The sequence below is a fragment of the Lineus longissimus genome, chromosome 7 (genome assembly GCF_910592395.1).
Source record: "Lineus longissimus chromosome 7, tnLinLong1.2, whole genome shotgun sequence".
Classification (NCBI taxonomy): Eukaryota; Metazoa; Nemertea; class Pilidiophora; order Heteronemertea; family Lineidae; genus Lineus; species Lineus longissimus.
In genome coordinates, this window is record NC_088314.1 from 16,141,406 (window position 1) to 16,429,763 (window position 288,358).

A 288,358-nucleotide genomic window follows, 5' to 3' on the forward strand; every position below is an offset into this window, starting at 1 on the left:
CAGTGTTTTTTTTCTATTCAACATTGTAATGCACTCCAACTCTTTATGAAAACCCTGGTTTAATCTCTGCTCTGTTTGGCGACTAACCTCTGCCACATAAATCTCTGTGATTAACGTCATTACGTCATTTTCGTTAACGTTGTTGTTTATTGATTGAGTTCGTTTCTTTTCTACCGTGTCACCTAGGACTCGGAGAGTACATATTTCTACCAACTAAACTAACCGTACATTTCGATACATATAAAAAGACCTGCTTCATTTTCAAAGCTACCCGAACAAATGGGAAATTCCAAATTACTCTAAAAGTGGTCCGTTTATCAGGTGGTATCAGTGTACTTGGTGAACATTCTACTCAAACCAACAAAACAAACCGTTCGTTTTTTGTCGATCAATATAGGTGTGACATGACCTCGCGAACATCTATCTCTGTGTGCCCCAAACCTTAGTTATAGATTGGCTAGGATTGTCTAAAGGAAAACGAAAAACACCGAACCTGTTCTGCGACTCAGCACACCACATTTATTGAACGTTTGCTCTTTTAGGAATCACGTCCGCTTACATATAAACACTGCTACGCATATTATGAGGATAACGCCTTTCCAAGGGGTCTAAAAGTCTTCACATTATATAACAATTACCTAGCAGTCCCAATTCGATGTAGATGCGATACATACAGAAAGATATGCTTTATATCTAAAGCTGTCCCGAAAAATGGGCAATTCCAAATTATTCGAAAAGTAGTCAATCTCTTATTTAATATTAGAATGATTGGTGAATATAAGCAGTATAGAATATTCCTTCACGGGCGAAAGCCTAGAATTAAGATGACCGATATTCTTAAGGGAGGTACCGGACGTATTCTAAAATTTCCAAACTCTGACAAATTCACCAAGTCACGAAGAAAATCAAAACCAACCATTATTTCAGGGAATATAATGAGAACAGGTATGATGGAAAGATTTGTTCTAGTGCATTGCATGAACCAGAAACACTACCTTATCAAGATATACCAACAGCAAATTACAGATAACTTTATACGCTTGAACAATGCATATATTCAATTGCAGATACACAATCCTGTTCGGTTAAGCCTCAGTGATGTGGTGGACAAATGTCTACTTTTATGCGATGAAGTGCGTCCGTCTCTACTACTTCTAAGATATCACCATACTCCGTTATCTTTCGCTCTGATGACTGATGAGAAAACCTCCTTTCGAAACCGTTATCATAGAAAAGTCACCCAACAAATCAAAACACGTAGACAAATCAGCAGCCATTTCTGGCAGCACATGCGCAGGTCACTTTCCCGCCAATCCTGACGCCACATTACGTCATTGAAGGGGCGTCTCTCCACTGCAGGCGATGTCGGTCATGGGTTAGGTCTCATTAGGGAGTTGTTTTTTTTATTCATGAGCGCCCCCCCCCCCCTCACCGTAGTTCCTAAAATCATTGATTTATCGGTCCTTACAGTATGTCAGTGTTGATTCAGCAGTTGTTTTGGCAAAGACAAGTTTTTTTGGAGTTTCTAAAACCTAGATCGCTACTCAATAGGCGGCTAACAAGAAACTACGCATTTATACTGTTGTTGCCGACGTATGTGTACACTGAACTTGGGATGTGCGTCGGCCCCGTGTTGAAATGCCGTCCAGTGCCAGTTGGTGCGTTTTTCGCTGATTTATGCAAAATTCAACATATCTCAAAAGTTCAATGGTTGACCTTCGATTTTTTTTGATTTTTGTGTAGCGTAAGCAACTGTCTTTCATGGGAGAATGGTCTCTGTAAGAATTATTCAGGAAAAATGTGTAATATTTGGGGTTTTTCGTGATTGTCCAGCCCAATTGGCAATATTGCCCTTTGGGATGATGAACAGAGCTAGGAGCAAATGCGACGCTTGTGATTTATTTAAAGAAATAAAATGCCCGATTTAACATCCTGCAGAATCAGGGGAATCGGGCGTTTCCAGTGATAAACAACACAAATGGGTTGTCCTCATGCATTCACTTTGGAAACGCATTTTAAAATAGATGTTACGTCCTGTTAATGGGGCACGTCATCATCGCGTTCATTTGGGAAAAACTAAAAGATCATTGATTTATTGGTCCTCACAGTACGCCAGTGTTGATTTAGCAGTTGTTTTGGCAAAGACATGTTTTTTGGAGTTTCTGAAGCCTGGAGCGCTACTCAATAGGCGGCTAACAAGAAACTACGCATTTTACTGTTGTTGCCGACGTATGTGTACACTGATCTTGGGATGTGCGTCGATCCCGTGTGAAATGCCGTCCAGTGCCAGTTGGCGCGTTTTTCGCTGATTTGTACAAAATTCAACTTATTTCAAAAGTTCAATGGTTGACCCTCGATTTTTTTTTATTTTTGTGTAGCGTAAGCAACTGTCTACGGATTCTGCGGAACCTGCGGAATCTGGTCTGCAGCGGATTTTCTATGTTATGGATCCGGTCGTTTCGCTCCCTGACGTTTTCGCCCCAGCCTTTTCGCCCCCAAACTTAGCCTAATACCATTAGGCCCCCCTAATACCATCGGGAGACACTGACATATGGGGAACACTGATAGATGTTACACGGTACCGTCCATGTGCATGCAATGTACATCATGTACACTGCACAGTAGTAGGCCCTGGGCTATATGATTGATATTGGCATTGGCATTCCATCCAAATGACTATAAAAAAGTCCACGAGTAGGCCCATGTGCCATAATAAGCTCTCAAGACCTGATCATAGGCCTACATTAATTTCTGACTAAGGCCTCACATCTAAAATGCAATGAAATACCACGATATTAACAAATTAACAAATGAGCGAAAATGACGTGTGTTTTTCGGATGCGTAACGACTTACACGATTACGGGCCAACTCGGCCGATTACCAACTCGGCCTGGGTTATAGATCACGGCCAATGTGGAAATCGTCCGATAATAGAATGCAGAAATTTTTTTCGTGCATGTTGGGGTTTTTCCGAAATGCTTGATAATCTTAGCGGTTTAGACAATTTAACAGTTATGGAATATTACAAATATTTATTATAAGGATAATTTATCATAATATCGATATTCTCGTGCTGTTTTTATGCTGATTCCGCCCAGTTTCCGCAAGTTCCGCAGAATCCGCAGGATCCGCTAAATCGCCATGGGCACGTCATCATCATGTACATTTGGGAAAAAAATCCCTAAACAAATCCAGTGTCGACGTTGCGACACGTCAAGATATTGCAACGGGAAAGAAACAGTATTGACGTCACGCTCAATCAACGGACAGGGACGGTCAAAGACACTTCGTTCGATATGGCTTACTTCGCCCACGACATTCACCAGGCAGATCAAAGGAGATTCTCTCCGACATCACAGATTGCCATTTCCCCAAACTAGAATAAACGCATGCGTAAGAAGATATCAAAATCATCAAACGTTAATCAGCCCCTTCACCTGTCCTACAGAAAACACGCACTTGTAGTCTTAACCCGGACATAGAGGACAATGTGAGGTGTATTGTTTTTCATGTAAAGTGTCTTAATCAATTTAAGGGGGCAGGTCGAGCTCTACCATTCAGGTATCTTCTTGAGCTTGTGATTGCTCTAGATATTTCGGAAAACAATATGTTCTGGTGTCTCTTCTGATCATCAGCTTAAATGTAACTTTGTTGAATCTGGACATGTATAAACAAAATGAATGAACATCCATCGTAAAAAATCCAGATTATATTCTTATGTGATGATCTTCATTTTCGTATTACTGTAGAACAGAAACAAAAATTGCGTGCATGATATTTCCTCGAATTTCGCAAGAAGGATCATGCTCGCGAAAACATTCTGCCTAGAAAATCTCTTGCTCTTCAGCACGAATTCCATGTCATTGTTGCCATTTTTCACAGGCATTACATCTAGCTAGGCCATACATGTATGATATGTCGATCAGGGACAGCATAAGGGGTGATTGATAGAGACTGCGATAGCCTGTGCAATTATAGTACGTATCATAATTACACCTGACAAACACAAATTCTATGAAAATCTTCTCAAAGACTTTTGCCTCATTAATGTCTGCTTTGTGTGGTAAACATTATAAGATCAATTACTAAATTCATAGAAGTATGTTGACACTGGCTTTGTGCATATATACTCCTATATACGACTTATATTTTATAATTGGAAAAATAAATTTGACCCACAAAAGTAGTCTGCCGCGAATATGTCCATCGCCCGCGACAATTTTATGTTTTTTACAGTAATGTGCATGTGTATAGTCTATACAGGAGTAATCTTGATTTTTTTCTTACATTCCAAGATCGGATCTTTTAGTTGAAAATATTTAAGCGTCTTGAAAGAACCTTATTTGGATTAATGACAGTGGGTTCTTAAAAATGTCTGGTTAAATGTGACCCAGGCGGGTGGGCTAGAAAGAAAGCCTAACGGCAAAAACGTTCCTAATGCCAAGAATATTATATATGCCATCATTCCGAACCATCTCCCTCTGTCGTTCCACCCCGGCTTCTACCAAACAACTGATCAACGATGAATGCTCGTTGCGTAATGTCACTCGATCGTGACCTGTATTGAATCAGCTCTACTTCATTTTTCAATTCATTTTCATTTCATTCTTGAAATCAAAAGTGCGCAAAATAGTAAAAGATATACCAAACGTTTGAGTCGTCGAAGTACATTATTGTATAAACAGCAAGGGCGGTAGGGAACGACCCCCCCCCCCCCCCCCCACACACACCCCTTGGAAATAATCTCTGAAATTAAATGAGGATAATTTTAGATTGTGGTTGTGTAAAATAGAACACTATCTTCCATAATAGCTCAGCATATGCAATAAGGACTTCAGCTCCACTCGCCGAAAATCTCATTCATAACGCCACCTACATTACATTGGCATTGCCCTTAACTGGCAGTTAGAAGAATTCAGGCCTAGCCCAATTACCGCCTATTGTTATTAAACAAAGCCCTCGCGCACCAAGGCCTTAATTTCGTTGTTCTACTGTCTTAATAAATGGTCATCCGGGAAAAAAATGTCATTAGCAACATCCACGAATGAGCTCATAAACGTAATGTAATGAATGAGCAGTCCAAAAATACAATATTTCCTCGCATAGCTCGCCGTCTGACCCAGGCAATGTTTCAAAGTACAGCAAAGTTGTCAATTTTTACTCTAGCAATAGCGGGTTCGAGACGGGGCATTGATCACCCTTCGACTGGGATTATAGACGTAGTTTGATCATAATTGGTCTAGCTATTCCCGCAAAATAGTAGCAGGGAAACGATGACTCAATTGTACCGATAAGTGACTGAGACTTGTGTGAAACATTTGTCCGATTAGTATTTTGATAACTTGTTTCATGTGAAGTAATGGTGAACAAGAAATTATAGCTCTTTTGTTCAGTATTTGCTGTTCCTGAGCCGTTGTATTCATCTACATCCCTGATATCATTCTTATTTACTGACCAGTCCCGAAAGGTTCGTCGGTGAGTTCGATATCTCTGCGTGAACGCTGTAGGTGTCCGTGAGCGTAACCTAAAAGGTGGGCCTGGATGTAGTCATCCGGCAGATACCCAACCTTCTGGGCAACCGAATAAGCATTCAGACATCGTCTAGGTGGCCCCTCCATCGGCGGATCAGTACCGCCACCATCCACACCATTATCATCTTCGCAGTCTTCGTCACCATCAGTATCCTCATTAGTTACCATAGCCAAGCGCAGTTGCCAGCAACACTGGCTCAAAACCTCAAAACCAACAAACCAGAAACAAGAACTTTCCAACGAGTCATTTTGACAGATGGAACAAGTGACAACAATACGTTTTGTAATTTGGACTAAGTTCAAGTCATAGGCCACGAGATCGTTACATCACTATTCGGAGTAACTCCTATGGTACCTCTAAATTAAGGTTACGTCTTCAGCCGCAAGTGCGTATGGGGAGAATCCTAATCTCTTAATAGCTATTGTTAGGGTACAGATTGGGCCAGGATCATAGTGGTGAAAAATCAGTTTCTCCACAATGATTCAAGGCATACATTGTTACAAGATCCCGTGTAGTCATAACCATAGACAACTGTGAAAAATGGAGTTCACTACGTCACGTCGAAAGCTTCTCTTTAGCTGGGTTTGGTTTGGAAGGAGGGAGTCTTGGGAGTGCAAGCGGAGGAGAAAACAACTTTTTAAAGAAAAAGTTCAGCTCCAAACAGGCATTATTTCCTGTATTTCTGAGTGGGGTCTCTCTTGAGCACCTGATAGGGTTTGGTGTCATTAAGGAGAGTCATACACTTATCGAAGTACACAGTCTTGTCAAACACTACAGTGCACCTGCCCTTGTCTGCTGGCAGAATCTTGATCGAATGTCTTTCTGTGGAGTCTGTATGGCTTTGGCCTCCTCTAAGGTAATATTCTTTTCAATGTTCTTGTGGTTGCCGATCTCATTGATGACCGTACCACGGAGTTCACTGGCATCGTCATCGGTGAGCCTTCGACATGCAGTTTCTGTGGTCGTGATGATTTCCTCGATTGGGTCAAAGCTTAATCCCTTCACCGAAATTCATTTAATCACCGCAAAGTTTAATCCCTTCGCCAAAACAGACGACTCCGGATCGTTGAGAATCCGCTGAGAACAGTTCATTACCCATTTGTCGATATATTCCGCCGAGATCGTGGCGTTTTTGACGGCCACTTTGCGTTTTTCCTCCTGTGCACTTTTACCAACAAGTGGCCATACTTGTTTATCTGCCTCGCTTTGGATACCTAATGTTCCCGTATCTGCGACCTTCCTACCCTTGTCTTAACCTCTTCGCGTGCGTCGCCATGGATACTATCGTCTAAAGATCGGGATAAGTTCGTCTGTTTATCCTTCAGTAAATCTGACATACGGACCGCCTGAACCAGTTCGTGAAGGTGTTGTTTATCTTAATTCGAGATTGAGGTTTCTTATAACTCGTAATATTTTACTGTAAATATTGCAGCTAAGAGGTTTCTATAATAACATATATGTGTCAACCCAATCAAATGCCTTCTGCATATCCACAAAACAAGCAAAGGTAGGATGATCGACCATCTGCCATTATATATACCTTACTACTGATGTTACCGTAAACATATGCTCCACACAGGATATTTTCTTACGAAAACCATTTTGATCATCATTATAAAGATTTAGAAATACCATGTGATCCACGATACTTAAGTTGAGAATTGATGCAAACACCTTATAAACAGAAGATACCAGACCTATACCTCTATAATTTAGGGGAACACGTACACGGGTGCAATGATGCAATTTTTGTAATTTGAATAAAACCGCCTTTAGCCAAAACAACCTGTATCCAGTGCAACATTGAAAAAATGCATTAATGTTAACATGACCTGGTCGTTTCTTATTGCTTCACTTGGTATGTTATCCAAACCAGGGCTTTGAAGAGAGCACTTTGACTTCTTAGCACAACTTAAATCTTATAATCCTTGTATATGTCATGTGTATGTACAGTTTTTACGCTTTATTGCCTTTCTAACCTGAACACAGGTTATCCTTTCATTAACAAACTAGTTTTCGAAATATTCCGGTTCTGCCATCCTATCCTCTCTCTCGGACACCTTCTTTTTCCTGATCATGATCACCTCCTCAAAAAAACTGCTATCTCCTTCAATATCTTGGTTAGCTGGCCTGTTTTATAATTTGTCGTTTGCTGACTGCCGTTTTTCTGATACTGCAGCCATGACCTCAGTATATACTGGGAAGGTATCGCGTTGGCCTTTCGTTGACCTAGTTTGTTGACCGCATCCCAAAAAGACATCGGATCTGTTGTTTGCAACTCGTAAAACTCTCAAATCATATTTCTGTCATAAATACGGTCAAAGAACCTTAGTCGTCGGTTAAACCGTGAAGCGTCCTTAAACTCTAATCTAAGGCGTCTTGCTATATGCCTTGTTCTTTTCACAACGCCCTTTTCTTTTATACATTATACCATAATGCCGACAGTTCTTTGTTCCAATACGGTTTGCAAAGTTTATGCAATTCCTTTGACTTACAGCCGACATCAACAAAGCGGATGCAGGTGTGAGTCCATCTCACGATTCGTCAAAACATTATCAATAGGAATATCATTACACATAGAGGGATTAGGTTGCCCATCGAAAAAATAAATTCTATCTGCCCCTTTATTGGCATCTTGAGTCGCCACAGCCGAGTTGACATCAGAACGTAGCGGTAGATCTACACCACAGTCTAGTATCATGGTAACTAAAGAGTGATCAGGGCATTTACTCCTCTCACCTAACAATCGACTCAAAGCTGATATTCAACAAGATCAGATATGAGGACTATTTCCAAGCTAATACACTTTCCAATCAGGTCATATGGCAGTGTTAGATAGTCAACTACGGATTTTCCACGAGTAGACACGAAGGTAAAACTTGAAATTTGAAATTTGCTTGTCAGCAAATTTGATAGCCCCCACGGGCCCACACAGTACACGTATGGAGGAGTGAAGTCTATTCCGTTTCGCGGATGATCTATTTCCGGACAAACACGCTCGCGCTTTCTCAAAATCACACGCTCAATAACATTTAAACATCACCCTAACCTTTTCAGATGGGCAGGATGGATCATCGATAAGCATTTAAGGCTATTCCTTTGTTTTATTCCTACATTCAACCGTCGTTCTTAGCTCAAAATACTCGACAGCTCGCCACTTCGGCAAAGAGATACCGCCGCCATGATGCATGAGGATATGACGTCACCATTACGGGGCGGAGCTTATGCTAATGTACGTGTGATTGACAGAATCGCGTCGGAGATTTGAAAGCAAATCAGAAAATCGGCGCATAAAAACGCTTCAAAGTCATCAAAATTATCCGAATTTCGAAAAAATCTTTGCCAGGTGCACTAGATCGAGTTTAGTTTGATGGGACAGGGGTGACAGTTTTTCAGTTGAAATAACAGTTTTGCTGGACTACCTCTATAATATAACCTGGGAAGAATGCAGAGGCTAGTACCTTCTCCTAGTAATCTCAATATAGACCCCACATTTGTTGTATGTGGGGTCTATAATTATTGCATTCGGTGGTAACTCTACCGTTTGCCACACAAAAACGAATATCCTTGAGGAAATCAATGTATATTAGTTTCACTAGAGACCATTGCACAACTTGGTGTCACCATCCCACTAGCTATGAACATTGAATATGTTTAATGGCATTGAACGACCTTGTGCCATAATTAAGACCTCGCCACATGTCAAAAATATGAAACGTTTAATTCAAAATATATTTTATTTCAAATGGATGCACCGCACCCTTATACTCTATTTATAGTAATTTTCAATTACCAAGCAAATTGAAAATTGCTGTAATTGTAAATTAAATCATTGAGGAGCCGTTAACTGCATGCAATGTGTTTGCGTTTAGGTCGCCAGCCGTTGGTGCAAATAATATTCCACTAAGCATCACAACAAGAACAATCCAATACCTGGCTGGTGAAGAAAGGAGGGTTGCACCAGTCTAAAAAAATCAAATAGCAACGTCCCTTGGAATTGACAAATATCTTCCTTATTCATGTGATTTGTTGACAAGGAGCCGCTGTGGACTAGTTGCTTGGATTTTCGACTAGCGGTCAAGAGGTACCTGGTTCGAACCCCACTGGCGGCGTAAGACTTCAGGCAGGTCTCTTTGTCTTACTTGCCTTACTCCACCCATGTATAAATGGGTACCGGTCAGAAATGCTCTGATTGTAGCGCTGATTGAGCAGCTCATCTAAGTTCTACTGAAAGATTTCAGGATAGACTGGGGTTAAAAGTGTGAAGTCGGATGACACGACACCAATACACAAGTATATCTCCCAAATTACAAGGGCTCCGCATTGCATGTTTTTACCAGTTATGGAGATATATGTTGGTCATAGAACAATGCTCTTTGGATAAGTTTTGGAAACAAGGAACATGGGTAAAATACAAAAATTTGAAGATGAATTTTTCCTTTTTTTCGAATTACCAAATTTCTTCTGATGATTCATATTATTTGATATTTATTTAGCAACTTATCCCAATTTATCTCAAATACACAATGTGAGCCAGTTTCCATTGCTTTTTCTGTAAAATTTTGTGTCTGAAATTCTCTGAATTCCTAAGCCCACAAATTACTTCTTAAATGGCCCCTCTCCTAATGAATGACCTCCATTCAATGTAGATTTAGGCCTTCATAAATCAATTGACATGCACCACGAAGAATAATAAGTTCTCAAACACTAATTCATTTCTGTGGTGTGTCACCTTTCTCTTACCTGTCCTTTATTATCTTTGTCTGTTTCGACCTCGGCTTAATAGGTTGGAATTCAGAAAAGGCGCCAGAATGAGATATTCAATTGGTCAATTTATTCAGTTTACGATGCTGAAGCCTACTATAAATAAGTCAACAGCCCTTGTTATAGTCTAAGACCAAAGGGGACCTTGTCAATAGTATGGTTTATCAGTCTAAAACTGATGAGGTGGGGAAATTTTGAAAGAAAATACAACAAACTAAAGAAAAATTTTAATATTTTTTAAATTTTGGGATTGCGATGCTGCAAAAAAATTTGAAATCGGATGATTTCCAAGAAAAATTTCATTTTCCAATATATAATTTGTTTTCTTTTTTTTTTCAAAGATTTATCGAAAAGACATTGTTCATTGTTCCATTGTGGTTTAGGTGATATTCTTGTGTATTTGGCGTCTTCTACTTTTAAAGACTGTACAGACACTCATATTCTATTGCCTGGCCTACAATGTAAAAGTAAAGTCTGTAGTGTCATCGGCTTGTCAGTTTTTGCAAAAGTTGTTTTAGTATACGTCTTTCTTTATGATAACCATCTTCATTTGTCGGTGTTTTCCCCTTAGGCCGCGATTTGATAGCGTTCACGCTTTCACATGTAACGTGTCGCTGTCCACTTTTCATGTGTGACATGATCGAAGAACGAACAAGTCATTTCCAAAGAGCGGGCGACGTACTACTCACAATGTCCCCGTTCACCCTCACATCGGTCTATCAAGCCTAAGTCAGTTAACATGGGACAAGTGAAAAATGAACAGTGACAACGTGAACTCTACACTATTAGACAACATGCATGGTCAGTTCTGCTTGAAACGCCCTTTATTACCCAACACTGACGGCGCATACGTCCTCTATATAGTCCGAAAGGTCCGTTATTCCGAGACTCGTTAGTTAGAAAATTACACTACAAAATTCATTTTGAAGAAGATCGTACTGTAGTCCGATTGCCCGCTAGTCTAAATCAGGGAAAATACCAAATAATGCAAAATGGAAAAAATACACCGTTATTTGAAAGAAATATGATATTTTCTGGTGACTCTGATGATTATTCTGTGGTAAGAAAGCTGGCTTAGCGTAATATAATCCCTAACATTTAGGGTTACACGTTTTCCGATAGCATTTGTTTTCATTTTCAGTCTGGCGGGACTTTTTTTCCAAATTTGCGGGCTTTCGGACTAGCGGGTCTTAGAACAAGCGGGTCTTCGTACTAGCGGCCTGTAACCCATGACATATCTCGATTCCTTCACAAATATTTAATAAACTGTGTCTCATTTTGTTTACTTCTGATGGCACCTTCCTTTTAGAGTTAGCGGATCTAAGTTCACTGAAATGAAGACTTCCTGTGTGTTTCTTGTTGGGCTACTCCTGTTGGGCCTTGCACTGGCTGGTGAGTCTATTTTTCAACGAGGACCAATGTTTATTGATGGAAGTGGAATAGTCGCCTTAGTTAAGGCCAATGCACTCGTTATAATTTGAAAATTGCTAATTTCTTAATCAATACGTACTGCATATGAATTTCAATATCGTCGTTTGGTTGACAGACATACACTGGCAAAACTAGAACGCTATCTTCAATGAAATTAGAATTTTGCTCACTCGCCATATAATGAAGCAGTGCAAATCTAATAACATAGACATAAAATGTACAAAATAAAAATTCATTCATCCTTAAAATTCAAATCCTGCGCAGAATGCATAAAATACACTGTTTTATTGTCCGATCACATGGAGGGGGGGGAGATTACTCTAAATTATCACCAAAAATGTGTTTATGACCTGTCATTTTGCCCCCACCTTCCTAGAGCCTGGAACGAAAGGATACCTACTGGATCATGAACAATGTTTTATCTCATATTTTAGATCTGGGCCAGGGTGAAGCAGTTGTGGATGCCGAAGCAGACAGGGAGAAACGGTAGGACTTGATAAAACAGTGGACCTACCCAGCTGTACAGGGTGGTCCATAAAAAAACGCAACCGGATACTTCAACTTCTACTACCAGGGGGTTAAAACTATTAAAACCAGTGGATGGGGAATCTTTTTAGAAAAAGATTGATACCAAGATCGAATGATTCTGTTCAGTTGTTTTTGTTTTAGAGACATTTTTGTGACGCAAGGTTGGAGTTCCTTGGCCAGGTTCAATGTAGAAAAACAGAACGCTTCTGTTGTAGGTTACAAACATCTCGGTGTTGTGCTGAGGCCTGGCAATGCTAACACGACATTTACTCGGTTGCAAATTGTCACTAGGAACCTTGTAGACATTATCTCATGTCAATATTATTACCTGGCATTTAATCCACCTATTTACTATCAAAAGTTGAATTTACCGACACAGTTCGATTTTTCCTATGCGCGAATGAAGCCTGTCTGTGCTTCACAAAATAGGATCTAAAAGAAAAACTACTGAACCAGATCGGTCGATCGTGGTATCATTTCTCACCTCGAAAGATTCCCCATCCACAGACGTTAATGGTTTTAACCCCCAGGGCCCGGTTGTTCAAAAGTGCAAAAGTCACGTTATCCCTAACGGTTACGTTAAGTATCCTCAAGCAGGTTATCTCTTTCAGTTAAACCCATTAACATTTTCACGTTAAGACTTAACGACTCCGTTCAAGCTAACATTGTTTTGAACAACTCAGCCCTGGTAGTGGAAGTATCTGGTGCGTTTTTTCTGGACCTACCTGTATACTCTATCTCCGGACCTAACACCAGATAATTCCATCCCAGATCCCGTCAATTAATATTCACCATGACTTACAATTAGGACCTGCTTATTTATTTATGGTTGTTTGATGTTTGAAATAAGACGTAAGACGGCACTGACCAGCCACGGCCTAGACATCAACTTCTGCTATTTGACTATACACGTTGACCTTGCCAGTTCAGGCCTATCAACTGTTTCGCGAGATAATCAAAAAGGGACAAGCTAGACGTAAAGAATGACTGCGGCAGCTTTGGTAGTTATCGAAATTACCGTTGTAAGCGTTAATCATTGTTGGAAATTGGTACATGTACATAATTCTAAAATACCATTTCACGGCGTCGAACGAAGTAGGCCTAGGTGCGCACTGCTGCTGAGGTCATCATTTAAGCTGTCTGCATAAGAGTAAACGAAGGTCAGACTTGAATTTGGAACTTCATATACTTGCCAAATACTGAAAGAAGTGTGTTGCGTTGTTACACATACACATGTAACAGAGGAAAAACCATCAAGGTCCAACCAGGGATTGAACCCGGGACCTCTCGCTTATAAGGCCATCACTATACCGACTGAGCTAAAGGGAATTTCCCCTAGCCTGGGCTAGTAGGAATGATGCCACCACTACATACTCCCCCTGTTCGGGAAAGTTGTGTCCTCACAACCGGGTTCTTCCGTGATACAAATGATTAATTCATTATCCAAAGACACACCAGCATCTAAACAAATTATTAGTACCCTTTTACCACGTTGGGCGCCAAATGTAACAGAGGAAAACATCAAGGTCAAACCGGGGATTGAACCCGGTGTAATATATGTGAGTGTTTCCTGTGTGTGAGTGTTTCCCCTCATTGTTTGGGAACGCTCAAAAATAGATTGACAAGTTTTTCTGTGTATCCCCCCTATTGAAAAGTCGTGGTCTCTCTAGCTGCCTATTGTTTGGAAACACTGACACATGGGGAACAACCACAGATGTTACACCGGGATTAAACCAGGTGTAATATATGTGAGTGTTTCCCGTGTGTGAGTGTTTCCCCTCATTGTTGGGAACGCTCAAAAATAGATTGACAAGTTTTTTTGTGTATCCCCCCTATTGAAAAGTCGTGGTCTCTCTAGCTGCCTATTGTTTGGAAACACTGACACATGGGGAACAACCACATATGTTACACCGGGACCTCTCGTTTATAAGGCCATCACTCTACCGACTGAGCTAAAGGGAATTTCCCCCTAGCCTTGGCTAGTAGGAATGATGCCGCCACTACACACACCGCAAACCCTATATCATACGAAAGCGCCCTAGCGCCTAAGGTTATGACGTCATCCATGCATCATTCCCACATGACGAAGTCTAGCGTATGAGGAAAAAAAAGGATAGGTAGAGAGGTCACGACGATCATCAACATTATCGTCATTGTACTTTCTTGCTATTAACGTTACTTTGAATCAGTATCTGCTTTTTTGAGCATGTCGGACCGGTGATCTTGCATGAGCCGAAAGATTGAATTGCAAAGAAAATCCAATGCAATATCAAAGGGGCCACATCAAAGACACAATTAAACCAACCAATTGTCCACAGAATCGGGCCCTGTGCTGTTGCGTGCATATAAAAGTACATCTATTAGCCGGATAAAGACCTTTATAGTCAGCATTAGGCCCCTTTTTATACGGAGAAGAAGTAGGAGAACTCCGATAGGCCTTCACACGTCATGTCGGCTGCCCAATGGCTCGAACCAATTACAATATCAATACTAACATTTGAAAATGCTTGCTCCTCCTAGCAATGTCTCGGGCAAGGCACTTAGTCGACAGGCAAGCTAGAGGTTCAGCACCACGAGCAGCTCCTTGATAGGCCATGCCAACAGTGCCTCTTCAGATACATCAAGTATTGAAAGCTGTGATTGTGGGTCGGGGAGAGCACATAGACAGACCATGGTAACCATCACTTGAAAATCTCTTCATAATCAAGGGCTAGCTCTGGCTAACACAGCACCCATATAAACTATATACATGGTGTATGAAGTAATCGGAACAGCCACCCTTCCCAGTGAATTGTATTGCTCTTTCTTAGGGTTTGCATACAAGGTAGCATAACAATCCTGAATCTCAGGATGTTATATTCCAAAAAGGTTTTCACTCTAGCGGTATGCTTATTAACTAATGCGAATACGGAAAAATTGTCAGAGTGGCCAAATCTATGCAAAATTAGTTAATAAAGTTATGTATTCTATACAGGCACCAACTTAAGAAAATGTCCACATTGATCAGTATTGATTTCACGCTATCAATCATTATCAAATCAACTATGTTCTTATTGTTCTTGCTGTTGTTTGCCTTTAGACGGAACTGTGGTTAGTCACATATTGTATCATATAAATTATCTGAGTGACTGTGTACATTTCATCATTAATAAGTACGCCGATGTGTTTACCCATTAAGGTCCCTGCGTGAGGTTGTTTGCCTGTCCTCTGCCTGCCCCTTTTTGGGACCTCAACGTGCAAGAAATATCATATCCACGAAATACACGTCGGTTCATTCGGTTATATACGTAAAAGTCTGTATTACGTCAATCGTTTGTTGCTAATTTGCGTGTTCGTACTTCAAATCGCAGGGACGCATTCATGAAACGGTCGGGTTCTATATAATATGTCCTAGCTCGTAAAAAGTGACTAATATAGGACGGACTTGATCGAGGCGCATTGGCTGCCTTTACTCCTCATGCAAGGATGTTTACCTGCTTACCCCCCTGCTGCGTGGTACTTCAAATACATCCTGGATATAGTTCGCTAGAAATATGTTTTTCTAACAGTAGTCATATCGAAATCGACTATTTTCATCAAATGCAGATTTGGAGGTTTTGTGGGCCTTATTGCGGTTTATATACATGTAGATCTGAATATCATATCGACAGAAGTGCAGTTAATTATCTAATTGTCATTCACCAAGGTAACGAATAGTAGCAAGGTTGTCCTCAGCAAATCACCATAGCCTGGTTCAAGATGTTCAGAAATCTTGAAAATCGCTCTCATTTTCACAATTGCGCTTGGATTTTCATCAAACCTTGATTGTTACAACATGTCCCTGCGCTTTATTCCATTCCGAAATTCATTCCAGCCACAACCGCTGCAGAAAAGGCCCAATGTTCCAGCATAGGAAATTTTAGTACACACAATTTGCAGGGGGGGGGGGTCGCGCCATTGAAGAAATGTCATGACTGGCGTAGGAGAAGCTCCAGACGCAAGTAGCGTCATCATGACGAGCCGTGCTTGACATATGCATTTAACATTGGGGCTCATACAGTAGTTCCTCGCATAGCTCGCCGTCTGATCCAGGCTTGTTTGAAAAATGTTCAGCAAATTTTACTCCAACGATAGCAATGATGTCCATTTTACTTCAACAATTATTAGACATTGATGACCCGACCTATCAACCGACCTGCGCTTTACGGGATACTCAGTTATGTCAGTCCTGGAGGTTACTTGGCGTTTCTGAGCAATGTTGAAACATGCTGCATGTGTTGTCAAAACTTCAGAACATTGGCCTATTTAATCGGCATAGTGGACTAAAGTCACTGACTATCCATGTTCGCTGAAAATCCTGCAGCACTCACAAACGCAAAATCAAAGCTACCCTTAAGCCCGCAGCACACTAGGCGCCAACTTCGGCGTTCACAGGCGTTTTTTGCCGCAAGAGTCCTGAACGCCTAAAAAATCCCTAGTCTGCTACGAACGGCGTCGGCGAATGCGACTTGACGCCACTTGCCGCAACTAAACGCCAAATATCGAACATGTTTGATTTTTGACGCCTGTCGCCGCGTTTGAACGCAGGAAGAAGCCAGGTGTGCTACGGATGCCCGCCTGACTTGGTGTCGGCGGCGAGGCTATGGCCAATCAGCTTGCGTCTTAATGTCAAATGATTTCAAAACGGCAGCCTAAAGTGGCGGAAAAGACGCTACTGGACGCCAATTCTGGGCAGATGTGCTCTGACCGGGATCCACTGGCCGCCAACTTTGGCGTCGAGAGGCGTCAGCCGAACGCTTCTTGTCGCCAAAGTTGGCGGCTAGTGTGCTGCAGGCTTTAGAAATGACCCAATATATACCCTAACAATAGCGAGTAAGAGATGGGATTCACCCCATAGGCACTTGCGGTTGAAGACGTAACCTTATTTTAGAGGTTCCGTAGGAGTTATTCCGCATAGTGATGTAACGATCTCTTGGCCTTGATCTCTTGGACTTGAACGTAGACCAAATTTCTTTCACTTGTTCCATCTGTCAAAATGACTCGTTGAAAAGTTCTTGTTTTTTGTTTGTTTGTTTTGAGGATTTCAGCCAGTGTTACTGGCAACCGCATTTGGCTATGGTAACTGATGAGGATACTTATGGTGACGAAGACCGCGAAGAAGATAATGGTGTGGATGGTGACGGTATTGATTCGTCAATGGAGGGGCCATCTAGACGATATCTGAATGCTTATTCGGTTGCCCCAAAAATTCGGTATCTGGATGACTACACCCAGGCCCACCTTTTAGGTCACGCGCGGAGACATCGAATTCATCGACGAATCTATCGGGACTGGTTAGCGGATGAGGATGATATCATGATTGTACATGTACAATGACTCAGGAACAGCAAATACTGAACAAAATAGCGATATTTTCTTATTCATCATTACTTCACATGAAGCAAGTTATCAAAATACTGATGGGACAAACGCTTCACACTAGTCTCAGTCACTTATCGGTACTATCAATTAATGATTATTATGCTACTATTGTGCTATTGTGATCAAATTACGTCTATAATCCCAGTCGAAGGGTGATCAATGCCCCATCTTGAGCCCGCTATTTCTAGAGTAAAAATTCACAACATCGCTGAACTTGGAAAAATTTTCAAATCAGGCCAGGGTCAGACGGCGAGCTATGCGAGGAACGCTTTCACAGCAAAATAGATTCATCCAAGCCTGTCAAACCATGAAATTTTCGTTCTACGTTGTGTTAAGGGGATGATTTTTGATGGCTTTTAACCCGCGAATGAGCTTTTCGACCACAACGGGTTAATTTTGAGGCCCAAACCCACATAAGTAAGCTAATTGGACTCACACTTCATCATTTTCTTCATTTCAAACACAACTAATTCTCAATTTAAAAAAATATATATTTTAAATGGAAAATACCATTCAACTGGTTTTGTGTGACCACGCATTGATCTCGATCTGATTAATACAACCGCGAGCTGATTGGTTTAATGCAGGTGCGTGGCCCTCAATTTATTTCTGCTGGACAACCTTGTAAAACCACGCGCCTCCCTGCAAGATCTCGTGATATTTTGTTGTCGATCGTTCCGGTCAACGCTTGGAGGAATTCGCGGTTTGTGGCCACTTTGGACACAGCACACGGAAAAGTATATATTTTGAAGATCGAGTGCTGACGAGTGCAGGCGAATGAGAATTACATACTGCCTTCGTTGTCACAGGCGAGTGAGATATTGCACACAGGCGAGTGAGAATAACATGATGTGTTCGTTCTCACAGGCGAGTGAGAGATCGCACAAAGGCGAATGAGAATTACATTGTCTCACCCAAACCGCTCGGGTGGAGCTAAAGTATTGGCCAAAATATCGGCTACGCCTCAGTTTTGGACTACATTATAGCTCCACCCTCGCCGTTTGGGTGCGACAACCAATACCTCCAGTTCGGTGTCCTTAAACCATAAAGACTGGCATTTTATCTGAATAGACCTCGATATATGGCTGTAATATCAGTTTGATGATTGTCGCATTGCAAGTCCGTGTGGTCTGCTTAAAACGCACTTCAGAGTGGCGCGATCGAATTGGAATGTAACAATTACGTGATTTGATGAAATTCATTAAATGCTGTATTCATAAGTTGGTAATGTTTTTAAAAAGACATTCGTTGAAAATATTTCGGTGTACTTTTATATAGGATAGAAAAATGAAAAATATCCCAAACTTTTCAGATTTTAATAAACATGATTATTAAAACATGTATTAATAAAAGTATCACATCATACAATTATTAGTCCTTCAGATAAATCTATATAGATAGTGGCCTATTCCAAATACGTTTTGCTTGTTTGAGGGCAAAACATAAATGTTGAATGATAGGCCTGCGCAATTCAATTCAATCAGATTTCCTAAACTCAATCAAGCACAGCCATTCCTTACAATGTGTATCTTATTCGAAAACAATTAATTGAGATCGACTCACAGCAGCTGACAAGCCTGGCGGCATGAGTCGGTCCCAGAAATGTGTTATATTTACATAGTCATTGAGGTGAAGCAGGACAAAGAGCACATATGTTGGCTTCTCTGAGTCTGCGCCATCACTTTACGACCATTCTAATTTCACCAAAATGACACGATCATGTCGGAGAGTATACCGCCTAAAGTCCAGATCCAGATCCAAAATCCAGATACGAGTCATAGACGGTCCCATACAAATTCGTTTACAATTAGGAAAAAGAACTTGTAGAAGTTAAGATCATCTCTACGAATTTTTCAGGAATTTTTTTAATATCGTTCATGTATAATTATCGTACAATGCTGAATAGGTTTTCACCACGAATGCGTAAAAAATACCCTTGGCTTGGCCAAATTAATATTCTTTTAAGATGGACAACTGGCAAAAAATTGTGGTCTTACTTGCTCTGTTAATTGCAACGCTGGTGAAAGCTACTAATTGCAAATTTATTCTAGTCGGGAAAAATAAGTTGATGCCCTTTCCGGATTTTGCTCAGCGTAATCAAGATAGATCTCTCCTAGAATGCGCCAAAAGTTGCCTAGTAGCTCTTGACCTCACCTTAGTAAAGTACAATTTCGGGAAAAGAAGCAAAACCTGCCAGTGTAGCTCTAATTATAGGCCGGTGCAGTCCAAATGTTTTTCCTATGGGAAGGTGTCGCATGGAGGACAGTACAGAATGTATCAGCGTTACATGGAGAAGGTACGTTTGAGTTATCCACAGGACTGGCGTAAATCGGTCCTATGAGAGAGTGTACAGATATCCACAAGACTGGCGAGGTCAGGAAATCTCTCCTTTGATAGATTGTACCGATATTTACAGGACTGTTGAGGTCGGGAAATCTGTCCTATGAGAGTGTACAGATATCGACAAGAATGGCATGGTGAGTAAATATCTCCTATGATAGAGTGTACCGATATCCACAAGACTGGCGAGGTAGGTAAAACTGTCGTATGAGAGAATGTACATATATCCAAAAGACTGCTAATATGAACTGGATTTTAAAACAACTTCACAGGGTTTGCCCTTCTTTTCTATACTCTTTGTAAGTTTCAATTCAAGGCATATTGTGGTTTTTGAATGAGACAAAAAAACTACACTTGCCAAGATATCAGAAGAGATCGGATAGCGAAGGTCAGTGGCACCTCACTAACTTGTTACCATTGTGTTTATAACGATGCCGTTTATGATCATAATTCATGCTGCACTTTTCGTCAAGGGATTGACGCACTTTGTCTGCAAAGCTTAACAATGTCAGTACATTGAGGGTCAAGATAGTCCTATGAAAGAGTGTACCGATATCCACAAGACTTGCGTGGTAGGTAAATCTTAGGATGGATATGGGAGTGTTACGATCCGCAAGACTGGCGTGGTAGGTAAATCGGTCCTATGAGAGAGTGTACCGATATCGCTGCACCTTTAGACTCTGAGTAAGCAACGCAAGGATATGGCATATGTTTATACTGCAACTGGAGTAACTCGGTCAAAGAACGCAAATTTGCAAACAGCAAAAGAAGCAATTATTCAGAAAAAGACCTGCTTGATATTCAAAGCTACCCGAACAAAAGCCGAAATATGGGAAATTCCAAATTACTCGAAATGTGGTATTAGTGTGCTTGGTGAACATTCTCCTCAAGCCAACAACAAACCGTTCGCTTATTGTCGATTAATGCAGGATTTTAAAAACATGGCTGCGACATGATCTCGCGGACATTTATCTCTTTATGCTCCGTGCCTTAGTTGTAGATTGGCGAGGATTCTCTTCAATAAAAGAAAATACCAAATTTGTTCTACGACTGATTAGCGCCCCACATAAATTGAACGTTTTCTCTTTAAGGAATCACTTCCAGTTAAGACGCTCACATATAGGCACTGCTACGCATATGAGAGTAAAGCCTTCCGAGGAATTAGTCGAAAAATTTTCACATATAACAATTACCTGGTAGCCCCAATTCGATTTAAATCCGATACATATAACAAGTTCTTCGTTATATTCAAAGCTGACCCGAAAAATGGGCAATTCCAAATTAAAAAAAAAAAAATCCGTGTATCCTTTGGAATCAGTGTGCTTGGGGAATATAAGTCGTATATAATATTCCTTCTCTGGCGAAAGCATAGAATTCAGGTGACCGATACTCATAAGGAAGATGCCGGACGTGCTCTAAAATTTCCCAACTCTGACAAATTCAAGTCACGAGATGGAAAACCAAAACCAACCATTATTTCAGGGAAAATAATGAGAATAGGTATGATAGAAAGATTTGTTTTAGTGCATTGCCTGCACAATAAACACTACCTTATCAAGATATACAAACGGCAAATTACAGAAAACGTAATACGCTTGAAAAATGGATATATCCAATTGCAGATATACATGCATTATCCTACTAGGTTAAGCCTCAGTGATATGGTGGACAAATGTCTACTTTTATGCGATGAAGTGCGTATAAGGCAAGCCAAATATCTTAGGGTTAATATGCTACAATTCGACGAAGGTAACAAGTCCATTAAGGCGTCGGAGCATAAGTTGCAGCAGTCTAACTTGCAGGCGCGTGTCAATTCAGTTCACTTCTATAAAGGGTCTATAGTGGTTTGCTTAGTTCATTCTTTGCGAGTACTACACGTATATGTTTATCAAAAGAGCGATGGATGTGGTGAATTTTCAAAGATAGATGGTCGACCTTCTGTCCTCAGGTGCATTAAACGCTGCCGTCAGCTTCACATTACCAAAGAGGGTCAATTTGTGGAACCGAATGTTAGCAACAAACCTGTCCGTCTCTACTACTTCTAAGATATAGCTTACTTCGTCTACAACATTCTCCAGGCAGATCAAAGAATATTTTCTCCGACAACACACAGATTGCCATTCCTCAATGGCAGTATCTTCTATCAAAATCATCAACCGTTGATCAGCCCCGTACTGCAGAAAGCACGCACTTTACCCGGACATAGAGGACAACATGAGATGCATTGTTTTATGGCCGGGTCTATTTGGCAAGTCGCTCGCCGAACAGGCATCTTTTTTGTCCTCTTTGGAGAGCCGCTTGCCAAACAGCACTAAAAAGCCACCCTGTTCGGCCAGCCGGGCTTGCCAAACAGAGCAAAATTTCTTTCCTGTTTGGCAAGCCGATAAATAAACCACGCCTACTCATGAATATGCATAATGGCGTATTGATCTGAAGATGGTTTGTTTCCTTTAGAGTAACCAAATTCCTCTGACGCGAAATGTGAACAGTGAAGCTTGTCTCTTGGTATTCATCAAGAGCTTTCTCCAAATCTTCAAAAGAGCCATACGAAGCCCCCACGCGCAACTTTTCTACTGACGAAATCGGCGAAGGTGGCGAGGGCTCCGCCATTTTTTCCCTTCTCCCTTTCCAGCCTCACTTACTTGAGCCTCTCCAGCGCATTACTAACTTATGACTATTAATGAGCCCTTGGGCATTTATAAATATTAATGAGTTCGGCTCTCCATCCAGGACAAAAAAAGTCGCTGTTTGGTAAGCCGGGCTTGCCAAATAGTCATTTCCTTGTTTTATATGTAAAGTGGCCTAATCAATTTAAGGGGTAGGTCGAGCTCTACCATTCAGGTATCTTCTTGAGCTTGTGGTTACTCTAGATATTTCGGAAAACAATCTGTTCTCGTGTCTCTTCTGATCATTAGCTTAAATGTGACATATTTTCTCGAATTTTGCAAGAAGGTCATGCTCCCAAACATTCTGCTTCGAAAATCTCTTGCTTTTCAGCACGAATTCCATGCCTTTGTTGCCATGTTTCCACAGTCATTGCATCCAGCGAGGCCCTAAATGTACATGCATGCCGATCTCGGTCAGCATACTAAACCATAAGAGATGATTAATAAAAGACTGGGAATTGCTTGTGCAATTAGTACGTATCATAATTACACCTGACAAACGCAAATTCCATCATGAAACTCTTCAATTTCCTTGCCTTATTAATGCTCATCTTTGTGTGATATGCATTAATTACTTAATTACTCAGTATATGCACTTGGAAGTCTGCTGAGAGTGTAACGCCTATCGTGACGGAGCGCCTAAAATGTCGATTTTAGGGTCCAAAAACGTCGGTGCCCACGCCTAAAAAATAGTTAATTTTGCCCTGGGGGTTTAATTGTCGAATTCTGGACGAACATAGTCTTTTGAACAGGCGTAGGCAAATGAAAATATGAATGGTTGCATTGACTGGTGTAAGGTCTATCCATTATTGTACCGTTGTAATCAAAGTGTTTTGTAAGACTTTTAAATATCATAATATTGTCTAGCTTTACCAAAGCTTTCGTAGTAATCCAACTACTTCGTCAGTGACGATCTGCGCATGCGCGGATGTGAAGAACGCATCGGATTATCCCCTATCCTGGGCAGTTGGTAGCGCCCCCATCTCGATTTAGCGACGGCTTGTGTTTCCAGATGTTGCTGGCTTCCTTGATCACCCTCTTGTGCCAATCGGGTTCCCTGGCTATGGTATCTTCGCGTTTTCCGGCTGGAAATTGTAGTGTCCCACTTGGTCCTAAAAGAAATGGTTGGAAACCTCGGAAGAAGAGCAGCTGGGTCTACGGTGTTCATTGACCCGAGCCTTGAGTGACCGTACTATTTCCCCGATGTAATCCTGTTCACAATGCCCACCCTTTACACATAATGTGGTAAACTGGCCCTCAAACTTGCTCAGGCGGGGTAGGGTCCTTGGGTTTGACGAGCAATACTGTCTCAGAGTGTCACTAGGTTTGTGGTGCAAAGTGATGCCATTTCCACTGAAAATGCAACCTAAACCTTCTCACAGTTTATTGACATACAGGCCCACCACCGACCCCTTGGACTAAGGTTGGTCAGTGGTGGGTTGGTCATTGGGCCCTGGGGACGGCACTCAATGACTTTGCGCTTGGTTAACCATGAGGGATAACCACAACAGGTCTATGCTTTATTCACATGATTGATCTCAGAGTCAAGATTGTCTTTGTCCGACACAACACACTCTGCCCTGTGGTGCAGAGTGCGAACCACCGCCCTCTTGTGTTGAAGGGGATCATTGAAGGTGAAATGGCGATATTGGTCCGTGTGGGTAGATTTTCTGTACACACTGGTGGAGATGGGACCATGGTGGAGGGTATCAAAAAATGCCACAGCATTGTCCACCTCCTCCAATGTAGTAAATTTGATATGAGGATCGATTCTGTTCTAATAATCCGTGAACTCAGTAGCAAACACCTTCTATTTCTTAATGTGGGTGTCGTCCACATAACGAAACCACCACCCGGGGGATGAGGGGCTGTTGACAATGCCTTCCGTTCAATATCTTCCATATACAAATTACTTGGAGATACGGGGGAGCCCATGGCCACACCACGAATCTGAAGGTAAAACGTCCCGTTGAAGACGAAGTAAGTGCACTTGAGGCAGAGTTCTAACAATCTGATGATGTCCGCCGGTAGTCATATTCGTCCTGACAGAGAGTGCCGCATCCTCCTCCAGGTGTTTCTGGATGACAGATAAGGCACCGTCCACAGGAACACTAGTGAATAGGGCACTCACATCATGACCTTAATTCATCGTCATCATTTACCTCGTAATCCCTGATTTTGGCACAAAAATAGAATTTTTGACGTGGTGTGGAGTGTTCCCCACGAGGGGCGAGAGAATGTCGGCCACATGCCTGGCACAGTTGTACGATATCAATCCAATGCTACTCAGAATCGGTCGCAACGGCGTATCCTTTTTATGGACCTTAGGAAGTCCATAAAACTAAGGTGGGGTCTCAGTGGTGGGGTATAGTTTGCGATGTAAGTCGGCCATACTTGTTTACAGTACGGAGACTTTCACCATCTCCAAGCGTCGTCAATGGTGATCATCGTTGCCAAGTCTTACTCGACCTGCTCTCTCTGCCACAGTTGGCTCACCAATCCTCTATCAACGATGGGAACAATCGCCGGCGAACAATGGTCATAATGAGACGTATCAAAGATTGAATACGCATGCACGCAATATCATTCTACGTTTTGAAAATGGAGGACGAGGGATCGCAACACGGCTTTTTTTCCTCGAATTTGCCAGAATACGATCAATTCATAAAAATAAAAATAAATCAAAAGAGGTTTTTCATTGCCTGAGCGAAGCCGAGGAAGGTCACATGCCTCAGATAACAGATTCATGCGAGAAACCTGCATAAATAAACAAATCCTGTTTGAACTGAGGCGAAATGTTGCGGTGATCAGTGGTGCTGTCACCTGATCACTGATGACAGCTGCACTGAACACCCGTGACTTCGCCATTCATTGTTAATAATCGTCACCGTATTGAAGACAGCAAATATGACGACCGTTAACCAAAACACCCTTACTAAGGGTGATTAATCCATCCACCGATTCAGTGAGAAAAATATTGAATAAGCACATCTCCTTGTCGAACACCTGTTTTTTGGAAACCAGTTCGTGAAGGTGTTGTTTATCTTAATTCGAGATTGAGGTTTCTTATAACTCGTAATATTTTACCGTAAATATTGCAGCTAAGAGGTTTCTATAATAACATATATGTGTCAACCCAATCAAATGCCTTCTGCATATCCACAAAACAAGCAAAGGTAGGATGATCGACCATCTGCCATTATATATTCCTTACTATTGATGTCACCGTAAACATATGCTCCACACAGGATATTTTCTTTCGAAAACTATTCTGCTCATCGCTATACAGATTTAGAAATATCATGTGGTCCACGATACTTAAGTTGAGAATTGATGTAAACACCTTATAAACAGATGATAACAGAGCTATATCTTTATAATCTAGAGGAACACACGGGTCAAATGATGCACTTTTTGGAATTGGAATACTAACCGCCTTTAGCAAAAAACAACCTGTATCCAGTACAAAATTGAAAAAATGCATTAATGTTAGCATGACCTGGTCGTTTCTTATTGCTTCACTTGGTATGTTATCCAAACCAGGGCTTTGAAAAGAGCACTTTGACTTCTTAGCACTACTTAAATCTTATAATCCTTGTATATGTCATGTGTATGTACAGCGTGTACGCTTTATTGCCTTTCTAACCTGAACACAGGTTATCCTTTCATTAACAAACTCGTTTTCGAAATATTCCGGTTCTGCCATCCTATCCTCTCTCTCGGACACCTTCTTTTTCCTGATCATGATCACCTCCTCAAAAAAAACTGCTATCTAATTAAACATCTTGGTCAGCTGGCCTGTTATATAATTTGTCTTTTGCTGACTGCCATTTTTCTGATACTGCAGCCATGACCTCAGTATATACTCGGTAAGGTATCGCATTGGCCTTTCGCGGACCTAGTTTGTTGACCGCATCCCAAAAAGACATCGGATCTGTTGTTTGCAACTCGTCAAACTCTTAAATCATATTTCTGGCATAAATACGCTCATAGAACCTTAGTCGTCGGTCAAACCGTGAAGCGTCCTTAAACTCTAATCTAAGGAGTATTGCCATATGCCTTGTTCTTTTCACAAAGCCCTTTTTCTGTTATACATTATACCATAATGCCGACAGTTCTTTGTTCTAATACGGTTTGCAAAGTTTATGCAATTCCTTTGACTTACAGCCGACATCAACAAAGCGCATGCAGGTGTGAGTCCATCTCAGAGATTATTGCCTTACAAAAATTATCATATACCTCATCTACACGTTCTTGTTCTCTCCAAGCCGTCAAAACATTATCAATAGTTTGATTAATGGCATTCGACGAAATATCATTACACATAGAGGGATTAGGTTGCCCATCGAAAAATAAATTCTATCTGCCTCTTTATTGGCATCTTGAATCGCCTCAGCCGAGTTGACATCAGAACGTAGCGTAGATCTACACCACAGTCTAGTATCAAGGTAACTAAGGAGTGATCAGGGCATTTTCTTCTCTCGCCTAACAATCGACACAAATCTAATTTTTCAATTCTAAGGACCATAAAAGGCGTTTCTATAGGCCATCCCAAATATCTAAAAAGAGATCAATCGTACCGATGCAAGCTTATAGTAGTATGGGCTGTTGTCACTTCAAAATTTGAATTTCTCGCTGAGCTGATTGAAGCGCCCTTTTTTATTCATTTGGAAACTATTTCTCAACAAATTTCCCGCTGATTAAAGCGCCCTCTTTTACTTATTTGAGAACTATTTTTTTTAATTTCGCGCCTAGAATCTATCTTTAGACGAATCCTCCTCGAAAATCCTCCTCAATGAAGACCATAAACAACATGCTATACTACCACTGTCACAGTGACAAAAATCGCTCGTTACGTTTGCGCCAATATACCCCATACGGTTTTGCATTGAAGCACAAAACTATGCATCATCAGACATGTCAGAAAGAACCTCGTGCGTTGAGCACGTATAGCCTAAGCCTTCCGTATACAGATACTTACTAAGTATGTCAATGTCAGAAGGTGCATTGCATACATGATACAATGCACAGTAATGACTAATGTATTGTATGTATGCAGCCTGCAAGCCACCGAACGCGTGGCTGAGACACCATCATGGCTTTGCATGCTTACCAGCAGACAGAGCAGAGACCAACGATCGTGAACTCCCAGTTTATCATGATTCTAAATGTATATAACATCTACAAATTGGCTGTGGACCATCATCATTCACGATGAACATATCATGTAGTAAACCCAGATGGCGCTGTTATCTCAATTTCAGAAAAATTTGCAGATTAGTCATTTTGTGAAATCATCGCCGTTGTGTTACAGAACCGTCCGCATTGCCTAAAATCTTTACCTTTACGTGTAGACGAAAACACATTTAGCGATGTTCTCTCATTATTCATATCCATCAAGTGGTCAACTCGATCTGGTTTATGGCAAGCTATATTAGCGATGATACTTGGTAGAATGACCCTCCAGCATGTCTAAGTAATGTCATAATCCTGTCCAACTGCCATCTTTATTTGCACTTCGACGTTTTGTAGTTCTGATAATATATTTTGCATATTTTGGCTGATTTCAAGAATGCAACATATGTGCAGTTTTTTTTGTAACTGATATTACAAAAGAGTACGCATTCCCTAAAATCCATGGTTTTAAATTGACTGTAAAGAACAGAAGCGCCAAGGTCACGAAGAGGGCGTCGACCTAATTTGAGGCACCGAATTTCTGACTGCTTCATCAGAATAGTAACACTGAAGTGCTCGGCTGGCTCTAAAATATCATATGTGGAACAAGGGGAAAATTGGGAATCAAACAGACTTTGAATGGTTTTCAGGTTAAAATGAACTAGAGAAACCGCTGAGAAGACAGAAAAAGGCATCTTACTAGTGTAACACATCACTCTTTTAAATCGCTTTTTGTTCTTCGTAGGGACAGTTTCGTTACGTTATCAAACAATCGAAAAGCTAAAAACAGCGCCGTTTTCACAAGCGATGGGTAAATTCTGTTTTAAATTATTGGTTTAACTTGGTAAATTTAACTCACTACAAAGCCGGTGAAAACGACGAAACAGCGACTGTAAGACGCTGTCCTAGCGAAAGCTTAACCTCAAAGTCCTCAGTGATCCAAAAATTCAACATTGCTTGGATAATATTTCCATGTGTCCGAAAGCAATATGAAAGTTATGTTTCACTGTTTGTTTTATAAAATCACGTAGTTACGTTTTAGTAAGGTTTGGAGGGCTTCGCACGTCCCAACAATACGATACTGTTTGCCCGACAGTGTATGTGTTGAAGTTGCCAAAATTGTGCATATACGTGTTGTAATGTATTTGCCAAAAAGTTAGTATTTCCTATTACATGGTTAATTACTAGTAGCTGATGATTAAGTCCGCCTTGCATTTATGACTAAATTGCTTATCCATTTCAGTGAATGATAATGTCCTCATTTATTGTGTTCCTGTGAAGACGTCATTAGAATTGTACTTAAATGATGTAGTATTTGGCAGAAATGTTTCAGAGTAACATTCAAAATATAGATGAACCGCCTAGAATTTGTTCATGAAATAAAAAGGGTATGCCACACGCCTATTCTTTACTTCACGCAGAGGATCACTAATGCAATTATCAACTCGTATCTTTTACCACCCCTCCTCAAGTTTCGACAAGATACGGCGTCGAATTTTGGCGAAACTTATCCATTATCTGTGCATTGCCGTTCATAGCTTTGCCGTTGATTTGTAAACCTCCAGTGATCCGGCGTCGAATCTTGCCGATAAACTGGGCCGTTGATCGCCAAGTCTTGTCGAACTACTGACCGCGATAAAGTGATTTTGACTTTGTCAGCTGAGCTAAAAAGATATTTCAGGATTTCCATTTTGCACATAGGTCAACTATTGTGAAGGTAAACTGAATGTCTCAAGAGGAATTAGTCATACCCTGTTCAGAAATGTATGGTTAGAAACGGCATGACCTTTGACTACAATGATACAACATATATTATATACATATGTACATGCATATCTAATTCCGGAGACTAAAACTGCAACATTGGCCAGGCTTTGGTCCTGTAAATGTACTTGTACATCAGCATATCAGGCAGATCATAACAGATGCCACCTGCACGCAGTGCTAGAGTGTGCATGTACAGGTACACGTACACGTAATGTCCCTCGGATGTTTCTTTTTAAAATGTCTACCTGATGAAAGCCTATCCCAATAAAACAAAGCAAGAGGATGACAGTGTCGTTGTCAATACATGGCTTGAACACCTAAAAAGAACTATTCTTGAATAATATTTTTTGCTACCAATAGTGGCAAAATAATCTTTGTACCAGATATATTGTGATGAAGGAACAGAGTGTTCTCTGCGGTATATCACATGCCGGCGCCTCAAAGCTCGACCAACTGGGTCAATTCTTGTTAGGCTTTTTCTTATTCTTGATCTCTGGACTAGAATACCTGAAATGAAACAAATTAAAGCATTTTACATCTTGACACCTCTCTTTGACATCACAACACATCGCTTGTATTGAAGAAGAATAAAACAATGATGGCCATATGAATTGAAATGGGTAAATAATATGCGTCAGGGTTCAGAATCATTCATGACCACAGCCAATCAGGTAAGAGGCCTTGGCCTGTTCAGTGCATATTCTACTGGGAGCGCTCATGCTCTGAATTAATGAACCGGTCCTTGGGTATGAATACTGTACATGTAATTTCCAAAAATCATAAGTGTTTCTCGACATCGTTGGCTAATCAGACGAATGCGCCCAAGTTCTTCATCTAATTCGTTGTCAGTTATACTAGAATACTCAACTTAAGATGATTCAAATGAAGATCCACTGCGACGATTCCGCAATGTCCTTTCACTGACACCTGAAGCAATTGACCACCAGTTGAATCCCATTCCCCAAAGTTGTTTGACTTGGTATGCAGGGATGTCGATTGATGGACGACCAGATAATCCAGTCCTTATGAGTCCATCATGTCCATGATTAGGCGTTTCTTTTTTTCGCACATTTGCAATAGTACCAGTATTTGGCAAACTGGCTGTGGAGGTGATGAGCAAGGATGAAATCGTGTCATCAAATCGTAGTCGAACGTCAAGCAAGAGAACTAACAGATAGTTTTAGAGTGAATTAAGTGAATGATCACCTTGAGTTCGTTGAGCTTCTGTAGCAAAGGTGCAGCAATCTTGGCATAGTCGTTTATTTTTCCCCGATAATATTCAGCAACATTGACCGCAATGTGTTTATTCAGGCATGAGAAGCTATATTGTATTAAGAGACTGAAAAGCCTGCAGCACCCTTTTAAAAAGCTAGGGCAATAAAAAGATATTCCAGATGCAAGCGTCGATGTCCTGTCAGATATAAGGCACCCCTATTTGCAAATATGTAAAACTTTATCTTGCCCACCTAGCTACTGGTACTGCCTATAGACTCCCTTTAGTTTAATGAAACCTTAGAGTAACCATACTGGTTATTCTCAGTTCAAACATGACTATTCATTGCCATGAAATGAAGGCATTTTACAAATAAACAGTTACATAGATGAAATAAAATTGCAATTTAAATTGCTAATCAGCGGCCTCATTCCAACCACAATTGTCGTCATAGGTACTGTCACAGTGACAAAAATCGCTCGTTACGATGGCGCCATTATACGGTTTTGCATTGAAGTACAACACTATGCATCATCAGACATGTCAGAAGAAACGTCGTACATTGAGCATGTAGCCTAGCCCTACCGTGCTATTTTAGCGATGATACTTGGTAGAATGACCCTCCAGCATGTCTTAGTACTGTCATAGTCCTGTCCAACTGCCATCTTTATTTGCACTTCGACGTTTTGTAGTTCTGGTAATATATTTTGCATATTTTGACTGATTTCAAGAATGAAACGTATGTGCAGTTTTTCTTGTAACTGATATTACAAAAGTGTACGCATTCCCTGAAATCCATGGCTTTAAATTGTCTGTCAAGAACAGAAGCGCCAAGGTCACGAAGAGAGCGTCGAATTAATTTGAGGCACCGAATTTCTGACTGCTTCATCAGAATAGTAACACTGAAGTGCTCGGCTGGCTCTAAAATTTCATATGTGGAACAAGGGGAAAATTGGGAATTAAACAGACTTCGAATGGTTTTCAGGTAAAAATGAACTAGAGAAACCGCTAAGAAGACAGAAAAGGCTTCTTACTAGTGTAACACATCACTCTTTTAAATCGCTTTTTGTACTTCGTAGGGACAGTTTTCGTTACGTTAACAAACATGCCAAAAGCGAAAAACAGTGCTGTTTTCACAAGTAATGGGTAAATTCTGTTTTTGAGTTATTGATTTAACTGACTACAAAGCCGGTGAAAACGACGAAACAGCGACTGTAAAGCCCGCAGCATACTAGCCGCCAACTTCGGCGTTCACTGGCGTTTTTTGCCGCAAGAGTCCTGAACGCCTGAAAAATCCCTAGTCTGCTACAAACGGCGTCGGCGAACGCGACTTGCCGCCACTTGCCGCAACTAAACGCCAAATATCTAACATGTTTGATTTTTGACGCGTGTCAACGCGTTTGAACGCCTGAAGAATCCAGACGGCTACGGATGGTCGCCTGACTTGGCGTCGGCGGCGAGGCTATGGCCAATCAGCTTGCGTCTTGATGTCACATGATTTCGCGCTGCATGGCCCAGGATGAGTTAAAATGGCGGAAAAGACGCTACTGGACGCCAACTCTGGGCAGGTGTGCTCTGACCGGGATCCACTGGCCGCCAACTTTGGCGTCGAGAGGCGTCAGCCGAACGCTTCTTGTCGCCAAAGTTGGCGGCTAGTGTGCGGCGGGCTTAAGACGCTGTTCTATCGAAAGTTTAACCTCAAAGTCCTCAGTGATCCAAATAATTCAACATTACTCGGAATAATTTACATGTGTTCGCCAACAGTATGAAAGTTATGTTTCACTGTTCGTTTTATAAGATCACTTGGTTACGTATTAGGAAGATTTGGAGGGCTTTGCACGTCCCAACAATACGATACTGTTTGCCCGACAGTGTATGTGTCGAAGTTGCCAAATTTGTGCATATACGTGTGGTAATGTATTCGCCAAAAAGTGAAGGAAGAAAATAAATAAGAGTTACTAATTCATAGTTAATTACTAATAGCTGATGATTACATCCGCCTTGCATTTATGACTAAACTGCATATCCATTTCAGTGAATAATAATGTCCTCTATCATTTATTGTGTTCCTGTGAAGACGTCATTAGAATTGTACTTAAATGAGGTAGTATTTGGCAGAAATGTTTCAGAGTAACATTCACATTATAGATGAATCGCCTAGAATTTGCTCATGAAATAAAAAGGGTATTCCACACGCCTATTCTTTACTTCACGAAAAGGATCACTAAGGACTTCAATCTTTCATGGGTTCTTTAGGCCACTAATATGCTATATGGCAAAAATATTATCTTGATAGTAAGTATCCGTGTCAGCTGAGTGTAAATTAATATAATTCGTATTTATGAACTGTATTTTGCACAAAGTGTCACTGCTGGGTTTGATGGGTACCTGAGTACAGTTGCGCATCTGTTTCTGTCCCGCTATATCATACATGTATAAGTATAACAAACTGAGATACTTCCCAAAAAATAGATAAACAATATACTAGCAACATTACGAGCACATACCATCGCAGAACCTTTCGAAGTGATAGGCGAACCTCATAGTATAGCCACTACAAGATACAAACTAATTCTTATCGTCTATGGTATGGCGACTAACATTGCTGATGTGACAGAGTCCGAATAAAACATGCTGCTTGTGGCGAAATGCTTGACACCCACTCAACCCATGTAGTTTTGCTGTGATGTAATAATCAAAAGATTGGCATTTCAAATTATATTGGTTTTTACGGCAGGTTTCCAAACACTGCTTCAACGTTGAACGATGCAATGTTTTGTCGTCGTGTTCTGTTATCCAGGCGGATTGTATGCATCTAAATTTGACGTTGTGTCTTTGACAATTTGCTGTAACGAAGAGAGTAAATTGTCATCATACATTTCGTAGACTTCCCGTTAGGCACTGCATGCTATGCAGTACAATACAGCATGATTGGAGAAAACCAATATAATGATTACATATTTAAACAAATATTTGTTGCGAAATCAACTCCCTTCGACCGTCTTCTGCTCCGAATTCACATCAACAAATGTCAAAGAAAACATTGCATATTTTTGCGAAACGTCTCATAAACTGTACTTGGAAAAGTTGCCTTCAAGTTTTATTTATTGTTTTATAAATACGGTGGAACCTCTTTTAGTGGACACCTCTCAATTAGGAGACCCAGGTTTTATATAAGTATACTGTTTTTGGTTCCAAACCTACCATCTTCATTCAAATTCACCTCTGTAATCAGGATGCATCTCTAATAAGGAGAGCATATGTCAGTCCCAATGGTGTCCTTAATAGTGACGTTCTAATGTATTGGTAAAATCTGGTGATACATCTCAGAATCGTCCTACCAGATGATACTGACAAATTATTGACATGTGACCAGTGTTATGCGAGAATTGCCTGATAACGATAAGTAAGATAAAGTAAAATAGGGAATGCGGCATATTCCGTTCTGAGTTTGGATTGAAGAAAATCTACAAAATCTGCACCGTCAATGAAGATTACAATAGCTGACTTCACGAGAGACACACGATAGAGTTCTGTCCAAAAACATTACATAATTTCTTTATGAAGAGAATGGGCCAGTTCAGAAAGAAGCCTTTTCATGAACAGTACGCGGTAAGCTGGTCCAATGGACTAAAGATAAATCGTCCTTTCTCGATTTGACTCACCAATGCCATCCTCCTCTCTGAGCACACAGGTATATTGAAAGTGCGATGTCAAGAAAACTATCATCAGCATTAGTCGTCTAAATAAATGTACGGTGGCCTTCATCATGATACTGCCAATCACGTATCTCCGTTGGCTGAAGGAACGTGAATGTTGGTGGTTCATTGAAAAGGTTGGATTGATCGAGGACCAGAATTGAATCACTGAGAAAATACTTGAAAACAGGTTTTCGTTTTCTAATGACGTTACGAATTCTCTGAAAGTGTCATATAGTGCTTTTCCTGAAAACATCATTAAATCATAGTCCATGGGCTGGTCACGCCATGCATATGCTCTAGTTTCATTTATCTAAACCGTTTCTAAATATTCAAGAAATAATAAAATATCGTATACATTGTCGTTCGATGCCATTCAATGTATTCAAACAATGAGTTTGTGACACCAAGTTGTCCGATGGTGAGGCTGTTACCGGCCATGCTGTCTTCGCCTTTGTGTCAATTTCGATTAATCAACGATTACACGGGTCCATGTATACGCCAGTTATTATACTGCATGACCTACATTTTGAATGACCTTTAAATATGTATTAAACTTTACCAGAGTCCCACTTAACAACATAACCTATTGTCCAGAACACAAGGCACAAACCCAAGTTTTAAAACATGTAGTATAATAAATGGACGGTAGTGTAATAAATGGACATCTGAAAAGAAAGTTACATGGTTACAAATTCAGCCTAACCAGGGACAAACAGAACCAAAATAAAAACTATAGCAGCTTCACTGAGCTGACTTATAAGACAGACCAGTGATGACCACTTCATTACACACAGGTCTGAAAAATCAAAAACAGTCTCTGGGCTGTTATGAAGTGCAATAAGATAATAGTTACGACAACTACTATACACCATTGATCATTTATAGATTTCCTAAAATTGATTTTCAGATTTAATGACGTAACGAATTCTCTAAAAGTGTCATATAGTGCTTTTCCTCAAAACATCTTTAAATCATACTCACTGGGCTTGTCACGCCATGTATATGCTCCAGTTTCATTTATCTAAACCGTTTCTAAAAGTTTCAAGAAATATGAATTATCGTACACATTGTCGTTCGATGCCATTCAATGTATTCAAACAATGAGTTTGCCGTCTTCGCCTTTGTGTTGATTTCGATTAATCAACGATTACATGGGTCCATGTATACACCAGCTACATTTTGAATGACCTCTAAATATGTATTTCCTTCAGAATGAGCAGCAACATGGTGTGACGGAGCGGGGTTAGGACAATTTACACGGGCCAGGTCGCGAATAATGAATTCCACAAATCAAGTCCCCTAAACTTTACCAGAGTCCTACTTAACAACATAATCTATTGTCCAGAACACATGGCACAAGGCCAAGTTTTAAAACATGTAACAGTATAATAATTAACATGTATAGTAGTATAATAAATGGAAATCTGAAAAGAAAGTTACATTGTTACAAATTCGGCCTAACAAGGGACAAACAGAACCAAAATAAAAACTATAGCAGCTTCACTGAGCTGACTTGTAAGACAGACCAGTGATGACCACTTCATTACACAAAGGTCTTAAAAATCAAAAAAAGTCTCTGGGCTGTTATGAAGTGCAATAAGACAAGAGTTACGACAACTACTATATACCATTGATCATATAGATCTCCTAAAATTAATTTTCAGGCAAAAGGGACAGACACAAACACGACCGACCAGTCCCTGAATGTGCATATTGGTCACATGAACATGACCAATTTGGTCCTTTGACCCCAAGACCCCTTTCTCCTGCCTTTAGTTTCCTTAAATACTGTGGCCTGTGCATGTTTGTCAGGTCACCTGGCCTGGAGGCCACCAACTCCTTGGCTCATGCATATACATTGTAGTCTCCTTTTAAAAAGTCGCCAAGCATGCACATTGGCCACCATTATTGATAGCAGCTCGATGGTATGCATTTTTATGTATCAATCTTGCATCTCATTTTAACCATATTGCCAAATCAAGCTATTGACTGAAATATGTAAGATGGGTTGAACTAAAAAACCTAGTTTTCTAGTCTAGCATACTGTCCAAGACATTGGGCTGCCTGTAAGAAAAGAGCAATGCCTTCACATTGATCATCAGCAAGAGGATCCACCATCTTCTGCAATCTGGACCATGTACGTTTCATCCGAAAGACTGAGATATATATCAGGCACCTGAACATTGTTATTTGTCCGCAGGTCAGGCAGAGGGGCAACGTCATCATTCAACTCAATGTTACTATCATCCAATTCTAAAATGTTAGGATTTTGCATCACAGCTTCGACTCACATCATAATTGGACTATGATTTTTGCAGGTTCGGATAAGATGATTTTTCCATTTCCCTACGAATTCCTTTAGGCACGATTTATTCCGCATAGCAGCAACACGAATTTTCTGTATGGGTCGGCGATACCAGCATTTTCCATATAGAAGAAAATGTCACTAAAGGTACAAGTTACATCCACTCACTACATCAAGCCATAGTCTTTCAACCCGCTGGTTATTGGTAGAGAGACCAGTTATAAACTGCCCCCATTCAGTCCACCAGTGTTCAACATACACCCTCATTGAACTCTATTATCGAAGAGGGTATAAAAGCACCAGACCCTGGCCTATTCGAGCACTTGGCATTTGCGCCTCATTGCGCTTAGTCGTTCCCCTTCAATTCATGGTAAGACTCTCGTATTCTCTATTATTCCGATTTCTGCAGGCTCGGTGTTTGAGCGGGCTACGCCTTTTTTGCCTATATTCTTTATGCAGGCGCTGTGCAATTTTCCTGTGCATTTCGTTTCTAGTCTAGTCGGCGATGCCTATGTCGGGTCTTGTTGTCCAATTTGTCCATTTGTATATTTTCTCGTCTTTCCCGATTTTATTCGTATTTTCGTGGCATGTATATTTTGAATGTCTCTATGTGTCTTTCTGCCATGCGAGCCTTTGTGCTGGGGCAGTGTGTAGCCTTGCGAGCCTTGAGCTGCGGCCAGCCTTGCGAGCCTTCGGGCTGGGGCAATATGCCTTGCGAGCCTTCGGGCTGGGGTAATAGCCTTGCGAGCCTTCGGGCTGGGGCAATAGCCTTGCGAGCCTTCGGGCTGGGGCAATAGCCTTGCGAGCCTTCGGGCTGGGGCAGCATGCTGGTTTGGGCTAGTGGCGTTTTGACGTATGCGTTGTGTGAAGCCTCTGGAAATTTACGTCGGGGGGGGGGGGGTAGAAACGCTATGGCATGCTTTTACTGCAATTCAAATGACCATTTCATTAGAGATTGCGATAAAATGAAGGTCGTTAAGCATTTGGGTAATAACTAGGCTCCTTCTCTTGACCCGGGATAAACTGTCCTTGTGGAACCTCGGTTTCACGTGGGTCGGGAGTTGAGCCTTTTGTCCTTCTAAATCCTAAAGTTAGCTTATATCATTTTGCAGGCCATTTTGGGGTTTGCTATCCCAGATTGGGAATATTAGGTGGATTTTGATCCCCTTTCCATATCTTCCCATACACGAACCCCAGTTTGGACGACGGTGGAGGGACAGGAGGCTCAATTCCCGGCCCGCAACAATTGCCCGCGATTTGAAGATATTATGCTACGTGGCGAATCCTATGATATAGATGCCTTGCCGTTGAGAAACCCGGATTTTTTCGTACCTGGTCAGTTGCATAATTTTATGGTTGAATGGGATGAAATCATTTGCATCGTTTTCATTCAGATTCTCATGTGTCTGTAAATTACCTTATGGTTGCGTATACGTATTCAGGCTCATCGTCCTAAAGTCATTCGCAGATATTTATCACCCGCTAGCTAAAATACTCTGCCATATGGTACCAACTACTGTATATACGGCTCTCTAGGTCAGTATTTACAATGCACCGATAAAATCATTCGCAGTGTATAGATTGAAATGTATGTTGTGAATGTCAATTGACAAGTTCTTTGTGAATTAAACGTGCTTTGTAGATATCTTGTTTCTTCTTTCTTCTTAGGAGGAATCTTTTCTTTCTCCTTTCTCTGTGTTGGGAGTTTTGGGAGTGTTTCGATCCGATGTCAGAGGATTCCACCTCGGATTTCGTGGCCGTTGCGGAGAAATGGTTTTTGCTCCCAATACTCCCTTGAGATGATAGTGGTCACTGAGGGTGCGTATACACCCTCATTGAACTCTATTATCGAAGAGGGTATAAAAGCACCAGACCCTGGCCTATTCGAGCACTTGGCATTTGCGCTCGCATGTAATGAAGGAAGTTTCCATTCTATCCCCAGAGTTTCCTATTTGGAATGGTGACAGGATAATATGAGATCGAGCCTTAATTGCTGGGCACCATCCATCTTCCATACCGCTAGAGATATTAGGTGCTATGGATTTGTTGCCCCTATATCATTTAGTTTCTCATGTTTGTTTGAGCCAGCTAATTAAGTCCCATTTTATTGGTTTCCTTGACCCACCCGCCCCACCCTTGGTGCCGCTGTCTCTCGTATTTCTTCTTACACTGAAGAAATGCTTTTTGCTCCCAATACTCCCTTAAGATGATAGTGGTCACTGAGGGTGCGTATATATCTTGCCACTTCAATATTCTCCATACAATAGTCAGCTCTCACACGAAGAGGGCATCCATTCAACGAAACTGCTCCTCTGAAATGATCACACACTACTAATTGCAGCTCCATTGTTAGTCGAACAATGGAGACATAAACATAGCCTGGAATATCCCTCTATACCACCATGGATCGCGAAACCCCAGGGATCAAAAAGTAATTGTGATTTACATTGATGTGCCTGTTCATAAAAAGATATTTCAGGATTTCCAATTTGCACATAGGTCAATTATTGTGAAGGTAAAATGAATGTCTCAAGAGGAATTAGTCCTACCCTGTTCAGAAATGTATGGTTAGAAATGGCATGATATTTGACTACAATGATACAACATATATTATATATCTAATTCCCGAGACTAAAACTGCAACATTGGCCAGGCTTTGGTCCTGTAAATGTACATGTACATCTGCATATCAAATGATGTTGACGTGGCAATTTGGTGTCCACTGCGCCTGCATGACCACAAGGTACTGTCTTCAGGGACTGTCTGACAGCTGTGATTGTTGACCCGACGTCATGACATCATGATGACGTCATGGCATCCTGTGACGTCATCAGTGACATCGTAGCCTGAGCCTGCATGCTCTGTTGCTCATGGCAACAAGAGAGGACCAAAATGAAGGATTTTGGCTACTGGGCACCGTGCACTGATGGTATGAAGCAACCATGTGTGCCTGATAGGTCATGAAGGTGCAGGAAATGCGGTTTCGTCAAGAGAGACTCATCAGATGCGTGTGGCGACAAAGAAATACGGTTGGATATACAGAGGTATCCTGATAGCGGGACCGCAAGGAGTCAATTTCTCCCCTTGATTGACCTAGAGTAGATCTTGGTCAGTCAATTCAGGCAGTATGGCCTGATGAAGGGCGGTCTGAGCTAAGCAGTTGGCAAAAAGTGGGTCTAGATGGTTAAAAGTTTAACCTGTGTGCCTAAAGAAGACACGTGAAACCGGAGAGGTTGAAACAGCTGGACAGTAAAGGAAATACGTATACGTCGGAGGGAAATAGTATTTAAATGACGTGGCAATGTACGTATACTTACCTTAGGAACATGAAATCCACAGGGGCTGGGTGCACTGATGGAAGCTTCATGGAGCTGACGCCAATTAATAATGCGTCAGGGTTCAGAATCATTCATGCCCACAGCCAATCAGGTAAGAGGCCTTGGCCTGTTCAGTGCATATTCTACTGGGAGCGCTCATGCTCCGAATTAATGAACTGGTCCTAGGGTATAAATACTGTACATGTAATTTCCTTTATTAAGGGTTGACCATAATAATAAGTGTTCCTCCACATCGTTGGCTAATCAGTCGAATGCGCCCAAGTTCTTCATCTAATTCGTTTTCAGTTATACTAGAATACTCAACTTTAGATGATTCAAATGAAGATCCACTGCGACGATTCCGCAATGTCCTTTCACTGACACCTGAAGCAATTGACCACCAGTTGAATCCCATTCCCCAAAGTTGTTTGACTTGGTATGCAGGGATGTCGATTGATGGACGACCAGGTAATCCAGTCCTTATGAGTCCATCATGTCCATGATTAGGCGCTTATTTTTTTCGCACATTTGCAGTAGTACCAGTATTTGGCAAACTGGCTGTGGAAGTGATGAGCAAGGATGAAATCGTGTCATCAAATCGTAGTCGAACGTCAAGCAACAGAACTAACAGATAGTTTAAAAGTGAATTACCTTGAGTTCGTTGAGCTTCTGTAGCAATGGTGCAGCAATCTTGGCATAGTCGTTTATTCTTCCCCGGTTATATTCAGCAACATTGACCGCAATGTGTTTATTTAGGCATGAGAAGGGTATATTGTAAGAGACTGAAAAGCCTGCAGCACCCTTTTAAAAGCTAGGGCGATAAAAAGATATTCCAGATGCAAGCGTCGATGTCCTGTCAGATATGAGACACCCCTATTTGCAAATATGTGTAACTTTATCTTGCCCACCTAGCTACTAGTACTGCCTTTAGTTTAATGAAACCTTATAGTAACCAGACTGGTTATTCTAAGTTTAAACTTGACTCTTCATTGCCATGAAATTAAGGCATTTTACAAATAAACAGTGACATAGATGAAATAAAATTGCAATTTAAGTTGCCAATCAGCGGCCCAATATCAACCACAATTGTCATCATAGGTACTGTCACACGGACAAAAATCGCTCGTTACGATGGCGCCATTATACGGTTTTGCATTGAATTACAACACTATGCATCATCAGACATGTCAGAAGAAACGTCGTACATTGAGCATGTAGCCTAGCCCTACCGTATACTGAAACTATTATGTCAATGTCAGAATGTGCATTGCATGCATGATACAATACATAGTAATGACTAATGTATTGTATGTATGCAGCCTGCAAGCCACCAAACGCGTGGCTGAGACACCATCATGACTTTGCATGCTTACCAGCAGACAGAGCAGAGACCAACGATCGTGAACTCCCAGTTTATCAGGATTCTAAATGTATATAACATCTATAAATTGGCTGCGGACCATCATCATTCACGATGAACAGATCATGTAGTAAAACCCAGATGGCGCTGTTATCTCAATTTCCGAAAAATTGCAGATTAGTCATTTTGTGAAATTATCGCCGTTGTGTTACATACAGAACCGTACGCATTGCCTAAAATCTTTACCTTCACATGTAGACGAAAACATTTTTTGCGATGTTCTCTCATTATTCATATCCGTCAAGTGGTAAACTTGTTCTGGTTCATGGCATGCTATTTGAGCGATGATACTTGGTAAAATGACCCTCCAGCATGTCTAAGTACTGTCATAATCCTGTCCAACTGCCATCTTTACTTGCACTTCGACGTTTTGTAGTAATGATAATATATTTTGCATATTTTGCCTGATTTCAAGAATGAAACATATGTACAGTTTTTCTTGTAACTAATATTACAAAAGAGTACGCATTCCCTGAAATCCATGGCTTTAAATTGAATGTCAAGAACAGAAACGCCAAGGTCACGAAGAGGGCGTCGACTTAATTTGAGGCACCGAATTTCTGACTGCTTCATCAGAATAGTAACACTGAAGTGCTCGACTGGCTCTAAAATGTTATATGTGGAACAAGGGGAAAATTGGGAATTAAACAGACTTTGAATGGTTTTCAGGTTAACATGAACTAGAGAAACCGCTAAGAAGACAGACAAAAAGGCAACTTACTAGTGTAACACATCACTCTTTTAAATCGCTTTTTGTACTTCGTAGGGACAGTTTTCGTTACGTTAACAAACATGCCAAAAGCGAAAAACAGTGCCGTTTTCACAAGTGTTGGGTAAATTCTGTTTTTGAGTTATTGGTTTTACTTGGTAAATTCAACTGACTACAAAGCCGGTGAAAACGACGAAACAGCGACTGTAAAGCCCGCAGCATACTAGCCGCCAACTTCGGCGTTCACTGGCGTTTTTTGCCGCAAGAGTCCTGAACGCCTGAAAAATCCCTAGTCTGCTACGAACGGCGTCGGCGAACGCGACTTGCCGCCACTTGCCGCAACTAAACGCCAAATATCTAGCATGTTTGATTTTTGACGCGTGTCAACGCGTTTGAACGCCTGAAGAATCCAGGTGTGCTACGGATGGTCGCCTGACTTGGCGTCGGCGGCGAGGATATGGCTAATCAGCTTGCGTCATGTTCTCACATGATTTCGCGCTGCATGGCCCAGGATGAGTTAAAGTGGCAGAAAAGACGCTACTGGACGCCAACTCTGGGCAGGTGTGCTCTGACCGGGATCGACTGGCCGCCAACTTTGGCGTCGAGAGGCGTCAGCCGAACGCTTCTTGTCGCCAAAGTTGGCGGCTGGTGTGCTGCGGGCTTAAGACGCTGTCCTATCGAACGTTTAACTTCAAAGTCCTCAGTGATCCAAATATTCAACATTACTCGGAATAATTTACATGTGTTCGCCAACAGTATGAAAGTTATATTTCACTGTTCGTTTGATTAGATCACTTGGTTACGTATTAGTAAGATTTGGAGGGCTTTGCACGTCCCTCCAATACGATAGTGTTTGCCCGACAGTGTATGTGTCGAAGTTGCCAAATTTTTGCATATACGTGTGGTGATGTATTTGCAAAAAGTGTAGGAAGAAAATAAATAAGAATTACTAATTCATAGTTAATTACTAATAGCTGATGATTACATCCGCCTTGCATTTATGACTAAATTGCATATCCATTTCAGTGAATAATAATGTCCTCTATCATTTATTGTGTTTCTGTGAAGACGTCATCAGAATTGTACTTAAATGAGATAGTATTTGGCAGAAATGTTTTAGAGCAACATTCACATTATAGATGAATCGCCTAGAATTTGTTCATGAAATAAAAAGGGTATGCCACACGCCAATTCTTTACTTCACGAAGAGGATCACTCTGACAGTACTTCAATCTTCCATGGGTTCTTTAGGCCACTAATATGCTATATGGCACACAAATTATCTTGATAGTAAGTATCCGTGTCAGCTGAGTGTAAATTAATATAATTTGTCTTTATGAACTGTATTTTGCACAAAGTGTCACTGCTGGGTTTGATGGGTACCTGAATACAGTTGCACATCTGTTTCTGTCCCGCTATATCATATATGTATAAGAATAACAAACTGAGATACTTCCCAAAAAATAGATAAACAATATACTAGCAACATTACGAACACATACCATCGCAGAACTTTTCGAAGTGATAGGCGAACCTCATAGTATATCCACTACAAGATACAAACAAATTCTTATATTCTATGGTATGGCGACTAACACTGCTGATGTGACAGTATCCGTATAAATCATGCTGCGTGTTTCGCAATGCCTGACACACACTCGGCCCATGTAGTTTTGCTTTGATGCGATAATCGAAAGATAGGCATTTCAAATTATATTGGTTTTTACGGCAGGTTCCCAAACACTGCTTCAACGTTGAAGGATGCAATGTTTTGTCGTTGTTAGCTTTTATCATGGCGGATGGTATGCATCTAAATTTGACGTTGTGTCTTTGACAATTTGCTGTAACGAAGATAGTAAATTGTCATCATACATTTTGTAGACTTCCCGTTAGGCACTGCCTGCTATGTAGTACAATACAGCATGATTGGAGAAAACCGATATAATGGTTACATATTTAAACGAAAATTTGTTGCGAAATCTACTCCCTTTTACGCGACCGTCTTCTGCTCCGAATTCACATCAACAAATGTCAAAGAAAACATTGCATATTTTTGCGAAACGTCTCATAAACTGTACTTGGAAAAGTTGACTTCAAGTTTTATTTATTGTTTTATAGATACAGTGGAACCTCTCTTAGCGGACACCTCTCAATTAGGAGACCCAGGTTTTATATAAGGACACTGTTTTTGGTCCCAAACCTATCATCTTCATTCAAATTGACCTCTGTAATCAGGATACATCTTTAATAAGGACAGCATATGTCAGTCCCAATGGTGTCTTTAATAGAGTCGTTCTAGTGTATTGGTAAATTTGGTGATATATCTCAGAATCGTCTTACCAGATAATACTGACAAATCATTGATTTGTGACCAGTGTTATGCGAAAATTGCCTGATAACGAGAAGTAAGATAAAGCAAAAAAGGAATGCGGCTTATTTCGTTCTGAGTTTGGATTGAATGACATCTACAAAATATGCACCGTTCACGATGATTATAATAGCTGACAACATGAGAGACACACGGTAGAGTTCTATCCAAAAACATTACATAATTTCTTGATGAAGAGAATGGGCCAGTTCAGAAAGAAGCCTTTTCAAGGACAGTACGCGGTAAACTGGCCATGGTCCCTGGACTAAAGATAAATCGTCTATTCTTTATTTGACTCACCAATGCCGTATTCCTCTTTGAGCACACAGGCATATTGAAAATGTGATGTCAATAAAAGTATCATCAGCAGTAGTCGTCTAAATAAATGTACGATGGCCTTCATCATGATACCGCCAATCACGTATCTCCGTTGGCTGAAGGAACCTGAATGTTGGTGGTTCACTGAAAAGGTTGGATTGATCGAGGACCAGAATTGAATCACTGAGAAAATACTTCAAAACAGGTTTTCGTTTGCTACTAACATAACGAATTCTCTAAAAGTGTCATATAGTGCTTTTCCTGAAAACATCATTAAATCTTAGTCCATGGGCTGGTCACACCATGCATATGCTCTAGTTTCATTTATCTAAACTGTTTCTAAATATTCAAGAAATATGAATTATCGAACACATTGTCGTTCGATGCCATTCAATGTATTCAAACAATGAGTTTGCCGTCTTCGCCTTTGTGTCGATTTTGATTAATCAACGATTGCACGGGTTTACACCAGCTACATTTTGAATGACCTTTAAATATGTATTTCCTTCAGAATGAGCAGCAACATAGTGTGACGGAGCGGGGTTAGGGCAACTTACACGGGCCTGGTCGCGAATATAAAGAATTCCACAAATCAAGTCCACTAACATGCCTGAACATTACCAGAGTCCTACTTAACAACAAAATCTATTGTCCAGAACACATTTCACAAGGCCAAGTTTTAAAACCTGTAACAGTATAATAATTACATGTATAGTAGTATAATAAATGGAAATCTGAAAAGAAAGTTACATGGTTACAAATTCGGCCTAACCAGGGACAAACAGAACCAAAATAAAAACTATAGCAGCTTCACTGAGCTGACTTGTAAAACAGACCAGTGATGACCACTTCATTACACATAGGTCTTAAAAATCACAAACAGTCTCTGGGCTGTTATGAAGTGCAATAAGATAACAGTTACGACAACTACTATACACCATTGATCATTTATAGATCTCCTAAAATTGATTTTTAGGCAAAAGGGACAGACACAAACACGACCAGCCAGTCCCTAAATGTGCATATTGGTCACATGAACATCACCAGTTTGGTCATTTGACCCCTACCTCCTGCCTTTAGTTTCCTTAAATACTGTGGCCTGTGCATTGTCAGGTCACCTGGTCTGGAGTCTATGGCACGCCAAAGCGGAATTATTTCAACCCTGTACAAAATATTAGCAAAAACGATCCAACATTTTCAGAAAACAAGCCAACATTAGCGGAATTATTTCAACCCTGTACAAAATATAAGCATTATTTTTTAAAAAGATCCAACATTTTGAGAAAACAAGCCAACATTTTTTTTTTAAATGTTGACAAAATTTTACGGCAACATTTATTTTCGTTCAAGATTTTTTTCTTGCAACATTTTTTTCGTCAACAATTTTTTCGTCCAACAACGAGCGCCACCTGTGAAGAACTAATTGAACTATATACCCTCGAGACGAGGTTCAGCTACGGGGTACTTCTGGCATGTTTCTTTACACGAATATCTTACGCACGTGGTTGTCACTCGTCATGAATGTGTCAGTGTCAGATTTTTGTCACCACCAACCAACACGCGAACTTATTCATCTGATCCTATGTGAGAAGTATGATAAAAGGCGCTTGTTTTGAGATGGCAACAACAACATACGAACGAACGAACGATCAGAATTCCCGACCTGCTATGAGTATAAAGTACCCCAGCTTAACCTCGTCCCTGCGCGCGAGTTCTATTAGCATTTCATAGGTGGCGCTCCTTGTTGAACGGAAAAAATGTTGAACGAAAAAAATGTTGCCTAGAAAAAATCTTGAACGAAAATAAATGTTGCAGTAAAATTTTGTCAAGATTTTTTTTTTAAATTGCGTAGAAAAAATTTTTAAGAGAAGAAAAAGATGTAAACGAATTTTTCGAAGATCACGAAAAAAAATTGTTGGCTTGTTTTTTCAAAATGTTGACATGAGTCTAAAAAATGTAATCTTTTTTAAAAGATTGTCGGGTGTATTTTTGAAAGTTTAAATAGTATTTCTTCTCTGTTGCCAAGAAATTTGTAGTTGCTAATATTTTTTCAGGGTTGAAATAATTCCGCTTTGGCGTGCCATAGGAGTCCACCAACTCCTTGGCTCATGCATATACATTGTAGTCTCCTTTTAAAAGGTCGCCAAGCATGCACATTGGCCACCATGATCGATAACAGCTTGATGGTATGCATTTTTAAGTATCAAGCTTGCATCTCATTTTAACCATATTACCAAATCAAGCTATTGACTGAAATATGTAAGATGGGCCGAACTAAAAAAACCTAGTTTTCTAGTCTAGCATACTGTCCAAGACATTGGGCTGCCTGTAAGAAAAGAGCGATGCCTTCACATTGATCATCAGCAAGATGATCCACCATCTTCGGCAATCGGGACCATGTACGTTTCATCCGAAAGACTGAGATATATGTCAGGCACCTGAACATTATTATTTGTCCGCAGGTCAGGCAGAGGGGCAACGTCATCATTCAACTCAATGTTGCTATCATCCAACTCTAAAATGTTGGGATTTTGCATCACAGCTTAAACCTACATCATAATTGGACTATGATTTTGCAGGTTCGGATAGGATGATTTTTCCACTGACCTACGAATTCTTTTAAGGCACGATTTATTCTGGGAGAATAAACATAACGCATAGCGGCAACATGAATTCTGTTAGTATCGGTCGGCGATACCAGCATTTTCCATATAGAAGAAAATGTCACTAAAAGTACAAATTACATCCTCTTTTACATCAAGCCATAGTCTTTCAGGAGAGACCAGTAATAAAACTGCCCCTATATTCAGTCCACGAGTGTTCAACATATATCTTGCCACTTCAATATTCTCCATACCATAGTCAGCTCTCACACGAAGAGGGCATCCATTCAACGGAACTGCTCCTTTGAAATGATCGCACACTTCTAACTGCAGCTCGATTGTTAGTCGAACAATGGAGATATACACATAGCCTTGAATATCCGTCTACACCACAATGGATCACGAAACCCCAGGGATCAATAAGTAATTGTGATTTCCATCGATGTGCCTGTTAATAAAAAGATATTTCAGGATTTGCATTTTGCAGATAGATCAATAATTGTGAAGGTAAAATGAATGTCTCCAGAGGAATTAGTCATACCCTATTGTTCAAAAATCTATGGCTAGAAACGGCATGATCTTTGACTACAATGATACAACAGATATTATATATCTGATTCCCAAGACTGATAACTGCAACTTTGACCAGGCTTTGGTCCTGTACATGTACATGCAGAGTCCAGCTCATATTAATATCATCACCTACAAATAATGATATGTGATTCTTAACTATTCAACCGTTTTCATTGCGGTTTGCACAAGGTTGTCGCAAATGTTGTATGATCAAGGAGCCTCACAGCCTAGTGGTTAACACTGCTGGCTACCACGCAATAGGGTGAGTCTATTCGGCTGTGAAAGCGCTCCTCGCTTACTAACTCTGGGAAAAAGTTATGAGCGTGTGGCCAGAAAATGATATCGGTATTTCTGTGCAGCACAGTAGTTCCTCGCATAGCTCGCCGTCTGACCCAGGCCTGATTTGAAAATTTTTCCAAGTCAAGCGAAGTTGTCAATCTTTACTCTAACAATAACGGGCTCGAGACGGGGCAGTGATTGTCCTTCGACTGGGATTATAGACGTAACGTGATTCATGTGAAGTATTAGTGAATAAGAAAGTATCGCTCCTTTGTTTAGTATTTGCTGTTCTTGAGCCGTTGTACATGTACATTCCTGATATCATCCTCATTCGCTAACCAGTCCCGAAAGGATTGTCGATGAATTCGATATCTCCGCGGGAATGCTGTAGGTGTCTGTGGATCAGCGTAACCTAAAAGGTGGGCCTGGATGTAGTCACCCAGATACCGAATCTTCTGGGCAACCGAATAAGCATTCAGATATCGTCTAGGTGGCCTCTCCATCGGCGGATCAATACCGTCACCATCCACTCCATTATCATATTCGCGGTCCTCGTCACCATCAGTATCCTCATCAGTTACCATAGCCAAGTGCGGTGGCCAGCAACACTGGCTCAAAACCTCAAAACCAACAAACCAAAAACAAGAACTTTCCAACGAGTTATTTTGACGGATGGAACTACTGTATGAGCCCCAATGTTAAATGCATATGTCAAGCACGGCTCGTCATGACATCGCTACTCGCGTCTGGAGCTTCGCCAGTCATGACATTTCTTCAATGGCACGAAACCCCCCTGCAAATTGTGTGTACTAAAATTTCCTATGCTGGAACATTAGGCCTTTTCTGCAGCGGTTGTGGCTGGAATGAGTTTCGGAATGGAATAAAGCGCAGGGACATGTTGTAACAATCAAGGTTTGATGAAAATCCAAGCGCAATTGTGAAAATGAGAGTGATTTTCAAGATTTCTGAACATCTTGAACCAGGCTATAGTGATTTGCTGAGGACAACCTTGCTACTATTCGTTAACTTGGTGAATGACAATTAGATAATTAACTGCACTTCTGTCGATATGATATTCAGATCTATATAAACCGCAATAAGGTCCACAAAACGTCCAAATCTGCATTTTGATGAAAATAGTCGATTTCGATATGACTACTTGTAGAAAAACGTATTTCTAGCACGCTATTTCCAGGATGTATTTGAAGTACCACGCAGGGGGGTAAGCAGGTAAACATCTTAGGGACCTTAATGGGTAAACACCTCGGCGTACTTATTAATGATGAAATGTACACAGTCACTCAGATAATTTATATGATACAATATGTGACTAACCACAGTTCCGTCTAAAGGCAAACAACAGCAAGAACAATAAGAACATAGTTGATTTGATAATGATTGATAGCGTGAAATCAATACTGATCAATGTGAGCATTTGATTAAGTTGGTGCCTGTATAGAATACATTACTTTATTAACCAATTTTGCATAAATTTGGCCACTCTGACAATTTTCTTTTTTTTCCATTTTCGCATTAGTTTATAAAGCATACCACTAGAGTGAAAACATTTTTTGGAATATAACATCCTGAGATTCAGGTTTTTGTTCTGCTACCTTGTATGCAAAACCCTGAGAAAAAGCAATACAAATCACTGGGAAGGGTGGCTGTTCCGATTACTTCATATACCACGTATATAGTTTATATGGGTGCTGTGTTAGCCAGAGCTAGCCCTTGATTATGAAGAGATTTTCAAATGAAGGTTACCATGGTCTGTCTATGTGCTCTCCCCGGCCCACAGGCACAGCTTTCAATACTTGATGTTTCTAAAAAGGCACTCTTGGCATGGCCTATCGAGGAGCTGTTCACGGTGCTCAACCTCTAGCCTGTCGACTTAATGCCTTGCCCGAGACATTGCTAGGAGGAGCAAGCATTTTGAAATTTTAGTAGTGATATTGTAATTGGTTCGGGCCATTGGGCAGCCGACATGACATGTGAAGGCCTATCTGAGTTCTCCTATACTTCTTCTCCGTATAAAAAAGGGCCTATTGCTGACTAAGGTCTCTCTCCCGCCAATAGATGTAATTTTATATGCACGCAACAGCACAGGGCCCGATTCTGTGGACAATTGGCTGGTTTAAGTGTGTCTTCGATGTGGCCCCTTTGATATTGCATTGGATTTATCGGACAGTTTAGAACGATCCTAGATAGCTGCAAAAATCATTTTTATGATGTGTGTGTTTTGGGTGATTTCAACTTTCCTAGTATTGATTGGTCTATCGTTGCATGCAACTCGGTAAATGACGTTGCGCAAGAGTTTTGTGATCTCTTGTTTGACTTTTCATTGTTGCAGTTTGTATATGAGCCCACGCAGAGGGCAGGTAACATTCTTGATCTTGTATTGTCTGACAGACCGGAGCAAATTAGTGATTTAGAAGTTTGGCCAGACAGCTTTTGTTCGGATCACTACCCGGTTGTGTTCACGTTGGGGATGAATGTAAATAGGTCAAAGCAAAGGCCTAGACGCAAGGGCCCAACGCGCCGCGTAGCGGCAAAAAAGCGAAGCTGGCGAAACATTTATAACGGGTCACCGTCACTTATTATTGGACTTATAGCGCATTTACGGGGTTGCAACTATTTTGCTTTATAGTGTCACCAGGAAAGAAAAGCATGCGACCTAACGCCGATCTATTTGTATAAAGTGATAATTGGAAGGTATATAGTAGGAAATATCAATAAAATAATCATTCCATGTCGTCTTTTGAGGGCATTTTTGATTGTAAAAAATATATGTGTACGTCACCGTAGTCTCTGCAATGATAATTTTATCAGAGCAGTCTCGCGCAAGTAGAAGTTCTTTACCTATTAGTTCTTCACTTATTAGTCTCAACGTCTGGCGCAAAGCCAGACGTTTTCCATTACGATTTCACTACGATGTTTGACAAGAAGGAGCAGTGCGCGAGATATGCTAATGAGCAGACTTCCCTCGCTTGAGTTTCTGAAGAATGTTCCATATCGCGCTAAGCTCATCACTGCTGATTATGACAGGCGTGCAACGGTAGGTATTTGCTCCCCAACTTCCACCCTAATACGGTACAATAAGTTACCATTTGATGGGAATGGGACAATGCCCTCACTGTGTATGGAGTCATAGCCAGGGATAAGAAGACATTATTCATTAGTGTTGGTACAAGTGATTTTGCCCAAAAAGCATGTGCATTCAAAAATCAAAATATGCAAGGTATCACGTACATGACCATGACGACGTGCAGAAAGTGCACTGGCCAGTGCATACCCTATGGCTATGTACTAGTAAACATGGTAAACATGAACAACATCATTATTCATCGGCGGTTCATTTTACTCCGAGCTTTTCCTGAAACATATAGCCATGATGATTAGGCCTACCATGTACCATGACCAATAACAGCACTAGATCATGTAGATGTCAACAAGTTCACATGAACCGTATAATCCCGCATGGCGCATGTGGGGCATGCGTCTAAACCAAAGCCCCAAAATCACTTGTTTTGGTCTATTTCACTTGTGTTTCCCCCGTCTCCCAGTCCATAATACATTTACAGTTTACAATCCCCGATCATGGCCCAACAAAAGGTCATCGGTTGACTAAAGGAACACAACTGTTCAATGGATTTATAGTTGAATGCGATCAAACTACGTCTTTTCAATCGTGGATTGTAAATTTAACCCCATGGGCCTAGGGAAGGCCCTATAACAATACTTTCGACACAGTTATTATCTCCGCTGCCTCCACCATGTTACACGCAGTGCTCACTGCTGATTTTAAAAAATGCACCACCTAGTCAAAACAGGACATATGTTCTTCTAGGAATAGATCTCTTTCCAATATTTCGTCATTCCACTATCGTCATCACCTCATGATACTTTCATTGACATTACAGGCACACATCCACAGAGCACTCTTCAAATCATCTACACAGTGGTTATCCAACTAGGATTATAAAGGTAATTTCTAAGCCCCGCACAGTGGGTTTCACTCTTGATAAAGGGGCACTATTGCTAGCAGCTAGGTAGGCAAGATAAAGTTAGACGAAGTAGCCGATAGGGGTCTCTCACCCCTCAAAGTCCGTCACAACTATTCAAGCTTGTACAAGGAATACATGCAGCGCTGACTCTAACAAGACCCAATGGGAATGTCGCACAGTCATCTGTCAAAAACAAGACCTATGTTGTAGTATGATCTCTTGCCAATATTTAATAATTGCACTATCGTCATCACCTCATCATACTTCATTGACATTGCAGGCACACATTGACATAGACCACTGTTGCAATGAACGACACAGTCGCTATCCAAGTAGCATTATAGAGGTAATTATCATTATCATACCTCATTAGCATGTGAACCAATCGCGTCGCGTCCTTTGCGATCACGGCAAAGCCTCATGGAATAATGTCTTTCACCGTTGAATAATTTTTCATATTCCATGCCTACAACTTCAATTTCTTCATATTCCAGGGCTAGAAGTTCAATACTAATATAATATCCAAGATAAAGTTACAAGAAGTAGTCAATAGGGGTCTCTCACCTCTCACTGTATGTCCACACTATTCACGCTTGTACGAGGAATACATTCAATGCTGAATCTAACAACACCCAGCGCCCTTACTCTGTATATTATAGTCACTGGAAGATGGCCCATTTCACTCCTTGCTTCTACTTCACCTATAGTCTCATTGCATACGCCTCAGTTCTATGATATCACATTCACTTTCAGCTGTCATGCAACGCAACAACTGTGCTATCTGCCATCGCACATCAACGAAGAAGTGCAGCCGCCCACATTCCACCTCACATCTGTCCGACCAGCTGCAATCCTCGAGGACGCCCCACTGTACCACGATTTCACTACGATGTTTGACAAGAAGGAGCAGTGCGCGAGATAGGCTAATGAGCAGACTTCCTTCGCTTGAGTTTCGGAAGAATGTTCCATATCGCGCTAAGCTGACCACTGCTGACCATGACAGGCGTGCATTGGACTGGTACAGGTTGGAACTGAACATTGAATATGCTGGTGGTGACGCTTTCTGATGAGAAGTTGGTCGTGACTGATGCAGTATTGTTGGACTTGTCCACAGCATCGTTCAATCATTGCTCTCTGAGCTGCCTTGATTCTGTACTTACCCAAATACTAAGACCAAATGCCTGTTGACTGTGCTTTAAGAGAGACTGGCGCCATGCCTAGAGATATGACTGACCCCTATTGGCAAATTTGTATGACTTTATCTTGCCTACCTAGCTGCTGCCTATAGTCTCCCTTTAACTGCGGAACACTTCAAAGTCGATAAAATGCCATGTTCCACCTTTTAATGTGTTCAGACCGCCATTTTCAAAATAATCAAGTCAGGACACTGCCTTCTAGTCTCATAATAAATTTTGCTTTCCTCAATAATAACATTTCTTCTTCTTCAATGCTTTCATCATTCCAAACTTCTCCTCCTCTGACTTTTACAGGGGTACAGTCATGGCAATCAAAACCCAAATACTGAGACCAAATGCCTGTTGACTGTGCTTTAAGAGAGACTGGCGCCATGCCCAGTCTCTCTTAAAGCACAGTCAACAGACACCAACCCCCTCAGACTCAGAAACCACAAACGCCCAACCCTTCCTGCTACCTTAATACTTCTGGGTCGGTGTTGGATTGGAAGAGTGCTAATATTAATGGATTGCGTGATTTTCTTTGTGAAGAGCTTGGTTATGGTTCAGATTTTAAAGAACGAAATGAAGGTCTCGATGTAGAACTTGTATGGCAGGACTTGCGTGGTATTGTTAATTGGGGTGTTGAATTTGTTGTTCCCAAGAAAGTGTTAAAAAGTTCCAAGAGACCACGGTGGGTAACTGGTGAGTTGAAGCACTTGTCAAATAAGGTGAAGACAGCACTGCGTAAGGCCAAGAGGGACGGGCGTGACATCTCCTGAAATAAATATAGGGCACTGAGAAATGGCTTACTGGACTGCGCAATATTTCGCCAAAAAAGTATTCTACGCAAGGTGACTTTTCCTATTCATAATACACAGCCTGTCCATCCTAGATCGTGGTTACATGGGGAGTAATCGTTGTAAAATTAGGCCAAACGCAAATACAGTTAACCCGGGTACCACTATGTTTACGATGCGAACAAGCCGTGTTAGTCATTATCCGCATTTTATTCATTGAACATTTGCGGGTACAGCGTCACAGTGATCAGCATTGAACGGTAAACATGTTCACATCATATTCAGACAACGGCTTGTAACGGCCATACAGGAAACGATTCGTATCAAAAACCGACGATCACAACTATTCGCTTGCTGAGAGTATACGTTTATTACGCGCATACATTACATTGCGACATTTGAGCTTCCAAGCTTTGAGAAATAACAGGTCATGTGGGAATTTGGCATATAATTTTGGTAATTTACGTGAGTACATTTTCAACCCCGAAAAGTGTGAAGTGAAGTTATGCTTTTATTTAGTAAAAATCGGTGGGCATGTCCAACAAGACATGTGTCGCAGCTGTCTGGGTGGGTGTGGGTCATCACTCAAAAGTCGTTCTTTGCAATGCATGCAAGCACTGCATGTGTGTTTGATTTGTGTATACAATGTACGTTACCCTCTCTACTTCAAATGAATGAACCTCATAAGGGTTTGATTAATTAATTGTTTGTCGTACCTTCTGTGATCGAGGTCCGAACAAATTTTCAGGCTAGAGATCACCAACTTATGAAGCACTGCCCACCCCCCCCCCCCCCCCCCCCCCAACTACAAAGTAAGACCATATGAGACCCACTAAGGCAGCACTAGAGTTAGACTACAAAACTAAGACCCCCACTCATGAACTACAAAACTAAGACCCACTTTTATTTCGATATTTGATTCATGTTCAGTACTCAAAGAGTGAAGTTGTGGGAGGTTGTTTAACCGCCACCACCATGCCCGCCACCATGCCCACCCCAACCCATCTTCAACATCAAGCAGAAGTGTAACAACATGTACAATGAGTGGGCCGGGTGGCATGGTTGAATTTCACTTCCTACCTAGACACCAGGGCCCAATCTCATGAAACGCTTCTAAGCCTAGTTGACAGCTAATTTGGCCTGTAGTTGGCTGCTATCTACGGTGGCTGGAAAGTGCCATCATTATTTTTTCCGGAATATTTCTTTTTTTTTAATTAACATTATTTTTCTTAAATAAAGTTGTTTTTTTAATTTCCGCCGCGTGGCGATAATTATTACCGCCGCGGCGATAATTATTTCCGCTGTGCCCGAAATTATTTCAGCCGCGTGGCGATAATTATTACCGCCGCGGCGATAATTATTTCCACCGTGCCCGAAATTATTTCCGCCGCGTGGCGATAATTATTACCGCCGCGGCGATAATTATTTCCACCGTGCCCGAAATTATTTCCGCCGTGCCCGAAATTATTTCCGCCGCGTGGCGATAATTATTACCGCCGCGGCGATAATTATTTCCACCGTGCCCGAAATTATTTCCGCCGCGTGGCGATAATTATTTCCACCGTGCCCGAAATTATTTCCGCCGCGTGGCGATAATTATTACCGCCGCGGCGATAATTATTTCCACCGTGCCCGAAATTATTTCCGCCGTGCCCGAAATTATTTCCGCCGCGTGGCGATAATTATTACCGCCGCGGCGATAATTATTTCCACCGTGCCCGAAATTATTTCCGCCGCGTGGCGATAATTATTTCCACCGTGCCCGAAATTATTTCCGCCGTGCCCGAAATTATTTCCGCCGTGCCCGAAATTAATTACAGCCACAAAGATGATTGGACGCACGATTTTACGTCATGTTCTGGGAAGCCACATGTTTTAACACGCCTTAAGGGTTTGCTATAGGCACCACCATTTTCGCTAGAACGTGAAATCTTGGAGCAATTAGAACTTCTTCAAAATAAAGTGAATTCAAATTTCAAGGATGGTATGCAGTTCTTTGTTTTCCAGGGAACTGCATACCAGCCTTGAAATTGGTATTAACTGCATTTTGAATGCGTTCTAGTTGCTCCAAGATTTCAAGCTCTAGCCAAAATGGCCGTGTATTGGCGGTTATTACCGCAAATAAAGACAAACCAAAGCAAAGACACTTGTGTAGCATATCAAGGACACGTAAATTGATACTCCTATGTGTGCCACATCAAAGACATCTGGAATGCATGTTTTGTTTTTGTTGTGGCACAGATAGGAGTATCAATCTACGTGTCCTTGATATGCTACACAAGTGTCTTTGCTTTGGTTTGTCTTTATTTGCGGTAATAACCGCCCATAGCCGTGCCTATAGCCAACCCTTAAATTCAGCCCACTTCGCTTAAAGATCACGATGAAGACTGTTGATGAGGTAGGTCAATGTGGTTCGTGATGTGGTTATAGCCGGGGTTATAACAAGTAGCCTAGTATGTATGTATACTAGTATATAGACCTAAGCTCAGAGCCAACTGTTCATAACGGTTACGGACGGTCGGCAAGGCCTATGTTGTGCCGGGATGTTGTGTAGGGATTTACAACTGCACATTTGAATGCCAAATATTAGGGGGGGGGCAGGCAACAGCCCTCCTTGCCCCGGCCATAAAGCTTTGCGGTTTGTTGATCTGGCGAATCCAAAGTTACTGTGGCCGGCCTCAACATGACATGTAACCGCCGTCACCCATTGAGCATCGCGCTCTACACTGCTACATATGATTTTATTAGCTGAGGCACACAGCATGCAAGCATACAGATTTCGCAGAAACGTGTTTCACTGATGATGCCAGGTGACCCTACGGCGGCCCGTGAGGGACATCGGTTTTCAAAATGTATCAATGCGTTTTTTAAAAACTTCTCTCCGCTTGGAGAATACATTTCTCCGCGGAAATAACTTTTCTCCGCTTGGAGAATACTTTTCCTCCGAGAGATATCTTTCTCCGCCTTGAGAAAACATGAATCACGTGATCTTTTACCACGGAGAAGTTATTTTCGCGGAGAAATGTATTCTCCAGGCGGTGGAAAGTTGTTTCTGCGGAGAACAGTAAAAAAGCTGCCCCCTCGGCCCCTAGAGTGGGGCTGGTTGTTAGGAAGTATATAGGCCTACTTCATGGTGATATTTTTTAAGTCACCCAATGATCCCACTTTATCATGTTTGGTATGTCGATGTTGTAGATTATATTTGGACAATGCACATATTGATTTTTGCTTAGTCGAACCACAAGGCAGTAACAGAGTATAGGCAAACTAGTATGGGATGTGGGGGCATCGGCAGTTAATAAATTCTTCATTCTTAGTTCACCATCACCACCTTAGAAGACGGAATGTCGGAATCATTGTAGACTGATATTGAAAGGGAAAAAATGATTTATTCCAAATTCTACATCTTGCATCATTTCAGGTTTGTGACTTCCTCTGCTCGAGGGGTATATCAGATGTTATTATTGAAAACGTGCGTCAGCAAAAAGTAAGTATCAATGTAAATCATAAAGAGCAAAAATTACACTTAATACTCGACGATAGTCTGGCTTCTAAGATCGGTTTATTACTTAACAATTATTGATAAAGACACGTCTCTACCGGTCCAACACTGTAAGTGTACCAATACTAAAGTCATGTGCAAACTTTATGGTGCCTGTATAAAGTAGATACATGCATTTTCCGCATTGGGGATTGGGGATTTCTGAAACTGAATAAGGTGCGTGCCAGTGTTCCCTGTAGTCTCGGTACACCTTTGGTTCAGACCATTTGATAGGTATCCTTTTGACAGTAACTGTTATCCGTTTATAATCCGACTAATAGGGCGGGGTCTTTCTCACATTAACCCTTTCGGTTCAGACCATGATATGGATGCCGTGTCTTTTTACATTAAAAATTAACGGCCGATTTCATAAAACACTTTCTGTGTAGGGCTATGATATTATTTCAAACCTAGAACTGGAATGTCTGGCCTGTGTATAATAGAGGTTAAAACACCGTTTAGCGTAAAATAGCTTTACAAATTTGACCCTGACCAGACTTAATAAATTTCATATTATTTCAGATTGACGGAGCCGTAGTCAGCTTACTTAGTGAAGAGCAACTTCGTGAATTGGGAATAAGCACACTAGGTGACAGATCAATGCTGAGAGGTTTTTGTCAGAGCCGCGCTGCAACTGGCCCTACCATAGTTTCGGGTTTCACTAGCATTCCAAATGAGAGTAGAGCTCCACCTACTAATGTAGTCGCAGTTACCGGTACTACAAACACGTCAGCCTCCACCGATAATTCCAGGAGACAGCAACTATTAAACGCTCTTCGCCAGCAATATCCCTCCAGACGAATGCCGGATGATAAACGTAAGGCAGGCAGGCCCGTTAAGAAACACAGGACTGTGCAATTTGGACTGCGTATCTTGTGTAAAGATGATGAGTCGACAAACCCATACAAAAGACCCTGGACGCAAGTAAAAACACCGCTTGGTGATAAAAACATGATTTCAATCCAAATTGACTCAAGCCAGTGCTACGAGTCTTTACTCCAAACGGTAAAAGACGCGTTTTTCCCAGATGGTGTAAATCGAATGGTGGGAGACATCGGTTTCTTCCACGGATTTGAGATCGTGAATGGCCAAAATGATAATGTTCGTGATGGCATGAGTGATTTCACGCTTGCCAGTTACATAGCGAAGAAGATGGTATCTGGTTCTATAAGGTTGTACCTCCTCTTGGTGGAAGAAGCCAGTTTGGATGATGGAAATAAAATGGAGGTCCTTGACGATCCAGACTACTTGCCTGACTTACCATGTCTTCGGACAGGCTTAGAAGATGGGTCTTATGTCGCGTCGAGCCCTTCTAGTGAAGTTTTGATTAGGGAGTCGCTTCTTGTACCACCACCAACATATCCCTAGTTGCCTTCTAAGTGTTTTTCATGAAATGTCACTAGGCCTAGTTACATGCTAAGTTGACTGCTAAAGTTAGAGATGATCTGGGGCACCTCTAAATCTCTAGTTGTCAACTATTTTATCATTTGCCTGACTGGCATCGACGAGAGAACAAGTAAACATGGCAAGAAGGATATTTGAGCTTGCGGAACTTGTGGAGAGGCGCCGCGCTTTACGACGAGAGCGAGTTTTTAGAGATCGTCGGAATCCTCTGGACATCTTTAGTGACGGGGAATTGCTTCAGAGATACAGATTCTCTCGAAATGGGATCATGTTCATCACTGACTTAGTCACCCCACATATTGAGCATCCAACAAGACGAAGCAGTGCCCTACTTCCATATCAACAAGTCCTCATTGCCCTGCAGTATTACGGGACAGTGACATTCCATAAGGTTGTCGGAGATCCGTTGCAAGTGTCACCGGCAACTGCTAACCGAGCAATCCATCGTGTTTCCAATGCCTTGGCTGGAAGGATAAATGATTTCATCAAATTTCCGGAGGGGAATGAATTAGGACCCATTAAGGATGGTTTCTACCAAATGCGACACTTTCCTGGTGTGATAGGATGTGTCGATGGGACTCATGTCTGGATTATCTCACCACATCAAAACGAAGTTGACTATGTGAACAGAAAGGGTTATCATTCGATTAACGTGCAAGTGATGTGTGACCATAGGGGCAAGTGGATAAATCTAGTTGCTAGATGGCCTGGCTCGGCGCATGACAGCCGAATTCTCAGATCAAGCCAGGTTTGGGACACAATGGAGGCTGGTTTGGTTCAAGCATTCATCCTTGGTGATAGTGGTTATCCATGTCGCAACTGGTTGATGACACCACTCTTGAATCCAACCACAGCATCAGAACGTCGATACAATGCTGCCCATAAGTCTACACGGGTGTTGGTGGAACAAACCATTGGGAGATGGAAGCGTCGCTTTTATCTTCTCCATCTCGAGAGGTAGATTGAAAGACCCAGAGAGTACCTGTAAGGTTATTGCTGCCACGGCTGTGCTGCATAACATTGCAGTGGACCGAAATGAGCCGGATGTAGAGTACCCTGGACCAGTACGAGAGGAGGTGCGAGCTGAAGACTACCACGGAAATTTTGACATTGCTAATGGACATAGAGCAAGAACGTTGTTGATTCAGAATAGGTTTTAATGGGACTATCTAGACAATGATAGTTGACACATCTACATGATGTTATACATATGTTATGTACCAAAAGTAGAACTTCACTGATAGCAGAACTTCACTGCTGTACTAGACTGGTTCCCTGTCTCTGCCGCTACGCTATACACCAAATCTAAGTATAATTACAACTGAAACAAAACACTTCTTTCTTCAGTCTGCAATAGCGATGGTGGGTTTTCATCATTTAATTGGCGCTTTAACAGTTTAATTTGCAATTTCAGCTTCTCTTGTTTTAGTACCAAATTCTGACGTTTGATGAGCATGTTCTCCCTTTCTGTTTCAATGAGACTGTTGTATGCTTCATCTTTCTTTAGCTTCTTGGATGACGTGGGACTGCAGCAGCCCCTGGTAGCCGACTTTGATGAACTTGGCTTAGGCGTATCAATTTCATGGACATCGGTTAATAATTCTCCTACATGTACATCACTGCTATCCGATTCTGTAAAGAAAGTGGAACATCACTAAGACTAAACTCCTTTGGAGACACTTGAAAAATTTCAGTTGTAATACTAGTATGAAGTGTTCATCAAGAGAGGTGGATTTTAAAAGGAAGCAAGTGGCTACACTTAATTATTTTTAGTACCAAAGTCATCTTGTCCAACCGACTTTGCTGTTACTCCAGACTCGACCCCAGTCAAACCCTGAAACCCCGGAGTATCTGCGCAAAGATCGAGCATCTTCTGTTGTGCTGGATTTGGCTCTGATGCCGGTTTTCCACCACCTGTTTTTGCTCGTGACTTTTTCTGCTGCTGTGCGATTTCCCGCGACTCTGACTTCAGTTTCGTCAGCCGAGATTTAAGGTCATCCAATGACCGATTAGTGTCTGGAAATCGGGCACGATGCTGCGTAAGGATGTTTTCCCAGGCCTCTTTCTTCTTCCGATTTGTGTTTACATCCTTTTGTTTTGCATCTATATTGTCTTTAAATTCCTCGTACTTCTGCGACAGGAAAAGGTTTTCATCCTGGCTGTAATTTGCCTTACGCTGCCTTTTCTGGGACATCTTTACTGTTGGGCGAAAAGCACAGTCTGTCTGTGCAGCACAGTGCTATGATAGACATGAAGATTGCACACAATGCGTAGATTTATCCCCATGACTGACCCCTAATGACCTAAATGTCCTCAAAGTCAGCACTCGGCCCATTGAAATTGAAATTGACATGCTGTGGTTTATGTGGTTTGGACGTCTCTCCACACTTTAGTTAACAACTACTTTTCCTACCTGGCAACTAGTTAGCTGGGTCCCTAGTGTCGTTTCGTGAAAAGAAATTTAGAAGTCAACTAACAAGATGGCAACTAGTGATTTAGAAGCCAACTAACCCCTAGTATGCAGCTAATTTAGCAGCCTTTCATGAGATTGGGCCCAGGGCCCAATTCCATAAAAGCATTCTAAGCCCTAGTTGGTTGCTAAACTTCATTCTATCTCTAGTTGCATACTATATCTATTCCATAAAACCATTCTAAGCCTAGTATATTTCTAAGTTCCATGCTAAAGTTAGAGTAGGTCTGGAGTACTTCTAAATCACTGGTATCATTCTAAGTCATTTCTGCTCATACCTCCGAGGTGTAAGGATGGCCAGGAGAATCTTAGAAATTGTGAAACTCCGCAGAGCAATGCGGCGGGAACGAGTGTTTCGTGATAGAAGGAATCCGTTGGACATGTTTGATGATGCGGAACTGGTAAAACGATACCGATTTTCCAGAGAAGGCATATTGCTGATAAGTGACATTGTAAAAAATGACATTACCCATCCTACCAGGAGAAATCATGCCTTATTACCATCCCAACAGGTAATGATAGCCCTGCAATACTACGCAACGGGCACTTTCCAATATGTTGTTGGGGACCCTTTGCAAGTGTCCCAGCAAACTGCTTGGCGTGCGATTCATCGTGTATCAGATGCTCTTGCAGCAAGGATTGGTGATTATGTGAAATTTCCTAATGCAGAAAATACGGCCCACATCAAGGATGGATTCTACAGGATGAGAAACGTACACTTCCCAGGTGTGATTGGTTGCGTTGATGGGACTCACATTTGGATCGCCACTCCCCACCTTCACGAAGCTGACTATGTGAACAGAAAAGGATATCATTCGATTAATGTACAAGTTATCTGTGATCACAAGGGAAAATTCACAAATATCGTGGCACGATGGCCTGGAGGAGCTCACGATAGCAGGATATTGAGAACTAGCCAAGTATGGGATCTAATGGAGGGTGGGGCTGTTGATACCTTCATTCTTGGAGATAGCGGGTATCCTTGCCACAGCTGGCTCATGACTCCTCTTCTGAACCCACAAACAGCATCTGAACGACGTTATAATTCAGCTCATAAGCGTACTCGAGTTTTGATAGAGCAAACTATCGGAAGATGGAAGAGAAGGTTCCACACACTACACCTTGAAAGTCGTCTGAGGAATCCTGAGGATACATGCAAAGTGATAGCAGCAACAGCTGTGCTTCACAACATAGCAGTCGATCGAAATGAGCCAGAGGTTGAGGATATCGAACCAGGGCAGCCACAACCGGATTTGGTCGAATACACAGGACAGTTAAACGGACATAGAGCACGAGCATTATTTATACAAAATAGATTCCAAACTTAATTCTGGAATAGGTTCTTGATAATGAAGATAAATGAAAAAGAACATTTAATGATTTGACAGTGATTTAATGTTTTGACTTGAGGCAAACTTCCTACATTACAATTGGAAATATACTGGTGAATGACTATCACTGTCATCTTTAGGCGTGCTTGCATTTACTTTACGTTCCAAAAGTTTAATCTGCAGTTTTAATTTCTTTTGTTTTAAACGAAGATTTTCTTGCTTAAGAAGTGCATTTGCTCTCTCAATATCCACTAAATCATCAAATGAGGCATACTTCCTTGGAACCTTGCCTGGTTGAATTTCCGAACTGCCAGATGACACTGTTGCATGAACTGCCGGCACTATGGCTGGATTAGAGAGGCCGCTATCATCATCACCTACAGTGTAAAAGATAGGGTTCAAAGCATTCTTAATTAATGTTATACTGAGTATCATGCCTAAAATTCATTCAAAATGATACTCATGAACACAAAATCAATGTAAATACTGCAAGGATGGAGTAATTAGATTTAGCGCTTTGTAAGTTACTCTGATGATGTTACCTGATAGACCTCTGCAAATTTCAGGTTTGAATTAAATAATGCCTACTTGGTACCAAACTGTGTTACATGTATTTGCAAATACTCCTACCTGAACTGTGCTGTGCAACTGATGCTGCAGCAGTTTGGCATGCTGGCGTTTCGACTCCTTCCAGTCCTTTGAACCCCGGGGTTTCCTCACAAAGATCAATGATCTTTTGCTGGGCGGGGGTGGGATCGGCTGTTGGCTTTCCACCACCAGTCTTGGTCCGAGACTTCTTCTGCTCATTCAGCTTTGTACGAGACTCCATTTTCAGTTTGGAGAGTTTTGTTTTCAAGTCATCCAAAGATCTCGACACATTAGGGAATCTTGCCTTGTGCTGATTCAGTATGCTTTCCCATGCTTTATTTTTCCGGGCATTGGTGTTAGCATCCTTGTGTTGGCTGTCTAGTGTGTCCTTGAATTCCTCGTAACATTCGGCCATAAACATATTTTCTTGCGCCGAATAATTTGGCTTTCGTGGTCTCTTCCCTGATGCGGCATTAGCTGAAGTCGCCATTTTGAACACTTTCTGTACAGGGCCTATAGAATACACTGAAATGCCTTGATCAACACAGCCCTCACCCTGCTCTAAATTTAGCTTTCTCCCTGTCACTACCTATTGTTCGGAGAAATTGACCCTGTGGTTTTGTGGTTGTCCCATGCAGACACCATTCTAGCCAAGTCTAAGCAAGCAACTAGTAAGAATGCTTCTTAGAATGGTTTTATGGAATAGAAATAAGTTGATTGCTAACAAGTATGTAACTAGGGTTTTAGAATCATTATAAGGCCTAGTATTATGCTAAGTTAGAATGCTTTTATGGAATTGGGCCCAGGCCTGTTTGGAATTGACCAGCATGTTACGACCAACACCTAGTATCCAGGATGTGGGACATTGAGTCCATATCAAGGACTGACTTTAGACTGAATGTTTTCCTGGAGACAAGAATTTGTTTATCAACAAGAGGATGACCTTAAATAAATGGGGGGGGGGGGTATATTTATTAACATAAAAATACAAAGGAATGAAGTCCCAACTATGCTATAATACACCCAGCCACAAATCATGACTAAGATGGGTAATGCATTCCAACCACCATGACTAGGGTCTGTAGTAGTACTAGTACATGTAGAATGAAAAGTTCATAACATTAACCAATTTTCAAACAAACTGTTAATCATTCACATTTAAAAACTTTTGACACTGACCCTTGCACTCAACATGCTCTATGAAATTCTTTAATTTGTAAATTTTACTAATTACTTTTTCAGCTCCGTACGACTATTCGATGATTGAAAAGATAGAAGAAGATGCATGTAATACTGCCTGGACAGCACGGTCCCATTGAAAGCGTATATATTGGCTAATGAAGGCGTTTTTTTTAAATATCTTTTTTTCTCAATTGGCCAGATCTACCCAGTGAAAGAAATGCTGACCGCAAAATAATGTAGAAAGTGAGAATTTGTTTACAGATAAGATGATCCATACCTACTTATCATAGAGAAGCTGAGTAATTAAAAATAACGGAATCCAGAATTGACATTAATTTAAGCCTTTTATGATCAAGTTTGATCTCCATATCTTTAATAGAATTGATATTGTTCACTGTCTCAGAATTCCCTGACCTGCTAAAATGTTTCCACTCTCCACTTTTTAGCTTACATTGACAATTGAGCTGTTGGAAGACTGCAGTGCTTATGATCCAGATATCCCTATGGAGGCATTTAGACAATTTGTGAACCTTTACGGTTAAGTCACTTTAAATCATAACGGGAAACTTTTTCCTGTCATCAGCAGAAGGTGAGCTCAAAGCTCCTTGCCTCTTTGGCTCACCATTAGGGGAGTCTATACGATAGCCCTGTGTCCGTCATCGTCGTCGTCGTCGTCCGTATCCTGCTGTGTGGCACGTTTCTTAACCGCTTGTGCTATGAACTTGAAACTTTGTACACATTATGACCTAGGTCACATGACCTCTGACAGCCAATTTCGGTCCGGTCTGATTGTTCACCTGGCCACCAGGGGCTAAAACCAAAAACTTAAAAAATGCGATAACTCGTTTATTACTGATTTGTTTTTCCTAAAAATTTTATGGTGGGTACCCCTAGCAAGGATACATCACATATCATACAGGTTTTTGATTTGACCTACTTGTCAAGGTCACAGGTGTCAAACTCTCAAATTTCACCGATAGTGGCACGTTTTGTCATTATTTGTTGTACAGTCTTTAAATGTGGTATGAAGACACCTATTAGGCATTTGTACGTTTTGACAAAAGTTAAGGTCGATATTGCGTTATTTTCAAGGTCACTGAGGTCAAATGGCACAAATTTCGTTGACTTGACGCATCTCTCATGTCCAATAGTATTTGGTGAAAGTACCTTGATCATTCAATATTACCCTTAGTCTGGTGATCTCAGGGACCGAAGTTCGGTCCAATATAATTCACCACTTGACCACCAGGGGCAAAATCCAAAAACCTTAAAAATGTGATTATTCCTTAACTTCTTGCCGGATTGCCACCAATTTGATATCATGGGTACATCTAACCACCATACAGCATATGTCACACAGGTTTTTAATTTGACCTACTTTTCAAGGTCACCGAGGTCAAATGGCGTAAATTGGCCGTCAGTCCCTAACTATGGCGCGTTTCTTAACCACAATGACTATTGATCACAAATTAAGTACACATGTACCCCTTGGTCAGGTGATCTCAGGTACCGAAGTTTGGTGCGATCTGATTTTCCGTTTGGCCTCCAGGGAGGGGGCCAAATCCAAAATTCTTCTAAATGCTATTATTCCTTAATTACTTGCCCGATTGGCACCAATTTTATATCATAGGTACATCTAATTCAAACAACCATTGAATGTGTCACCCGGGTCTTTTTTTTTACCAACCTTCAAGGTCACAGAGGTCAAATGTACTGTAAATTGGCCATTTTGGGGAAATTGTAGTTGGACCTACATCAAACCTAACACTACATGACACAATACCATGCTCTTTATCCATCTTTCCTCCACATGAGTGTTTCTACGGACGCCGCCCCGCCATGTTTTGTTTCACTTGCTGTAAGCAGTTCCGGTGCGCGCACTGCCTGTCGGGTAGGCGGGCCGGGACTTTGAATTAATATTATTATTTGTTCTGGTTGAGTTAATTTTGGGCGCAATCCCAGTCGACCATATTTCGTGGAGTTGAGGAGACGTTTTTCATGCACTGCCGTGTTCGTTCGGTGTTGCCCTGTTTTTGTGCAGTCCTGTTTTGTGAGCGTGATGTGGAGTTTATTCTACAGGATTTTTTAATGGGTCGCTACAGGTGCCTTGCGGCACTGTAGTCTTCTTGAAGGACCGCGATAGGCCTATTCTGTCCAATAGGCCTCACCTTTGTAAGTAGTTTTTATGGTTGGTTTAATTCAGAACTTCAAGCACATCGTTGACGTTACGTATTTATAAAACCCAAAAATAGTTACATAGAGAATAGATTTATATTTAGAAACGTGATATAGATTCATGTGTGTGATGTATTACCCTCCGTTATTAGAGGGCCGTGTTAGATTCTTGTTGACATAGAGGAGGGGGTTAGAATCATAGGCCAAGAATTGATTGGAGGGGGTTAGAATCATAGGCCAAGAATTGATTGGAACGTGCTGTCTAGGATACCGACACTGTGTCTATTCGTGAGAGTAGTATCACCCTGGCTTTATCGAGGTTTGCTGCAACATATAGTCGATAGATGGCGCCCGTGATGTCTGGACGCAAGGGCCCAACGCGCCGCGTAGCGGCAAAAAAGCGAAGCTGGCGAAACATTTATAACGGGTCACCGTCACTTATTATTGGACTTATAGCGCATTTACGGGGTTGCAACTATTTTGCTTTATAGTGTCACCAGGAAAGAAAAGCATGCGACCTAACGCCGATCTATTTGTATAAAGTGATAATTGGAAGGTATATAGTAGGAAATATCAATAAAATAATCATTCCATGTCGTCTTTTGAGGGCATTTTTGATTGTAAAAAATATATGTGTACGTCACCGTAGTCTCTGCAATGATAATTTTATCAGAGCAGTCTCGCGCAAGTAGAAGTTCTTTACCTACTAGTTCTTCACTTATTAGTCTCAACGTCTGGCGCAAAGCCAGACGTTTTCCATTACGATTTCACTACGATGTTTGACAATAAGGAGCAGTGCGCGAGATATGCTAATGAGCAGACTTCCCTCGCTTGAGTTTCTGAAGAATGTTCCATATCGCGCTAAGCTCATCACTGCTGATTATGACGGGCGTGCAGCGGTAGGTATCTGCTCCCCAACTTCCACCCTAATACGGTACAATAAGTTACCATTTGATGAGAATGGGACAATGCCCTCACTGTGTATGGAGTCATAGGGATAAGAAGACATTATTCATTAGTGTTGGTACAAGTGATTTCGCCCAAAAAGCATGCGCATTCAAAAAACAAAATATGCAAGGTATCACGTACATGTAACATGACCATGACGACGTGCAGAAGTGCACTGGCCAGTGCATACCCTATGGCTATGTATAGTAAACATGGTAAACATGAACAACATCATTATTCATCGGCAGTTCATTTTACCCCGAGCTTTTCCTGAAACATATTGCCATGATGATTAGGCCTACCATGTACCATGACCAATAACGGCACTAGATCATGTAGATGTCAACAAGTTCACATGAACCGTATAATCCCGCATAATCCCGCGTGGCGCATGTGGGGCATGCGTCTAAACCAAAGCCCCAAAATCACTTGTTTTGGTCTATTTCACTTGTGTTTCCCCCGTCTCCCAGTCCATAATACATTTACAGTTTACAATCCCCGATCATGGCCCAACAAAAGGTCATCGGTTGACTAAAGCCAAGGAACACAACTGTTCAATGGATTTATAGTTGAATGCGATCAAACTACATCTTTTCAATCGTGGATTGTAAATTTAACCCCATGGGCCTAGGGAAGGCCCTATAACAATACTTTCGACACAGTTATTATCTCCGCTGCCTCCACCATGTTACACACAGTGCTCACTGCTGATTCTAAAATGCGCCACCTAGTCAATTGCACTATCGTCATCACCTCATCATACTTCATTGACATTACAGGCACACATTGACATAGACCACTGTTGCAATCAACGACACAGTCGCTATCCAAGTAGCATTATAGAGGTAATTATCATTATCATACCTCATTAGCATGTGAACCAATCGCGTCGCGTCCTTTGCGATCACGGCAAAGCCTCATGGAATAATGTCTTTCAAAATGAATAATTTTTCATATTACATGCCTACAACTTCAATTTCTTCATAATCCATGGCTAGAAGTTCAATACTAATATAATATCCAAGATAAAGTTACAAGAAGTAGTCAATAGGGGTCTCTCACCTCTCACTGTATGTCCACACTATTCACGCTTGTACGAGGAATACATTCAATGCTGAATCTAACAACACCCAGTGCCCTTACTCTGTATATTAGTCACTGGAAGATGGCCCATTTCACTCCTTGCTTCTACTTCACCTATAGTCTCATTGCAAACGCCTCAGTTCTATGATATCACATTCACTTTCAGCTGTCATGCAACGCAACAACTGTGCTATCTGCCATCGCACATCAACGAAGAAGTGCAGCCGCCCACATTCCACCTCACGTCTGTCCGACCAGCTGCAATCCTCGAGGACGCCCCACTGTACCACGATTTCACTACGATGTTTGACAAGAAGGAGCAGTGCGCGAGATAGGCTAATGAGCAGACTTCCCTCGCTTGAGTTTCGGAAGAATGTTCCATATCGCGCTAAGCTGACCACTGCTGACCATGACAGGCGTGCATTGGACTGGTACAGGTTGGAACTGAACATTGAATATGCTGGTGGTGACGCTTTCTGATGAGAAGTTGGTCGTGACTGATGCAGTATCCTTGGACTTGTCCACAGCATCGTTCAATCATTGCTCTCTGAGCTGCCTTGATTCTGTACCCAAATACTCAGACCAAATGCCTGTTGACTGTGCTTTAAGAGAGACTGGCGCCATGCCTAGAGATATGACTGACCCCTATTGGCAAATTTGTATGACTTTATCTTGCCTACCTAGCTGCTGCCTATAGTCTCCCTTTAACTGCGGAACACTTCAAAGTCGATAAAATGCCATGTTCCACCTTTTAATGTGTTCAGACTGCCATTTTCAAAATAATCAAGTCAGGACACTGCCTTCTAATCTCATAATAAATTTTGCTTTCCTAAATATATAATAACATTTCTTCTTCTTCAATGCTTTCATCATTCCAAACTTCTCCTCCTCTGACTTTTACAGGGGTACAGTCATGGCAATCAAAACCCAAATACTGAGACCAAATGCCTGTTGACTGTGCTTTAAGAGAGACTGGCGCCATGCCTAGTCTCTCTTAAAGCACAGTCAACAGACACCAACCCCCTCAGACTCAGAAACCACAAACGCCCAACCCTTCCTGCTACCCTAATACTTCTGGATCGCTGCGTGTATATAGATGAGTGCTGTTAAGAGTCTCGCCTTTAGGACGTCTACTTGCTGATTATAGATGAGAATAGTCTCGCCCTTTTGACGTCCCGTTTCGTTGTTGCAGAATATATTTCCAGAACTGCTCTTTGACACTAATAGATTCACTGGGCCAGCATTGACTTCGTCATCGTTTCGTTTGGTCTAATGATAGGCTAACCCTCTGTAATTATGCAACAACCCGTTATATATATATCAATTATGTGTGTGAAGCACTACGTGCTGCTTATATTGGCTTAACGCCACAATTTACCGAACTCGACACTGATCTAGTTTCCAACGTGGATTCGTTCGAGATATCGGTTCTCATCGGGGCCGATTTCTGTTGGGATTTCATGATGGATCACGTAATACGAGGCCCTGGACCCACTGCAGTGCAGTCCAAGCTCGGTCACTTAATCTCTGGCCCGATATACAAGGAATCTCATGAATCGAACACTACGATACTACACAGAGCTACTAATATTCTCGATGAGAAAACCAAACTTCAGGAATATTGGGACTTAGAAACGTTAGGTATCAAAGATGACCCACCTGACCTATGCAAGTCAATGGATTTTGAGTCATACTGTGAAACGCATTTACGGTTTGAGGACAATGGCTACATTGCAAGACTTCCGTGGAAAGCAGAATATCCACCCTTGCCAACGAATTATGACGTGTGCGTGCGACGTACACAATGTGCTTGGACTAGACTGGGATACTGAACAGGACATTCTGCGATATTCAAAGCGGAAAATAGACAATCTGGTGACAAAACGTGAAGCTGTTCAAGTTACTAGCAGTATCTATGATCCACCTGGACCTCTGTCTCCAGTACATGTTATGGCTAAGATATTTATACAAGAACTATGGACACACAAGTTAGATTGGGATGAACCGCTGCCGGACGAGCTTTACCATACTTGGAGAAGGTTGAGTCAGGAGCTGTCAAATGGAGAAGGTTGAGTCAGGAGCTGTCAAACGTGACACAATCATGTGCCATTGATCGCAAATACTTCGATTGTCAAAACACTAGCAACGATTTGTATGAGCTTCATGTATTTACAGACGCGAGCCCAAAGGCCTACGGGGCTGTTGCATATTTGAAATCATCATCAGCATATCAGGCAGATCATAACAGATGCCACCTGCACGCAGTGCTAGAGTGTGCATGTACAGGTAGACGTACACGTAATGTCCCTCGGATGTTTCTTTTTAAAATGTCTACCTGATGAAAGCCTATCCCAATGAAACAAAGCAAGAGGATGACAGTGTCGTTGTCAATACATGGCTTGAACACCTAAAAAGAACTATTCTTGAATAATATTTTTTGCTACCAATAGTGGCAAAATAATCTTTGTACCAGATATATTGTGATGAAGGAACAGAGTGTTCTCTGCGGTATATCACATGCCGGCGCCTCAAAGCTCGACCAACTGGGTCAATTCTTGTTAGGCTTTTTCTTATTCTTGATCTCTGGACTAGAATACCTGAAATGAAACAAATTAAAGCATTTTACATCTTGACACCTGTCTTTGACATCACAACACATCGCTTGTATTGAAGAAGAATAAAACAATGATGGCCATATGAATTGAAATGGGTAAATAATGTGCGTCAGGGTTCAGAATCATTCATGCCCACAGCCAATCAGGTAAGAGGCCTTGGCCTGTTCAGTGCATATTCTACTGGGAGCGCTCATGCTCTGAATTAATGAACCGGTCCTTGGGTATGAATACTGTACATGTAATTTCCCAAAATCATAAGTGTTTCTCGACATCGTTGGCTAATCAGACGAATGCGCCCAAGTTCTTCATCTAATTCGTTGTCAGTTATACCAGAATACTCAACTTTAGATGATTCAAATGAAGATCCACTGCGACCATTCCGCAATGTCCTTTCACTGACACCTGAAGCAATTGACCACCAGTTGAATCCCATTCCCCAAAGTTGTTTGACTTGGTATGCAGGGATGTCGATTGATGGACGACCAGGTAATCCAGTCCTTATGAGTCCATCATGTCCATGATTAGGCGTTTCTTTTTTTTCTCGCACATTTGCAATAGTACCAGTATTTGGCAAACTGGCTGTGGAAGTGATGAGCAAGGATGAAATCGTGTCATCAAATCGTAGTCGAATGTCAAGCAAGAGAACTAACAGATAGTTTTAGAGTGAATTAAGTGAATGATCACCTTGAGTTCGTTGAGCTTCTGTAGCAAAGGTGCAGCAATCTTGGCATAGTCGTTTATTTTTCCCCGATAATATTCAGCAACATTGACCGCAATGTGTTTATTCAGGCATGAGAAGCTATATTGTATTAAGAGACTGAAAAGCCTGCAGCACCCTTTTAAAAAGCTAGGGCAATAAAGAGATATTCCAGATGCAAGCGTCGATGTCCTGTCAGATATAAGGCACCCCTATTTGCAAATATGTAAAACTTTATCTTGCCCACCTAGCTACTGGTACTGCCTATAGACTCCCTTTAGTTTAATGAAACCTTAGAGTAACCATACTGGTTATTCTCAGTTCAAACATGACTATTCATTGCCATGAAATGAAGGCATTTTACAAATAAACAGTTACATAGATGAAATAAAATTGCAATTTAAACTGCCAATCAGCGGCCCCATTCCAACCACAATTGTCGTCACAGGTACTGTCACAGTGACAAAAATCACTCGTTACGATGGCGCCAATATACGGTTTTGCATTGAAGTACAACACTATGCATCATCAGACATGTCAGAAGAAACGTCGTACATTGAACATGTAGCCTAGCCCTACCATGCTATTTTAGCAATGATACTTGGTAGAATGACCCTCCAGCATGTCTAAGTACTGTCATAGTCCTGTCCAACTGCCATCTTTATTTGCACTTCGACGTTTTGTAGTTCTGGTAATATATTTTGCATATTTTGACTGATTTCAAGAATGAAACGTATGTGCAGTTTTTCTTGTAACTGATATTACAAAAGTGTACGCATTCCCTGAAATCCATGGCTTTAAATTGTCTGTCAAGAACAGAAGCGCCAAGGTCACGAAGAGAGCGTCGAATTAATTTGAGGCACCGAATTTCTGACTGCTTCATCAGAATAGTAACACTGAAGTGCTCGGCTGGCTCTAAAATTTCATATGTGGAACAAGGGGAAAATTGGGAATTAAACAGACTTCGAATGGTTTTCAGGTAAAAATGAACTAGAGAAACCGCTAAGAAGACAGAAAAGGCTTCTTACTAGTGTAACACATCACTCTTTTAAATCGCTTTTTGTACTTCGTAGGGACAGTTTTCGTTACGTTAACAAACATGCCAAAAGCGAAAAACAGTGCTGTTTTCACAAGTAATGGGTAAATTCTGTTTTTGAGTTACTGATTTAACTGACTACAAAGCCGGTGAAAACGACGAAACAGCGACTGTAAAGCCCGCAGCATACTAGCCGCCAACTTCGGCGTTCACTGGCGTTTTTTGCCGCAAGAGTCCTGAACGCCTGAAAAATCCCTAGTCTGCTACAAACGGCGTCGGCGAACGCCACTTGCCGCCACTTGCCGCAACTAAACGCCAAATATCTAACATGTTTGATTTTTGACGCGTGTCAACGCGTTTGAACGGCTGAAGAATCCAGGTGTGCTACGGATGGTCGCCTGACTTGGCGTCGGCGGCGAGGCTATGGCTAATCAGCTTGCGTCATGATGTCACATGATTTCGCGCTGCATGGCCCAGGATGAGTTAAAATGGCGGAAAAGACGCTACTGGACGCCAACTCTGGGCAGGTGTGCTCTGACCGGGATCCACTGGCCGCCAACTTTGGCGTCGAGAGGCGTCAGCCGAACGCTTCTTGTCGCCAAAGTTGGCGGCTAGTGTGCGGCGGGCTTAAGACGCTGTTCTATCGAAAGTTTAACCTCAAAGTCCTCAGTGATCCAAATAATTCAACATTACTCGGAATAATTTACATGTGTTCGCCAACAGTATGAAAGTTATGTTTCACTGTTCGTTTTATAAGAACACTTGGTTACGTATTAGGAAGATTTGGAGGGCTTTGCACGTCCCAACAATACGATACTGTTTGCCCGACAGTGTATGTGTCGAAGTTGCCAAATTTGTGCATATACGTGTGGTGATGTATTCGCCAAAAAGTGAAGGAAGAAAATAAATAAGAGTTACTAATTCATAGTTAATTACTAATAGCTGATGATTACATCCACCTTGCATTTATGACTCAATTGCATATCCATTTCAGTGAATAATAATGTTCTCTATCATTTATTGTGTTCCTGTGAAGACGTCATTAGAATTGTACTTAAATGAGGTAGTATTTGGCAGAAATGTTTCAGAGTAACATTCACATTATAGATGAATCGCCTAGAATTTGCTCATGAAATAAAAAGGGTATGCCACACGCCTATTCTTTACTTCACGAAAAGGATCACTAAGGACTTCAATCTTTCATGGGTTCTTTAGACCACTAATATGCTATATGGCAAAAATCACTGCTGGGTTTGATGGGTACCTGAATACAGTTGCGCATCTGTTTCTGCCCCGCTATATCATACATGTATAAGTATAACAAACTGAGATACTTCCCAAAAAATAGATAAACAATATACTAGCAACATTACGAGCACATACCATCGCAGAACCTTTCGAAGTGATAGGCGAACCTCATAGTATAGCCACTACAAGATACAAACAAATTCTTATCTTCTATGGTATGGCGACTAACACTGCTGATGTGACAGAGTCCGAATAAAACATGCTGCTTGTGACGAAATGCTTGACACCCACTCAACCCGTGTAGTTTTGCTGTGATGTAATAATCAAAAGATTGGCATTTCAAATTATATTGGTTTTTACGGCAGGTTTCCAAACACTGCTTCAACGTTGAACGATGCAATGTTTTGTCGTCGTGTTCTGTTATCCAGGCGGATTGTATGCATCTAAATTTGACGTTGTGTCTTTGACAATTTGCTGTTAACGAAGATAGTTAATTGTCATCATACATTTCGTAGACTTCCCGTTAGGCACTGCATGCTGTGCAGTACAATACAGCATGATTGGAAAAAACCAATATAATGATTACATGTTTAAACGAAAATTTGTTGCGAAATCTACTCCCTTTTACGCGACCGTCTTCTGCTCCGAATTCACATCAACAAATGTCAAAGAAAACATTGCATATTTTTGCGAAACGTATCATAAGCTGTACATGGAAAAGTTGCCTTCAAGTTTTATTTATTGTTTTATAAATTTGGTGGAACCTCTCTTAGTGGACACCTCTCAATTAGGAGACCCAGGTTTTATAATTATAAGGACACTGTTTTTGGTCCCAAACCTACCATTTTCATTCAAATTGACCTCTGTAATCAGGATACCTCTCTAATAAGGACAGCATATGTCAGTCCCAATGGTGTCCTTAATAGAGATGTTCTAGTGTATTGGTAAATCTGGTGATACACCTCAGAATCGTCCTACCAGATGATACTGACAAATTATTGACATATGACCAGTGTTATGCGAGAATTGCCTGATAACGATAAGTAAGATAAAGTAAAAAGGGGAATGCGGCTTATTCCGTTCTGAGTTTGGATTGAAGAAAATCTACAAAATCTGCACCGTTCACGAAGATTACAATTGCTGACAACATGAGAGACACACGGTAGAGTTCTATCCAAAAACATTACATAATTTCCTGATAAAGAGAATGGACCAGTTCAGAAAGAAGCCTTTTCATTAACAGTACGCGGTAAACTGGTCCCTGCGACTAAAGATAAATCGTCCTTTCTCGATTTGACTCACCAATGCCATCCTCCTCCTTGAGCACACAGATATATTGAAAATGTGTTGTCAAGAAAGATATCATCAGCATAAGTCGTCTAAATAAATGTACGGTGGCCTTCATCATGATACCGCCAATCACCTATCTCCGTTGGCTGAAGGAACCTGAATGTTGGTGGTCTACTGAAAAGGTTGGAATGATCGAGGACCAGAATTGAATCACTGAGAAAATCTTGAAAGCAGGTTTTCGTTTGCTAGAGACGTAACGATTTCTCTGAAAGTGTTATATAGTGCTTTTCCTCAAAACATCATTAAAACATAGTCCGTGGGCTGGCGTGCCATGCACATACTCCAGTTTCATTTATCCAAACCGTATCTAAATATTAAAGAAATATCACTTATCATACATATTGGGTGATTTCAAAGATGGTTTTTATTTTTAACACTGAGATTTAGTGTTAATCTTAGTGCTTATCTGTGGCAATTAATCCTGCTATCATAGCTTCGACCCACATTATATTTGCACAATGAATTTTGCAGGTTCGGATAGGATGATTGTTCCATTGACCTACGAATTCATTTAAGGCACGATTTATTCTGGGAGAATAAACATAACGCACAGCAGCAACATGAATTCTTTTAGTATCGGTCGGTGATACCAGCATTTTCCTTATAGAAGAAAATGTCATTAAAAATACAAGTTACATCCTCAATTACATCAAGCCATAGTCTATCAATCCGCTGGTTATGGGTAGAAAGACCAGTTATAAACTGCCCCTATTCAGTCCACGAGTCGGCGGGCAGAAAATGCATGCTGCATACCGTCTGCAGACTGGGGGTTTTCTCATGAGTCAATAGAATCTAAGGTTTGGAATTAGGGGACCATATCAGTAGTTGCTTTGCGCCAACTTTTTTTCAAAGTTTGTTTTCTTATATTTGAATTACCTGTGAATCATCTTGCAGGAAGATTTTTTTTGGGTGTGCATGACAGATGATGTACTTAATACAGAACATGTATATTGTATCGGCCTGTTGTGCCTCGTGTGCCTGGTTGATTGGCCGGCAAGGTTGGGTTCGTTTCAAAGGCAGCATTTCATGATAAAAAGTGCTGAATGACATGGGTAAATATAATTAAAGATAACAGAATGAAGAAACCCAGGGAACAGAAAACCATTGTATATCAAACACCCACCTTGACAGTTCTCCTCTGTCTCTTGATGTTAAGTGAAAGTACCGGCCTCTTTGACATTCTAAACAGGTGTTGTTAGGCCATATAAAAAATGTTTTCAGGCAAATGTTTATTACTACAGTCCTGGTCACAAGATACATCCTAGCTGATTAGCATCATGTAGGCCCTACGTGCTAAATCCGTGCGAGTCACACATACATGTAGGGTGCCAGTGGATGCACTTGGTTCACAGTTAAAGGAATTTAGGCCTACACCCCAACTCGTGGTGTATCGCAAAGCCTGTTTGCACAACGGCCTAGATAATCTTTGTTCTACAGTTTGGCATATACCTGAAATGGCCTCTTATTTTTTAGTGTGAAAATCACATTGCAACTGTTGAGATGGTCCCCTAATTCCAGATCTTAATTTTAATACAGAAGTTGGCTGAAAGCAACTGCTGATATGGTCCCCTTATTCCAGACCTTAGATTCTATTGACTCATGAGAAAACCCTCAGTCTGCAGACGGTATGCAGCATGCATTTTCTGCCCGCCGGTCCACGAGTGTTCAACATAATATATCTTGCCGCTTCAATATTCTCCATACCATAGTCAGCTCTCACACGAAGAGGGCATCCATTCAACGAAACTGCTCCTTTGAAATGATCACACACTACTAACTGCGGCTCCATTGTTAGTCGAACAATGGAGACATAAACATAGCCTGGAATATCCGTCTATACCACCATGGATCACGAAACCCCAGGGATCAATAAGTAATTGTGATTTCCATTGATGTGCCTGTTAATAAAAAGATATTTCAGGATTTCCATTTTGCACAAAGGTCAATTATTGTGAAGGTAAAATGAATGTCTCAAGAGGAATTAGTCATACCCTGTTGAGAAATGTATGGTTAGAAACGGCATGATCTTTGACTACAATGATACAACATACTGTCTTCTCCCACTTAACCGAGAGCCAGGAAAATGGCTCGAAAATGACTAAGTCCAGAAACATGGCAGTCTGTAGTTTTTTACCGGTGGGCTGCAAACATTCAATATGACAGCCAATTATAGTGATCAATGGTTATTGGAAGACAACTTTGTAAATGTTGTCAATTCAATAATGCCTGGTCGCGGCCAGGGCCAGTAATCCCTGCAGTCAGGGATGTAAGTCTATTGCAAGTCCATGTAAATGGTTGACCAATCCAGAGTCTTTCATATGAATTCATTTTATCTATTCGATTATGGAATCGTTTTCTTGTGGGGGAAATCCAATAAAGGGCACTTTCGTGTCAAATGTCATAATTGTTGTCTGCCATCTTGCTTTGACCACGTTCTTCTGGTAAGATGCACGCAATCCGATGGATTTTGTGGGTAGGCCTAGCAGGAACCCTGATGATCTTAACGTATGGAATGGAGCATGGAGATGATGTTGACAGCCCTGACCCTGATACCACTACTGATGATGATGATGATGATGATGATGATGATGATGATGATGATGTAAACTGCGACATCCTTTGCTAGACACCACCGCATTGAACCGCAGACATTTAGACGTTGGATAAGCATACGGGATAACTTGTTTGCACTCAGAGGTAGATTAACTCAAGACCATAGTGCCGTGTTGCCGTTGTCTCCTCCGTCTTGGAGGAGACAACGGCAACACGGCACTGACGCACAAGGTAGTGTTGCTTCAAGCATTCTATTCCTCGCTAAATGAATTTCCTTCTTTGTTGGCCTATACCGACTGGAACAAGTCCACTTCTGTGTCTTGGACGGACGAATAAGTGGCATGATACTTCAGAGCGACTGACCCTGACCATGCCTTTAACAATATCAGTATTATTGTTCCTGGGACCTTTATTCCTAGGACTAACATTTCGTTCATACCCGCGGTCATCGCCAATCAATATTTCCGAAGATGTTAAACGTGTTAGCTTTTTTATTTCAGCATACTGGCCCGAAATGGAAAACAATTTGAACAACTGGTTCCTTGAGCGCCGAAGACTTGGTTTCCTTGTTTCCGGTGAGGATATTAAAGGGCAAGCTGGAAGAGAATTTCGGCAATGGTGGGCAGAGCTTCCGAACGAAACGAAGGCCGAAAGACAAGAACAGAGACCCCTGCGATTACTTGTCCATGCATCTGCACATTGGCTTAATAAATTTATGGAAAGGTGAGCTTTATTCCTCTATTGCATGGATCGGTCTTAACGTACGGAATGGATTGTATTCTTTAATAAATGCAAATTCCATTTCAGGAAACAAATCGGCTATCGAAGGAAGACCAAAGATTCAAGGGGCCCAAGCTTTGGTTGCCGACTACTACCGGGGAGAGTTTGCAGAACTCATCAGAGACGCTGATTTTGATGTCATCATGAACAATGGCTTGAACACCTAAAAAGAACTATTCTTGAATAATATTTTTTGCTCCCAATAGTGGCAAAATAATCTATGTACCAGATATATTGTGGTGAAGGAACAGTGTGTACTCTGCGGTATATCACACGCCGGCGCCTCAAAGCTCGACCAACTGGGTCAATTCTTGATAGGCTTTTTCTTATTCTTGATCTCTGGACTAGAATACCTGAAATGAAACAAATTAAAGCATTTTACACCTTGACACCTGTCTTTGACATCACAACACATCGCTTGTATTGCAGAAGAATAAAACAATGATGGCCATATGAATTGAAATGGGAAAATAATATGCGTCAGGGTTCAGAATCATTCATGACCACAGCCAATCAGGTAAGAGGCCTTGGCCTGTTCAGTGCATATTCTACTGGGAGCGCTCATGCTCCGAATTAATGAACTGGTCCTGGGGTATAAATACTGTACATGTAATTGTTGACCATAATCATAAGTGTTTCTCGACATCGTTGGCTAATCAGTCGAATGCGCCCAAGTTCTCCATCTTATTCGTTGTCAGTTATACTAGAATACTCAACTTTAGATGATTCAAATGAAGATCCACTGCGACGATTCCGCAATGTCCTTTCACTGACACCTGAAGCAATTGACCACCAGTTGAATCCAATTCCCCAAAGTTGTTTGACTTGGTGTGCAGGGATGTCGATTGATTGGACGACCAGGTAATCCAGTCCTTATGAGTCCATCATGTCCATGATTAGGCGTTTATTTTTTTCGCACATTTGCTATAGTACCAGTATTTGGCAAACTGGGTGCGGAAGTGATGAGCAAGGATGAAATCGTGTCATCAAATCGTAGTCGAACGTCAAGCAACAGAACTAACAGATAGTTTAAAAGTGAATTAAGTGAATGATCACCTTGAGTTCGTTGAGCTTCTGTAGCAATGGTGCAGCAATCTTGGCATAGTGTTTATTCTTCCCCGGTAATATTCAGCAACATTGACCGCAATGTGTTTATTTAGGCATGAGAAGGGTATATTGTAAGAGACTGAAAAGCCTGTGGCACCCTTTTAAAAAGCTAGGGCGATAAAAAGATATTCCAGATGCAAGCGTCGATGTCCTGTCAGATATGAGACACCCCTATTTGCAAATATGTGTAACTTTATCTTGCCCACCTAGCTACTAGTACTGCCTATAGATTCCCTTCAGTTTAATGAAACCTTATAGTAACCAGACTGGTTATTCTAAGTTTAAACTTGACTCTTCATTGCCATGAAATTAAGGCATTTTACAAATAAACAGTGACATAGATGAAATAAAATTGCAATTTAAGTTGCCAATCAGCGGCCCAATTCCAACCACAATTGTCGTCATAGGTACTGTCACACGGACAAAAATCGCTCGTTACGATGGCGCTAATATACGGTTTTGCATTGAAGTACAACACTATGCATCATCAGACATGTCAGAAGAAACGTCGTACATTGAGCATGTAGCCTAGCCCTACCGTATACTGAAACTATTATGTCCATGTCAGAATGTGCATTGCATACATGATACAATGCACAGTAATGACTAATATATTGTATGTATGCAGTCTGCAAGCCACCCAACGCGTGGCTGAGACACCATCATGACTTTGCATGCTTACCAGCAGACAGAGCAGAGACCAATGATCGTGAACTCCCAGTCTATCAGGATTCTAAATGTATATAACATCTATAAATTGGCTGTGGACCATCATCATTCACGATGAACAGATCATGTAGTAAAACCCAGATGGCGCTGTTATCTCAATTTCCGAAAAATTGCAGATTAGTCATTTTGTGAAATTATCGCCGTTGTGTTACATACAGAACCGCACGCATTGCCTAAAATCTTTACCTTCACATGTAGAGGAAAACATTTTTTGCGATGTTCTCTCATTATTCATATCCGTCAAGTGGTAAACTTGATCTGGTTCATGGCATGCTATTTGAGCGATGATACTTGGTAAAATGACCCTCCAGCATGTCTCAGTACTGTCATAATCCTGTCCAACTGCCATCTTTATTTGCACTTCGACGTTTTGTAGTTCTGATAATATATTTTGCATATTTTGCCTGATTTCAAGAATGAAACATATGTACAGTTTTTCTTGTAACTAATATTACAAAAGAGTACGCATTCCCTGAAATCCATGGCTTTAAATTGAATGTCAAGAACAGAAACGCCAAGGTCACGAAGAGGGCGTCGACTTAATTTGAGGCACCGAATTTCTGACTGCTTCATCAGAATAGTAACACTGAAGTGCTCGACTGGCTCTAAAATGTTATATGTGGAACAAGGGGAAAATTGGGAATTAAAGAGACATTGAATGGTTTTCAGGTTAACATGAACTAGAGAAACCGCTAAGAAGACAGAAAAAGGCATCTTACTAGTGTAACACATCACTCTTTTAAATCGCTTTTTGTTCCTCGTAGGGACAGTTTTCGTTACGTTACCAAACATGCCAAAAGCTAAAAACAGTGCCGTTTTCACAAGCGATGGGTAAATTCTGTTTTAAGTTATTGGTTTAACTTGGTAAATTTAACTGACTACAAAGCCGGTGAAAACGACGAAACAGCGACTGTAAGACGCTGTCCTAGCGAAAGTTTAACCTCAAAGTCTTCAGTGATCCAAAAATTCAACATTGCTTGGATAATATTTCCATGTGTTCGCCACGTTATGTTTCACTGTTTGTTTTATAAAATCACTTGGTTACGTATTAGTAAGATTAGGAAGGCTTTGCACGTCCCTACAATACGATACTGTTTGCCCGACAGTGTAAGTGTTGAAGTTCCCAAATTTTTGCATATAAGTGTGGTGATGTATTTGCAAGAAAGTTAAGGAAGAAAATAAATAAGAGTTAGTATTTCCTATTTCATAGTTAATTACTAGTAGCTGATGATTAAGTCCGCCTGGCATTTATGACTAAATTGCTTATCCATTTCAGTGAATAATAATGTCCTCTATCATTTATTGTGTTCCTGAGAAGACGTCATTAGAATTATACTTTGAGGTAGTATTTGGCAGAAATGTTTCAGAGCAACATTCACAATATAAATGAACCGCTTAGAATCTTTTCATGAAATAAAACGGGTATGCCACACGCCTATTCTTTACTTCACGTAGAGGATCACTAAGGACTTCAATCTTTCACTGACTCTTTAGGCCACTAATATGCTATATGGCAAAAAATTAATAGTAAGGATCCGTATCAGCTGAGTGTAAATTAATGTAATTTGTCTTTATAAACTGTATTTTGCACAAAGTGTCACTGCTGGGTTTGATGGATACCTGAATAAAGCTGCACATATGTTTCTGTCCCGCTCTACATACATGTATAAGTATAACAAACTGGATACTTCCAAAAAAATAGCCAACAATATACTAGTAACAATACGAACACATACCATCGCAGAACCTTTCGAAGTGATAGGCGAACCTCATAGTATATCCACTACAAGATACAAACAAATTCTTATCTTCTATGGTATGGCGACTAACACTGCTGATGTGACAGTATCCGAATAAATCATGCTGTTTGTGACGAAATGCCTGACACACACTCGACCCATGTAGTTTTGCTGTGATGTGATAATCAAAAGATAGGCATTTCAAATTATATTGGTTTTTACGGCAGGTTTCCAAACACTGCTTCAACGTTGAACGATACAATGTTTTGTCGTTGTGATATGTTATCCAGGCGGATCGTATGCATCTAAATTTGACGTTGTGTCTTTGACAATTTGCTGTAACGAAGATAGTAAATTGTCATCAAACATTTCGTAGACTTCCCATTAGTCACTGCCTGCTATGCAGTACAATACAGCATGATTGGTGAAAACCAATATAATGGTTACATATTTAAGCGAAAATTTGTTGAGAAATCTACTCCCTTTTACGTGACCGTCTTCTGCTCCGAATTCACATCAACAAATGTCAAAGAAAACATTGCATATTTTTGCGAAACGTATCATAAGCTGTACATGGAAAAGTTGCCTTCAAGTTTTATTTATTGTTTTATAAATACAGTGGAACCTCTATTAGCGGACACCTATCAATTAGGAGACCCAGGTTTATAATGATAAGGACACTGTTTTTGGTCCCAAACCCATCATTTTCATTCATAGACCTCTGTAATCAGGATGCCTCTCTAATAGGGACAGCATATGTCAATCCCATTGGTGTCCTTTATAGAGACGTTCTAGTGTATTGGTAAATCTGGTGATACACCTCAGAATCGTCCTACCAGATGATACTGACAAATTATTGACATATGACCAGTGTTATGCGAGAATTGCCTGATAACGATAAGTAAGATAAAGCAAAAAGGGGAATGCGGCTTATTCCGTTCTGAGTTTGGATTGAAGAAAATCTACAAAATCTGCACCGTTCACGAAGATTACAATAGCTGACAACATGAGGAACACACGGTAGAGTTCTATCCAAAAACATTACATAATTTCTTAATGAAGAGAATGGGCCAGTTCAGAAAGAAGCCTTTTCATGAACAGTACGCGGTAAGCTGGTCCAATGGACTAAAGATAAATCGTCCTTTCTCGATTTGACTCACCAATGCCATCCTCCTCTCTGAGCACACAGGTATATTGAAAGTGTGATGTCAAGAAAAGTATCATCAGCATTAGTCGTCTAAATAAATGTACGGTGGCCTTCATCATGATACCGCCAATCACGTATCTCCGTTGGCTGAAGGAACCTGAATGTTGGTGGTTCACTGAAAAGGTTGGATTGATCGAGGACCACAATTGAATCACTGAGAAAATACTTGAAAACAGGTTTTTGTTTTCTAATGACGTAAATCTTAGTCCCTGGGCTGGTCACGCCATGCACATGCGCTAGTTTCATTTATCTAAACCGTTTCTAAATATTCAAGAAATATTAAATATCGTACACATTGTCGTTCGATGCCATTCAATGTATTCAAACAATGAGTTTGCCGTCTTCGCCTTTGTGTCGATTTCGATTAATCAACGATTACACGGGTCCATGTATACGCCAGTCATTATACTGTATGAGCTACATTTTAAATGACCTTTATATATGTATTTCCTTCAGAATGAGCAGCAACATAGTGTGACGGAGCGGGGTTAGGGCAATGTACTCGGGCCTGGTCACGAATATAATATAAAGAATTCCACAAATCAAGTCCACTAAACTTTACCAGAGTCCTTCTCAACAACATAACCTATTGTCCAGAACACAGGGCACAAGCCCAAGTTTTAAAACATGTAGTATAATAAATGTACAGGAGTATGGTAAGTGGACATCTGAAAAGAAAGTTACATGGTTACAAATTCAGCCTAACCAGGGACAAACAAAAACAAAATAAAAACTATAGCAGCTTCACTGAGCTGACTTATAAGACAGGCCTGTGACGACCACTTCATTACACATAGGTCTTAAAAATCAAAAACAGTCTCTGGGCTGTTATGAAGTGCAATAAGACGCATTTACGACAACTACTATACACCATTGATCATATAGATCTCCTAAAATTTATTTTTAGGCAAAAGGGACAGACACAAACACGACCGACCAGTCCCTAAATGTCCATATTGGTCACATGAACATGACCAATCCACTCCAGTTTGTGCCTTGGAAACTACCGTGATTGTGAGAACAAGTCCATTTTCAATTGTCTCACCCACTCTATGTTCCTGCGTTATTTGAAATAGGTGAATTATTAGCTCCATTGCCGCAATTCACTTGGTAAATCATGTAACTACTGCCCGCTATAGAAATCATTCCTGCAATCAAATTTCGATTTTATCTGACACTGTACTATTCGAAGGACCAAGCTAGGTATCTCTGCTACACTGTGTGTTGCAAATAGGTATTTCATTTCCTACCATTAGGATGATATTAGAATTTCAACTGGCACATCACATCAACACACAGGCAAAAATACGGATGCGCGGCCTTTCGGGTGCCGGATCAATGATGTTATAACAAGTAAAATATCGTTAAAGGGCACACTTCCAACGCATTTTCCCCTTTTAGACGGCGGTATTTTGTCCAGCTAAGCAAAGGCTTCTCAATGGATTTGTAGAAAATCATTCTTCATGGTTTATCAGTCAACAACAGCTCTATCTTTTGCAGTACATTACAGTGTCGTTAATCAGCTAAATCTTGGTGATGACCCGGGAGCAGCAGCGAGTTAGTCCTTGAGTCAGTTACTTCGTGGTTAGCGTGCTGCCATTTAATCAGATCCTTTTTGTTACCTTACCGAATTGTAAAAAAATCATGAGATTCAGTGTTAGTTTTCACTCCTACGTCATCATGAGGATGATGAGTGTATCAAAATCCACTGATTATACAAGAATGAGTCATATTAAGTTGGCTCTTGCTTGAGGTACGGGACCCGTATCCCTCGGTCAAAAGCTATGCCTCCATTGCCGCAATTCACTTGGTAAATCATGTAACTGCCTGCTAGAAATCATTCCTGCAATCAAAAATCGATTTTGTCTGACAATGTACTATTCGAAGGACCAAGCTAGGTATTTTGGAGTGAAAGTTAGCCTTTTTTATAAAAATTGATGAAATATTATCGCAAAATTCGAAGCAAAATCAGAGGCAGAAAATTTTAAAAAGGCCATTATGGGATTCGAACCGGGGACGAGGAATCGCTACACCGTGATCCTATTCCACAAAGGATAGTTTGAGATCCGCAACATATAAAAAGCTTCTTATTTTTTGCCAAATACATGTAAGTCATCAAATATGGGACTGTTTTTTTCCGCTCGTAATGTAATAAGTCGAATCTTCCTGTCTCACCAAAAGGTATCATTCACGACCTGACAGTCATGACTCGTTTGCACTCTCCAGAGAATGGCTCCTCCAGTGTGCAAAACTCATTAGCACTGGCGAAAACATTCCGCTGAGGAGTGATGTCGTAATCGGCTTGTGATGACCGACGCTAGCTCTGGATGCTTGGTTTGAAGTGCCCGCTTTTCAAAAAGTGCTGGAAATATGTAAACCCCAACGTTAAGCATTATTTATCAAACCAAGATGGACCAATTACCCTACAGTGCCACGTATTACGGTTACCCGAAAGACTATGACGTATGACTGTCCACAGTTTATGTTATTTCACTATTGGTTTAATTGTGGAACTGAAGAACCCCTTTTCTGAAGAGTAGGCGAGTTGACGCTGGTGACGCGGTATACATCCGTCCTTTGGGCTTGTCGTGAAGGATACCTACAGAGACAACACGGCTGCTATGTAAACTATATAAGCTCATACCTAATTAAAACCGCCGCAAAAAAACAATCATAGCCAGGTCGATTATTATCAAAGACAGACATTTCATAACATATAGCGCGTTTGTACGGCAAGCAGTAATTGGGCACAAGTCACCGGAGGAATCGTATCCCCATTCATGATATATTATTGATACGAATAAGTCGTCACATGGTTTTTCTTTGTGTTCCATCGTACGCGGAAACGTACAAGTTTTGCTATAAATTGTCTATCTCAAACTCATCAACAGGGCAGCTTGCGGATTGTAGCGGTAGGAAAAAAGCGCCAAGTCAGAGCGTCGCTTGCATCCGAGTGTCGGAATTTCATCAACGTCGTAGAATCGTTATTCAAACACGCGTTTCCATTGGTTGTTATCCAGCGCCACACTGCTATCGGTAATTGCCGTTATACCAATTATGCTTCCGCCCGCTGCAGGTTTAATAAATTTCACAATAAACACGTAGTGTGTGTGACAGCGTAAAATAGATATGAAATCGTTAGGAACTTATAGACTTATAAAACTTGTTTAGAATATGTTTGATTTGAATACACAACACATTTGCAGGTGTGTTAAGTATTCGGTAACAGCCGCTCTTCGCAGAAGATTTTATTGCTTTTTTCAAGGGTTTTTGTAATGTCGTAGGAGAGAAAACATCCAAATATCAGAATGCTTTAGGTACGTGCTTGAGGTACGCTGCATCGGAAAGGATCATAATCTTCTTTGTGGTAGATCAGAGCATAGAGCAAACTGCTATCGCTACTGCCTCGTTGACCAAGGACATCCTATGAGGCCGGTAGTTTCTATTCTAAGTACGTGTTACAGGTCAGCATAGCATATTGAATTCCACTTAAAGGACCAATGGCATTATCAAAGGCATTTTTACCAAGCTGTCGACTGCCTAGTTAACTTCATCAAATAACAGACAAAATCAAAAATTGGCTGAATTATCACACTATTCCGAGTTTAATCCCGATTGAAGCCTCATCCTTGAGGATGCCGTTTTTGTGTGGATCAATGCACGGCAACGCACAGCACGGAGACGAACATTTACACTACATGTACTACTATACGCGCGCCCACGTCACGTGCATGCTGTTGGCGTTCGAGTTACCCACTTCTGCGGCAACAAGAAAAACGTTACGTTGTAAGTAAACCGGATCCGAACTCTGCGTGCACTCTGGAGTTGTATAACGAATAACTCATTTTCTAGAGCTGAAATACAATTAGAATAAGAGCACTTTCAGAAATGGCCAGATTATAGCGCTGATTGAGCCGTTCTCCTGTCTGAAATGTTTCAGGACAGACATGAAGGGTTTAAAGTGTCAAGTCATATGATATCCTATAGCATAATTGATATCATGCTATGAACCCTAAACATTGTAACTTTTTATTCGTCATAATTATAGCTGATGTACTGGATCCACTCACCGATAAGATGCCAAGCCTGACAATACTCGATTTCTGCTACCGCCTCGATGGTAGAGTCAAACAACCGGGCATAATAGTGGGCCTTTCGCAGCCATAACAGGGGTGGGGGATTGTCTTCGTTTCTTCCGATTGGTCTTTGATTGTAAAATTAAAAGTTCCGCTGTAGAGTCATGACTATTCATGACGACTACGTTGTAACTCTTGAATAGATATCCCACCCCTTTTATGGCTGCGAAAGGCCTATACTATTGTGTTGGGCTGTTTAGACTCTACCCATCGAGGCGGTGTTACAAATCGGGTATTGTCGGGCTTGGGATCTTATTGGTGAGTGGGTCGAGTCTATGTTACTCTCCTCAGTATGGAAAAACCGAAGAGCAGCGGTTGCGACGCATAAACACCCAATGCAACTGCAAATGTATCGACAGTCCCGATGTTGCTTACCCCGAAGTTCAATTGTTTCACTCCGATAATCAATTAAGAGGTTAGTTTTCTCTTCCCTAGCCCTGCTCACAAACACACGAGATATTTCCATTACCTGGGTGCATCATCTTTAAGTCAACATCAGAGATTTAACTGTCAGTCTCGGTCCACTAGTTCTAATCGGTTTTTATGAACTGAACTGTCACTCAGAAATCCGGGAACTAAGTTTAGCAGTCCCACGAGGTAAGTGCGCGCAGACCTCTGAGAAATCAGCTCTATTCCTTTCTGTTGAATGGAAGTGCGAGCCTCCTTATAAATGCTACGTTGATGTAAATCAAATGGGATGCAAGCGACTATATGCGACGCTCAGATTGGGCGCACTTAATCTTTGCGCCGTGTACTAAGGGAAGTGAGGGGGCGTGTCCCAGGGGTGATTTCGCAAAGTCGGATAAGCGAACTTAACCACTGACCCTCAAGGCGGCGATAATCAGACAACTCCCGGTCAAAGACCATAGTGAAACTGAAAACACTCCGTTTCGCATATAAGACATCCAAGGAATGTATGAATACGTAAATGAGATGGTCGAGCTACAGTGAGAGTCGACAAACATCTGCTTTCTGAGGGAGCTACCATGTTAGTTGTTCGGCGCCCAAAGAAAGCAAGACATTTGGGTGATCAAGCCTTCTACAGGGCTGCTCCAGATCATACTCGTAAAATGAATTAAACTCCCCGCGTCCTTCTGCAGGGCGGATTCATTTATATCTCCATCTCTGCGTATGCTATGTTATTAAAACTCACTTTTATTTGAACTCAGACAGTCTACGACATCGCTTCCTCTAGATCAGGCGCTATTCAAATGATATTTGTAAATCGATCAATAAAAGAGTGATATCTTTATGGTTGATCGATTAATCGATTTTGACTGATTTTCAATTATATTCGTATAACAATGACAAACATTGGAGGAAATATTATTTGACAACAATAGACACAATCGTTATAAAATAGTAGCTGCGATTATCATTTCAAAATAATCGATCAATGGAGAGCACCATCGCTTTGCCACTGACGGTGCACACTGTTTGTTTTTTTGTTTGACGTACGTGTTGTTTGTTTTTCAGATAGATCTAGCCAATATCATTATACACAGCTAGAGTTTCCTGATCAAAAATAAATGATAAATTGGACAATGCTGTACAATGCAGAAAACATACTAAATTCCTACTTTGAATTCAAATTTTTTTACCTGTACCTTTTTTACTGTACCTTTTTTACCTAGTCCCTTTTTGCCTGTACTTTTTTCCAGTACCTTTTTACCGTACCTTTTTCCCCTTTATCTTTTTTCCCTGTATTCGTCTCAACTGGTCAAATTCCTAGACGTTGTGGATGTCTGTCAGTGTATCGCATCATTAATCTCGCTGAAGCATTTACATATATTTTAATTGAAATTGTAATTAGTGCAAGGCTTTGTAGCTAGTCCCTTCCCAGAATCACGCTGATGAAAACATTATTGGTGTTGTGATGTTTCACCAATCGAGTTCTGTTTTGGTCATCGGTTCCTTAATCGGAACCCTGAAATCACATTTAATGCTAGCTTTGTCCCTTGTTCTAGTCAGTAGTCAGTACGGCAGTCAGTAGTTGTGTCAGAACCGCCAGGACAAATAGTGAATGATTGGACTTACAATAGAACCTGAACACTGGAAATACTTCTTCTTTATTGACTATATATTACTCCAAAGATTGTGTCCCTTTCTACCTGCCAAGCTGAGTTGTTACGTCCCCAAGTCAACTGAGTACGACAGCGACGATCCCGTTATCAGTACCGATGTATTTCAGCTGGGCATCAGGCCCTTGGGCCTCTTGTTTTAAGGGTCACTTCTAATTCTGTTTGATTACAAAAGTTATGAAAATGCCCGTCAAAGTGTTGGCGTGAAAGGCCAGCGCCATTATTTGTCAAAAATTTGAAGTTTGAGAATTGAATTTGAGAATTTGAATTTAATTGAATTTCAAATTGCCTGAATACGTAGTACTAAATGTAAATTTCAGCATTGTCGTTGTGTAGACCGATACTTATATAAATACATGTACTGTCAGTACCAGTATGCATGATGCTGCACTATTACATTAATTAATGCTTGCTACTACTAAGGCATTGTGTACAACTGCATTTCAAGTTTTCCTGGCCCACCGCACACCACGCCGTACCACTTTACAAATTGACTCACCAATTATTCGTTTTTAAAACATTTTTTTCTTAAAGTTCAGCAACATGTTTAGAGAACTCGCCTGCATCACGCGAAAAAAAATCAGCATGTCAACTAATTTTAGGCATTTAGTAAGAAAACAATGAAGGCCTACAGACTATTACTGTGAAGTGGAATGCGTTTTTTCTTCTCTAACCCGATAATAGTACAGTCTAATTGCCTTAGAATCATTTACATGACCCTGGTGACAGATATAGGTCAAGAAGACATAGTTGGCACTGATAAGCGTCATTTAAGATAAATCAAGTCGTGAACTTCATATTTCAAACCCGGATTTAAACTGTTGTAGGCCTAGTGCGTGCAGGTAAAGAGCAGGAGAGGAATTTGGATTTGCTTGTGTCGGATTGTTGTTTATGAGGATCATGCATCTCATATGGATAATACTTTCACTGCTCTCATATCAGGTAAGTTGGCTGGGAATCAGGTTCAAGACTAACTATCTTTGACCCCTGACATTTTGTCTCAAGCGCCTGATATCTCTGACAATGTTTGGCGTCTGATTGATTCTGTCTTGGGCCCCGATATACGAATGCGAGGATGGTTTCGGCGTAATCAGACCTTGTATATATGTTTGTCAGTTTAAATGATGACACGATCATAAAAGGTTTCTTGCAATTTTTTTTAGGTCAGGCAGGTATTGTGATTTCGCGACCCCGGTTGACAACTTAACATTCTTCCAATATACCGAGCCAAAAATACCGAGCAATCCAGTTTCAAGTAGGGAAAGACTATATGAGTGTGCTGATGCATGGCTATATATATATGTTCAATAGGATAACATTGAAACCATTTAGTATATACCAGTAGTTAACAAGTTTAGTCTCAACTTCGTAAATCGCGGGTCCGAAATAAAATGTCAGTCGCCCGAAATAAAATGTCGGGTGCCCTGTACAAAAAGTTGGGAAAAAAACCGTGATGAAAAGTCGGGGACCCGAGATAATTCTTGGAGGAAAATCATGTGATGTGCTTTAGCAGCCACTGTTAGTCTGGGCAAGAGGTTTTGATATGATTTCTGCTTGGTCTGTTAGAGACAGAAAGTAAAATAGGTCATCACCACCTAGATTTCGAGAAAGTGTGAAAATCCAGGATTTTAGAAGACTTCTGGGAGTTGTATAGTATAGTACTGGTAATAATGTTTGTTGAACCAATGTAAGCCTATATTTAGATAGCAAAACCTAACATATTTCCATTGTTCCGATAACAGAAAACCGTACCACGTATATAAACCCAGTAAATGCGCCTACATCATCAAATAACCTCTTTAGATCTGCAACTTGAAATTGATAGTTGTGGAAAACATTAAGCAAACACAATGAATTAGGACTTCATACAGCGTGAATGTGTTTGGGCCTTGGCCTATGTCACACGACACCAAGCTCTTGGTTCATGTATACATTGTATAAGAAATAAAGACGGTCAAGTAGGTATCAGCAGCATATTTCTTTGAACGAAGATAAAAATGGAAAAAGAGCAAAATGAACTTCATGAATTCATGGCTCATGTTCCACTTGACGTTGGGACGATTGCTCCTAACTAAGTACAAGAACGTTAACAACGTAGATCATATTATTTCGCTATAATCTCAGGTAAAATGGATGACATCTTTCATGATCAAGGACTCTGCGGGTTCTAACTATATTAATTACAAGCATCACTTGACCGAATCCGGGATGACGACAGCAGAAGAGGATATACGTCAAATTCGTGGAAGCGTGATAGTCCATGCGGATGGCCAGTGATTCATCAGGCCTATGAGCAATAATCATTTGACAGGGATGACCTAAATCTGCATCCGTGTCGGGTGGTGCAATGATGCTGGGCTAATTAGAGTGGACGACTCAACTAACCCCTTCTCATCAACACCTCTTCTTCGGGGAATGAAAAGGCGTGAATTTGCAATAATTCGTGTTCAAATTATACTTGCTATAACTGCAGTCATTGTTTTTGGTTATCGTCGTTTCTAGGCTCACTGTATACAACATGGGAACCACAGCCGCAAGTCAAGCGCGCATTTGATCATCGCCGCAGCCAAGAAGGGGCTAAAGGAAGGTTGGTAGTACTTTCAACCTAAATTAATGCAAACCACAGTGATTTCCTCTGAGTGACTCTCAAAAGCGTCGCACTAAAGAGACTCACAAGAATGTATACATTTGATATATTTTCATTTGATTGCAACAGATATAGGAGTAGTGACGCTGACTGCTGCTCTGGTCCCCCCCCCGTCCAATGAATTTAATCTGGGCCAAAATCGAGTTCTTTTGGAATTTCGGTAAGAATTTCGCCGACCGGTCTATGACTTCGATACAAATTAGCCTACTTCTGGAAGTAATAGTTGAGGGCACTTCTTCGGCATATTCAGGCTGATGGAGAATCGGCACCATCATCTTGTCCCGTCGCGTTTTTTTTTATTATTATTATTATTTAATCTAACATATATGATTTCCATCCTTACAGTCCCCTCTTCAGGAGTTTGGTTTGCTAGAAACATGCTGGCAAATGTTTATTTACAATCAATGGCATTACATAATTATATTCTGACATTAGATCTTTATTTTTTTGTTATTGAAACAAGATGCCCACCCCAGATTAAAGTAAGTATAATATTTGGCCCCATTAGGTCCCGTGGCGTGTTTTATGCATTAATACACTAGGAAACACAATTCTTGAAATTTTGTGCATGACCGCCTTTTCGTCCTGAGCGCCCGTGTTTGGCACTTCGATCAAAAAAGTACATTTTATGTGATGTAAACCACGAAAGAAGTGTGAAACAAATCATTAAGTAATCGTCAAAACTGGCAAGCTCTCATCAGCGGTTACATCCCTAAATTTGCGCTGTAGAAACTACTTTGAATTCATCTCTCTATACAATATTGCAAATAATGTATGTTCGAATCCGAATATGTTGCTATCGGACTACTACTAGTATAGACAACTAGATCTATGCATGTTCCCTCTCTCTGCACGATTTGCGTGTTAATTTGCCGTTTCTGAAATTTTGCAATTATCTTTTCTATTTTTTTTTGCAGATGACGATAACACCGGACCCGAGTTCACCTCTAGGAGAAGGCTTACCAGCAAACAAGTCGTTGTTGAGTTCGATATACTTCTCACGCCCGCACAAGCTAGAATGATGGAACGGGATAGAAGCACTCGCAGGCGAAGGAAGCGGAAAGCTTTGAGTTCAATAGATTTCCATTGGCCAAAAGGAATTATACCGTATACCATCGATCACTCTGTTGGTGAGTAGGGGCATAGGTCGAAGAGCTTTTCATAAATAATTAGGTCATTTTCACGTGATTTTTGGGAACAGAGTGGATTTTCACTCTCTTTCTTCTAATTTTTTTATTGCACTCTGCCCTGGCCTTCTCGATTATACCCGCAGTAAGACCGACTGTTGTACACGTTTTGGAGGGTGCGGTAAGAAATCTGCAAAAGCAAAAAACGTGTTGTATTTCCATATATTACAAAGAAGATAGAATTTCCAGACTACCTGCGTGCTCCGACAATTTCCGATTAAACATCGTCACCAAAATCAACAATAAAAGTTCGAGATGACGTTTCCATTAACCGTTGAAAGCTTACAATGTAGCTGGCACTAATTATCTCATGATGTCATCCGAATAAACAACACAAACACGATATTCATAATGTGATATAGATTAAATTTATTGCTTGATGAATGTACAACATGATCATGTCCCCGAAAAATACTATACGAACAGGCAGGCAAACAGAGACGATACCATGCCAGCGGTTATTGCAAGATATTCATGAGGTTGGCGAGAACGAGTCAGTTATTAAATGTGTGCGTATGGGCGTGTGTGCGTGAGGGGATCTTTTTTTCTGTGGGTATTACTTCAGTTGGACCTTGAAGAATACAACTTGGGTTATTTTTGATCAATCCGAATAGTCTGGAAAAATACCTATTGAAAATGATTAATTTTTGTGCTTCCAGGTCATTGGTTGCATTTGAGTTGAAGCGTTTTGCATTTAAACGAGCAGAATTTTTTTTAAATCCTTTTCATATATTTCATATTCAGGCCTTTTTTACTCAGTGGGGATGACCCGTTATACGTAAAGTTTTTGAATAGCTCAGTTCTTATTGTCAATGCCACAAATAAGACATGTCGTTCTAGGAGCACGATTTCAAATAGAAAACGCATTAACAGGCGAATGGTCGGTTCGCCCAAGAATGCCAAGACACGACAAACTGATAAACGCACATTGCAAATCTTCGCTCATGATCACTAATCAAGGCTTAAAGGACCATTGGCATTATAAAGGCCAATATTATCCGGCTGTCGGCTCCCCAGTCACTTCCCATTCTGCATAAGTAGTTTCCATCAACAAATTGCACAAAAAAAGGAAAAATTCAAAATCTCACCTTATTATCGCCCTTTCTCAATGCTTAGTCCGATTTGACCCGAGTTAGCTCTCCACGCATCGACTTTTTCCACGTGGAACGAGCAAAATAGCGGGGTGACGTGAACTCGGATCTCGCCGTGCACTCGCGTGGCGGGAAAGGTCTTTCGCAACAGGAATTGCACGTACTAAAAATAACGAATAACTCGTTTTTCTACTATCTAAGAGCTGAAACAAAATTGGAAAATCATCAAACACGTTCAGAAAAATAGTTTACTGATGAACCAGAAGAAGAACAAACATACTGCAATAAAAAGCCGACTATTAATTTAACAATAAGAGCGAATGGATTAAGAGTGTAGAATTTTTGTATGTACTTGCTCGATCTCAATCTGAGTGTGGTCGGTCTAGCGGTACATTTCAGCAAAATATGATAAGCACTGGTAGAAATCTGTTTGACCTGCAGTCGCGTTGACGCTAACGCTTACAAGTACATGTACCCTAAAAAATGTATCATTTCTCAGAAAAATAAAAGTTCTGTTGTCATATAAAGCATGTTTTTAATTATAGATGACGTTTCTATCTTGGCGAGAAACATCCTTTATTCAGCAATGGACCACTGGATGAGTTTGACTTGCCTTAAATTTGAAGAATACGACCCGAAGAAACACGATGGCGACAGATTGATATTTGAAAAGGGGAAGTGGTAAGTATAATTAAAGGACTAGTAGGTTGCTCAGTCACTTTCCAATCTGCTTTGGATTTCGTAGCTTCCGTCATCAAATTGCACATAAAATGGAAAAAAAATAAAATCACACTGATTTATTACGCTATTCCTAAATTTAGACTCAACTGGACCCGAATGAGCCCTCCATGTAGCGATCATCTTTGTGGCCAATGCTCGCAGTGGCGGGGCAACATTCTCACGCACTTTCAAACAGCCATTCAACGTATTGCCAGCTTCATAAAGTTGTTGCGCTGTGTTTGACTAAATAACATTTTGTGTACAGACGCGCCTCGCCTATTCGGAATGTTCAAGGGCAATTTGAAATTTCTAAAAAATAATACAAGATCTAAAATGCTGCAAATCAAGATCAACGAATGCGGCGAAGTATTAGAAGTGAATTTTGCTTGGAAAATTCGCGAGATTATTTGTATATAGGGCAAAATAACCGCATGCTCTGTTTGGGTTTATGCATTAGTATATGTATGTGGCGTCCGTTATTTTGGCCTAAGCTCGAATGTTGACATCGCGCTACTGATTTCAGTATTAGTGTATACGATATTGATAAAATGTTAAGTTCAGGTTATGTACGATACTGGAGAAAAAATTAAGCCGTTTATACGATCATTCCTGATTGTAACATGTCATTTCAAATCACATGTTTGAACGAAACGCGCCGTCTGACACGGGAGACACGTTTCCCTGTTTGTGTCTTTGGAAATGTGGTGTTTTTTTTCTTGATTGTATCTTTATTACCAGCCCCCGATCGGTGTCTTCCCAGTTACCTCTCAGAGAGGGGCATCAAACGGGGTGGCATTTCATTATATGACAAGCCGTTTTATTTTTGTAGGTGCAGTGCTAACTTAGGAAGGATAGGAGGAATTCAACATCTGTTTGTCCACGAGAATTGCTTGGTATGGAAAGCTTCAGGCAAGATTAATGGGAACAGGTTTTGCTAATTGCCACTATCCGTAGTCTGAACAGTGGAGAGGTTGCCTAGGGTGATTCGAACTTTGGGCGAGATGCTTGGTGTTCTTCTTCAGCATTTGTTCTCAACTTGGACGTTTTACACTCTGGATTTTTTACTCTCACACAGTTAGAAGAAATTCTTTTTGCAAAGTACTGGTGTGCAGTAGCTCTTACTATATTAAGATGGTATCTCCTGAAGAAATAAAACAAAACATGCTGGAAAATATTGAAATATTGGTCCAGGAGCGTTATTTTTCCCGTACATTTACCGGTACTTGTAAATTTGTGTACTGAAAATGCATTAATTTTGTCATTTCCGGCCTCTAAGATATCATAAAAAACTGTTTAGCGACGATTTCAAATATAGGGAGATCTTCCTCTTAACAATGAAATAAACAAATAATTTTGAAGATTATTAGGTGTGTTTCGATTCCCTGAAGCTGGAAAAATCTCAGTGTTTCTTAGTTAGATATAAAAATTAAGGTGCTCAAAACATCCCAGATATAGGCCTAGTCATTGAGTTTCAATCTGCTGATTTGTAAGTAACGGCTATGATCTTTGCGCAGTGGTTAACCTAGTGAAACATACATTGTACATTTTTTGGGCCAGACATGAAGATACAATTATTAAATAATGCACGCATTTCCTGTATCTTAAAACAAATCGAACAGGTTTTTTCCAATGAGTAAATCTTGATACCAAGGGCTATATGACAACCCCACTATTCTGCAAAAAGATTTTGATCTAACATTTTGTGACATTTAAAACTCGGTTTATTTGGTCAGAAACGCCGAACCGCCTTTAGCATGTTTAGTGCCGTAACAGATTTTACAACTGTATCAAGTTCCAACAAGTACAGTGTCCTATACAAAAACGAAGCATGTATATACCGATATTTATTTCCGAAATTTTCTGATTAAGAGATATCTTAGCATTTGTTTTACCTCTAACATCAGGAGAAACCATCGCATTATTCATATGTGGTCATAGAAGTCGAAATGTTGTGATTTTAGGCTGGCCGCAGTAATTAAATTCTCACGTCAATGTGTTGGAGGAATTTCGCCTATAAATTTTGTGAGACCTCATGACCAGGCGTATTTCCCTGTACTGAACTATATTGTGGGCGCGAACGGATAAGTACTTTAAAAGTGTACAAATAGGAAACTATTTCAACATTTCAGACTCGAGGAACTATGATCCATGAGCTTGGCCATACGATTGGATGGTTTCATGAGCATGCGCGGCCGGATAGAGACAAGCATATCATGTAAGTTATAATATCATGTAAGTTATATCAATAGACCGACAAGGCCCGTCCACAGATCGAAGGACTGGACGCAACGTATAATAGGAATGATTTCATTCGTCAATCCAAAACTAAATAAAATTTAGATTGATTTATTCAATATGACGCCTGACCTCACACAAAATCAATACGCGTTGTGATTGACTGATTTGGTTGCTTAAAAATAGTAAATGTCAAAAATAGTAATTGTCATCCTGGCTCATAGCTGTATTCATTTGTCAAACGAACTGATGTACGGGCAGTCAAAAGTCCGACTCACGAGAAAACGGTTGACTTGACATTCGTGCGAAGGTGGATTAATTTCGATGAGGGGGGGGGGGGCATTCGATCAGCAGGTCTGTCCCAAAATTCAAAGCAGATTGTATCACAGATGTAACTATTTTCATCACCTTTTGTTTCAGAATTCGATGGAGTCGGGTTGATGACAGTGTAAACGATCAATACTCCAAAGAGAGTTCACAGTTCGTCAACACCTATGGAATTCCATACGATTATCTCTCCATCATGCATTATCCGGATAATGGTAAATACATGCGCAATCACATGCTGAGGTTTTGTTCATGATACTAGTTTTTACATCATATTTGATTGTATCTTGAATGGTCAGTATTTGTAGATGAACCTTATAAGTTTATTGCATTTAAGCATGATCATACGTCAAGCGCGTGGTCATGAATGCCTGGTGTTATAACATATCGGGTGTTTCACGTAGAGAAGGTCGAGCAAATATTGGATTGCTTTCATCAGCACCTAACCCTATCATACTCTAGTTTCACATGCCGACTTATCGGCGGTGAATATCAGTCCTAAAGTCGATGGATATTCGCACAACGACGGTGAGGCAGCATGTAGTTTCAAGACAACTGAGGCCGGGAGGGGGGTATTTATGTTATCGAGTTTAGCATCATACCCGCCCTCTGAATGTGCCTTTAATGCTGTACGAGTATTTTGACTTGTTTTCCTAAAAGGAGCATACCACATTAACTTTTTAACCACAAGATTTGAAATTTTTGGTTACACATACGTACAGGCAATACAGCAGTGTACACAAAACCTCCGGTGAAAATGCATGATATATGCTTCAATTCAAGCTGTGATAGGTTTCTTAACTACAACAAAAACCTATTTCTATCGACATATTTGTGGGTACATTATTCATTATAAGCAACAATAATGAATATATAAATACATTTTTTCTTCAAAAGAAAATGTTTTGTTTTTGTTTTATGCTAGATGCATATCGCATTAAAAACACGAACTGATAGTGTCCATATCGAAGAAGGGTGGCGATCTTTTAAAATAATTATAATGAGCAAGAGTATATCCGCACTTGTAATAAGTAATATTGTCATAAATCGTTTGTTAAAGACGACAGCAACAACCATTGGAATTTAATTAAATCTATAGACACGCTTCATTTTAGATGGTGAACTTATAACCAGAGACCGCCGAGCCCAAGAACTAATAGGGCAGCGTGAAAGTTTGAGTTTCTATGATAGGAAGCTTGCCAGTATTATGTACAACTGTAGTGGTGAGTATAAAATGCAAATGAATTGCATGCAGATGTGAAAATATTGGCTCAGGATCCGGACTGGATTAAACGTGGTGTGAATGATGCTCTGCAGATAAGGACTCTCAAACCCTCCCTCAACAGGGATGGGGGTGGGGGATACCAACTTCTGGAAATCTTGCAAATCTTCTTTCGAGCATGCGTAAGGCATGTCCGAAAGAGAAGTGACGTCACTCTGATGAAGGCTCTGGACAGAGTCGAATGCTTAGGTACGCTCGAGTTAGGCTATGAAAGCGTATAATTGCACGAAATGCATTAACGAGTTACAGAATTGACGTATGGTTTGAATATCACCATGATAATTGGTGTGCAAGTACGCGGCTGGTACAACTTAGATGGCGCTGTTACTCAATTTCAGAAATTGGTCACTTTGTGAAATCATCGACGAATTTTAACAGGCATGTCCGTGTCACATGATTTTATATTATCATTTCACTTATTCCAGCACATTGCACACACCGGAACATATCATGTAAAGAGCCGGGATTCATTGACCATCGATGCGATTGCGTTTGTCCGAATGGTAAAACTTGCCAGATCAAAGTGCAGACCAGCGGAAATGACAAGTCACCAACTCAGCATACAGGTACGTAACTATGCAATGCGGTTAATCGCGCATTGCGATTTCTTCCGCTTGGTTCCGAGTCCATTCGTTAATGTTTTGTCCGCATCATGTCGGGCTCTAAAGCGTGATCTGCTGGACAAAGAAGTTATAGTTATCTCACCGAATCCTCACTATGGTCAAAATGAGGCTTTCTGTGATTGTCCTGTCCAATTGGCAATATTTCTTCTTGGTGGTGAACACAGCTAGGAGCCATCTATTTAAAGAAATGAAACACCGGATTTTTAATAACATCCTGCAGAAAGAAGGTACAATGTACATGTACATGTAGTCGGACGTTTCCAGTGATTAACGACACAAATTGGTTGTCCTTATGCAAACACCTTGGAAACGCATTTTAAAATGGATGTTACGTCCTGTTACCGAGAGAGGCCATCAATGCGAACATTCGGTAAAAACTCCTTAACGATTCTATATAATCCATTAAAAATGAAACATTCTGGCCAAGGCGTTTTAGAATTGTTCAGAAACCCAGCGATTGAGACTGGGTTCCAAGCATGAATTCTGCATTGTTGGTCTCTTGCACTCAGATGTTTCAATTGTCGATTTCAGCATCCCCAATCACAAGCGAAGGAGAGTGTGTCTGGCTCTATCAACGAGGGAAGGCCCTTAGCGTCAAGCCGAGTCAAGTTTTCACGGTAGGGGATCTCGACGAGTGCAAGCTTCGCTGCCTGGAAGAACAACGCTTCAAATGCAGGTCCTTTCATTACTCAGTCAGGAAGATTCTCTGGGTGGCGAGTCGGCGCTGCGCTCTGAGCGCTGGATGGGAGACGGACAGACGATTTACCGAGAGAGTATCAACAGTCTATTTTGAGACACCACAATGTTTGCTAAAAAGTAAGTTTCATATGAATAAATGCAGTTTTGTGTTGGTTATAAGAGGACAACTAGGTTATCGTTGGTGGTGACAAAATGAAGCGCAGGTATAACAGATTCAAAGGCCTTAGGTTAAAGTGTTGGAGAACTGATTCTATTTTGCACTTGGTAGGTCTTTATACAACAATACCTTAATCCATCTGGGACTGCTTCAATGGTACGCGCCCCTTCAGGCATCATAATCTGTCAGTGATGCACCATTGTGGACGTAACCTCCTCCCCGTGAGGATTAGTACTGACGATTAAGGTGCATAGTGAAACCAAAAGCCTTCGTCGATCATTGTTACGATTGTTTAAAATATTTTGTGTAAATACAGTAGAACCTCCCTATTAAGGGCACCCTCAGGACTGACAAATGCTGTCCTTAATAGAGAGGCGTCCTGATTACAGAGGTCAAATTGAATGGAAAGAACCATTTCAGGACCAAAAATAGTGTCCTTTATAAAGAGGTGTCCGCCTAGGGATGTTCTACTCCATTTGCATTTGCCTTTTTTCGTGGAATCTGCCATACTGGCATTATATTTTACCTAACAGAAATTAAATAATTTATGCGTTTCTTATTTTTCAGCCAGGTTGTGTGGTTGGAATAAATCCACAGGCCTACTGATCCACGTCACTGACACCGAATCAAGACTAACCTATGATCTCACTCTTCTAGAGTGCAAACTCAACTGTTTAGAAGAACAGGAGTTCCAATGCCGGTCGTTTATGTACAGGAAAATAGATTCACAGTCGTCTATCTGTGTCCATTCGAGCCAGACCAATTCTACAGTTAAATCTGAGATAGACAGTCGCATTGATTATTATGAAGGCAGGGTATGTTAGGAAGTGCGAATCTCACAGGAGAGCCAAGGAAGAAACCGGAAGCGCGTATGAGCGGCGGAGTTCATAGGTGCGCAAAAGAGATTGAAGAACACATAATTCATTGTAACTTCTTCTCCTGAGAGTGCAATTGCGTCACGTTTTGGAAATAAAGTTACATGTACGTGTAAGGTGCTTAATTTTACAAATTATGCCAACGAGAAAGTCCAACCTACCCACCTATGAATACGCGCTAAAATATATAGGAGTTCGGCGTGTCAGTCGAATTCAGATTAGCGTGAGCGGTCGTCGAGGTTAATGTGAGCGGTCACCGCGTGTGTAGAAATTTTGAATGTCCTTGGTTAGAGTGTCCGGGGACCGAGTGATTCTTTTTGCGCTTTATTCTCTGAGTTAATTACGGTCATGGATTTTATAGAACCATTCACCATGATCCGGCATCAGAATACAATTTGGTTGGACACTTTTCCCTGACGGACATTTTCTACCTCTACAACGGTATTTTCAACGCGGTATTGCTGTTCGTGGTGAATCTTGTGGCGCTCTCATATTCTAGAGTCTGACAAGTAAACTTTTTGGGGGAAAAACAAGTCGAGAACACGTTTTAATAACATGTATAAACATCACTAGGGCACGCGAACGTGACGGACCTCCGGTTTCCTTCTTACAGGGGAATGTTAATCTGTGAAATAGTAAATAATATGTATACAATGCATTATGTGTAATACTGTGTAAAATTGTATCGACAGCCTGATCTGTTTTTCAGGTACCGTAAAACGGAACTTCATATACATGTATATAAAAAACGTGCCTTTTTTCAACTTCCATAATACACACAACCGTCCCGCCAATACCCAAGTCTTTCTCCACAAATCTTAGTAATCACAGACATGAAGATACTAGAATTACAGCGATCGAACACTTATCCTAAGTGATGTCCTGGTTTGATGTTTTCTGTGGATTTGAGGGGACTGATGATCGCTCACTTATTGAGTGGATTCTTCTTCCTCTTCTTTTTCTGCATTCGGAAAAATTAAGTGTATGAACTTAGTACCTTTACGCACCTGTGACTGTGTCAACACGGTGATGATGGAAGCCTGTGTGGGCAGAAAGAATGTCGTTCGAGCCTTGGTTGATGGGTTGATGGTTAAACGTGTCAGTAAGCATGTACAAATAATTGACAACCGCATACACTGCAATAATGACCAACTATTTTATCCCTGCTTCTCACCCTAACCTGGCCTTTACTCTAATTCTAACTTGATATAGATTAGCCTCTGTCCGTAGGCTCGACGATCATCCCTGTGTCGTGTGAGGTGTCATGTACCCAAGGTTTTGGTTTACCTTTGTAACACAATATAAACTAGGCCCTCCCATTACAGTGTTGGAGGGGTACTCTCGCGGGATAAAGATAATAAATGCGGGCCAAATCCCCCTTCAAAATGAACTAATATTTTCTCTGCTTCTTTCGTGTCGTCGTTTCCCCTCCAGGTAAGCACGTATTTTTCTAAAGCAAACCGATGCCTTTACCCACCGTGGTACCTTACTGCCACCCATACATATTGTCATTTATTGTTTAGGGGGAACACAGGACCCGGGTAACTTTTCGAATCCAGGGAACATAGAACCCGGGGGAACAAAGGGATGACCCATGCACAGGACAGCCGAATGTAGTGCATTTGTGTGTATTGTTCGGGAGCAAATCGATTACATAGCTTTAAGAGGCAAATATATACCGAGATTTTAGATACTTATGAGATGATTAGAAGCAAAAAACCTCTGTAGTCATGATGGGTATACAGTGGGTCGAGTAGTCCGAACCAGTTGCACTCGTGATGGGAATTCTGCGCTGGCGTATGGACAATAACTTATCATTCCTAACGGCGCCGTCTGCCGTGGAAAATTGAAATGAATTGAACGCAAAAACTTGGAATTTTACTAGCGAATGTGCCTTTATTACTGTTTACCTTCGAAAATGTTTATTGTTCATTACCACAGCCTATACATATGCACTATTCATCACTACATAACATAAATCTGTTCAAAACAAAGTCATTTAATCCTTGTATCGTTCTCACAATTCACTTAGATTTTCAGCTGTCCAAACATTGATAACCCGTTCAAAAACAATCATCATTCAAAACGCTGAAACCTACTGGTCAAATGAGGAGCAAAACGACATTAATACTTAGTTTTCACCATTCTGATAATGACAGCACACAATCTGTAATCGTTTTTCATTTCATCGAAATTTCAGTTTTCAAGCGGACTTAAAGTTGAGGAAGGGGGGGTCTGACGTCACCACAAGTATAATAATGTAATCCGAACTAAAACTTTACCCTGATCTATCTTAAAAATCGTTCGGAAGATCCTATGCAAAATTTAAGCCACGTACGTCGGCGCTCCAATCTCAACAGATCGGACAAGTCCCCGTGCACAGCGGAGTGAGGCAAGTCATGTCGACCTGCTCAGGGACTCAAGCCGAGGTTCCGCCGAGGTTTCCTCAGCGGAATGAGTGGTGATCGATGACAATTTGTTATTTCTGTACACAACATACACTGATAATTATAACCGTGTGCGCGGTTGTTAATTGAATAATAAATTTTGAAACAAAACGAAAATTACCGGTACAAACAGTTTGACACACTTCAAGTGCAGGGATTATGATCTTGATGAGAAGACTTATGTCTGCAGTCGGTACTATTACCTTGACTCCATCTAGTAACGACGCAAACACATTGTTTACATCATTGCTAAGAAAGTTGACTCCCAGGTTCACCACTGCTCGTATTACAGAGCACTTACATGTGCTACCAACAATTCATTGTCGGTGCTACGTTGATTGTATGTGCTAAGCTAGACAACTTCATCACGTTATTCTATCTAATCCGGGGGGCAAGACCAGCAGGCTTTGACATATTACATATATATCTGATATCACGAATTTATAAAGACGAGTCTTTTATTAATTCTTGCTGACGTGTATAATCGCTTGAATTGTGGGATGGGATCATTAGAGGATTTTCTTCCATGCCAGACACTAATTTGTGTCCAGTAAAGCCACTAAAACTGTTACTCGTATGAATGATAATGTATTGAATAATTGCACATGTGTACATTTGGCCATTTTATATTATCACGAAGCTTAGATTACAAAAATTTGCCGCACATTACCAACACTGAATATAATACTAAAATAATGAATCTCCTGTACCTCCTGTTTTTCTAGTAAGCCACACTTTCACTGGTAACCGCAAAGATCTAGGAAAGAGAACATTCTTCCGTTATTCTTCTGGATTGTCTACTAAAGGTCTGGAATACTCCATCTTGACCACCAAGGTTTTTTCATCTTGTTCAGATGGAGTATAGACCATGAGGTTCAGGATGGGAATACTCGTGATTTATCCGTGATATTCCTAAAAGCAGGAATCTGGTCTAAAACGACCACTGCACTGGGCTATCAAATAACCAATGCGAATGATAATGAGGCATAAACATTTCAGAAAGCATTCATATGGTCAAACATTATTCTTAGTGCACATCACTCACGCGTTTCCACGCTCATCCACACTGACAGACGCGGATTTATACACCGTTACTTCAGGGCTTAGAGATTTTACTGATTCCAGAAAGGAAAGAATCCTAAGGATTACCAATGTTTTGGTCTCTAAAACATACTTTTTACTATTCTAGTAATACCATTTTTCAATGTGGCCGTAACGTCACCATCCTCCGATTTTTGCATGCTCTCACCCCCCACCCCAACAGAGCGCAACCGGATTTTTTCCTCAACGTACAGCGAGTAACGCTGATTATACTCGCCGAAAGTTCAGTTTCCGGTTGCAACATTGACCATATGAGGCGACATATATTCAATTCTTAGATTTTGAAAAAAAACATTACGTCCAGTAGGGCCGGTGTGGAATTACCACATTGTCAAGACGATATTTGGAGTCAATCCTTTGGGTTCCTTGTTTTCAGATTTATAAATATCTATATGGCCTACTCAAGATAGGTAAACTTCTAAGTCGGGAATCAGGTCGGAAGGAGATACTTGTAGTTTCACGAGCCAGGGCCAGGGAGGAGAGCGAACGTGAGTCACTTCTCGGAAATAAATCTCGACCTACAATTTTTTATAAACTAGGTGATGCATGTAAAAAAACCCTTGACTTCACTTACCATGTGTACATCCATACATCAGTGGGCGACTGTGGCGCATCAGATTTTGAGGGTTTACCATTTTTTTAGGCGAGCAATGTTTAAGTCTGCGATGCTATTGGTTAGGGCGTTGAATAAATACTGCTGTTTGCACTTAAACCTAGGGCAGCTGTGACCACTGCGGATGGGGGAGGGGTTCTTTCATTGGAAAATCAGACAAATCAGGACAGCGAGCATAATCACCATTCATGCAGCAAGGTAAACATCAAGTTTAATCAAGGAGCTGTGGAATATTCTAAGCTAATTTACTTTAATCACCTCACATACATACCCAAATTATCAAAAAAACACACATAGCACGATACAAATTTACCACATCATTTAAGTATATTTCAAGCACACAGACAAGCATACGCGTACTAGTTGTTAAATTCCCTTATTGATGAACGACACTGCGCCATACTTGAAACACAAGGCCAGCCTACAACCTAAACGGGCAGCTGTGTCAGATCTGAGTCGAATGTTCGTGATGTCTTGCAGTGGCCTACGTCACTATACCGCACCTTATGTGCTTATAATGGTGGGGTATGTCATTTTATGACCATGAGACCATGGCGTCTGCATTGTTGTCGAGAAAGGAGACGCATGAAAGGAGTCCTGACGAGACACGAGTCCGGTATCAAAGCACGCGCACGACACCACACGACCAATCACACACAGTCCAGCAGTCAAATGACTTCATCTCGTGATCACTCTTACTACAAGTCTGATTCCAAGACCAATTTTTATCAGATGACGCTCCGCCCTCTGATGTCGGACAAGTCATTTTATACTAGCTAGAGTGAGAGCAATGCACAAGACGGCACATTCTGAGGATATGAATCATTAGAGTACGAACAGCAAGGACAATACGCTAATAGCATAGTCCTGTCGACCAACCAACCTCGACGGTGGACTATGTACCCAGAGTCTTTCAATAAACAGACTCTGGTTTACCGAATGCAGACAAGTTGGTCAGGGAAACAGACTAGCACTTCGGAATTGGCACACGCGCATCATCCTCTTAAGGCCTCGTCCTCCTGCGACATATTGAATTTCATGTGAAATCTAAAATGGTCGATATTTCTAAAACGGCCGGCAATTTTGATACAGGCGCCCAACTTCTGTGTTTGAAGTCAAGGGTCAGCTGAAACTAATGTGATGCTTAGAAGGTACAGGTTCTCGCCAAACAAATAAGAGTTGCATCGCGTGCTTGCTCGGATGATAGCTTGTAGCACATCTATTACGATTTTTAAGTTCTACTCCAGTTTTGCTGATTCATTTTTTGTAAGTCTAATTAGGCTCGTAACTCTGAGGCTTGGATGCATATAAAAATATTAGTTCAGTGTTCTGAAATAGCACTCTCTATGCAAATATCTTTCATACTTTAACAAGTCAACACTTGCACTTCTTCATCTCTTTTTATGGGTCGGATAAATGCTCATGATTCTTCACTACCTTTTTACCTGTCTGAGACAAGACAACCATTGAATATTCATAGGTTGATGTTCAAGACCTATCAATTAGACGCGAGTACGTTTTTAACTGTCAAGTGCATATTTGGAGAGGAATTGAAAAGATATTTGGTGTGGCAAGTCTACAGATATAAAGAAATTATTTGATGAAAAAAATTAATTTTGAATTTTGCTAATTTGGTAATAGGGGGCCTGTTTTGAGATTTTTCTGCCAGTTGGCTGGAAAGAGTGGAAATATCAACGTCTGTCCAATTTGTCGATTATCAAAAAATTTCCGTGGTCGACTATCAGTTTACTTTTCACCATTTACTTGCCCGACTGTCCGGAATATCATGTCAAAATTTCAGATCACAGCCCCACGCAGTATTTGATGCGACGCGGTCAAACATTGACAATTTAACTGCTAAAAGGCTTAACAATCAACGGTGGTCTTGTCTCGTCTTTTTTTCAACTTGCACTAGTTGGTTGTATTTTCTGCTTATTTGAAATGTAATTTTTACGAAGCGTCAATAAACCTCTATGAATTTGGATTTGAATTGGCTATCATCCTACCAAACACGCGCTATGCAACAAAGCTACCATGCTGCCATCTAAATGATCTACAATACAGAGCGGTCCAGAAAAAACGCAACCGGATGCTTCCACTACGAGGGGGTTAAAACCACCTTTCTAGAAGGTGAATGATACCAAGATCGCCCAATTCTGTTCAGCAGTTTTTGTTTTAGAGACGCTTTTGTGACGCAATGTTAGAGTCCCTTGGCCCTGTTCAATGTAGAAAAACAGAACGCTCCTGTTGTAGGTTACAAACATCTCGGTGGTGTGCTGAGGCCTTGCCATGCTAACACGACCTTTACTCGGTTGCAAATGGTCACAAGGAACCTTGTCGACATTATCTAATAACAGAATTGTTATCTAACATTTAATCCACCAACTTACTAAGTTCAATTTACCGACACAGCTCGATTATTTGCTATGCGCGTATGAACCCTGACCTCGCTTCACAAAAAAAGTATCTACAACAAAAACTACTTCACAGAATCTGTCGATCTTTGTGTCAGTCTTCTTATAGAAAGATTCTCCATCAATTGGCACCAATGTTTTAACCCCCTGGTAGTGGCAGTATCCGGTTGCATTTTTTCTTGACCACCCTGTATAATGTCATTCTGATCTACAGTGAAAGTCATGTTTGAAACAGCCCGACGTTTTTGAAATATTGCCAGTTCTAGATCTCACAAGCGACTGAGGAGTACGAGCCCTTCAAGCCGACCACTTGAATCATAGATACATACCGCAACATTCAAACTTTCTGACTACCGCCAACGTACTTGTGCAGCAGTCAATGCAAGCCTTGGACCCCCCTTACCCAGTGTCGAACTTATTTTTAACTAACTGTACGTAGATCACCGGCGTGTGTGTGTGGGGGGGGGGCATTGTTTACACTGACCGCTACAGTGTGTCAAAATAATGATACATTTATTAGTATAGATCACTTTATGACCTTCACGTTACCTAATAAAAAACTCAAAAAACGATCGCGCGATACGGGAGACGACACCATCATTTGAATAGTCATGTCAAACCAGCTATATTACGAGAAGCAACTTTTCTAGCTGTGGGTATTTTTTGTACATACTTGTATCAAAACAGAAATACTCCGAAGGGGTAAGCTTATATCCGAAAATCAATCCGAAGAGTTAAGTATTTTTAGAATTATTCACTTTAATGCTTCCAGGTGGCACTTTCTCAGTTGAACTGTTTGGCATTGAAACTGCAGATGGCATTTTCTGACAACCTTGATTTTCACATTTAGATTCATTTTACTTGAGATCTGGCTCTGGTGATGACCCAATTTACTTTCTTTTTCTGAAAAGCACGGACCAGGCAGAAAAACATCAAAAGCTTTGACCCCAACTTAAACCTATAGTTCGAGGAGCGTGATTTGCGTCAAATAGAAAATGTGTTTCAAAGTGAATGGTGGTGTCACCTCACGTCTACCGGTGTAGAAGTTTAAAATGTCCTAGGATAAAATGTCCGGGAACAAAGGATTCTATTATGCGCTGAGCTATTGACGGTCATTGCCTCTATAGAACCATATGCCATAATCTGTCAGAATACAATAGGCCCGGACACTTTTTCTAGGGGGGACACTTTTTACTTTTACACCGGAATTAGGTGAACATTTATCATTGCAATAAAATGCATTATGGATTTGACCAGCCTTCTCCTTTTATACATTGGCTGTATATACATGACAGTAATAATACGAATAGTTCATGACTGTTTCCAAATACACACCGAATACAAATTTAGTATATAATACAATACTGTTGTGTACTTAGATATAAAAATATTATATACATGTCCAATCTCATCACCATGGCCAGTGTAATTACTATTATAACGAGCATGAATCTAGGTAATAAAGGTACAGGAAAAAAAGGTACAGGAAAAAAGGTACGGAAATACAGGTACAGGAAATAAAAGTACTGGAAATAACGGTACGGGAAAAAAAGGTACTGGAAATAAAGGTACACAAAATGGCATAAATAGGTAAAAGGGTACACAATTTATTTTCAAATATCATTTGAATTCTCTCTTTTTCTGTTCATAACTTTAACTTTATTTTTTGCGTAGGCATTACATAGGCCTTAAAAATAGATATATCAAATTTCCAGTATACCGTTATGGTTTCAAGAGTGAAAACACGGCTATCAAGATCATGATGATTGTAAAGATTCTCGGACAATTCCCTCTACAAAAGGGTTAACCGATAAATGTACCAATGTTCAAGTTAAATTGCAATTAATCAATTAACATTCATCATAGAGCTGGACCAAATTAACAATGTGCCTGGCCAATGAGGTCTCAACAGACAAATTATTAGATTTAAGACCAAACACAAGCTATTTAGGGAAATCGGCAAGAATCTTAATGTGAAATGCCAGGTAGGATGCCAGGTGCGCCCCTCTCTCTTTCCCAAGATCCTGGATCCACCCCTTATAAGAATACGACTCGAGTATTTTAAAATTTAAAAGAACATGAATGTACATGTAGTTATTACCAAAAAATAAACGTCAGCTCCCCTGTTGGGCAACTTCTTCCATGAATTTTCCTCAAATTTATTCCGTAACAAAATTGTCCGCAATGTATTAAACTATTTTAAGGCACCACCTTAGTCACAGAAGAAGAAAAATGGGCAAGGAAAGTTTAAGACATAGGCCAAGTCTGACGAACCAGTTGAAGAGAATAATATTCTTAATATTCTAGAAAAAAAAATTGTGTCCCTTTTTTACCTATTTATGCCATTTTGTGTACCTTTTTTTCCGGTACTTTTTTTCCCGGTACCGTTATTTCCAGTACTTTTATTTCCTGTACTTTTATTTCCTGTACCTTTATTTCCGTACCTTTTTTCCTGTACCTTTTTTTCCTGTACCTTTTTACCAACGAGCATGGGTATTGTCGTTTCTTTGGGTGCCGCCTTTTAATCAAAACGGATTTGTAGTTTCATTATTTAATACAAGTCTTACATGTGCCTATTAACACGAGTTCGTGTTGAGTAATTTCAGTCATTTTAGCAAGAAGTACGTGTTGATTATCTAATGCCTGGTTCACAGGTACTGGTAAAAGTTACTTTGATATAATACAATTACTTGGGTACGGAAAAATTGCATGGTAGAACGCCAAATGATGTGTTTTTGCCCAAAATTAATTATAGTCTTTGCGCCACTGGCCAAATCCCATTTGTGAGCTTAAAAATATTCAAAAACCTGGATATAATATCATATGCTTCTGGGAAGGGCTTGTAATAAGATATAAAGATAACATAATTATTACTGAAAGATTTATGCATTATTCTAAAACACCCGAGTTAGAATAATTCGTTTTCATAATGGATAATGTATATAGCATCGTTTTCACCACAGAGGTTTTGGTGAGACAATAACCCAAACCACTTGGGTTGGTGAAAATGTGGGAGCATTTCAAAAGCATTTAAAACAACATTATTCGATATTTAATTTGAGATGCTTTAGAATAGAAATTGATAAGCATTGATTGTCTCACCCAAACCGCTCGGGTGGAACTAAAGTATTGGCTACGCCTCGGTTTTGGTCTACATTTTAGCTCCATCCTCGCGGTTTGTAAATAAAGAAAACCAATTACTCCAGTTCGGTATCAATTCATTAAACCTGGTGGCAATTTGCCTGCGTGCCAATTCGCACCGTATGAACTTTACCTTTGACCTGATCGATTGTCTCGTGGCAAGCTAGCATCAGCCCGGAGAAATGTAGTTAGTTTGCTGGCAATTTGCCCGTGCACGCAATTCGGACCAGATGACCTTGACCTCTGACCTTATAAGCCTGACTTTTGTCCCTCCAGTTGCGAACTGTTATCAACCTTGATAAACGTACCAAATTCGGTGGAACTCTATTGTGGCAATCCGCCCGTTTGCTTACTCTGGGCCATATGACCTTCACTTTTGACCTCGTGACCTTGGCCATGTTGGCCCTTGACCTCGTCGACCCGTTAAGGGCAATTTGCGGGTCAAACTACATATGTGTGTAACGTTTCATTGCAAAAAAGCCAAGGACCTGGGGGAGGAGTGCAACAAACGACAAGTGGTCCTAAAATTATAGTGTGAAATATTATTACATAATATGATGATTTTGGTACAACAAACACAGCGCTCTACGTGGTACATAACAGACCTGCGGAGTAGCGATGAGCCAAAAAACCTAGACCTTATTGCATTTCCCACCACTGGGGCTGAGCCGCGGCCTACCCGTAGCAATGCTCGATCACAGAATTGTTTTACGATTCCAATGTGAATGAAAAGGAGGTATAAAACCTTTACCTAAGAGAGATAAACTTTTGAAGAACATTATAAATATGATCAAAGCTTTTTGGGTCACCATAGTTAGACTCTCGTACAATTCTAAAGAAGCCGTTGAGAAACCGTATGTGGTACAAATGAATGGTCCTTCGTTGTTTCTATATATAGCCATCAAACTTGTAAGCCAAACACCAATGGCATGATCACCTCTCCTTATTGCCTTCTCCTGTGCTTGCAGGGGGAATGTAATGGAAATATGCTTGTTCCTTTTTATGGGCCACCCTGTATAAATAGTTTCAATGTACCTTAGACAAAAACCCTGCGATGGATAACTTTTTGCAAAAATTTGGAATTTCGTTTTTCAACCAAACAATTTACTGGAGAGCAAAAATAAGATTGTGCATGTGGCAATAATGAGAGTAAAAGGGAAGTAGTACTGAATGATTTCTATAAAAAATGTGATGTCAAACACCGGTAGAATATCAAATGCCAAATTCCGGTAGAATCATCAACAAGTCGACCGATGAAGTCCCAAAGATGAAAATTTACATAAATGTTTGGAACATTTTACAAACAACCTTTTTATTGAAGCGAGCAAAACCTCCAATAGACGAAATTTGTTCTGAAAGGCTTCGCCAGGTGATCCACTGCAAGATATCCAAGCTAACATGTTTCATCGGGCCGGATATGTCGTATGAAGTAACATTTTAACTGTATCAGGCGTATGTATGCGTACAATCTGGGTTCCAGGCTACAGCCTTCGGACCAGGAACATGTCCATCTATCAATCGGAAGTGGTGTCCTCCCCTGACTTTCGTTGTCATAGTGACGCCATGCTGTCCCTATCCAAGTCGGTATCTGTTTCGGTCGTCCCGAATCCGGTCTTTACAGGTGAGCCGTGAAGATTAAGCTTTACTTGCTCCGGTGCCAACCCTGAAAAAAAGAAAGGCTGTTGCTAAAACGCCGCGCAAACGTGAGATTTTTGTCGCCGCGATAGGCATTTATAATCGCTGCGATGATCGACAAAAAGATCCCTCATCCGGGGGTAAATTGGTCTCAGGTCACATCGCTGGGTTGATAATGTCGCAGGTCGCTACGATCACCCATATGCAGTGACCACCGTAAACATGCAATAATTGTCGCAAAATCGATTCTGGTTCCACGTATCTGCGCTGACCACCACAAACGACCGATATTTGTCGCGTGCGATCATGATTGCTCGTTAGTGGAGCGCTTTAATTTAGTCTTGCGTTTTTACTGATGTCTGACCAACGATTCGTATTTTCGCATTTGATAAACAAAGACAGGCAGGTTTCGCAATCTCTACGAACGATGAAGTACGAAGTACAAAGGTCTATAGTGTCATCAAGTCCTGTGCTCATTCGTTTATACTTAGCTGCAGGAAGAATCAGGAAGATTTTCAAATAAATTCATCGATGAAATACATTTAACCGTACTCCGTCATTCTTAGATCTTCATAAGTTTGCGAGACATATCTAATGCTAATCACACGACAATGATAGGTAAATAATTACATGTACTATTTTCATACCGGTAGTTAAAACAACTGAATGTGTTATAATTACCTCCATCCGTATCCGATGCGTATGACGTTCTTGAATTGACTGGAATGCATGTCTCGTGTCTCCATGGAAATTTACCATCACTTGCTGTTTTCGGATGAAGCAAGAGAGAAACATTGATGTAAACAGTGCCAATGAAGAATAACGCCAGTCCTATAAGGCTAAAACTAAGAATATGAAAGCTATCAGCATTTTATCTTTCACTTGGAATATGGAAACCTTTTATAAAACAACTCGTTTTAATTCAATAGTACAAGTTCCAGTTTGGATGCTTGTAGCATATTCTTTTAATGAGCTGGTAGAATTTATCTAGATTTTTTTCAGAAGAACTATTGTGTGTACACTCTGTCTTAGAGTAATGATATGATTCTACCGTTAGATTTCGAATGATGGTGATATTTTGACAATTGATTTGATCAGGTTCGAACCTCCGATGCCTTTTCGTTGATAAACAGGAGGCAAATAAGTTTATTCAAGCCTTCCAACAGGCACCGTCGCACCGAATCCTGTTCATCCAGAGACTATGCACTAGTGGGAGGCTTTTTCCGACTTATTAGGCCTAACGGTTTTTTTAACTTTTCCTGATTTATCCGACATTTCTCCGACATTGTCCGATTTTTCCCCGACTTTGTCAAAAAGGTCGGATTCCATAAAACCTCTGAAAAAACTAGGTCTTCCCAAAGTAGACCATTAAAGATCAAAGACCTCCATTGAATGGGGTTAATTAGGTGTGCCGCAAATACCCAGAGTGACCCAAAGTGTGAATACTAATTTGCTCCTCTCCTTGGACGATTTGCATGTCAAATATGAGTGCATCTGGGTTGGGCCACTCCATACTATAAGCAAGAGAGACTTTTCGAAAAGGCCTATTTTTTATAGCCTAAAGAAACATAGCCTCATATGATTTAAAGATATTTTTGATGTTCTGAACTGTGTAATTTACCAAATATTAACAGTGTCTATTTGAATACAGACCAATACCTATATGTATGTTGAATACCGAAACAGTTGTTTACTTTAAAAACATTCTTGAATTGTACACCATGCTCAAATCTATTTTCAAAATAGATTTTATCAATGATTTCACTTCCAGTTCAGGAATAATGTAATTTTATACATGATTTGATGAAATAAACTGTATAAAATTCATTTGCAAAACATAATTTCTAGCAATTAATTTGAAACTTTGAAATTAAATTGCAAAATTATGCAATTTCTGTATTTTATTAAGTATTAGTCTCCCCTCCTTAAACATGGAGTGGCCCATGTCAGATGCACTCACGCGTGACATGCAAAGTGTCCAAAGGGGAGGAAGTAATTAATATTCACACCTAGGATCACTCTGGGTGTTTGCATTACACCTCATTAAACCCATTCAATTGAGGCTATTGATCTTTAATGGCCTATTTTGGGAAGACCTAGATATTTTCACAGGTTTTATGGAAATCCGTCCTTTTTGGACAAAGCGGGGAAAAGTCGGAGAATGTCGGAGAAATCAGGAAAAGTTAGAGAAACCGTTGATAAGTGGGAAAAAGCCTCCCACTACTGTGATGGCCACCATAATCTTAAGACATCCGTTGATCAGCTTCCCATCATCACTCCGTGCAAGCCTCGATTGGAAAAGCACTTGGACAAAAATGTTGGATACAAACATTGTTCGAAGATGGCAGCACCGTGACGTACGTCTTCAAATTCACACGTGGTTGATATCAGAGAATTCTGAAATTGTTGTACACATCCGCATCCCCCCCCCCCCCCCAAACGCATAGGGATATTTGAATTATCTTAGAAATACCGTGCAGAATGGCCTTTTTGCAGGTTTTTGAATCAAGATCGTCTTATATTATTAAAACAAAACGTTAAAATTTCGTTTGGAAAAACGTATGCTTCAGATTGTAGCTAATCGTGTTTAATATCAAACTCGTTATATTGAACCACTGCAGAGGTGATGGGTTTTTATCGCATGTGCGCCACCCTGATGCGAGAGATTAAAACCAAGTATTTCGACGCGACCTCTAACAGTTCTGAATGGAGGCTTTGGCATTTTGGGACGCGCATACTGTTTTAAACAATGGTAAAAAGGTTAAAAAAAGCCACCGAGCGATTCAGAAGTGTGTGTTTAAGATGGCATTTTTTATAACATATAGCTCCCCGGATCATCCGTGGTGAAGGGGCCAGACAATGATGCACATGACATAATAAAAATATACTCACCATCAAATTTCGAATGGTTTTCCTTGCTGGTACAAGTTCCAGTAAGGGTGCTGGTGGCAGCCTTTTTGTAATGTGCTGAATTCATCGTGAGTTTTCGAACATTTTTATCAGGCTGGAAGACGATAATGTACATCTTTGGGGCGAATAAACAAACTAAGGTGACGGACGCACTGAGACTGATGGAAATACATAATGTGGTGATTTGGACCTGAAACGAGAGATTAAGTTATGCCAAATGACCAGCGATTTTAGAATTTTTTTGGCACCTATTAAAGCGAGTTTCCGAGAGCAATACAATGTCCTTTCGCGCCTAAGTCGGTATCAGACCAATTGATGCATCATCAAGTCTTACGCAAGTTTCTGAATGGAACCCTGTTGCGGGCCCTATTGTCCACATGTTAATCAGGCCTAATCTAGCTAGTTGATTTGCGCCAGACTTTTAAACAGGAAATGAGAAGGAACTTTTTCACTGCCCGAGAAAACGTAAAAAGTATGCTACATGTAAATGATTGGTCGTGTGAAATCCCCTTTGAGTTTCTTACACAATCCTTAGAACGACCCCCCCCCCCCCTTAGCGTGTATACTCCAATCTGGCCCATTTATCTTTTTGATAGCAAAAGTGTTTTAATTTCCCTCTCTAAATTTATCATCAAAGTACAATTTGTGAAAAGAGTGAGCAGCTAAGAAATCTATAACGAAAATCGCCTCCTCAAAAATTACCTCGGCGAGGGACTAAATGGCCCTTTTGTAATTCCATGATTCAATTTCATTACATGTAAGGCGAAAGATGTTTCGCTGGCCACTTGCAAACAAATACTGCGTGGAGAATTAAAGGATTGGCCCTCTGGAAAATGTTAGGTTTCCATTCACCTTCTTCAAAGGGGACTAATATATGGAAAGATTAGTTGTCAAAGACATAACGTGACCGCTGGCGTGGTCTTTACTTGATCAAGAAGGATGTAACGTACCCAAGCGGAAGATGTAACATATATGCTCCGAGATAAGGCGCGAGCAACATATCCGTTATCTTTGATCTTCGGTTTAGGAATAATATACATGTTTGATGAAGCGAATATGCCGACTGTTGAGCCAAGTAAAATTTTGACAAAAAATTATTTTGTAATTTTGGTTCAACCAACAATAAAATCCTTCCTCGACATATTAATATAAAATTTTGTTGAATATATTAAGCAAAATGATTGCGATGAAATTTAAAATATTAGTTAAACCTTTTATCTCGTGGAAAGATTAATCCGATAAAGTTGTTGTTAGTTTTTTGTTTGGTGATGGACGCTTTAGCAGTGTTATCAAATGTACAGGGTAGAGTGTCTCAGAGTTCAATCAGTCACTATCTCCGAGGTATTAAAGGTCCAGTGTCTCTACAGAACCACACCTTATTCTATCAACATACAATGGCACTTTTTCTAGGAGGAAATTTCAGACTGCTACACAATCAATACCAACATTATTTGTTCAAATACAACCTAATACTACCTAATTGACACTTCTTGTTGGTGATTAACAAGATTAGTAGACAGATAAAGTTGATAAAGTGATGAAAAGTTTAATCTATTGGTGTAGTTACTTGGAAGAGGCAATGTGTATGTATCAATTTGTACTATTTTTCTGCATTAACTAGGTGTTTCCATCCCACAAGGTGACGTCTTTGTTTTTTTTAGAGAGAGACATGCACCATAATCTGGAATCTGCACTGAAAACAACGTATACTCCGCGCACTAATAGTAGTGTGATGAGGCGGTCCTAGTATCACTGCTCGAATTGGCCGCCATTGAATATGAATGTGCTTAAATCGCTCATCCACTTACTGTTGGACTTTTTATTTGGCCGGGTCTATTTGGCAAGCCACTCGCCGAACAGGCATCTTTTTTTGTCCTGTTTGGAGAGCCGCTTGCCAAACAGCACTAAAAAGCCACCCTGTTCGGCCAGCCGGGCTTGCCAAACAGGTAAAAAATCTACCCTGGTTGGCGAGGTGGAGACTTTACTTTAATAGAAAAAGAAAAAGTCGCTGTTTGGTAAGCCGGGCTTGCCAAATAGTCACTTCCTTTTTATTTTCATTCCAATTGTTTTAAAGGTTGTGCTATTGCATTTTAAGTCTTTGGCGGAAATACTTTCTCCTTAAACATGGTCTAATTGGTAGTTTTATGTGCAGTATATTTGGCGTATGGACGATTGCTGTATGTTTGATCAGGGCTTTTTTCTTCTGCAGAAAGATGATGATTTGAAGCGTGGTAAATTCTGGCCCTCGTGCAGTTTTAATCAGCTCAAAACAGGAGTGAACCTGCGACTTAGTAATATTATAAGCATGGCTGCATTGCAGGAGACTCGAAGACTTTTAGTAAATCGACAAATTAGTTGACATTTTAGGCGCTTTGTTCGGCGCATTCTGCGGGCCGCGTACATTATTGGTGAGCATAACGCAATGCACGTGCAATGGACGCAGAATATGTTTGAATATCGTGTCCGTTTGAGAGAATAGGCACTCTACTTACCTCGAATGAGTTGAGCGTTCCAAAGTAGATGGGTACAAATGCAAGCCATATTATGCACGTAGTATACATGGTAAATCCTATGAATTTCGACTCGTTAAAGTTTTCTGGAATTTTCCGAGTCTTGACAGCATACACTGTACATATGATAATAAGTAACATATTATAAACTAATGATATTAAGAAGGATATGTCTTCAATTTTACACTTTAGAATGACGATATCCCTTCGTCCGTTAGGGTTATATTGTCTAGTTCCTGGCGGATCCAGCACCAACCATATACACGTGGACAGAACTTGAATTGATATCAAAATTGCACATATCACAACTTGGGACTTGGGACTAATGAATGCAGGCCTTTTAGCTGATCTGCTGGCACTGTCAAATATTCTAGAAATTCTGTTTGTTTTGGTTAACAAGGAGGAGTACATTGCTGCGAACCCAAAGCCTACACCGAACCGCTGTATGGCACACGTGGCGGGCGTAGGCCGCGCAAGCAGCAGGAACGACATCACATAGCAGGTCAGGCAGCCGGAGAGAAGCATGTAACAGAGCTCTCTGCCCGAGGCTTTCACTATCGGGGTGTCGTTGTGTCGAAGAAATGTCAGCATGACGAACATAGTCGTCAGCATGCCGATGATCGAAAGCACCATGGGTACTATAGAATATATACTGAACCAATGCATGTGTTGCTCTTCGAGTTGGTAACACGTTTTCCTATCCGGGTGCGGCCAGCGCCCAAGCCCGCAATCCTTGCAAGTGAATTCATCAAGGAGGTACTCCCAATCCTCGCACGAATCACAAACCCAACAGCACGTGTCCCCAGCCTTTTGGATGCGTTTGATTTCCCCTAACTTACACGGCTGGCTACACTGCGACGACGGAACAATATTCTCCCCTCCTGGCCACACCATGTCCGATTCGTTTAGTTGAAGGCCGTTAATCCATGAGCCAACAATCTGGTAGCCGTATTGTCCAGTCCCCCTGTCACGCTTGTAGTTCATGATGTTGTATCTCCCCGCCGCATCACCCTGTGCATCGAACTGGATCATGCTGCCGTAACCGTCTGAAAAGAGAAAGCAGATCGGACCAGTCAGTCCGGTTGCGTACCTCAAATATCCCATCAGTGTATGACAAACTTGCAAAGTTGGACCGCATTGGTGGTAAAGGCAAAATTAGCCGAGCTAACTGGTTGGCCGAGTTGGTCTGTACATATTCATCCCACCTAGGCGTGAACGGAGATTCTGTTCGTAGGAAGTGTATCAGCAATAAAGCATCCACACCCAGCGAGGACATAAGAGGGCCTATGTAGAACAGATTTTGATAGGCTGGATGCATACCGTGTCACGCTCTGGGCCCGCGAATCACCAGAGATTACTACTCAAACCCTGATATTTCTTTATATCTGTGGTAATTCTCAATTTGCTTTCATCATGAACATACGCAAATATTTTGACGATGCTAAATTTAGTTCTTTTACTGTAAAGTAAAGGTCAGTACACGCGAAACTGGTCAGTGAGAACTTATGAAGTAATTTAATTCTTCACATGTTATAACGTAATCGCCCGCGTTGATGATGAACATTTTCACACCCACTTGAATAATGTCCTCCTTCCCGGTGTCCATTGTTGAACATATCAGGTAGAAGAATGAATAGGAAATTACCCGGAAACTGAGATGATCTACGTTTACTATTTTAGGAAATTAAAATTGGCGAAAAACTACTGTTACCTCCACAGTATAGACGGGAAGAAATTTTAATCATTGAGATAGGACGATTAATTTCATTAGATCTAATCACTATCCTTCAATATATTGCGTGTCTCAGGTTATTAAAACCTCAACCAGTCAGTCATTTTTTCATGCAGCGCGTCATAGTCCGTTTGGAGCCGGACTATCACTGCTCAATCCTACAAGCGCTCAGTCACCGAATGTAACTGTATAATAAAAAAAGGACACGAACAGTGTCACCCATCATTTGAGTTCTACTTGCAAACTGATATGAATTTTAGAAAATGTTACATTTGCAAGAAAAATCTAACCGTTTCTGTGCATTTCCAAACTAAAACCAAGAATTATAATATCATGGGTTGCTGTAATTAAAGCAATTGATGATTTGACCACGCAAAAAGAGCGAAAACTCATTGAAGAGAATTACATATCACATCTAAATGGTGACCTGCGTTTTTCAATATCTTGCCCCATTTCGGAGCAAGATGCCTTAAGTTTGGCATTGAATATAGGTTCGGTTTGAAAAAGGGGACACCAAAATGGACGATGCCTTCAACACATCAAATACATACATTGTACTGCGGCTAATGCGTTAAGTAATAGGAATTCTCTCCTCTGCAACCAAAACCCGATTTCCTTTCCCAATTTCCAGCTTATACCTATGATCTGAGAATCTATGATCTGAGAATCTAGTTATTTTCATGATTCTAATTCTATCTGAGTATAGAGACCGAATCAGCCATTACGTTTTCCCATAAGGCATCGGAATCAGCACCGCGATTTGCAGAAATTGAAACAAATTTTCTAGATTATGTACCTGGCTGTGCATGCGCATGAATGATTACGGCTGTAAAATCTGGTGTCCGCCGGATACAAAATCTGGACATTTTGTTCCAACTTCTCCCAACCGTGCTGCTGATATAATGGCATCAAAAGGAGTATAGGATACAAACGTGTTTCATTTGCTATGCTCGGGTGCGGCAATATTGGGCATTTTTTAGTATGCGCTAAAGTACATGTGTACCTATGCTAATACCATTAGGCCCCGCGTGGTGGCGCTGAGGCCGCCGCTGCCGGGGGCCTTATTTGAACGATTTTCTTTTTGAAACCCTTGACCCAAATTTTGGAATGGCAGAATCTTCGGCTATAAATAAGTTTTAGTGTTTTAACGACGCAAAAAAATCTGACAGTTGTTTTTTTCATATGAGTTGTCTGTTTCTGTCATAAATTACACAAATTTGATTGTTAGTATGAACAAGCAGATTTGATTCAATAAAACCTTCGATATTTGAAAATCGACGACCAACTTCTGTTATTTACGTTTTCCGTAGGTATAACCTCCCGCCAGGTGGCTAGTGTTTAACACTATTGCCAGTTCCGGGCCACTCTCTGCAATGTAATCAAGAGAGTGGTTGAGTCACTCTAATGTGTACCAAATTTGGTGCTTTTATGCCATTTTGCACGATTTTACCCCTTTAACGCACGTACGACATGTAGCATGAGGGTTTTGGGGCCTCATTTAAATACCACAAATATTATGTTATCCGAACTTAGAAAGCATTCCTAAAGCCCGCAGCACACTAGCCGCCAACTTCGGCGTTCACTTCGGCGTTTTTTGCCGCAAGAGTCCTGAACGCCTGAAAAATCCCTAGTCTGCTACGAACGGCGTCGGCGAACGCGACTTGCCGCCACTTGCCGCAACTAAACACCAAATATCTAACATGTTTGATTTTTGACGCGTGTCGCCGCGTTTGAACGCAAGAAGAAACCAGGTGTGCTACGGATGGCCGCCTGACTTGGCGTCGGCGGCGAGGCTATGGCCAATCAGCTTGCGTCTTGATGTCACATGATTTCAATATGGCAGCCTAAAGTGGCGGAAAAGACGCTACTGGACGCCGATTCTGGGCAGGTGTGCTCTGACCCAGATCCACTGGCCGCCAACTTTGGCGTCGAGAGGCGTCAGCTGAACGCTTCTTGTCGCCGAAGTTGGCGGCTAGTGTGCTGCGGGCTTTAGTGTCTGATCTATTCCAGGCCGGACTGCTGGAGTGAAATGGACAAGCGTAGTCAATGCGCTCACTTGGTTTGCACTGAAACATTTCTGGATTTGGCTGGGGAATGAATGCAACACACGGAGACGAATACATATGAGTTTCTCGATACAATCTCTAGGAACGCTGTCAAGCTTCTCTGGGCCTACGCACTGGCTGGTTGGAAGAATGCGTTTTTTAATGCATTTCAAGGCATTTAGGCAGTCAGTTTAACCCGTTGGAACAGGCGCATAGATAGAGCTACCCGAATTCTCTACTCCATTGAAATTTCAGACCATTCCATCAGGCCGATCTTGCCGATATTGGATCCCAAAGTTACTGGAAATGGCTTCCAAATACGTTCTCTTTGTCTCCTTGCCGTGTTTACTGGCGTATTGCAAATGTGTAAGTCACGCAAACACCCGCATCAAATATGAATTCCCATGTTTGCTTAATTTGCGATTCTTTTCGTGTTTTGAAAGAAAATATTTGCCGCAGATAACTAAAGCACGACTTGTCTTCGTTAATGTTGCGTCTTTCCGTTGATGGCATGAGATACAGCGGCCTTTGCATGTTATGAGCTCTTCGCCCTTTGATGTTAGACACGGCTATAGTGATCATTAGAATACTCCCATCGGGTACAAACGCACTTAAAGACAGAAATATACAAACGCACTTAATAACGTAATTATTGAATGACCAGGGATCCATCGCGGTGATATGGGTAAACCATAACAAATCATAGGCGTAGCCAAGGGGAGGGAGCTTGAAATTGACCGTGGAATACCTTAGGATCTCGAAATGGACCAGCTACGTCCCTTGTGTTTTGGTGTTCGATCCCCTTCCTGCTAATCTCCGTCGCTTATGCCTATGCTATAGTGTGGGTCAATGGATTCGGAACAGTTATCAAAAAGTCCGAGTACAGTGCCACCAAGCGTATGCATCGAGCCAATCTAAAAACATTACCTTTTTTCACCAAGATTCGTTAGCACCCAATCTAAATGATGTAGGCTTATGATGTTTAATATTTAGATTTAATACTCCACTTTTAGATCCATTCAACAACAGAAACTGGCCAAGTAATGATGCATTCATGCCAGATAGGTTTGTTACAGTAAAACAAATGTGTTTTAACCCCTTGTTACAGTAAAAAAATCTCTATACTCCCCTAAGATTCTTTACCTATAACATTGATATAAGATTCCTAATATGTACGAAATGTATATAAGAATCTTATAAGAAACTAAATCTCTATACTCCCCCTTTTACGGACTAGAGTCGAGATATCAACAACTAAAATAGTACCGAACACATTGCGGCTGTCAGAGTGTCGTAATAAAAACATCCGCGCCTGTCAGCGCTGAGGTCGCGTGACAGTCTTTGTTACGTGATAAAGGGTGGGAGACTCTCTTCGACGGTGTCTAAAGAGCCAATAATTAGCCGAATTGACAAGTCACGGACTCTTGACTCAATATAAAAAAAAGCTTAAATGATCTTGATTGCGCCCCGACTTCGTCTCAAATAGTAGAATTATGACATGATTCTACCTTTATTTTATCATAGAATACGTACGACGACGCTTCGCTCAATCGGTAGACAAGTCTCAGAATAACACCAATTTCCAATGAACCTCGACGCAATTAAATCCAGAGAATTGAAGTGCTGTCGTCAGGCGAGCGGCACCACTTGCAGTCGACCCTGCGCCAATCAGCGGTGATTAATACTGTTTTAATAACGTCTATGTCGCGGTTGCCTTGAGCGAGCCCGTAGAGGGAAGTAATATATAATCTATCATATGAGGCACTGGGCTGTTGACGGACGACACGATGCCTAACCTGTGGTCATATAACTACCCGCCGTGATTAAAGTGGTTTTGCTCTGATATGGCGTGATATACCGAGTCGTCGAAATATAGCCGGTTTAGGGCGTCTGATGCGCGATAGGCATTTGTTCAGGCATCCCCCAACCGGCTATATAGCGTCGACACATGCAGTACTTTAAGTTAAATTTTGTTGCACAACAAGGAAAGAGCTCATCACGGGTTGAAAATCCCGATAGGTTTCTTATAAGATTCTTATATACACTAGCATTGTACCCGTGGCGCAGGCAGGTTCAAATGGGCTATACCTTGAATAGATTGAATTGCAATGAAAATCTAATGCAATATCAAAGGAGCAATATTGAAGAGACAAATTAAACCAACCATTTGTCCACAGACTCGGACCCTGTGCGTGCTGTATGCGTGCATATAAAAGTAAATCAATTGGTCCGAATGAGATGATGAGGCAATGTGAATATACCTCGTTCCTTAGTCAGCAATATGCCCCTTTTTATACGGAGAAGAAGGAGAACCCAGATAGGCCTTCACATGTCGGCCTCCAAATGGCTCGGACCAATTGCACTATCACTACTAAAACTTTAAAATGCTTTGTTGATGTTCAGCACCGTGAGCAGCTCCTTGATAAGGCCATGCCAAGTTCAGAGTGCCTCTTCAGATACATCAAGTTTTGAAAGCTGTGGTGAGCACATAAACATACCATTGTAACCTTAATTTGAAAATCCCTTCATAATCAAGGGCTAGCAATATACGATAGACCATCAATTTGACCCCAGCTCCTTACTGCGGGAAAACCCAAGTCCAGCAACCAAAAGTATCAAAATACATTTTTGTTTACATTTGAACTGCACACATGCGTTTGTTTACAATTTCTTTCCCGCGAAATCTAGAAGATCAGGTAACCTACAATCGTGGATTGAAAATAACATTAACCTTGGTTCAGCAGGTCAACACGTGTACAGGCTGTTCCAATCATCCCCCTACAGCCAGCCGTTCAACAGGTAGTGTTAGTAACCCCACAGGGAGTGCAGGTGATTCATTAATCCCCTGCATAACTAAACAGCAATGGTTTGGCTTCCGTGAGTGATAAGGAGAATTGACCGTGTCCGATTAAAATTCCCTCATTACTGCTCCGCTGAAGTAAATTTCCGAAAATAAACATGACGTTGCATCAGGATAACATATCACCTGCAAACGTGCAAAATTTCGAGACGAAACACTACCCCCAAATGGCACTTTAGCGAGCCGCCTTATAGTATTATGATATAGATTTCGTACATATTAGGAATCTTATGTCAATGTTATAGGTAAAGAATCTTATAGGTAAAGATTGTACATGTACATTGTATACCAAACTCGATAAGATCTTCCCTCGTAATCTTATCAGAAAATCTATCGGGATTCTTGACCTGGAAAGTCTCGACACTATCAACATGGACAATATGTTTGAATTCCAGATGACGGGACTATTACTAGTATTCGGATTAAAACATTACGTTATTTCTATTGTCTTTTAAACAAAGCCCACTCGCGCCTAGGCCTAACTTCCCATTGTTTACAGTCTTATCAACGGGTCATCAGGGTTAACCTTGACAGCATCAATCCCACGAAACGCCTTTCAGGGTGGCAGATAGACCGAAACCGGCAAAGACAAGCGCAATGAAATATACCTAATAAAAAGTGTTGATATCAATGCTCCTTATGACATTCCAGATATGTGGCTGGAGTGGTGCAGAAATACAGGTGAATTTCCGGTGGTTATTTCTTCAAGGCAATTGCAGTAGTAGAGGATGGGTGATGAGGTGATGAAGTGGCCGAATATTGGCCAATATACAGGACACGTGTATGTTTTGCGGCATAACGAAATTACATGTAAGGATGGTTTTGAAAAGCTTTTAGCGTGGTTTCATTTATCATACACGCTTGTTGCCAATACCATGTGTGACATTTTATTGTATTCAGTTCCATTCAATTCTTTGGCATTATTTGATATCAGCAGGGTCAATATCCAATGGTAAACTGGTCCTATCTGTCCCTATCTTGGATTGACCAGATTAGTAGTGAGCTGGACAAGCAATATAGGGGATAACGGGGGGGGCACGAGCCAATTTTTCTAAGGCACATATCATTTCTGGATCTCGACAACAAGAAATCCGCCTCAAAAATCTGTGGGGGGGGGGGTTAGCAAGATTCGACGGATAACAATTATGTAAATGTATTTGTCAATTGAGGCCAACATAAATCGGAGAAAACCCTTTATCAAACTTTGTTTAATGGTTTGTCATAAAAGTTTCTTTTTCTTTTCCAAAGACCAAGGAGATCATTTTCTGACGTTCTTCGTTACAATAATAAGACATGTCAGCCTCAGGGTGGAGCGAAATGAAATATAAAGTGTCATAAACGCTAATGACGTGGTGTAAACCTAGGGCTAAACACAATTTGAGCTAAAAGCCCTATCGCCCAAAAGATCAGAGATTCAGTGGGTGTGAAAAATAGACTCATTACATATGATTAAAATGTTATTAGGCCCATCATATGAGCGAAAGTTACGCTGAGTGTGCCACTCGTAAGACGGATGAGGCTACTTCCAACACGTATCTTCATACTTAACGTGACACGAGACTATAACCGCTAGACGCAGGCTTCAAAATTAGAATGAGTGAGCTAAATCGATTTCACTCTCTTCAAATAGTCTTCCTATACTTAAAGCTAGTTAAGTTGGATTTGAAAGGTTGTGCCCTGCAAGAAAGACATTACTTGTATCGCATCCATGTACGCGCCAATACGGACGGAATACCTCACTGAGTGATCTTGCGCATATGGACGTTGTAATTTTTCAACTGGGGAGATTTCGCAAATCCCCCAAAACGCCAACGTAAACGCCCATTCCATTGCTTGACTTCCTGAAAAAGAAGTCGAACAATGGGATAGGCGTTCACGTGGATGTTTCGGGAGCTTTGCCAAAACTCCCTATTGGGATGGTTTCCGTCCATTGCCTAATACACAGACGGCCGCGGCACAGTTGATGTAAAGAGTAACATGAGGATTTTACAATCTCAACATGATGTAATCACCTTAAAGCCATTCACGAAGGTTGTGATTTTACCTAGGCCGCGATTATATAAATAAAGTTCGCGTTTTTGCATTTGATAGGGAGTTTTCGCAAGTCCCCCAAAAGACCAACGTGGTGAACATCTATCTCATTGTTTGACCCTATGATAACGATGTCGAACAATGGATTAGATGTTCACCACGTTGGCGTTTCGGGGCTTTGCGAAAAGTCCCTATACTTGCAAGCGTGACACGGACAAGTCATTTCGAAAGACCGGGCTGCATACGATTCACGATGTCACTTTTCATCCTCACGTCTAGCCAAAATCAGTTAACTCGTTAAAAGTGAAACATGACTAGTGATCAACGTTAACTCTACAATCATATAATCGCGGCCTAAGGTTCCATGCCATTCAAGCCTCAATCGACGATCGACCAGATGTGACGCGTCATTTGAAGCTATGAAATATTCACAATAATATTGATTCATTTCTCGTATATAGTTTAGTATTGTCATAAATCTCTGGTATAACATGTTTGCAAATAACTTGACATTCAAACTTTAAAGGTCCATCAAAGCAACTTGGTCAAACAATTTTCTACCGTTTCCTTGAACCACCAGCCTCGCAAAGAACAATTTGCAGTCCCGTATATTGATAACGATGCCATACCAGTCAATCAACGATGTGACCGATAGCAGAACAAGGCTGTCTCTTCTGCACTTGCCTTTCACTTGGAGTAGTACCAAAGTGGCACCGGAGTGTTGTAACGCTCGATGATCACTTTGACGCCTCCTAAAGCAACGTGCTACAGACACTGATGAGAGCATCACTAGATCACGGCCTCTCATCAGATAATACCGCATCAGTGTGGAAAGGGGTGGAACCCCGTAACTTTATTATCTACGCCGTGTTATATCATTAACAAGCCAATACATTCTGATGCTACTGGGGACTTTTTAAAGCTTACTATTTGACATTTTTACATAAATATTCATGATTGCAATCTTGGTAATTCGCCTTTTTGAAGAGCACTTCGGGTAAAGCTAGGATGATTTACATATATTACAGTTCTTACCATCTGTTTGACCACATTAATTGTAGTGAAATATTAGGTGTGTTCTCCAATCAGGAGAAAAGCCCTGAAGAATTCACTGGGAGTCCATGACAACCTGGAGACGTCACAGTAGAAGGCCATGAAGGCCCTCAAGCAGATGAGCTCGTTGGACATAACATGGATTGTTGTTTAGGATGTGTTATCGTTGCCTTTGCGGGTGACCCATGTACTAGGCCTTGCCACACAGAGAGACTTCACCGGAAATCTGTGTTGTGTATTGATAGCAACCTCCCTTAGCAGGCATTTAGATTGTCAAAAAATACGCTCACACAAACTTATAGTGTATTTTAGGGCTCAAGTACACAATCAAATCTGCTATATATTCCGTCCATTCTATATATATAGTACATACATTTTCGTGATTAAAAAAAAAGATATAGGGATTTTCATCAAACTTTGCAGAAGTGTAGTCCTATATCTTGTCAATGTCATATGTGAATTTGAAAAAGTTATAATTTATTAGCATTTTCGTGAGACATGTCAGAATTTGAGACAACATACGCGGCCGTCTTTACTGCCTATGAGAGAATATCCTTCCGCCTCCGTAAAATCTAGAAAAGGAGTTCCTATTTCAAAATCGACCTGAAATCTGTTAGTAAATATTATTCAAAATCAAAATACAATGTATAACCGAAAATGATGTTTGCAAACCAAATAACTAACATTCCCTGCGGTATCTAGGCATGACAGGGCTTTTGAAGCATTTATTATAATATAACAGTTGATAGTGCTCTCAGCCCTTTAGGAATGCTACGAAAGCCAGCTGCGGGAGGATCGTGGACTGTCTCTCTCTAGCGAAAGCCAATACCGGCATCTTTGAATCACCATTGCAAACACGACTATCCTAAATACAAAATTCTATGAAATATACTTTCCTTTCATTATCATGTGGAACAAAAACATATTGTGCTGAATGCATTAAACCCAATAGCGAGAAATACATAGCGACGAAAGAACAATTTGGAAGCCGTAGAAAAGGTAATAGGATTGCTAAATTGAATATATTTCTGCCGATCAAAGACCAATTTTCGTCTTTGAGTTAAGAACTTTATATACATGTAATTATATGCTACCATCAAAACGTATAATCTGAAGCATTTCATGTACCGGTACGTATACATCGGGGGCTTATCCAAATTCCGACAGCACAACATCATGCATGTTGTCATTATGAGCATAAATATCGGGCAAGCAAAAAAAATCCTTTTGAAATTATGTTTCACAAAGACTGTTGATAGCAGGGACGATATTTAGATTTTACCTGGGTTTATCTATCATTTGTCTGTCTTTTGCACATACAAATGTACCATACAACTCTTTTGCTGGCTTATATTTCCTCCCAAAAGAGAAGATAAATTTATCCTAGGGCCGTATCAAGTATTTCATGTCGTCGTGCAGGTAGGAAGATAAATCTCTGTCGTCCGCAGAAAAAATATTGTTACGATCTCCGCGACAATTAATGCATTGTATACCGTTTCACCTTATCGGAGTTGGGCGATTCCATTGTGTTCCACTGAACAACTGAGGCAACTTACAATGCGTAGTCTGTATTAAATCATCACAATGGTCCACAAGAGGTACATTTTCTGATCATGCGCTCCAAATCGCCCTCTGAATGATGTTCGCCCTCAGTTTCTCAACTGGCATAATTGTTATACCAGTTTCTTAAACATATAAGAGTCACGCAGACGCTAGAGGTGCGGACAAGGAGCAAAATTGCACGAAATCATGTTAGTCCGATCCGACTACCCGTGCCACGGCAAGTCATCGTCGTAATTAGTTCCTGCTGGAAACCCGAGATTGTGATCACAGTACGGACTCCTCGCCTACGGCCAAGCAATGATGACTGGCCTCTACTTCGCTGCCTGTTTACCATCAGAATAATTGGAGGACAAGAGGGAATAAATGCTAGGTGCCACACAGAATCTGCCCGAGGCTACTATGCAGGTCGATGCTATCAACGTACGTCAAGTATTTGTTAAACTAAATGCTGAAGGAAAAACACCTTTTTTCAGATATCGTATATAGCCCTTGCCGGTGTTCGCATATCGATCATTAAGAAAGCTGTTTCGTGGGGGTCGATACTATCGCGATTTGCCCTGATAACCCGTAAATAAGATAATAGGTCAAAGCGAGTTTAGGCCTAGATGCGAGCGGGCTTTCTTTAAAGACAATAGATCGTGTATTGGGCTAGCTGGGCCTGACATTTTTAACTGCGAAGTCAGGAGGTACGGGGCAAAATAACGTAACGTGTGCCTATAACAAGCGCCTGTGTCTGAACCCTCCTAGTGCCTCTAAGTATTCATGCATTCTGGCATTGCTGGGTTTAATTAGAGTTTTTCAATGAATCTTCGCGAATTGAACAAAGCGGCGTACATCTGGCGCAAATTGGCGATTTACGGAGTATTCGGGTGTGCTTTCTTGCGATTTAAAGTACTGTAAAATTCTATTTCCAATACTGAATCGTGTGTAATTAGATATGTCCACGTTCTTCAAGACTATAGTATGATATGCAATCGTCTTGTCCTATAATGGATTTTAAAATTCGATCTTATCATCTTGGTCCGCTATATCCAAATAATGTGGTCTCCTGGGCAATTTGACCGTTTATATTTCAAGATAATATTCAATATGGACGAAATTTTAAGTTTTCTCAAAAAGACTGCCAAAGGGTTGAAATGATATATTTGAGCAGTAAAATCACATAGAAGATTGTAATAACAGAACTACCTGGTGTACTAACTAAATTCCCTAATACGAGACAGGTGGGTGAAAATATACCAAGATAAGATTGCAGATATTATCGATGCCCCATGGCATCTTTTACACTGAAAGAGAAACTAAAGTGATTCATATTGTGTCCAACATGGTTTTTAATGTTTAAGTTTCGTTAATTGCAAACAGCAAAAACTAGTGAAAAAAATTGAATGAAATTTTTTTACAAACAGTCAAAAGTTAGGATGTTTATCAATAACCCGATATTCATGTACAAATGGAAGATAGGAATAAATTATGTTAAAGCGGGACTTAGCTAGCCACAGACGGGTACTGTATATGTGAAAGAGAAAGACAGCCCTGGAAATATACTGCCAAATCCCATATGCCACATCCTAACTATTTACACACCTAAGCAAGCAATAATTTCAAGTATTAGCCGTTAGTCCATAATCACGGTCGTTGGCTGGTCAATCTATCACTGAGCAGACTGGCCTAATCTTGCCTGTCCTGACATCAGTAGGGAGACACGGCTGCTATCAACCAGTCACCAAACATCAGCGCTGCTAGATTGATCTTGGTATTAAGGTATAATGTAACATGTATACCGTGGCGTAATGATGTGGTCCAGGTCGGTAAATACCTTTTTAGTATCCCTATGGATTGTAGGTATGCTGCTGATAAGAGATCCTCAGCACCGAGTTGTGGTGATATATTTACTGTTACATTGGGCTTAAGTGTCAATTTACCTGCTCCCACTGTCAGCGGTGTGTGCCACAACCGCCCAACCGAACTAAGGTGAACCACCCACTACTGTAGTGTAACAACCCCTGAAGACAAATGCTCCACGACCCTGTTATACAGGTCAAAGACAGGCTGTGAGAACTGATTACTAGTCAATAACGGGCAAACCTGAGATTCAAAGAAGCGCCTCGCCATCGCCTAACTTACCGTCCAAAAAACGACGACCTAACCTATTGCTATGTGTGTTCATGGTTAGAACTTATTTGATGTACATGAATATAGAGTTTCAGAAAGGCGAGAGGCAACCTCTTGTAGTGAAGTCTAGTCTATTGTAAAAGCTAATTCTGTCAAAATCAAAGATGGCCGCCACACACGACCACGTCAAGAAGCCTGCCGAGTGGTTTACGCCTTGACGCCAAGTACACATTGACGGATGCAATTGAAAGGGTAGTTGTCCTGGTTGACTCATATTGGCTATGACTTTTGTTATAATCAAATAAGACAAGCTTAAGTTATGGACACAACGAAGTAAAAACTCTATAAATAATGTTAGGTGTTTCAAATGTACTGGTGAAGCATATCTCTTACCGGAGACATTTCAATAAACCTCACGCTGTGAGAGAGTCTCTGGATCAAGAAAAGTGCCAAGCCTTTAATACTCCATACGCGATTTAGACGTTAATGAGATCGACCATCGTCTATGTGCTACTTGTACTATATAGCTACATGTATATCATTTGGGCTTTTAAAAACAACAGTAGTTGGGTTTACATGTACATGTATGTCCTGAGATCCTGATCAGTCCGAACAGTTTGGTGTAAAATTGTAAATAATCCATTATTCTGATGCAATGTGGCTAAATGTTATAAACAATTTTACAAACATACATACATTATAAAATTTGTGTGGGGCGCCTTTTGTTTCTGTTGCAAACAGGCTTAAACATTGTTAACTCCACTTTTCTGCTAAAAGGTCTAAAAGTTTTTAATAATTCACCTGTTGCAAGGATGTCCCGTGTGTCTTCTTGATGAGTTTTGCATTGAAAATGAAGCAGAAATTTTGTGAGTCCCATGCTTTACTTATAATCTCGGAATCGGAATCTCGGAATCGGAAAGCGATTTGCGTGGAACGCGTCACCTCCTTGTAGTGTTCTCCGACGGGGGATCAAGCCGATGGTCATCAAGAGATAGCGAGTTTCCGTTAATTTCTATAATCGATCTTATCTCTGCCGCTACTCTGACAGCTTGTATGTACTCGCTTCTTATTAAAACACGATGAAGGCTTTCGGCAACAGCCACGGGTTACAGGTCAAGGAATGCTTTAAGCTACGAGGTTGATCGAAGATGGTCATTTCATTGGCGTCAACTCGTTCCATATTAGACAGGATGTTACGATTCTACTTGAGGTGGCCTAAACTGGCATATACATATCAGGGGAGTGGCGTTGTCGAAATAATCTTTCCGCACTTCATTTCCGATCGGGAAAACTCACAAAAACATTCCACATCCATATGTTGAAGGCGTTGCGAGTGAAATACACGAAGCTTTACAACATTTTAACATGACCACAGAAGTGCGTGATTCATTTTGTTATTATCTAAAAAGGGCAAGTGTGATACTTTTTACCTTTGAAGTAGTCAATGGTAGTTGGCACCTCAGTCCATCTTAAGTCATCTTGTATGATTATTATTGGTCATACATGCAGGCCGCGTATCACCAACATACTTTAGAACAGTTCCTATTAAACCCAACGTCGTTCATTAAAAAGTTTCAAAATTCAAAATTTAACTTGACTAATGATATAATATCCAATTTAATTACAAAAATTTCAAATTATGTAAGAATACGTATGTTTATTTCTCTACACCTGCGCCACAAGATAATACCATGATTCCGGTCATATTATTTTCCCTACATGTCACCCTATGTAGGATAGAAAGAGCGAGCCAAGGCCACTGTCATAAGCCGCACGTACACCACCTGAAAATGGACCGCCAATCTTGGTTCGCGAACCAATGCTGCACCATCGAAAATCCACCAAGCGCGTACACCAGCGCTGCAGCTAGTTATAAAATCCGGCAACAGATGGCGCGCAAACAATAAGCAGAAAGCGCCATTTCGAAAGCGCCGCCTGTCGCCGAACCATCTAACTAGCTAATTGCCGATCCAATAGCGCGTACACCACAACAAAGCCGAGCTTTTAACAAGCCGGGCGAATTTGGACCATCAAGCTTGATGGGACAAATTGGGCAATGGATTGCCGAACAAATTTGTCGCGGCAATGTGGTGGTGTACGTGCAATTGGTCCACCAATATTTCGTGGTGTACGCGCAACTATAATAAAATCTTGTTTGAGGCAGGAGCGACCCAACTAATTAGCCTGCCACGCTTCGGGACTTAGCGGGTTAAGTGGCGCCATAAATCTAACGGGCTCAGATTCCCGCAAAATCTCAAGCAGAAGTACATGTAGTATTGATGTAAAATTAACATAATTCGTCAGGAACATAATCTTGTTTTGTTCATGCAGATGGCAACCCTACAAGATAGTAAGACCATCAATTCTATATACTTGTGAGTGGTGATTGGTCAAATTGTGGGCCGGGACCTGCGATTAGAAATGCTATCTCAAGAAGGTGCTACGTCTCTCGCTTTAGTATGAGACACCCTGTACACCCACTGACCATAATGGCAGTCTGGTCGTTGTCCATGTTAAGGAGCAGCTGCCATGCTTTGACTCATCATACAAACAAGAAACAAACCTTGGCGGACTGAAGAGAACATGCTGCGATGATTGATTATTGGTTGCTGACCATGTCTAAATCTGATCTGACCAGAAGGCTGACTCAGCCCGGAGAGTACCATTGGTTATTGTTACATCAAGATCTACGTTTTTATTCATGCTTGGTTATATTAACCCCTCAACGACTGTGCCATTTATGCATCCATGGTATAATCAGATAGTTGTGAACAAAAGCTTTATTAATGAACGGATTTGTCCGTATATATTTGACAAGTCTCACCGTTTCCTGTTCATTTTGACATTAGGTAGTGTTCGCCCCCTTCGAAGGGCGAATTACTAACTACGAAGTTCTGTGCTAATTCATTCATGCGACACTCGTAAATCATCTCCTTTTTAGTTAGTTTTTTCGATGATTTTGGGAATCGCTTTTGAAAAGTGGTCGATGAAGTACATTTAAAAGGCAGGGGAGGGATTATAACGCAAAAATGCAGTGGTTTTTACCAAGGAACGACAACACTGCAACTATCAGTGCTGCATTTGCCCTCATGTACCATACACACAAAAACAGATCTATATGACGATTAAAGAGGACGTGTTCCTCAGATCGATTATTGGTTGCCGACCATGTCCAATCAGATATGCGCAGATTGACACGCACAAGGAGGTAGGGTGATCCAGGTGTACGGCAGAGATATTAACCTTACATGGACGGGTCCTTCATTCAGAACATCTTGGGAACTATTGGTGTTGACTTCACATTCAAGAATTCTAGATTTCCGGCGTATATAAACTTCTCAGTCCAACTAAAATGTTGCTTTTCAAATACATAGTACACGCTGTATGTGTCATTCTACATAATTAATCATTAAATTCCCTTCGATCGATGGTATCCCTGTCTAGAAAACGGTAATTCAGTCTCGAAGTTGAAGTTTGAATTTAAATTAGACGTCGGAAATTCGTTCAATCTTGCCAGTATGTTGTCTTTGTTACGTACATATGGCATCACCTGGACCTCGGTTTGAATTAGCTGGGTCACAAGGAGATGTTGTCGTCAGCGGGACACCCTGGATCGAGTGACTTAACACACCACCGGTGCCCGATATATGTTTTTGAGTACATGTATCTGCACCTAAATGGCTAAGTCATTTACGAGAAATGCTGTACCGTGAGCCTGACCAGAACTAAATTAAATTAGCCGGGGATGCATACAAAACATGGCCAACTCGTACAACTTCTTGCGCGTTTGTAGTCACAGCGATTGGAGAGACCTTTGAATAGTTTACTGTTATAGTCGCATTTGGTCATACTGAACTTCCACCGGTACTGCCGCTGAAAGGGTGGATGTCGTCCTGGGTGCCGACAAATGGTACCCAGGTTCGAGATCGACTGGACAATAAGCACCCTGGGTGCCATTACACTAGACAAATAGCACCCAGCTTCTTTTTGCCTGGCTTACGGATCTTAGGGACGAGGACGTTTCTTGCAATCTCGTTTTATCTCGCGCCGTGGTACTTGTGGCATTAGCAGTGCGCGAAATAAAAAGAACAGATAAACAGGAAAAAAACGCGTTTAGGCCTAAAGGTCGAAAGCACATTTCGGATATATCCCTCCTATACACCTTTTCTGAATCTGAACCTATCTCTCTGCGGTTAATAAAGCAGCATATGGTGAACCCGTTTTTCGATCACACAGACCTCACTTTCAATGGCCACTGCCGTGTTAATATTTGATATGAGCTGGATTTTAAAACAACTTACAAGGGTTTGCCCGTTTAATCTTCTCTAGACAATGCGTAAATTTCAAAGCAAAGCATATTGTGGTTTTTGAATGAGACACAAAAACGCTACACTTGCCGAGATATCAGACCAGCGATGGTCAGTGGCATCACGCTTAATTGTTACCATGTTGTTGCACAGCGAAGCCGTTTATGAGCGAGTAATAGCCGATCATCTTCAGCTTGAAAAAGATTGCATACAAATGCATGCTGTATTTTTCGTCAAGGTATTGGACGAGCGTTGTAGGAATATCATCACATTGAGAGTCAAGATGCATTTGGTGAGAAATGCCAACTTGGCATGCAGGAATCTGGTTCAAAACGGGGTAAGCCATTGAAAGAAGAAAGTCATGTTTTTATGTAGAATTTACTTCTCTTCAGAGGGCACTACTTTTCGCGATGTGATACAACCTCCAAGACCCGATCGAGCAACAGCCATTTTCTCTACTGATTTGTTTGAGATAGTAGTGTTTATGTTTGAGACTCCTTGACCTACCAAAGCATGACCTAACAGTAGGGGCAGGGGCTTCACACTTAAAGAATTAAAAGGTAAAAGGTCATGACCATTCTAATAATTGTATTATTGGTCGCACGTTTACCAGAGAAAAAGAAGTATCCCTCAGGATCATGATCTACTTTCGCTATCAAGCCACTTCATCCTCAATCCAATTAAAGTAACTCTCCCCAGGGTAAACAACCCAATTAGGCAGCAATCGACCATGACTTCTTAACCAGGGCGGACTGGCAAAATTGACATGCGTGCAGTGATTTTATAATTTCTTATTCGTGTGTTATCTCAATAAAGACGTCAGTGGATCGAATTTTTCTGGCGCTTGCGACTATAAGGTAAGTACGTCACTTCGATATTCAGGTGACCCAAGAAATGATAGATTTTTTTATTAGAGGACTATTTCTGAACTCTTTTAGCCTCATTATCCACGAAATGATGCTGTCGTGGAATTATATTTCAGTAAAATGATAGAATGATGAAATCTGTACGTTCCTCGCACTTTATCCGCTATCAACAACTTATCTCCGTGATGCAGAAATCATCCTTAAATGACCTTATTACCAGACAAACACGACATTATTTTGCCGGAAAGCTCTCCAACGGCACTGTTGTTCCTGGACATTTACTGAAGAAAAAAAGTCTCGTTTCCAGGACAGACCAGTTCGGCAAATTTTTCGGCAAGCCTGTCAGATTTTCCGCGAACTGGGAATTGATTCTCCAGGGTCATCCTCTAAGTCATCTAACTGTACCAAATTCTTTCTTTAACGGCATCATACAGTTTATGAACAATCGCGACACAGCGTGATCAAGGTGCTTTGTAGGTTTCCTTGGCATCGCATTTCAATAGAACGAAGCCTCTTCTAATACAGCCTGCACCTATTCAATTGATAGACATATTGTTGTTCCAGTATCAGGCTCCTTTTCTTTCAATATCGGTGAGCCAAAAGATGTAGCAGAAACCTTGCTCCGATTAAATCAACCCCAGATCAATCTACCAAAGTCTCATAAGGCTTAGTGTTTTACTTGATAGTGTTAATCATATTTGTCTGCAGGCGGCTATAAGTAGACAAAGTCGACTTTGTAGGGCTTCATCGACTGTTCTGCCGCGCCTCTGCTCCCTTGAAGTCAAAGCAGCTCCCTTTAGAGGCGTCACGACTGCTGTCAGGTTTCACACATGTCTTAAGCGTTGCTTCTCAAACAGCTGCCTTTAGTGGGATTCACACGCACAGTTTATTATCCTTGTCACCGCATAAGAAAGAAGATTTTGTTTGGGAAAAGTGCAGCGTAAAAATCAAAGCGTCCATTGATAAACGTGCATGATGTATGCCACCCTCTGCAAAGGTGGAAGAGACCGGTGTAAAAGAAATGGAAGTCCCCGGAATCTAAGTCCGGTCCTTTTGTTAAAGTGAATAGAGTCGCCGAGTACATTTATTGAAGATTATGTAGCTAACCCTAACCAAACCATTAACTACATTCGTTGACCTTTTGTATGGGGTCCTGCATTCCTAGGACGTCCATTCCTTTTACACCGGGCCAAACTACGCGTATATGATGGCTGTCAGAAATACGGTTCTGAAGTTGTGTTTAGGGCAATGAAATAGTCGGTAGAAATTGTTTTAACTTCCCAGTGATCGCTGTCAATTCGGGGGCGAGGTTGCAGGGTTCACTTTGAACGTTGCATAAGATGCCGTAGTGCGGTGCCTCGGCAAACCAGAGCGATTAACCGTGGCATGAATGATGTTCTCGTGCCACTTTCAAACGGTTATGATACATTTATATTCAGGGCGTACTTACATTTGAGTCGCAAAAATGTTTTGGAAAATCTCACATTCAAGTTCAAATTCTCAGCAAATTTTTAAACGAACAATCCTAGTCTTCAATAGAACACAACTGAGAGAATGTGAAAGGGCAATTTAATGGCTCAAGATGGTGCCTCGGATTTGATTCTTTAATTCAAAGTTAAATCGCTCGCAGCTTAAGATAATGGATTGTATCGGTATTTGTACGTGATGTTAACATACAAGGTGGTATTAAAATAGATCGCCTTGGTCTCCAAGGATGTTTCCAGATGACACACAATTGAAGAAATACGCATCGTGTATCCATGGTGCGTGGATGTTGAAAAGAGCATGCACATCTTCCGTTTCCAAAGTAATAAGAAAATCATGTCTCGATATATCCAACTTCTTTTCCCCATCGTTCACGTACGGCGTGGGGACAAGTGACAACTTCCAGCAGTGATGTAGCACTCCAGCTATAGGTTTGAAGAACTCCTTCGAGATAGATTCATCACCTTCTAATTCCAAGACGAAATGACATGTGTCAGCACCCGGAACAAATGCATGCACTTGGGCACAACCCATGCGAGAAACCAGACCATGCCGTCGGAACTAAACGAAATCGAATCAGATAATTACGTTACAGCTTCTTTGGTGAGAGTCACAGATGGGTTTCCATGCGTGTGGAGGTAAACTATTATATTAAGGTGAAAGTCGGCTACGTCGTCGTTCGTACCGGTACGTTAGCAGCGGACGTTACACAGTTCTAGCTATTAAATGAATGGAAGGCTTTTTACTGCAATTTGTGTGTTCTTCTTCTGGTTCATGAGTGAACTATTTTTCTAAACGTGTTTGATGCTTTTCCAATTTGGTTTCAGCTCTTAGATAGTAGAAAAACGCGTTATTCGTTATTTTTAGTACGCACAAGTCCTGGCGCGAAAGGCCTTTCCCGCCACGTGAGTGCAAGCCGAGATCCGCGTTCACGTCAGCCCGATATTACGTCGCAACGTCATTTCCATTATCGTCGCAGTAGCGGGGTAATCAAGTGCCATCAGCTTGACCTCGGAAAAATCTATATCTACACCAAGACGACACAGGGTACAGGAAGCGCCATACCTGGGCATCGTTCTACATGGAAAGTGTCGACGCATGGAGAGCTACATCGGAAAAGCGTTATAATTCACTCAGATTTTGAATTTTTCCTTTTTTGTGCAATTTGTCGATGGAACCCAATATGTAGAATAGGAGGTGACTGGGCAGCCTACAGCCGACAGCTGGGTAATATTGCCCTAAATAATAGCGATGGTCCTTTAAGGATGAAAGCGAGGTATGTCGTTCGTATCGGTACGTCACCAGATTCACATGATTCATAAGGTGACCCACATCCTTCCTGCAATATTTATAATTCACCATGCAGCGAATGTCACAAACTTTTAATTCTTTAACGAAACTGATGAAAGTGGGGTGCATTGTTGTAACCGGTAACCGGAAAAACGCCGACCGACCGACCGACCGACCGACTGGCCTGCCAACCTACCGTCATATGCAGGATCCCTTTCGCTTGGTAACCGGAAAAACGCTGACCGACCGACCTTCCGACCTACCAACCCAAGGAGTTTCGTAGTTGAGTCACAGGTCTCATAAGTCAATGTGACATATCCAATCCACGATAGCAGGTCATGTGAAATGAAATTGTAAACAAGCGCACGTGCGCTGGTCAAATGACAACAAATGCATGTTGCGCGTTGCAGTTCAAAACAGCGTAAGTCATTCTGTGACCCTTTCGGGCAAAAGCAGGCAGATGTCGCGTGTTTGGTATGCTTATACCCCTTACGATCTATATATGCACAGAATTCTAAAATACCTTGGTACCGTAAAGTCAACTTTTGAATGGAAAATGCATAAGCCTCGTTCTGAGAGTGGAGTGTTTTGGACACGCAACCAAGATGCTCTACCAAAGTTCCCTCGGGTTGCACTAAAATGTGGAAACCATGCACACAGCTCACTTCAGAAGTTAGAGGCTCTCAAAACACTGCTTCAAACACAAATCAGCCAAGGAACCATCAACCACCCTAAGTTTTTTAATGAGCACTACACATATTTGCCGAGAAAAACGCTCCAAAAAGCCCATTTGCGCGGATTTTAGCATCACTTGAGCGAGCCGATGCGGACTTCCTATGCGAGCTGTACAAAATGTACATGTCTCATTTTCTGTAACGTTGCCGTAACATAACCAAGGTCCTCCGCCTCGGGTTCAATTCCTTAATCCAAAAAAATCGGGGGAAGGTTTCAATGCTGGCGCTTAGTTTTCTGGTTTTAGTATCACTTATACAATATAGAATAATAAAATTTGCATTTCTCTTCGCCCTACCACTTTCTTAACTGTAAATAACATCTGCAAATATGACTGGTTTTGCCTTACAGGTTCACATTTGGGTAATCATTATTTTCGTTCTCCAAAGAAGTTCTGTCACATCGCATACCATTTTAATTTTATAATTCGTTTGAGGTTACAAAAGCGTGACAAGCAACACTGAGAAATTCAATACATTAAAATTAATAGCATCACTCCATCAATGAAAGAACCAATAAACCCAGTGTGTCAAATGTCCTCAAAGGGAAACTATCGCCGAAATAGAGACGAATTCCTGTCGAATGCTTCCATTTAGTGCGGTAACAGAGCCTTTTAATTAGTCATTTAATACGCGCCCTGCGTGTGTGGTGAGTTAGCTACAGAATATCGAGCTCTACTCGGAAATGCAATTTTACTCAACAGTAAGCGAATTTCAAAGTCTTTCAGATTTCTCCCTTTGAGGTAATGTCGAAGGTCAAAGCAAATCATTCCTAATGAAACGAGTGGTTTGTTTATTAAGTTTCGAGGAGACGTTCTCCCCAAGATTAGAAAGTGTTGTGGTCGATATGATATGTCGTTAGACATTTTCATAAAGGAACCATCGGAGGGGAGGGGGGGGGGCTCTCAAAAGGGGTGAAAGTGTGGTAGGTCTTACATGATTTACCTATTCCGAAAAACTACTGCAGATGCTCTAGTCTGTATCAATTTAAGCTCAATGTTTTACATGAAAAGGTGCATGCTGCATGGTACGCACAAAGTTATAAAGACGATTGACTTTTTTAAAGTTTTTTCTCTCTGATGAAGGCACGGAGTTATTAAAATACAGCGTGCATCATGATGTTGGCCCCTCTCAATAACAGTCGTTAATTTTCTAATTAAAGTGGGAGGATGAATCGTGATATGGCCGAGGTCATTGATGGATAGGTGACAATAGCAGGTGTGGTATTTTAAAGACTCTCGAAAAATAGTGCCTGGCGACTAAGTTCATGATCATATTTGGCAAATCATAATCGGATGAATTCCGATTTGAATCTGATATAATCAGTAGATGACAGGTTATTCATTAAGTGCAGTGAAGTAGCTCAGTATACGAGGGGAACACTGACAGCACTTTGAAATAGATATTCAGTAGCAGTCTTCGCCCGGAGGCTACAACCTTGTACAAAAAGAGTAATGTGCCAATATTAATCGCGCAGTTCATTCATCAGACGAGCAGCCCTGCCATGGATAGCCCGTTTGGCCTTCACAAGCTGGCTATAGTGTCCAATAAAGACCATGTTTTTTTAGTCATGTCTATTGAAAGGAAATGATCAAAATGGAACGTGTCACCTTATAGTGTAAGTTATAACATTTTTCCGTCTTGGACGTCCGATTTATAATGAATTCAGGATGTTTTTTATGTAGGCAGGATATGAAACAGTATTTACAGTACATGCACAATGTTTTAAGATTTCTGTAAAAAATAGGCCGGGTCTATTTGGCAAGCCTCTCGCCGAACAGGCATCTTTTTTTGTCCTGTTTGGAGAGCCGCTTGCCAAACAGCACTAAAAAGCCACCCTGTTCGGCAAGCCGGGCTTGCCAAGCAGACAAAAGTACTACCCTCTTTGGCGAGCCGGAGAGGTTACATGTTGGCCAATCAGAGAGCAGTGACGTCATATTCGAATTTATATGCGCATATTTAACAATGGCCGACTTCCCGCTCTCGATTCAATTTCTGTTACTAAACTCGGGTTTTGGTCAATAATCCATGAAGAAGCATGTACATGTACATCACTGTATGGATTTACAAAAAAAGTCATAAACGTGATTGAACTGATAAGCATGTTAAATGCATTAGTGTGCATTTCTAAAGGCGTTTCACTGTAACTCCAGTGTTGCTGACCGTGTTGCCACGAATGATAATGAGCTCCTGGATGGTTGAATATGCATGAGTTCGGCTCTCCATCTAGGGCAGAAAAAAGGCGCTGTTTGGTGAGCAGGGCTTGCCAAATAGTCACTTCCAAAAACAAATTGGTAAATATCTTAACTAAGAATTTTACAGGTTTTTCAGAGTCTCAAGAACAATTTGGGCGTTTTCGTTTAACCGTAAAAAATCTACGTGGTGCAGAATTGTGTTCGCCGAAGCACCATTTTAGGCTTTTCAGAAGCTCCAAAACCTTAATTTCTTAGAGTGAACTATAATATTTGATGATGATTCAATAAATTTTGTAGTTTAATACATTTTTATTTGGCAAAAGTACGCAATATATATATACATGTAACTGCATATAATACCAGGGCTTAAGTTTTTCAGCAGTATTGGCCTTGTTACAAAATGTTATGTTTGCATGTACATTGTATATGCACTTGTCATTCTGTCTTGAAGTTTGAAGGTAATGATTCTATCGCACAGAAGTTCTGTAAACCTGGACCAAATGCTACATCGCTACTAGAAGCTGTCACATGCCTCCCCAGCGTACGTAAACCATGGGGAAAAGAAGTTCGATATTTTGAGACACGATTTTCTGAGTTCTTTAGAAACGAATGACGTGCATGTTTTTCACATCATTCTCACGTACTGTGGATACACGATGCGTCTTTCTTCTGTTTTGTGTGTCATTTTACATTAAAAGTCCTCGGATATACATCATTTTACGAATACTACTGTATATCCCAGCCTACTTTATAGCCTGTAGCCAACTTTATTACCTTGAGTATTTCATCAATTATCAGGTCCGGATTTAGGGGGGATACTATCCTTGGACCTCGGTTTTTGAACGGAATGTGATGTTTTGCCCCCTCCTCCGTTAAGACGTGAATCAACCACTAATTTATTAATTGATTTAAACGATTTTTCGATGCTATGGATTTTGGTGGTCTGGTGGTCTGGTGGTCTTGAACTCTTGAAATAAATTGACTCTTTTTTCAAAAAATGATAGACTTGGTTTTCCATTAGCATTGGCATCGCCAGTTCACATGTAGATCCAGTTTCGTTGTTATGCCACTCATGTTAACCTGGCAAGAATCCATTACAAGTTCCGAACTGTTTTGAAATGTTTACACACTTATCTCACAGAACCTAATTTCATAAATCAAGTTCTGTCGTTATATTATCCGTTCTAGTATATGATAAGCTTATTGAACCGAGTTACACCAGCGGCGCAGACCAGGTTCTGGCATGTCTGGAGAATATAGTTGCTGAGTGGGCAGTTAAAGTTACGTGTCTCATTCAACATCGAATGGCCTACTCTTCGAGCCACTAATTGACAACAATTCCTACGAGATATTCAGTCACAGTCTTCGCCGAGAGCCTGCAGTAGTACAAAAAAAAAGACTGTGTCAATATTCATCGCGTACTTCATTCTTCAGATGACCAGCCAGGCATGCCGGATAGCCTCGTACGGCTTTACATGTGGAATATAGTGACAAAACCATGGTGTATTGGAAGAAACTGTTGATGTTAAAGAGTAAGTAGAGTAAAGCCACACTGCTTTTCATTTCTGTAGTCACAGCGAGCATTTAAAACGACCCAGAAACTTCTGAGCGGATATCAGGTCGTGTATGATTTCTATGGGCCCATTAACGTTTGGCTGGCCATTCCCGCCCAAAACAGCTCTGGTCCATAGAGGCCGCCATTTACATCGTATGACGTCAGAAAAATTGTATGTTACGTCATATTATCCTCTATTGCGACGAGGTGCGTAAATTTCGCAAGTACCCGACCCGTCGGCGACAAGAGGACGTCCTTCTTGGATTTTACATTTATGACGTCATTTTCCAAAACATGGCCGACGTCTGTTTTTTGCGCCAAGATATTTGCCCCTTGAACAGCCGATCTAAATCTCCAATATAGGTCGTGTGCCAATATTGATTCGGCACAGAAATTTGGCCAGTTGTGATATATCGAGTTAATGTCTCACGGGTAAACTGTATTTTGAACGATTTTAAATGTTTCTACTTACTCTTTTCAACATTAACGTTTCTCGAAGCTGAAAGTTTGCGAATATGCTAGCGATGATATTTAAAAATATCATTTTTGCAGTTGCTGCTAAAATTTACTGTAGACGGTGCCACAGTTGTTATTGTTCTGCAATAAAGTTTGAAATTTACGCGCTTTTTAAGTCCGCGAAAATAGCTAATCATGCTGTGATGAAATTCGAAAATCGCTAATACTATTATAGTAAAACACTCGTGAAATTTTCGCCGTTTACACTAGAAAGAATAAAAATCTCCAAGTGTTTTAGCATCAGGTGTTACAGCGTCACGTTGTTTTCAACTAATTTGTGTTTTTTTTTTCTTGTTCTCTTATCTTCCCTTGTTTCACTTATTATTCGCGAACTCCTTCTTCTTGAAATACGGCAAAGCCCGGGTACGCAACCATTCCCTGCATGAACAGCCGCAGGCTAAGTAACGATAAAATATAACAGGGGCGTAACGGACATAAAATAATAATTATGTGCGTAAAAACGTCTTGGTCCCTCAAAGTAATTAGTATTTAAAGTTTTTGTTTTAAACCACGCAATTATGCCGTTTTTCTTTCAACACCCAGTATAAAAAAGTATCCTAATTAAAAACCTACATGATATGCATTATGTTTTCAGTACCAGGTGTTGCGTTATTCAATTTTGTTTGACCTTTGTGATGTTTGTCTGGTAATACACAGATTACTTCGAGTAAAAATAGCTTAAAGGTGATTTTGAATGTAAAAAGGTACATCCAACGATATGTGGGCTGCCTCATTACTTACGGGCGAACTTGTTACAGTGAGATATCTTTAATGTTAGTTTCTTTGATATTCTTTTGATAAAAGGACAACTTGCCATGTACATGTCTAGAATATGAATGTTCCAGCGGCCTCACCGAATTGACGAAATATGAACGAAATATGATGGAACGTGATAAAATCATGCTCAATTATTGTCCAAACAAAATCAAAATTGAGGGTGTAGTAGCTGGAGATTATGCCGGACTGACACTAATCTTAATTTAGAGTTACTGTAATGCATGCACGTATCATGTGAACAAGAATTGCGCATGCATGTACCAACACTTTGAGTCAACTTACGGATGCTAATCTCAGGCGTCCTATCCAAAGAATGTTTCAACATATTCCGTTCATTCCGTTCCGTTCCGTCAATTCGATGAGGCCCATTCCAGCTAATCGGAAAAGGTCTTTAGTGCAAAAGCTATGTTCAGCACTGAATGTTTATGAAGTAGTGAAAGGCAAGTGTAGGAGAGTTTTCAATGACGACCTGGCGTAGTCACATATTCGAATAATGCATCCGACTATAATGCCTTTCGAAAAGAACACCAAACATGATGACGACAGTTGTCAGCCTGACATGATGCTGACCCCCGACCCTCCTACTGTCACAGGCAAAAGTTTCAGTTATAAGGAATCTTTTACGAGGATAATCAATGATGGGAATGGGTGTCACAACGGTTGAGCGTCGGTCCTGTGATCGGGCGGTCCCAACTTTGATCCCGGCCGATACCACTTTGTAACTCTCAACTGTCCTGAAAGGTCCTTGCGTGCGCTAGATTGTGGCTGGCCTAGTTCTCCAGAAAGGTTTCTGGAAGAGCTGGGTAATAATGCTTGCGATTGTAAAGCGCTTTGAGAGAGTAGATAATACAGACTGAGTGAAAAGCGCAATTAGAGCGAGAATTGACAACTGTTGTTATTGGAGAATTTCCATCATAGACTCTGTGACGGAAAAGATTATCGTATGTACCTTGGGCCAATCATAGATTTCGTCAGATGGAATCCATTACAAATTGTATATAGACAGGGCGGGGCCACAATCGATCATGATAGAATCTCTATCTGAATATGTGACAAATTAATTCATTTCCAGAATTTTTGAGACCGTCACTCTGATTGATTTATATGTTTACACGCACTATGATTGAACCCAGAGTATGCAATCTATGACTGAATTCTTATCATTGAATATACCATGGGACACGAAAGAATCATTGATAGTGGTTCATCATAGAATCTACATAAAAAAAATATATCCGATATAAAACGTGGTTTGGATAATCCGGGGGCCTTTTTATAGTCTATGTTGTGGAAAATATCCCCGTGCGACAACTGTATATTTAATTTCTTGGGAACGAGAGCTTTGACCACTACTAACAAAATCATGGTTATTGCACACACCCATTTTGTTTCTTCATTACTTCGACAACACATCTTTCTTTACCCTTCTAGGTTGGTGGTAGCGGTGAATATTTTAGGCCTATATGAATCTATTTTTTTCACCACTCAATGATTAATTTGTTTACCTGGCGCTGTTTTCAGCAAGTAACTAGTTTTTTTGCGGGTTATTTACAATACTTTTTCAGAAACATGGGTGAGTGTGGGTGTGTTTGATCGCTTGAAAGCGCTTTTTCTTTTCCGAAATAGACAACCAAGGCACACTATCTACTCAAAATCGAAGTCTAATTACATCAAATTTACTTTCACTAAGGCCCAATGATATCCAGAAGCCATTTCAAACTTGATATTAGTCTCCTGATCTGATAGGCTTATTCAAAGGGAGAACTTTGACGTGTGACTTGCGCTTAAGATGGTTGAAGATTGCCCAGATCGCCACCATGCAGTGCCACACGCTGGTCTCTAATAAGTGACTTTCATTAGTGTTTGCAAGGCAGTTTCAGGCATGGTTTTAGAGCGAATTTCAAGTTGGTCTGACGGTATATTCCGTTCTTAGTGCACAGTTCTTTTTGGATTTTAATGCATTTTTAATCATCCTGCTTTGAGTAGTAACGGTCCTGCTGGAAGCAAATTTCGTTTGAAAAACACCCTTTTCCCTTTAATGCTACGGCGAGTCAGAAAAACGACGCAAATGACCATGTTACCGGAAAACCCTTTCAAATAACTTTAAAACAAAAAAAAATTAGAACCAATTATGCCTAATTACCGTGGTAGGTTCACTGAAAATGTTGTACAATTTACTTTAGGTTATACAAGTTGCTTTATCAGATTGTTTGGTTGAAGCATGTTTGAGTGATTGCCCTCAGGTATTATCGCATAATCATGATAATTGGCAAGTCATTACGCCTGGCTCCCGGTGATGGAAGTACACTGACATTTTTAATGTCACACCAGAGACGCTGAGGACAGGCATAAGTACCTACCCCCTAGGATGTGATACACCAGCACATTCTACGGTCGCAGAAAGACTTCGTTACTCCTTATATCGGGCGGTGTTTAAAGAACAAGGCGTAAGAATCATTCAGTATGTTTCACTAGTTGTGCTTTTCCCTGAAAGGTCGGATTTCTAAAACGCCTGTGAAAAATACAGCGACTTCCCAAAATAGGGCATTAAAGATCGTAGGCCTAAGTTGGATGGGGTTAATGAGGTGACCTATTTGAGTGAGCTAATTAGTATTAACACTCTGAGTATTTTGCTCTCACCTCATTAACCCCATTATTCAACATAGGCCTTTGATCTTTATTGCCTTATTTTGGAAAACCCTGGAATTTTTCACAGGTTTTTTAAGAAATCCGACCTTTCTTGGATAAGTCAGACAATATCGGACTTTTTGCGGATAAATTAGGAAAAAGCTAGAGAAATCGTTAAGAGGTCGGAAAGGTCTCCTACAAGTGTTTGTTTTTCTCCTCTTTGCAAATTACAGTTCAGATGTGTTTTTGTTTACTACGTACACGGATTCCATTCAATTTTGATTGACAGCACACAGAAGCACTTTATGACTTAAGGCTCGGATAAAAAGGCCCTCCATCCAATATTGTTCGAAGAGAGATCAAGGTCCTAAACACTGTTCGTTAAAAATTTTAAATTTTGAAATTCAGTTTGGGTCTTCTCGATTGTGAAAATATACATTGCATATAGACTTCAACAGTGGTTAAGACAATGCAGGAAAGGGTGACACTTTTCTGGGCATCTTCGAATTGACGGAATGAACGGAATATGATGGAATCGTGTTCAGCTCCGGCATGCATTCATAATGTGAACAAGAATTGATACCAGTAATTTTGCCAAAGTGCAGATGTATGTCTTTGACATCCTCCAAAGAAACAGCTTGTCGTTATCTCCCGCTAGTGCTCCCTTGAGCTGGAAAGCATTATTTGTGACTGCTTTCGGCAAGATGTTATTGTTTTCCTGCGCACTCGGTTCATTCCGTTTGGTTCATTCAATTCGATGAGGCCTTCCTACAGCCCGAGTCTTTTGAAACACTTTGCACTTGTAACACGATGAGGTGCAGAACAGACCGAATGGATCCGCCGATAATCACAACTCGTGACTCAAGAAATTATAGAGGGGTCACATAACAGCGCAGTAATCCGCAGCTAAGGCACCGGCAAGAAGCGCTGTTACATCTTTATGTATATCGGATACATCAAGCATCGCATCTTGCTTTTTCTGTTGTTGCTAATATCCCTTTAGAAATAGGAGCTTCTGATAGACTCTATCGTCAGTTAATTAATTCGTGGGTCGAGTTACATAGATTCGCCGGATTTCTTAGCATTCTCCGCACCAAACATCGATTTTCCTTGTGATCATTTATAAGATTCTGATTAAAAGCTGCGAAAAACAAATATTGTCTGGATGACTTGTCAGTATTTTGACACGTGTCGACATGTAATTTTCCAGCCATTGAGCAACGTGCTGTTTGGTTTTATTGGATGTCCTAGCTCATTTCGTATTTTAAAAATACCCTGCTAAGTCGCACCTGATACCCCTCGGCCAAAGAGTAACTTGAGGTGGTTGATGATATAAAGTAAGAGAATGGGTTATGTCAAGAATAAATAAAGAGTAAGAATTTGGAACCAATATTACAGCATCTTAACTAGCACTAGGTTCCAAATTTCGACAATAGGAGGCTTTTATTCATAATGTGATGTGATTTTATTTATGTATCACCGAACATTCGCTAGCCTCCTTAGGCCTATGAGACACACGTCAGTTCATAATATATTTAGACATAAGATGGCATATTTGTGGAGTGGGCCTCTGCCACGCCAGTGTATCGTTGTATATTGATATTGGGTCGATAACGATTGAAGGGGTCTATATGCCAAGGTCTTAAATATCGATAAGATGCAAAAGAATAAATAAGTATGGACACCATATGGTTCGATGCATAATAAAGTTCACCACAGGTTTTGGGAGCACACTCGTAGTTCAGAATGTTATATGAGCCTGAATCCACATCCTTTCAACAGAAGAATTGGGAACAAACCTCAGCCATAGGGTGTTTGGTTCTACGGATGAGTAATATATTCTTATAACGCAAAAGATGATCAGCAGATCAGCCCACCCTGCAGATACAGGTTGTATTTGTCCCGCTTTTATATTGACCATGTTATTCCAATAGACGGAATCCATAAACAACCACAATGAAGGTTTCTTTTTTGTTGTCCAAGTAGAGAGGAACCCGGCCTCGGGTAAATGAAATTGAGCCAACATGGCCAGCAATTGATTAGAATTCGATTGAAGATGATGAAGCAGCATCGGATAGGCGTCGATTATTTGCGCCAATCACCAGTATTGATCATCTTTCGGCGCTCTGGGTTTATAGATGCTGTCTTATAGATGCTGTCAGCTATAAATAACTTGGAAGGCTCTTGTTCATTCAAGGAAATAATGATGAGCATAGAACTCGGAAGATTAGACCAGACCGATCAAATCATCCATGTATGGACGGACACTAGCTTCGTCTGTTGATTAGGGCCAAGAAGAGAACCCGCCAGATAAGAGACTAGATGTTAGCCCATTGCATAATGGAAATCAAAAGCAAGTCATTTCATTCTAGCCATATTACATAGTGCTTAAAGTTTTTTTACATCTTTCTTGGCACAAGGTACTGAGGAATATGACCAAATCACATTTACCAAAAGATAGTGGTGTTGCACAACACTAGATTGTCCTCAGGGCAGGCCTCACCAATGCTCTTTCACGGTGCCAACTAAAGTCGGTCAACTATGACACCGGCTGCCCATGCACGGCTGTGTAAACATTACTTTTTGTGATCACACTATTATAGTTAAGAGTCAAAAGGTCAGCCAAGTACCTTGGGCAAGACCAATTTGAAAAACACTTTACGAATGACTGAGGTGATTCTGGCCAACCTCAGACCTGTCTGTGTATGCTTCATTAGTGCGATCTCATACACGCGGGTTAGCCATTGCATATGCTCCTATCGATTACGCACAATTTAGTTGTTATTCATTGGCGTTCGTGGCTATTAATCGGTCAAGGTAGACCACTTCTTAGTCGCCCAGGAGCTTTTAGTCACGCCGTATTATCATGTAAGCCGCTGTAAGTGTGTTTAGCCGTCAATTGACCATTACACTTTCCTATCAGAATCTGAACCTCTGGCTGCACGCTTCTTGCGGGAAGAGTGGTTTGATTTACATTCGTATTGTTATTATCCCTCAACGGTCCTACATCTTTATCTAACGTTTATGGGATTGCTTTCTTTATTTGCCTGACAATCGTGGTGTCATTATATTAAGTGTGATTAAAGCAAGAAATTCGGTGAATCAGGTTAAACATATCTAAGTGGAAAGAGATATTTCCCCTCGAAAATGTGTCCGGCCCTAATGTGTTCAGGCGGATTATGGTATATGGTTACATAAAGCCCATGACCGACTATCAATTGCTTAGAGATTTACGCGCATAATCATAATGGTAATAGAATCCATTTGTCATTGGTCAGTCAATCCGTCCGTGGACTTTTCAAACTAAGAGTCTACACCAGCAATCAGCGAATTTTGTCTCACATGGCTCTGAATTTTTTTATCAGTTATGTAGTGAGTCGGACTTCGTATCGGATGATCCCGTGGTAACGTTTGTCACTGTTTCGGAGTGTTTTCCCACACTCGTTTTTGAAACGCTGGACGATACTTGTAGATTGACACGTTCTTCTCAGAATTCTTCTGTTGAAAAGTCATGGACCATGGTCTCGCGAGATGTCTATTGATGGACACGATATTGGGAAACAACCGCAGATGTGAAATCTTTTAGATAATGTTGCCTTCTTTTTTTCATGAATTGTTTTTTCAGTAACTTTACGTTATGTTTCCTACAAGCCAGTGTCCGGAGAGTTTTATGTTTATTTTATATTCTTAGTTTCGCCCTTGTTTAGTCGCATTGTGATAGGTGGGGTATTGGCCGGCGTCCGGGATTCCCCCACTTTAAGTAGAATTATCTTTGGAAAACCATGTATACCTGAACTTTACAAACTGAAGTACACACTCATCAGGCATTTGAGTAGGGCCACCCCGGAGGATGATTCGAATCGTCGCATGGAGTTCGAGGCTAATGCAAATAACGCCACAACAGAGAAGCCAAGTTGTGAGTTTAATGATAAAGTTTCGCGCAGTCTTTAAGTGTTCAGGACTGGAGTTAGTTGCCGCCCGCAAGCTACTTGATACCCCTATATGGTGGATGGGCGAATAAGTCCTTGTAATAGTCATTGTTTGTCCTGGTTCCTTGAATGAGTAGCTGCCCGGACTGCAGTGCCGACCTTTGCGATAGATAGGCCATGGTCGGCGAGACTTAGAGCTGCTTGACCACTCATGATAAGTTTCTAAAACTTCGTCATTTTCATGTCACGTTGTCTGGTGATCCCGGGGCAACTTGCTCACGCTTCCCACTGGTAGAATCAGGGAAATGTGTCCAACCTGTAAAGAAGGCCACTGGCTTAAACAACCAATTTTTCGGAGATGCAATACGTTTTTTAAAAAAAATTCTTGGAATATGCGCTTTAGGCAAACCTGTTTACATGGTGATTATGTCTTTATGATAGAATACAATGAGCTATATGTTGGGAATAGAGCAGTTATAAGGTTGCTGCGCTAGAAATAGACCTTTCATCTACAATATGCCTTTGACATGGATATCGACACGGAGAGGCTGTTAGCCCCGTATTATTGATTGTGTACAACTGGATAAAGACAGCACAACAACGCTACGAATATGATCACCTGCCCACGTCAAGGTGTCGCACTCAACAGATTTGTGTCTCAGGGAAACAGTCACGAAAAGCAGTAAAAACGTCTGTCTTAGCTGTAATAGCTGCGAGGCCCGTCTCCATTTCTTTAGCGTGCGTTAGAAAATAGCAACATCATTCCAGATCATCTATCGTTCCTTCTCAATAACCTGAACATTCTTTGTGCTTTACGTCATGTTGAAGAATGTGAGGATTCTAATAACCATCTCCTCGTATGGACAGCCTCCAGGCAACAGATATAAAGATCGAAGTTAAGTGCGCCGTTAACGCCACCGGTGATCGTGTTTAAGATCTCATATATATCTTTTTTCGGTTTCATTAGGTTCGATAAAAAATCGGCGCCGGCACAAGAAAAAGTAGCGGCACAATCTGGATGTTTGTCAAAGAAGGAGAGGCTTGAGTTACAGACGCATTGTGAAAAAACAGTGCCTTTGAGCCCATCCCCGTACCTTATCATTTGATGACGGGTTAAAGTGTATGATAATGGTATTGAAGCCCAGGCCCAGACCGCTGTTCCTGTGAGTCTGATATTCTTCTCCGCAGAGGTTGGTAAATGACATTATTCACTCCCTTTTTTGGCGCAGAGAACAATGTTCTTAACGAGTCGATCGCAGGTAGTTTGTACTCCCAAATCTCGCACCACCTCGGTATAGCTGAGCCTACCCACAACAATGAGAACACGGGAATCAGCGCTTGAGACTCATCAGGTGGACGCTACACCACGTTCCCAGATTTCCCCGGATAAGTATATTAACATAGGCACAGGAACATTATGATTGCCAACAAACAAATATTTTACAAACAAATTAAAGCAAAGAGTGAATGTTCCTGGTTTATATTCCCAAGCAGAAGAGAAAAGGAAGTCGAGTAAGTCCAGTTCAGTGTTCCCAAAAGAAGCAACAGGTATTTTTTGGACGAGGTTGGGGAAATGTTTGTGTACATTTTCAGATGCATCCCCAGAACCACCTTTTAAATAATACTTTGCCTCATGATTACTTCTCAGGCGTTTGCTCTGAGCGGTCATGAATAATATAAAGCTTTGGTCCATATTAGGACCATGGAGGTATTATTACCTCCATGATTAGTCCCAGTTACTCCGGCTACTCGGTGCGGAGGCTGACTTATGTTGCGTACCAATACGGTTGGACGCCTGTTATTACGTCTATTGCACCAGTGGTCCAAGCTTTGGCATGGGAGCGGAGTCCATCGCAAGCTACTGTCGATTCGGAAAATCGTTTTTGGCATGTAACAATTATCAGAGACTATACCTATCCTGAGGAAATCAGGCCGGGGAAACGAACATTCACCCCTGATTTCCTCAGGATGTTTATACCCAATAGAATGAAAAAGGGTTGAGAATGAAGAAAAAACACGATTTAAGGTGTCAACCATATCCGCTTGGTATATCCCTATATGTAGAAACTCGGAAACGGATGACCATCCGGCGCTCACTAAGCAGTAACGGCACGGAAAGCATACACCAGTAATCAGTAACCGTACGATTCCGCGTAATGTTTGAAACCAACATGTTGGCAGGCACCTTTTTCCATCCAAAATGTGGCTATAAAGGGGGACGCTAAAGTAAGAATTACAAAGAAAATGGGGAACTAAGGGGCACTGGAAAATGAGCATTACATAGGATTGTATCATCGTGATGGACAGAATTTACTTACCTATTGGATCAGCGATTGTCAAATAGACATCACATGAAAAGAAAGAAAGGGGAGATTGATGAGGGTAACAATCATGAAAATACATGTATATATTACATGGGCAATGTACATTGTTTTGAAATAACTCGATCACAATCTGAATACAAGAAAGCATGTCATAATTAAAAAGATATAAGAACATTTGTAGCTGACCCGACACATAATACTCACTGTGTATCACAATTTTCGCAATTGATGATACGAATAAGGATAAGTCAATGCGTTCACCTGATTCTTCTCTCAGTGAAAGCATGATCTAGTATAGAAGTTGCAAGAACTCTGAGAGCGGTATCAATTTCTGTCATATAGTTAGTCAGCTTTTGGAGAGCCAAGTTTGGTCCGTTTTACTGGATATTTTGATGACACTATGCACTTTTAGGTAAATGTAGCTGTGAGCAACGGTGGCTTGGAAAGGCCAAGCATAACACATTTTTTTCGTTTTCCTTAGAGCTAATTTTTCGTTTTCTCGACTTGATTTCGTTTTCCTTAGAGCAAATTTTTCGTTTCGTTCCGCCTTTCCCAGCCACCGTAGTGAGCAGATCAGATTAAAAAAGAATTGAATAGCTGGTAGAAAACGTACTCAAAATGGTTAAATCAGCGTGTGCTTGAGATTTAATTGTCATATGACTAAATTTAGGAACAAAATATGTACAAAAACATCTGAAAAGGATATTGTGGTTGTGGAAGTATTGTATAAATAGTACTTTAGCTTATTCTCTCTGCAGGCATTGGCATCCATTGCACGTGCATTGCATATATGATGTACATAAATGTACCCAACAAGAATGCGCAAAATAAAATGCCATATAACTGTGGCGATTTGATAAAACTCTTCGAGTTTATTGTTTTGTAAAACTGTTTTAAGGTGAATATACATTACTGTTTTGAGCTGATTAAAACTGTCCTATGACAACAAGTAACCTCGTTGCAAATCATCAGTGATCAAATCAAGAAAAAAACTTAACACAAAACTTTTTCAAGGCCAAACACTACAAAAGGAATAAAACCTTTAAAACACTCTTCGTTTTAGCAAGTATATCTTTACTTGGTTTTAGGAGGAAATGATTCTGACAGAGACTCGAAATGCAATATGACAACCATTTTTGAACTTTTGGAATAAAACAAAATGCACAGAAAGCCCAATAATGATTAGACACTACATTCAGATTCAATGGCGGACAATAGGAGCAGATAGCGTATACAGGACCGCCTCATCAAACTACTATTACTGCGCCGGAGTATGCTAGATTTGTTAAGGTAAATCCGACCGAGTCTTTGTAGAAGACAACCAGGCACGCATGATTCTGTCGAAGTCTGCTGTGCATTATGCATGTTATTGTGTATTTCTAAAGCAACACTTGAAACGCATATAGATTTTGTCCTGCTGCCTGCATCTGACTTCCTTTGTCAGACAATAAGGGGATTACATAATGTGATTATATACAATGTCATTTGGAGGAGCATTAAACTTAAGTGCTGAGCTCATCGCGTGAAAAAGCTTGTCAATCTCCGAGGATAAAATAATCCCGAAACAACTTTCATATTAATTATTTCTTCTAAATACCTGCTTGCGGTAAGCAACTTACATAACATCATGAAGAAAATCAGGTTTTAAAGCGTCTTTTTTGTCTTATCTCTTTATGTTATCGTGATTGATGGCAAAAACTCAACAAAAATTGGGTGTCCGCTGAACAAATGAATTCGTGAAAATTTAGTAAATTCATAACCTATGGTGATCTTAAAAACAAAAAGGCGCAATAATTTCGTAGTTCACGAACCTTTAGAGTAGGACAAGAAAAGTTAATGGGCAATTTCCTTCGACTGGCGCTGTCCCTCTACCTTCTTTTTCAACCAGCCGTAGACAACCGCAAGGCAATCTAAATGACATTTGTCTATATCCCTAAAGGTTTGACCCGCATTATCTTATCACTGAGCCCATCCAAATGTCATCCATTGTGTTGTCTGCGATACAAATGATTCATATTACTGATATACACTCCGTCCTATCCGGGAGGCGAATGTATCATATTGAGTAAGAGCTTTCTCATCAGTAACAAATGGTAAGACGACTGCTGGTACGGGTATGTATAGTTATAATGCTGCGTTTTCTTTTTGATTTTATTTTCCTATAATGGTGTCTAGTAAGAACACCTGGTGAAACTTGAGAAATAGACCGGATGCGAAAATAAATGTCGGCCATTTTGAAAAGGCCTTTTCACAGGCAGCGTAAGTTTATCATGACATAAAAGTCGTGTTTTAAATCAAATCGTCACCAAAAGCATTAAAAATATCATAAACATTGGAGGCATTGACAACTTCAAGTAACTTGCTTGAATAAGCTTGTATATTTTTACTTTTATGCCATGGTAAAAGTGAAAAGGGCCTTTTCAAAATGGCCGAAATTTAGACTTAAATAAACACACGATGGTGATTGCAATTTGAGCGCATGTACAGTCTAGCTCACGTTATATGTATTATTATTTGCCCAAAAAGCAGTGATCCGTCGGACATGCTTTGAAGCCATCGAAATTTCCACTACAAATACGTGTTATGAAGTTATACCAATATGGTATGAGACAGACAAAATGATCAATTGAAATTGAGTTGTGAAGGTATATGTAGAAAGTTACGTTCTTGATGTCGTCGTTGACGTCGTCTTCCTCGGATAATTTCAATCAAAAACGGCTAAATTACCAAGAGTTACTTGAATAATTGTCATTTGTTGGCGTAAGAAAACGTTTTTGCTGGATGATGATATGACACAAAATTGAGCGAGTAGATCTGGTAAGTAATAACAACTTAATGACAGTTCACCTGTATTGCATGTACAGCAGGAGATACATACATGTAAATGTGTGTTCTATTGTTGAAGTGTGTCTTGAAGGGTTATACAGTTGTACGTTTATACTCATTATCCTAATAGTGTCTGGAGGTATAGCTTTCTCTTCGAAATTATGTCGGAATCGAGATCGAGGTGTTCGAAACTTTAACGCTGTAGACATTTGACGAGCGAAAAACTGTTCGCCAAAAATAGGACACTAATAGCATTCCGCGAAGATGACGTCACTGCAGCTGCTGCTGCCCTCTATTTCCCCATCGCTGAATTACAGGCAATGTCGGACAAACATGCGGTTTCGTAATGGATTCAGGCTTTCTAACTAGGGCAGTTAGATTCAATCTGGCACATGTCCGAGTGTTGGAAATACTACATAATTGTTCTGAATATTTCTCTCTCTGACTCTATGGTATCATTCATGCTAAAAACAATGCAGGGTCAAAGATAATTGACTTTGAAATAAGCTCAAATGCGTTGAAATAAGTGTCGATGTCCGACTGTCACGTGACTAAAACGTCATCAATATCTTATGCAAATGACCTTGTGAGCTATAAATAGTAACTTCGCGGAATGCTATTATAGACTCTACATGTTTTAGTAAATCAGTAGTTACCTGTGTAGTATAGGCTACAGGGCTTACATTGACTGCTGCATAAAATGACACGTGTAGTTATGACCATTAGGCAGTGAGCTAAACTAATGTGCCGCGGTCACGTTACAAACTTACTCCCACGATTGAGAGGAATAACCTGATTAAGAATTAGCCACTGCTTCAGGTGACGATATAATGATGCCATATAGCGTAACAGTGCCAATGAGATGACGCTAGCAGTTTTTAAGTAAGTCCCGTAATGAATTTACTTTATCACACTCACCTGCAATTTTAACAAAGTTATCATTTCTGTTTTAACCCCTGCCCCTAACCCTGCCCCTAACTCTACCATGAAACCAAATTTTAACCATAACCTGACCCTGTCACGTAAGGATAGCCACTTGACTCTGTAAAACTGAGATATCTGGCCTCCTGCCAATAGCATACTAGCCTCGTTCAACCATGCTCTTCCACAATGCTCCATTACAAAGAGCCTGGTGGGTACCGCTATTTTCCTATAGACCAAAATTGAACTCGACTTAACTACCCAAAAAGTCCGCTATATGTATTCCTTCGAAATTCGTACTACATCATTTATCGTCTTCCTGACACCAAACCCCCTACATCAAAGTGCTCACTCTGTGGAAAGGAGACGGAAATCATGAATGCAAAACTGACATCTTAAGTCCGAGGATAGAGTATTATCAAGAATTCATAGAGAATTTATTAATTCTTGGTATTATTGAAGGGAAAAGTTCTTTTTTTCTGTATAGCAATGTAGAAGTTTGAAATATTATACTAGGATAGAATGTCGGGCGAACAAATGATTCTTTTCTGCGCTTTACTCTCTAAACTGTTGACGATCATGGCCTCTAAGAAATTATATAGCATACTTTTAGTAATCAGTCAGAATACAATAGGGCCGGACACTTTTTCCAGGGGGATATTTTCTACATCTACACCATGATTGCACAAGAACGTCTAACGGGAGTCAGGATTGAGGAAAACACCGTCGGGAAAGTCTGACCGGATGTGGGATACGGGATAAGCGAAATCTGATCTTCAGGAATCGGGATTTTCCGTTGAATATCGAATCCGGATGACAAAATAGTGTTTGAATACAGCCCTTGTCGGTTTATTTTCATTGAAATCTCAAAGGCGGCCCCAAAGCATGCACAGATCAACCAAACTCGAATTTAAGGCTGGAATGTGTATCTCGGCGCGAAATGTACACAGATTTAGACAAACAATTGCTGTCACCAAGTGCATTTTAGCGGATTCTGGCTGTTTTTTTTTATCAACGGAAGAGGGTCAGGTTCCCCCTACCCCCATCTATCATTATATGTATCTTAACAGTCTTAAATCAACGTTCATTCTATAGTCAAGACTGGTCGTATGAATTCTTTGATGCCATCGCAATGCACATTTTATGCCAGGCCATGGCAGTTACCTGATGTCGAACAGCCAGAGTTTTTTTCAAAGCACTGGACAGGTACGTTATTAATGAGTGCAGTGGGTCTCATGAAACCGCCACAGAATGGCCATTTCACCGGGCTGAGGTGATACCAGGATTCAGTACACGTTCCTTCAGTAAACCTCCAATATGATCTGTCTGATGCGCCAAACCAGAAAGTCACGTTCTGCTCATGTCTCGTTTACTAACTATACCCACGTTTTTAGTCCATCATCATGTTGTTTTTTCCCTTACCTCGCTGTTAAAAGAGTTCAGAGGCATCATACAGTCACAGATAAAGCGGCCGAATTCATGAAATTGGTTCTACATGAAATATCATGCCCCTATATTTCGAATTGTCTTGAGCTATAAATTGTACGATTTAGCATAGACTTGGTTGAAAATGCATTGACTTATTATCAACAGATGTTTCTAATCTTCTCATACGTAGTCGTTGATTTCATTCGCTATTTTCAAGTTTCGAAGTCGTAAATAACGCACTGAAAGCAAATTTTGTCTTCCAGTAATTCATTTTATGAGGGAGGGTATGTTAACTCTCCTGATTGGCATTTATTTTGTTGTCGGTTTGATTCCGTGAAACTCATCATGTAACGTTGTTAAAGCGAATTTCGCACGAGCATTTCAATGCCCTACCCGCGCCTCAATCGGTATCAAAGCAATTGTAGTATCGTCAAGTCATACGCGAGTTTCTGAATGGAACCCAGGCCTTGGTCAGTCGGCGATTTATGCGCGAAACTATGTCAAATCTAGCAAACTGCTCCGCCCCGAACTTTTAAACAGGAAATTATGAAGGTACATTTTCACTTCCCCAGAAAATGCATGAAGTAAGCTGAATCACTTGCGAAATCTTCTTTAATATAATTTTCTGTTAACGAGAAGTCGGCGCCTTGGTTCGTTAGGTTAACGTCATCAAAGACTAAAGAAATGACTCAATATAATAATTCTGATGTAATTAGATATCACGTTACGACACACTATCCTATTACATGCCGTTGTAGATTAATCAAAAGGGTTTCACAAAAACTGGCTAGCGACTTTTGTTGCAGCCAGTGATGAAGCCTAGATTAAGACTCTTTAGATTCTTAGTTAAGATCTTTTTTATTCAGTTTCATGTATACGTACATATACATTCGTTACAAGAAGCTTGTTGGATGCTTAGTTAAGACTTTAACTCTAAAAATTGTTTTGAAAAATGCACATGCACATTGCGTACAAACTTGAATACGATCTAATAAGATCTTAATTATAAGAATCGAATCAAAACTTTCGAACTGGAAATGACGTGTGATGTTTCGCTGTGAGTCTCTGCAAATTCCTCCACCATACTAGCTAGTACTCTCGTTTTTGCTCTAAACTTTGACTTGTGTTGTTGCTGTTTTTTTCTCGCTGCTGCTGCTGGTGTTGTTGTTGTTTTAGAACGAATCCCTACTTAGCCGTGGAGCAGACACGCTGTTACGCTATTAGTGCACCGGGCAACAGTCAGTCTAGTATCTTTGGACGATCATTACATACTATCACCTTCCAATCGCAGTGCCACTCAAGTGCTCGTTTATAAGCAGGTTTCGCAAGAAAACTCTCGTTAATCGGCGTTTTTAATGCGTCCTCATCATCACAGGCGGACGTGTTGTAACAAAGCTGAGATAATATGAGTTATTAGTGTTTACCGTAGCCTAATATCCAATAAGAGCTGAATAGCGATTCCGAATTCGTCAACAGCCCCTTGTCATCCTCATTTCCGCCTTCGTTTAAACGGTGTATGTACACAATAATGTCATATGATGAACGACTAGATGAACATCGGAACATTCCCTGAGTGATCACACACACATGCATCATGATCAAATGTGCAGTCCACTCCAAGAGATGGGAATGCGTATGAGATGTCTCGTCAACAAACAACCTGAAACTTGTTTTCACCAAGCAACTGAAACAGCTTCTTATTACATTGTCAGGTCAATAAAATGAAACAAAAATACACTTGTGCTTTAAGTTTGATGATAATTCATGTGAAGGCATCTATAAAGTATATGCTAGTGTGTTTTCACGGTAAGTAATGTTGGAGGGCAGAACAATGATTTGTCATGCCTGACTTTATGCTGTATTGTCATTTGGGCTTGCTTTCGTTCGTCTGTACCTCTAGCATGGGGTATTCGAAAACCCTGGATCAACAAACACTGGACTGGACTGGACTGGACTGGATTCAACGTCACTGCTCACCATCGCCTGCATCAACATGGCGACAACAATGTATTGAGAAACGACGGGGAAATGGGACATGGTATCAGTCTGATAAACTTATAGTGGCCAATTCCATCTTCGCCGTGGCTATGCCATGTGCTCGAGTTATTATAAGCTCGGAGGTAAACCTCCATGTTATAAGCGCGCAGCAGAAAAGCCGAAGGCTTTTCTGCGAAGCGCTACTATGGTTAACGTGCAAACGACGTCATCCAATGTAAACAATGTTTCTCAAGTCCATGGATTCGTTTCAAATGGCTTAAATTTGACTTAAAATGGCCGCCAGAAGAGATAAACGCGCGAAAGTAGTAACTCGACTATTCTGAGCTCCGAGAGAGAACCACACGATTATTCTCACTGTTTTTTAATCAAACTTCAATTTCAGGGGGTTTACCCCCCCCCCCCCCGACATATGTGTTTTGATTTTTGAAACTTTAGTGATAATATTAAAAAGATGCTTAAAATGGTTTTAATCCCGAAATAATGAAGCAAAAGACGGGCAGGCGTTTCGAGAAAAAAATTTTATTTTGAGATTTCAATAAACCTTTTGAACGAATTCCACACGGGCCGTGGTGGGATCCGAGGACACCTCAAGGAGGAATGTATGTTTTTATGGGGTACCATTGGTTTTGCAGATCTTCCGTTTTTTTCTAAAGAATAATCAATATTCGCTAGCAGGCTTTTTATGCTCCCAGGTATGAAGAGGGTTCTATGTTCCATGTTTCATGTCAGAAGGACGGGGGTTGGGGGGGGGGGGGGGGGGGGCTCTCCATGGCGACAGTTGCGCGAGTTCAATAGAGCTTGCACTTTACATTAGAATCTGCCAGAGTCCCAGACTACCATAGTCTGGACACCTTTCGGGGGGGGGACATTTTCCATTTCTTTGCCGGCTATTATGACGATGGAGTTGAGTTACTGCTAATGCGATACACGGAGAAAACTGTCTATCAAAACAAAAAATTGGCGGAAGGAACTATAGCAGGGTCCCAACCGGGGGGTTTGGGGGGTTTCCCCCCCCCCCCCCCCAACCTAAAGGCGCTGCGCGCTTACTAGGGCACTGCACTGATAATATTAAGGGAGTGTGCTACCCCATGTGCGATCCGTCTATGCTACACTGTGCATGATATGTGCATGCTATGTACATGAGTGTAGGCGATACACTACGATGAATTATCGATATTATCAGGCCGGTCCGGTGGCACACATCTGCCAATTTCATCATGTTAATGGCGTGTCAAGACCCACAAATCACTCAGATGTCTAGAGCAGGCACTTGTACATATTTCTGTTTACATAATACATAACCATACCTATTCTGTCGTCGCCAATTATCGTAAAATCTACGATAAAACCCGGGCGACTTTTCGGGTGACGCCATGTTCATGATGTTGATGATGGAATTAGGCGGGAAGAGATTCGGCAGGGTTGTGGGAATTGTATAACTTTTAGAAAAATCCAGGTGGTGGAGGGCGCTGAGTCATAGTCCAGTCCAGTCCAGTCCAGTCCAGTGTTTGTTGATCCAGGGTTTGCGAATACCCTCTAGCATGGCAGGTGATGGCGTCACGTGTAACCACTCTTGTACGTCCCGGAACAATAGGCCTCTTCGTACATGTTTAACGCCTGCTCCTTTCTACACTGTTCTGCTATAACTGTGCTGGGGCAATGGTTACTTCCATTTACCTGTTGTACTGATAAAAACAATGTACACGAACCGTGTATGCCTTTAAGCAATCAGTGTATGACTTCGCATTAGCATCCGTAAATAGACCAAAAGGCTAAATGGTCTTAAAAAACAAACACGACCAAGCTTTTCGTGTGACACATTGCTACCATTTCAAAGCAATGCGCCAACTCCTTGAAAAGAATCCACGCCTAGTTTCAATGTTCATCTTACACACTGTACTGATGGCGATCTTCAATCATCATCATAGCTAAAGAAAAGCTCGTATTCATAACAGAGAGGCAAATAATAGTTTCTCCGGGAATAAAGGTACCCACTTTGCTGATTACTTGCCTCATGACAACAGCTTCGGCGATAATCTATTGGAAAATGTTGTGTACGCGTCCTTTATTGCCAAGAGAGGAGTCATTTAAGTCCACTTTCGAGGACGGCATTAAGGGGTTTTGCCCAGCTTTACAAGAATCAATGGAAATGCAAGCGATAGATTTTACATTTCTGAAAGAGATATGCGCAGCAGATCAAGATGACCTGTTTAACGTGCCATCCTTGTTTCAAACGAAACTGGGCACTTCGCGAAACGGGGTATCCACAAAAATTCTAGGCGATATCCTTGATGTACACTTGCGGTCAAAGGTAAATTGCCACATCATTCGCTAGTCTAAAAAGTACGCACTGATAATGGCTCAAATCTGAGAGTGTCATACCAACATCTTCGGAACTGCCATGCTCTTCACCACAAATATCTCTGCCTGGAGTAGACTTTTTCTTTTTCTTCTTTCACAGAACACTTAGAGGCTAATGGTTATTTTGGGATAAGTTTGAAACATGGTCCTCAGAGTTAAAAACATTTTCTTCTTTTACGATATTTTGAGACTGTAATATATTCATGATATCTTGATTTCCATGCAACCTTTTTTTTCATCTGGGCAGTTGAGTGAGTTGTTGGAGGGCAACTTTATAACATATCGGCCATAATTAGTGCACACTTTGAGAGTACCGGTAGCTTAACTATTTGCAGGTGTTTATTTACTTTTGACCGAGATTGTACGTGTTGAGTACCACGGCTTTGAAGAAGAGGTCACTAAAAATTCTTGCACCCCGCAATAGATGTGTCCAACAGTCTCATGGGCAGATAAACATGATTAAGATTATCAACGCAAGCGAATTGTGATGTACCGGGATATGTATCCTCCAAAATGACAGGAAATGTAACCCCCTTATCTAACATATCATACACCAATATGTACTTCAGCGCTTCCGTCCGGAAAAGTCGACTATCAAAACGTTCATCAGAGACAGGAAATCGCTCTTCAGAGTATGAGAGTTTTGGAAAAGTCCTTCATCTACATGTTCAGCAAACAGAAGGAAAGTAAGGAACGAGGGCTGGCTTGTTGAAAGCAATTTCACTATATCGGTATGAGTTACCAAGATATAGCGTCGTCATAACATCGTCTTGGTAGTTTTAAAGTTGTATAACGTTTTCAAAACAGAAACCTTTCCGATTTCGCATATGAAAAGGGTGGCAGCGAGGTCACACTTTCTGCTCCAAGCATCTTATTTCAACTTCGAAAGATTTTTTTTTAAATCTTTCAATTTTACAGGATAAGCCGAAGTCATGATAAAAAAGCTAAATTGTTAATTACATGTTGTTCCATCTCCATATGTTGATTCACGCCATATTGAGCGACTCAATAGAAATAAGACAGCTGTTTAGTGGTTTTCTTTGCACGCTTCTAATGAAATTAGCTAAAATACACCCAAAGTTCCTTAGAAAAAGCGATCTTTTGATAATTCTTCTACATATTAAACTGCAAAGCACGTTCTGTCCACTCAGATTTTCGGTACACTCCATGTTCTATATAAGCGGCACAAAATTGATTAAACTTTTGATTTTGAATAACTCCAATAAAAGCCATTATCAAAAAGTGTCTACTTACTTCAATTTCGGCTACCTGCGGCTTAGATGAATACCAAACGAGAGATATTGGTTGTCTTACCATGGCCAATACCGCGAAGATGGAGCTAACTTGAATGTAGCCCGAAACCGAGACAGTGCCGAGCTTTTGGCTAACATTTAATTTCTGCCCAACCCGGGCTGTTTAGGTGAGACGTGTACAATCGAAACCGACAGTGGGGCATCAATTTCTGTTCACAAATTGAGCAACGAATAATATTATTTCAAAGGTTTTTTGACTGCTTCCCTAAGTTGCACCACCCAAAGCGACTTTGGTTGCTTAACCATAACCACTGATTTCAATACGAGGGCTCGTATGAGCAAAGTGCATTTAAACTGTAAACTGCGGTTCATTATTAATCAAGATGTTTTTAAATATTTGTTCAGTTGGCATTTACATTTTCCGACACTTAAAGTAATAGTCGGCTTTTTTATTGCAGTGTGTTTGTTCTTCTTCTGGTTCATCAGTAAGCTATTATGATGCTTTTCCAATTTTGTTTCAGGTCTTAGATAGTAGAAAAATGCGTTATTCGCATATCTACGGGCGTGACAGTGAACTGGCTCGAGAAAAAACTGGAAACCACGAATCACAGCTACATGAGACCCAAGTTTGGAAATCTATTGATATCGTGGGCGTTGTCTAAAATCAAAATCTTGTTTGAGTCGCCTAGTATATGTATATTTAATGTTTCGTAAAGAACAAAAATTATAATCTTTTCGTCAGTCCGTCATTTCTTACGCTAGTTGCTGTTACCATAGAAACCAAAATCATTGATTAAATGCTATTTTGTTTTAGACGATTTCTTAAAAACTAATTGTTAATCCGATAATTAGATTAATGATAAAAGCATTGTAAATAATGCCATCTTCGGGTTCTGTGATTTTGAGACGAAATACAGATTGTTTAAGACTTTTGTGATGTCCCTTTATGGTAGTTCCCTGCGGGATTACTCGCATCGGTCTTTCTCTAGGTTTTCCACGGCATGGAGAAATTGAAAATTCTAAGGCTCAGGTTTTCAAACGGTGTACGAAATTCTTCGAGACTTGAGGTGGTAATGAAAGGAGTGGTAATGAAAAAGTAAGAATGTCTATAAATTTAACAATAACAGGACAATCAAATGCCAGAAACGTACTAGAAGTGAACAATTTTGTAAATTTTGTAAATGAGGAAAGGACTACAGAGGAGTACGAACAGATGTCGGAAATGATACGTGATTTATTAATAAAAAGAGATAGTGAAGATTACCATTTCCTTAACAGAATAGAGATAAATGACTTGTTAATATACCTGTGTGTTCACTAATAGTGAACTTTATACATATTTTATTTTATTTTTTATTTTCAATCACCTTTGTAAATAGTTGCACCAACTGTACACTGTACGATCAGAAATAAATAAATAAAAAAATTGATCAATGCAGCTTTGGCTTGTTGCAGATTACGTCGCATTTCATGAAGCTCAGCATTTCTGAAGGGCCTTCACTGGCACTGAAAGGGTGGATGTCTCGTCCTGGGTGCCGACAAATGGTACCCAGAAATAAAAAGAACAGATAAACAGAAAAAAACGCGTTTAGGCCTAAAGGTCTTTGAAAGCACATTTCGGATGATTTATTCAGAAAAGGTATATAGGAGGGATATATCCGAAATGTGCTTTCAAAGACCTATAGGCCTAAACGCGTGTTTTTCTGTTTATCTGTTCTTTTTAAGTCGAGCACTGCTAATGCCGCAAGTACCACGGCGCGAGATAAAACGAGATTGCAAGAAACGTCGTCTCTAAGATCCGTAAGCCAGGCAAAAAGAAGCTGGGTGCTGTTTGTCTAGTGTAATGGCACCCAGGGTGCTTATTGTCCAGTCGATCTCGAACCTGGGTACCATTTGTCGGCACCCAGGACGACATCCACCCTTTCAGCGAAACTAACCATTAACTGCTTTGAAAACAATTCTTTACGAAAGACATAGATAAGCAAATGTATTGATCTTGGATCAATGATGATGAAGTTCGCTATCTAACAGGAAGTGATACACCAATCACTGGGAGCAGTTCGGAAGATAAGTTTACAAAATTGATTTTGAAACATCAGAAAACAAGTATTTTATGGATTTTGACTAAATTAAACTACATGTAGTTCCATATGGTAGACACCTTATCCAGTACACATTCAAATAGAGAGGTTTCGCATTTTCCTCAGAAGCCCGAACAAAAATGTGCTCGGAAAACACGGCTTACTGGACTTTGCGCAACGAAACGAAACGAGCGAAATGGGGAGCGCCCATTATGTTTTACCAAGGTACTCTAGCCTAAAAATTTGTTCGGACCTCGATCGAAGAAGGTACGACAAACAATTAATTAATCAAACCCTTATGAGGTTCATTCATTTGAAGTAGAGAGGGTAACGTACATTGTATACACAAATCAAACACACACGCAGTGCTTGCATGCATTGCAGAGAACGACTTTTGAGTGATGACCCACACCCACCTAGGCAGCTGAAACACATGTCTTGTTGGACATGCCTACCGAATTTTACTAAATAAAAGCATAACTTCATCACACTTTTCGGGGTTGAAAATGTACTCACGTAAATTACCAAAATTACACGCCGAATTCGCACATGACCTGTTATTTCTCAAAGCTTGGAAGCTCAAATGTCTGAATGTAATGTATGCGCGTAATGTATACTCTCAGCAAGCGAATAGTTGTGATCGTCGGTTTTTGATACGAATCGTTTCCTGTATGGCCGTTACAAGCCGTTGTCTGAATATGGCGTGAACCTGTTTACCGTTCAATGCTGCTCCCTGTGACGCTATGTAGCCGCAAATGTTCAATGCAAAAAATGCTGGATAATGACTTACACGGCTTGTTCGCATCGTAAACATAGTGGTATTCGGGTAAACTGTCTTTGCGTTTGGCCTAATTTTACAACGATTACTCCCCATGTAACCACGATCTAGGATGGACAGGCTGTGTATTATGAATAGGAAAAGTCACCTAGGGACCGTTGCGTAGAATACTTTTTTGGCGAAATATTGCGCAAAGTCCAGTAAGCCGGAAAACACCGCTATATTGGCATGGAGTCATGAAACCAAGTTATAAGTGATCGTGCTGAGAAATTACTTGATCGACAAGCCCATCTCACTACAAGATACCTCATTTCGTCAGCTTCGGAAATTTCACTCAGTGTGTAATGAACATAGTGTTACCAGATCTAACTACGTTTTTTAAGCTAGATCCATGAAATGAGTTGGTTGTGTTTTCATGACTTTGGCAAACCGATGCACCTGCTAAGTTCCCTCAGCGAGATAGTGATCTCCGTTTAACTCGGGGTGATTGCATCAGACGACATTTAACCTAGTGACCAGACTACGTGTGTGTACCAGTTACTACATTTATCGAATCTAACATGGCAGAGATGTCCTGGCTTGGCTATGTGCCAATGCTTCCATAACCATGATTAATTGTGTCGCATCTTATGATGATTGAATCATTGAAACGCGGGATTATTAAAATACCGACTACAATGCTGCGTCTTGTCTGCGAATAAAAAAAGAAAAAAAGTAGAAAGATTAAACCTTCCAGGTTTTCCAACGCTCACTTGCGAAATGAATTCTATAAGATTTGCGGATTCTAGTTTTATTAGCTTTTTATTTTGCCATGTTCATCAGTGTTATGCTGATGGAAGGTATATTTTTGAGTAGCAAATGCTATGAAAATCATTCAATTACTCTAACACGCCTACAAAAGAGGATATGGATATTTCTGACTTGACTTTTATGACTGTTGTTTCCACTTCTGACCCGCTAAAAAAGAAATTCTTTATCCACGGTCAGTTTGTGGGACGGGGTTTTGCGCCACTCCCGGCGACGTCGATTTATCGACTTGCTGGAAATATGACCATTCGTCCATATTCTGATTATTCTTATCTGCGTTTTGATAAGATTTGTATGGGCGCCAGAGATTATTATAAACATTTAATGAAGTAAACACTCCTCGAGGGATTCTTTTGCAAGAACTCACCATGGTGCAAATTCAAAATTCTTACGAGCATTAACTCGAGCTGATAAAATTAGTGTTGAAAGGATCAATGATGACGTTCCCCACACAAGCTGATGATTTCCCACATTTCTTTGGGGTGAGTACTTGCCTCAAAGCATCGTCACATCTTTCGATAACAAATGTTGCAAAGGCTCATAGCCGCCGAGAGAAGGTCCTTGTTCATGGCGTTATACAAATTTAAAAAGCCGATGGCAAAGCAGAACAGCATGGTTGTTCATAAAAGAAACCTGGAGATTTTTTTCTCGACATGTACGTGATTTTCTATTGACGATAATAGCTCTTTTATTTTCCCCTTCGGCATATCGGTTGGTGAATAATATTTCCTAAAATGTTTGCTACTTTTAATAATTATTTTTAACATTGTGTTGAAATTACGATTTTCCACACAGAAAGGCTCAATTTGCGGGAGAATAATTCTCGCCATCAAACAATATTCGATCAGCGCCAGGAAGAGATTGCGTCCGGCCAGCACCAGATGATTTTTGAAGTCCCAATGAGCACGTTGCAGCGGATACTTTTAGAGGGAGCATAGCTCTTGCCAGTGTCACTCACCCTCTGCTGACGTCACAGCAGTAAAGACAGTTCGTGTTTATATTAGCGGACAATGCTGCTACCGTGAGAATCGGCACACTTACATAACACACTTTTTTCTTGTGAGTATGAAACATACTGCCGGGCATAAACTGAAAAAACTACATCACAAGCCGATATCATTAATTGCCGTTGGTAGATAAGACGGATGTCAGCCCATGTTAAAGAGATCCAGTCGTGGCACAAAGTCTCTATTTAGACTAGCTGAACGTAGTAAAAATAGCTAAATTGGTGATTACCTCTTATGCAGTACATTGACTGGAGTCAGTGATGTTATGACAGGTTATGCAATGTTACCCAGATGCCCAGCTCACATAATCAACTACCTAAGGAGAACTCGAAACTGCTAAGATTTGTCAATGGAAGCTTATTCCCGCCTTAGGTTTTAACCGGGCCGTTCAAAACTCCTCATTTAATACAATTTTCAGGACAGAGAGCAATCGCAGCGTAGTATCGATGTACTAACAGCTAGATCTTCGTGTTAGATGACAAAAGCAACAACCCCTCATCATTAGATCTGGTTGTTTAGCTGCAGGCTTGATCCACTTAATGAGAAAATCGCTGCATTTAGATGTTAGCCGCAAGTCAAGTATGACAAATATAGTTCTCGTTACCTCTAACAATAAAAGCCTCGTGTGACTACGAGACAAGACGTTTTTTATGCAGAAGTCAATGTATACGCTGTACCCCCCCCCCCCGCCATCTTATCAGGCGAGCACAGTTCGTCGACCCTACTTGGCTGCTCTTCTAGGGCTGGTGTAACATCAGTGGCTGTTACCCTTTGTTCAGTGTCTCCCCTATTGCTCCCCAATTCAACGATTAAGCGACCACTAAGCCAACAACAAACATGAGGCCTGATCACTGACACACAGAAACACTCACAAATACTACACTGGGAGTCGACACGAATTCACTCGGGAATTGAAATGAAGTCGTCAAGAGTTCACCATATTTTACACAGATTTTTCACTGATTTCAAAGTAACTAATTTTTATCGTGCATGTAGATAACGAAGAATATGACAGGCATTCGACACCACTTATTTTTCTAATCGACAGAAAGTCTCGACGGGTAGAAACAAAACTGTTCGCTCAGAACTCATTACTTACTCCGCACTCATACATTAGTGGTGACCGCTGACCAGGGGGGGTACAGCTCAGAACGATATACAGCAAGAAGCTGCAATACGATGTCATGAGGGCCATTTACATGGAACGAAACCGATTTAGATCAATCCGGATAATGTAGATATGTTTGCCGTGTTTAACCACGCCAATGTGATCTGGTTTGGTTTAATGTGGTCTTAAAAGAGGACCCCTTCTAATTTTGGTCTACTTTTTTTGCATCGTGTAGGCCTAAACGTTGCACTTAGTTTTAAGACTACGTCATTGATGACATCATGAGCAGTGTGGTCTGATATGGTCTAGTCCGATCTGATTTGGTTTGGTCCCGTGTAACCGGCCCTAATATTTCCTTTTACGCTTCCGTCCGTTTGAGTCTAACAGCACTTCATACCACTTTCTCCATACGGATGTTAGCAATCAATTACTCCGCCGTCGAGGAATATGTAAACATACTAGTGCCATATTCTCAGACAGACTGAGGATTCTCAGTGAGGTGATGGTGTGTGTGGGGGGGGGGGGCATATTCAACAAAGATATAGATCAAGTTACCTGTGTATACTATATTTCAAAGCATTGTGTACCCTTTTTCATTGAAATTTGTTTATTTTTTTCCTGAAGCAATCAGTGTTTCATTTGTTCTCGTCCACAATTCTTTTTATGCAGTGGTCATTTCAAAGTTGCCTCTTCCCCCGTCAAGGGGTCAACACTAATGCAGTGCCAGAATAGGGTCCTATTCCGAGTGAAAAGTATTTTTCTACTCGTCAAAATTCTATCAGTAGGAAAAATATGGAGAGTCGAACACCTGTCGACCCCTTCGCCAGTTTTAATAGGAAGTGACTTAAAGCTGTTGAAATTTGATGAAAATGTGGTGAGCCTCTGACGATTCCATTTCAAGTCGTTGGTGAACTAGTGTAGGCGCTGATCCCAGTCGATAGCCAGACCAGGGGGGAGGATAGGGTTCGCATCGACCGCTACATTAATGACCCCAGTGCCAGACCTATATTCCGCCTGTCAGTCCCGCTCACGTTTCTCAGGAAACGGATATCCCTGAAAGCTACCCGATTAGCCCTGTTTCCGCTCGTACCAACCCATGGGCCCCTAAATGTCGAGGAGCTCAATTTCAAAATTGACATGATACGGTGGTTACGTGGTTACATGATAATGATGGTGAGAAGTTAAGGGCAGCTGACGTGGTTTAGTGACTCGAACAATCCACTCTTGCGGACCAGATAGGTCATTTGGCGTGAAACTCCAGGTAGGTCTCTCTGTCTAACTTGTCTATACAAAATGAGTACTGGTAAGATATTCTCAGTTTGTAGCGTCGATTGAGCAGTTCATCTGAGGTCTACTGAAAGTTTTTGTGAAAGACAACGTTTAAAGGAATGGGCGGCTTTTTTGCAGTATGTTTGTTCTTCTTCTGGTTCATCAGTAAACTTTTTTTTTTAAAGTGTTTGACACTTTTCCAATTTTATTTCAGCTCTTAGATAGCAGAAAAACGCATCATTCGTTATATCTTGTATGCACCAGTCCTGGCGTGAAACAGCTTTCCCGCCTCTTGAGTGAGCGCCGAGATCCGAATTCACGTCACGGTTTGGAGTGTGATAACCCCAGACTATCTGGACTCAAAACTTTAACTTTTTTAAGGACAAGTACTCAGTGGTTTCTCTCACTTGAGAACACCATTACGAATACGGCTGATTTGGCTTTCAAAATCATCATTATTTGCCAACATGTGACGCATTTCACGTACACAGCTGTACCGCGGCGACCAATCACAGTAAATTTACAGATATGGGACACAATATAGACCCGCGCAAGTTTTTGCGGCGGGTGGTCAAAATCGAGGGGTTGAGGGCAGTTCATCCCTCCGCAATTCGTTTCAGAAATAATTTGGGAGAGAATCTATCGAGAGATTTTCGTTCCTGGCAATAAACCACTTCATAAATTACCAAGGAATAATAATAACAGTTGATCAATTCCGATAATTCTTCCATATTTTAATGCCATATATAGTAACTCCTACCAGAAGGGGACATGGTCAAAATCGGCCCGCTGCAAAAGTGGGCCGCTTTGGACGGTCTATAAAATATCTCAAATTCTTCACTTTCGGAATACGCAGTGTTGTCACATTGAGCTCGCTTCTTCTTTGGCCACACATCAATGAATGTGATAGAAAAATCGGATAAGATGGATCTGCTGTGTCGACTTTAATGACGGTCTAATTTAATTGGCGATATAAATCATTTTCTGATGGAGAAATTATCGGTAGAGCCTTGAGAGGTCTTCGATGATTATTGCTCCATATACATGATATAGTTCTAGTATACACTGCTACTTCATCACATCGGCCGCTGAAGCATCCAAGAAGATCAGCACCACATATTCCGAGGGAAATCCTTGACTTGAGGGTAGATTTCCTGAATATGCGAGGTCATCTCGTTAACCCAGAAAAATGCTAGAATTTTACATCAAAACCCAGTTAGACATCCCGAAGTACTTGCTTTTGGTAATCCGATATAAACAGCAGGGAACTCAAGATTTTGCAGATCTGAAGAAGCAAATGTTACAAGCTAGTAAAAGTGAGGACATTGCAGAATATCTTGAGGTCGACTTATCCAATAACTTTAACTTTGTATAAGGTATTTAAGTGAAAGTATAGATCTCGGACAACATTTCATGACAGCCAAAATACTTTTAAAAGCTTTTGAAGACAGCCCATCCTATCAAAACCCTTGAAAATACCTTACACTTTTGCAAAGAATGTTTCCCAACAAAAACTACAGCTTGGCACTTGACACCCACAGGCGCGGCGGCTTCATAAGTCAATGTCACTGGGACTGCTGTGCGAAAACTACTGTACCGATTTCTTCAAAGATTGCTTTTTCGTGAATCTATGAATCTATTTGTCATTGAGCTGAGAATTATTAATAGCATCAAGGATAACGACGAAGTATAACAAAGTACAATGTACTCATTGAACGATCGATAGACACGTACGCAGTAGTACCAATCAGCTGATGAAAGATGGCGGATATGGTTTCTGAAACGTTCAGTGTGTTTCCAACCTTTATCCAGTTGTCATGGTTGTGGTGTTTTTTGTTGTTTTTTTTCAAAAATGCTCTGTCAAGTTCACCTGGATGTTAGTAAACAAACAGTGATGTTCGCTAAGCCTCATTATTTGATAGAGCTTACACGAAGGTGAAGCAAACGTGTGCTGGTGATCATAGAAAACAGCACAATTATTAAATCAGCAGGGAGAAGTTAGGATACTGGCGAAATTCGAGTGACGTTTGTTGCACAAATAACCCGCTAAAAGTGTGGTTTGCTTGGCCTATCGAAAACTGGGAGCGTACTGGTAATTATAGAAGACACTACAACTGATCAGAAACCTTTAATCAGGTCCTCCGCGGATCGAACTGACTTGGCTGGCGATCAATCACGAGCCCTAATGATTGGCACATGATCGAACCATAGCTTGGACCCAGGAGACAAGAACTATGAACGGTTGAAACCCTACCTCTGTATGATCAACTATTAGTTTAATCATCAAGAGAGATGAACGAATCGATTGTTGGATAGATGGGAGGAGGGCAGTAAGACAGACACTATTGATAGAATTGTCAGGGACGCACCTTGACATTTATGCATGTTTTATAACATTGCATGCTGGTAATTAACAGACGGATAATTGAAGATTTTGTCTGCTCACTCGGCAACGACAAACATCAGATATTTGATTCTTACTCGGAAGAATCCAACTGTCAATGGATAGCTGAAAGGTATGTGGATGAAAAGTTGCTTAAAGAAATTGAGCGCGATTTGCTTTTTTATGAAAGACAAGTGAAATTTACGGATACGTTTTAGCGATGCGGTCTGCTTAACACCTGACAATGATACGGCCAGAGCGATGTTTGAGATCAAAGTCTCATTGGCATTTTCAAAGCAATTATAACCAAGCTGTCAGCTGCCCAGTCGCCTTCCACTGTCCTGTTTTAGTTCTAATAATTGAATTGCCAAAAAATTCTGATTGAATTATCACGCTGTTTGATCCGGTCACTTTTAATCACGAATGGACCATGCATGTAGACCCATGTACAGCAATCATATTTGTGCTGCTCCGTGCATTTTTAAAACGAGGCGGCGCTGCGTAAAGGCTAGATTTTCTAAACAGTGACATCAATGTATAGACCCCACTCCTTCGACCACAATCACAATTTAAAAGACGTAACAACGTTTCTTCGTAATGTTAGATTGTTGACTGCAGTCGGGCGGAGGGAAGAATACTGCGTTTTTTTCTTCTATCTAAGAGTTGAAACCAAATTAGAAAAACGTCGAACATTGTCAGAAAAATAGTTTACACATGAAAGAGGAGAAGAGGAAATATGTTGAAGTAAAAAGCCACCGACTCCTTTAACTCAAACAATCTGGCAGTGCCACGGAGCGGCAGCCAAAGTTTTGCTGGTACTACACAGAGACGTAAAATACCAAACGCAGGTCGGATTACCCATCGGTTTATCCATGTCTCGTTGACCACGAATCGAAAAAATTATTCTGATATGAAGCCAGAGAGCCTTGCCCATCCCCGACCAAAAAGCTAGCTTCGGGCCTGAGTGCTCGCACTTTTGGTGGGCTAAACCCTCAGTTTACAAAGTGATTATAGTTCTGACAAGCAAAAACCTAAACCCAATTAAATTACCTTCTGTTGTCCAAAAATATCCTCGTAAAAGAACAGTTTTTACACCCCCTACACAAATATTCTTTCCAGTGCGATTATTCGCCTCTCTACGCCGTTTCAAGTAAAATCTTGAAAGCCACCAGTGAAATCCTGAGAGATAGCGCGGCATTCATTAATGCGAGTGCCGACACTTACGTGGTGCTAACCCCGGGGCCCTAATTGAAATTATGCAAGAGATGGTGGTTTAGACGCTAGAAGACAGCGGAGACGTTTATTAAATCGGATCAGGAGAAATTAAACCAAAAGAAAGGATGCGGCGGATCAAGTAAATCGTGTTTGAAGTTTTATCAATACGGCGGGAATTGGAGATTTTTTTTCTCAAACTAGAAGCAATATAAATTGTCTCACCAACAATCTCTGTTAAGGCTATTAATTAGAATAAATCTCCATGCTATCTTGAAAGTTACCCTCCGGCAATTTCCCTGATTAGACCATGTTAATTTGGCTTGATGAGTGCTGTTTCTTATGTTTGAGATACGTGCATATTTTAAGAATAGGAATTAAGCCCGGAAATGTTCAACTTTGATTATCTGCAAATTATTGTTGGAGACGACTCGCATACCAACACATACTTAGCTAAATTACTGTCACTATTTAAAGTGCTTTTCCCCGGCATGCAAATATTCCACAAGTGTATATTTTAGAGGGCGGTGACATAAGCCCCCAGTACCGCACCCATCTGGTATGCGCCGATAAAGACCGAATATATCCTATATTGATCGTCCCCATACGGATGGTGTCCCGTGTGATCTGTCACTGATTATCATTTCCGAGATATACAACAAAAATACGTTGTTCACTAATTGTTTGTGATCATCAATCAGTAAACTACTAGTATCAGAAAACTAATAAAATGGATAAAGCGACCCAAACATATACATGTACCACCGGGGACTTTACCCACACTGACCGATATTTATGCCAACTTCTGGCCCATGTCATTTGAAAACAACTCAGCATATGAGTAAAGAGAAAAGTCGGGATATCTAAATTATAAGCTCTTGTTATGGAAAACAATTATTGCGTATTGCTTTGAAAATCTTTACAAATTCAAACAACGAAATATCCGTTCGGGCACCGTCCATTTCGGAGAGTTTCAACCACATCGGCGTATATTTGGATGGGCGCGCCACAACTTTCTACTTCCTTGTCCTTAATTCTGATGTCGAACATGACCTAGTGCTGTGATGAAAACGCATAATAGAGCACCTTCATCATTACTGAGTTGCACGGCGAATGATTCCCCGGTGTTTGATTATAATTTCCAAATCCGTCTCAAAAGAACAAAGTCATACATGTACTTAATCGCTATTCCATACCCATTTATCCTGTCAATGTTGGGGTAAGTATCTAGTGTGATTAACATGAAGTACACACTTATTTTAACCTTCAGCACTGGATCTAGATTCTCCAGTACTTTATAGCACAGGCAACTGCAAGCGCTTGGCAAGAGACTGAAAAACGTAAAAAATAAAACACCTAATCGACGCACGATTGTTCTTTTTTATGCACTCTCCTTCCAAGAAGCACTCAAGAACCTGGGATCGAGAATCGAATGGCCATTTCCTTGAAAACCCTTTAGCAAGCACAGCAAGTCGCGTTGCAAAGGACATCAGCTCATCGTGACAAGATTGATAGGTAACGAAAAGCTCGACTGTCTCGGAGATAGAGAGTAGAAAGAAACAAAACCGTTCTCACCCTCTCGTACTAGGAAAATAACACTAAATGTTGACCGCCTTTTTGACCAAATGGAAGAAGGGCCATCCATTATATGGTATGAAAGTAACTACCGCGGCCACCTCACCAGACAGAGCTACCTTTGCCCCTGCAACACCAAATCGATGAGCATCGACCAGTTTTCGACAAGTAACGATGCCCAGACCTGGCAGCCTTGGGGGAGGAATTTTGGCGATCGGGAACCTGTGCGCGTCAATGACACTTACGGTGACCATGCAGTACATGGCTTTCACCACTCGAAGAGGATTGTATGTGCCTCACTTTCATTATGTTTTAATTGGCGGCATTGTTTACTTATCTCAGTTGTGTTTCATACATACAAACTCTTCACAACTGTACGGGGAAATTTTTATTACTTAAAAAAAACCGACCCAATGCCACAACTGTGCATGCAAGTCACATGAGGAATTTCCAATTTGACCTATTAGCTCTTGCCTATAGCCCCCCCCCCTTTAAAGTCATGTTCTTAAGTGAAGAACCCCTTTAGAAAACTAGCCCCATTTGAAAATGGCAATGAAGTCAGGCTGATAACCTAACTATACTTGATATCGCACAAAAAAAACAACTTGAACTTATAATCAAGGAAAATTGCAGTGCGCTTGTAAGGCCGTCGCCCTTGTAGAGTTTGCCTGAAGTGGCTGCCATTCTCCTAACATGAGGACAATAGGAAGGCACTTCGCTAGACTCATTTCACCCCAATCAAATGCGATTATCATGTCTTCTTCCCAAGATGAAAAAGAAATACTGACCCCATTTGCCGAGTAATGACATCCGATACCAGCTTATCCAGCCCTGTCAGATATCGCGCATGCAGAGATCTCATGATCAAACGCCTCGCGCCTCGAATGATTGTTGTACTTGTCCATAGTGCTTCTTTCTTACATGCGTCATGGATGCTAGTATATTGAAGACGTCATTTAGATGTCAAGGAGAGAATGATCTATTCATGAATCATTAATTTCTTACGGAATGGCAAATCTCTAGGATATACTGTCCGCGAATGGCCAAAACAAACGTGATTGAAACTGTATAGGGTGGGCTTGAACTGTACGCGATTGCTACAACGCACGCATTTAGACGGCTTCGTTATTTACGCCTCATTACAAACTGAAACACACTAACAAAGGATTTGGTTTTTCGATAACGCATGCTCAGTGCGATTCAAGCAAAATCGCGTTCAATACACGGTAAGTGTCCTACGAATGCGATTTTGCCTGAATCGATCAACAGCGCATGCGTCATCGCAAAGCAAAAGCACGAACCTTTTCAAAGTATATATGGGAAGTCCTAGCATGGGACTAGCATGGGAATTATACCTCGATCCGTGATTCAGTTTACGGAACAGTGTTTCGCTCTATTTTTGGCCGCTTTTATTCTTTCACTTCATGATTCATTCAAACAGCGAATAGATGCATAATTGACAGCCTATAAATCAGTTGGGTGGTTTATCAGACTTTCAATAAGTTATCTTTTTTCAAAAAAATGTCGACTACTGATAACCATCATTGGGCAGATCGTTTTGTTTACGAATTACAGACTGTTGAAACAGGTGTATTTTTCTTCCCGTGGGTTGACAGTATCTACCGTGTTTACACAGGAGGACGGGCAATAGAAGTGAAAATGTGGAAATGTGGCTTTATTCAAAGCGTATTACATGCCCGATGGTCTTGACAATTTTTCAATGAGTTCTCCTAGTGAGCCATAACGCATTCTTGTTCGGCCCAAGGCGGCTTCAGCTGGCGTCTAAAAGGTCAAAGCATGCCATCTGAAGAGCTTAATCGAATTGTCAAAATAAGCTTGCGGCACAAATCTATTGGGGATAAGATGGGAATTAAGACGACGTATGGTATGTCTGGGGAAGCATGCGTAGAAGTTACACTAACCCCGGGTTAGCAATATCATTATGATAACGATTATAACCTCCACCAAGAAAGACAATTTGCAAATTCGTTCATAGCACGATGGATTTGCAATTGGTGGATGTCCTTTATGCTGGTTTAGAAGAGGGCAGTCGATGACTCATTGCTAGGTGCCATTCGACCATGTTATGAAAGTTGTCATTGGAGAAACAGTTTCATCTTGACCAAACTTATTGGCTCTAACATCAAATGCATGATTGTTATGCATAGACAAAGTGCATTGTAGACATTTTGACCATATATACGTTAATCTTAACATGCTTAAAGTGAAACAAATAACACATTTTTCGAGAGAAAAAAATATAATTTTTAAAAAATTGTCTTTGTTCATAGAAGTTTGAACATTATGTGTTTGACTTTGGCCCTTGCTCAACATTTAAACCCCACCGTACGTTGAGATGAAAGCATTTTCAAAAATCACATAATTTTTTAACATATTTCATACCCCAAGATAAACGTCTGCTATGGGCAATTCATATGCAGTGGACTTTGTCTATGCATTACAGGACATTGGCAATGCATTACTATGCGTCGTTGAACACAACATGCATGAGTAACGGAAGTGCAAATAAGTTCAGAAATGCTTGTAATGTTATTTTTTCCTGTTTCAGTCAGAAGCACCTAATTCTTCAAGCGACATGTAAATACACATTCTGGTGTTTCCCGGCTGAAAGTCGTCGCTCATATCATCACCTCATAATAATTATTCATCGTCCCCATCAAATCGAATCGCTGATCAGTAATACCAATTCGCAGTTGGCAGCCATGCGATACCTAACTAGTAGTTAGTACGTCGTTGTGATTGCTAAATGTATTACGCCAGAAATACATAGGAATTCATGTTTTATAAACATATAACTCAATCGAATATTGAAGTTGAGTCCGAGTGTCTTGTTTGCGATTTGCATCTTCCAATTATTGTTCCTTGATTCAATACCCAAAGCATCTGTTGCATTTTACATCAGTTAAAATACTCTCTGAGTACCTGTAACCGAAAAATCATTCACTCTTTGACGATTAAACTACTGCCGGTATATCGTTTTAAACTGTTTCTGTCTCTGACCGTTCTCTGACCCCTCATTGTTTGGAGTACGCTAAAAACAGAGTGATACGTTTCTCTCAATGTCTCCTTAACTACAAGAAACTTTTTTCGAGATGTTTAGTTTTGGGAATGCTCAAAATGGTAAACAGTCAAATACGCAACACTGCAGTGCTACGATATTCACGAAACCTCTCTATATGTTAGGGTGCCAGTTGTCTAGATATAATGCATTGTCGATTTTAGACGAATTCGAAAATCTACTTTAAACTAATTGAACTAATCATGGAGAGCACCTGGTGTTCTAGAAATGTAAGTTGAGTCAAATCTATTCCAAATTCGGGGGAGTCGTCATCCATCAATCGATTATTTCAAATTTGCCGTAAGAATAATTTTTTTGATAAACGCGGAGTAGCCCAGTGTCGATCATGACTCATATTCCATATAAATGTACACGGTGTGGGGAAAAAAGTCTTGCTGCTTATAAAGTTAAAGTTAAGACAACAAATTCTTTGAAGTGCGAGGCAATGGACAGAATAACGCATGAAAATCATTCCTGGGTGGCTTGGTCAAAACCTGCCACCCATTATGAGCTGTCTATGAGAATCCAGTTGAGTGAACATCAATTCGTGGAAGTAAACATAAATCCTACTGCTACTTTTTACTTTCCATGAAACCACTTTTGAAAAATAGTTATTTTGAAAAAAACGTTATTTAACTTAGCAAGACTACATTTACACCCAGAACTTCTCTTCCTGATATTCCGATCTACTGCGATAAATTTCTTCCTTGATTGAAATTTTTTTCAAGTGGACGATTTATTTGAATTGCATCCATATTTTCTAACATCAGTCTAGATTATTTTGCGGTCTGGTGGTTCACGCGAGACTACGACTCAGTTCATATTTCTTCAAGAGTGAGATATACACTAGTCTGTTTTATTGTTTGTTTGCACAGCACGTGAAAAGTCTTTTGCAGCCCACGTAAAAAGCCTTGTGATAGATAACAAAATTTGCCATTCTATCCATCAGAGAGGGGGCTCTGGTAGCACTCGCTCATACACCAGCATTGTGAATCACGCGACAAACTACACATTGTAAGTTGTTCCGCTGTGTTCGATCAGCTTCAGTGAAAATACAATGGAATCAGCTCATTTTTACTTCGGTGACCGAGGGTTTCAAACGGTAACTTCACCCTTGTCGTGGTGATAAGCACGGTCCAATTCCATCGAGTTTTGATGAAGCAAAATAACGCAGAATAAGTTACAATGTGTAGGATGTCAGGTAAATCACCAGACTGCACATAGTTATGCACAGTCCTTAGGAGGCAGGTATGGGTAATTTTAGAGAGCTTGTATTTGTATCACATAAGAATCATCCCTTCAATAGTTTGGTGGCAAAAGAGAATATCAAAGGCGCATAACAGCTTAAACTAGTCGGACTTTTGTCTGATAAATCAAGAAAAAATTTGAGAAACTGTTACGAAGTCGGAAAAAACCTCCTACCAGTGATAGTTCATAAGTGACGCGAGGAGATGGAAAGCTACAGAATTCAATGTAAACTAACCTCTTCATCAGAAAATGAAATGACGGAATTATGGCAATTCCAGATGATTGAAATTCATCATAACTGCTCTGAATAGTGAGAACGAACTTGTAAGAACTTTTGCAACTCTTGCAATTAATGGCAGTCGATCAAATGTGGGGAGAAACTTAAATGTGATTTGTGGACAACTTGGTATTAATAAGCATAACCTACTCAAGGTAGACGAGATTAAGCGGCTGCATGAGGTCCAAACTAATGACACTGCGAAAATACTTAACGCGGTGTTAAAGATGAGGGACAGAAGCGACTACAGGATATTCGAGCAAAATGAAATGATAGATGTGATTACCTGGCTGGCCTATTCGTGATCAAAATATAGTGTAATCGGTGTAACCTATTGTACTTTTTACATCACACCAACATGAATATACGCACGCTACGCGAAATTCCCACCTATATTTTCAATTGGTCTCACAATATGTGTACGACTAAATAAAATAAATAAAGTAAAATAAAATGAATTACAAGTAACTTGCTTTATGTCAAGTCAAGGCCGATCCACCCACTTAATTATTTAAGATTGCGCACATAAGGCCTCGCGAATAGGAGTTTGTCCAGATAAGTGTGGCGTGTTCATCAAGGCATGGTCATTCAACACGCTATTGTTGATATGTCTATTGTCAAGTATAGATTTATAGAGAAGAATGAATATCTCAAAATAACTCCATAAATTTTTTAAATCGCATGGTGCTCAGTAGCAATTGACCCCCTAGCCATTTGCAGGAATGGCTATTACGGCAGGACCAATACGAACAAAATGATACCTCTCTCATCGTTATACTTGCTATAACAATTGAGCTACTTCGATTTTTGTAAAAGGCCCAAACTATGCACATTGATATATTTTCTATTTTCTTCATTGATCACGTATAGATGGGCACTCAACCTTTTTTTGATTTTTCAAAGAAATCAATTTTCAATCAGTCCGCTGAACACATTTTGTTTGCAGGGAATATTTAGTACGGGGTTGTAATAAAATTACTCAGACAGAAGTAATCCGATAAGTTCAACGGTTAATGAATTAGAGCTTATTTAATTACAAAATGCCCCCTATATTCAAAATTAGAACAAAGTGCTAGTATTTCTAATCAATAGCTATTAAAACTCCTTCTTTTAAAAATCCATATTTGCTATTGTATATGTTCCTTTGATCCCACATACACCATGGTTAGAAGCCATACGAAGTCCTTGTTAATTCAGCGTCAAACTAGGATGAATATGCACTATAATATAACGAACAACATTTAACGCAACATCAGTTTTGTCAGCTAATATTGAATCCATGCAATAACATGCATACTGTTGTCAAAACAACCAATTAAAAGACAACGCTAGTGTGTGAACGAGCAAACAATTAGCCAGAATGTATTAAATCATCTTCAGTATGATTGCCCGGAAAAAATTGCCCGCAATTTGAAAGCGGGTGCGGATCACTCGTTTCTCAACTCATTTTGGTTCACAAAATGAAATAAATCATTGCAAACTTGCGAGCGAGAAGTGTAATTCTAGTGTCTGAGAATATGACATAAAATCAATCATCTCGTAAAATACATTCAATGGTTTGGTGCAACACTGTTGGTACATTACACGTTGCGTTTAAATATTCCCGAATCAAGCTAACTAAAAACTGGAAAATGAACCATAGGTTACTCAAAGTCGCCTGTAGGGGTCCCTCTTATCAAACAGAAGATCGGCACTGTTCAGTTTGAATCGGCGAATCCAGGAATTTGGAAAAGCCCCACTGCCGGAATGCACAGACGCTTCCTTTTGTTCCATTTACTGGGTCATCATTGAAAATTATTCCCAGGGCTTTCGGCCAAGGATGGGAGTCCACGCAAGCTATTCATGTTTCTCACTTGGTGGGGTCTTTAACCTGCCCTAGCATAGACACCAGATACACGGAACCTCGTTTTCAGGTCTCAATCGGACTGTGATTTGGAGTTCCTTAAATCCACGCCGGTTCATCCAGAATACATAAATACAAATCCTGGGGTCTCCCTGGGATCGAACACGGGCCCTATTGCGTGTTTAGCCCACGGTGTTAACCACTAGTCTATAAGGCTATAACGCTACCATCTCGTTAATCATAGGGGCCATTTTGAAATTTAAGTGCCAGCTATGCTATTTCCCTGCATATGAGGGCAAAGATTAGAAGTTGTCACTTGCGTCTTGGGGAGAGTTATTCAGTATTTGACGAAATTGGGCACGCCCCTCCACGTGCCGCTATTGCCAGTGCACGCTTGACCGAGAGACTTTAAATCAACAAGTTAAGCCAGACCGAGTTCCTTAACAGTGGACATAGGTCACCAATACAGACTACCAACTGGACACCCAGCTCCTGCCTATAGTCCCCCTTTAACGATGGCTGAGTGAACATCATTTATATCGAGTGGCTATATAATGTCAACATGTGTAGAAAACATGATGAATGTCGTGTTGTAAAAAAACAGGATGTGGCGTAGTATTACAGACAGTCATATGGAGAGGGAATATGTTTGGCTTCTCATCGATTGAATCATATTTGTTATATGGAAACATTAGCAGGTAGAGACGATACAAATGAGAGGTCATGCGCATCATATACGACGCCCACTCTGACTTAAACTGTGAGTGAATTACAGTCGTCTGATGACAACTTCACATCAACTGAACAGACAAACACTTTCACACTGATGAACCACGTGTACTTGCACCAATGTTATTCAAAGTTTAGGATCAGACCGGTGATTATAAATATAAGGCGAGCGAAAAATGAACAGCTCCGAAATTGCAAAAATACCCTAACTTCCAGCTCATCTCTGAAGAAAACTAACAGATAGAATCTTCTGATCAAGTCTTCAAGGTCTCATATGAAAGTGTCAACATTCAACTTTGAATTAGGATCAACAAAAAAGAGGTTAACCTAGAGAAGATTCTTAAATATTAAATTTAATCTAGGCTGTTTTTAGGCCCAAATTTGGCTGAAATCTATCCCTCTCCCGGTGCGGTAGTTTCGGCTCGCTTATACATTTTTGGTGGAAGTCATAAAGTCGTATTCCACGTGGTAGTGGTGGCATAGGACTTGGATAACGATCTTTTATCTTATGCACAGGTCCATTTTGAATTTAGAATATGAAGCTTTTCCTCTGAAGCATTCGTCTGGATCATCAAGTTAATTATATCATACAATTTACCGGTCTTTTTCATGCTGAATGTACATGTACAGTCCTTCCAGAAAATAAATATCCACAGATTATTTTTAATATCACAGAGATAGAATAAGATAATTGAATGCGGTTTTTAGCAGAGAATGGTACAGTATATCTAGTTGGTCATGCATCTGTTGCATTTGGACCCAGCTTATCCTGTCTCTTAATTATGTAACAGGCAATTTAAAAAATGTCCAAAAAGTAACTTTTTCATTTTATTTCATTTTATTTTCGTTCTTTTTCACAATGTATGAGTGAACTATGATGCAACGAATATTTTTTTGCTTTCACTACTAGAAAATTCCTGATAAATTCTTTAATTTTGAAGATTAGTTTTAGCTCGCTACAGGTGATTGTTTTTTTAGACAGCTGGTGACCTTTGAGAACACCCCCATAGTCTGCAATGCAGTCAGTCAGGGTCTTAATGGCCAACTCAGCTCATACATGAAGGATTAGGGGTTTTTTATCAAAGGTTATGGAAGAGATTTTAAAAATAACATAAAAATCCTAAACAAAAATGTGCATTTGCCATGACTATCGAACACTCTCTATGGAATTGCAATTACCAAAAAATGATGGTCATAAAGCACAGTCCATCATGGGCTCATTTGAATTTTTGAAACTCACATGAAATAAAAAAGTGATTTTTTGACCTTTTTTGAAATGCTTGTAACATAATGAAGGGGTGGAATTAGGTCCAAATACAACAGATATATGACCAACTAAATATACCATACTCTGCCGAAAACCCCATTCAAATATCTAATTTGTTATCTCTGTGATATTTATTTTAAAAACCGTGAACATTTACTTTCTGGAAGGACTGTACATATACATGTACGGTAGATGCGGCCCCCTGCATAGGCGATAATTAGTACTGCCGGTTTCAATTCAATTATCGCTTCCTCCATCTTTCCTATATGGTTACATTGATCAATGTTCGCTATTACAAACCTGGGATGTACATTCCGGGTTTGTATAACACCGTGGCCCTAGTATTCAAGATGCCACCGAAGAGTGGATTGACGAATTAAATGGCGAGTCTGTTCAAATTAATTATTACATAATTGACCCATTAGAGCTTTTAATCTCTGGATCTACAGAAATGGGTCGAAAAGGGGAGACATTTCATTATCTGAAACCGGCATGGATTCCTTTTATGAGACACTAGATATGATTAGTGCGTAAAGTACAAATTCCTGTTTTCAGCTCGTACGTTCAGTAATTTCGATGCTTCAGTGGGTGACACCTCCTAACCGAGGGGCCCGGATTCGATTTCTGGTGGTCAACATTTTTCCGATGAGATTGATTGACAAGTTTCAAGAATGACGGGAGGTGGTGAATCTAAAATCGTGGGGGGGGGGCATATTTCTACGTTGTTCACCGGTCCCAAAATTCGTTCTCGTTTTACAAATATTTGAAAATATTATGTCCGCGGATGTAACCGTAGAAAAGATTGCCCAATAACTCGCATGGACATAAACTGAGCCCCCTCCTCCTTCATTTTGTTATTTTTGGTGTGATCATCCATGTTCATCGATTATTGCGTTCTTAATAACGATTAGTGCTATATTAAACTTATTCTGGGCTAAAATCGTTTTCTAAAAACATCAGGAGATGATTTTATGTTTATATATATTTCGCTTATTGTGAACACAGAGTGATAGACAGGCGCTGTATCTGAGTTGAGACCTGCTAGCAACATTGGGGGCCCACTGAAACAAATGGCCATACAATAAAATTTAGTAATAATGCATACAGTCTGACCAGATGCTCAGTAAATTATCATAAAATGGTGAAATGCTGTTATGATGCAGGTATTTTAGCAGAAGGAAGATATCGGCAGGAGCCAAGTGGGCATGATAAAGTTACAGAAAGTCGCCAGTAGAGGTCTCGCAGTGCGTTGGAACTATTCAGGCTTGTACGAGGAATATATCAATCACTGAAGAAAACCCAACCAAGTCTCTGAACTTTGCTCATAATTCACCTGAGGACCACACGTTTGATTCCCTAGCTCCTGCCTACTACCCCCTTGTTTATAACCTTAACCTTTTTGGAAAATGCGTTTAAAGGTTCATCTGGAAGAAAGTTTGCTTTACATGGCTGCGTATAACAAAATCATTATATCGAACCACATCAGCAGAACTGATTGGTTGCCACATATCCGCATCACGCTGGGAAAGATTGGTACTCAGAATCTTGACACGACCTCTTATACAAATGAAATTTCTATACACATTTTTGGCTCACCGTAGGGGAGTCTATACGATACCGCAGTGTCCGTCGTCCGTCGTCGTCCGTCGTCGTCGTCGTCGTCGTCGTCGTCGTCGTCGTCGTCGTCGTCGTCGTCGTCGTCGTCCGTCGTATCCTAGTTCAAAAACAGTGGCACGTTTTTTAACCGCTAGGCCTATGAACTTAAAACTTTGTACACATGACCCCCTAGGTCAGATGACCCGTGACACTAAATTTCTGTCCGATCTGATTCTCTACTTGGCCACCAGGGGGCCAAATGTGGATATCTAAAAAGTGTGATATCTCGCTTATTAGTGACTTGTTTTCGATAAAACTTTTGTGGTAGGTACTCATAGCAAGGATACATCATATATCGAACGGGTTTTTAATTTGATTTACTTTTCAAGGTCGCAGAGGTCAAATGGCGTGAATTGGCCGTTTGAGTGTAACTATGGCACGTTTCTCAACCACCAAAGCTATGAGCTTGAAACGTTGTACATATAACCCCCTATATCAGATAACCTCTGGTGCTGAATTTCAGCCTGATCTGATTCTTGACTCTGCCACCAGGGGGCCAAAACAGAAAAAGTAAGAAGTGCAATAGCCTGCTTATTAGCAAATTGTTTTTGATGAAATTTTTATGGCAGGGGCCCCTAGCAAGGTTACCTCAGATGTTGCACGATTTTTCGGATTTGACCTACTTTTTAAGGTCGCAGAGGTCAAATGGTGTAAATTTGCCGTTTGAGTGTAACTATGGCACGTTTCTCAACCGCAACAGTTATGAACTTGAAACTTTAAACAAATGACCCCCTAGGTCAGTTGACCTTTTACACTGAATTTTGGTTCGGTCTGATTATTGACTTGGCCACCAGGGGGCCCAAACTCAAAACTCAAAAAGTGTGATTTCTCGCTTATTACTGATTTGTTTTTGATAAAAGTTTCATGGTAGGTACTCCCAGCAAGGATACATCACATATCTTACGGGTTTTTGATTTGACCCACCTTTCAAGTTCACAGAGGTCAAAGTTGAAAACTTTACCGTTCTTGGTACGTTTTGTCGTTGTTCAATGTAAAGAGTTTTAATTTTGTGTAATGATGCATCTAAGAAGCCACTATTTGTATGCCAAGTTTCAGCCAGATCGGAATTCAAATATGGCCGAAATTGCATGTTTTGTGTGTTTTTCCTCGTATTGTGGCAATCCAAAGGTCGTGAGTTCAAACCCCGGTCAAGGACAGCCAAAAATATTTTTATTTTTCATCTTTTCCTTTTTTCTTTTCTGAGTTCTATCTTACATTTTCTTCATTTTTTGATTTATTTGGTGCCATAGATTTAATTAGGCGGCCATCTTGGAAATCGTTTTTTGCCGATTGCTGTAGTGTAACGAGTGATGAAATTGTTATGGTCAGGTGGATGTGTCTACATCACATATCACCCTGGTTTGTTATTTGACCTACCTGTCAGGGTCACTGAGGTCAAAGTTAAAAATATATTCACCATTGTCATGGAGTGGCACGTTTCTTCACTATCATTTTCACCTAGACTCTACAAGCTTGGAACCACAAGTCTCGGATTCACCACTTGGCCAGGGCCGGCTCTGAACTGGTCACAGATGCATGTATAAATTATGAGAGGCCTACATACTGTAGCACTTTCTGTAACTGTCTACTAAAAATACTTACGGTGAGCACAATGGCCCCTGGCCGTTTCATTCAATAATGACCTCCCAGGTTACTTTATGCACAATACCATCAAAAGAAATACCAAATTTGATCAATACTGCGTATGTTCAAAATGTTTCTGACATCATTGTTTCAATTTGTAATCTAATTGTGCATGCTTTCCTTCTCATTTTACATTTCAGCGGGGGGCACCGCCGTAAGCGATCTTACTTTTGACCTTGGTTGTGACCCTGGCCGGTTGCAAACATCGTATTTGAATTATGTTGGACAGATAAACTTACTTAATACCTAATACCTGATACGAATTGTGGAGAGGCGTTGTGTGGAGTGTATTCTGGATTTTTGCAGTATCAATGACAAATCCACAAGATATCGAATGGAAATCAGCGACCACACAATCATATATTAAAACGTTGCTTACTCAAACCACACAAATCGCTTTCAGCTGGTCGACTGGATTCATTTAAACAGTTGGTAGATTTTTAAATCGATCGGCAAATAAAGAACGATTTGACTGCATTCCTAATGGTTTGCATACCGTTCTACTAATCTTTAAATTACCACAAAACAACTACATCAGTCTTGTAACAGGTGAACCAATTTTTCGATCGATCACTTCCAAGCGGGCTTTATTAATAGTATGGTAAAGGTGGTACAATTATAGCTCTGGTACAATCACAGACTCTACTATGTAAAATGCAGCTGTCAGTACTCTTTAAAAAGAATGCACACAAGGCAGTGATACATGTGATTGTATACTGAGGCTAAATTGTACCAACTTACCCTGCATTGTGTAGATTTCTCCGGGGAAGGAGACCTGGTGCAAACACATTCGTATGTTTGATGATCGTTTTTTATATCACTGGAGGGCCTGCTGGATTTCCGTCCACCACCTACCAAGTGTTTTTCGCGATGACGCTAAGCATCACTGACACGATGAACAAGAAGAATAGATAAAAAGGTGGTTAGTCAACATACTTCATTTCACGAACAAATGACAATCTGAATTTTGGTGATTTTGCACAGAAAAAGGAATATGAAGTGTTTAAATTTTGATACGGTTGCAAGACCATTTTGTACATTATATATACAGTGGAACCTCCCTTAGTGGACACCTCTCTATTAAGGACAACCTCTCTATTGAGGACACTACGTTTGATCCCAAATTGGTTATTTACATTCAATTTGACCTCTCTAACCAGGACACCTCTCTATTAAGAACAGCACTTGTCAGCCCAAGGGTGTCCTCAATAGAGAGGTTCTACTGTACATTGCCACAAAGGAATACTAACATCAATTTCATATTGCTGTTGTTTTTAAGTATTCCCCCAGTTAAACCTACAGTTCTGGACTGCGCTGAATGTCTGATGCAACAGTCACCATGAACGACAAAACAACCGTCTTTTGATTTATGAAAGGAAATTTGGCGACGATTTCTGATTACCCTGTCGACACACGGCATAGGCAGCCTCTGTGATGAATTAAAGTCACGCGTATTCTACTTGATTACTACTTGATCTATATAGCTGCACAATAGAGCATATAACAACTCTCAGCGATGTTTAAAAAATGGCACAAAACAATATGAATATATAAATGGTTGCACATATATATATACATGTAATAGCTGTCAATATTTTGTTTCAAATTCCCCACTCTCGGTCATGCTTTGTCCGAATCCAGGAAAGTAATATAAGTATTATGGATACATTGTGTTCAAATATTGTAAGATAAAAGCTTTGTTGCTCGTCCATGAACACGCAGAAAATATTTCTTCTCTTTATCTTCCAATGTTTTTTCACCACCTCATTACGTTAACATTAGTCAGACCAAACGCGCGCAGCCGGTGGGCCCGTCCATCAGCTGAACTTCCGTCATTTAACTGTGATTCCGATGCAAATCTTCATTTAATGTATATTCGCAATATTGTGTGTATTGGAATGGGACAGGCGTTATGTCGTGGAAAGTAAGCACTTCACGTGCACAGTGGTGTATCTCAGATGTCCACATTAACAAAATAAAAATGCGCCCTCGCCCTGATTATGAGACTATTAATAGCTTTGGACAAGAAACAATATATTTGTTTTTACTTGGCCTTAACAAATATTCCACTTTAATACTAATGCCAAGCTATTGATTAAGATTATGCGATCAGGTACAGAGAATTATTGTTGCTAGCATTAAATTCAATGCAACTGTCATGAAATTGTCACTTATATAAATAATGTACAAAGTAAGTAAATAGATAAACAAAGGAAGACGACATGAAAGACCTGCGTCAATTCCATATGTAACCCACTCACTATGTCCTCGATTAATAATTAATACATGCAACGCAAAGGGTGGAATCGATAACTCTGGGTTAAACGCATCTTAGATAAGAAATATGCAACAATTTGTTGAAATAGTAATCCTTTTCAACAAAGACAAACGAAATTGAGATAAAATTGAATAAAGTTTCACTGTCATTGTCAGACAACAAATGCAGCGATTTAGAATTTGTTGGAGAAAGTTAGACTGCTTCTTTGCCAATCACAGGCATGACAGATGACAAATGCCTACTTAATAGGCTAAAATGCCATCAAAGATGATGGTGGTGGTGATACCAGGGGCATACCACCTCCAATTCCGTATGATGTTCAGTCAGGGATTTGCGAAAGCAAACACATGGGGTTAGTTCCAGTGGAATGTCCAGACAAAGATGTATCCCCAAGCAACGTGCTCATGAGAAATTACTCAATTTAAAAATCAAAGGTGCCGAATTCTCATCCCAATCACAAGGATCTATTGTAGAAGCTAATTTGCTTTATGAAATGTGAGTTGTTATGTAGCGCTTTTATAATGTATTACATTCTCAAAGCGCTTCACGACGCAATATATTCGCTAGTGTGTCCGGAAACCTTTCAGTAGAACTCAAGAGTTCTGATCTGACGAGCTACTCAATCAGCGCTACAACCTGAGCTGCACTTTGGACCGGTACCCATTTATTTCTGGGACTATGACATGGAAGCCAAAGAGACCTGCCTAGAGTGGGCAAAGCAGGGAACTCGTGATCGCTAGTCAGTAACCCGAGCCACTACACCTCCTCGACTCCTCGCTTTCGGGAATAAGTGAAGGCACCTGATAGTGATAACCATGTCTTCACCGGGAGTACTCCACACGTCCATTCTTTATACACAACACTAAGGACCTTCAGCTCCTACATTTGACAGAACTCTAGATCTATTAAGTAACACAGTGCCATTTTCAGACTATTATTTTGATTGATATTTTGTTCATCAATAAATAATTTTTATGATGGCTAATCCCTTGCACTGTGACCTTGCATAGACCTTTACGTACCGCAGGCGATGAATTTCACCCAAGCAAGTCAGACGCACAAACAAATCGCCTCAGGCAACTCATTTGATTTGAGAATAACTTCAAAATATCATCATTCGGTCTCACACGAATGAGAAAATCAATTGTAATAATTCCGCTCGCAGGTTTCTATCTCTATATTTGTAGCGATTTAGACTCGCCGCGGGCGGACTATCCGGCGCATAACCTGATAGTGTTTCCATTAACTATCAGATGCCGGATCGTTCAAGTCTTCTGCGAAATTTTCTCCATGTATATAGACATGGTAAAAATGATGCAGCGATATAAACGCCGGGTAAAGTAGATTCAAACTAAATAAATTGCTGTCGGAACCAACCTTGGGGGAAAAAAATTTCCTAAATGCATTCAGGGGAAATTGCTTTTTCGGTAAACATCAAGATGTCAATTCAAACTACCGCAAATTGCTGTTTGGAACCGAAATGTTTGTAGCTGCGAATTGTCTCAAAGCGTTCGCTCGAACTATGCCCTGCAGTGCCTCGTGAGAATGGCCCCGCTGTACCCTGTGCACTGGGTGTGGGTATTCAGTCGAATATTCAAATGTACACTTTTAATGAACATTTCTAGGCAAGCGCTAGACTGCGCGGTGCCCATTAGGATATACGCCAAAATGGACTGAAACTCTTACCCATATGGATGGTGCTCATAATTTGCATGGTTCAGCGTTTTGGCCTTGTTACCTCTCTGACAAAATTTAAACATACATTGTTATATTTTTTTACACGCTGTCATATTTCCCAGTATAAACGTTTGGTGTAGTTTTTAATCAGCCAGAGCCTTCCCAACCACCACCGGGTTACAGGGATCTAGAACTCGCGTCGAATCAAGATGAAGTATGACCAGACTGTCTGAACATGTTTCTATTTCTTTGCGTCGCCCGATCCCGATTGGTCTCCTGATGCTAGTAGTTCGATATATAAACAACAAAACTAAAAAAAATGTGACGGTGTTTGCTCAGAAAAACATGATTCAGGTTTATTTAGTCACAAAGCTTACCATCCATATGCACAGAAAAGTTTCCATCCTTCGGCGTTTTTCTGGATATGCGCAGCACTCAGCTTTGGCCTAACTCCGGAGTGTATCGAACCCGTCAGCTTATACGCACTCTGGCGTTTCCACTGGCTTCAGATCAGTTTGACCCAACCCAATGCATATTTCTACGGAGCCAAATATCTCTGCGTAGCTTGAAAAGGGTCTAATCAATAGAAAATGCCTTTTAGCCAATCTATACGAACAATTTGATGAAAATAGCACGTTCTGATCAAAATCGTCATTTTGGTGAGAAAACTGTTTGACAAGCACATGGGTCATTCGCCGATTGAGTGTAAGTGTTTGCATTCGTCACTTAGTGTCTGAGGCGTATTCTGAAACTAATGCGTATTTGGGACAATAAATGAACATTTTGTAAGCTCTGCGGCATGAATTGGTCAGTAATTTTTATCGTTTTAACCTGTTGTCGAGAACAAAAGATATTTTTCTGGCCGGAGGAATGTATTTCGCCTGAGGACGGAAGCCGTTTGTGACAACACAGTTCAAGGGACAGATGGTCATGGTCCGTACGTCTTGAGTATCGTCATCTGTAACAACGTATTTTAAACCAAGTTCACGGTGTGATTTATCAGTTTGACCTTCTATATATCATGAAATCATAGGGTAAAACTTCAGTGCTGTATTTAGCTCCAGTGATTGGAAAAATACTCTATCTCCAAAACTATAACACCAGGCAAAGAAAAGTCACTAGGCCCACCTTAATGGTGAATATTCATGACCCCAGCAAAAGCCTATTATAGATCAAAGCCTATCAGCCATACCTGGTCAAATACCAGAAGTTGAGGTCTAGGCGTTGATAACGGCAGCATTCTTACATCAATCAACCAGAAATAAGCAGGTCATAATTGTAAGTCATGGTGAATATTATTAATTGACTGGTTCGGGGTGGAGTTATCTGGTGTTATAGTTCCGGAGATAGAGTATATACCGAGTTCTACACCGATTGCTTGTCATGTGTCAGGCACAATCATGTGATGAATGTTTGTATTAATATTTTTTGGATCACAAAGTGCACATGTCCCCGTTGCTCAATATGCGTCACTGTTTCTTGTGATAGCCCAACCCTTCTAAAAATGTCCTATTGATATTATCAAAAATAACTAAAATAACAACAATAAGACTTATTCTCGATGATATGGATTACTAATAATTAATGATCTTTCCATTTAAATCGCGTTCCTACAGATATTCATGCTCGTCTGAACCACACTCCCTGCCCAGCCATAGCCTGCAGCTACATCGAGACCGTTTCGATTTTTATTCATTCTCACGGATGCGTGGCAATATTACCCACCGGAATTAGTCCATAATCCTTTGTGCTAGAGATATAAAATCCCGGGATTTAGCTTGGGGACATATTGGAACTATACAGGGGTCAGGATTCAACTCGAATATCATTAGAAGTAATCACTCTTCGTCTAATTTTCAAGTGTATATAGTATTTCAACTAGCGTTGCGTGCGACAACTGCACAAGATTGTTTGCAAAGAGGGAATGTGGGGGATTGTCTGCTGATGCCCTTCGGCGCCCCGGTGGGTCACTCCTTATGACACCCAGAGCATTCTTGTACCAAACAATGTGTTACAGGGGTGTTTTTTCGGTCGGCAAAGCGTCCTTCGCGCACGGCAAATAGACCCCAATCATTCATTCAATCCCCGAAATAAGCCCAGGGGCATGCATACCCACCCACCGTGTACCATCTCACTTTCACCTCGCTGTTACTGCGGTCCCTATCTCCAGTTATATATATTTATATCATACAGATTTCTAATAGCTGCTATTCTGACCATGATACATTCTCCACTTTGAAACTATAGTGGTCACTACTGAGAGTAGTGCATAACCACACTATACTTTCACTGCGTGGAGTATTACCTCATCAATTTTACCTAGTACGCAACCGAATTTCATACCGGAAGTCTGTCAACTTGCGCGGCATAACATAATACTCCTCAAAGTCGTATGCGGCGTTTGTTTCGATGTATAGAGTATGTTGTTCTATATTTGCTTCTAAGTCATGTCTAAGGATGAAATAACCAATAGCTTGCAAAGCTGTTGTCATAGCTACTGTGCCATCCAACCATTCTTATTTTGCGAGATCAAGGAATTACACACTTGAACTGTTCCTTTCTCCGTGTAATGCATGTAAATCATACAAGGTAAAATCAGGTTACCATTGAACCTACAGGATGTGCAAGAAAACTTGTGTCAAAGTTTGAAGGATGATGTACATGTACAAAAAGCAAAGTGGAGTTTGAGAAAACTTATCATATTAGGGGTGGACCTCTCTTCAAATTCGCAAATTTCTGAAACCTTTTTTACCATAGTGGTGAACTTTCCAAATGTCATCTGTAAACTCTTTCATCAAGACTAGATCAGCACTATTTCGACCAGCAACAGTCACAGATCTGTGTCAACCTGGCGGTCATAATAACCATCACCATTCCGACCATTCCCATCTTTAGAAAATCGGCATCTGCATTCTTACTTTCAAAGGGTCGATGAATATGAGACGTGCTCTCATATTTTACAATGTTTTTTAATAGTACACCATCAATAGTGCCCTCTGGATAATAAGTCCTTTACGCTATTGTCCAATAACGAACTAACACGCACTTTATGGCCTCAGTTTTTTGATTTCTCATAAAATCGTGTACAATTTGGCGCGGATTTCTCAGCTAAATTATTGACAGAAATATAGCGAATTTGATAGCGACCACCAAAAATCAAAGATGGCATCGATCTTAATGGCTGGCCAACGGAACATCACACTACGACAAAATCACCACTGCCTCCGCGACTGTCCATAAAACTGATACTTTTTCAATACTGCGTTGTATATTTCCTCTTGGTTTGGCTCGTCTTCATTTGGAGCAGCTGATGAATACCCATAGTTAATCAGATCACAATACCGGTGTTACATGTCAATATCAATCGGTGTAACTCCAGAATAATATTGACCGCACCGTTACCACGAAGGCTTGAGGCGAAGGAGAAGGATCGCATTGCCCGCACAAGGCCTCATCGCAATACCTTTAGTTGGCATTCCTATCTCTCCATATCAGTTTTCTCGCCTTCCTGAAATGATTGTCAACTTGCCGCGTTCATGTGAAAGGCAACGACAAGAGTTTTTGTGTTCACCGGGAATATCATGGTGTTTAGAATGCACATATACTGCCCTAAGAAGGCGAGATCAGGATTTTTATTAATTGGTGCTTAAGTAGCATTCGCCTCCTGCCCTCAAAAGGCGAACAGCAGGTTTTTTATTCAGCAGCATACGCAAAATGCAAGAACGGTATTTTATTCGTGATCGTGTCCTTTAGTAGTTTACGCATTCTGCCTTCAAAAGGCATGATGAGGATTTTTATTCATTGGTGCTTGAGCAGCATGCACATAATGCCCTCAGAAGGCAAAGGACGGTATTTTTTAAGTGCATGATATTTACTCACATGTTTCAGGACTTGAAAACGTTAAGACAAATTAATACATGTACAACTTTCAAAATGCATGATCCTGCCAAAACATGCTAATACATGCTGCCAAACTGTTTTTTTACGATTTTTTACGATTCTGGTTATCATTTTTCTGATAATCTCATTCTGAGGAATTTAAAACCTCACTTCTGCGTTCCGCTTTTTGTTGACAGTATAGTGTTTGAAGGATTATTGGTTCTGTAAGGCCAAACTAGCAAAGCTCCTTGCGGCGTCATCATTGGGTCAGATATTGGCAATGCGATCGGGTGACAAGAGGTGTTGCTTACAGTGGTAAAGCCTTCTTTTACCATAAGCACATCGTATCCATGTTCTACCGCAACGGTAATATATTCAGCCCGAGCCCTCCATAAAACATACAGAAATCTGCAGCGGCTTTTTATCGAATGACAGAAGCAACAACTGTAGCCAGGAAATGAATGGTAAAGTGAAACTTGAGCGAAGTATTTTCTCCACTTCCTAACAGCATTATTCAGATCTGTTCTATTCCGGTGAAGGGAAATCGCTGCGTTTAATAATGCGGTCTTGGAATCGTGAAAAGAAACACTGTCTAAATTCTAGGCAGTGTTGGTTGTTAGAGCAAGAAAAGACCTGCATAAGACTTCAATAGTTAATCCGAAATAGGGAATAGACGTGCTTCCTCACGCTCCAAGTGCACGTATCCTCATAAAGCCGTCTACGTCCAAAAATCAAGATCCTATAGAATCCGAGCCAAAATCATATACGGATCTTACACGAATCTCAGCAAATTTTCTAGTATGATCTTGAAATGATTCTCTCTAATCTTGTTTAGAATGTTTTCCGAATGTTAATAGACTAGCCATTTTTTTCTTTGGACAACCCAGTTCAGGCTGAATCCCCTGTGGCCGTCTTAAATGCCTCTGTCCCAATTGGGAAAAGTATTGTCCTTTCCTATTCGTCATGTAGCTCTTTGAATCAGCGCGATTTTCACATTTTGGATACACGAACCAGAATGGTAGCAGAATCCGGTATTCGCATGCGTAACCGGATACAAAATCTTGATTTATTTTCTAACTTCTGCCTATCATGCAGCTGATTCAATGTCCCCAAAGTATGGCATGCCAAAGCGGAATTTATTCAGGAAATTAATTCTCAATGCAGGAAGCCGTTTTTCTTGTAGAAATTCAGAAAACATCGTTCAGGACCCTTTCCACAGCAGAATAAATTGGAATTTTACTTCACAGAATAATAAAATCTGCATTTTTTATCCAAGAATGCAAAATGCGCCACGACACCATCAGTTCAAAAATTATTTTTGCGGGCAGGACAAAAGTTTCTGCAGAAATCATGGTAGTGATCACATGACCACAAAAACTATTATGTCACGTCACCTTAACCATCATTTTCATGTTTTACCGATCCTGCTGCAAAGGTCTCACTAGCCGGTGCGGAGGCCAGGCCTACCTGCCTTCAAAAATGATGCGACGTCATTTCATGCATACCCCTGTTCCAGCGGCTGTAGACTTGGCAGTACCTTACTCTCACACAAACCTATACATTTCTGAATAGCTTGTCATTTCTAGAATACATCTGGCCAAATTTCAACGTCGTCTAGACATACAGTCATGCATAGGCTGATGCAGAACAATGCATGAGACACCCTGTATGTTAACGCAAATTTGAAAATTCACCTTTATGCCTTATAACTTCAAGATTAACAAGGATGGTGAAAAAAATTCATACACACCTACTCATCACCTTGAGAAAGTCAACTGACAACTATTTCAATCTTTTATATAAAAGTAGGCTGTCGTTGCGGCTTTTGTTTGAGTTTTTTGCCCTCGAAATTTTACCTTGAGAACATGTGCAATCTCACAGGAACCAGTCGATGTCAACATCCTGTTGAGCTATAAATAGCATGCGGGGCCTGCTCACCACGTTAGTGCCCAGAAGAAACTGGTATTTTCCTCAAATAATCGTCAGAGTTATCCCTTCACAAAAAACATCGGACATTTACATTTGAACTAGTAGTAATAGGGAGAGAGTAGGCCCATCTGTGTCAACGGTAATCACTCGAGATTAAAGCTGGCTAGTGAGACCAGAATCGCCAACTTTGAAAATGTGTGTGACTGGCTGAGAATAGATTATATGACGTCATCGGTTTGCGATGTCAGGTGCGTTCTGCAGGAGTCACGTGCGTCCTGATCGTACAAGTTCTGGACGAAATCAAAACCCTGGCATGTTTGTGATAGTGTTACTTGAAAATGAATTATTCAGAAGGAAGTAAGCAATCTGTCCTGAATAAATACCGCTTTGGTATGCCACACTAAAGTAGTATCGTATGGTGACGGATTGAGGAATGGTTCTATAGAAACTCAAGGCAATCAATAGATCAGAGGTCACAGCGCATAATATAATTCTTGTCCAGGACATTTAAACTCTAACACCGCGCGTATTTTGCTTTCTCAAATACGATCTACATTAGATACATATGATAGACGGCTTCTGTTATGGATTTAGTTTCTGAAAATCCAGCTCTGCAATGCCAATAAAAAACCTCTCAAATAAAGGCGTCATTTGACGAATAAATCAGAAACGTGTTGCATCGATCTCTTCACTGTGTAAATTTGCACGCCCGAAGAGTTATATCAACTGATTAAACTAAGGCAGTGTGCAGAAGAATCACCATTTATTTGTATTGATTATGAAATATCGTGGGATTTTATTAGCAAACAAATACATTTTTCATTTTATCGACTGTATCAGGCTATTCGCATGTTCAACGTTTTCAGCTATTGAACTTGAAGTCGTTCGAGGGGCCATAAATACTAGTAGTACTCGGCTCAATGTGACAAAATGTAGTGTCAATAAATCTACAAAGTTTATATGAATCGTACAAATGCTTCCAATTTAGATCGTCTTGGGTACTTTGTGACATTACGGGTATTTGTCGCTCTTAAAGCCTATCGACCACACTGAAAGTCATTTGGATAAATCGATGTTATCAAGATTTCCCCTGATGACCTTTTGAAATAAATACTGTAGAACAATGGGAATTTGGGCGTAGCTGCGACTAGACTTTGTAAAAAGACAATAGACCGTGTAGTGGACTAGGCCAGAAATCTTTTAATTGCGAGGAATAAGGGGCAAAATAACGTAATCGTGGGGGATGAAAAACACTACTGCCGCTCATGGCAGTGTTATCACAAAGTTCCATCCAAGAAGGTTCAATTGATACTCACACTTGAACAGCGAATTTCTGGTTTGGCCAGAGATACAAAATAAGTTTTGCTGATTTCACTAAGACCATTTTCTGTGCTAAGTGAGGATGGGAACTATCACTGCAGCGTAAATGCCATGGTAACCTAATCGACCACCAGTTTTGTACTTATCCCGCCTTTATTAGCCTCGTAGTCGTTTTCGAAAAAAAATGCATTTATAATTTTACACGAATATGTTGATAAAATGTACGCCTACTAATAATGTTCCCCTAAGTCGAGTCCTATCTGCCCCCGCCCCATACGAAAAAATATTTATCCGATATTTCTAAAGAGATATCTGCAGGGATGGTGTCCGGGTTTGGTTACAGACAGGTGCTGATCTAAGTCTGAATCAGGGTAAGGGTCGTTATGGTTATGGCCGGTCAGGGTTAGAAGCGGGGGTAAGAGAGTTTGATCGGTTAGGTATAGAGGTACTGTCAGAGTCAGGGTTACTGTCTACTATGCTTTGCCTCTGATATTTATATATGAGTGCCTAAAAACATGGTTTACCGGAAAAAAACATTCCTGGGTGGACATCGAGTCCGGTGAATAGGACCCGGGAAAAATAAAAACCTGCGTCCAAGGAACCCTCAGTCTATCAGGGAACATACATGTACGACCCGGAACAAAGGCCCCAGGGAACGTGCCAGGGCAGGTCATGAAGCGATAGCACACAATGCATGACGTATAGACAACTTATTGACCTGCATAAACTATAGATTGTCCTCTCCTTCGAATGCCAACATGGCACTCAATTGCGTGTGTAGCTAATTTCGGAGGGCGAGAACAAAGGATAAAATGTTTGTAAAGATTTTTGTCATGATATAGTATCACCTTAATTGTATGGACGACTCGATTTTTAGTCTCTTATTTTCTGTATTGATCTAAGCCGATTAACGGGAAAGAGATGGATCTTTTCTGAACATGAGCCAAATTACAGTCCTGGTAAATGTCAAAGGTAGGCTGGGCTGTTTAAAGGTATCAGAAATTAGAGCAAAACTTGATCATTTCCATTATCAGCCTACTGCCAATGCATGTTGACGAAAAGGTCGTTTTACCTTAAATCAATGACAGATACCTGTATTATAATAAAGGGCGCAATGGTTTTTTTTATCTTAAGTGCCTTTCGGTTAAAGTCGTGTGCGGCGCGCACACACCAGCGACTGAATCGAGACCGAGTCTGAGCATTTAGCCCCAATATAAGACAATTGGAATCCAAGTTCGCTGGGTATGATTGCACTTCAAGCAGGAAATTGTCAATAAGGTTTCTGGTCCGCCCTTATCTGCTATTTTGACAAACCTGCAGCAGGTAACACGGATGGCGATGCTTTCTGCTCCTTTGTCCAAGAATTTTGATAAAATACACGCAATTGCTTACGCCTGAATAGCATCAAAACCATGCTAAGTTTCATCCACAGATTGACCGTCGTTTCATTTGAATCGATGCACAGTTGAATGGCATGTTATATGGCGTTGTTCTTTTTTATACCACTCTGAGAGGCGTTTCCTATTATTGGCTGAAATGTACGGATATTGATTCAAGAGTAAGTGTGCGAATTTTTGACTTTCGATGTCTAGTTTTAGTTTTATAGTCTAAAACATTAACCGTAACATCTGAATTCAGAGAATTTTAAAGCCACACATAAATTATCCATATCTAAATTTTTACATAATATCAACGTTGATTATGACCAGTGTTTATTATGTTTCAAATCATTAACTTAAACTATATATATACGGGGGGCGGGGGTTGGGGGGGGGGGGACGCAATATACTGGATCCACTCACCAATAAGATTCCAAGCCCGACAATACCCGATTTCTACTACCGCCTCGATGGGTAGAGCTTAAAGGCCATATATCAAGGTTTTTTGCCATTTTCTGCTGTAAGACGATTTCAAAAGTGTACCTAACACTTTATACAATACAGAAAACCAAATGCAATTAGCTCCATCCATTTTGAAGATATAGCCAATTATGTGTTTGACAACTTGATTACCTAATCAGGCTAGCAACTGGCTTGTTAGAGCCAGGCGGCGGGTTCAGCAAAAGTTGTGATGTAGATCAGGTTATCTGTACATGTCATGCAATCATAAAAGCAGGAGGTCCAGTAATGTGTTTCATTCACTATGGTGTATTGTGTGGCTCCGAATTGTGTCAAGGATAGCACAAAGAACAATCGAATGACGGATGGGACCCATTTTCATGAATTTCCAAAGCCAGTTGAACGAGAGAGGAGGAAGCTGTGGATTCGGAAGTGCAAACGTTTGGAGTGTTGGAAGCCTGGGCCTTCGGCCAAACTTTGCAGTGATCACTTTATCGATACGGATTATCACATGAAGCCGGATATCTGCATCCAACTGAATATTAAATGCCACTTGTTAAAAACAGCTGTTCCAACCATGTCAATTGCATTTAATGCCCGAGGCTGCTGAGGTCGGTTGTTATACATAATGTGTAGGCCCTGTGATACCGCATAGTGTCTTCTTGTGTTCCAGCCATAGCAAGGTGACAGCGACACAGGTCAGTGTCAGTGACAGCCACTGTCAATGACAGATTATTGTCATCTGACATCTAGGCCTATCTAACGTTGCACGGCATTATATCGTCACGTCAAGATGATTGTGCATAATACCGTCACTTTTCAATAGTAGTTCAGCGTCATGACATAACTTGCGATACAACACTGACGAGGCGAAACAATATTGTGCAACATTAATTAGTCTGTTCAAAAATCATACATGTTATGCATCTGCAACCGTCTATCAATGTCTTCTTTGCTATATCGGCAGGTCTGCCATGCAAATTGATTAACCACAAATTCTAATCACTTTCGTCCGAATGATCACTCTCATTATGATCTAGTGATATTAATGGCTCGAACATGTACGGCTCAACGTTTAAATATCCTTCTGTATCGACCAAAACATCCTCAAATTCACTGGTCTCACTCTCTGAACTGTATGCGGAAGCCATCTTGCTTTGTTCTGACTGACCTGATCTACGTCATCAAAAAATCCCTAGCGGCCACATGTGGAACTAATCTAAAGTTGTGTGTGGTGGGAAACTCAAATAGTTTAAAATTGAAAATTTAAATAACTAAATAAGGACTTTATTATTAGAATTTTTTTAGTGTATGGGATCTTGTTTTTTTAACCCTCAACATATTTCATGAGTATCAAGCATGTTTTCAAACCTTGATATATGGCCTTTAAGCAACCGGGCATATAGTGGGCCTTTCGCAGCCATAACAGGGGAGGGATATCTTTTCTTCGTTTCTTCCAATTGGTCTTAATTGTAAAATGAAAAGTTCCGCTGTAGAGTCATGACTATTCATGACGATTACGTTGTTAACCCTTGAACAGATATCCCACCCCTATTATGGCTGCGAAAGGCCTACCATTGTGTTCGGCTGTTTAGACTCTACCCATCGAGGCGGTGGTACAAATCGGGTATTGTCGAGCTTGGGCTCTCATTGGTGAGTGGATCCAGTAATATACAGACGTAAGATACATTTCTAATGAATATCCAGTTCATCATCTTTGTTGTGCACTCGTCCTAACACTTGACGCATATGGTCTTATAGAAGTCGTATAAGGAGTAATTCTGTTGGACAGATTTATCCACTTTACGTGAGACGGAAATGATGCCCCATCAACATCAGCCGTCAATACGATACAATCCTAACACAATATCAAGTTGTTTCTTTAATGGGATAAGCCACAGGTGGTGGGTAACAATGCTAAAACCATCTTCCGCGATGGGAGACTAATGCCCGCTCGCGGAGAGTGATATATAATTGATCTTGATCGGCATCAGGTTAGAGACCATTCTCCAAGCAGCGTAGAAGAATATTCTCTCTCTCTCTGAAAACGGCATATAATATTTCAAAAACCATTCTGATGTGAGTCTTTTGTATGCCTTTTAATGAATGAAGGGATATTCTAAACTAAATCAATTACTTCAGCTAATGAGTGGCACTACTTATAATCATATATAATTATGATCATTCAAAATTTATGTGAAAGCTTCAATTCAATATAACAACCCTTTTCAGAAATAACAGCACTTATTTCGACATTTGAAACAAAATTCAAGCCTTAATTGGATGCATACAATGGAGCTGAGGTGGTGTAGTGGCTCGGATATCTGTCTTGCGGGCAAGAGGTCCCTGGTTCGATTCCCACTGCCGGCTTGAGGCTCTAGGCAGATACTAAAGTATTGCTTTACATGCCTATATAATTCCACGCAGGTCTTTAAAAGGTACCAGTCAGGTTGTAGCGTTGATTTAGCAGCTCATCTGAGTTGTACTAAAAACTTTCCGCTTAGACTGGGAATAAATGCAAAGCGCCTCGAGAATGTCGTACGTTATAAAGCGCTATAATAAGAACTTACATTCGGGGGGGGGGGGTTATTGACCAAAGTGTCCATAGATTATTTGCATTCCTTCTCAATCAGCAATCACGGTCATGACGCAATCCAAACCTTTCACCACCTAGTTTTTATCAAAATAATACAGAACCAAACCAATGCTTTAGGTGGGAAAATGGCACCAAGAATAATTAAAGACGTTTTAAATTCTTGATGTCACCCATGGAGAAGTTCAACCAGCCTGAGCAAGAAGTTTACCAGCCTGTGAGCAAGATGTTTAAGCGGCGCTGAAGTTTGAAGTGTCCTCGCGATCGGATATCCACGAAACAAAGGATTCTCATATGCGCTTCAATCTATGAGCTTGTTGAGGCCATGGTCTCAAAACAACCATATACCATAATCCATCAGAACACAAAAGCTTTTCCCTGAAGAGGGGGCTTTTTTTACTTCTACATCGGCCTGACCAGCTTAAACTCGGAACAAAATTCGAAGAGCATATAGTATCAGTAGGCCTCCTTTTCACAAGTACGAAATGTTTTTAGTGGTTGTCCTCATCCCGATGGAATCTGTGTCTTTTTTTTCAAATAGACATCATTACATTAGTTCATCGCAATACAACCTATTTTATTACCATCTGGCTATTTCCAGACCCTTTGAAACATCAGAGATGACAAGAAAGGTCACTCAGTCAAATGTGATGACCACACCTTAAGTAGTCTCGAGTTGAAAGCATTTTTCTTGTGTTGTTATTCTGTATTGATATAAACTAGCAAGTTTGGCATCTTCGAACTTGTTGTACATGTATTTGTATGCGTGCACATTACGTCAATGGATTAATCCATTGTTGGTCGTATATATGCAAGGATATTAACTCGTTTGACAGCGAATGAGATATGTATTTTTTTACACACCTGCAATTTGCTTCTCGGTAATGCCATCACAAATGTGTATCAATCCACCAGCGGAATAGCTCAGATGTTATGAGTGACGTAAGAGCATTATCAGCCAATTGGATGAGAGTAATGATCTAGTGTCACCAATCTATGACAGTTAGATTAATTACTGCGAAATCGAAACCAAGGTCGGAACATGATGTCATGTCCATCACACAAGGTAGTGTCGCCAATGAGATATGTAGCAAAAGAAATTCTGACCCAATCTCATTCAAGCGTTTGACACATTATTACGAGGTAGGATTTGTGTAAGAGGGATATGGGCTGGGGTTAAGATTAGGATGACGGGTTAGGATTAGGATTATGGTTCAAAAGGGAAAAATAACTTCCGCAAGAATAGCCAGTTCTTTGTATGCTAATCCATTAGAGACCGCCGTAAAAAAACGGCAGCCTCAATTAGAATTGACCAATATTGAGCATAACACATGCTGTATTATTAACTACTCTAACAGTACAACAACGACTAACAGTACATCAACAACTGACGCATTCTTAGTATGGCTATCGCAAGTTTACATACCACCCACACGGTGGAAACTACCGTAAACGTAACAACAAACTTCTCATCAACTGTAGGCATGTTGTCAATTATTTTGATTGTACTTTAACGCGCACTATGCATGTTTGATGACTCTCCACACGATGTGCTATCGACCAGTTTTCCTCATGCGAAGGTGAAATATCCAAGTCAATAGCTTGACGATTAGTTACACACGCCCGTGTGAATGCGAATTCAAACATTTACATGTACTCGGCGTACAACTTCAACAAATTTACTAGGTGTTTCAGAATATTTTATACTGTTGTTTTTTTGTTATTAAAATGAAGGATGTATTATGCTGAACACTCAAAACTCACAAATCTTTCAAAAAAAACATTGCAGTGATATTTTGCGGTGATTTTTGTCGTTGTAACATGCAGTTAAGGATGTATTAGCAGTCAAAACTGACAAATACAGTAAAAAAAGACTTCAGTATGTCGATTTTGTCATCATAATTTAGGATACAGTCAAAACTGATAAATACATTCAGAAACACATTGCAATTAGTTGTCGAGTTTCGAATCATAATTTAGTGTGTTTTAGCAGTCAAAATGGACAGATGCATACAGGAACACTTTATATAATACCTTCTATAACATGTATAAGCGTTCCAGTGATATTTTACATGACGTTTGCTGACACATATTGATACGTGTAATCTTTAGGATTAAAAGCCAGTGCAGAACGAGTTCAAACGTACGGGTCAACAGAATGCCATGATTCTATAGTCCATTTCACGTGAATGGCACTATAAACGGAAAAGCCCAAAACGGCTGAGCAAATATTTCCGTATTTTGCTTTAATTGACCGATTGTAAGTAAATGTTATACTGAGGATTTTGAAGTTTTAGATGAAATATAATACGAATACTGTCCGAGTGCCTGATCCTAGTCACTAGATCGCACGAGTTGATTTTTTCCGACCTCTAAAAGCTCGAGACCGCTTGAGGACACTTCCAATGATTTTGGAGAAGTTTGCACTTACTTTTTGCGACAAATTCTGATGTTTTATATAGCATGTCTGCCGGATCAGTGCATTTAGGGTCTATGATAAATCATTTTGCTTCATTTTTTGTATGAAATCATGATATACAGGATTGCCATTTTCACAAGAAATGGACTTAGTGGCAAGATCGACCTCAGTACGTCATTGCTCACACCTTTAAAAGACATTTTATAGGGGAAAAAAATGCCGATATACAGAAATCAGATAGTTTTTATCAAGAGTTTTGTCACTGATATTAAGAAAAACACCTGCTACATTTTTTTCTGCTACCGATCAAATGATTTTACTTGATATTCTATTAATAGCAAGTTCAGACATATGACTTCACCTAGTATCGCTATAGCAATTTCTACTGTTATGTCGACATTCATCTTATTTTCAGCTTGAATAAATGATTATTATATTACTTGGACATTTTATATATCAAATTCTCAAATTCAAATTCAAATTCAAATTAGCATTATTAGTCACCATATAAAAATGTATTTTACATAGGTACACGACATATAAAGTATAATAGTTTAATGTACAGTCCTACAAGAAAGCAAATGTCCACAATTTTTTTAAATATCACAGAGATGAAATAAGATATTTGAATGCGGTTTTCAGCAGAGTGTGGTATATTTGGTTGGTTATCTATCTGTTGTTTTTGGATGCACCTAATTCCATTAAATGAGCCCATGAACTGTGCTTATGATCATCATTTTTTGGCACGTGCAATTCCATAGAGTGTGTTCGATAGTCATGACAAATGCGCATTTTTGCTTAGGATTTTTATGTTATTTTTTTAATCTCTTCCATAACCTTTGATAAAGACCCCCAATCCTTCATGTATGAGCTGAATTAGCCATAAAGACCCTGACTGACTGCATTGCTGACTATGAGGGGTGTTCTCAAAGGTCACCAGCTGTCGGCAAACAACAATCACCTGTAGCGTGCTAAAACTAATCTTTAAAATGAAAGAATTTAGCAGGAATTTTCTAGTAATGAAAGAAAAAAAAACTTTGTTGCATCATAGTTCACCCATACACGAAAATAAAATAAAATAAGAAAGTAGCTTTTTGGAAATTTTTTATAATTGCATGTTACATAATGATGATACAGGATTAGCTGGGCCCAAATACAACAGATAGATATACATGGCCAACTAGATATAACTAGATATACCATTCTATGCTGAAAACCGCATTCAAGTATGTTATTCTATCTCTGTGATATTAAAAAATCAACAAACAACCAAATAACTTCTTGTGATAATAGAATCAAAATATCCCCTCCCCATTTTGTTAATTTCACAATTTTCAACAGAAAGGCCCCTACTATATGACTCATGCTGACGTCATGAGTAATATCAAAAGCTAAGTACTATAGTAAAAACTCACAAAATGCAAACAGATAACTTAGGTTTACTAGGAAAACGACATTTTACCTGCCGTGGCATTATGGTGCTGCCATGGCATTATGTACAAGGTGTCACAAAACAGCAGATTATACATGCATTTGATACCTAATTTATGTAACTCCCAAAACTTTCTACTGATTACTAATCTTCGGCCTCATGTAGCTGCACCAATATGTTCTGTTTTCAGTTTTGTGTTATTTCATTACCTCCAATTAGATATTGTGTAATACGATTTTTTTATTTTTAGTAATTCCCAATGTAGTAATCTGATAATTAGCAATCTTCGGAACATGTAGCTAAGATCAATACTTTCCGTTTTCAGTCAGTTCTATTGCATTATCTCCATTTAGTAAGTGTGCAATACGCAATGACTGTTTTCGACATTACAAATTGCAAACATTTTACAAACGGCGTTGGCCTTTAAAGGGATACACCGTTCGTAAATACTGGTGGTCCAGTTGAATAGAAATCCACTTATACACAATGCCGTAGTGCAGTTATTATTAATACGAATTTGTTGAAAATTGGTATGTATAGTATTTGTATATCTGTCTACAGAAAGGCAATACTGAAATTTATATTTAGTATGCATTCACACAATTGAAAAATTTTCAAATTCAATTACAAATTCAAAATTTTTAACGAACGGCGTCGGCCTTTAGCCCCTTTGAGATCGCATCCAGGCCTATTTTGGACATGTTGGATACTGCGTCTTTTAGATCAGGGCGTATTGGAATATCAAGGTGTGAACAAGAAGACCTCAATCTCATGGTAAGCAGTCAAGTTGAGATGGTTAACATGCGTAATAGAAATTGAGAGAAAATAACAGTATCTCAGTTTATTTATTTTTTATTCAAGTTGTACATTTCTAAGGTGGTACGTATTAAGTGGGCTTAAATCAAAAATGGCGTTTTTGACTCATTTTAGGGCAGGAGGTGAGATATAGCAAAAACAAGGTCGTCTTCTGTAAACATGTCTTCCCACTTCAACTTTTGCAAATGACTACAAACATGAAATATTAAGCAGCTTCATATTTATCTGCAGCAGAACGAAATTGACATGTTCCACCTATCCACTCCTTTATTGTCTATTTAAAGAAATTGCAGTTCGCTTACTTTTGAATATACTATACACACATACATGTCCAGCAATATTTTGCGAGAGATCGTGACTACCTCGAAGGAAGATTTCCTGATTAAGCACATATTAAACGTAAGCTAATTATATGGAATTGGTTTACAAATCGATCTTAGTGATTAGTCCTACCATGAGGCAACCATACATGTCAGGCTACAATCATGACAATAGGCGAAATAGGTAGACCAGAAGTTTGCTACAGTTAATATCAATACAAAGCTTTTATTGAAGATGATGGTGGAAATACGTTTAAGAAAGCTTTATACAGAACGTATTTGTGCTGTTTTTGTTTTTTACATTTCAGGGGTTTTAACCCGCGCACTCCCTCAACCTGGAGGGGCAAGGGTTAGGCGATAGTCTGCACCCCTCAGCTTGCCGGCGTGGCTGAACCTGCAACGAGTACTCCCGCCCCCAGGGTCATGAAGGTACTAAAGTTGCTACATCACGAACAGGGTGGAGCCGTGGTGGCGTAGTGCCTGGGGTCTCCGACTAGCGGTCAAGAGGTCCCTGGCTCGATTTCACTGTTGGCGTGAGACTCTAGGCAGGTTTCTTTGCCTTACATGCCTAACTCTTGGGAAAACATGTCGAATCACTTTGAGAGTGTTGCACAGCATAAAGCGCTATACGATAACAACATGCATATGTTACTTTTTTAAGGTCCAAACTCATTCGTGGCAGCAGAGGCAGACCACGCACAACCTGGAGAAGATCAACTGAGGTAGAAGGCGTGGTCTGTAGGACTGGAGCTATTGACATGGGGAGAGTGGCCGAAGACAGAAGTGGAGAGGAAATGTATCTGACCTATGTCCCGGCCGGGATGAAAGGAGAAAAGTATGTAGGTATGTATACAGAGTGTATCAAAAACATGATCACCTCTAAAAATTGAGTACAGAAATTGTTTATTTTGGGACACCCGGTAAACGTTGAGATGGATTTTAGTGAAGGCGCCCATTTGGCTACTGCGGCTGAGACATAATTCACCTGTGCTATTATTAAACAAGCAGTCGTTGTAAACGAGAAGAGTGTGAAATATCAATTGTGCATGACTTTAGCTGACAATAGTATCCTGTAGAAAACTGAATGGACATGCCGGATTTCTTTTTTTCGAAGGTTTTTGGTGAAAATGTTCAAACAACACCTTTACTGTATTGTTTTGCCCAAAGAATTTCATAAAGAAGCGACAAAGACACTTAGGTTTTATTTTCTGTATGGTCTTGCCAGCCAAAACAAGTCATTTTCATACCATTCATCATCTTAAAGGGACAAGTTGGGTATGAGAAGTTTTGTGGATTTTCATACAAAAATGGCTTCCAGCAGGACCCTGACTTCTCCAAACAGGATAATTGAAAAGTCATTGAATTGCAATAAACAATGCAGTAGAACGGGGTGTAATCATACGCCTGCTGAAATTCACATAACATGTCCAAAACTGCCTCCCACACTGTCCAAAATCATAATGAGAACTCGGCATTAGTGTGATACTACTGGTGGCGGCGCATGGTGGCAAGCAGAGTCATTATCCTCCTGGCCAGGTAAATGCTACGCCAAAGTTGTCCCTTTAACGGCCATTGTTCGCTTAATAATGATAATGAGTTTTGAGACATGACTAGTAACAGGGTGGCTTCCCTGGTAGAATATCCTGATACGATTTCGATATGATTTTTTTTCAAATCTTATATTCGGTTTGTACACAATGTACATGTACATTCTTAACAATATTTTTTTGTAAGCTTAACTACCGATCTAAGATTCTTGTTAAGAATGTGCATGTTGATGTACACGAAACTGAATACGACCTTACAGGGCCAACTTGGGCATAAGACTTGTTGGTTTTCCGTAAAAAAACTTACTTCAAGCAGGCCGGTAACTTCTCCAAATAGGATCACTGTATGAAAAATCATTGAACTGAAATGGCGAGTAGCCCTTTGGTCTGCCTGAAGTTTGCAAGCCATGTCCAAAACTGCCTCGCAACACTGGCGAAAATCATGAGCAAAGATCAGAATTATTGTGATGCTACCAGTGGTGGCGCAAGGTATCAAGCAGGGACATTATCCTCCCGGTCAGGTAAATCCCACGCCCCAGTTGCCCCTTAAACAACGGATGTTATGAGAATCTTATCGAAATTTTCGACCTTGCTTCACTGAAATCTAGCACCATATTTATTAAGTGGAAAAAAAACACAGCCTATACTTGAAGTGTATCACATTTTTTGATACGCTCAGATTTGCTTTGTGTAAGGGATATTTGGTTCAGCTGTTTAGTGTTGAAAGGGGAATTTAATCGCACTATATACCTATTCTATAAAAACACGTATGGGTACTGTTATACCAGAGTCTTTCTTTATTTGAAAGACTCTGGTTGTACGAATGCTTCCCGAACAAGCATTTTATTTATTGATACTTTCAGCGCACTTGAACAACTTCAGGTCAATTTTTCGTACAAGTGACTTCTATTTTGTTTGAAACGTCGGTGAAGGTAAATTTCAAATCAATGCAAAATATTATTGACCTTGCCCGACTTATATCATCCTGGCGCCAGTGGTTTTCAATATAGTCCGCCTGTATATTTCAAATCGAGGTGGGAGTATCAACATTCTGAATCTCAGGATGTGATTCGCGTGACAGACTGTGCATTCTAAGCTGTTCCTCTTTCTTCTGCTTTAACATGTATAACGGAACACAACGGAATCGGGCTGTTTGTTACCATGGTAGGGATGAGATGACGGCCTAAAACCCTCATTAACAAAGTACATATCGCCCGACTGTGAACCACTTAAGCAGAAACCAAGCGGAACAACTTACGATGTCATGGTAAATTTACGCTGACTGTGAAAATGGCCTCAATTTATTTTCGCAAACCGTCCATTGACCATCACCCTTTTTTATGGTGGTCAATTCCAATTGGCGCGGAAAAACTTTACCCTCAGTATGCTCCAAAGTTGCATCTCGGCCGCCTCATCAGTATGGGCACTTGTCACCCCTACACAACAAAGAACGTGGTCAATGGACTCTTCCTCCCTGTACTACGACAAATACCCCATTGGCCACTGGTGCAAACAATCAAGCTTCAAACAAAAGAACCGAAATTTTGTTTCAAGTATTCTTTACAGCCTGTTATATGCCCCACGAACACAGACATTATATCGCCTTTCACCTTTGAAGAGTAAGGTCAACTGGTTTGATATCGCGTCGACCGTTTCAGCAATGATTCGGGAAAATTTACAAAGGGTAGGAGCATTTAATGCGATCGGCGTAGGCAGCTCTTTTCTTTGTCCGAGTCTGTATTACGTCAATGGACTGGTTTCGTTTTCACCGTGGGCAAGGTAACAACCTTTTTTTTTCAAACTCCCTGATCAAATACCTTTTTCTCCGCGTTTTCTTTCAAAAGAGTGAGGTTAACGTGGTTCATTTCGCGTCTGCCGATTTCAGCAATGATTTCAAATAGAAGACGCAAAAGGAAGCTAGATTTTTTATTGACTGTCGAATCACCGCACAGGTGCTTATGTCACTTGTGTCACATGGTTGACAGGTGTCCCTGCAGCCGACGCCTCGGGGACCATTTTGGACATTGCAATATTTGACAATTTTCTTCATTTGGCTGTCAAATAATGACTTACAAAGATTTCTGCATCAAAGATTATGGAATAAATATCCCGTATATGCATGTATATAAGTATGTACCAAATTTCACTCCCGTGCAAGAAAAGAATCGAGATTTATTTACCCTTCAATTTCGGCGCGGTTTTCTAATACTCCCGAGATATAGAGAGATTTGAAAAATGTAATGTGGCAGGGAACTGGATAGCCAAGCTTCTGGAGAGAGCGGCTCTCGCGATCACACTACCAGGTAGTGATCCGATTGGGATCTCGCAACGACCGAAGATATGTCAGTGCTTGCGGGCGTCGATGTTTACTTCGAACTCTAATCACATCCACTGCGCCAATTTGTGATTTATGAAGACATATCTGTATGCACTTGTCAAACAGGATCTGCCTTTCTGGCCCCCTCGAGATACGTAGAGCCGATTGGAACCTCAAGGGATTGGCTACGAAATATTGTATACGTCTATAAATCGAAATTAAAAAATCACTCATTTTTTACTAACACTCTTTAAAAATGGTTCTTGTGCTCTTAAAAATCTTAACACAAATACGCATCCAGCAGAGTCAGCGACGTTATATGAAAAAACCCAGAAGCTTGAGTTTTTCAGTATACTTGGTATATAGTACTCTCAACTCGGCTCTATAAGACCAGGTTGATAATAGGGCCCTATACCACATTTATGATGTTTATTCATAAGGATGTTCATCCATGTTTATCCATGTTAGGCCTATGAAAATTCTCCTCAGCCCTCATTGGTTGGAATCGTGATTTTGGGTAATCCTACATGTATGATTAACATGTAATGGGCGGGCAAGAAGAATATGATCTGGTCTTATAAGGCCGAGTTGAGAGTATTTCTGTACTAGTACTTGAACAAGAATCTACCAGAATAATAAACACAATAAATGTCAACGGTTTCACTTTTTATGGCGAGCTTGTTCCAAAGATTGTCTTTATCGATTTAGAATGTACCGCTCTATCTGTTTCATTGGTAAACTTAGACGATCGAAACCAACCATTTCTCTGCACTGCTACAGTCATTTCCGATACTTTAAGACCACCAAAATACTTTATTCCCGGTTTTAAACGACCAGTCCGTTGGCCATGCCCTAATCCACGATTATAATACTGCATGGCCACATTTATGAATGTAGGCATGTCTTCAAGCGCGAATTCTGCCTGGATTGGCTAGTTCAGCAATGAATTGACAGATTTGACGTAGGCCTCACCGGCTGATCATCATTCTGGTATTCTGACCAATCACTGGTAATCGACACCATTTCTTCAATAAGCGGCAAAGTTAAGATAACACACTGCGGGCCTATGCTCCGGATTGGCCTGAGCGTTATAGCGATGCTAAATTATGACTGCCTCATTGTTGAAAAGGGGCTGGACATACAACATGCTGAACTGGTAGTTTAAAACCGAGAATAAAGTATACCATTGATAAACAATGCAGTTGCCAGCATTTATTCTACTTGTACATAATGTTGTTTGTAATAGTTTGGTATCAGTAACACTTTTGATTTGGAAATATAAAAATGCTGTTTTTGAAAATATTGGAAAAAATAGAAATTTCCAAGAATGCATCCTTTCCACTTAACATTTTTTTAAAGATAAAGCCATGTATTAGTGTTCGTTTAATTCTAAGATCCCTTCCGAAGAAACCAATTATTTTCGTTTTGACGAAGTGTCAAAATATCAAAATGTGATATGTTTTGAGACTTGAGATTTTACAGTTTTAAAGGCGTGAGCCGTTTGTATTATTGGTGTGCCATCAAACTAAAAATGCCGTTAATGTACACAATGCCGTAGTGCAGTTATTATGCATTTTCTGATACTCGGCATTTATAGTATTTTTGTATCTGTCGACTACACAACGGCATTGTTGAAATTTATATTCATTACGTTTATATAATATTTATATTCATTATTCATTACACAATTTGAAACTTTCAAATTCATTTACTAATTTCAAATATATAACGAACAGCAAAGGTCTTTAAGCTCCTTTGAGGTGGATAACATTTTAATGCACCTTTTCAAAATCTTTTCATAATAAAGGGTACAAGTTATAAAGAGAAATAACAGGAAGAACCTACACGTCGAATTATCAAAACTGTGGAATCTTGGTCATTACGTTTGGTTGACCTACCGGTTAAGGCCCATTGACCACCCTGAAAGTTGTTTCGTGGGACTCGACGTTACCAACATTTGCCCCAATAACCCTTTGATAAGACTGTAAAACAATGAGGATTTTAAGTCGAGGTGTGAGCGGGCTTTGTTTAAAGACAATAGACAGCGTATTTGGCTAGTCCTGAATTCTTTTATTTGCGAGAAGTATTAAGGAGCAAAAAGCGTTCTGGTAATTTTAAGGTGGTCTTAAACTTTTGCGAATGACTGTACCTCATCATCAGCTGCGATTGATAATACGTGATTTATAAATAGAACCGATAATCGGAAAACGAATGACACTAAACGATTTGTTCGAATGATGATCCGAGACTTGAGTGCAGTTTCTTGTCGATATTTATAAGACAACTTCAGATGTAAAACAAGCTGTATTATCTTTCTGTAGAATACACAAGTGGCAGACTGTTTGAAATGGGAGCCCTAATAAAAGCGTTCGCGAATGTATCAGCAATCGCCCGGCTCAAAATTGGAAAGACTTGGTCGCGATCGTATGTACTCTAATTTCTAATTAAGACCAGTTCATTAATTACTACGACAAATCAAAACAAAGCTCAAGCCGGAAGAGGACGTCATGACCATTGATGAGATAGGCGACTATCATGAAATATCAACAGGCGGCTTTTTTTGGCTGATACAACATACAGAAATCATCCGTTCACTCCGACGAAAGAAGCTGCTACGAGCAAGTCTTGCATTGATAACCAAAATAGAATAGTCGCGGTAATTTAGGGCCACCGCGCGGGGCCTAATGGTACTAGACCACAAGTCTATTATGTGTATTTGAGCCCATGCCATGGCTGTGGGACAAGATGATGTTGATAAAGATACTGCCTGATTCGATAATATTTTTAGGGCTAATCATTCTATGAAGCTGTCGTAAAAAAATAATAATAGACGACAACAGGGGCGAAGTTACAATAATTTTTTATTAGAAAAGTTCCGATTGAAGCTGCTACGAATAAATCTGTCATTGATAACCAAAATATAATAGTTATGAATGAGGAATACGAAATACGAAATTGACTGCTGGCCAGCACATGCCATGGCTGCGGGACAAGATGATGTTCATCAAGATACTGCATGATTTGATATTTTTTTAGGTCTTATCATTCTGTGAAGCTGTCGTAAAATGCTAATAGACGACAACAGGTGCGTAATAACATTCATATTATTAGAAAAGTTCAAGACTCGTAAACATGTTAAAGGACCAACGGAGTTATTGTGGGCATTATTACCAAGTTGTCGGCTGCCCTTTTACTTTCCACTCTTCAATCATCATTTTGAGAAAATCCCACATCTGACAGAAATAGTTCTGACCCTGTTCATAGTTGTTTCGAATTTCATCATCAGTTTGCACATAAAATGAAAAATATCTAATTCTGAACTGAACCCTAATTCAATTAAAATCTCCTTCGAGTGACCCCTCAGTGCAGCGATCGTCTTTGTTGCAGATCGATGCATTGGCGACGCGCTGCTCGGAGGCTAGGAACTGCGTCATCTAGTTGTTCTCGATTACCCCAATAATGACGATAAATCGGGATGATGTAAAATTTGACCTCGGTGACACTCGAAGCTACGAAAAGTTTACCGCGCCAGGAGTTGTGCGAGTTGCAAAAATAACGAATAATGTGTTTTTCTACCAATCTCAGAGTTGAAGAATAAGTGGGGGAAAAACGCCAAACAGAAAACTTTCAAAAAAATAAGTCACTATATGAAATAGGAGAAGAACAAACATGTTGAAGTAATAATCCGCCTCCTCCTTTAAACTAGGGGCTGAACCTGATATTATCCTGTCTCTGTGACATCTGGCGGGCTACTTAATGAGGTCGTTATATTATGCATGCAGGAATACTATCATTATATCAAATTTCTGTCATGTTTTTTATACGCTTTTCTAAAAAAAAGTTGCACAATGATGATCGGGTCATGAAATGCAGGGCCGGGGTCAATGTAAACAATGTAAACCTGATCACACACACACACAGCAGCGAGTTTCCATTCGCGACGAAAATAGGTCCCATAAAATTATCCCAAAAAATGTTGAGTGAATATACAAACAAAATATTGAATTTTAGGATGAAACAAACAGAGCAACAGGTAAGCATTTTCGCACAATCAATGACGGTGAAATAAAGCAGTGATAGAAGAACTGCTTCGTTGCAATACAATACTAACTGCGCAGAGTAGGATTACCCATCCATCAAAGTTTTATTGAACAGAAAGAAGAAGTTTGGACTTGGATTCCTAGATTAAGCGCTATCCTTCGATTTTACTAATGCCACACGTTGGCGTTGAATACGAGATGAAAACGGGCTCGGTTTTTTTCTCGTTTTTTTAAGCGCCACTTCCCCAATCCCAAGAATTGATACAGGCTAAAATTATCTTCAAGTGCACGTTCTATTTTTATGATATCATCTTTGAAGTTCACTTTCGTGACCTACTACTTGACATATACATGTAATTCATTTTAAATAAGTAAATAAACGAGATGACAAGTCAAACGACTTCCGCGCTATGCTTAATTTTCTCTTCTTCGAAATCTTAATTAGAATTTCTAATCAACAGCTTAATCAAAAAGCTAAGTTAATCATGCATATATGATCTTCATATCGACATGTCAAAATATATCAAGAATGTTATATGCATGGAATGATCGAGATTATCGTAGAGACAATATGAATGATTGTGGAACAAAATGGATATCCGCGGGTCGTGTTTGAATTTTATTGGATTGATATCCACTTGACATCAAAAAAAAGATCAGACCCGATACCATATGTTGTTGCTATGTTCAATGGATATCCATCATATTCAATAGCATTGTTATGCCTTTTTTCAAAGAGTTTAAGTAAAAAAACATGCAATAATTTTCACATGGTATTTCAATTTTCTGTGATTTTCAACACTTTGACACTCTTTTTGTTCGACAGACATTCATTTAAAGATATCCAATTCATGACGGGACATTCATTTGACAATTAATTCGTATAATCCCCCGATTGACCCCACAAGCACACACACATACATATTGTATATCCGTCGTGAATATCTGTTTTACAAATTATTCGATTTGCCTCACTGTATATCCGTCGTGGATGTGACATTTCATTCGATTGACCCACTGTATATCCGTCCTGGATATCTATGTGACATTTTATTCGACTGACCCCACTGTATATCCGTCCTGGATATCTATGTGACATTTTATTCGACTGACCCACTGTATATCCGTCCTGGATATCTATGTGACATTTTATTCGACTGACCCCACTGTATATCCGTCCTGGATATCTATGTGACATTTTATTCGACTGACCCACTGTATATCCGTGGTCGATATCTATGTGGCATTTCATTCAATTGACCCCACTGTATATCCGTCGTCGATATCTATGTGACATTTTACTCGGTTTGCCTCACTGTATATCCGCCATAAGTATCTATTTGACCTTTTATTCGATTGACGACCACTGTATTTCCGTCGCGGATATCCATTAGATGTGTACAGGTACTGGAAACCCCATTGATATTGAATTCCCCTGTCGTGTCTACATGTATTTTCTTTCCTCTTCCGATTCAGTTTGCCCGTCGTAAATTATACAAAGCCCACTCGCTTTGAACTAAACCACCGTCTTTTTGGTCAATTAATTCATTGGATGATGTCTAGAAGTATTGGTTCAGCAGTTCTGCTTCTTTTTTATTGCAGTCCCCACCATGGGATACTGTGATTTAAATTTCTATCGGCATTCTTTGTATTTCTTGCTGAATTATACGGAAGGAAAATCATCAAGAATCCAGACAATATAGCTATTAATACAAGGTGATGAAAAAAAGCATAGCCAGGCTGAAATGGTTGATTAGATTGGTTTGAAGTTATCTTGTTTTAATCTTACCATTATAAACCTAGAAGGTTCATGAAAGCGTTTGACAAAAAGTTTGATGCAAAATTATTCTTTTATCATTGCATAGCAAGCCACTGAAAAAAGGTAATATTTTGTTATCTAGCGAATTCTCTGAAAATGATGACAACCAGGGAATGGCAGAAAGTTAGAAAATTGTTTCTGAATTAAGGTCATAAATGTATTAACAAGTATGGGATTTCATGTAATCCTCATAATTAAAGTCCAAACTTGATAACTGGGCCTGGTACATCCATTCATGTAACAGAAACAGCCAATTGCTCTGGCGCATGTAAAGCCATTCTCGAGTAATCAGTATTTTTATCCGAATTCGCCATATCAGAAAAAGATACCCTTTTTACAATGGCTTGTTATGCAATTTCGAGAGAACATTCGGCCTCTACCTTTTTGCAATCATATTCCCGAATCCTCTTGCTTTAGATATAATGGTTTTTTTAATGAACCATTATTAAAAAAAGATTAGCCTCTTTCAGTATGGTCTTATGGGGTTTTAACACCTACTGGAGCAACTCACCAATAAGATCCCAAGCCCGACAATACCCGATTTGTACCACCACCTCGATGGGTAGAGTCTAAACAGCCGAACACAATAGTAGGCCTTTCGCAGCCATAAAAGGGTTGGGATATCTGTTCAAGGGTTAACAACGTAATCGTCATGAATAGTCATGACTCTCTACAGCGGAACTTTCATATCACAATTAAAAACCAACTTGGGGAAACGAAGACAAGATATACCACCCCTTTTATGGCTGCGAAAGGCCCACTGCCCGGTAGTTTAGGCTCTACCCATCGAGGCGGAAGTAGAAATCGGGTATTGTCGGGCTTGGGATCGTATTGGTGAGTGGATCCAGTTTAAACAGATTCATGAGCTTTTTGCCTCCACTTTCACTTAGTAGGCGAATGTATCATTTCTGGTAACCAGATTTTGCGTCATATACCAAACTATCTACTAAAGTACTTGTACTAGGTTTTGGTATACAAACTGAAAAAATTACTTCGAAAAATGACGAACATAGGTTAGTCAGGAAATAGACTTGCTATTCTATCACCAAATTGTCACGAATACTGCCTCAGTTCGTCACATGTTACTAAGTAGAAGTTAACGTTAGGTCATGAACAAACCCGTGTTCGTAACTGACACTGCAATTACAAATCTAGGTGTGTCAGTATGTCAAAACAAACAAAGATTTGTCAATGTGACGAAGTAATTGCTCAGTGCTCACTGGTGGTAAATCGTCGAACCCAAAGTTTGTCGTTTTGACCTCGGACCTAAATCAACTTTTATCTGGATTATTTATTTATTAATTTATCAAAACCTCCTAAAAGGTGAACAATACCAATTAATTAATGGCACAGAAAATGATAAAACGTACATGAGATGCAAGATAATACAATAAACATTTGAATGGTGCACGTGATTGAAAAGCTTTAGTATGTAATTTTGCTTGGACCCTTTCAACAGAATCAGGTTTATTGTAGGACTGGCTAAATATCCAGGATCGCAGTGAGTCAGTGACACCATCAGGGTATTCCAACCTGACTTTAAAATTCGCTAAACTGAAAAGGCGGCTAAAAGTGGTGAAAGGCCCTGTTTTAAAATAGAATAACTTGTATTTAGCTTCGTGTTTTTCAGCGCATTTTTGCCGTAAGTGTGACTAATGTGATGGTGTCATTGATAGGTCTGGGGTAAAGATGATAAATAATATAACGGTAGGCGACACATAAAACCCGCCACATTTCACTCATAATGATGAGGCAGTTTAAAGAAGACGGGAAGTCAAGCGGATTTGAAATTTCCATATTGCAGCATGCGCATATTCGTCATTCAAAAATTTTGTCAGGTTGAAACGTCGCATTAGCATATAATATTTGTGTCAATAGATTTATGTTTCCTATATTTTTAAATAAATCTTCGTTTATATTGACTAAAAGAAGTTGTCTTATGATCTACAGATTGTGAAATTCATTAACTCCAAAATATCAATATCAAAATGTCTCTTTCTCAAAAGAGCAAAAATTTGACATGATGCAATTTAGCAAAGAAGTTTTCATTATACGTTAAAGGAGTACAATTTATACATTAAAGGAGTACAAGGCTTATTGTTTGCAACAATGTTTTTCTCTTCTTGTATGTTAGTGCTACGCGTTCGAAGGATGCGCTAACGGACTTTTAATGGTTTTTGTATTTGCCATTTTTTGTGTTCATTGTTCATTGAAGCTGTTAGAATGTATAACAGGATAACCCTAGGGCTTAACATTACCCTAATACTCCCTTAATAGATGCTGAAACTTAAGACTAGTCCATTCATATAGTTATAAGATGTACTCACCATCGTAGGTGTGATTCAGGATGTAGTTGTTGAAAAGTAGATTCCCATCAATCACCTTCATTTTATCACACAGTCCGGTGAAGTTCGGACACAAATCCTGATGCATGAAATGCAATGCCTTTGCAGTGGCAAACACCGCGTCGTAGATAAATTGAGTTTTACTTCCCTGCTTATAGTTGCGGGAAGTTAGACGCTCCTGTCCGGTGCAGGCAGGCGTACTGTTGCCGTCAATGCGTGACTGTTTAAAGGAGCACTTATGAAGATCCTCCCAGTAGTCCGCGAACCAGGGATTGATAGTATGGTTCTCTGGATGAAGGCTGGTAAAATAGTCATCGAAAGGTGTTATCTTGTATGTCTGGAGTTCAAGCGTTATTGCCCCCTCCGCGGCGAGGAAGTTGTCCTTGACGGTATCCTGCTTCCCCCAGCCATCACTAGCAATCCATACGAAATGGTCAGTACAGTTTTGCCTGGTCGCAGCAGCCAGAAGATGGACTGCGTCCTCTTCCCGGATGAACAGGATAACGACTTTAGCATTACGCTGCTTCAGTAACCCAACGATGATTTCATCAAATGTCACTGCCGTGGCTGCCGTTGGGATCTTCTTCTGTAGCGCGATGCAAATATTTTTCGCCCGTGCCTCCTGGATGAAAAACTCTATGCCGTTTTCGCCATAGTCACCCTCAGATGCTAATGTTGATACGTATGTCCAGTTGAAATACTGAACAATATCCACCATCGCTTTCGCCTGGAATGTATCAGGAGGAAGTGTCCGAGCGAAATAGTCAAATCTTCCTTTGTCACTCAGGGCTGCGCTTGTCGAGGCGTAGCTCACCTGGGGTATGCGAAAGAGTCTGAGGAGATTTGCTACCTGGATTGACACACTACTGTAGGCTCCCCCAATGACACATGCAACAGCCTTAAACCCTGGCTTAGCCTTCGCCTTTGAGCCGTCCTGACACGTAAATTCCGAGGCGTCCAATGAGCTCATAGAAGCGCGAACGTACTCCAGTGATTGTTCCAGAGCGTAGGTGTCCCGGGAGCACGTATCCAAAATATTCGCCCCCAGAGTGATATCCGGCAAGATGTCCATTCGACTGTTGATTTCTTTAATGGTAAACAGCATCACTTCGACACGCTGAAGTCCTCGAACTCGATTTATAGGACCGCATTGCTTCTCACCCGATATTGACTTTTGGTGAACAGGAAAAAGCCCGCCCAAGATTATATCACCCGGAATTCTGACCGCCTTGTTCCGTGCCTTGGCTATGGGTTTCGTCCCATTGAGCAAGGCTAGGTTGAACTGCGAGATAGGAGAGAGTGAGACGACATGGACAGTTGTGATCCAAGCTAGGAGGGTGATCGGGAACACAAGAAGACTAGGCATAGCCATATTAGAATTGTTGCATAGTCATCAATCTACAGAACTGCCACTGACCTCCGCCAAGATCCATGTGCCATCCCCGCGCATAGTTAACTCCAGATCACTTCGAAAACACTCCTCGATATATTGACAGACACGTCACTGACAGATATCTAATGGGGAAGATTACAGCTAATTATTCATAAAGACCAACTGTCACTTATGTTGAAAATATCCTGACGAAGTGACACCACAGCCTTAGTAACATTTACCGACTTTACCTTCCGAGCATCAAATCTCAGTTGAACAAACCATCCAAGTCGCATTAGAAAGAAAAATGTACATCAAAGTCAATCCCACCGTGACACGTGGTTGATCATGATGCTAGAATTACTCTGTCACCTCTCAACAAGTTACCTAAACAAATTCCGTGTCTACTGAAGACAAGTTTTAAATCACTGCTGTGGCAAATGGTGAATAATCCTCCGATGTCGAAATAAATCCTCGCTCACGTATTAAAACATCGTGTCACTTCGATCCATGAGCTGTGTCTGAATTAATCCAACTGTTTCTCGTCTCGCTCACCGGGAAGTTTTCTAGCTGTTGCCGAGCAGTCTCTCGCAGTCTTCGACTCTGTAAAGAGAAATCACCAGTGAGCAGCGGGTTCATGGAGCGGCAGAGGTATTGATCACATGCGCAGTTTATCGACGCGCTGCGCTGCTAGTATCAGTTGCTTTAGCATTAGTTCGAATGGTTGCCAAATGGCGCTGCGTTTTACTCGAGAGCATCACATTGAAAGTATTTTTTAAGAACAATACATGTACGTCCCATCTGAAAATAATACTAGGGCCTTGTTGTTCAAAACCAATTTTGTCACTAACGCTGGCGTTAACTTAGCTTGGCGTTATCTGCTTCAGTTAAGCCCTTACTTATGATATTAACGTTACCGTAGTTTTGAGCAACCGAGCCGTAGGATTTATTGCCAGAGACGCAGGGCACCAGTTAAAAACTATCATTTAACGGACCAACTGGAGCCTTATATCACGGTAATGTCGGTACTTTACAAACATGTCTAGTGGCAAGTGCTTTAGTGTAGGTAATGCTCACATTCTGTAAACGATTAATCACGTTATGATGATACCAAGAACTAAAAAAGACTTAGAATGTGGAAGCAAGAATTCGGCATTTCATCTAGCACGAGGTATCATTCTGGCAATGGGAGCCTTTAGAAGATAAACTGGCTCCTATCCAATGGCTATCACTCCTCTTGGCTCGGTGTTGCTTGACTCTGGTCAGAAACAAACATGCCTCATTTGGCTTGACTAATTCAGTAGTGGTTAATAAGCTATATTCAGACAAGAATTTTAGTGAGGTCATTTTTTGGAGTAAAATCAGGTATTTTCCAATACAGGTAATGAAATGTATACCAAAATTTCTGATTATTACATGATTGCACGAATCCAGCAATAATGAGATTGCTCGAATTGTGCAGGTAGTTTTGATACTGCTCCAATCGGCTGGTAACTAAAAGCTTTGCCTGAGTTTGCGATTTATGACCGTGCAACTAGTGGTATTTTTGTGGCTGAATCTGTGATGCTGTACTTGAAATTCTGTCATTGCACAACTCCAGCTGTGCTTCATTACCCCCATTTGTGCACACAGTTGATTTTAATAATCGCCCAGTAACTAATACCATCTTACTCAAAACCTTTGAGCCCAAAGTTAATTTTCTTCAAGACCTTGGTCTTGGACCAAATGCCTTCCTTTGATCATGTATTTCTAAATTTACAACAAAAATGTGTTACTCTACTTCACAGGCACCAAGCATCTCCCCTCCATCATAATCATGAAATTGTCGCCCGCCGTACGGCTAAATTTACCAAGGAATTGCTTGGTGTCACGTAATGCGAAAGGCTTTCGGTGTTTCCACTTCTTTCATTGATATATGAGCTCTTTACGCCACTTTTCTCTTTAAAACATGTTCTGGCCTATAATGTATCGTTGTTTATGAAATTGTACAGCCAGTGCCCGGTTGTTCAAAAGCACAAAAGTCACGTTTTCCCTAACGGTTACGTTAAGTATCCATAAGGACGTTATCTCTTTCAGTTAAATCCATTGAAATTTTCACGTTAAGACTTAACGTCTCCGTTAAAGTTAACATGGTTTTGAACCACCCAGCCCAGGGCAGCTGAGCCCTGGTTGGAGTAATCTGTCATATTGTACATTGTACATTGTTCATTCAAGAATGAAATATAATCAAACCAGTTTGATCGAACTCAATTGCATACTTCCACTTTCAAGGCTTCAGTTGAGGGAATCAGGAAATGTTGACGATGGTGTTAAATTCCATTAATTATACAACCCAGTTTTTTCTTCAATAAGTACCATTAACTCTCATACATAATTTTGAAATGAAATCAATTACTAATCATATAAGTATGCATTGCATTAACTTCAATGTACAATGTATATGAGAGCAGTATTATACAAATACAAATAAGGCCACGGTTTGACAAATTTGACACGTAACTTTCAAGTATATACGTACAAGCACAAATCGACGGACAATCAAGCAGATATTTAACGAATACCTACTTGTTTCCAAGGACGTAAGCCAAGGACTCGAACGAATTTCGGTCATATTTAATAGCATTTGTCTACAGTTTTGCAATCGATTGCCATCAAAACAACGGAATAGAGATATATCGTATATATTCTTTATAATGAGAGTAATAAATTGGTTAGGTCGATGGTGAATCTCAGTCATATACTAGTAATTTATGAAAACATCATCTTTTTTCGGTTTTGTGTTCCGAAATGTGATTAAAATGACATAACCATTTAATGACTTGCATTACCTAAGCACACCTCTGTCATATGGTGCCGCAGTATATTTACGAGTTGAATCTTTGAAATTGCTCAGCGCAAAATTAGCCTGGCTAGCTGCTGCGAGTGACGATTGGCAAGCCAATGTATTAATCAAACTCTCAAACGATAGAAATAATCAACCCATGATTGTTATGTGACGTCGTGATACTAGAAGTGACACCCACACTCTAAAATCTAGGGGTGCGTCCAAGCAGCCCAGGAGTTATCATAGCTCCCCTCCCCCCCCCCCCCCCCCCCCCCAACACACAGGGCATCCCACTGTATAGCACCTTCATAAAAGGGTGCTGAAACAGTATCCTGTTTAGGGGTGCGCATGCGCTGTTACGGCACTGTATATAAAGCACCTTTATAATAGAGTGCTGTAGGGTGCTGTGTGAGGTGCATTATATGGTAGGGTGCCATAGAAAAGGGGTGCTAATTAGGAACCTGCACAACAAAACCTGCCAATAGGGAGCCATGCAGGCAAGTGGACCATGGTTGTAATGAGAAAGCAATTTCGTGGGTCAATGATTATTGAATATTACATCGCTTAATTACTCTACATGGGGAAATAGCACCAAAAATGTTGTTTTATTGGTCCTTAATTCTGTTTTGATGAGTTTAAGGGAGAAAATCAACAAAACTTAATTTTAATGGAAAATGCACTGGAAGTGTACCTTTCAGTACTGGTGCTGCCATCTGGATTTTTAGTTCTGCATGTTCCTCATTGGGATAGGGTTGCCACAGAAAAAGAGGTACGATGTGGGAAGGAAGGGTACCATAGATAAGGGGTGCTATTAATAGGATGCCGTAGCAATAGGATGCAGTTGAGATAGGCACGGAAATAAGAGACAGCATGACCTCTCCCTGTCCCTGCAACACAGGTCCAACGACTGGCGGCCACTTCCTCGACTAAGTGTGAAATCGCTAGCAGCCCACCAGGGAGTTTTGGCCATGATCCGGACCCTGCATCCAGAACCAGCGTATACGGTGACCAGGACGGCAGACGACAGAATTCGCCTCCAGGACTGTACCAGATTGAAAATTCGGAGGAAGAAAGAAGAAGAGAAAACAAACTGAAACGAAAGGATTCGATATCAGCTTCATGTGGCTAAAATCCGGAAATTTATGATTGATATTATGAGAAGTTATTTAAATTCAAAGTGGGTAATATTTTTTTGGATCATCTAGAATCTACTGAATGTTATTTCCATTTTCTAATATTCGGTATATAAATCTAAAGATAACGATGTGAACGATAGAATATTGAGTCAGTTATTGGAGGCGAAGATTTCTCCATTGGACATTGTCGAACGGGAATCCAATGCGAGCCGATCAAATGGACAACAAACAGGTAAAATAGATCGTCTACTGAACTCGATGCGTGCCACCTCATCGCTCTAATCGATTAACTTTAATGGTGTTCAGGTGATTTGCTACTCATTTTTCAGAAGAGACGAGTTTTGTCTCTAACTGCGGATTAGATATCGGTGTGCGAAATGGCCCAGTGGGAAAGACCCAAATGGGGTCGATTCTTGTCTTTTCGTCATATCAAATATCTGTGTATGAAATGCGCAGTGTAAGATGCCCAAATTGGGTCGATTCTGGTATTTACGGCAGACTAAATTTTGTGTTTAAAATGCCAGGCTGAAATTCTCGAAGTGGGTGGTTTTGATCTCCACGATAGATTAAATATCGAAGAGGGCAAGGCTGTCCAATGAAAATGCTGTCGAGAATTACGCAACCTTCAAACACAACTTGGACACAAAGAACCAGGATTGCATCGAACCCGAGACGCACAGAACCCGCTCCTCGTCTAGCAAAGATAGGTCACAGTAAGGAAAGTATTCCCAAACCAGTAATCGTCGCCAAAACGAGCTACATCGCCTGGACAACCGTCAGTCGATTCGAATATACCGCCTTGTCTGGGATGCTGACCGCACTTTCGCCATAACCCATTTCTGAAAATAGGTTTGCGCACAAAAAGCACATCTGCGCATATCCTTGTTGATTTTGTCGAGATATGACAAATTCCCAATTTTCTCCGTCAATAGCATTCCGCGAAGTTACTATTTATAGCTCACAGGGTCATTTGCATAAGATATTGATGACGTTTTAGTCACGTGACAGTCGGACATCGACACTTATTTCTACGCATTTGAACTTATTTCAAAGTCAATTATCTTTGACCCTGCATTGTTTCTAGCATGAATGATATCATAGAGTCAGAGAGAGAAATATTCAGAACAATTATGTAGTATTTCCAACACTCGGACATGTGCCAGATTGAATCTAACTGCCCTAGTTAGAAAGCCTGAATCCATTACGAAACCGCACATTTGTCCAACATTGCCTGTAATTCAGCGATGGGGAAATAGAGGGCAGCAGCTGCAGTGACCTCATCTTCGCGGAATGCTATTGTTTTAACACCAGTTGACAATCTATATAATAATACTGGAAGGGGGACGAATAAAGTTACACTTAGAGGCGTTGGATTGCCTTGAAATTTTGCATGAATTGTGGTGACACCTTACCCTGATGCAACGTCTTGGTTTTGTTCAAAAATTTACTTCAGTGGAGCAGTAATGAGGGATTTTTAATCGGACACTGTCAATTCTCCTTACCACTTATTGCTGTTAAATTATGCAGGGACTTAATTAATTATCTGCACTCCCTCTGGGGTGAATAACATTACCTTTTGAACAGCTGGCTGTGATGGATGATTGGAACAGCCGGTATACCTGCTGACCTGCTGAACCCAGGTTAATGTTATTTTCAATCCACGATTTCGCGGGAAATGAAATTGTAAACAAACGCATGTGTGCAGTTCAAATGTAAACAAAAATGTATTTTTGGTACTTTGGTTGCTGGACTTGGGTTTTCCCGCAGTTAAGAGCTGGGGTCAAATTGATGGTCTATTGTTTATGGGTGCTGTTTTAGTCAGAGCTTGCCCTTGATTATGAAGGAATTTTCAAATGAAGGTGACCATGGTCTGTTTATGTGCTCACCACAGCTTTCAATACTTGATGTATCTGAAGAGGCACGCTGAACCTTACATGGCCTTATCAAGGAGCTGCTCACGATGCTGAACTTCTAGCTTGCCTGTCGACGAAGTGCCTTGCTCGAGACATTTGGAAGCCGACATGTGGAGGCCTATCTGAGTTCTCCTTCTTCTCCGTATAAAAAGGGGCATATTGCTGACTAAGGAACGAGGCATATTGACATTGCCTCATCATCTCTATCGGACCAATTGATACACTTTTTATGCACACATACAGCACGCCACAGCTAGGTCCGAGTTTGTGGACAAATGGTTTGTTTAATTTGCCTCTTCAATATTGCTCCTTTGATATTGCATTAGATTTTCATTGCAATTCAATCTATTCAAGATATAGCCCATTTGAACCTGCCTGCGCCACGGGTATAATGCTAGTAGATTAGATTGAGCGCGATGTTTTGTATGTGTAAAATGCTGTACACGCGACCACGTGTCGGCACAGCTAGGTCAATACAAATACATGTACTGTGAATGTGAAACACCCCATCTCTCCATATAGGATATAGTCAAACCGGGGTGTTTCGAGGGGTTGTCGCCCGAACCGTTTGAGTATCCTTGCTTGACTGATTTATAGGACAAGGCACGCTCGATATCCCAGCTGGTGATAAATTTGCGAGAAGCATGCGTTGGATTCTTCCTAAGTTAGTAAGGGAAACCTATCATGAAGCGCTTATAGAGTGGAGAGCCCTGAATGGCCCGCACGAACAAGTTTTGTCTCTTTAAACTTTAAGCATCATGCACTCTTCAAATACATAAAGAACAATATAACAAGACCTAGGAGGATGTTCGGGTGAAATGACACTCTCTCTCTCTCACAAGGTTAGCTGCCTGGAACTGGACTCGCATCCAATGTTCGCTTCTCCAGCCCTGCACACAAAGCCCTGATCGAGATATGACAAATAGATAGCACTGTCTCCTTGGAGGTGCGCACTGCAACCTCGATGCAAAGAGTTATGATTGCGGTTTTCATTCATACAAATCATAGAAGTACGGTACTAGAACCGAGGTTGATAGTTTTAATCTTGGTGCTGACTTAAAGGTGATGTACGTCTGTACTTCTCCAAATGAGGGCGAATGTCTCAGGGGTTTGTGTGCAGGGCCAGAGAAGCAAACATTAACCCCTGATTTCTTCAGGATGCTGGACTCGATACCAGGCTACTTTACATGACACCTTTATGTGGTAAAAAGCACCGCTTTTAGGATTTAGGATTTCGGTTGCAAGATAGCAGATGATGATCGTGGCATGCATGTCAGAACGCTCGTGCGTCCTCCTTTCCTATAATGAACCCCAACGAACATTTTGCCTGGATCCCAGGGAGTTTGTTAAAGCAAGATTGGACAGCATTAAGCATTATAAAGGCTATTTGAATGGGAGTCACACAGCACTTACCATAAGTTCCAACAAACTTACAAAGCACAAATATTGGGGCGCGATCACCATGTATCATATCATATCGCATTCTACTATCATTATTCTATTATATGAGGATTGTTTTTGCAATCAATTTTAACGAGGGTTTTGACACATGCATACGGTGGATGGTTCGATCGTTAAGGGCCCTCCATGACAGCTTGTCACAGCTGTGTTATGTCTAGGCCTATTCACCTTCAGGCGAAAGCGTAATTCAAAACAAATACAAATATTGAACTGAACTTCAAACGCTGTTTTATTTGAAGTTGTGTTCTTAATATCTTCTAGCTCCCTTTCCTTCACTGCAGGGGCAGGCCATAATGACCTTTTTACCTCATGGTCGGAGGGAAGGCGGAACATACTCCCAGATCGCCTGCCAAAACGTTTTTACCCTCGCCGGTTCAGCCCTGTCGTCACCTATGAAAACTGTTTCGTTGGGGTCAATGTATTGCGCTGACAACCCTTTGATAAGACATAAGAACAATGAGAATTTAGGTAAGGTGCGAACAGCCTTTTAAAAGAGATTATTCACCGCGTATTGAACTGGGCATGAATTACAACTACAATGTATACAAAGACAGGAAAAAATAGCTTTATACTGCATTCTCTTAATTTAGCCGAAAGCGAGTGTTTTGTAGCATAACCCGGTGCAATTATACTCAGATGTATTTACTTTAGGCCAAATAACTGACCGGAGACTGATGCCTGATCGATAACAGCACATCAGAGCAAATATAAAAACGATCGGTTATGTTCGCCCTGTTTGAAATTGAAATAACTTAATGCCAGTTCGATTTCGTCCATTTATCGGACGGTAAAAGTCAAATCATGCATGTCACAAGTCACAGCACCAAGCGCTGATTGGCCTAAAGTGTTTGTTATGAACACGTAATACCACACAGCGCCAAGCACGTGCGTGAGACATCATAGAATGTAGCAGACATGACCGATTGTCTTATTTCGAAGAGAAATACGTGAGACGATCACGCACCAATCTGAAGTCTCCCAACTTGATCTCCCCCGTCCAAAAAAATCACCTTCTGGTTCGTTTTTTCTTTGTCCTGCAGCATACAAACGGTGATGCATAATTTCATGCTTCTGAACAGACAATACGAACTGAAGCCGGGAACAGATGTTGTCCCAAATAGGTCATCCACACACTGTTGAAACTACCAGAGTTAAACCATCAACAAATATTTTCGAAGTTGCAATTTGTTCCAGGTTTTTCGTATATTGACCCGACTACATTTTAATTATCAACTTGCATGTTACATATAAAGGGCGACTGAAAGACCCTGAATCTCATGATGCGAATAGTTTTGAAATTCCCCAGGAAATTCTGAGGGGCCATCGCCGCGTAAAATTCCACCTCGACCTTGATCTTTTCTATTTTCGAACATCTCCCCATAACACGATGATGGCCAAAACCAATATAGCTAATGGCACACGCGCCTCTATCGGACGTATGAATCAGGTCACGTACAAAAACAAGCCAATCATTTTTCTCATATATCTCATGTAATCTGTATTTTCTGGGTTGGTTATCCATTATCCGAGTCATCTGCCGACAGGTGTTTGCACGTCAGCTTTCAATTCATTCTCCAAGCAGACATTCTCCCTGCCAGCAGTATTAGACACTGTACAACCAAAAAGTTTAGGTGCTTTAGGCGGACTTGGCTGATAAGCACATAATTATTTGGATGTGGTTAGTTTGGGTTACGTCCCTGTGCTTAATGTGTAAATGTTTCAGTTGAAACCAAAAAGGTTGGCATAACGACTGACGCGTGAATTTTTAGTCCCAAGTTTGCGTGTTCCCTGCATCTCGTCTTTAACCTCTGTGACCTATCAAAAAGGTAGCTACACGATACTCTCGAACGGTTCAATGATCTTCCCATTATCCCACCACTTCACCCGGTCAGAAATATCGGCTAAGACCGATACCCTTGGCCTAAGCGTCATAACGTGGGAAAGGACCAGTTGATGCTGCCAATCCATGTTCGCTGTATCGACTTCCATTATCCATCTACATTTTCATCGGGTGATTTTTTGTCCATCAGAACACCAGATTCCCCTCGTATGAGAACTACCCACGCGTTAATAACAAGCCACGTGACCATTGCAATACCCTATCTGCCAAATATGTTTATTGTCGAAGTTCTTTGGTCGACAGGACAGGGATATTTGCCCGAACAGCTCCTATACACCTGTGCGTACTGGTCACAATAGCATAACGATGTATTAAAGAGATCCTCCTGCAGTCCAAATTACAATTGACATCCGTCCTGCTTCGCGTCAGTGACACGCCAATGGCGCGAATTTGGGGATGACAATTGTGATTTAGACTAGTCCGGGAGCTGAGTGACTTTTATTTAACATACACGCAACCAATGATTTTAATGTCTTGTGGGATAGAGTACGCCTGCCTGACCATAGAAACCCAATTCTTATGTTTTTTTTCCAGTGGTGGGTGTAGGAGATAGATGGGTTAGAATTTTTGTTAATGACTTCATCATTGGACGACGAATGGAGCTCTGTATAGGAGCACAAGCATCAATGTACACGTAAATATTGAACGGTAAGTGCGTATTAAAAACGGTAAATTTATCTTTCCGTCCGCCGACACAAGAAGTACTTTGGGTTATCAGGCTCAACTTGGTAAAAACATTGATGTATGCTCTATCGCATGATGTAGTAGGCCTACTCCTCGAAAGTACACCTGACTTCCTTCGAAGAGTTTAAATGAACAGATCTTTTACTGTTGTGAACTGAAGTGTAAAATAAGTGTCGTACGGATTAGTTACGTACACCAGTATCGACTGACTTTTTTGCGTACGTACGCAGGAGGGGTATGGTGGGCTTCAGTGCACATTGATGCGAACAAGGAGGGAATGGCGTACGTGTCGTACTAAATGCACCGCCATCCTGTTTGATGTCGGAATGAGGACATTGGCTATAGCGAAGGCTATTGAAATAGAATCATTGCATCCTGGACTTTCTTTTTCCAGTGGCGTTCGACGTCTTTCATACAAACCAAACAAAGAAAGCTAGTTGAGTAACAGCAAACCGAGTAGTTGATAAAGCGGTACATTTCCGAGCGAGCCGATGGTATTAAACTCTCCACACATGTCACATCACGGAGCTCCAAGCATGACTAGGCTTCCAATAGGAAAGGTTCGTGACAGTAGGGATTAGACCCATGTCTCTTTATCTTGTCTGCTGTCAAATGTATGAAGATCATCCTGTTCATTTGGCCATTTTGGATGCGAAACGCACAACAGATCCAATAGTGTGTTGAAGCGACTATTTGTTGATCAAATTTCATAAATGACAAACATTTCATAAATAATGCCTACGTCATCTGATTAATTTTTCAATAAATGTCAAACTTAAAGCGTGGCTTTCTACAAAAGGCACCACTGATATGGAGGTATTCCAAGTTTTACATACTCTATGTTAAGAAACTAGCTAGCCTCATCGTCCATGTACTACATGTAAACTTAGAATCTTATTGAATAGATGATTAACGAAAAAAATCACTGGCCTTCGTGTATTGCGTTTATCTTGACCAACTAATTTTTTGCACCTTATCAAGATTTACCCTGGCCACGTACGTTTACAGGGCGAATAGACCGTGAGGATAAGGACGTATTGCGTTGTAAGTTACTGGCTAAAGTTTTAATTTGTAAAAATCTGTGTAACTCTTGCAATTGTAGTCGATCAAATGTGGGGAGAAACATAAAAGTGGTTTGTGGACAACTTAGGATTAATAAGTATAACCTACTCAAGATAGACGAGATTCAGTGGCTGAATGAGGTCCAAACTAACGACACTGCGAAAATACTTTTTAGATTTTAATGATGAAGGACAGAAGCGACTACAGTAGATATGATAGATATGATTACCTGGCTGGCCTGTTGGTAAGCAAGATAAAGTGTAATCTTTGTACCCTATTGTACTTTTCACATCGCACCAACATGTATATACGCACGCTGTACGAAATTTCACCTCTTGTTCAATTGTACTCTCTGCGTGTACGAATAAATAAAAATAATAATAAAATGCATTGACACACGGTGTCGTCTGAGATGGATGCACGAGAGATGCGGCGAACGAATTTTGGCAAGAAGAAACAGAGAAAGTAATTTTCGTCTTAGATACATTATATGTCGCTGATTAAACTGTGAAGTTATTACACATCTCTGATGAAGAAGGTGCTAAAATATATAATTGACTTACAACGTCTTTGGGTCACCTATGAACATTTGCTTGGTCTGTCGCTTTTGAATTTTGTTGCTTCTAGTTTTCAAAGCAAAGATATTTTTCAAATTTGATATAAAATATATTTACCTATAAAACTACCAACTACTAGGACTATTTTTATTACACTACTTTTATTTCACCTTGAATTATGATAAAATCACAGCCACGGCCTTCATCGAGCAATTGATAGTCGCGGCTTTGTAGCGTGTTTCAGGAAAGGGTCCAGCCTCGATTCACGTCAAATGGTTATCGTGGTAGAAATAATTAAGTAAATCACAAGGACAAATATCTTGCTTGGCGACCACTCAAAAGCCGTGTGTTTATGAATCAGAGGAGTTCCTTACGTGTATGACCCGGGGTAACATGTACCAGACCCGATTACACCACTCGTGTGGACAGAGCTAAGTGCGCTCGGGAGTTTATCATCAATCAAAGATATGGGGGTTATTGTGGTGGAGGCTACGACGCCCTGGCGGAGTGTGTGCTGCGGCTGCCTGAGATGACGCGCTGGCAGATGCGAGCATCTGATATGGCGGGAAATGTCAGCTTGTCTGTTATTAATGCTCTTTGGTGTCGAGGAGATCATCCCAGATACACGAGCAATTAAACTGCTTTAATAGTTTGCGTGTTGGTTGATGGCGGCCTTGGAACATGGAAAAGATGGAAGCAATTTCATGTCATGATTACAGCAGCTCCGGTGGTTTTCATCGGACAAGATTAGTTTAGTAGCCATGGGGTGAAGGTAGACGGTCCGGCAAGGATTTTCGAACGGCGGGTTGTAGCTCGATTGAGCTAGTTCGCCCTTCACACCCGCTAATTCGACTATACGCCCGTCTAGTCATTTCCAAATAGTGTCCACAAAAGAAAGACCATCGAAAAACCCGTCAATCGAGCTGCGTCATTTCTAAAAGATTTGCACGAAAAAGTTGATTTAAGCGACGATTGGCTCTTTCAACTGTGTAAAACCAGATGAACATCGGTAAGATTTAGCTTAACCAATATATCACACATTTTCTGTGAAAAAATGCAGTACATTTTGGCTGGTAGAAAGAACTGCGTTATATTCGGTCACGATCCGGCACAGCTTGATTACGCTTTCGCCCGTGCGCCCGCTGATTAAGCGGCGCCATGCCGGCATGGCGAGTAATATCGAGATCGACGTAGGCTGGTCGCCGGGGTTAGCCTGATGATCGGGCTAACATCACTGCCCGACTGGTAGATGGATCGACTGTTCTTAGTCTTATACACAAATGGACAGGCACGTATAGGCTGATAAGTACTAGGTGATCTCAAAAAACATCTGTGCAAACACTTCAGACCAAATTTGGGAATTCTGAAAGCAACAATTTGTCATAACTTCCCGTTACGTTATAAAATCGTAAGCCTTTAATTCTCCATTATCGGCGTAAGCAGTGAAAAAATCAATGCGCATGCGTAACCGGATGCAAAATTGTGTTCCTTCTTCTACCGTTGATTCAAAGGCCTCAAAGGAGTATTACAAAGCATTTTTTGTAGGAGACTTCCCTTTGATTTTGCTTTTGGAAATGGTAGAAAACTCTCTGGTGACGAACTCTTTTGACCTTCATGTGGCAAATTGCACATAAAACGATCAACACCTTATACAGACCCTGGCAGACGAGAATTTTTTTCTGAGGTTTCTCAAAACACCTTCATCGTGAACAAGGCGCTAGATCAAAGTGTTCTCAGTGTTGCGCTGGAGGCAAATGGGCAAACTGTAAATCGAATCAATTATTTTTACCCCCAGAATATAACATACAGAGAGCGTACATCCAATCAAACAGCTCTATGAAAAAAAATCATATATTTTAAGCCAGGCAAGCTATCGGCAATGAAATCAGCCAGAGTTTTATGCCTTCGGAAACCCTAATATTTTATCTTCAGAATGACCTGATATACAAACCTTGGTCCTGTGTCTACAAAATGACCAGATATAACGCCCTGGTAGTCTTCAGAATGACCTGCCAGTAATATATTAACCATTGTCTCAGTTGTATCTTCAGAATGACTAGATATAAAAATCCTGGGACCAGTTGTTCAAAGCAAGTTTGTCACTAATGCTGGCGTTAACTTTAACTTGGCGTTAAGTCTAAAGGGCTTAACTGAAGGAGATAACGCCAGCGTTAGTGACAAAACTTGATTGGACAACCAGGCCCTGGTCGTATATCTTCAGAATGACCAGATATAAAGTCTGGTCTTATATCTTCAAAATGACCTCATATAACACCCTGGACTGATATAATTATATCTTCAGAATGACCGGATGTAAAACCCAGGTTTTTAATGTCAGAAGAACCTGATTCAAAATCCTAGTGTCATATCTTGAGAATGACCATATATCAATATCTTTAGTCTAAGAATGACCTGATATAAATATCTTCAGAATGACATGATATAAACCCCGAGTCTTATATGACCTCATTTAAAACTCTAGCCTTATATCTCGATCCACAATGACCTCATTTAAACCCTGGTCTAATATCCTCAGAATGAACTAATATATTACCCTGGTAAGTCAAGATGATAAGTTACATGCGAAACCAAGACCATAAAACGTACCTTGGAGTCAAAACTTCATATCGAATGCCCGGACGATCTATTTTCAAACCCATGGACTACATAAAATGTATCCATCTTTTGTCTTCCCATGGGAATATTCACCGTAATGGAACTGATTCATTCTGACACCAAGCCGCAGGCCAGATAATATTCCTTACACGTCAATGTGACTTTCTAAATTTAACCAAATTTGAGACATCCCCATTGGCAAATACCATCATTGAGTTTTTGCTAACCTTGTTGTGGCAACAATGACTGGCATACATAACATGGTCATGCATCTAGCAGTACCTTGAAGAGAGTCGGCGCCCTTACAGTCTGATCAGCTACGCTAGACGTGACTTAAAGGGGGCTATAGGCAGGAGCTAGGGGGTCAAAATTGTGGTCTTTAGGTGACTGATATGTAGTTAGGGGACCTGGTCGAGTTTGACTACGTGGTGAACTTATGTTCTGTGGAATGGGAGAGACACTTATTTTCAAGTTTGCGTATTTCATCTGACATACCTAGAAACCAGTACCAAAAGAATCCCTTTAAGGACCAATGCATGTTCGTTCAAAATTTAAATTTTGTCAAATTTGGTATTTTTTTCTAATTATGTAAACACATATTGATTATAACTTTTAACATTGCTGTTGCCTCCGCCAATAAAGATGATATGCTCTCTCTGTCAATTATAAGTATCACGTTATCTGTCTAGTTTGCAGTAGCTACCGTGGCGTTGTTTAATTCTTTTTGACTGCGGGGTAAAAAAACAATGCCTACAACCAAATCACGCAAATTCACTAATTAAGGCATTGGTTTGTCGCCCCAGAGGTAATTACAGGACTTGGAACATTTTAACCACGCATGCGGCAATTAGAGGCATATTTTTTTAATATGACTATGATATATTGAGGCATGTTTAAAGGTGCACTGCGGTGATGAGAGACATCGTTTAAAGGTACTCCACAAACTACGGTCATGACTGTGCTAATCAACACTCGAAGTCATATCTGTTTACTGGATTTAACATTTGATGTCAACATTTTCACCTCGATCAGGATTGCTGTTGAGATGATTGACAGCATTTTCCTCAGGGTTCGACCCACGTGTGTGAAAATTTACAAAGAGGCCTGTGACATTAAAGGCAGACTACCCGTATTTGAAGTAGCCAGATATATCAGATTAAGCTACACGAAGTCGCCGTTAGGGGTCTCTTCTATGTCACGTACATGGAAACTATTCCTGCTTACTTTACCGTGTACTGTGGCTATAGAAAGTCATCTTTTTAAAGGTACATTGCTAAAAAATAGACGCATTGCCTTTTTAAGTGCACACCGCGGTAATTACATGCATATGTTTCACTGTGAGTGCACTGATGAGGTAATTAGTTGCGTCTTTTATAGGTATACTGTCACAGTGGAAAGGTAATTACAGGAAGATAATCATTCTAATATACCTGTAGTAATTAGAGGCTTTTGTGCGTCCCTGGATATCAAATTAGCGGTGGCATACACATGTGGCAAAAAAGCATCTTTTGAAAAGATGGCTTCAGTAGTAATTATGCAGCAGTCAATATCAACCATGTACCCTCTCTCCGCTTCTCTTGGGTCGAAGCTAAATCGACGTCGAATTGGCTTCCCGTCGACCCTTAAGTATAGCGGAGATGGAGTACACGGTTTATATTGACTGCTGCATTATTACTGCTGCAGTTCTGGGCGAAAACCTCTTTCAAGTCCTTGAATCGAATTCTGTTCAATAAGAAAACAATAAATAGTGCCCACCCCTTCATCAATTTTAATTAGACGTTATTGTCAACCACTGAAAATGTCAGGAAAACGTGGTGATGATTTCATTTCAAGTCCTCAATGAATATTGTTGAACCGTGAAACTAGAGAAATAAATGAAGTGTCGGGTAGGCGTCATGGTTTTACATTGACTGCCGCATCAGAGCTATCTAAGAAGAAAAGCATTTAGTGGTAAATGAAATCTTTTAAATGTCTCTAGCTAGGAATTAGGAACATTGGGTGATATGAATAAAAACTAGCAAATGCTTTTACTTAAATTTTGTACAGAAACGCCAAGTGTAAATGTACGTGGAGTTTTAGAAAAAAGCATTTGCTAGTCTTTATTCATATTACCCAATACCTCATAGGTGTATACTGCAGCAATACGAGACATCGTTTAAAAGGTACTTAGTCGTGATCATTAGACATCTTTTGAAGGTGTAGGTGCACCGTCGTAATTAGAGACATCGTTTGAAACTTGCAACGCTGTAATTGGAGGCCTCTTGTAGGCTGTAGTTTACGACTATTGCAAATTAGCACAGAAGTCAATAATCAAAATTGAACCCAAGTTATTGATTCACCTCCTACTTACTGAACCTCGCCCGGGGTGGACCTGAGTAACCCGGTAATACGAGTCCCCCCTCATCGATACCGTAAACCTGTCAAATTTTCGAGGGATTTGTATTTTTGCGCATTTTATAAATAACCTCGAATCGCCAAACGAAAAATCGCCAAAATCATTTTTACTGGAAAACCAATAAAAATAAATCGTAATCCGTAAAGAGAAAACCCATGAAAAAATTGTTGTTGTTTTGTTTATTTTTTTTCGTTTCTCGTTTTTCTACTTCATTTTAGTTTTTGCAAATAAAAAAAAATAGAGGCACGGAAATTTAGAGCTTAACAGTAGGACTAAATCACAGCAAGGATTCATTTAGATTACAGTGTTATGATTGGGGTTTCATGACGCAAGAATTGGGAGAAGTGACCTTTGACCCATCTACATATAAACGCAATAACGAGTTTTAACTCGAGTTTTGATTAAAATACCTTATATCGAGTCAATATTTATTGGTCAACTGAAATCATGATATTATTGCACGTCGACACATTTTATTGGTTACGAAGTTCGAATGATTTTAAATAATGACAAATTAAAATTTCGATTAAAAATGTATAAGGAAATGACCTATAGAAAATCTATATAGGATGCATGCATTATGGAAAGGAAATGCACTATACAGTGAGAAAAACCTGTATAAAGAAACCCTTTGTTTTCTATACATTTTGTATATGCATAGACTATATAGACTATATAGTTTCTTTATAGACTCTATAACATATACAGGGTGGCCCAGAATGGTTTTCCCTTCCACAATAGAATTCTATTGTGTATCCTTTGTGTGAGGGAAAATAATTCTGGGCCACTCTGTAGAGAATATATACTAAACTTTTTAAATCCTCTGCAGAGTGTATGAAAATTCTATATAATACAGAATCTATAACAAAAGAAATATATAGTGATTTCTATGACTTTTTCGTGTGAGCTTATACCATGTCTTTGTTCTAAATTGAGTTTCTAAAATTCTAAACGACATTTATTCATTATGTAACTTGAATTGTTCATAAAAATTACCAACCATTCTACAATAGGCCTACGCTGTCAAAGTGTTTTTGTGTGCTGAGAACGCTCAAATTATTGATTTATGCATGTAATCGTAAACATTTAAGAATTTGTGAAAAGCCTCTTGCGAGTTTTTCATTTTCCTAAAAAAACTACAGGGTGCATGCTGGCATAAAAACGGTTAAAAAAGGTTTTTCAAAAGCACAAAAACCTTTACTTTCAAGAGTGTAGGCAGTGCAATGTAATCCTTGGCGAGCCTGAGTCACTTCTGTGCAGCTTATTCCTGTTTATGGACAATACTCCATGTACATTTAAAACCAATCCGCCCCGTCCCCCAAGTGGGCAAATTCTCCCACATGTATACGCTATCTTGCAATCTTATTTCGATCGCCATGAATCTGACTCACCAACTTTCTACCCGAGCTTTGCGGATTATTCTATCGATTTAAAATGAGAAAGGAGTGCTCATGTCAATGACCTGCTTCCGACTTCATTTTTTCAATCCGGTGTGTTGTCAGTTGTTATTGACATTTCGTATTCACCTTGCCAGCAAGCAGACGGTATCTGCCCTTCCAATACTGAAGTGAATTGCTGTTCGTTATAGATAAACAGAATGGAATATGTCAATGAAATATCGACTCAGCATTATAATTCTGCTGGTGGAGCGTTCAAACGAGGAGTTCAATCAATGCTGAATACACTGTACACTGTTCACTGAGTTAATGGCTAGGTTCACTCTTTTAAAGTTTGGAAATTGGAACTTGAATTTGAGAACTTCCAATTTTGAAAATACGAACTGAATACTCCATTGAGGTCTTTAATTTGAACAAGCAACGACTGTTTGGTCGACTGTTTGGTCGAATGCTGACTTTTGGTCGGCAAAAGTTCGAACGATATCTCCAGATTTTGCATCCGGTTACGCAGGCGAGTACACAATAGTATGCCATTGGCTTCGGCTTAGTTACATTGGTTATTATTGGATGCGCATGCATCACCTGATGCAAAATTTGAATAATTTGAATATTTTGTTCCGACTTCTACCGACCACCGACCACCACGGTCGGTAGAAGTCGGAACAAAATATTCAAATTTTCACCACGTTAATTCAAAAGGACACAAAAGTCAATAAAGTATATTAAAGACGGTAAATTTTTGTTTTAAAAAATCGTTCTCATGACTACACCGGACATCTGAGGATTGACTGACAAATACATATTTAGTTAATTTGTTCACGTTATAGTACGTTCTAATCAAATTTAAAGCGCTATATGGGTGCGTATGTTTATTCGTGTATTCGTGCAATTCGTGCAAGGGTGCATTACAGTGTGTTGTGTATCAATTTGCTCAAGTAACAAATCTATATCATAATACTATAAGGCGGCTCGATAAAGTGCCATTTGGGGGTAGTGTTTCGTCTCGAAATTTTGCACGTTTGCAGGTGGTATGTTATCCTGATGCAACGTTATGTTTATTTTCGGAAATTTACTTCAGCGGAGCAGTAAAGAGGGATTTTTAATCGGACACTGTCAATTCTCCTTACCACTCACAGAAGCCAAGCCATTGCTGTTTAGTTATGCAGAGATTAATCAATTACCTGCACTCCCTGTGGGGTGAATAACACTACCTGTTGAACAGCTGGCTGTAGGGGGATGATTGGAACAGCCTGTACCTGTTGACCTGCTGAACCAAGGTTAATGTTATTTTCAATCCACGATTGCAGGTCACCTGATCTTCGAGATTTCGCGGGGAAAGAAATTGTAAACAAACGTATGTGTCCAGTTCAAATGTAAACAACAATGTATTTTTGGTACTTTTGGTTGCTTGACTTGGGTTTTCCCGCAGTAAGGAGCTGGGGTAAAATTGGTGGGCTATTGTCTATGGGTGCTGTGTTAGCCAGAGCTAGCCCTTGATTATGAAGGGATTTTCAAATGAAGGTTACCATGGTCTGTTTATGTGCTCACCACAGCTTTCAATACTTGATGTATCTGAAGAGGCACTCTGAACTTGGCATGGCCTTATCAAGGAACTGCTCACGGTGCTGAACTTCTAGCTTGCCTGTCGAGTAAGTGCCTTGCCCGAGACCTTGCTACATGTAGGAGGAGCACGCATTTTAAAGTTATAGTAGTGATAGTGCAATTGGTTCGAGCCATTTGGAGGCCGACATTAGATTTTCATTGCAATTCAATCTATTCAAGGTATAGCCCATTTGAACCTGCCTGCGCTACGGGTACAATGCTAGTACATTGTAATACAATGCATAATACAAAGGTCAATGGCTCAATATAATGGTAGCATGTAAACACTGAAACGTTTCAAAAGAAACAGGTCAAACGAAACGAGTCAAATAAATGGTCAAAACGTTTCGTAACCTCGTACCCTGCCCAAAATGCACTATGTGGATGTGTCGTTTTTCAAGGCTCTGTTTTGTATTTTTACCGCATAAAAGCCACAGAAAGTCAAACAGAAAGCGATTAATTATAAGTAGATTTACCACAGTCCGTTCAGCTCTTTCACAATTTAGAAAAACCGGTATTTCCCCACGTAACCTCGTACCCTGCCCAAATATTTAGCGCTATCGTATACTTTAACGACAATAACGACGATTTATTGGAACACGTTGAATTGAACATGTCCAATTTTGCCTTGAACTCTTTCGAACGTAGCACTCAGACACGGAGCATCAGCAGATCAGAGGTCATAGCATTATTCATGTTATTCCGCATTTCATCTGGCATTTCCCTGCCCTAATTGACCGCCATTATTGCCGAATGTGCTGGATCCACTCATTTCATTATTACAAGATGTTCAAAGCATATATTGATGCGAAACTTTAAGACATGATAAGGGTGATTTATTCAAACATTTCAATTGTAATTGTTTAATTTTAAACGCCATAACCTTTTGTTATTTCGTCCCCAAATAGAGTACGAATCTGTGGCCGCGGCCATTTTCAGTTCAATTACACTGCGCGATCGCAATGCATAATGTGCAGTGATTCGCCAACATGGAAGCCAATTCTGGCAGAGATAATATTTTGAATATTAACTCTGCTTTTGGAAATTGGCACGGGGACGAGGCTGATTTACTTATTGCGCTGAAAATGTGGAATGCCAAGGCGTGTCGCCGTGTTGCAAACAATTTACCAAATTCATCACCTAAAAATCGATCCAGACTATCAAAGTACGCAAACAGAATTATTGTAATCATTAAAACAGATCATGAGTATAATTATTCAGTAATATTCATTTTTATGCTATATTTTTATTTTTGACTTGTTTCGTTTGACCTGTTTCTTTTGAAACGTTTCAGTGTTTACATACTACCCAATATAATTGTCAATCAACGATTTACTATACATACACAATTTACTCGCGCCGTCGCATTAGACAAGACTGGAGAAAGAACAGATAAACTACAAATCTTGAAATCTACCAAGTTACTTCCGGTGCAATTTTTTTTTAAATACACAATTGAAAAATAAGTGAACAAGTAGAAAATAGCTTGAATATAAACCCGGAGAAAAAAATGCTTGAGGGAGAATTCTGCTTCCTGTCAATGTTTGTTGTAATATATAGGCATGCTTTTAAAACTCAGGACAAAAATCTTTTAACCGATATTTTCATGTTTTATTCAGAGAGTTGTTTTCAAATTTCCGGTGCACTTTCCGGGATGGCAAGGGTACATCCAAAACAAATTACTGTTTGATTATAGCAAGTATAGATTAATCCATACTTGGTTATAGAATCCATTGGTAGCCTCCGAGCGCTTTCTCTGTCCGTAAATGAGTCGCTGTCGCCGTCTCAACATGATATTGAAGCGTTCTGGGGTTCATACCTGATAAATGTAAGCTTAGTTATTAATTTTCCTTTTGAAGTGCTCTGTACTGTTGGGGGTTTTGTACTTTAAAGTTATTAACACTCTACCTTGACCTCTACCACTATTCATGTATTAGTAGCAATTACCCGTGCTCCGCACGGAGTTTTGGGCATAATACTCTGACAGGTTTGGTGACCGTGTAGAGTACTGCTCATGTGTTTAGTGAAGCTGTTTGTGCGGCGTGCGGGATATTTATTAATGCAGCTCTTTAGATACTTGTTAAAACGAAATATCTTCTGCCTAAACTCACGCTGGCCTTTCTTCCAGCCCTTCCTCTATTGTGGAGTTTTAATTCAACCCACTCTCATTATTTATTTTTTAAGTAACCACACCAAGTGTGATACCATATCCACCAGACCATAACATTTCATTTCATCTCGTGATTATGGGATTAATGCCTTATAAAAATGCCGTAGAGTCCTTACTGGGGGGGGGGGGGATCAGGTTTATTACTTATATGAGGGTCATGGGCCGGATCATGGATCTCTCAGGGGGAGTGTATACTAAACGGTACCATTACATACCGTTGATTTTCTGTTTTGTTCTACTGGATCACTAATGCTCGGCCTCGGCCCAGTCTTATGTATATTTAACCAATAAACCATTAGACTATAACTGTTTGGGGGTTTCTACTTTAAAGATATAACCTCTCTATACTAGTCTTTTTTCAAATGTTTTCTCCGCATCCTTTTGGGACTCGATCTGGAGCGCAAACTTCTGGATTTTTTGCTTTGAAGTTCGCTTTTTATCGATCTGAGCTTCGAAACCAAACATGACGTGTTGGGTTAAGATTGTCAACGCAGAAAAATGCATTTTCTTCAGCGAAACCCTGTGGACATTTGGGAATCCTTTTTAGGCCATGTTTTGTTTCTGGGTATTTCTCTTTCATACTTGAGACAAACGCAGATTGACACAAGAACATAATTAGCTGCAGGTTTCAACCAGATAGGTTGAGGAATATACTGTACAGAGCAGAAAATGTCTGAATCTAATGCACCTCGTCAATTTACACAAATATACGTATGTACGTTACTGAAATTTAAAAAAAACCGTTTGGTCGTGAACCCCAGATCAATAAAAAACCAAATCACAGAAATCTGACCCGAAGTTCGCGCTCCAGATTTCAAAACAATCCGGACAGATTCTGAATACGAAATTATAATAAAAATGCGTTGAAAATGTATTGCGTTTGTAGTTTCCTGAAAGAATTCCTTGGTACTGTTGGAGGTTATGCACAATAGCCGCTTTTAAAGCGATCTTGTCGAGAACTCACGCCCCCGCCTTAAGGCCTACGCCGTTCTTTAAAATTTGAAATTTGTAATTGAATATTAAAATTTCAAATTTCAAATTACATAAATACATGTACATGTACGTAGACAGACACACAGATAATACAGGTCTTCCTTCGGGAAAACCGGTATCAGGTGCCATTTTGAAGAGGCCTCTTGGGGTGCCATATATTGCATGTATTATAATTGGGTATTTATACTTCATGAACAGTGTTATTTAAATGTTATTGCATGCACAGGTCGTCACAGTCATTGGCTAAAGATCTGTAAGCCACACCAGCGGGTATTTCTAATGTTTTGTTAGTCAATGTTCCAGGGGGGTATGGGAAGCGGCGCTTTGCAGATTGTGCATAACAAGCCACAATGAAGACGGGACCAGGGCCTACTTATCGTCCCGTACCCTTGTGTGGACCTCCGAAATGTATGGTCCTACTTTTACAGTACAGAAAGGATAGGCTGCAGGTATTCACGAGATCATCTCGTATATCTACAAAGTTTCAGTGAAGGTGCTTGCACGATAAATGCACTACGGAAATGTGTATAACTGCATTTCTATTTCTCTGACCAACCAGTAAACATGGTAAATACGAACGGCGTACCCCTATGTTAATGACAATACCATATTTGAAGGAACATTTCATTTGCATACCGATCGAGAGATGGCAAATTATGACTGTTAGTCCTGAGCGTTGTACAGCTGCTGCTCGACCTGTGTTACTCCCAGAGAGTAGAGCTTGAGTCACGAATGTACAGGCCAATAGCTAGGGGTAATGATGTGAAGCGCTTTGAGCGACTGAAACCAGTTGGATTTAGCGCTATATAAGTCTCATGATGATTATTATCATGGAGTCACTACTTCACTGGTGCATATATCGACATCATTTTTACAATACGTAAATACGAGGCTATTCATAATACAATGTATATATTTCAGATATTTTTTACTAAGTAAAATCATTATATCACAAATATCAATAGACTGTAAAGCAATTTATCATCAGAGTGCAGGTTATTACCCGCGACATGATAAACTCATATACTGTTGTCAAACAAAAAAAACAGGCAATAATTTATATTGGAGAAAGGACATTTTATGAAGAAGTTAGTACAAATGCTAATTACTTCGTGGGGTGGACACTTTCCTTTCATGCGAAACTCAGACGGCACAGGCGAAATTGGCGATACACGAACTCATGTAAATTTTCCAACAGATAGAAAACAGACATATGCCAACAGCCGTGAGTAGGCTTAATGCAAAATATAATTAAATTGCTTGACAATTCACAGAAGTTAGTGGCCCTGTAATTGCATATCGTGGACATGACATGTGTCATTGATTATTGCCATCAGTGGGACAATATCAATAACTGACCTGGTCGGGGGACTCACATGGCTGGTTGGAGATTGAGCCTTCAGGTCCATTCGGCAACATTCGCGCCTCCTAATTTGATGCAAACTCGCACAGTGCCGAAATTCACAAATTTCAGACACTGGAATTGATCAATTACCGCCATCTTGGTTATCGGCATCCTGAGATTCAGGTGTTTTATAATCCTACGTCATATACTGTGTCACCAGTTTAGACTGTAAATCTTATTCAGGCCGAATTAGTGCCACTTTTTCTCATAAAATGTTTTATTTTATCAATAAGTAACGAAATATGATCTTTATAAATAAAATCAGACACTTACTGGTGGGTTTTAAGATGATTTTATGGAGAATTATAAACGCAGCGTAGGGCAGCAATCATTTTCCCTGGCTTAGTGGTGATGCGATAGCCTCATTGCAAATCGAAAGATTCTTTCCTTTTCTATCCGCGGTGCTGCCTTGGAAGATGGTGGCAACTTAATAACTAGTTCTAGAGGCGTTGTAAGGAACGAAATCAGCGCCTCTAGTGTCAAGATTGAATTTGATGCCCGGAAATAGTCAGGACAACTGCTTGGCCGTGCGAAGGTTGCCGACATGTCACCGGCGGATGGGAATTTGCGAGAGTGATTAATTGGCTGAAAGGCGCCACGTGATGTAAATCAGTTTCTCGCGATTTGTTTTCCGTTCGATACTCTCCCCGCACTTCCTCATCGCTTCAGCCGTTGATTCTATAGCACCTAAAATCTGCTTTGGTTTGGTAAGGAAGCTACTAACACCAGCATATGGCAAAAGGTATGGCGTTCAGTAACAGATTAGGACAAAGATATTGAGAGACTCTGCATCAACATACCAAGATTAGGTCCGTTTGACCATCTAAAATGTAACAAAACATATCAAATGAGTCCCTTAACCACCAAATTGTTACAAAATACATCGAGTTCGATCATCCATCAACTTTTCAAAATCCGGCCGATTCACCGTCGAACCGTGACAATATTTTTAATTGCGCAGCGTACATTCTTTTCAGGGAGTCTTACGGCGGCGACGAGGCTATACCCTTGAAGCTATATTGGTCAAAGGTAAGAAACTGGCCGTCAGCGCCGTGTTTTGACGACACGTCCAAATTGGCCTCAACCATGCCGGCGGTTATTTGAAGAGATTGATATGAGACAAGACCACCATTGATTTTTAAACCTTTAAGCAGCTAAATTGTCAATGTTTGCCCGCGTCGCATCAAATACTGCGTGGAGTTGTGAATCTGAAATTTTGATGTGATATTCCGGACAGTAGGGCAAGTAAATGGAGAAATGTAAACTGGTAGTTGACCACGGAAATTTTTTGATAATCGACAAATTGGACAGACGTTGATATTTCCACTCTTTTCAGCCAACTGGCAGAAAAATCTCAAAACAAATTCGCAAAATTGCCAAATTCGCAAAATTCAAAATTAATTTTTTCATCAAAAATAATTTCTTTATATCTGTACTTGCCATACCAAATATATTTTCAATACCTCTCCAAGTATGCATCTGACAGTTAAAAACATCCTCGCGTCTCTAATTGATAGGTCTGGATCCTCCAGCCTATGAATATTCAATGGTGGTCTTGTCTCATATAGGAAAATAAACGCTGGGGAAGGGTGTAAAGCGTGAACAGCTCTTAACAGCGTATTCTGAACGGAACAAATTTGTTACAGTCACACCAATATTCTCCATATTTTCGCCAAATAGCGCGGGCTTCATGAGATGATTAAGTTGAGCTTATTCCTCGACGGGTCGTGTGAGGAAATGCCCCGGGCGCCAATAACCAAGTCCTGGTCAGCTTGATCTGTCAAAAGAGTTCGTATGCGCTTATCTGTATCGCCAACAACCCGAACAAGCTGTATGGACGGTTGATTCAATGCCTCGCCTCGGGCTTAGGCTCACTAATTAGAAGCCTGGGTGGCGACTCCAGAAAGTTTAAGACACGGCAGACCATCTAAAAATGCCGTTCTTGAGAGGTTCTCGTCGTTAGATGTAATGGATCCGTAGCCTCTGTTAATTGATGAAATCAAAGTGGATACACGGTCTCAAGAATAATGGCGTTTTTGTAAGGTTGGGTATACTGTATGTTGGTGATTTGGAATACCTACTAAGCTGATTTGAGAGTACGGATAAGCAGAAATGACTGGTAAAGGTTGGACCGGATCAGGGCTGCAGCACCCGTTGGCTGGGCTATTTACACCCGCTGAGAACAGGCAATTACTAGTATACGGACGAAGGCCGTGGTTTTGTAGCGGTAATTAGAGAACGCAACCCGCGGTCTACCTACTTTGAAGTTGCCAGACTTCAAGCCGCGAAGCAGCAAGCTTGTTGATGTGAATAACCAGGGCTTTCACCATATTTTGGTTGGGAACGCGCTCAGAATGGATTGAATAATCTCACTCCACATATTATATCGGCTTACAAAAGCAACAGCAGCACTGGCAAGACTCAAGCAAATTTGGCGTGACCGCGCACCATCTCAACTACGATAAAACTTTATCGCAAACTAAAGAACCAAATCCAATGCAATTTTAGCGCATATATTGTGAGAACTTTTGCTTTCTAATCATACGTAATGAGCGAAAAGTCATTGTGAGAAATTACATACAAATTCTGGCTGCTCTCAAACTTTCGGAACCAACTCAGACAGGCAGCTGTGTATTGCCTGCATTTTATAGGCAATAAAAGCTGTAATACATATTTCTGTTCAAAATGAAATTCTTTTACTTGCCGTCTTCTCATGGCTAAAAAAAAGCTTTTCTTATTTTGAAACCAGATTTTTTCATTTATATTAGGTTCATTCATGCGTAACAGTAGGTATATAACGACCTTGTTCTTTTAGCCCTAGAACTGGAAAACATTTGTTTTACGCATGATTTTATCATGTTCCATCATTGATATTCTGCTCGTTCCGTTCCGATCCGTCAATTTGATGAGTCCCCAAGGATGTGAAAAAATGACTTACTGCAATGTTTTATGATCACATTTTACAATCATAGGAGCTCAATTTCGACAAGTCATACAATCCTCCATAAAATTGACTGTCACGCATCAAGAAATCAGAAAAAAGTGCAGTTTTGCAAAACAACACACTGTCTGAGGAATTTATTTATTGTTTTACCTATTTATTGTAACCTCCCCAAGGGAGAAATATCACACACATTCACACATAATGCAACACATATTAAAAGCCCCGGGTCAAATGTTTCACGATGGAGTGCTCAACTGAGCCAGCCCTATTGAACGCTCTGCTGAGGAGGAGACCACGCAGGGAGTACACGATCCCGTCCTCCGCAGCGGGGGCAACCGGCGGCACAGAGAGCGGCTCCACGGTGAAAGGGCCAATTTAGTTGGCGAAAGGTCACTAGAAATTATCGAATCGAGCGAGGTGTCCCGCGCACGAACCCCACTACTAAACGATCAATTTAGCTAAAAAAGCACACCTAGGGGTCCTGGCGGAAGAGAGTCCCGGACAAAACTTCTGTTAAACAATTACAGTAGAACCTCCCTTAGTGGACACCTCTCTATTAAGGACACCCTCTCTATTAAGGACACTAGTTTTGGTCCCAAATTGGGTGTTTCTATTTAATTTGACCTCTCTCATCGGGACACCTCTCTATTAAGGACAGCACTTGTCGATCCCGAGGGTGCCCTTAATAGAGAGGTTCTACTGTATCTACACTTTCTTTGTAGGCTGGCACATAATACAGAGGTTGTGTATAATCAACGACTCCCCGTCTGCAATTTGAGAGTGAATATTTTTGCAGTCGTCGCATGACAACTTCGATTAAGTTAAACTGACGAGCATTTTCACATTAGGGAGTTTTCGCAAAGCCTCCGAAACGCAAACGTAAACACCCGAAGTCTCGATCATATCAGACTTTAACTAAAATCGTTTGAGCATAATATGTATGAGGGTTTACTCAGTCATGGATGTGTTTTATGTATTATTGTGTTTGTGATACCATAATGTACATCTTCTTTTAGGAGGCAATTACATTTATTATCAAAATCTATTATAATAACACTGGAAGGGGGACGAGTTAAATCACACCTCGGGACGTTTTATCGCCTTGAAATTTGGCACAGATGTTGGTAACATGTTATCCTGATGCAACGTTTTGTTTATTTCCGAAAATTTACTTCAGCAGAGCAGAAATGATGAATTTTTAATCGGATCACTATCAATTCTCCTCACCATGCACAGAAGCCAATTATTATTATTATTATTAAGCCATTACTGTTTAGTTATGCAGTGGCTTAATCAATCACCTGCACTCCCTGTGGGGTGGATAACATTACCTGTTGAACAGCTGGGTGTAGGGGATGATTGGAACAGCCTGTAACTGCTGACCTGCTGAACCAACAAGGAAGTTGCATGCACTCATTCTCCATAGCAGACAACCGTCACTGTGTCGGAGTATTGCACACATCCAAACACTAATGACTATGTGTCCCCTTGTGTTATCATACGCTGCGCCCAGTACCCATTAGGCGAATTGATTACACCAGGATCGAATGAAATGTATCCCAACTTGAAGAGATCAGTGCTACTTTTGATGATCAGAAACTAAAAACATGAACAAATCAGTTCCTGACTACAGACCTGGGGAGATGAACATTTAGTGGCAAGAAACCTACATGTAGGCCCTAGCGTCGTCGGATGTCATTTGGTCCCTTCTTACTGATTGGCTCACACTTGTTGGTCTTCATGTAAAGTAAGCTGATGGACGGTGGTTGTCATTGGGAATGAACAGGTCACTTGTGACCTAACCGCTATAATATTTCTATCAGTGGTTATGGTGTGGAGTGTTACTTTAGTGCGAGTTGCGAGTTGCGAGTTACAAAGTGCGAGTTGCGAGTTAAAAATGCGAGTTGCGAGTTACAAAATGCGAGTTGCGAGTTACAAAGTGCGAGTTGCGAGTTACAAAGTGCGAGTTGCGAGTTAAAAAATGCGAGTTGCGAGTTACAAAATGCGAGTTGCGAGTTACAAAGTGCGAGTTGCGAGTTACAAAGTGCGAGTTGCGAGTTACAAAGTGCAATTGATGGTAGTGATTAAGCTTATTGAGCCCGTCAGTCTGCGGTGCCGCTCGCTGCTGTTCCCTTCCCCTCTGTAACTTCTGAACGACACAATATTTTGGGTTGAAATTTGGTCTGCTGATAGAGGGCGGGCCAAAGGTGTGTCGCGTCGAAAAATCGGCCGAGTTTGATTCTCGAGTTGGCCACCAGGGGGCCAAAACCAAAAACACTTAAAGTGTTAGAACTCGCTTAATATTCGTCCGATCGTGTTTGATTCTCGACTTTAGAGGTCCAAATTCATAGACCCCCCGCAGTGCTTACATACTAAGTGGATGGCCCCATAGTCAGAACATGTCTGATTGTGACCATCCCTATGCTGACACAGTCTCAAGGTAGACTGCCCAGAGAGGTTTCAAACTACACATTTTTCAATAAACACCCCAACAGCGACGGGGGACATTCATCGCTATGCTTGTTGATTACTGAATGACGTTCTTCAGGGATCACTTTCCGTGTCCTCAGTGATGGGGCGCTTGGAGAGGGAAGGGAGTACTTTTGCTATCGATTTAACTGCCCCAATGATAGGAAAGATCCCCTTTTTGGATAGATCTTTGAATATAATAATATAAGTATCTCAGCTGAAAAAGGGACAATTTATTCAAGTGGGACCAGCAAATGGCAGGCTGCACACTGGTTTGTTTTGTCCACCAAAGATCACAGAGGAACAACTTGCATGAAATTGAGCAAAAAACTTAAGAGTACAAATTCATATCAGTATAAATTTGATTTTTTTCTACAATGAATCGACATGGCAATAATGTTACAACAGTAGATTAAGAGGGCTTGTCGACAATTATAGGCTTTAGTGCAGAAGATCAATTTTTCAAACGAACAGTAATTTTGCATTTTATAATTGGTCCTTTACAAAGTTAGGCCAAACCTTTTTATAAGTTCTGTACACATTTGCTGACAGGTCTGTAAGTAACAGAAGAAAGGCTAGCAAGACGAGAAAGACATCCATACTTGATTATGTTCAGGGGGCGGAACCTGGAGTTGCTTTGTAACTCGCAACTCGCACTTTGTAACTCGCAACTCGCATTTTTTAACTCGCAACTCGCATTTTTTAACTCGCAACTCGCACATTGTAACTCGCAACTCGCACTTTGTAACTCGCAACTCGCAACTCGCATAAAAGAAACCCTCGATGGTGTGTGGTTAATCATTTTCCCTGTCCATTAGCCTAGGTCTATTGACAAGGAATCTTCAATAAAAAAAATCATATTGATTATAAAGTAAAATCCTTAAGTGTCGGCCATCTTGAGTTCTAACAATGAAATTGATGTGAAGGCAAAATGCACAGCCATTTCACTACGGATGTCGCCCACCCCTTGGCCATCCCGATTAAAAAATGTTAAACGGCATCCAGCGAAAATGCGCATAATGTATATGGGGGCTTGGCCTGCAGATCCAGAAACGGTATTTGATCGGTGAGTCTAGGGTATATACTATATAATCCAGGCGGATCGTCAAGGACCATCGTTTACTTAGAAGATTGTCTGCAAAGAAGTCCTCAAAAAATAACAATCGGATTACACTGCCATTGGCCTCCAATATTATTTTATCATCTTTTCCCACTCTTCAAACAAGTACTTCTCCACGGGTCCATTTCTCGTGAAGATACACCATAAACAGTGTAGCTATATTGTTTATGTAGACGACTTTAGAGACGCTTCTTTGACAGATACATACTGATACAACGAATTCAGCTGCATTTCACATCTTATGTAAACATTCGTTCGTCCATCCATCCGTCACACCGTTTGTGCGTTCGTTCGTTCGTTTATTCTTTCGCAGACACGGTCACTCAATCACTCAACGGCCAACTCACTGACACAAACTATCATTCGTTCATTGATCGGTGTAGCCAGAGTCCTTCGTAAAGCCAACTAATTATGCCTGTGTTAATGCCAGGGTCTCTCTCCTCTTCCAACAAATAATCATAGTAAAAAATGCACGTCGGAATTGAGACCCACCAATGAAATAAAGGAAAAAATTAACCCCGTGGTTAAAGCAGATCAACATGTCACTGAGGGGTTAAACACCACTAAGAAAAAGACTTGGGCGTGCTCATCACCGCTTCGCATCAGAATGTAATATACCGCATAGAAAGATGCATTTGGCAAAAGAAGTATCAGAAACGCTATACTAACTGTGATGAGCATTTTCGTCATGCTGTTCAGCTTCGAACCTTCGCATGAAGTTCCAGATTTCGGGTAATTTCTCCGTTTTGCCTGACTTCGACTTACTTGGAACAGTATCGAACTGTTAAAAAAGATAATGCCGAGAAACGGAACTCCAACTGAAAGTATCGGATAGATGATCTCACTGTAAACGTTGCGGTAAAAGGTGATATAATTTGGGTCCTGTCGGGGAAAGCAGTTCAAAGGTTCACCACCCGAATGTCTGAATCCATACAATATATGAGCATCTGCGCCACTGATAAAAACAAAAACAGCCAGAATTACCATGCATGCGATTCTTTTCGTACAGATAAATCTTGCTTTTAACGGATAGGAGACGGATATCCACCTCTCAAAGCGTAAGCAGCATAATGTTCCAATGAGAGAAATGTGTGAAAACGGTGCCCGCGAATTTGAAACCTCGACAATCCACCCATTGGTACAGAGGAATACCACCCCACCGTGAAAGGAATCCCCAAACGAAATCGCCTGTGTAAAGTACGACCGTGTCGGCAACAGCCAGAACAGTGAGGAGAATTCGTGTTGATGATTTCCCGACCTTGTTGCCATGCACGAAAACCGCCATCGCTAACATATTCGAAATTGACCCAATGACCATTAAGATTGGTATAAGGCGTTTCCGTAGTAGAACGTTAATGGCAGTGTCAATTTTGATTAAAGAGAGCATCCACTCTGGAAAACCACCAGCTCCCTCATTACCTGAAGTTGTTGACTGTTGTTCATTAATTGCATCCATGATGAGTTTCATCTAATTGTTGGAATATTTAACCAGCATTTGCACTGAGCGATGTTGCCAAAAAACCTATAAGACCGTTTTTATCCAACCGAAAATGGGCTGTTTCGATATCTGCTAACAATTGAAGTATCAAAGACAAAGGTACCGCCGTTTCAAATTCATTTCATCATAGCTATACTCTCGGGAAAATTATTGGATGCCTCCCTCTGTCAGGGTTAGACGCCTACGGACAGTGCGACTCCCTCCGTCGGAGTTAAGACGCCTGTCGACCAGGAGAAACTGACGATACAATCCGAACAATTAATCAAATTGACATTTGAATTTCATCTTTATTGGACGTTGATGTTGCTGTGATCTCTGTTGACGAGGTGTGTATTCTACAGTGTACGATGCGTACTTACATTGCTCGTCAGCTTAACACGTTCTGTCGTTATTCTCTAAACTGGCTTCGGCTCGGAAGAATGAAATAACTTTGCTTCCGGTGAATTGGTGATTGTTCAGAGATACAGAACGCACGAGCAGCACTGGGGCGTGGTGAATTGTGTATACTGCATAATGAAAAAACATCGCACATATCTGTTGAATGACTCGAGCCTTGAATGAATCCCCATCTCCATGCGCTGTAGGCTTAAGTTTTCGACACAATGAGACTGACTGATGACAGAGGGTATGAGTTCACCTGCATCTATACAAGAGTTCTATTTCAACATAAACAGTTTAAAAATTATTGCCTTGACTTGCGAATGGCCTTATATTCAGTGTTCGCGAAAATGTTAAGCCGATGAACTGTTCTGTCCTATTTGACAGTGGCGTGAATCTACCCTTAAAACACTGAAATAATGACAAGTAACACCTTTAACGTTTACTCTGTCTATATAGATGATATTTAGCCCTATTTTCCAATTATAAGAATACAAGATAGTGTTTCACTCGAAGTTGCCTGAAGTCACCTGCACAGTTTTGTACATTCGTGCCCAGCTGATTTCGACAATGTAAACGTGAAATCAATGTGAGGTCGAGCCAATCTACTTTGCGGTTGACTATTACTAAGGCCACTGAGCTGTAATTTATTCACTTATTTCAAGACAAAAATTTGATTTCTTTGGCAAATTGAACTCATGCTGGAGATAATAGTCAACCTGTGATACATCATAGTTGTGTTGGATTTTACTGAAGGTGTGGCCGTTGACAAGGGCTCAGAGAATAACAGTGAGAAACATTGGCTTCTAGATTATTTGAAAATTATTGGTTATACGTACATTTACATGTACACTGGACGCAGAAGATCGGCCGAAACTTGTCTTGTCATAGAGGAAGGACGATCAGCATGACTAAGTGGACTGCATCGGAGTCTACGTTTTGTATGCATCACGAGAGCTTGGAAAGCTGCAACTAGCGTTAAAAACGGACGCTGAAGCTACATGTATACCAAACCATGCGCAGGCAAATCGAGCTAGTTTTTACCTATAGTCTGATTCGTGCTGTTGCCAATATGAAATATGATCGTAAATCGCAATTGTCAGGAGAAACCCGATATAGTAATATTATAATATTTACTCAAAACAATTTGGATACTTCATATTTTCTTAATTTCGAGGTTTTAGAGGTAAGAGTAACGGTGAACAAACCGCTTTGGTGCACAACATTTTGTATCATTATCAAGTCAACAATAACGGCTGCGACGTACTCCAAGCCCCCCAAGGGGCCTTGAAGCACGTGAAAGATCTCTTCTGGTTATAGATGGCAATGCATCTGAGAATGAAGCATGAAGTAGATGAAGAACAAGTCATAATGTATTATAAATATCTTATCATTATTTATCATCAGTGTTAAGTTTGTATCAAATTTAGAATCGTAATAAGTGAAATAAATGGCACAACGTGATTCCTTGTGAGTTGAGCAACTTAAAAACGACAAACCTTTATTTTCCGGAAAATACATGTATCGAATCCGGCTTAATTAGACAAAAGTAAATTAGACAATGCTATATCAAATAGTAGTCATTTTAGACAATAGTAAATTAGACAATGGTAATTTTAGACAATGGTAATTTTAGACAAGGGTAAATTAGACAATGGTGAACTAGACATAAGGATAGGTAAATTATACCTAACCCTAACCCCAACACTTAACTCACTTAAAATGAAATTTGTCTAATTTACCTAACCTCATGTCTAGTTTACCATTGTCTAATTTACCATTGTCTAAAACGACCGGTGTCTAGATGACTATTTCTAATTTAGGATTTTCTTAAACGATCATTGTCTTGATTACAATTTTCAATTTACCATTGTCTAAAATGACCGTTGTCTTGATTATCATTTCTTATTTATCATTGTCAAAAACGACCGTTGTCTAGATTACCATTTCTAATTTACCATTGTCTAAAACGACCATTGTCTTGATTACCATTTCTAATTCACCATTGTCTAAAACGACCATTGTCTTGATTACCATTTCTAATTTACCATTGTCTAAAACGACCGTTGTCGTGATCACCATTGTCTAATTTACCATTGTCTAAAACGACCATTGTCTAGATTACAATTTCCTAATTTACCATTGTCTAAAATGACCATTGTCTAGAATACCATTGTCTAATTCACCATTGTCTAAAACGACCATTGTCTAGATTACCATTTCTAATTTACCATTGTCTAAAATGACCGTTGTCTTGATTACCATTTCTAATTTACCATTGTCTAAAACGACCATTGTCTAGTTCACCATTTTCTAATTTACCATTGTCTAAAATGACCATTGTCTAGATTACAATTTTCAATTTACCATTGTCTAAAATGACCATTGTCTTGATTACAATTTTCAATTTACCATTGTCTAAAACGACCATTGTCTTGATTACAATTTTCAATTCACCATTGTCTAAAATGACCAATGTCTAGATTACCATTTTCTAATTTACCATTGTCTAACATGACTATTGTTTCATTTACCATTGCATAATTTACCATTGTCTAAAATGACTATTGTTTGATTTACCATTGTATAATTTACTTTGTCGAGAATACCGTTTTCTAATTAACTTGTGTCTTATTTACTCGATACCGCTTCTACCACTTGTATCATCACCCTGGGGAATCACTTCAGTAATCAGGCAGGCCTTCCAAGGGGTGGGAATCGAGAATAGATCTTCAATAATTTTGGGTGTGTATAAAACAGAGACCGAAGACCTAAGACCCCTCTTAGTTTTTTTCAACTTTTGGGTTACCAGAATATTTTGGGAAGAACCGAGTTACAAAACACAGCTAAATTACATGTAGGTCGTCTCAGACGTCAGACTTCTACTTTATTATTATTATCCAATTGTTCCACGCCGTTATCAGATCATCGAACAATGGGATCAACGTTCACTTTGGCATTTCGGGTATTTGCGAAAACCCCCTTTTGATAAACTACGCGTACGTGCACAATGATATTTTGAAATCTGACTCGGACTTGTGCATAACATATTGATGTGAGGTTTTTTTTCACGGGTAGCAGATAAAGAAAATCAAATATAAAAAGCGTTTTTAAAACAGGGATTATAATGCCACTTTTGTATATGATGAACGAGAGCCTGAGACTGTTTCATTCCGTTTCTTTCTCAATTTAATCACCAACAATGTGCTCTCTTTAAAATGTGATATCAGCTCACTTAGTAAGCATAGTTATTTATCAATTTTCTATAAATACATGTATAAGACAGTTATTTTCAGAAATCCGCCAGACGTCAGATTATCCCATTAGCTTTGACATGATTCGTATTGGATGTCAATTGGATGGCTTCATTAAGGTGATGTGTATGCATTTTTTGTATTTTAGAATGGTGGAAAGCGCATATAAAAAGTATTCCTTGCTTCAATTTTTTTTAATATCCGAGAGTGAACAGTAGTACGGTGGCTGGGAAAGGCCACGCATAACACAATTTTTTTCGTTTTCCTTAGAGCAAATTTTTCGTTTTCCCGACTTTATTTCGTTTTCCTGTGATTAATTTTTGTTTTCCTGACCTAACTAGCGGAGGTCAATTTGGCATGAAACCAGGTTTTATTGCAAAAAACTAAGTTGTTTTTAAGTTGTTTTGTATAAAACCAAGTTTTTTACGTAAAAAGGTAGGTTTATTGGCCATTTGTCCAGTTATTGTTAATAAACCAAGATTCTTTGCTATAATACTAAGTTTATTACCACTGGATGAAAAACTTATATTTCAGGGAATAAAACCAAGTTTATTTGTTAAACTTGACATTTGTGTATAGAAACAAGGTTTATTAGGTAAAAAACTTGGTTTTATTAAAGAAACTCGGTTTATTAGCTAATAAACAAGGTTGTTTTAAAAAAACCTATATTTTTTCCAAATAAACTTAGTTTATTAGGTAAAAAACCAGGTTTTTTGAATAAATCTAGGTTTTTTTAATTACTGGACACTCCGCTTGCCATAGACGGTTACGTTAAATATCCTCTTTCAGTTAATCCCAATAAAATACATAACGACTCTGTTAAAGCTAACGGTAGCTTCACCAGATCAGCCCTGATGACTCGTCGTCAGCCCAGAAGGGTCATTCGAAATACTAAATACGAAATACGAACAGGAAATGGCGCTGAGTCTGCGTGCAGACTCTGAAGTCTCCGCCACGGATGGGGGTTTGGGAGTGGCGAGAGGGGATGTTAGATGATTTCAGGGCTCTTATGTGAGGGAGGTGATGGGGTGGTGGCTACATTTAAGAAAAACGAAGAATAAACCGATACACGATGCACACAAAATGGCGTCGACCAGATTACGTTAGGAGTCGTAAAACTGCGTGCGCTTTGTGAAAAAACCGCTGAAAATCGCGCAAGAAAAATTGCGAAACCCAATACTGCACATCTACAAAATAAACGAATAAAGTCAGTGGAAATATTTTTTTTAGTTCATGCCTTCATTCGCTAAAACTTCGTCTAGATCACTTACCGGAACCTCGTCTCCAGACCGGGCCGTAATGCATACACAGCGTACAGAGATATACATTGTTGTATACCTGGGCACTGGTTGTAACTGGGGGGAAGAATTTGCCTACTTACACAAAACTCTCCGCCGAGCCCCTATCGGGCGCGGCGGAGACTAAGTACGAAATACGAAATACGACATTCGAAATTCGAAATATGAAATTCGAAATTCGAAATGCGAAATTCGGGATTCGAAATTCGATATTTAATATTCAACTCAACCAATCAGAATACTTTAATGAAAGCACGTGACTCAGAGAATAGGTAATGGCGAAGCTACCAATGAAGATAACAGTTGTCGATGGCCAGGAAATATTCATTTTTATTGTGAAAGAAAATTATTCATAGAGAGGAGTGATCTTTTTGTGAGACAGCCTTCTTTCTTTTCTTCTTTCCACTCCGAGGTGTAACAGGTGTACTTGATTTTATTGATATTTCCCAAGATTGTAATTCCTCCTAATAATTAATTTGAAATCTGTATCAAGCCTTCTGATCCCTCTGTTCAATGACTGGCAGTCCCTATTGTATCTGAACTGCAAGGTCAAGATCTTGCAGCCGCTGGAGGGTTAAACTTGCGTTGACCTGGGTATCGGCTGACGGTTTTATTCTTTTATACCAAGGACCAACAACCCATATCCAGCGACCGGTAATAGTAATTTAACATATGATTGCGTTTTTATGGGTGGCTGGGAAAGGATATCATGCAATTTTGTTTTCAAAATAATCTCGGAATTCCGACTTTTTACGACGTCCTTCATGTCTTGTCAGTGGCTGTGCCGTCAACACACACATTTTCATTCAACTTTCCTTTTCACATTTCGTTCGAATTAAATCATGGTAAGTACCGTATAAGTACAAACATGTTCGTTTGAGAACAACTAAGTAAATATATATTAACCAGAATTATTGCGTGTCAGGAGTTTAAGCCTCAATTTCGTAAGTCAGAATTCCGAGATAAAAAGTCCGAATTCCGAGATAAAAGTCCGAGATAAAATTTTATTTTTTCAAAATAATCTCGGTATTTTGTTATAACAGTATTGTAACTATAGGTCACGCACCTGTAATAAAGTTTCGGGGTTTTTTTCTTTTAAAATGGTACTTTCTACATGCTCATAACTTTTTCCTGGATGTTATCTTGGAGGAACGCTTTGACAGCCAAATAGACCTATCTTAGCCTGTCAAACCATAAAATTTTCGTTGTACGTTATGCATGATAATTTCAGGGTTTGGGGAATCTGAAGTTCGGGGGTGACTTTTGACGGCTTTTAACCCGCGAATCAGCTTTTTCACCACGACAAGAAGATATCAAATGAGAGCTAAGAATCTTAACTTTTTGATTATACCATACCCAAGTGAACGACACTGAGACCTTTGTCAGATTAACCCCTTATGTCTAGAATACTTGTGTGTGCCAAATGTGAGCCAAAGCATTTGTGACATCTCCTTTTCGAGAGAATGGTGCTCAGTGATACATTATCGGATGATTATAATCAAGGCGTCATTAGATCAGTAGTAGCCCCTTCTTTATGGTACAACTACATGTATAATATTTGCCAAAAATTGATTATCTCCGACGTATTAACCCTTTGCTTCTGGATTAATTTTTTATTGACTCACCCTGTAGAAAACGTTACAACAGATTTGAAAGAAACCTCGCTTTTATGAGTACGATACATCAATTTATTCCCACGTGACGTCACACAATGTCATCACAATGCGCGTTTGCCATTGGTCGATTCGAAAAGTACACATGGTCTTCGCCAGGTAATCGCTAAAGACAGCACTGGAATTGTCTATCAACTTTCCAAACAGCTTTAGTAAAAACCGCTCCACTTACATGATAAAAGCAAAGTACATTACAGTGCCGGGGCTTCCGCTTGCTCAGTAGGTTCATTGCCGTTCGTTTTCTGTTTTGGAGGCCAAAGACAGAGATATGTGCGGTGTAGCCTACTTAGCCTGAAAACCGGCTAAAGACGAATCAAATACATTGAAATCACCGGTAAATGATATTTGATAGCGCCAACAAGCTGCAGGATAGGTCTCTGAGTCAGACGTAGATTAAGATATTACATCGGAAGGAAAATAATAACTAATAGAACAAACCAACTCACCTGTCAACATACAAATTGGGTATGTCGCGGACTGATATCCAAAATGGTCGCCACTGAATGTGAAACTGCCATTGATTGTGAGATTGTATCTGAAAAACGCCGCGACATTCCCGATACAAAGTACCCTTTGAACACATGAACCCACAGTTTATATTTCCAATCCAATTTTCTAAGTAATTGTCGCATCAAAATGGGTTAACTCGGCTGAAACAGTCAGACTCAAATTTGATTTATTATCAGGCTTCGCCCAAGGGAGCCGTTAGATGTGATCTGCCGTCACACCAATGACAACTAGGCTGCACAGATATTGAATAGTGTTGATCATATTAAGATATGGCTTAGTTTAATTGCCTGATTAATCTAACGTAATAATCACATGGCGGTTATCGGCTGATGGATGTATGAAATTGTGCACAAGGTGGGTCATGTGCATAATTCTATGATGTCGCCATCAATATTTCAAGTTCAAATTAAATTCCTTGAGCATATCATATTTCATGACGATTGATTAAATAGTACTGAAATTAGAAAGTTGTGTCCCGATGTGAGCATCGATGAAAATATGGCTGATTTAATTTCTTTCAAAAAATAGAACTGCCTTTTGAAGGGTACATTGTACGCCGTCCGTTCACATATACATGTATTTACTTATGGTACAACTACTCTACATATACATCTAACACCAGGCGACGCAAATAGTCATAATACGTGCATGAATGCATCCGTTATCTGTATAAAGTTAAGCATGCATGTATCAGTTTTCCCGATCGCTGCATGGTTATTTAGGGTATTAGCGCACGGGGATTGTCATGAAAATACTACAACCTTGGTTAATCGTTTCAGTCATCGCAAGTCCGCCAAAAACGGCAGGTTTTCTCTGGTGTCGGCGGTGGCGTTTGTCATTGTCATGGAAACGACCACCGAAGTAAATAAAGGGCCTAGGCCGTTAAAAAATTGCCGCATTCGAACACATTGTAAAGTGGTCTAAACTCGTATTAGCAGTTCCCTAATACCGACCACAGAGGCCTGTGTAGAAACCTACATCATGTAACATGTGGCATTGAAACAAAAACGCACCTTCCTTCCGTGAGATCACTTGATCTGGGGTGCATGTGCAAGAATTTGAGAGAAATTGGCCTTTCCATTAAGGTGTCGTAGTTACAACCAAACGGGCAAAGTACGCATTTTGCCCTCTGTCGCTATGAACATTAGATCAAATTAAAAACCTCTGAATAATATCATCTATCCTTATCAGAAGCGCCTGGGACAACGATATTTGAGATGTTATCGTAGTACGGCACTTGCAATATTTTCAGGTTTAGTCCACCTGGTGACCAAACGAGAAACCAGATCAAATCAAGATTTGGTTCACAACCTGCGTAAGGTCTAATTTACCAGGGCCTTTATGATGTTAAGACCAATCGTTTCCACATCACAACAGCACGTGGCAATTATCTCACACCGTGTGATCTGAGTTGAGCCTTCGTGAGACCACGGGGAGTCCTTAAAATGTGAGAGAGCCAGACACAGGACACCTTGGTGACCGCCGGTAGTGACAGGAAGCACAGATGGTTTGTGCGCGCGTGTCACTCGGCAATAGGCGAGTTTCGAAAATTGACTAGCACAGGACGTAGACTTGCACAGACTTTCGTACCTCGTGCTCCATTTTTTGTATGGTTGTGGCGTTCGTATATGGTTGCGGTGTTCGTAAAGTTGCGGCGTTCGTTATGTACAAATTGCGTAGGCAGATTTCGCAATCTGTACGAACAACGAAGTACGAAGATATGTGATGTCACCAGGTCATGTGCTAATTATTCACTAAACACTCGTAAATCATATTTTATACTTCGTTGTAAAAGGAATCGGGAGTTTGTTTCAAAAATCATTCCAAAAATAATTTATTTTACATACTTTGTACTTTAGCGTTTGTAGCTCTTGGGCCTATCAACCCTAACGAACAACGTAGCATGAAAAACGAAGGAAGACGATATAATCTGGTGTCATCAAGTATTGAATTCATTTTAGCGAATCGGTTTTCACACATAGTAGCCTGAAGATGTATGAGGTGATTCTTCATAACTACTGTCAACAAAGAACTACATGTTTCGTAAATCACCCGTCAGATCGATGCAGAGACGAGACCACCATAGATTTCGAAGAAGCTTGGGCGATCGATACGACAGTGACGTTGCAGTTGTGCCGGACACGAGCGGCCGGAAAACAAATGACCTTTAAGGTGCGGTTTGTTCGTATTAGAAATGAACATTGCCACAGCACGCTACCATTTAGGCCAGTGAGGTACTCTAGAGTGTACCTCTTCATCAAACTCACTTAATTCAATTTCTTAACAACGAACATGACCTTAACGGACTGTGGTAACAGTCATCGCCGGTGAAGGGGTACCATGAGTTGGGGATGAGTTCTGCAGTGCATGCCTAAAGTTTGGTTTAAGGGCATGGAACGGTTGATTGTTTCCAGTGATCATGGCAGGTATGATATATTGGGCTGAAACTCCCAGCCTGAAATAGAAGCCTTCATTCATGGTATTAGAGGGATTTTGTCAAATAGCAGCAATCCGATCCGCGAGTAATGACAGTGCGCATCGACTAATTACGACGGACTAACTCATTTCTGATTGGTCCATTAGTTACACGGAACCTGATGTTGCATTAATTGCAGTCATCAGATTGCCTTAACTAGTTCGTCGTTGCCAATTTGAAAAATGGTCAATCCAGAAGTTCCGAAAATTTAGCCGAAAGGTGATCAGCTTCCGGTTAACGTGGTTAATCTTTTGAATAAGATAGAAAAATAAAGATTTAAGGTTTTGGTGAATTTGTGTCTAACCCTAAAGAAAAAAATAAAACTGGCTAGGTGTCGAATGCCTGCATGGGGAGAGGGGTACAAGGGTCACATTGACCTCTGCAATATTTGAGAACCCTCTGTATTAACAGAGAGTGGAAATATCTGTGCCTCCCTATTCATATAAACAATGAAATGTATATGGTACGAGAGTTTCCTTTGATCTATTTACAATCCTATTATTGAGTATTAACCTTTCTAAGGACCTTCATCCAGCTGTATCGTACTTACGAATATCTCTATCTAATACCCCATATTTAGTGTTCGTTCAGTACCATAGGTTTTTTTTCCTCTTTATCCATCAGGATCAAAGGAACTCACATTTCATACTTAAGACGCACCAGATAACTACATGTAGGTCTTAGCATGAAGCTCACATGATTATTAGCTTCATGGTCTTGGTGCCTTGTTGGTAAATGTAGAGTCGTGATTAGAAAGTCGATTTAATATAAGCTTGATCTTGAATGCTTTGCGTAAGTTAAAGGGGAAAGCCTTCCGTAATTATTGGTGGTCCAGGAAATGGAAATGCAGTTATACACAATGCCGTAGTGCAGTTTATGCATACGAGTTTACGCAAACTTGGGATATATAGTTAGTATTAGTATATTTGTCTACACAACGGCAATGTTGAATTTTTTATTCAGCAGGTTTCCTTTACTCCTATAGGTGGTAGGAGTCCATGGAATTTGGAGTCTAGCTAATGGCCTATATACAAAACGTGATTGGAAATATTCAAAGTCAACTATATATTTCAAATTGAACTTGGAATTTACCATTTTGCGTTGATACGTATTACATTTAACTTTTAGCTGTGCCGTTGTGCAGACAGATATACGAATACTATACTTTAAATGCTAAATTTTAACAAATTCGTATGCATGTGTAAAACTGCATTTCTATTTTCCTGGACCACAGTAAATGGCGTAACCCTTCAAAGACTAGGTTCGTTCGAGTACCGTTCACGAAATAACCTTGCCTTTCACTACATTACATTGCATTGTTACCTTGTGACCCACGAGGTAAAAAAGAAGCCTCACTGATGAAGCCTCTTGGCCACGAAGCTTTTACAGCAGAGGCTGATTCCTAAAGCGCCAGGGACCTTCCGTAGGACTTGATGGTTTCTTCTCAAGTAGCAGAGCGGTAACTCCGGTGCATCGGATAACACACTCATGAATTTCCGATGACGTAAATCGCGGGGAACTTCGCTGATCGTAAATCGTTTCTGCCGACTTCAAAAGTCATAATAGCTATTTTGCTATAGCCATATAGAAGGAGTAAAGACACTGACGGGTTTTGCAGCCTCATTGCGTGGAGACATTGAAGAGATCGCTGGTAACTGCCGCAATAAATAACTCTAGATCCGTGACGAAATCTGATTTGTGTCGCAGCCGTTTAGTGTTTTTCACACAGATCGTGCCAAAGGAACTTGGCCAACCTCTTGTTACTTAACTGTAATGGTGTGATCACAAATAGTGATGTTACACAGCCGTTGGCAGCAGGTGTCATAGTTGACCGGCATTAGTTGACACCGTGAAAAAGCATTGGTTAGGCCTACTTTAAGGATAATCTAGTGTTGCGTTATATCAATATATTTTGGTAAATGTGATCTGGTCACATTTCTGAGTTCAACTGAGTACCTTTGGCCAGAACGATATCAAAACACTTTACACTGAGTACAAACCAGTGCTACACCACCAGGAAATTGGGGTATTTTGATGCGAATCAGGTATTTTGTAATGGGCGATATCACATCGGCATCAAAACGTGCTCTTGGCCAACCTTAGAATTAGGCCATTTTAAGGTAGATTCGTGTCTTCTTATAACACGCTCGTACAAAGTGACCATCAAAAGCTCAGAGATTAAGCGCATACATGTAGGAGGAATATTCTGTTCGCCGAACATTCTATCTATATAATGTATTTTTAGAAAAAAAATGGATCGTTGGCACCTGCGCGCATGCCTCGATGTGAGAGTCCAAATCTGAAACGGATATGTCGCATCGTAAAGTCTGCAGGATTGTGCAAAACTCAAATTATGATATCTAGTTAAAAACCAATTAAGTCTATTCTTACCAGTCAAATCTTTTAATGCAGATGGAAAGGTAAAGGTTATATAAACATAATATTGAAATAGATAGGTAACCTTTTCTGATCAATAAAATATAGATTTTTTTTAGCGCACAATGCATGTGTCTTCGGTGAACCCCAGCCTTAAACCGCTGTCGTGTAGTTAGTTAGCGGTGAAACGAGTAGCCACCTATGTAATTGAAGACTGACAAAATACAATATTTTAGAGAAAACTTGACAAAGTGATACGTAACACGTTTAAGCATAAATGAGGCACGCAGACTTATGACGGACTTTTGGTTTTCTCCTTAGGCCTCGGGCAAAAACATCGGTACCAGCATGCCAGTCTCACGTACGTAGCATAAATCATCCACAAAATTGGCCCGTCACACACCCCATACTCAGGCCAGGAACGGTCAGCTTGTCTTACTTCACACACCGTATTTCTCATGAATTATAGCGCTTGTTGCAAGCTGTTACGGTCGTAATTAGCTCGGCTTGCTTGTTAGCTGTCCGCGTGATAATACTACTCGGGGTTGACAGGCGACTCCTGGAGCGGATGACCGTGATTTTACTGCCAGGACTGAACTAAATGGGGCCTGCCTGGCATATAAGATGAACATTGTGTCAAGGGGTTGCAAATTAGTCACCATGGGGGGGATGGCGATGCATACCAAACGCGTTTTTCCTACGTCCGAAATACCAAAGGCCAGGCGCGGCATTTTCGATATCTGTCAGGTTATTCTGATCATGAAATTGCTCCGGTAAAGGTTGGGTAATATTACAAGGTGGCACAAAATATATTAGACAGGTACTTATCTTGAATAACTGTCTTGTAATGAAGTCATTAGATCTTGTCTAAGGGTACGTCTTAAAAATAAAGGTTTTCGACCTTTTGATGGCTATTCAGCCTACACAATGCGCACCCCAGGCAGTTTTTTTTCGTAAACTGAAAACTTTTATGGTGCTCAAAAACATTTATTTCTAAGAAGGTGTGTACATGGGGCTTAGGTCCGCGACAAATGCTCCCCCTTTTTGTTTTAATTGATTTTTTCTGGGAATGAGAAATAACGTTTTTGGGCTTCCTGGCTTTGAAAATCATTTCATCACTTCTAAAATTGAACTATTTTATTTATTCATTTAATCGTACATAATAGTACATTCAACAGAGTGCAGTGCTGTACGTGGTGCCGATTAACAGTCCGAAAATGGAGTATATTTCTTGTTTTATAAGTTATATTTGAATTAAGCATGAATGAATTATCTACGGAAACAAGAATATCGGCAAATTACGAATCAATCGCTAAAAAAGACAAGCTACTAATTTCTGTATATGCTGTGCAAAACGACCTCTTGTCACAAAAGTTTTATTGTCATATTCATAGGTCGACTATTATTATATTAAACACCATCTAAACTGGGGAACAATATCATAGTTCAGCCTGCTTATTGAACAAGTCAATTTGGTCCCAAAAAATGCTTCATCGTGATTTATCTTTATATTGATCTGGGCTTTCCATTGGGATAATTCGGTTGTCAATTTCAATTTTAATCATTTCTTCTCTGCTTAGAGGAACAAAAATAATATATAAATTTTTTTATAAAGATATATAGCTGACAGGTGTATCCCCATTTCGCCTACACCCATTTCGCCTACACCCATTTCGCCTATTACCCATTTCGCCTACCCCCATTTCGCCTACCCCCATTTCGCCTACACCCATTTCGCCTACTCACCATTTCGCCTACACCCACTTCGCCTATTCACCATTTCGCCTACTCACCATTTCGCCTACTTACCATTTCGCCTACTCAGCATTTCGCCTACTCACCACTGTGTTCACCTATAACTGAGTTCACTTCAGGCTGAGACAATAAATCAAACTTAATGAATTCCTTAAAAACAAATGCAAGTGAATCCTATTATATGCAATGTTTAATACTTGAACTATTTATGAAAGCTGTGAGGAAGAGATACCTGTATATTCAGCTAAATCACTTTGTAATCACTTTGTAATTTAATAATTAACATTAAACCAATTAGTAGTAAACCAATTAATCTAGCCAATAAACATGCATAATTGATTATTATACACTGAGTGTGTTTCTTTGTGATGTTTTGCTCAAACTAACACTTAACGTAACTCAATGCTGGCAAGTGTTCTTACAATACACAAAATGCATCCATATGAAAGCCATTTTCATCGATGTCAGATTATCAAGCTCTTGACCCTACTCATGGCCCTACTCAGTTCGTCTGATAGTATTTAGTTGGTATTTAGTTGGATAAACTGCATCTTTCTAAAAGCATTACAAAATTCTGGCACCAATAGACATTTCAAATTAGACTAGAAGGCTGAAACATCTTTTGAATTTGAAGTCACTATCATGGAGACACTTTTGGAAAGGAGGACATTGAGATACATCGAACATATATTCAAATCAGATAACATTTACTTAATGTTATGTAAGAACTTGTTACTGGAGGGAAGCGCGTCGTACCTGAGTAAAAACTTTATCAAAATCAGTCGGAAATATGGTTTTTGTAAATATGACGCTGTCCGCATAAATTACTCATATTCAATTGTAAATGGAGTTGATGAGAACACTGAATCATTTAGAATCGCACAGCAAAGAGGTACTAAAATTGAGGGATTCCGGTCATTGTCTCTTATCAAAGGAAGAGTTAGGACAAATTATAGACTTCCTTTGCACTATTTAATAATACATAAGATACGTTTTTGTAATGCACTTAAGGTTCAAAGGTTCATTGCAATAGAGGCGAAGGCTAATAGGTAAAAGTAATTAAAAAAGTATCAGATATACATTAGTATCTATTGATACAAAATCTGTGGCACACCAAAGGGAATTTGAAAATGAAATGCAAGTTCTTAATATGTAGCACTTTTATTCGGTACAACTATACAGTTTCAAAGCGCTTTACATTCATGCCATAGAAACCATCCGTTAGAAACTACGGAGGAAAAAGTTCAGAGTAACACTGGCCGGAGCCTCGAACCCACGACCTTCGGATCACAAGTCAGCCGCTCTATCACTGCATCACCGCGCTTCCCAAGAATTTAGGCAGTCTGGTGTCTTGGCCAGTTTTCCACGTTTCTTACTTTGGAAAAAGTTTTCTTTTTATCACATTTGGTTTGGAGCAATAATGTGGGAGACAGATTTCTAAAAAAAATGCGTAACACTCAGAATTATGATAAACATTAATGTTTATGGATGATCCGCATACCCATGCCTGACCAACGATTTTAGAGGGTTGATCATTTCAAGTAATGTCTGCTCCCCAAACGCCAATATCGCCAATGGGCATGACTGAACCTGTTTATATTGAACCTCGCAATCAAATATCTGATATTATTATTGGCATTGGGACCCAGCCTTGAGGGTTGCTCTTGCTAAGGGCGCCAGGAATTGTACGAGTCACTTCAATGCGAACCCTATCAGGCGTAATAAACAGTACAAGGCCATCCGCCAGCTGTTGATCAGAATACCACAAATTATAGGTAATTCGGAAATATGTCTAATTTTTAATGAAATTGCGAGTAATTTATCTGCAAAAGTCGCCAAATCATAATCATTGCTTTACACGTAAAGAGCTGAGGTGAGGCAGGGTGGGTTACAGCCCTCCAGTATGTATATAGTGATGACAGTAGCACAACATAGACTCATGATTCCCAATGATTGGCACAGGTGTACTATGATATCGAAAATCATTGGGCAGACGTCGGAGAAATTCTGCAGATTATCAATTATATTTTGAAAAAAGATTTATTTAAATTTTTTTCTCCGACAGAAAACTTCATCCAGAAATGTTCGTGGTTGTCAAAAAATAGCGAAAAATAAATTTTTATTCCCCCAACCCCTGAAAAAATCTTGAAAAAATCCTGGAGCCTTCGCCGTTCGTGTTCATTTGATTTTACCGTGGCACTGGTAAAAAATTAATTTAGCTGTATTGCAGTTGTTATACACACAAAAATTCACTTAAAATTGGCATTTATTGTATAGTCACTCACAGCTGAGGCATCCATGAAACTAATTGTGCGATTTCTAGTTTGCGATGATAACCACCCTTCCAACACCCATGTATAGGTACTTTCAAAAAAGGGTTCTCAACCAAATCTGAATCTGAAGCTTCTGATCATGTTCCTTTTACAAAGAAATGGTGAACCTTTGCAAATATCACCTCTTGCTCACAGCACTATTTGGATTAGTCCATCCTTTGAAAATTTCATAATTTTGTAAATCTGATATTTTGAAGAGAGGGCCTTATAAATATCAGGGGTTAGGACACAAGAGCCCTTTAGCAATTTTTTAAAAAAGATACAGGTATTGGAATAAATCTCACAAAGAAGAAAAAAAAATTTGCTTTTAGCCCAAAAAATTGCTTTGTGGTTTGAAAGAAAACAACCGCAGGTTTTGTAGGCATCAGTGGCTCATTTACTACAGCAGACGTGTATAATCAGTGTGCATTCTAGCGCGCCATAAGAAGACAATCTTGAGTCTTTCAAATAAACTATACCAACAGGAAGAACATTCTCGTGGCCCAAAAAAAATTCGAAAGGGTGGACAAGAGCACATTTAATGCCGACAGGGCATAGCTCATTGAAAAAATACCCCATTAGCATTGAAGTTGTGTTACAAAAGAATATGATAAATGGCCTCTACTTTCGGCGGGAGTAGCTATGGTCGTTTATTCACTGTAATAACGGGCATCTGTAAACCACAAAATAGGAAATGAAGAGATGAAATCAACACGAAATAGAAAAGAAATGGAAATGGACGATCTTTTCATAAAAGTGAAATTTTAGCAAAGGCGGCACTTGGATGACATTTCGACGAGGACATGCAGGCATGGACCAGCAAAAGTAATAATTCATATGAAGTTTAAATTAGAAGCTTCAGTTATACACCGCTAAGGCAATAATGCGAAATAAATTAAGTTTGAACAAACCAGACTTATCCCAGTCTAAAACATGCATAGCTTTTGTTGGCATGCCCAGTTCAGGCAAGTACATCAAAAGCCTGAAGTGATATGCAATTCAAACCATTAAATAGGGACTAACAACAGCGAAAGAAATGCCTAGTTGGCATTTTTCAAATTTGTATCTCAGATGATACAAAACCATTTTTTTTTAAGAGGCCTTTATTATAGCATAGCTATTTTAAACAACAGTTTGCTTTGACTCAGTATTGAAGACTGAGCCGGACTTCGAGTCTGCGGATTGACGGAGTAGCGAAAAAATCACAGCGATTAAAATGTCTGGATGCATAGTTTGATAAGATGTTGAGGCAGTAACGCTCCCCCCCCCGCAATTGGGCAGATCCCCCTGTGAACACAGCAATGACGTTATTCATTGATTACAGCGAGACTGCAGACCAGAAATCGCTGTCTCGCTCGAGTTCCACTTTTTCTTTTACCAATATCTGCAGACCAGAATCTGCATGCCAAAGGAATTGATTTCTACTTCCATTTGGTTTCATTTATGCATTCTTATTTCGTGGTTAACATATGCCAAAGGGTGTTCTTAATGTAGAATGTAGTCAATATTCCCAGTGCAAATGCACGCGATAATAATAGCATTCACCTTGAGCAAAAGTGGGTGAATTTCTCCTCATTCTGCCTCGATTCGCTAATTATGTTATTGAACTGATGCCAAGATGAAAGGATGTGACGCCTTTGAGCAGCCGCAAACAGATGCGCGAAAGAAGAGATTTGTGGAGCGGAGGTGTTTCGGCGCTGGGTTGACTTTATCTGCAAGCCAAAGCGATCAATAGGCTTGGAATTTAGCTGAAGTCAGTCTGTCTGAACGGTGCTTGTCAAAGCTGATGTTTCCTGCAGAGATCTTCAAGCTTTGCCTTATTCACCCAGTTCAAAGTTTTTCTTTAAGTCTAATAGCTAATATTTAATTTCAACTTAACGTTTGTAGGTGAGACCTTAATCGAAAAACGCGTTGCGTATATTCAAAGGTTTGAATCTGTTCTTAATTTTAGATAAATCTTGTCAGTGCCAAAACTGCGTTTAGCTGGGGGAAAGGCCATTTGAAACCCTTGTGGGATTTTGAAAAACATTTAAGATGTAGCAATTATTTAAACAAAGTTAAGTCGAAAGTGTAAGAATCTCAAGTGCTCACCAAGAACTTTGCAACCAATGGCCATTTCGTCAACGTACATGTAATGCTCTTATCAAGATCAATTAGCTGCTCACATCAGTCATAATAAAAAGTTTCCACAAAAATAGTTGCATTAAGTTAACAGGATAAATATTGACTTTCAATCATTAAAATTTCCAAAGCTAAGAACAGTATACAGCAAAACGAGATATATCCGTTTTTGCCATTTTGAAAAAAAGTGGCTTCAATGTTTGGAGTTTAACTGAAAATGCATTGGAACACTTTAGACATTTTTTCTCATAGAAGTTTTACTGTTCACCTGAATGGATTGAAATTTGTAGGGCAGATTAAATATCATATGGGCAATGTTGTGGTATAATCAAAGTCTTCCCCGACTCTGGTATAGGCTTAATCAATAAACTGTTATAAACTTTAACCTTGACGCCATCCCGACTCTTATGCGTTTGCATATTCTCGTTAAACATTCTCTATCGGAATCCAGATTTAGCCATCTCAAAACATTGCGGGTCAAGATGCCTTGACGTATCATCTTTCTCATACTTTGAGATATGTTACGGAGAATAGAATTACTTTAGTCATCATTCTCAACCCCCCCTTCGCCTGTACGCACCCGTATCTACACAAAATGGCTCTCGTATTTTCAAGCGTCCTCCCCTTCTTTGCCGTTTTACGTACTAAATGAACCAATTCGTATTCAGGCATGATTTAATTTTAACTATGATTTAAGCCAAATACTGCAAAGTAGGTGGCATTTAGCCACCGTCACTTCATTAACTTCTATACAGCTTTCAGAATGATGGTCATTAAATTCGATCAAGTAAGCCGTCCAGATCAAACATCTCATAAGCGAGCAAAGAGCGGAAGAAAGCTATTGGCAAAATCCCTTCAAACAACTTACGATTTCGTATCAAGCGCATTAGAGTGTGATTTGAGGTCTACGATGGCTCACCAAGTTTGACATATGGCTGCTTGTCAAAGTTGCAATCTCACTGCCTAGCTTTTCGACAGTACAGGATCAATATATTGACATTGGGTCTGGTTTTATGTCAACATTGATACTCACTTTGACAGTGTTGTTGGGCACACTGTATCAAATGAAATGTACTTTATCATAGCAATTCGAGTTAGATTACAACTTTACACTTGGGTTTTGAGATTTGTCAGATTTGAATAAGGGTAAGTGGTAAGTGGTAAGTTGTAAGTTGTACAAATATAGCCCTAGTACAGTTATAGCCTCTACAGTGGTGAAGAGCTGGCTGTACACACCAATGCACACGGTATTATTGTACCGCAGTTATAATTGTACCACCTCGCCTTACCATTTTGGCCACAGCAGTTCGTTGTGGAATCAGGGGTAATGCTTTAGAACTCTTGAGAAGCGTCATAGCCTGGTGATTAACACTGCTGGCTAGGACGCTAGCCCGTGGAGAACCCAGGATTGTATTTCTGGATGAACCGGCGTGGCTTACAAGAAACTAAAATTCAAGGCTCTTCACAACAAGTTTGAGGTTCAACATAAGATATTAATGAGGGTCTGTCGGATGGCCCCTGAGTGTCTTTGCCAAGGTGAGTAGATTCAACACATATATAGGTGGACAGTAGCCTATTGTGGACTTCATACCTCCGGCAAAAATCCAATATGGTTAAGATGCCGGTGGTGATACTGATACTGAGAACTTGACACTGCTGACTCAAGTCACACCAGAAGAGGGCCATTATTGTCAACAATCCATTGTAAGAGTGCCCCGGGGATAACCCCATTTATCAGAAGAGTCCGCTCTTTCAAGAAAAGACAGCCGCTGCTTGGCAAGTGTGTGTGGGGGGATTTTAATAGCATTATTCGGTAGGTTCGGGGAGCCAATGACGCCTAAGCGGGAGAACGCGTTCTTCATTTGAGGATCCTCGTGGTTAACAGTGCTGGCTACGACGTAATCGGGGAGAACTAAGACTTGTATCTTTGGATCAGCCGCTGTATCATCTGTGGTTGGTCCCAATATTTCCGTGTTTTAAAAACAATAGACAGTAAGAGAGACCACAGCCATGAGCTTTTAATATGGGGAAACAGGAAAGCGTGTCTATATTTTAGCGTTCCCAAACAATGAGGGCAAACACTCAGAAACAGAAACATTCAAAAACGTTTCACCGGCGTAGGGTTCGAGGGCTAAAATCCCTGGCTCGTCAAGGTCCTTTGAATGAGACTTAAAAGGACAACTTGAGTATGAGATATGTGGTTTTTCATACAAAAATGGCTTCCAGCAGGACCGCAACTTCTCCAAACAGGATAATTGAAAAGCCGAACTGCAATAAACAATGCACTAGAACGGGGTGTAATCATAGGCCTGCCTGAAATTCACATGCCATGTCCAAAACTGCCTCCCAACACTGTCCAAAATCATAATTAGAACTCGGCATTGTGTGATGCTACAGGTGGCGGCGCATGGTGGCGGCGCAGGATCATTATCCACCTGACCAGGTAAATACCACGCCCAAGTTGTCCCTGTATCTGAGCACCTTTGCCAGGGCAGTCTAAAGATCCCATAATGTGTAAATAGGTAACCTGATGAGGACTAAAATCTATGGGAAAGATCCAAAAAAGTTAGCCTAAAATGACCATGGTAATGATAACAGTACGTACTACAAACAGGGTAAGGGCAACACTCTAGTGTCATCAAGTTATTCGAACGCTGAGAGTGACCACTTTTCGAGGTCATTCTTGCATACAACCTTGGGGCAACGTACTTGAGATTACATTAATACAGGAACAGAAGAGAGAAGTGCCCATGCCAGAATGCCACAAAGTGATCAATGCCACGATACGATCCGAGTGCACCTACGTTCATTGATATAAGTGCATCGGAAATGATGAACATAAGAGGGAAGTTCCAATGCCAGAATGTGAACAACTACCAAAACGCTACAGCTACAGCCAGGTGGTGACCCTCGGTCACATCATGCCGGTTTTCGATGTTACGGGACTCCCTCATGGTGCAAAAGTCCTACAGACCTGTACATCTTCTTTCTAGGTGGATTTGTCCATCTGGAGACATAGGCATGAAACTTCCGCCGATGAATAAATGATCAATTAAACAATATGATTTGGGGAAAAAAATCCTTGTGTCTTTATAAATAACCCGCAAACGAGCGATTTCTGTCCCATGTGATCGTGATCGCAAGTCGCAGCAATAAAAATCGCTCATTTGCGGAGCGTTTATGCACTCGCACAAACGATCAAACCAGGGTCAACCAAGTGAGTGTTGCAGTGATTTCATTACATTTTTTTCCCACACCTCAAGATTAAAGCCTGGTCTACACCAGCAAACATTCGCCAACAATTGTTGGCCAACATGAGCCAACATCATGTTGGCGAATGTTTGGGGACCCGTCCACACTATCAAACACAGGCAAACATTGCCAAACAAGTTTGACTAAGTTTGGCCGTGTTTGGCATGAATTTGAGGGCAATTTGGATGGAAAATCAGTCATTTCTCTTCATTTTTTCTTTAAAACAATGGAGAACCACAGGAAGAAAGCATGCCTAGGTGCTTCAGCAGCAATTCTTTCAGTTGTGATTAACCCCCGTCGTCGCCGCAACTGACAAAAGCCATACTTGTGGAAAAAGCATGCATGGGGCCTATCACTGCCTCCTTCAAGAGTTAATGGCCTCAGACTTCAAAAGCCTCAAGAATTTCCTGCGGATGGATGAAGCTTTTCGTATTCTGAAATTAAGTGTTCAATTTCTTGAAATTGCCATTCTCTATCTTTCATTGAGGCTGCCATTTTGTCCCGGTAGCTCCATCACATGATCCAAATCTGTTCCCTGATTGGCTGCTGATTGCCCAACACCAACCAACATGTTGTTCAGAAGTAGCATGGCCTAACATAGGCCAACATTGGCCAACAAGTTGGCTGATGTTTTCACTTGTTTTTGGACCCGTCCACACTGGCAAACAAGAGCAAGCATGCCTCTGCAACAAGGCCCAACACGATGTTGGCCAACATTTGTTGGTTCATGTTGGCTAGTGTAGACCGGGCTTAAAGGAATTCGGGAGAAGCCGGCTATTTTCTTTAAAAAAGCCCGCTCACACCTGGGCCTAAATTCCCATTGTTCTACTATCTTATCAAAGGATTATCAGGGCAGATAACATCGACCACCACGAAATAGCTATCATGAGGTCGATAGTCCTAATAAACGTAATGTTCGTTTTGTGACCTATCATATATACCAAACCATCTCATGCTGTGGGCGTTCCTGGATGCTAGACAGCCTGGAGTACGGCTAATAGAGCAATGCAATACAGGCTAATTGATTCTCGACCAAAATAGTTTTATATTGGATTTCACGCTACCTGTTCTACAGTTGCATGCATGAAGAAACTACCAAATGGATTCAAGTATACTTTTTAAAAAAGCCTCAAACTTGTTCTAGGTGATGGTATGATGAGGGCATGATCTTATGAACCTTAATCATTTCCCAATAAAATATAATGCATTGGATCTTTGCCATGTTTCGAACTTCCTAGTAAATACAAAAACACTGGGGTGAATAATCTTTGCTATTATGTATAGGGTGTAGAAAAATGTCTTGCTACTTTTGAAATTGAATAATGCTTTGAAAAGAAAATTCAAAAAATTGTTTCTTGCTGGTATAACAGATAAGAGGGATGTGTTTTTATGTGGTGAATTCCTTAACAAGCAGGACCTTTCTGTCAGGAAGGTCCTGCTTGAGAAAAAATGGCGAATGATCATGGGAACAATAATTTGAGAACCTTTGGTGTGGTTTTTTTGCCAAAGAAGAGTGAGAGTTGTTTTCAAAATGTCCCTTCATTTAAGCCAATTTAGAGTTAAAATCTGCTTGGTCAAAAAGTGTCACCCTCTTTTAGCAGGATCGTTTAGGGATTACCAGTTGAGTAGGCATCGATTAATGTCTATCAGTAAATCCTACCGCGGCTATTTTTTATTTCCAGAAACAGTTGATTTTTAACTCATTTTTAGACACGATATTGAACTTTATAAGTAGCAAGACTGTTTTGTTTACACCCTGTATAAACAAGTTAGTTCTGCACTAAATATCAATGCCACTAAAAATCCGATTCATTTGTAATTAATCCTTCTCATTAGAAAATATATCGTTCGACAACAATTTCCGTGCTATCTAACTACATTTTTATTACTCATACATTCAGCATAGCAGATGGTTCCTGTGTCACCAATTAATTATAATCTTTGATTTCAAAACAACTGCATGCCGTGTTACTATTTAGTTAAAGCGTCATTTCCCACCCCAGCAAATGTTCATTAAAATTATATTTTTGTGGACTTTGAAAAATGATACCGCGTTCATGTTCAACTGAGAAAAATTGGTGGTTGTTGTTTGAAAGTCGGAGAAAATATCCTGCCCGTCGCAACCGTAACTGCACCATGGTTACCAGCATATTATAGTTTGGCAAATTGTCGACCAGTAAATGCTTGAACGTATCTTTCAATGCGTTTCAATGACAATCTGTGTACAGAGGAAAATGGATACTAAACTCACCGCTATACACTAACCTACGCATTACGTTGATTTGTCCCTTGACTCGCCGTTGAAAGGAATCCGACCTAGCCCAATGAACGGTCTATTGTCTGAAAGCAAAGTCGGCTCGCACCTAGGCCTAAATCTCCATTAAAAGGGTTATCGGGGCAAATCTGGATTCTGATTACATCGACCCCCACGAATCAGCTTTCGTGGGAGTTGATAGGCCTAAAATGGCAAGAGCAAATGAACACAATGTGTAAGAGACGTCTCGCTATACACTGTACGCTGACTGCTGGCGTCGCCTGGTGTTAGATAATGACACTTAATGCAATCGAAACTCAGATCAATACAAAGCAAAGATCTGTGAACGGACGACGAAGCCCTTTAAGTGACAAGCAATCGATGATGCCATACATGTCTGATAACCACACTTTATCGTCTGTCCCAAAGCTCAATCACTTCCTCACAAAGTCAATTAGCAAACCTTGCCAATTATAAATTGCAATTCTGCTCCTCGGGAGCCTGCTCTACTCCACATGATAATCCTGTTCGAATAGTAATCAAAGACAGAACTTTATGGCTGGCGGCTCGGAGACGTTATGAGGGTCCTCTTACTAATGCCTTGATCAAAATCAGCTTCGTTATATTCAAGAGAAAATCGTCTCTAAAACTAATGCTTGAAATCAAACCACTACGGTTTTTTATGATGACAATTAAAATCACTTTAAAAGAATCAAAAATCAAAACAACTTTCATTAAAATAGTCGTCAACTGGCCCAGAATGACCAAGGGCAGCACTGTATCTGCGTAATTTCTACTCAAATGTCTCCGCCATTCGTAAAATTATTTGAAACATGTAATTGAATTTGAATTTCAAACATTTCGATTGTGCAAATACGTGCTTAATAAAAATTTTACAGCACAGCTTTTGTGTAGACAGATATACAAGTACAGTAGAACCTCTCTATTAAGGACACCATCGGGACTGACAAATGCTGTCCTTAATAGAGAGGTGTCCTGATTAGAGAGGTCAAATTGAATGGAAAGTACCAATTTGGGACCAAAACTAGTGTCCTTAATAGAGAGTTTGTCCTTAATAGAGAGGTTGTCCTTAATAGAGAGGTGTCCGCTAAGGGAGGGTCCACTGTACCATATACCAAGATTCAGCGAGTTCGTATGCATAATAACTGCACTAATACGACATGCATTTCTATTTGGACCACAAGTAATTACGAACGGCGTATTTTTTCAAACGTTTTCAATCTAAATGAGGCTGGGAAATGATGTGAAGCGCTTTGAGACAGAATAGTTGTACAGTAAAAGCGCTGTATAAGAACTTACATTTCATCTAAAAATGGCTCGCTGCCATGCGAGATGAATTATTTTTATCTGGGGAGTGGGCAACAATTATTTCCCTGCATAAATTTTGTATTTTTTCAAACGTCTAGCATCCTCTAGAATTAAAATATTGATGCCAGAAAAAAAAAATTATTTAGTGTATCCAAGGAGATTCGGATTACCTTGGAGGTCAATAGTTTATCATCCACCAAAGCGATTACTGTAAACTGTTAATTTCGCGAGGTTTAATTTTCGCGATTTTTGCGCATAACCTAGTTTTGCAAAAATTCACATCGCAAGAAAATATGTTTTGATTGAAACTTTAAAAAATCGAAATTCGCCATAGAAATTTCGTTTTTCCAAGAATTTTGCAAATGGCGAAAATATCGAGGCAAAAAATATGGCAGTTTACAGTGCCCTTCATTACAATTATCATAAACTGTAAACCGCCATATTTTCGCGCCTTTTTATTTTTGCAATTCGCGAAAATTTCTGAAAAACTCAAAATTTTCACTGGCAGCCAAATTACAACATTTCTTTCAGTTTTTCCAATCAAAAATATTTCTTTGGTTACATTTTCGCGAACCGAGGTTGTACGCGAAATCCGCGAAAATAACACGCCCGCAAAGATTTTGCTGTTTACAGTAATTTGTCCAAGAGATGCCATATGCTTGAAATAACACCAGCATACACTATCACGCGGTAAACGTCGTCATGTCCGTGTATTAAGAAGGGGATCTGATGAACCAAGTTCGATCTACTATAATAACAGCGTTTGGACGAATGATTGACTATTTTAGTCGCATATATCGGCCGCCTAGAATCACTCAGATATCATCCAGTGTTCCCAACAAGAGCGTCGGATCCGTTTAATGCAACTATCACGGTGGAGTGAATAGAATCTTCTCCTTTGATACCACAAACCAGACCATTGTGTATTCTCTATCTGGCCACGCTATCATCAGTGTATGGTTTCACCGCGCCGGGAACAATTATGGCCAATAGAATGCGGGTGCCATATTGTTTGCAGGGAGGAAAAGAAAGGACAGACAATTCAACACAATGAATGCCAGGGGTTGTATCCAAGCGCTAAATTCAATAACCACGCAGTGGAGCACAGAGGGTTTGTAGATTTCATATCCAGATGTATTGATGGGGTTTACATCTACGTGGTGTTTGGATGGATACTATTGATGTAGGTTTCTCTGATAGGTTAACATGCTTATTGATCAGGCATAACACGTTTTCCTAATCCGCGGAATCATGTCCGCTGGCGCAGACCATTGTCGGGAAATGAATAAGTGCAAATCATATCTTCCCATCGATAAATCGAAGTGATGGAAGAAATTGATCATCAGTTGGGCATTGTCAGCACTGCGTGGTGGGCGGTCACTCAGTCTCATTATTATAGCTTTAAAAAACCTTTCTGTCCTATCGAAAATCAATTATCGATTGCATCTGAAACCAAAGTCACCTTTGATGTCGTCAGATTTCAAATATCGGTTGGCAATTGTGGGTCAATGCCTGATACAGACTTCTTGATGAATATTTCACAAGATTTAATACTATTTCCAGGGCCAATGGCTTCCGACAGAACCGTTACTTACCCCACTGATATCCTCCGAAAGCGGCACTTGACAGTACATTAAAACAGAATCTTACAGGCCTACGCCGTTCGTTAAAAATCTGAAATTTGTAATTAAATTTTAAAATATCCTATCGTGCAAATACTTACTGAATATATATTTTAACATTGCCGTTGTGAACACAGATATACAAATACAGACTTTAAGTCCAGCAAAGTTGCATGCATGATAACTGAACTACGGCATTGTGTATAATTGCATTTCTATTTTCCTGAACCATCAGTAAACACAAACGGTGTACCACTTACATAATGGTAATATGCTATCAAAGTCACGCACATTGGAGTCACCTATGCAAAATGCTAAGACATATAAGGGCAGAGACATGTATTCGTCCACGACCGGAAATGGAGATTATTAAAATATCAAGTTGTGGTAAATAAATGGGTGGGATAGATCAAAGTGGAATTAATTCTCAATTTGTGGTCGATTCTAAATCTACAGAGTCAGCCCATCACAGAAATATGCTTTTTGATGATATATTGAAGAAAATGTTGTATCACCGGTCAGTTTAGAGCTTGTAGGCCTATTTTGCGAGGGCCATCAATGCACGAATGATGATTTGACAGAATATGCTGTACAGAAGTCATTTTTTCTCAGGCAGTTGGTATTGGAATGTTGTAGAATGTTATTATCATAAGTGTAAAGGGTTTTTCTCAACACATATAAAATTTGGTGAGGATTGATTGGATCTAGGGGTAATTTTTTCACCAAAACCTCTGTACAGTACAGCAATGTACAAGTAATGTACACAATACAGCCCTATGTAATGTATTGCGTCAGTGCGTACAGACCGCTGACCTCCCCGTTATTCTGTTACAACAGCATCAACATCAAACAAGTGGGTCACGACCCCAGGCTCATACTGGTAGCGCCGCTTGGTTTTTCTGCCGGACACTTTCCCTGGTCGGGAAGCGAAATTTTTTTCTGCAGGATACTTCTGCCATAGTGTACATCTGACAGCCAATCAGAATTCAAGGCAAGCACGTGTCTTTGTTGACATCATCTTTCCACATGGCGCAATAATGTCAACAATGCCACGTGTTCTGATAATCTTGGAAAGAACAAGTTAGCAAATGGTTAGAGGAGTATATTAGCTAAAATATATTTATTTGCAGTATCTTAACATGTATTTTCATTGTCGAGTGGACTGTATTTATTGGACTTGTCTGTTAAAGGCGCACTGTGCTCGGCAAAATAGCCGAGGTTGAATGTTTATCTGTCAACCGTGTAACTAGTTCTGCTGTATATGCATAGGTGGCGCCACCATTCAATTTATTTTGTTTGCTTGTCAAAATGTGTTTTATACAATGGCCCTTCAACAATGTTCAAACTACCAAAATAGGCCTGATACCTTCAACAGCAGACATCGGATACCCTTTAATAATTATCAACATTGGCAACACTGTCAGTGTCACTGCCCCTTAAAATTTCACAAATCGCGAGACATCGGATACACTGTCCCTTTAATAATTATCAACATTGGCAACACTGTCAGTGTCACTGCCCCTTAAAATTTCACAAATCAATGCATGCACTGCAATGTAGCGATCAGATCAGCTGATGCCTCTTTTGTACGCATAATATCATCAATTTTACAATGAATCTGTGCAATTCATTCCTAAACACTACGACACAAACCTTGAGTTGAGCATAATTGGGGTCAGACAATGAACTATTGTCACATTCACAGTTGAAGTGGCACTCGGCATGCGACTCGGTATCGTCCATTGTATTTGCATTATCATGCATAAATAAACAGTGTGACGTCAAAGATCGCGCCAATTGTGATTGGCTGTCAGATGTACACTGTGGCAGAAGTATCCTGCAGAAAAAAATTTCGCGGTCGGGAACGTGGCTTTACCATGCAGTGGTTGTCTTCCTACAAGACTTGATTATAACCAGTGTTTCTGTTGGTCACTGATAGATTAAATGCTGAAGAGACAACTTTAACGTGGTATTTACCTGGCCAGGAGGATAATGACCCTGCTTGCCACCATGCTCCGCCACCAGTAGTATCACACAAATGCTCTAAAAAGTTCTAATTATTGATTTGGACAGTGTTAGGAGGTAGATTTAGACTTGGTTTGTGAATTTCAGGCAGGCCTATAATTATACCCCGTTCTTGCAGTTCCATTACTTTTCAATGATCCTGTTTGGAGAAGTCACGGTCCTGCTGTAAACCATTTTGTGTGAAAAACCAACATATCCCATACCCAAATTGTCCCTTTTAAAGTAGCCTCTCGACGCAAGGACCCAACGCGCCGCGTAGCGGCAAAATAACGCAGCTGGCGAAACATTTATAACGGGTTACCGTGATCTCATTATTGACTTATAGCGCGATTATGGGGCTGTAACAAAGAAAAGCACGCGACCTAACGCCGACCTATTTATGTCAAGTGATAATTAGAAGGTATATAGTTTAGGAAATGTTAATAAATAATCATTCCATATCGTCTTTTGAGAGCATTTTTAATTGTAAAAAATATATGCCTACGTCACAGAGTCTCTGCAATGGTCATTTTTATCACAGTAGTCTCGCGCAGCCAGAAGTTCTTTACTTACTAGTCTGGCGCAAGCCAGACTTTCTTTGTACGAGACGTTTTCCAGCACGATGTATGTGGGCAGAAGCAACACTGCGCAAGATTACCTCGAGCAGGGGCTAATAATAGAGTATGCTAATGAGCATAATACCTCATTGAGTTTTCCCAGAATGGTCCATAACGCGCGAAGCTCGGGACGGCATGGTTGTCTGTTGACTGTGCTTTAGGAGAGACTGGCACCATGCCTTGTCTCTTGTCTCTCTTAAAGCACAGTCAACAGACCAGGGCCGTATTTAACTTTTTTGTCCAGGGGGGGCAATGGGATAGATCGCCGAAGGCGATCTGCATGCGCCGCAGGCGCATCCGAACGGGGGGGTCTGGGGGCCCTCCCCCGGAAAAATTTGAAAATAAAAGGTCTGAAATGGCATTTTCCTGGCATTTGGAAGTGTGAATCAATAGTACTTTTACTCTAAAAAAGGACCACTTTTATTAGAAAGAAGACTAGGGATTTTACTTTATGACTTGTATGAAACTCCTCTGTCAGAATAGAAGACTAGGGTCAGGGCACTGGACTGGTCAGATTATAAGGGTTGCACCTGAGTTGATAACATCTGCTATCCATATGCTGCTATCATGCTGGTAAAGCTATGGCTAAGATTAGTCTGTCTTTTTATTACTGTCTGAAAAATTTTTTTCAACATTTATTCCACAGGGGGGGCAGCTGCCCCCCCTGCCCCCCCTCTAAATACGGCCCTGCAGACACCCCTACCCCTCACACTCAGAAACCACAAACGCCTACCCCTTTTCCTGCTACCTTAGTACTTCTGGATCATCAACTGCATTCAGACTTTAGTTATAATACATGTAGGTCAATCTTGATGATACAGGCTTCATGCGAATTTTTGATAAGATTAAGGCTATATTTAGCACCAGCAGTATATTAGAGGCAGAATTTATCTGGCCAACACTGGCAGATCTGCTATTTAGCTGCACTGTTAACCTGAGCAGACATTTTATTTATAAACCCACTCAGCAGATCTCAGTCAGTGTACCTAGCAGTGGTCATTGTTTCCTTCATCGAATGCTGGAGTGGTTTAATATTATTAGCCCTCTTGGCCTATCGAAAATCGATGATTTGGCGTATCTAAATCGAAATCAGCTTTGATTCCGTCTGATTTCAAATATCGGTCGGTCACTGTGGGTCAGTTTATCATACAGACAGTGCGATTGGACCAAATAGTTCGATCTATTTGATTAAACAATAAATTTAGCCCAACATGTACTGTCTTACTCAAAAGTAAAACACAGCTGTTTTATCCAGCCAAAGTCAGTCTTAGCAAAATGTATCGCGTGTGGTGCGTGGTTGGCGGTAAATGAGTCTCATTGCCTTTTTACCCAATAGAAAATAACAATTGACCGAATACAAAACCGATATCATCTTTGATTTCCTCGTTAGATTTCATACACCAGTCGGTCAATGTGGTCTCTGATACAGTCTGCGTGATGGTGGTCTTATCCTGATCACACAGTCTGATCACTTTTTATACGACGATCAATGAAAATGTCTGGTTGAAAAGGAAGAAGACAAATTCTGTATCCTCAGCTTGATGTTGTCAGATTTCAAATATCGGTCGGTCATTTTGGGTCAATTCATTGAGTCATAAAAATTTTTTAAAGAGGTCACAACCTGAATTATGTCAATACCAAGCATATACGTATTTAAAAGAAATGTAACGTAGTATGTTCCAATAATTATGAAAATGAATAGGAAGTGAATGTATGCATTATTAGCCCAAAGTATATTTATCCGCGAGAGATGGTGCACTGGTTTTGTTAGTAAAAATAAGTTTCCAGCAAAATATATCGTCCGAAGAAAAATTCCATCTTTTTCGTCAACTCTATTGCTCCCTGTTCTCGGCAGACGCCAATCCACACCCTATATAAGACTGTCCCCTGCACCAGGATTTACGACAGAAATTCTGGCCCGCAGACACAAATGTCGAGGAGAGACTGTGTGGAGAACACAACATGACCTCTAAACGACAAGCCACTTCATCTCCGCCACGGGGATGAAGTTTAGGCTGGTGAAACCCGGAGGAAGAAGAAGAAACTGTCTGTTCTATTGCAATTATTGTAACACTAGCATTGTACCCGTGGCGCATACAGGTTCAAATGGGCTATACCTTGAATAGATTGAATTGCAATGAAAATCTAATGCAATATCAAAGGAGCCATATCGAAGAGACAAATTAAACCAACCATTTGTCCACAGACTCGGACCTAGCTGTGGCGTGCTGTATGCGTGCATATAAAAGTATATCAGTTGGTCCGATAGAGATGATGAGGCAATGCCTCGTTCCTTAGTCAGCAATATGCGCCTTTTTATACGGAGAAGAAGGAGTACCCAGATAGGCCTTCACATGTCGGCCTCCAAATGGCTCGAACCAGTTGCACTATCACTACTATAACTTTAAAATGCGTGCTCCTCCTACATGTAGCCAGGTCTCGGGCAAGGAACTTACTCGACAGGCAAGCTAGACGTTCAGCACCGTGAGCAGCTCCTTGATAAGGCCATTTCAGGTTCAGCGCGCCTCTTCAGATCAATTATTGAAAGCTGTGGTGAGCACATAAACAGACCATGGTAACCTTCATTTAAAAATCCCTTCATAATCAAGGGCTAGCTCTGGCTTACACAGCACCCATAAACAATAGACCACCAATTTGACCCCAGCTCCTTTCTGCGGGAAAACCCAAGTCCAGCAACCGAAAGTACCAAAAATACATTTTTGTTTACATTTGAACTGCACACATACGTTTGTTTACAATATCTTTCCCCGCGAAATCTCGAACATCAGGTGACCTGCAATCGTGGATTGAAAATAACATTAACCTTAGTTCAGCAGGTCAACAGGTACAGGCTGTTCCAATCATCCCCCTACAGCCAGCTCTTCAACAGGTAATGTTAGCCACCCCACAGGGAGTGCAGGTAATTGATTAAGCCCCTGCATAACTAAACAGCTATGACTTGGCTTCTGTGAGTGGTAAGGAGAATTGACAGTGTACGATTAAAAATCCCTCATTACTGCTCCACTGAATTTCCGAAAATAAACATAACGTTGCATCAGGATAACATATCACCTGCAAACGTGCACAATTTCGAGACGAAACACTACCCCCAAATGGCACTTTATCGAGCCGCCTTATAGTATTATGATATAGATATGAATATGTATTAGGTTCACTGGTAGCAGCCAATAGGAACAAACATCCTGTGCCATCTCATACCAGGCTCTGTTATGTTATGCAACCAGGTGAACCAAGGGGTACTTGCTGTAGAGTGGGAGATTAGCCTTGGCG

The 288,358-nt window shown here is 40.4% G+C and overlaps 3 protein-coding genes across 3 annotated transcripts; 2 read left to right on the forward strand and 1 right to left on the reverse strand.

The window, feature by feature from the left end:
• The first annotated feature begins 59,449 nt into the window (after nucleotides 1-59,449).
• LOC135491616 (putative nuclease HARBI1) lies at nucleotides 59,450-60,292 on the forward strand. The gene has a single exon (XM_064777588.1). The coding sequence runs from the start codon at nucleotides 59,450-59,452 to the stop codon at nucleotides 60,290-60,292; it is 843 nt and encodes a 280-aa protein (XP_064633658.1).
• Nucleotides 60,293-91,165: 30,873 nt separating this feature from the next.
• On the forward strand, nucleotides 91,166-103,619 carry LOC135491391 (zinc metalloproteinase dpy-31-like). The gene is made up of 11 exons (XM_064777234.1): nucleotides 91,166-91,328; nucleotides 92,889-92,973; nucleotides 93,951-94,163; nucleotides 95,857-95,992; nucleotides 96,861-96,924; nucleotides 98,161-98,246; nucleotides 98,687-98,808; nucleotides 99,709-99,816; nucleotides 100,301-100,441; nucleotides 101,030-101,314; nucleotides 101,922-103,619. Exons 1-11 carry the CDS (start codon nucleotides 91,278-91,280, stop codon nucleotides 102,176-102,178), a joined length of 1,548 nt encoding a protein of 515 aa, XP_064633304.1. The 5' UTR covers nucleotides 91,166-91,277; the 3' UTR covers nucleotides 102,179-103,619.
• A 501-nt stretch (nucleotides 103,620-104,120) lies between these two features.
• On the reverse strand, nucleotides 104,121-224,293 carry LOC135490663 (metabotropic glutamate receptor 3-like). The gene is made up of 5 exons (XM_064775982.1): nucleotides 222,301-224,293; nucleotides 118,983-120,046; nucleotides 116,473-116,680; nucleotides 114,262-114,345; nucleotides 104,121-113,608 (listed from the first exon to the last, which is right to left on the reverse strand). Exons 1-5 carry the CDS (start codon nucleotides 223,688-223,690, stop codon nucleotides 113,496-113,498), a joined length of 2,859 nt encoding a protein of 952 aa, XP_064632052.1. The 5' UTR covers nucleotides 223,691-224,293; the 3' UTR covers nucleotides 104,121-113,495.
• Nucleotides 224,294-288,358: the final 64,065 nt, after the last annotated feature.

Excerpts from the sequence above, each read along its gene's own strand:
- LOC135490663 (XM_064775982.1), bottom strand. The coding sequence starts at position 223,690 with ATGGCTATGCCTAGTCTTCTTGTGTTCCCGATCACCCTCCTAGCTTGG. Across the intron at positions 120,047-222,300 it reads CCTGAATCACACCTACGATG|ACGGTTACGGCAGCATGATC; the intron begins GTGAGTACATCT and ends TTCTCTTTTCAG. Across the intron at positions 116,681-118,982 it reads GAACGCTCAACTCATTCGAG|GTCCAAATCACCACATTATG; the intron begins GTAAGTAGAGTG and ends CTCTCGTTTCAG.
- LOC135491391 (XM_064777234.1), top strand. The coding sequence starts at position 91,278 with ATGAGGATCATGCATCTCATATGGATAATACTTTCACTGCTCTCATAT. Across the intron at positions 98,247-98,686 it reads GATAGAGACAAGCATATCAT|AATTCGATGGAGTCGGGTTG; the intron begins GTAAGTTATAAT and ends CTTTTGTTTCAG. Across the intron at positions 99,817-100,300 it reads TATTATGTACAACTGTAGTG|CACATTGCACACACCGGAAC; the intron begins GTGAGTATAAAA and ends CACTTATTCCAG.
- LOC135491616 (XM_064777588.1), top strand. The coding sequence starts at position 59,450 with ATGGCAAGAAGGATATTTGAGCTTGCGGAACTTGTGGAGAGGCGCCGC.